This window comes from Carettochelys insculpta, chromosome 7, assembly GCF_033958435.1.
Source record: "Carettochelys insculpta isolate YL-2023 chromosome 7, ASM3395843v1, whole genome shotgun sequence".
NCBI classification, from domain to species: Eukaryota; Metazoa; Chordata; order Testudines; family Carettochelyidae; genus Carettochelys; species Carettochelys insculpta.
The window spans coordinates 16,174,035-16,432,488 of record NC_134143.1 but is presented as its reverse complement, the minus strand read 5'-3'; the positions used below and the strand labels follow the sequence as shown (position 1 = coordinate 16,432,488).

The 258,454-nt window shown below is 44.0% G+C and overlaps 1 protein-coding gene and 1 long non-coding RNA gene across 2 annotated transcripts; one reads left to right on the top strand and one right to left on the bottom strand.

The window, feature by feature from the left end:
* The first annotated feature begins 77,336 nt into the window (after window positions 1-77,336).
* Window positions 77,337-251,887, top strand: ZCCHC24 (zinc finger CCHC-type containing 24). Its single transcript, XM_075000066.1, has 4 exons — window positions 77,337-77,714; window positions 103,950-104,150; window positions 230,415-230,579; window positions 243,992-251,887. Exons 1-4 carry the CDS (start codon window positions 77,475-77,477, stop codon window positions 244,103-244,105), a joined length of 720 nt encoding a protein of 239 aa, XP_074856167.1. The 5' UTR covers window positions 77,337-77,474; the 3' UTR covers window positions 244,106-251,887.
* Window positions 251,082-252,758, bottom strand: LOC142016024 (uncharacterized). Its single transcript, XR_012646272.1, has 2 exons — window positions 252,644-252,758; window positions 251,082-252,214 (listed from the first exon to the last, which is right to left on the bottom strand). It is a non-coding gene; the product is annotated as an uncharacterized LOC142016024 (long non-coding RNA).
* Between the last annotated feature and the right edge of the window lie 5,696 nt (window positions 252,759-258,454).

The window sequence follows — 258,454 nt, the reverse complement described above, 5'->3', positions numbered from 1 at the left end:
TCTCTCTCTCTCCATTAAGACCATGTCTGGTACACTAGTATGTATGGCAGCAAAAGTTTTGTCACTGGAGGAGATGTGAAAAAAATACATCCTTGAGCAATGTAAGTTTTGCTGGTATAAATCCCAGTGTGCACAACACTACATCAGTAGGAGATGCTCTCCAGCCAACCTAACTATTGTAGAAAGCCTCCACTCAGTCCAGTATAATGCACATGAAAGTTCTGTAACTTGCAGTCATCGCTGCGACTTTCCATAAGCTTTGTTTTGTAGCAGCTGTCAAGTATTGTAAGTTAGTAAGAAATTGAGTATAGATACCATGAGTCTGCAAAAAATCCTGGCTGTTCCTTTACAAAAGAAATTGCTTTCTCAAAAGTGAGCTTTCCTTTGTGTGAGTGAGGAAAATGTGAACGTGGATGTGTGTGCAGTGGAATCCATAACCCATTCACCCCTCTGCCCCCACAAGCCACCCTAGCTATCAGCATCACCTTGCTGGCCAGAGATTAGTAGGAGCTGAGCCCTGCAAAAACCCACCCAAGAAAGAGAAAGAGGCCCCATCTAGGGAAGATTAAAGACCTATCTAATGTTAGCTGATGACTCATAGGCATGCAGAGTCCTGGAAAAGTGGTGATGATTCACAGTCATACAGTATCCTGGGGCAGTGGGACAGATCAAGAGCTATGGACTGAAGCACATAAAAAGATGGGTGCAAAGCCATAGGGGAGTTCTTGCCATTGCCACTCTGCAAAAGTTAGTCTCAGCTTGGTGGGGTGGCAGGAGGAGGCCCAGGCCCTAGGTCCCTTCCCCTTGCCCCAGGAGGGATGGTACCAACTGCTCCTCAGCACTAGGCTGACGAGAGCACACTGACAAGAGGGTCCTACGATCAGCTTACCACCCAGGACTCATGAGTGCAGGCAGACACCTTGGCTGCCTTTGCTGTCCCTATGCAACTCTTCACCTGCGTGAGCCTGCCTATGTAAGTGTCTGAGTGCAAGTGGGTATGAGTGTGTGTGGGTATGTGCTTGAACTGTAGTTCCCATTTTTCCTTTAATCCAACAGTGGCATTTAATAAAATGCATATATGAGTGTAACCCTGGGGCGGTCTTTAGTATAAATTAGGGTAACAGCTACAGCTGCTCATTGAGCTGGTTTTATAATGTCGAGAGAGAGCTCTCTGCTGGTGGCATAACACAGCTACACAAGTGCTCTTACAGTAGCAGTACTGTGTTGGTACAGCCTGTAAGTGCACAGATGATCAAAAGAGCTGTCTGTTATCAGCGATCTCTACTCCTTGTAGGTAGTTGTACAGTGTGATGCTGTCACCCCTCATCCTTTAGTTTATCCTTATCTTGGATAAACTAATAAGAATGAGCCAGGGGACTGGACAGTACATACCCAAAGCACTCTGAAGGACTTTAAGAATGAAGTTGTTGAACTGCTTACAAAATATCTGCAATACCTCCTTAACTTCAGCTCCTGTATTGGAGTGTAGGGAATGTGGTTATGTTCATAAATGGTTCATCAGGCTTCCTTCACTCCCAGGAAAACTGTTTGCTATGATAATTTAAAATAGAATTATTAGACACGTAGGTAAAAATGATATGTTAATGGCAAAGCAACACAGCTTCTGCCAAGGAAAATCATGACCCTCCCTTCAGTTCACTAGTATTCTTCAAGTGCCTCAAGAATCTAGTGACTTAAGGTAAACTGGTTGACATTTTTTGAGCTTTATGAAAAACTGGCCATGTAACATTTCGTTTTAAAAGTTGCAATCTGATGAATGTATATAGCTTTTTTTGTGCAGGTTTCATTCGTGTATTTGAAGTTGGAAAATATGAAGGCTAAATCTGGTTTTAATTCTAGATGTGCAAATGAGAACCATTAGTGATATGTTAGGAACTTAATGCCATGGTGATCAAGTCAATGACCCATGAATGGTTTTATTTTCCTGTAAGCCCAAACTGTGGTTGGTCCTACAAAGACATGTGCCCAAGCCACCTGGTGCTGGAATCTATTTTGAATTTGGTACTTTTCAACTCAAGGTGAGAAAAATTGAAACTGAGCACAAAGAATTTCCACCTTGGAAGGGGAAGGGATATTAAAGTGGGTGGTGGAAAATAAACAAATAAAATAAAGACCCCCCACCTCACCTACCACCAAAGGAGTTGTGAACATGGAGAACAATGTAGCTAATCCAAGAGGCCATACTTATGTTTAAATATTCAGTGACACATCTGGATTTAGACATAACCGAATAATAATACTTAGCTCTTATATATTACTTTTCATCCGCTGATCTCAAAGCACTTTAAGAATGGTTACATATTATTACAGTATTTACACTCACACTGAAGCTCATGGTTTATTCTTGTGCATGGCTCACCTGTCCTTGGTTTCCACATATTTCACCATTTTTAAAAGCAACCCATTTCTGAAGGACTGTCAGAGTCTGCAAACTGAAAACAATTAATATAAAAAATGCACATGATCACAGAATTCACTTATTGTTCTTATTGTACTTATTTTGATGCTGTAATAGTTACTCATTATAAAAATGTCTGTGCAGCACAAACTCTGAGCAGATTTTAAGTCTCTTGGGTGTCTAGAAAATAGAGGGTTTATAAAGGAGAGAGATTTATTTTTCCTGTAGTTTGTCATCTGGAAACCTTCCTGCATTCCCTTACCTTACTGACTCTCTAATTTCAAAATCCCTCTGAAAACACAAAACAGAACTATTCTAGTCAGCTCAGAGATCCCAACTCCTCTCCCACGTATTAACTGCAACCTCAATTATGGTGGCTTTCCTCATCCAGTGAGTACTTACTCATGCAACTTGTACCACTGATGTTAGTTCCAGTCTCCAGATTGGGCCCTGTATTATACAACTCCACAAAGCATTCTGAGCCATTTTTTCCAAGGCAAGTGATGTTGCTTATATGTGTTTCACTTTTTCATCAATAAAATTCTAATGGGATTTGAAAGAATGGAAAATTTTCATATTGGCCTTTTGCACTGGAAACAGTTGTTTCTAACTAAGTGCCTCAGTAGAAATCTTTTCTGCATGCGTATAGGCATTCTTTAAAGATGAGTGAAACTGATCACATGGAAATATTTAGAAAGTCAAACACAAAAATAAATAAAGCAGAGAATTCTCCACTTATAATTTCTTTGGTGAAAGCCCCCGTTTAAGTAGCATTTCTGACTAGATGTAGGACTTTCTGCATTCTGGGAGAAATTCAACCTCTCTGCATATTATTGGCAAAACCCACCAAAATGCACCAACTCAGTTTTACAACTGGGACCTCATAATCAAACCATTCAGAGTCAGAGTTTAACTGCGCCCCCATCTATTTCTCCCATTCTCAGCCCTGCCATGTACACTCCTCACTTGTGGTCCACAGGTCAGATCTGTGGGAGGGCTTTGCGCAGAGCAGAGCCTTTGCGAGCTGAAAAGTTTCTTCCGCTGGCCCAAATGAGGAGTAAGGCAGAACAGAAAGGTCGCAAGGTCCAGAGTTGTCTGCGGTGTTATCACTGATGAGTAAGTGAAGTGCAGTACAATGACCTCTCATCCAGTCTATGAACAAGAACTGTAGCCATGGAGGTGCTGCACTGCAATACTGTGCTGTGAGTTGTATTTGGCACCCATTCACTCTTACTGTGGCTAACACGTATTCATGCCATACAACATGAGGCTACTTTGAATGTGCATTCCACATTCCAGTTCCACCCACATCTATGATGAAGTTAAAGACTTCTGGGTGAGCTGGGGTAAGTTTTTATTTTTATACCAGCAAATTTCTCTGGTATTTAAGTGAAAGATGTTTTCTTTTTTCTGTTTGAGAAATAAAAGGAAGGAGGATATGGTTTATGCAAACCACTGGGGACTAATCACTTGGAAGAGTTGCAAGGAGGCAGCAGGGCTCCCACTTCATGGCATTGTGACGAAGTGGCAGCGGTGGTGGTGAGGTAGCGGGATGCTTAAATCCTCCAGTAGGGAGAAGAGTCTTCTCCCCACATGGCTGCTGTTTTCCTGCTGTGGCTACTCCCAGTAGTCACTCTGCCATATTACTGTTCCCTGTTCTCGCTGCCCCCAGTGGTGAGTCTGAAATATGTCATCTTTCCTGGAAGTGCCCCTTGCATTCAGTGTTCTGGAAAATCCTGGGATTTCTGGCATCTCCCACGGCACAACCAAACCCCAATCTTGGCTTAACTAGGGTAAGAGAAAGCTGCATACCAAATTGTGTGATTGTAGCTCTTAAAGTTTAAGGAAAGCTCCTGAACAAACAGCACTAAAATGACAGACACTCTAAAATACACAATATGTGGTTTCTCTGCAATGCGTTCACCATAAGAATACAGTGCTTGCTTATAAAGAACTGAGTGGTAACTTTTGACCACTGGTAGTTATAGCTATTTATTGCTTTCAGAGAGAAAGCAAAGCACGCAGGTTGGCAGGTAGGCTTGTTTGGGGAGATCATAGTGCATGCAAGTAACTGTATGAGAAATGTGGCTCTCCTCTGAAGAAAGGAGATGGCTGAGGAGTCAGGAGCTTAGTCTGGTGTTCTTTAATGGACCACAAGAGGAGGAACACAGGTGTGGCTGTCCTGAAATGTGTGCCCTGAATTGTGACAGGTGCTATGGTAATACAAATACTAATGAGCCTTATTTCATTTATGCTGAATGGTATTACATGCCCCAATGCCAGGTTTTCACAGAAGATAGTACACAATGGAGCGAAGTTAAGGCCAGTGTGAGAACATCTCTTTGGATTTGATCCTCCTTTTCCACAGCAGGAGAGACTGATTTCCAGAACACTCCTCAGTCCTACTGCTCACTTCCCCTCCTTTTTCAGTTTGAGCAGAGCCCAACAAAGCTTAGTCCAATTCCTACATCAGTGCCCAAAAATATAACTGGCTTCCTCTGGACAAGGACTGAATGGCCTCGTCCACATAAGAAAGTTCAATTTAAACTAGTCTTTAAACCAGTTCAACCCCTTGTGAACATTCTTATTGCACCTTACAGAATGGTTTAGCGTAACTCTGTTCCCAACTGGCTGATACTAAAACACTGTATCAATCGTAACCCACCGTAAGAGTCAGGCCCACCTATGGTGGGGGGCAAAGGGGAAACCCAGCACAGTGGACTGGGCAGTGCAGAGAGAGGAATGCTATTGGCCCTGCCCATTTCATCCTTGGCCCCACCCCTTCTGGGGCATGGAGCTGAGGCCCCCTCCCAGCTTGCCACAGGGCCTGTGGCAGCTGCTGGTGCTGCTGGTAAGAATTTCCACACAGAGCTTTGCACTGATATAAAATCATACTAGGTAAACTGGTAGAGTTTCCCTTGTGCAGACAAGTCCTTGTTACCCCCCAGTGTCCAGCTTCAGCTACATTGGTCAGGCAGTAGGAAGGAGCTTCCAGTAGTGCATTCTGCTCAGTCTCTCTTCCAAGCCCAGGCTTGCTTGCCTCGAAATCCATGGCACATTTCCACCGACTTAATTAGAAGTATGATTTGGCAGTCCATGGCGGACAAAGAGAGGGATTCAGTCTCTACAGTTATCCATCACTCTCCTCTCACTAGCACAATATTCAGAAACTGGGGCTGCTGTGGCAGCCTTTGGAATAGTTCTGGACAAGGAAGCCATTGTAGGCTGAGCTCACTAACTGCCCTTTTCATAGGCAGGGAGTGAGGCACTGGGTTAATGCATTTCACTTCTGTGCGTCTCCCTACAGGAATGCTGTGCCTACAGGCTGCCTTACGTAGCTTTGATGTAAAATTGTCCCTCACGGGCTATTTCTGTTGCTACTGTGACTAACTGGGGTTTCCAGCTGGAGAGGTTGCACTACAGCAGGGATCCTCAACAGATGTGCCATGGCACATCTCAGTGTGCCTCAGAGCCTTGAGCCTGCAGTGCTGTCTGCCACTGTGCACATGTGCCCTGCTGCTTGGTGGGAGAAGCACATGGCAGCAGCAGCAGCTCTGGTGAGTCACAGACATTGACTGTGGGTGCCTGGCTCTTGGGGAGAGGGAGGGGACTGGGTTATATATATTGGGTGTGCTATGAAATTATAATGGGTGTTGAAGCATGCCACAAGGTTATACGGCATCCTAGAGCACTGGTCTAGTGGTTAGAATGGAGGGAAAGCCTGGGAGCAAAGACTGCTGGGTAATATCCCAGGCACAGGAGGCAGAGGGGGAGAGTCTAGTTAGAGCAGGGGGCTGGGAGCCAGGACTCTTGGGTTCCAGCCCAGCACCTGGATTCTATCCCAGTGGTGGGGAAGTCTAGTCTAGTCTAGTGGTTAGGGGGCTGGAAGCCAGGGGACTCTTGGGGTCTATTTCGCACCCCCAAGGTTGGTGCCTAGCATAGTGGTTAGAGCTGGGAGTCAGGAGTCCCAAAGTTCAAACGCAGCACCAGGAGGAGAATGAGGTCCACTGGTTAGAGAGCTAGGAGCCAGGACTCTTGACTTCTATCTCCTCTTTCCCCCGACGTCTGGGTCTAGTACAGTGCTCTAACCATTGTGCTGTGGCCCACTGCACTACTTTGATCCTTTTCCTTTTTCTAGTCATCAATACTATAACAACATTTGTGGGAAGGAGCCAAATAAAGTTCTGAGAAGCCCGTTGGAGCTGTGTGGTGAGTTTGAACCAGTCTGTCAACTATTGAAAAGAGATTTTTCTCATTGTGCTACTCATACGGGAAACAGTGGTACTAGATTTCAGAGCAGTAGTCTGGTTAGTCCATTTCAGTAAAAACAACAAGCAATCCAGTGGCACCTTAAGGACTAACACATTTATTAGGGCATATGTTTTCATGAGCTACAACTCACTTCCTCGTTCACTTACAACTCACTTCCTCAGATGCTTCATTTCCCAGAAGCTTATGCCATAATAAATGTCTTCAGTCATCACCGTGCCTCGGGGCTACTTGTTTTTATAGAATTACTAGAGCCTCATGTGGTACAGAATGGGTAAGGACAGATCCAGTGAAGTCCATACGAATCTTGCAGTTGAATTCATAAGGATGTTAGCAATTCCCCTTTTCCTCCAGTGTGAAATCAATAAGTCCTGAGGTCAGAATGTAGTACCAAAACCAAATGAGCTCAGTGGAAAGCAGGTTCAGATTAAGACAAAGGCCAAATTGACTTGTGGCTAGGGCCCTGGGGCCTGGAGTCATTCTGAGGATAATGCAGCTAAGTTTGTTAAAGCTCAAAAAGCAGTATGCTGCCTTCCTGTTGTGTTGTATCTAGTTCTGGGTAGTGAAGCACTGGCTTTTGGCTCCTGCTACACACCTCTGTCAACCCATACTACTCTAGCACCTTCTTATATGGCCCTTAAATTGCTTCATTTAGCAGGCTACCAGGCGAGAAATCCACAGCCCACAGCAAATCCAATGAGCTGTCTGTACATGTTTCCACTCCCCTCCCTGCAGCTTCTCATTCCTCTTCCCTAGCTCTCACATCCATAAACCGCCTGGGAACGATAACTACCTCTCAGTGAGCAGTCTTTGATTTTCTCTTTGTCTGGGAAAAAATCCAAAATACTAAAGAAGAATCCTGCACCTCTAAATTCAGAGAAATTAATGTCACTGTCTGGCATTGCTATCCACCGGGTGATACTCTCTCATGCACGGTACTCAGGTAATGTGTGAGTATTGATGAGGAACACAATAATTTTGTCAGCATTATCAACTAAATCCTGTTCTCCCCACTGCAGTCTTGCCATTGACTTCAGTGGGAGCAGAAGGTGGCCCAAGTGACATTTCTCTCAGTCCATAGCACTCTCCTCCTTCCCCTCCATTTCGTACTTCAGAGCTGGTCTGTTTGGAAAAGAGACAAAGGGCTTGTCTACACTTATCGGTTGGATGCCAGGCATGACATGGGCCTAGCATTGTCCAAGACGGTCCCTCAAATTTCTGTTCTTACTGACCAAAAGCAGCAACAGCCATCTCATTAAGGTGGTCCTGAAGAACTTTTTAATTTATTTATTTTTATATTTTTTGTGTATGTGAGGAACTGTCTAGAAATAAAATCCCTTTATCATCTTAATTATGTCTTGATTGGTTCATTGCTTAATTTAGGGAAGGACAGGAGGTGTAAACATTAAGTTCACTTTCAGGGGAGGTATCAGGGCAAAAAGGTAAAGAACCTCTGATACAGAGTATATTTTATTTCCACCAAAGTAGCTAACTGTTCCCATAACTCAGCTCTGACTCCCTTCAGAGCCCTTGCCACATTCAAAGGAAAACTGTGATATTTTCTATGTGGTTTCCCAAAAGCCTCTTCACCAACTGACTCTACTGCAAGACTCACACGAAGCAAGAAAACCATTGCCTTCCGTGTGGTCACATTGTACTCAGCTAGCTGTGCTAGTACAGTATTAATCTAATGAATCACTTGTACAGCTGTAGCTCAGATGTTGCCATATAACAATGAGTTGCCTGTCTTGAGAATCACATAGTGCTTTAGTACCTAGTTCATGTCTGGGTGAACTCTGGCACAGAACTGCTGCAGAGACCTAAAGGCCAATGAGCCTCAGCAAGCTATCTTAGTTTTAAAATGGGTGAGAGAAAGTGTAGATGAGGGTTTAGATGGTTTAATGCAGCATGGCTCATCTTTATTGAACCAGTTTTAAATACCTGTATATAGTGGGTCTTGAAGCCAATTCAGGAAAAACAAATCAGGATTCCCTAAACCAGGTCTTTACTGACCCACTACATGATTTTAGAGCAAGTTAGAATCAGGCAGAAAGTTTTCCTCACTGAGTTAATGACAGTTTCTCCACTCAATTCTACCTACTCGATAAGGGTCTGATCTTTCATGACAAAGGACAACCACCAAATGACTGGGAGAAAAATATATGGACATATCTAAGGGCTTGTCTACAAAGAAATTATGGTGCATAATTTCTAGTTAAAGTAGTACAAAATCTATACAGGTATGAATGTGCTTAAGTGTAGACATAAACCTTTAAAGTAAAAATAGATAAATTCACCGATTTTACGTGTCCATGGGGCCATACAGTTGTCACTTTATGTACCTATTATACTTCAGTACTTATAAGGCATTTTAAACATGTGCTCCCTTTGCTCTAGTTTGCATGAGCATAAGGATTTGTTAAGAAACTTAGATCCAACATGTGGGGGAGTGTCCAAATCAGGGTTCCCTATAAGCTGAGTGCTTGGGAGGCTGCCCTGGCAAGATTCAGGCACTGTTCAGCTGATTAGGAGAGCACCTACAGCTGGTGCCATGTTGCTACTGGTGCTGCACATCTGCAAATGCAGTGTGAATTGTGATAAAATCAGTGAATTTATCTATTTTTACATTAAAGGTTTATGTCTACACTTCAGCTTTACCAGCATAACTATATTGTTTGGGGGTGTGATTTATATTTTTACCAAAATAATCATACCAGTAAAATGACCAGTGTGGATGTGGTTATACCAGACTAAAGGCGCCTTATACAATACTGATATAACATATTGCCTTTCTCTTATTGGAATAAATAATAAGCTGTTCTGATACAAGCACTTTTGGTGCACTTAACAAAAATTTATTCTGTCCATGGATGGAAAAAAATAGAGGGAGCGCTGGTCCACATTAACAACTGAATCTAATGCAGCCATAATCTAAGATGAGAATTAACACACTAAGTGATAGTCTAGTAACAGCTGTTACCCATATTGTCCAGGCCCTGTTTTAGACATGGTAAGGCACAGCAGAAATAGCTCATGTGTCTCTAGGGCAGGTCACTTGAAATTAGGTTGCATTACAACACTGCTTTGATCAGTCGAGTTAACTCACAAGCCGATGAGCACAATTTCACAACCAGAATAGACCTGGCAGCTGGTTTTGTTTAACCTTTTGATCCTGGCAGGGTTTACACTTTAATATCACATCAGTTCCTAATGGGACTCTAAACCGTGTTTGGACAGGAGTTCATTTTCCTAGGACATAGGCACTGGTTAAGCATTGCAAGCATAGGATGTTGCTGGGGACCTGTATGCTCCAGAAGCTGCATTATATCTTGGAAGATCTTCATGCTAGTAATAGTAAAGCAGATAAACACACTGGGGTCAGTCAGCAGGGGAAGCAGCTTCCATTAGTTTCTGCTCAGATAACAAGAGATTGAATGTGTGTCAGACTGGTGAAGTAGGGAGGCGTGGCGCGAATCCTTCATCCTTTTGCTGTTGGTCTGAGTAGCTACTTCTCAGTAGTGGAGAAGTGATGCAACATATTTTTAAAGGTACAGTTAAGACCAGAAAAGTGACCATAAAAATAGTACTGGACTAGCCAGCTATGTAGACTTACTCCTCAAACCCTATGCCACCAACACTCCCAGCTATCTCTGAGATACAACTGACTTCCTGAGGAAATTATAAAACATGGGAAAACTTCCTGACAATGCCATCCTTGCCACCATGGATGTAGAGGCTTTCCACACTAATATTCCACATGAAGATGGATGACAAGCAATCAGCAATACCATCCCTGACATTACCACAGCTAATCTGTTGTCTGACCTATATAACTTTCTTCTCACCCACAATTATTTCCAATTTGGGGACAACCTATACTTTCAGATTAGTGGCACTGAAATGGGCACCCACATGGCCCCATAATATGTAATATATTTATGGCTGACTTGGAAAAAAGATGCCTCAGCTCTCATCCCCTATTACCTCTCCTTTACATACACTACATGAATGACATATTTATGATTTGGATCCATGGTAAAGAGACTCTAGAAGAATTCCACAGAAACTGTAACAATCTTCATCCCACCATCAGTTTCAGCCTGGACCACTCCACACGAGAGATGCGTTTCCTGGACACTACCGTACAAATCACTGATGGCCTGATCCTACCGGAAACTACTTACTTACATGCTTCTGGCTTCCATCCTGCATACGTCACACGATCCATTGTTCACAGTCAAGCTCTGAGATACAATCGCATCTGCTCTGATCCTGCTGACAGAGACTGAAAACTACAAGATCTCTACCAAACATTCATAAACCCTAAATCGCCCCCGGGAGAAGTAAAAAAAAAAAATAAATTGACAGGGCCAGATGACTACCAGCTACTCCAAGATAGGCCCAAAAAAGCCAATAACAGAACACCACTCATTATTGCCTACAGCCCCCAACTCAAACCACTGCAATGCATCACTAAAGACCTACAACCTATCCTAAATTAAGATGCCATACTTCAGAAGTCCCTAGGTGGCAGGCCTGTTCTTTCCTACAGTCAACCTTCCAACCTTATGAGCATTCTCATTAGCAACCACAGGCTATACCACAATAATACTAATCCTGGAATTTTTCTTTGCAACAAGCCCCATTGCCAACTTTGTCCACATATCTATTCTGGAGATACCATCACTGGACTTAACCACATGAATTAGAGAATCATGGGCACTTTCTCCTGTTCCTCAACTAATGTTATATGTGCCAGCACGTGCCAACAATGCCCACACACTTTGTATATTGGGCAAACTGCAAACACTCGTTGTCAAAGAATGAATGGACATAAAACAGACATGAAAAATCTCCGAATATACAAACCTGCCACACAGCACTTCAGTGGAGTGGGCCATTCTGTTAAAGACCTGAGAGTTTGTGTTCTGGAGAAAAGAGACTTTAACAATCTTTTAAAGAGGGAATGCTCAGAACAAACATTCATATTCAAATTCAACACATTAACAAGTGGTTTGAACAGGGACAGCAATTACCTGACCCATTATAAGAGTCTTTCACATATTTTGATGTTTGACCTAACACTTACTTCTCCACCTCACACCCCCATCTCTCTGCTTTCCTACCTGATTTGCCAACCTCAATAACAATTTTTCTGATTTGTCAACTCTGATAACAATTTTTGGACCTGTGTGCTTTATATATTGAGTCTGTTCTGGTGAGGCTATTGATCGGAAGAAGTAGGTCTGTCCCATGAAAGCTCATCACCTAATAAATTATTTTGTTAGTCTTTAAAGTGCTAGAGGACTGCTTTTTTGTTTTGATAGAATACAGACAAATATGGCTACCTCTGTGTTACTAGTAACACCTACTGAGCAGATTTTCTCCCTGTGTATATTCTGAATCAGACATACTTATTTTCCTGACAAAAAGAAGCTGCTGTACTTTTTAACTGCTGATAAGCACAGCAGACCCCAGGCAGCTGTGGGTGAGGGAGCTGGAGTCCATTGTGGTTATGACGCCACTTGCAGAAATGCTAATGCAGGTCTGATCATGGCAGCTGTGCTCCTGGCAATGTGTGAACTGGGAAGAGCCTAGGCTGACCTTTAAGGACCAGGATAAGGACTGTAAAGATGGCCAAATGAAGAGTCACTATCACTTGTAAACTGAGCCTACTTATTATGGAATGACTAGACACAACAAATATGGTGCCCCACAATGTCATCTTTTTTCAAACAGAATAACTTCAAAACCTTCCTCCTCGGTGGAATTGTGCTGGGTGATCCAGTGACAGCAGTTATCCCCCAAAATGCTGGAAACAGCTGGGGCAGCCAGTAGAACCTCAGCAGTACGAACACCTCAAGAACGGAGGTTGTTCATAATTCTGAAACTTTTGTAGCTCTGGACAAAATGTTGTTCCTGTTCTTTCAAAAGTTAAGAACTGAACATTGACTTAATGCACTTTGCAAGCTGTATTGTGCAGAAGAAAAATGCTGCTTTCTCCCCTTTCTGAAGTTATTATTTAACAGTACAGTATTCAGGGCCATCCCCAGAGGGGTGTGGGATCTGGAACAACCTTCTGGGTCCTATGTCCTTCCCCCACCTCTTCCCACCCTATTGTGCCCCTAACCTTGCTCCTTCCTCCAAAGTCTCAGCCCTTCCTCCCCTGCTCCGCACCTCCCACCCCCATTTTCTCAAACCCCTTCCCTGTGCCCCGAGTGACGTGATCTGGGGTTCCTAACACCAAGAGCAGGGGTCAGAGCATCCCCACACTCACCTCGACAATGGGAAGTGCAGCGACTAGACCCCAACCTGCTCCTCTCCCCCAGCTCCCTGCCATGAGGGGTGGGGGAGTGGCATGGACTTGAGCAGGGATTGGGTTACTCCACTTCCTGCTGGTTTGGTGAAGCAGAGCGACCCACCTCGGACACAGCAGAGCAGAGCAGCCTGGCCCTGAGTTATTCAACTTCCTGCTGCCACAATGAAGCAGAGCAACCTGACTAGAAGATGGTGGAATGGAGCAGGCTGGAGATTGGCTGCTCCGCTTCCCACCACCAATGCCAATGCCAGGTCCCCCACATTAGGTCCCAGCCTGCCCCAAACTGTTCAATGAATGGGACAGCTTTGATAGTACTGTAGGGTTTGTTTGGTCTCTGCAGCCCAAATGGTACAAGTGGTTGACTGGGCAGTTTGTCACTCTGGTGTCCATAGCCCTGAGATTCTGCTGTAGATGGAAAGCCAGTCACGCCGTAACAGGTCTTTGACAGTAGTGGCACAAGTGAGTTCGATGGAAGCTGGAAACCAAGACAATAGCACATGGCATTGTACAAAGTGAGGATTCCATTCAGCTATGGCCTATCATCCTACCTGTCTGAGTTTTAATGGTCGCTTAGCGTCTGTTCTGTAACACTATGTCCTTTTTACCCACCAAGGCTGCAGACTTTAGAAAGACGAAGAAATGGACAGTAGTACACTCTAAAAGGAACTTCCATCGGTCTTGCTCTTGCTCCAAAGCAGTCATTTTCATCCTTTGTTTCTTGTCCGAAAAGTGATTGCTGCTAAATTAAGTAAAAAAGGACAAAGTAGATGAAGCAGCTTCCTGAATCTACTTAATTTAGTATACTCCAGGAAATCTGTGTTCTATTCCCACCACTGCCATGAGACTCCTGTGGGACTCCGGCACATCACTTAATCTGTGACTCAGAGCAGGGGTAATGTTTCCTTTCCTCCAGCTTTCTTTTGCCTTGTCTACTAAGATTATAGAAGCTCTTTAGGACAGCAGCTGTGTCTCTACACTGCAGCTGGAAGCATGCTTCCCAGCTCAAGCTGATAAATGAGAGCATGTTCTTATCATGCTAGCACACTTGCAATAGTGACATAGCTTGTTATAGCCAGTGCAGGGTCCATAGTTAATTCTACTACTGTATGCTAGCTTGAGTGGAGCTAGCAACTTTCCATTTACCTACATTAGGAAGCTGCTTCTAGCTGCAGCATTCAATGAGTCCTCTGTACCCCATGGCATATACAGCATCTGGCATAGTTGGGAACCAGGATTCTATTGTAATATAAATATACTTCATCTTAGGGACCAAAAAAGCCCTCTCTTTAGAGTTACTAAAAATAACTGCATGATGGATATATCTGAAACCCCCTTTTTCTTTAGTTTATTAGTAACCCCCTTTTTACCTAAAATGTGGGAAAAGTCCCCAAAGCAAAACTCTTAAGGCTATGTCTACACTATGAAACAAAGTCAAATTTATCAAATTCAGCTTTGTAACACTGAGTTTTATAGATATCGACATCGAAGTTGAGTTTCTGCACCTTCCCACAAAGTCAACTTAGTGCTTCCCCACTAAATCACCAGAGTTCTACTGTTGCAGCAGTGCATTGTGGGAACCCATCCCACAGGTCTGTCAGTGCCATAACCTTCTGTTTTTTTTGCTGGTGTGTTACGGGAAAAAAATGCTCTGCAAGTGGTTGTGGGTGTGTGATGTCACCTTCCAATATTGCATTGCCTACTTCCCCCGCCGCCTTTGAAAACAAAAGACCGCTTTTCAGAAATTTCTTTCCCTGATGAGAGAAACTAAGTTATCCACTGAATGCGTCCTGAGAGCACCCACTGTCATCTTCCCAGACTACATTGCCCCCATTCCCTTCCCATTGAAAGCAAATAGCTATTTTTCAGATGGAAAGAAGGAAAAGTAGGGAATGCCAGGGGAAAGAAAACCATGACTGGACCTTGTCAACAGGTTGTTCAACTAGTTCTCCCCTGGTGAAAGTACACGAAGCGGTGGAAGAATCTGGGTCCATGTGAATAGGGAAAGACTTAATATTATTAACAGAGAAGGAAAGTAGAGATTCCCAAGGGAAAGAAAGCCAAACAGAGGGTGGGCTTCAGAAGCAGAAGTACCCTTTGCAAATGTGCTCTGGGAGCACCCACTGACTGTGCTATGTCAACTAATTTTCCCCTGGGGAAAGAACACATCAGGGAACTGTCAATCCCACATACTTTGGCATACGTGCTCCAGCTGACTGTACCATGTCAATAGGTATCTCAACTAAGATTTCCCCTGGTGAAAGAACACCTTTCACAGGTGCTGTTTACCACAGGGTAGTGCTGTTTACCATAACAATGGATTAAAGCCAAATCACATGCAGAAATGTAGGGACAGAATCATGACAACAGGCTGCTCAGCTGCTTTTTCCCCAGTAAAAATACAGCAAACAGGCGGCACATCAGAGAACATATTACAATGTTGGTTATGATAACAGTGGATTAAAACCAAACAACATGCAGAAAAGTAGGGAGGGAGTCATGTCAACAGGTACATGAGCTACTTTTCCCAGAGCAAACATACAGCAAATAGGCCACTGCTGAGACTGTGGCTTCCCCAAACTGCATGCTTTGGGAAGCGAAAGTACTGGAGCAGTGTGCCCAGGTGGGAGGGGAGGGGACAGCCCCCAAAGTAGGTGCCAGCCAGGAGCCAGCCCCCCAACTAAGCTGTTGGGGCAGTCACCTGGTTTCTTGTTAGCCACATGCTCCTCCCTCCCCCCGGAGCGTGTTGCCTCACAAGGGCCAGCCATCCCCCGAAAATCTTTGCCGTAGGCAGAACCAGCCCCCTGGAGTTTGGTGATCCCCTGGAAAATGTGAAGCTCAGAAGCATTCACCCTACATAGGGAAGGACATGCTGCTGTGTGGAAGCATGGTCCACACGGCCAGCACGTGGTGTAGTGGGGCAGGGGCTAGCCCACCAGCCACATGATGGCTCAGGGTGAGAGGGAGCTGCCCCATTGAAATGTAAAGCACAGAAAAGAAGTTTTGTGGCCTCTCCTGTGCAGGAAAGAAGCTTTCACCCCATGCAGGACAGGATAATGTCTGATGTGCTACGGTCTGGTCCTGACAACCAAGCAGCCACATGGTGTGGTGGGGCAGGAGCTAGACCTCCAGCTGAACTGAGACCCCGGCTCTCCTGATGGTTCCAGCAATCACCATGCTGATCAGAAAGAAATTAATTCAAAATGCTGGGCTTCCTGATCCCTGCACACCTGGTGATCAGGGGAGGTGAAAGCAGACAGACTGGACACATTCTGAGCATTGTGCAATACCTCTGGAGGCCAATAAAATCAACTGAAAGAAACGCAGCTTCCATAATTCCATAATCCGATCTTTTAAATTCGAATTTGGCATTATGGTTGATGCAAGAATGTTGACCTTAGTGCTCCTTAAATTCAACCTAATGGTATTTGCAGTGAAGACAGTCACACTGTAAAATCAAGCTAAGTGCCTTAAAACTGACTTTCTGCTCTACTGTAGACAAAGCCTGAGAAACCTCAGGTTTAAACTATACAGAATCAATTTATGTGGTATCAGAATAAACAAATTTCTTCAACCAGTAAGCAGTAAGGATTTCTCGTGAGAGGAAGAGACAGCAGCAGTTATCTACAGAACAGGGGCATAGCCGAATCTAAAATAAAGCTGTTCCCCTAATGAACAACTGAGATGGCTAGTATGCAATAAGTTTGTTTATATTATAACAATTACTGAACTGAAGTATCAAAACAAAAAGCAGTCAAGTAGCACTTTAAAGACTAGCAAAATAGTTTATTAGGTGAGCTTTCGTGGGACAGACCCACTTCTTCAGACCATAGCCAGACCAGAACAGACTCAATATTTAAGACACAGAGAACCAAAAACAGTAAGCAAGGAGGACAAAGCAGAAAAAGATAATCAAGGTGAGCAAATCAGAGAGTGGAGGGGTGGGGGGGAAGATCAAGAATTAGATTGAGTCAAGTATGCAGACGAGCCGTGACTCAGAAAGTTCCCATCACGATTTAAACCATGTGTTAATGTGCCGAATTTGAATATAAATGTCAGTTCGTCCACTTCTCTTTCTAAAAAGGAGCGATAATGTCTCTTCAGTAACACACATACCTTGAGGTCATTGACAGAATGCCCCATTCCATTAAAATGTTGACTAACTGGTTTGTGGATCTGGAGTGTTTTGATGTCTGTTTTGTGCCCGTTGACCCTTTGTCTAAGGGAGTTAGAAGTCTGTCAAATATAGAAAGCATCTGGGCATTGTTGGCACATGATGGCATATATGATGTTAGTAGAGGAGCATGAGAAAGTGCCCGTGATTCTGTGAGTAACCTGGTTAGGTCCAGTGATGGTATTTCCAGAGAAGATATGTGGACAAAGCTGGCAGTGGGCTTTGTTGCAGTGAAAGGTTCCAGGATTGGTGATCCTGGGGTATAGGCGGTGGCTGTTAGTAAGGATCCTCATGAGGCTGGGAGGTTGTCTGTAGGAGAGAACAGGCATGTCACCCAGGGCCTTCTGGAGTGTAGCATCCTGATTAAGAATAGGTTGTAGGTCTTTAATAATTCGTTGCAGTGGTCTGAGTTGGGGGCTGTAGGTGATGACCAGTGGTGTTCTGTTCTTGGCTCTTTTGGGCCAATCTTGGAGTAGCTGGTTTCTGGGTATGCGTCTGGCCCTGTCGATTTGTTTTTTTACTTCTCCTGGTGGATAATTCAGGTTTATGAATATTTGGTAAAGTTCTTGTAGTTTTAGGTCTCTGTCAGTTGGATCAGAGCAAATGCGATTGTACCTAAGAGCTTGACTGTGAACAATGGATCTAGTCACGTGTGCAGGATGGAAACTAGAAGGGTGTAGATAAGTATAGCGATCAGTAGGTTTTCGGTACAGTGTGGTACTGATCAGGCCATCCTTGATTAGTACTGTAGTGTTCAGGAAATGTATCTCTTGCATGTTGTAATCGAGGCATAAGTTGATGGTGGGGTGTAGATTGTTAAAGTCTCTGTGGAATTCTTCTAGAGCCTCTGCACCATGGGTCCAAATCATAAAGATGTCATCAATGTATCTTAAGTAGAGGAGTGGTAATAGGGGACGAGAGCTGAGGAATCGTTGTTCCAGGTCAGCCATAAATATATTAGCATATTGTGGGGCCATGCGGGTGCCCATAGCAGTTCCACTAATCTGGAAGTATAAATTGTCCCCAAAACGGAAATGATTGTGTGTGAGAACAAAGTTACAGAGGTCAGACACCAGGCTGGCTGTGGTGGCATCAGGGATGGTGTTCCTGATTGCTTGTAATCTGTCTTTATATGGAATATTAGTGTACAGAGCCTCTACATCCATTGTGACAAGGATGGCGCTATCAGGAACTTTTCCAATGTTTTGTAATTTCCTCAGGAAGTCGGTGGTATCTCGGATATAGCTGGGAGCATTGGTGGCACAGGGTTTGAGGAGGGAGTCCACGTAACTGGATAGTCCGGTGGCAAGGGTGCCAATACCTGAAATGATAGGGCATCCAGGGTTTCCAGGTTTGTGGATTTTGGGAAGTAAATAGAATAATCCAGGCTGCGGCTCAGATGGTGTGTCTGAGTGAATGAGGTCCCGAGTAGCAGCAGGGAGTTCCTTCAGTAGTTGTTGTAATTTCCTTTGGAATTCCAAAGTGGGATCAGCAGAGAGAGGTCTGTAAAATGTGGTGTTGGAGAGTTGTCTAGCTGCCTCCTGTTCATAGTCTGACTTATTCATGATGACAACAGCACCCCCTTTGTCAGCTGGTTTGATTATGATGTCTTGGTTATTTTTGAGACTCTGGACAGCATAGTGTGAACTGAAGTAGGGAGCCCCCTGGTGGTCAGAGGTATTGATTTATTCAAGTGCATAGTCTCCCAATTAAAGGGGAAATTCTGCCCTTTTCTGTGTTCTGCAGATGGCAGCATGGATTTCTCTTGTACATGTACACTTCTGACCCATGCAGTTTCCTCTGACATTAGAGAGTTTGCTACAACAAGCCAGAGCAGAATGTGAACTACTACAAGACAGTCAAATAAGAAGCAATGGGAATTTATACTTACTTAAGGACACATCTATATATACGGTACTGTAGTGGCTCAGTTTAATCAATATAGCTGCTACGCACCTGCTGAATCAGCTTTCCCGTCAGCTAAAAAATAACCCTTTCATTCTGCAAGCTGAAGAAACTGTGTCAGCAGGAGAAGCTCTCCTGCCAACATAGTCTTGTGCACACAAGGCTACCGACAGGGTGGAGGCAGGCATATTCACAGGGGCCTACTGTGAAAGTGGTGGCAAATGGCACCATGGGCCCCTCTGAAGTGCTGTTACGTGCAGCTCTGAGGGATGGGAGGAAGAGCTCAGCGCCATGCTCCAGGTGGCACTGACTGTCTTCAGCCCTGCCCCTTCTGCATGAGGCTCCACCCCTTACAAGAGGTGCAGAGCAGGCCCCTCTCCCCAACACCCTCAGTCTGCACTAGCTGTTGGCCCTGCTGGGTGCATATAAATGCTTATGCTAGAAAAAGCTATGTGACTCATGGGACAGGTTATTTACACCCGAGTGACATAAAGTATGGCCTCAGAAGTATGGTGGAGACACAGTTTTCAGAATTCACTCTCTCTCCTTCCCCATCAGACTCAGCCAATTCTGGAAAGTTACAAATGGCCTTAAAACCAAAAAGTTTTTCAATATTTCAGGCATTAGCGCAGCTCTAAAACCTGCGTAGATATGCTGAGAAGGGCTCTCAGCTCGCCTTCTGAGTAAGAAATCTGCTTATTCTCCTTGCACTGGATATTAGGATTCCTGACGCAGATATAGATTATACCAATGTTGTGTGTCCAGGAGTGGAAATCTGCCTTCCATTCCAAGCTCTTCCACTGGCCTCCTGGACAAATCACTCAACCTGCCTCCACCTGTGTCCCATCTGTGAAACAAGGAGGATGGTACTGACATCTCCTTTGTGTCAAGGGCTTGGAGATCAGCTGTGATAATCCAATGGATAAGAGCTAGCTATTCTATTATCTATATTACTGTCTCTGTGCAATGAAAATAGTTCTCAGAATAATTCCACAAAATCTATGGTCTCCCAGAAGACCTCCTTGGCAGACGCAGAGAGTAGGGTCCCATTCTGGATTAGTATGGATTGGTATGGCAGTGAGGGGGGAGCTTACTTTGCTGCTTCCTGGTCTAGATCTGTATTTATTACAAACAACCACTTGCCGCTTTGCAACCTTTTTCATCTATCAACTTTAATACGTTTCTGATGTTTGCCAAACTTCTAAATAAATAAATGCTCAGAAACATATAATTACACACGCATTTTAGACACTACAGATCTGAACATATGCAAGGGTGACCATTTTTGAAAGCGCAGCTCTAGCAAAAACTGTAACGTAGACACCACCAGAGAACTATTTAAATGTTGCTGTTTAAATAGAGAGCAGCAAGGGGCCTGCTTGCAGTTGAGCATGTATTCCTTGCTTTGTCTTGCTTGGGAAAATTGTCGGCTCCAAAAGCAGGAGCAGAAGTGGATAAGGATCAAGTGCTGAGGGATCAAGTAAAGGAAAAGCTGTATTCCTAGGACATCTTGTCTGAAATGGGATCAAGTTTGTAAGTTCAGCAGTATGTTCAAGATCACAACTGTCAGGAGTTTGGAGAGGAGTGTATGTGTGTATGTGTGTGCTCATCCATGCAGGGGTGGGGTTACCTGGCTATTTGGAAATAAGAAGCAAAAAAACCTCCAGAAAACGCAGTTGGTGAGATTCATTTTCCCGTAGATATCTTTCTGCTTTTTAAAAGCAGGATAGTTCAACACCTGAGCACATGACCCCTCATCCCTGCCAGGATATGACCCAAGGCTGATAACTGTCTTCATCCCTATGCATGGAGCATGCAGGAAAACAACAAAAATATCTAGGTAAAAAGTTAAAGATAAAACATTTGAGTTTAAGGTAAATACCTCAGCTTATTGGGCTGAGGAGTCTGCGGCTTTAGAATTAGTTCATTGCAGATGGCAGTCAGTTGTTTTAGATCTTACCAGTGCAAATTAAATTACTGTTATTTGACAAAGTTAAAGTTGAAGCATGAAGGAGATGCAGAAATGGGATTTATTCATTTTGCATTTTTGCATGGATTTGCCAACAGAGGGAGTCCTTCATCTATCTAGTATAATTCTAGACAAATGATCGTTAATAAAGATTTAAAACACCACTGCATCCCCGCGGTGCCACTACCATTGCAGTGACAGCAAAAACAGTTTGTGAAATAATGTTAGATCCTAGTATTTAATAGCGTAAGAAACCACGGGGTAATATCAGCCAACCAATCACTTCAAGGGGACTTCGGAATGTAAATGATTATTTGTAATTCCAACAATTATATCTAGGGGCACAACTTAAAAACAGCTGAGCGACTAATGACTTTTATACCCATTTTAGAGAATTATGACATATAGCTAAAGGGCTGTTCTCTCTGTTAGTTCAACACATACCCGAGAGTCATTTGGGCTCTTTCCAGTAATGCTACAGTTCAATTAAACACCAAACGGGCTGTTGTGAGTGAAATTTCCTTAGTCAACTTATATGTTTTGACTACATTGTTGAGTTTCAGAGGGACACTTGCTTTCCTAGAGTTCACCCAATTTAGCTCTAGAGCTTCCTTTGGGGCTCACACCATTGCAGGCTTCCTGTTTTGTGCATGACACAATGAGCTTTTTCAAAGACACTTGTACATATGGAATTAGGAATTCGTGCTGGCCCCTGAGATATGTATATGAAAAACACTGGGCCTGATTCACCACTCTGTGATCCTGTGGAGTTACTCAGTGTAAACCAGGAGCCTGGTGAATCAAATGTACTGAGACTAAGAACTGAATCTGAGTTCACTGCTGGAAGGGGCTGCATTCAAACATTAACTATGGCAACTCTGGTCATGCTGACGTTCAGGTTTGAATTAGAAATCTCTGAGTTTGGAGTGTCTGCTTCTGGGGTTTTGGCCTCAATCATTTTATAGGCAAGCAGCCAAACTCTGATCTCAGTTACAGCACACACTGGCATCCCTCAAAGTGGTGATGTAGGAAGCCATATTCAGTCCTAGTGAAAATACAGGCATTTCTATTTAAGTGAAATGAGAAGCAGCTGGGCCTAGTGGGTGGCACTAGACTGTGATTCAGGAGATTTGGGTTCTAGTCCCAAATCCTACCCCTTCCCTGCTATGTGACCTTAGGATAGTTAATTCTTCATCCCATCTATGTCTACTTAGATGGTAAACAATTTGGGGCACAGGCAGCCTCCTACTACAGATATGTACAGTGTCTAGGACATTGGAGCTTTGTTGCCAGTTGTTGCTTTTATGCACAATTCTTATACAAGTAAAAATGTTCCAGTCACTTGCACAATGTCTGAATGTGAAATCTTGAGGTTAAAAAGGTCCCATAAGAAACTTTGGAAACACTTGCTGATTGCCACCTAGTTGAAATGCAAAATCTCAAACACTGGGATTAAAATAAAAGCATATAGAATCACAGAACACTGGAAATGGGAGGAGCCTCGAGAGGTCATGGGGTCCAGGCCCCTGCCCTCATAGCATAAAATCCTGCAACTTTGTACAGTGCCAACTACCCTATTCTTTAGCTAGTTAATTCCTAATAAGAGGTTTCAGAGCTATAGCCCTTTAAATCAGAGAAAAAGATAGGTCAGAATTTGGACCATATTTATAAGGAGGAAAAATGACACTGCTATTTTACCCAACAGGAAAAAAATTGGCATTGTTCTTTTCTCAGTTGAAATGATTCCAAGTGATAACCTATACAGCATTACCGAGAGCCAGATTTTATACAAAGCTATTTTTAAAAAAAAAGAAATAAGCCAATGAGAAAGAAATTACTTATTTTCCTTAGCTCCGTGCCTTCATTTGCTTAGGAAGATCATGTAAGTCAATTTTCTGAAGGTTTGTGGTAATTTAGAGCTTGAACATGCCAATGATTTAACATCAATCTAATTTCTCAGCTGTGTTGTTGTCAACATAGGAATGGCATTTTCCAAGTAATGCACAGATTTCTTCAAAACAGTTTCCTTACTAAGCTATTAATGTGACCTTTTCAGCAAGGTAGGCCACAAGTCTAGAAAGATGAGGCCACATTGTGTGATGTACTACAGGTGGAATCTCTCTAATCCAGAACCCTTGGAACCTGACTGGTGTCAAACCAGAGAATTTGCTGAACCATGGGAGGTTAATATTGTCTAGCACATGACCAACATTTCCACTGTTTACTGGGCTCTCAGAAGGCATTTAGGAGCAAACTACAGATAAATATCAGCATAGAACACTGAAAGCCAGGATTGGTGGCTGTAAACAAACTTTATGGGACCATGGGAAACTTGGTCACACCCATGATAAACATATACGGGGCTAATTAAAATCATGCCAGAGCACAGATGTTGCTGGACGAGAGAGTGCTGGACTAGAGAGGTTCAATCTGTAATAATCAGTGGATCATTAAAGAGGTAAGAAAAATAGCAATGACAAACATATGTTTTATATCTATTCATATCAGAATGCGTTTTTTTGTTTTTCAAGCCAATTGGGTTAGCTGAGAAGTCTGTCAGCAGACGTCTGCAGTAGGTATCAGAAGCCCAGTTTCTCATATATATATAAAAATCAGCCTAGTTGTCACCAAAGTCAGTGGAGCTCGACTGAATTATAGCAGTTTATAAGCTGGACCAGAGACATTTGTTGGGGCAGCAGGGGCTGGAATCACTGTTTGAAGGGCAAATGCTTGGGATCTAGGAAAACCAACTGTGTTGGGAATCAGCCAAGATTTGAAAAAGAACACTGAAAATTCTCCCTCTGTCTCTTTGTACTATAAACAGTGTCTCACACATCCAAAGACACTGTGATGGGCCAATGGGTCACCATGTGGTACCCAAATCAGCTGAGCCAAAACTTCCAGCAAAATAAATGGTAAATGAGTGCACCAGAAAGACAGGGTCACCCTCTATTCCACCAAAAAACAAACAAACAAACAAACAAACAAAAACAAAACCCAGAACTGTTAAGTGAAGCTATAGTCCTGTTGTCAAGGAAAATATGCCTGAAGTACCTTTGAAAGAACACCAGGAGGAGATAAAACCCCCTTCATTTATAGGCAGCTGAAGACCTGGATATTTGGCAAGTGGTGAATACCAGCTACTCAGTAAATTAGGTCAGAGGGTATTCTCTCATAGTGTGGTCTTTACTGCATTATAAACTAGGAGCAAGATCTATTCTGAAAAGGAATGAGAAAGCGCAGGGCACACATTTATGGGTGTTATAGAGCAAGGGAGGGTGATGGGAAGTAAGGCCTTGTTCTGAAATACAGTGTGTGCCAAGCTCCTCATGTGAGACCTTAATTCAAATTAATCAATGGTAAAATAGGAACGCCAGCAATTCTCGCTTGTGTGGGGACTGGACTGGATTTCTAGGTCACCCATGTGAATTGAACTTATCTCCCACACCTCACCAAACTAAACATCTGTGTCAGGCACACACTTAGCTCTGTAACAGAGAGGGAGCCGTGCTAGTCTATATACTATCAAAACAAAAAGCAGTCAAGTAGCACTTTAGTAGCCGAAGTGCTACTTGACTGCTTTTTGTTTTCATCTCAGCTCTGATTGTCTGGAGCTCACTGAACTGATGAATCCTATGTGAAGGTGCAGATTCTATGTGATTCTCAGTGTAGAACTCCTACTCCAGTGTTCTGCCCAACAAAGAGATCAGTGATGAGAGAGAAAGTAATGGATAGTCTATGGCCAGTCCCCAATAGGTATATATCAGAGGGAAAGTTTAGCCATTGCAGCGGAGAAGTTGCAGACCTAAATGCCCTGGGACTTAGCTGCCATCTTACATTAAGTACTGCCATTGCTTGCATGCTACCTGTTCAGGGCAGAGGGCTTCATTCACCCAGGTCAGTGCAGTATTGTATAGTTAACTTTCTGTCCTTGCTCCAGAATAAGGAGATATACTACTAGTGTAATTCTCTCTTGCCTATCAAAGTGCTGTCCAAAGGAGAGAAGTTACAGAAGTCAGAGATGGGGAAACACATTTTAAACCATCCAGTGTTATTCCTTGCCACTGCAAGATTGTTCCCTGGTTATACATTTTCATGGGCTCTTGCCAGTCAAATGATGAGTTCAAGAAGGAATTTCCACCTCTTCCACATTCCATGACCTAATACCAAGTTCACTGTCCATGTAGCTGGATACATAACGTAAATTTTTCCTTTTCTTAATTGCTTCCCATTATTCTTCATTATGCTGCCCTAAACAATGGCCTCTCTCCCTGATGCTAATACCTTCACATATTTGTAGGCTGTTACCCTGAACTCACTGTACTTCAGTTATTGCTTAGTCAAGATGCACATATTTATTTAGCTCTTTTAGGGCATGAACTTGCTGCTAATCTATACGAAACTCCCCCAGTGACTTTAGGAGGAATTGTGCACCCAACAACACCTGAAGTAACAGGCCCTTAATCTTTCCCCAGAAGACAATCCCTCTAGCACTACTCAATTTTGATGCTCTTCTCTGGGAACCCACTAGTTTCTCTTTATTCTTCTGGCAGTCAGGTATCCCAAACCAGGCCTGCCAACAGGTTACTGCCCCAGAGCCTGGCTATTCTAAGCGGCCCGGTGCTCCCAGCCACCACTGTGGTAGTAACAGCAGCTGGAACTGTGGGCCCTTTAGCTTGCTGCTAGAGCACCACATTCCAGAGCCGGGGTGACATGCTCTTTACGGCACTGAGGACTGGCTGGTTGCCCCCAACCCCGCCTCTTCCACCCAAGGCCCTGCCCCTTCCACAAGGGCAGTCTGTTGGCTCCCCTGCCCAAAATAGAATACAGTACGTCAGAGGTTCTCCAGCCAACTGCACCCCTTTCAGGAGTCTCAGTTGTCTTCTGCACCCAAGTTTCACCTCACTAAAACCTACTTGATTACAAAATCAAACATCAAAAGACAAATATGTCACAACACACAATTACTGAAAAATTTTCTGAACTTTCTCTTTTTACCATTAGATCTCAATCAACTGCAATATAAATATTGTATGTATGTTTTAAGTATGCAGTAGATAGGGCCGTATAAAGCAATCATTGTCTAGATGAAACTTTAGTTTGCACTGATTTTACTAGTGTTTTTTATGCAGTCTGATGGATGAGTTGATGTACTTCCTGGCCTAGCCCCAGCGATATGTGGACCCATGACTGAGAACTATTGTAGTATGCCACTTTTGGTCTCACCAGAGTCATGTTAACTCTTTCCTCCATTAGTACAACACCTAAGCTGCGTCTACATGTGCACGCTACTTCGAAGTAGCGGCACCAACTTCAACGTTAGGTGGCGAGACGTCGAAGTCGCTAACCTCATGAGGAGATAGGAATAGCGCCCTACTTCGACGTTGAACGTCGAAGTAGGGAACGTGTAGACGATCCACGTCCCGCAACGTCGAAATTGCTGGGTCCTCCATGGCGGCCATCAGCTGGGGGGTTGAGAGATGCTCTCTCTCCAGCCCCTGCGGGGCTCTATGGTCACCGTGGGCAGCAGCCCTTAGCCCAGGGCTTCTGGCTGCTTCTGCGGCAGCTGGGGATCTATGCTGCAGGCACAGGGTCTGCAACCAGTTGTCAGCTCTGTGTATCTTGTGTTGTTTAGTGCAACTGTGTCTGGGAGGGGCCCTTTAAGGGAGCGGCTTGCTGTTGAGTCCGCCCTGTGACCCTGTCTGCAGCTGTGCCTGGCATCCCTATTTCGATGTGTGCTACTTTGATGTGTAGACGTTCCCTCGCTGCGCCTATTTCGATGTTGGGCTGAGCAACGTCGAAGTTGAACATCGACATTGCTGGCCCTGGAGGACGTGTAGACGTTATTCATCGAAATAGACTATTTCGATGTTGGCTGCACGTGTAGACGTAGCCCTATACATTGTATTGGCCTTTTTCGATATCATAATCCTTGGCAAATTAAAATCTAATCTGCAGTGTGATATCACCCACAGTGTAATTTCAGAGCTTCTCCTTCCCATAGAATACTTGCTTTTTTGATTGCAACTATAATAGCTGGGAAAAACAATTTTCCATATCAAATATCATTTTATTATTCTCTGCTCATACTACTCATTGCAGCCAGTCTCTCATTGCTCAGCCCTTGCAACTTCTTCCAAGCTGAATATGATTTGTAAATTGCTACTATGCTTTTACTCCTTCTTTAGTGCATCAATAATGTTATTTCCATTCTACAGTTGCCAAGTCAGAAGTTTATCTACATTCTGAGGATTTAAAAAAAAAAGTTTACTATGTGTTAGCTCTCACTGTTCCTTGCATGTGAAATCTTATTATTTTAAATCCTGAGCCTAACTGCTCCATTATTTGTATTCTGTTTTGCTTCACAGTGGTTTAAAGCTTATTGTTGGATTTCTACAATTGAGGTAATAGCAGCTTTAACAAAGCAATTACTTACTGTGTCACTTAAGAGTTTCACTTTTAATTAAATGATCAGAAATGGAAAATTAAGCAACTCTGTTTTTCATCTTTTTATTCAGGAAATGTGGGAGAAGATACACTGGCAACAATAGCACAAACCAATCTTTTGATATGCCATTCCAATGGGACTTTGCTTTCTAAGAGCTCAGCAATAAATATTATATTAAAAATGCTAGCATTTGTAAGGCCAAAATCATACATGCAAATCAAGCAAGGCTTCCACCAGTGTTCCTCCAATTTTTTCCATCTATGGGCAGAATAAAGTTTGTTTTATGCACCAAGGTATGTGCAAATGTGCACCACCAGTAGAAATATATGCTGCCCACTGTGGGTGGTTGCAAATGCCCTGCTAATCAGCTGGTAGGCACCTGAATTTCTCCTGGGTAGCCACCCAAGAGCTCAGCTTACAGGGAGCAGTGACTTCCAATGACCTAGCTGAGTCAAAAGTTCATAGTATTTAGGAAGGTACTTCCAAATTGTTTCAAATACAGTTTTATCTTGTGAAATGTGTGTGTGTGTGTGTGTGTGTGTGTGTGCGTGTGTGTGCATGTAGAGGTGGGGAATTAAGCATCAGGGAATGATTGTAAGATGTCTATCGTGGAATAAAGTGAGAGAAAACAACAGCAGGGGGAGGCAATGGTAAGCCCTTTTTTTTGTAATTTTCTTTGTGAAAACTAAGCACCTATTTATAATTCTGAGTATTTCCAAATTTGAGCGAGAAAGTGATGGCAACAGATCATAGGAAAGCCCTAGGGATCTTGAGTGGCCTTTTGAGCACTGGCCCAACACTGCTCCCACTGAAGTCAGAGGACTTATCCCTTAATAATGAGCATTTAAGTTCCCATTCCTGTAAACACTTATGCTCCAGTCAAGAGTAATTTTATCTATATCTGTAGTTCCAGGAGCACGGGAGTTCCTTCAATGAGATTCATAATGCATGGGTTTGCTTTTAGAACTGGGGCTGTGTAGAGTCTATTAGAAAAATCTCAACATTCCTTTCAGAACTGAGTCATGTTAGGGTCTTTCAGTCAGTTATTAGGATATGGTAGATAACAAAAACCCAGAGCAGGGTGGAAACAGGAAGACTCCTGAGTAAGTAACAGAGGGTTCTGAAACCCTATAGCCCACATTTTAAAAGGACTTGAGCTTGAGGAGATGATATGTGGATTTCCATAAGGGTTGTGTTAGATGAGACAAGAGTTATTCTGTTTTCCCCATGGGAGGCACCTAGACAAGTGAGAACGCTGTCTTCTCGACAGCTGGGATAGAGAACCATAGGGAAAGGTGCCAAGAAAAGGGAAGAATTACACAAAGTGCAAAACGTGTAACCATTTTGTTAAGAAAGAACTTAGGTTAGGGAAAGGAAAAATCTATGTGTGCGTCCAATCTCAGGGCACAGAGCAGTTCAGAGATAGAGGAGAGTCAGGCGTTTCAGCAAGGGCCCGTTGTAAGATTTTGAACAGGAAGGGGTCACATTACCAGCCTTGAGAAATGCAGGGTTTTCATTTAGGGCCCCCCGGACAGTAAAACCAAGAGAGACAATCCCCTAGTTCTATTTAAACTATCAAGCTGGATCAAAACTGTAATATGTAAATAGGGAACAACCAGCACATGATTCATACTGTGACTTCCAAACAAGCCTTTCTTGTCAATCCCATCTGCCGGCCCCCTCGCTGTTCTTTTACCCTGTCTCCATCCTGTCTCCTTGTGAAGTAACTTGTGCAGGAGATGGAGTTATTGACTCACTAGGCGAAGTGCCATGAACCCCTATGAGCCAGCATACAAACATAAAGTAATCTGGTGCAGTTTGAACCCTCTCCAGTCGGGCACTCTTGGGACCTGATCAGTGCTGAATGAGAGAATTTGCTGGACCATCGGAGATCAATTTTGTCTAGCATATTACCACCACTTCCACTGCTCACTGGACTCTTAGAAAACATTTAGGGGTAAATTACACCTAAATAACAGCACAGAACACTGAGACCCGGGACTGGTGGCTATATGGGCCATGGGAAACTTGGCCCAACCTATGATAAGTGGTCATCTGGCTAACTAAAATCAGGCTGGATTATGGATGCTGCCAGACGAGAGAGTGCTGGATTAGAGAGGTCCAGCCTGAAGTTGTCTGTTTTTTTTTTAAATAAACATAGGCATAAAAATATCAGATTTCTGAAGCTTGCAAATGAAACTAACACACATTATTGTGGTACTGCTCAGTTTTAACAATATCACTTAGCATTACCCTTCCCCTTTTCTAAAACACAGATGGGTGGGAAAACTCAAAATGCATCACAGACTCACCAGTTCCAGACACTTCTGCAGAGACTAATCTGACTTTAGAAAGACTGGGGTTGGTAGAAATTCCCCCCAGATCAGACTGGCAGAGACCCTGTGTTTTTTTGGCCTTCCTCTGCAGCAGCGGGTGCAAGTTACTTCCCTGTTTAAACTAGAGCAAAGGGTGGAATCTAACTTGATGTCTTTCCACTGTGGTTTGAGAACTTCAGTAACTCAAGCCAGAGGTGAGGGCCTACAAAAGGATGGGATCAGGGATGTTCTTTAGCCTACAGGGGCTAGGAGATCAGATTAGGTGAGAGAGAGAGAGAGAGAGAGAGAGAGAGAGAATGAAAACGACGGCATACAGTGGAATACAGATTTACTGTGTGTTGGCATCTCAACCCAAAGGAGGCTTTGCTATATACTTGTAATCCTGCTGTGTGGTGTCAGGAGCAACAAGGGTTAGATTTAATATCTAGGGGTTCCTATTAGCATTAGGAAACAGACCCAATTTGAACCCCTGACCACGTATCTGAGAAAGCTAATCAAAGTGCCCCCAGAGGCAATACCTCCCCCGCATGAGCACTGAATCCATGGAGGAAACACACCATCAATTTAGGAAAACACCATAACAATGATTAAAAAGCATGTCAACATCCCAGCAGTATCTTAGGCTGTTGTTCTCTGCTGCAGAATATTGCAGCGGGACAGTCCAGTGGACAAATGACCTTTTGATACACCACTCCCCTTTTCCTTCTGCTACACATCGCTCCTGGATCAGTTGTCCTAGGTCAGCTAAGCTTAAGGATCCAAGGGTGTGTTCACATAGGTTATCCTCCTGCCCCTGGCGAGCTAGAGGTCAAGTGATGTCTGAACCTGCTTCTGTGACTACCACCTCTCTGCTCACCACTGCCCTTAGTGGTCATCAGTATTTCCTGCAAGCTGTGAATTTGTTCACCCTCTCAGGACAGATTCAAGTGCTACCCAGCTGTCTAGCAGAGTGACCAAAGATAGGTTTTTTGTTTCTACTGGTGGTGCCCATCCACGCATGCCTTGGTGCTTGTAAAATTTATTCTGCACGTGGATGGAAAACCTCCACACAAGGATGGAGAAGATGAGAGGGAATATTGGTGGCAATGTCATGTTCTGCAATTTCTCCAAGTAGCCTTGTCCTTAGTGATTTCACCTCCTTCAAATTTGCTGCTGCCTCCACATCCTCTGTACTGTTCTCTGTAATGCTGGGCCCACGCCAAGTGTAAGGCTTAGTCCCCTAAACCAGCCTATCTAGGAATCATTAAGAAACAACCTGACCCAGGGAAGCGCGCTCTGTAAACTCATCTTGTCTCTCTCGCCAGCAGATGTTGGTCCAATAAAAGTTATTCCCTTCACTCATCTTCTCTTTCCAATGTACTGGGACCAACATGACTACAAAAGCACCACACTCAAAAAATGCTTTGGCAAAACAGATGTGTCTGCTGTCCAAGTCACTAAAGTAGGGGTACCTATACAAATATTGCCTGGAAGTTAATTCAGACCCCAGACTTATATAATATATGCCATTCTGGTAAAAATGTCTCCCTTCCTCCTAAGAAACAGAAGACAGGAACTTCCTGGAAACAAAACCAAGGTAGTGGTATAATTTTTTGTTCATACAACATTTTCTACCTTATCTGATTGTGCTCCATCATGGTTACATTGTTTCTCCCTTACAGTTTATAAGAGGCAATAGCTAAAACAAACTTATCCTAGGTTTAGGGTTTTTTAAATAAAATATTTCATTATTTTATAACTCCCCTTATGGCTATAAAGTATTAACACAAAGGGTAGGAGGTGAGGTCCCTCTAGATCTTCATTCAGGTATACTAGAGTGATAAGATGGGACATGTGAAATTACACAGATGGAATGGACTTTTGTGAAAGGATGAGTGAGAAAAGACAACCAAATTAAAAGAACTGAAACACCTCCTCCTAGATGGCCCTTTATTTGAGCCTTTATCTGAGCCAGCCCTATAAGCAGGGTTAACATGTAATATGGCAAAAAAATAATTACACGTGCTCTTGTCTAGCAATCCAGACACATTGAATCAAATTCAGAGCTGACTTACAGCTGTTTTCCAAAAGCAGAGGACATTTCTTCTGCTGGACAGGGCAGTTCCTTTCCAGTCCATGATCCTTTGCCTGTTGTGGGAGAGGCTGGTTGAGAGGATATCCTGTGGTGGGCCAGGATGAGGGACAGTTTCAGCACAGCTCGAAGGTGGTGGGGTAATGGGACACACTTGTCTCCCCTGTTCCAGAAGGTAGTTGGCTCCCTTCCTGCTAGCAGACTGCACATGGCATATAACGCCCAGACATCAGAGTAATGCTGGGAAGGAGGGAAATTGAGACAGATGTTCCCTACCAAGCCTGGCTGTGCCACAGTTTGCCATGCAGTGCAAGCATGGACAGCAGGTATCATAGCCAATGTCTTCCCCAGCTGCCTCACCTGACACTGCCCATGTTCCACCAGAGGCTTCAGGCTCTCTCCCCCACAGCCTGCTCTTGTGGTGGCAGAGTCTGGGGTAGCTGGGTTACCATACAAAAAAGAGGACACCCCAACAGAGAGTGTATCTGTATCAGTACCTACCAACTCATGTGGTGTTGATGTACCGTATACGCTACAACACATTCACACATTGTGAGTTGGTAGATGCTGATACAGACACACTGCCTCTCAGGGGTGCCCTCTTTTTTGAAAGGCCAAATATGATAACCCTAGGGGGTAGGCAGGCTGGGGGGTTGTACCACGTTGCCTGTCCTCCCAGCACTTGGACGGCTGGTTTGGCTGGTGAAAACAGCCTTGGGACGAGCATGGCCCACTGGCTCTCTGGAGCTCTGGGACTGCACCATCCAGAAACTGGGGGCCAGTGGCCCCAGTGTGTTAGGGGGAGGGGGTTGGACAGAGGCTAGTGACCACAGTGGGGCAGTGTGGCCTTGGGCAGGGCATATTTGCCTCCCCAAGCTCTGGGGTCATACCTACTGCCCACGAGTTCGAGCATTAAGAGCCGGGATTATATTGGACTTCCTGAGGCTGAGCAAGGTCTGAGCCAGCGCTCAATCTGCCCTTCTACTTGGCTGAATATCAGGACTGATAACTCCTGGTCCACAGCCAGGAATTTTTGGTGTGTTGGGGGGGGACTTTTTTTGTAAATATGGACCACCCTACACACAGTGGGCCCTGCCCTTCTCCCTCCACCCTTGGCTCCAGCTAGCCTGCCCCACTCCCTCTCCAGCTATGGGGAGGCACTCTTCTGTGGCTGCCACTGCCTGTGTGCCCCCTGCCCCGGCAATCCCCAGCCAGGCTGGTCGGGGAGGGGCCGGGGTCGGGGGGGGGGCAGAGCAGGGAAGCAGGGTGGCACATTGGAGTGGTACATTTGCACCCTGCACACCCGCCTGCATACAGGCCTGAACTCTGTGGTAACCTGGCACTAGAAACCTAAGACTCCACAGGGACAGTACAATCTAGGTGGAGTGTCTCTCATTCCATTCACATACTTGGTAGGAGTCCCAGAGGCAGCGCAGTCGTGGCAGAAGAGAAATTCTTGCATGGTATTGGCAGAGAACAGTGCTGTGTGACCCACAAGATGGTGATTCCTCTGACTCTGGCCTATCAGCTTTCCTCAGACACAGAGCAGCTGCGGGCAGCTTCTGGTAGGGATAGGGGGCAGGGAGCCATGAATACAAGGTTACAATAGCACACAAGGGAGAAATAAGCCAATTAATTCACCAGTCCTGCGCTAGGTCACTACGAAATGTAATATACAGCCAAGTGTGGAATGAGGAATGGGATGGGCAGTGCATAGCAGAGACAGGTTGAAAAGTGAGAGTAGGTCATTAATAAACACACTCTGATCTGTCAGCATCTTCCTTTCAGGTGTAAAATGTCACATCCACACCCCTGAACCTCACCGCAGTTGGCTTTGAACCAGAGGTGGGGGAAGTTTCTCTATGTATATGTTAGGTTGACTGATGTTCTGTTAAGAGATGCCTTGATGCTATATAAACATGACCAGCACAATGTTAACAATTACATGCATTTAAAGACCATTTGTCTTTCCATTTGTCCAATAGACTCTGGAAAATGTCCTGTGTTCTTAGATAACATTGACTGTGGAGTTGACACCATGTAGTTGTTCTGTCTCTGAACCTGGGATTGAGGGGGAAAGGGTAGAGAGAGTGGGAATGAAGGCACATGGAAGAAGATAAAGAGTTCAGTTAAGGTTCTTGTGGCTTTTTCAGTGTAGTATTTTTCAGGGAGTCACTGTTTTTTTTTGTGGAAGGCAAGGGGGTAACAGTTAGGGAGCTCTCCTACTATGGCAATTTCCAACCTCTCCCTTTTTATTGTTATAAAAAGGGAATACAGTCTCAAAGGTCTGAAAAGGATTTCAGGGTCATAATAAACAAGAGATTCAACGTGAGCTCCCAGTGCAATGCTGTGGCAAAAAAATAGCAATGATCTTTGGATGTAGAAAGAAGGGAGGAGTAAGTTGGATCCTGCGATGGTTCTTTTACCTCATCTCAGTACTATTTGAGCCTTAGACCACAATACTACATTACACCCTGGTGTTCACATTTTAAAAAGGAAAACTTTTTGGGAAAATCTTCAATCTGGAAACATAGGAGAAGTGCAGAAAAGAGCCACAAAAGTTATTTCAAAGCTGAAGACAATGCCTTATGTGTGATACTCAATTTGTTTTATCAAGGAGTAGATTGGCAGGTGACTTGACCAGTGTTTAAATACCTTCATGAAGAGGAAATGCTGGATGTAAAGAATCCTTAATCAAGTGGAGAAAGGCATAACAGGAACCAATGGATAGACACTGAAGACAGACAAATACAAAATAGAAATAAGGGGGAAATTAACACTGAGGTTGATTAACCACTGGAGCAAGCTGTGGTGAGAAATGGTGGTGTGCCCATCTCTTGATGTCTTCAAATCCAGATTGAATGTCTCTTTGAAAAATACACTAGCAAAACTCAAGTTGGGCTCAACACATTGGGTGAAACTGAATTGTCTGTATTTTGCAAGAGAGCAGATTACATAATGTAAATGTTCTTTCTGGCCTTAACCTGTATGAAGAATTAGAGTATCAGCATAGTGTTCTGGAGTGAAGGTTCTGATTAAAGTTTCTACCACATACTACCCCATGAGGTGTTCAACAGCACCAACTGGTTTGCGATTTGAGACCATCCTAAATAGGGTTTGCTCATGAAAGCTCATGCTCCAAAATATCTGCTAGTCTGGAAGGTGCCACAGGACTTTTTGATGTTCTCAGAGATACAGACTAACCTGGCTACCTCTCTAATAATAAATAGGGTTTGTGATGCTGGCAGACCAGGGGCCTGTACATGCAAAGGCCCCTCGGTAACACTGAATGCATAGCCGAAAACCTGTCTCACCAAAGTACTAGTATGGTTAAGAGCAGTATTGGATTTATATCAATGTGGATAGTATTTAGACTTTATGCAATGCCTATGAGTTGCTGCATTCATTGTTCTCATTCTTAATCTCTGTATTCCAAGCTATAAGGTGAATGTTTCAGTACGGTACAAACTATGTAGTGGAGGAGGGGAGGTGGGGAAAATCACCTACAAATTGCTGGATTCCTACAGAAGGGGTTATCTCCTGCCCATGAAAAAGAACTAGTTATTCTATAATGGCTCATTTGGATTGAAGACTTTGTTGGTTTCTTCCACTAAGGCTCTGAAGAGACTACACAGCCTAGTCCTTATTCTATCATAGTTTGACCACCGGAAAAAGGGAATAAAAATGCCTGTTGAAGGGAAATTATTACCCCTGTGCTTCTTGTGCTCTGAAGGGCTATGATTTTTAAGCATAAGCCAGGGGTCCCTAGCTGTTTACTTTTGCTTAGCCCTAAATGACATAAAGTTTGCTTATTATAAAAGTTTTTTTTTAATCTTTTGTATCCTAGTGCTGTGACTCATTTGTGTGTGTGTGTTACCTGCTTTAGCCTTGTAAATAACTCATTTTCCCTTATAATTTACTACCACACTGGCTACAGACATTGTGTTGGGGTGAAATATGAGATGTGAAATGACCTTGGGTATTTGACGGGTCTTTTTGGACTGGGAATCACCTGAATATTTTGTGATCTTGGGGTCAGAGTGACCATCTATCCCAGAGTTAAGTATGCCTGCATGGTAAGGTAAGTTGGAATAGCCAAGGGGTCTGTCCATGTTAAGCCTGTGTAGAGATTGAGGGGGTTATGCCTGTTACTTGTTTGGTGAAATGTAGGTCTAGAAAATTTGAGATTTGTGCTCTGCTCCTTCACAGTCTACCCTGAGGTTGGTATTCTCATGCAAGAGCCACTTCAGGCAGCATGAGAAGGTTCAGACTTATCCCAAGTGAGGGAGAAGAAATCTAAGTGCCCTGAAAATGGCTCACTCCAAGGATAAAACATGCAAGCAGCTGGTGAACTGAAAGAGGCATCAATCACTCCACGGACTTCATGGGTTAAATCATTCAGGTAACCTTTATTACCCACGACTGAGCCAGTAAGACAAACTGAAACTAGGCTTTTGAACTCCTTAGGGGGAAAAAAATCTCAAATGCATGAGAAGGTAGAACAAACTGCACACAGGCAAACTAAGAAACAGCCACAGGGTTAGACTCAAGGACAGTAGCCCGACCTTGATCTCCATGCCTTCTTTTGTTCGCATGAATGGGTATGGGTGTAGCACTATAAAGAGAGGCCAGAGTATACCTTTGACCCAGATACCTCATCCCCCAATTACTCTGTACTTCAAAGGGTCCAAACCTAATGAGGAATCAAATGTGTGGTAGTGAGGATAGTTTAACCACAATAGGATGAATTTGACCCCTTGTTAAAGAGCAATTTCCCTTCCTTTTCTGGAGTACAAGACTTAATGTTTCTTTCTCTTTTCCTCTTTTTTTAAAAAAATCTTTGCCATATTTTTTTTCTGGTGACCACTTCTGACCTTGAGTCCCTCATCATTCTGCAAAGGTCAAAGACTACTTCCTGTGACCATTACAGGCAAGACAAAGATTGCCCCTGCAGTTCCAAGTCAGTGCCTTTATCCCACAAGCAGCACAATTAAGAGATGGGAAGGAGAACAGAACACATGAAGATCTTTCTGGAGGATATGGGTCTCTCACACTAGTACTCAGAGTAGGAGATTCCCTCAAACACCACTGGGACTCTGAGTGAAAGTTTTCCAAAGCAGTTTATGTAAATGAAAATGCTGTGGACAGTGGCATTTTTACCCCGTCTATTCATCAGGGTAACAAAATATGCAATGATAAGAAAAGAAATAATTGGAGAATTGTTTTTTAAAGCTAATTGGAACATTTTTTTCATGTGAACATACTGCATGAATGAGAGGACTCCATATCCCTAAAATTAAACTGGTTCTTTATAAAACAACTACAGTAGGGTCACAACACTCGCGAGGGTTCCGTGTTCAGAAGCCTTGTGAATGTTGATTTTCACAAATACAGGTGCCCCAGAGACCTGGAGAAGTGGCAGCCCCCAGTGCGCCCCACCTGGAGCCCTGGGGAAGCAGTGGCTGTCAGCGCTGTTCTCTGGATCCCCAGAGAAGCAGCAGCTGCCGTGGCTCTGGCCCTGGAGCCGCAGGGAAGCAGCAGCTGCCAGCACTCCCCCCAAGCCCTGGGGAAGCGGCATTCGTGAATAATTGAATTTGCAAATGTTGCACTCACAAATGTTTGTATTGCAGCTGCACATATACAGACTAACTTCCTGGTCCCTTCCTCCTGCAACTGTATTGTACCCTCAAACTTCCATGCAGGTTGCTATAGTGCTGGCTCTAGAGCGACTGATATTCTCCAGTTATGCACAGAATAAGTGTGGCTCAGACCAAGGCCACCCGGCTTCAGCCTTGAACTGGAGGGGCCATTTGTAGAGGAGGGTTCTAGTTTAACCCTCATCCTCTCTGCTCAGACTGTCCTAAAGGTGGCCAATTTATGTCCAGTGAGCTGATGGTATCTGGAACTATCTGGAACCACCAATAGCTGTTTGCTTACTCTGCTGAGCATTGCTCTCAAATGGCAGTGACTTTTTGTCACTACAGATAAGGACTAGATTTGAAATTGTGACCTACGAGTGAACAGCTTGATGGCCTGAGGTGATTCACTTTAGCTGCTTAACCCAAGGGTATGACTTCACTACAAGGAAAATTGACCTGGCTGCGGTCAATCTTCCAGAGTTTGATTTAGCATGCCTGGTAGGCAAACACTAAATCCAATTTACAGGGTGCCTGCCTCAGTGTTGGTACTCCTGCCCCTCACTAGGAGTAAGGGAAGTTGAAGTGAGAGAAACACTTTGACCTTCCTTAGTGGAGATGGCACAGAAGCCTGAACTAAGGTACAGCAACTCCAGGCTATGTAATGAATGCAGATGGAATTGCACATCTTTATTTGACCTTCCCTGGTAGTGTAGCCCTGCCCCCGTTCTCCAGGCTGCATCCCAGGTGAAGTGTTTTAAATTACAAGCATAATGGGACATCTGCTAATCTCATTCTGCACCAAGAGGACATGGTGGGTTCTGCTGGAAGAATGAAACTCGTATTCCAAGACTTGGTTCTAAAACAGAGCGTTATATCTTGAGAAATAAATACAAGCACATATGTGGGTCAATATGTATGGTGCATATTACATTCATTTCTATCCTTGCCAACACAACTGCTGGGCCTTCTGGTATCATAGTAAGTGGCAAAATATATGACTCTACATAACTGTGTACGCTATGCAATGTATTATCAGTCCAGGCTTGATCCCCATCATGCTGGACATTGTATATAAACATATATCAAAAGTCAACCACTGACTCGAAGATCTTGCAGAAGATGGGAGGAGCCACAGGACAGAAAAAAGGAACAGAAGAACAGTGGCTCAAATGGGCCAAAAATTTAGCTCCTCCTAGCAATCAGGCATTGCCCTGTCTAAGAGGCCATGCTGTATACTAGCAGCTATTCTTCGAGACTATGGCTTTATTCTGTATCTAGAGGCTGACAAACACAAAAACAATTCAGAAGTGCAGTAAGAGCTCAATGGACCATTGTATATTTCTTTGCCAGTATCCATTGTGCTTTATGAGATGATGTGGTACAAGATTTACGGGAGAGCTATAACCAACAAAGCAGCCCTTCTTTATCAGAGCAGGAACATGCTTTTCAATGTTCAATTAAGATATGGCCACAGCTGAAATAGTTTAAATTGCTTATTTTGCTGAGTGCTTGAGATCGAGAGAGAAAGATTGGCAGGCACAGGGCTAAAAGAAAAAATCTCAGAACCTTGAAAGATGTTTGCATAGGCAACAGTGAGCAGAAAGGTGGACCAAATGGAGTTACAATCATTTGTTCTTCTCAAGTGTTTTCCCATCCATGCTCTCAAAGCGCTTTATAAATACTAAGGAATGTAGCTTCCAGATAGTTCATGTGAGGTATGTAGTCAAAGATCCCTTTTTAAAAACAATAAAAGATTGGGAAACTGAGATACAAACAGGTTACATAAATTCCTCAGTTCTGTATTTTAACTGCAATGCTCTCATCTCTTCCAGGGCCTAATCCAAAGCCTACTAAAATTAAACCTATGATCAGCCCTAATCATATTGCAAGACATAAAAATAAAATATTTTGAATTACAGTTGCCTATAGAATTGAGATCTACCATAGATCAAAATTCCATTATGCTAAATACTGTACATGGAACAAGAAACAATTCCCTGTCCCAAATAATTTAAAAGGTTAGGATTTGGGTTTATTTTAATATTATTAAAAAGACCACACAGTTTGCACACAGATTTAATTAAGTCACTTGAGCAATTCATTTATTGTACTTGCTACAGCCTCCATGGTGTGGAAATTTTTATGTCAGTTAAAGAAAGTCCAGCACAATAGTCCATCAGCATAGCTCAATAAGTTGAAACTCATACCTATTTAGTCAATTCAGTGCAATATTGAATCTATGTCAGGCCCATGTGAAGGATCTATATTTTCATGGAAGCAATGTTGTATCAGTGACAATTTATTAGCAATGGGAAAATCTCCATGAATTGTGTGCATCACAAAATTCTTTCGAATATGAGGTTGTTCTCTTTTTTCATTTTCATATTTGGGCTGTGGGTTTGGTCTTAATTGAAATCACCAATTAAAAAAAAATTAATTACCAGTTAGTCAACATTTTAATGGAATGGGGCATTCTGTCAATGACCTAAAGGTATGTGTGTTACTGAAAAGGAATTATTGCACCGTTTTGGAAAGGGAAACAGCCGAGCTGGCTTTTATATTCAAATTCGGCACATTAACACATGGTTTAAATCGTGATGGGAACTTTCTGAGTCACTATAGGGGCTTGTCTGCATACTTGGCTCAATCTAATTCTTGACCTTCCCCTCCACCCCTCCACTCTCTGATTTGCTCACCTTGATTATCTTTTTCTGATTTGTCCTCCTTGCTTACTGTTTTTGGTTCTCTGTGCCTTAAATATTGAGTCTGTTCTGGTCTGGCTATGGTCTGGAGAAGTGGGTCTGTCCCACGAAAGCTCACCTAATAAACTATTTTGCTAGTCTTTAAAGTGCTACTTGACTGCTTTTTGTTTATAGTTAGTGAGGGAAAGCTTCCTAGAAAGAAATAGCATGTTCTTCAGGTAATGGCTTCAAGTCCAGTGTTCAGGAATAACTAAAGATGAAGACTGCCTGTGTCTGGGTTACCTGCAGGGTGGAAAGACACCTTGGGGTCTGGGGGATGTGTTTGAGGGGATGCATTTGGATGTGGAATTTGAGAAGAGCATTGTCCTATTAAAAATTAGGCCCCTACCAAATTTGTAGTCATGAAAAACATATGGAAATCTGATCTGCCCTGTGAAATCTGGTTGGGGTTAGCAAGGACAGGGGTCATCCTCAGCTGGAAGCTCCTACAATGTGCCAGGCTCCAGCTGCTAGTCTGAGCCTGGGCTGGAGAGGGAAAGGATTTCCTTTTTCCCTGCAGGGGCTGCTTCTTGGAGCCAAGTCAGGCCCATTTCCAGGAACCGCCCTCAGCTGCAGGAAGCTTTATGGCTGCTGGCTGGGAGCCCAGCTCTGAACGCAGCACAAAAGTGAAGGTGTCTGTCAGGCCCAAACTGGGCAGAGAGGATTCTGGGAAACCTGGATATATGGTAACTCCATTCCCCCCTTACTCACCTCTATGCTATTGCTGGCAGTGATGCTGGATTTAGAGCTGAGTGCTTAGCCAGCAGCTGCTGCTGCTTTCTGGTTGCCCAGCTCTGGAGGCAGTGCCCCTGCCAGCCACAGTGCAGAAGTAAGGGTGGCAATCCCGTGATGCCCTCTATGATAGTCTTGTGACTCCTCAGCTTCTTTTTTGAGTCAGGACCCTCAGAGTTACAACACTGTGAAATTTCAGGCATAAGCACATGAAGCCATGAAACTGGCCATGTTTAAAATCCCGTGACTGTGAAATGGACCAGAATGATAGAGCCCTGTTGATATTCATACATGATTGAGGAAAGAAGAAATGCATGTCAGATGTAAGGGGCACTGAAGGCCAGAACAGTTACTGAAAAATGCTTGGCTCTTCTCTGTCCTGTGTGGCAGAGCTCCAACTTTGCCTTGGGGTCCCTGCCCTGCAAGGGGATTAGGGGTTGCTTCAGAGGCTCATTGTGACTCTCAGCATAGCCTCTCTCCCTTTTTTGCAGGCAAGGGTCACTGCTTATTGGGCCACCTTCCCCACAAACCAGCCAATGGGTTTGGTGTGAGACTCCTCATTAGAACCAGTTCTCCCCCGCAGGGAGTCTCTGAGGTGGCACGGGGAGGGTTGGGGAGAACCCAGGCCTGCCCTTTGCTCTGGATACCAGCCCAAGGCCCCTAATGGCAGCAGCAACAGGTAGACTTCCTTCCACTACCAGAGGTGCAGCTCTACCCTGGGCTGGTTGACTTCCCAAATGGCCCCTGCCAGCACCTTGCTCCCAGTATCTGAGCACATTTCATCCTCCCAGCTCTCCCCCAATGCAGCACCTTATTCCAGCTCCTCATACAGTGAACTGGCAGAAGGGGAGCCTTTTTTTAACCAGTCTCAACTGGCTCTTCATTGACCCCAGGTGTCCTGACTAGCCTGCCTTAGTTGATTCTGGAAAACCTAATTAACTCCAGGGGTCTTCACTGGCCTGACTGCCCTAATTGACTGTGGCGAGGATTTCCTGCTGGTTTTGGATTACTCAGGGAACAGATAACCATTCATCCAACTGCCATTTGCCAGTAAATTTGCTTTCTATCAGACCACTGCAGCCCACTTGCCTGGCTCTGTCACACTCGCTAATAACATGAAGAAAATCATTGTTGGGGACTCGGATCCTCAAACTTCCCCAAGCAGGCACAGGTCTCCCCTCTGTGGGGAACACTTTGCAGTATTAGGATGTGTGACTTACCCGGAAGGCAGACGAAGGGTAACTGAGACTGGCCTCAGCAGTTGTAATATTTAGCTAGAAAAGGTTGTATATATTCTCTATTTTATATATATTTTTTTCTATTTTTGTAATACAGCCAAACATATGATTCTATTTAAAGGTCAGCTATTCGGATCTCAGTTTGGTTGACCCTTCCAGGAGCCGTAGCTGCTGCTGGCATAGCTCTCTGGGTCATCGAGACACAAAAGCCACCTTAGCACAACAAGGAATTGACCACAGGGTGGCCCATTGTAAATGCAACTGCCAGGCAAAGGCAAAAGAGGAAGACCTCAGACAACGTGGAGATCTACTGAGTTTCAAGGACAACAACTGGGGTACTCCTGAAGTGAGCTAGAAGTTTTGTCCCGAGACATAGTGTAGTGGAGGAGGCTTGCAGATGACCTATGCTCCTCTTAGAGTAAAAGGGGATTAAGTAAGTAAGTCAAGCATGTGGATCTCAGAATTGTTTGTTTCTGGAAGGCACTTTGGAGATAGAAACCGAAGAGTGACTCTGAGGGAATCTGAGCTAAGTATAAGTTAGTACAAATCTGCAAAGACAAAGGACTCTTTGATTGGATAGTCTTCTTAGCGCAAGAAGACAACTGCTTCAAATTACTGCAAGAGGACAACTGGTGTGGGCAACTGTGAGCATGGGGAAAGCCAAAAGCCTGAAAGGTACGAAACATATTTACTGTGGCCCATCCAAAACAGTGCTGATGCACAGTCTTGGGCTGCTGCTACACTTCCATTGTCCTGTCGGTGGGGGCATGGTAATGAGGCAATTCGAAGCAGGCTAACGAGGTGCTGACATGCATATTCAGCATCTCATTAGCATAATGGCGGCCACATGAACAAATGTTGAATTGCAGATTGAGAGTGAAGATGGGGGAAGCTTCAAAATAAGCACCCCAGTTTGACATTCCCCTACTCCCACAGAACTAGAAAGGAGTAAGGGAATGTCGAAGCAGGGCACTTATTTCGAAGCTGCCCCCATCTTCACTGTCAATCTAAAATTCGATATTTCTTCGCGCTGCTGCCATTATGTTAATGAGGCACTGAATATGCATGCCAGCACCTCATTAGCCTGCTTCAAATTGCCTCATTACCTGGCCCCATCTGACAGGACAATGGTACTGTAGCAGCAGCCTTGGTGGAGGGAGAAGGTAGCAGCAGAGGAAAATTTGCATTAGCAAAACCTTTAAATCAGCACTATTCAATCCACAAAATTCCACATGTTCTATGGAACATAACATGCTTAAAAGGAGAACCAAAAAATGAGGAGATTTGTAAAAATGTCTTGCTGACTAATCAGCAACTCATTCCTATGCTGATAGAAAGGAAGTATTAGCCTGTGCCAACAGGTAATCACATGTGGGTTATACTGCACTAGCAAATCTTTTGCAGTGTGTGTTTTAAGGATTTCCAGAAATAGATCCAGCATTTTTAGCTTCTCAGTTTAACTAGAGGTGTTTGTAATCTTCTTGGTATGGAAGATGGATTCCAACCAGATATCTTAAGAGAAACAAGTGTAGCCAGAACTTCAGAGTACACAGCCACCGTATGTACGTGCAGTACTAGTACGAGGCTATTTGTACCAGACACAGTTTGGCTGAAGACTGCCTTATTTTCATATCTGGAAAGTTGGTCCTCTAAGGTTAGAGATGAAATCAATGAGTTTTCCCCAGTGCTACTGTAAACCATTACAGAGCTATATTGAGAACAGGTCAGTGGATAAATATGAAACACTGGTTTAGTGTCTCACCAGTCCCTTAATCTCCACAAACATACATGCTTAAAGATTTTTTCCCCCAAGTGTACACCATTCTTCCTTTTTCTAGTAAAAGCACCGAAGATTCACTGATGAGAAAGGAGAAATTCACTGATGAGAAAGGAGTAATTCATCCTCAGTGGCTGTTCTGAACTTTGGTCCAGCCAGCTGTCTTCCCGTCCCAGTGCTATACACCACATACCTGGTCTGACGGGGGAACCCTTTGACTGCAAGGTCTGTTGCCCAGAGGACCAATCGTCTGCTCCATTATGCTATCAGAGTAACATACCAACCTCACAGAGGAGAGGGAACTGACTCCATTCTACATATACCCACCTCTTAAATCCAAAATCGTGAGATGATCTCCCCTCACACACCTCCACTTTCAGTTAAAAACAGCAGGCATGCCCAGAAGGAAGTGAGAACTGATACATCTTAACAGCTGTCAGAGGCCCGTCCAGTACATCTGTCATTCAGCTCCAGGGAATTATCTGCATGAGGGGGCTATTGTCTAAACAAGGGATACCTTTATCTCCTTGCACACACAACAGTTTTAGACAGCAGAGTGCCTTTCACTCAGCCAAATTCTGTTTGGGGAAGAAACAAAGCCCAGCTGACCAGCGGGTGGAACAGAAGGTGGAAGGCAAGAAGATGTGGGAGATATGAGAACGTCACCCTGGGGGATGCTGAATAAATAAAGCCATTTGCTCAACCCTTTTGAAAGATAACAGTGACAACCACACCTTCCAGAAGGTGAGAAAAAACAGCCCCCTCTGCTCCCTTCTAGGCATCAAACTTGAAAGGAAAAAATACTGTTACATGCTAAAAGCAACACATCAGAGAAGAAATTACAGGTTCAACCTCTCTAATCTGGAACTCTCTTGTCCAGCAACATGATCCGCCATGATTTTAGTTAGCTAGACTCCCACTTATCATAGGTATGGGCAGATTCCCCATGATCCCATAAAGTTCTTTACAGCCATTAGTCCTGATTCTCAGCATTCTCTGATGTTAATTTAGCTGTAGTTTACTCCTAAATATCTTCTAAGAGCCCAGTAAGCAGTGGAAGTGTCAGTAATGTACTAGATAATATTGACCTCCTATGATCCAGCAAATTCTCTTACTCGGCACCAGTCAGGTCCTGAGGGTACCAGACAGGGGAGTTTCAACCTGTAGTGCCCCAGATTCACAATAATTTGCTCTTCTAGGTACCTCCCACCCAGGGTGAAAGTAATTTACAATTTCTTACCGGTACTGTCCTATTGCAATCCAGGACCCTGCCAGCTCTTTCAACAGCTCCCTGCTGGCTTTTGCTGCAGCTCAGCCAGCTCTTGTAGGAGCTGCGCACCAGGACACACCCATTTACTTTCGCCTCTCTTCCCATCCAAACAAGTCAGAAGGCATGAAGTCCAGAGTTGGCCAAACATGTGGATGGAAGCACTCACCAATCACACCAGGGACCTTACTACTCTGGCTCCACAGGGTGGAGGTGGGTAGTGTGGGTTGCTCTATGCTGACAAACCTGGAATAGAGCACTCAGAACCCTTGGGGAATCAGAAACTTCTCTTCACCCTTACTGGGGTCCATAGTAGATTTCTTTTATTGCCAAAGCTTGCAGCACTTCCCCCAACTCATGACTCCCTCCACTGCAGTTCTGGACTTATTCCATTTTCACATGACATCGCTTCTCCTTAGCCAAGGGGGTAATGAGATGGGATACTATGCCTACATCTACCCTGCAGTCCTCTTTCAGAAGCAGAATGCAAATGAGCAAGATTGGAAATGCAAATTAAGCACAGATTTAAATATCTCATGCCTCATTTGCATAGTCTCATATGATCTTGCTTCTGGAAGAGGCATTTCCAGAAGCAAAACCAGCCATGTAGACAGGGTTCCTTCAAAAACAAACCCCATTTACGAAAGAATCTGTCTTCCTATTTTGTTTCCAGAAGAAGGGATCTTTCATTAACGGGGTTTGGTTTCAATGGAACCCCGTCTACACAGCTGTTTGTGCTTCTAGAAAAGCCTCTTCCAGCAGCAAGATCATGAGAGACTACGCAAATGAGTTGCTAGATAGTTAAATCTGTGCTTCATTTGAATTTCCAATCTCGCTTCTTTGCATTCCGTTTCCGAAAGCAGACTGCAGTGTAGAAGTAGCCTCTGGAATGTAGATGATTGCATATTGTGTCATAGTCCTTGGAAGCAAGGTGCCCAATCATGGCTCCACGAAAGCATTCCAACCCAGTGCTCAGGAATGCAGCTATGGTAACACCTCCCTTTGAAGCAAAGAAAACACAGCAACAAAAATGGGTAAATCATTTTCCATCTAAAAGGTGTTTCCCCCGCCATTGAAACAATGGCTCTTGGACAAAACAAGTATCTGTTTCATAAAAAGGGGTGGGGGTTTACTAAAAAAACTCCAACATTTTAGAGGAATTTGAACGAATTACAAAACGTTTTGAAAGAATTTTTTTGATTAAAAAGTCAAATGTATTTTGTGGACATTTTTCATGACAAAAATAACATTTTTCATGGAGAAAATAACCAGTTCTAGTAGTAAGGCCCATCCATCCCAAGCTACCTATTTTACTCATATTTTACTCAGTGGATTCCATAAAAGAATACATGGCACTTTAATGGGATTTAAGTAAAATATATAATTTGAAAAAGTTTGACCACAATCATTAAAGATTTATTCCACTACAACATTCCCAACTAATCCTCCCCCTCTGCCTTGCAGTTAGTGTATAATAAATTACTCCTCTATTATAATGATAGACATTTTACAGGAAACTGACAGAGACCGTAATGAAGGAGAGAGTAGTACAACACTTGGATAAAATTAAGTATTGGGTCAAAGCAGCATGGCTTCTTTGAGAAAAGCGATGCCCCTCAATACTGCTAGCACGTACTGAAAAAAGTAACAGAAGAGCTGACAACAGCAAACCACTGGACATAATTTATCGGGATTTTCAAAAGGCTTTTGAGGAGTTCTCCCATAAAAGATTATTAAGGAAAATAAATAACCAGAGGGTTAGGTGCATAATCCTGTCATGGTTTAAAATCTGATGAAAGCATTAAGCAACCAAGAGGTATAATGAATGTCTGCTCCACAGAGTAAAGAGAAACAAACAGTGGGATAGTTCAGATACTGCATTTATTTAATCTATTTATTAATGATTTAGAAGGGGCAGAACACAGCAGGCTCATGAAATGCAGGGTTCTTAGGGGGAAGGAGGCTTCAGATTAAAGATGAGCAAATTATTCTAATCCTACCAAATAATTTTGCCTATTTCAGTTTGCTGCTAGATATCTAGTCAGAGAAGGATTGCTCAAATTATCTGATGAGTAGTTTCCATAAATGCTTGTCAGTGTGGGAAGTTGTGTGAGAACAGTATGTTGAAGGTACCGGTTATACATAGTTACAGCTCTTTCATTGGCAATGCAAACCATTTGGTGTTTTTTCTAGATACATGAAGGCAGGAGGAGGGGTTCGTGCCAGTGTTGCAGAATATTAACAGAAAGCAAATTTCAATCTTGTTTTTTTCCCTCCAAGGACTCTCAGTAAAAACCTCATTCAAATGGTAATACGTATTCAGCTGATGAAGAGAAAGATACCATGTGACCCAAACTGCCCATCAAAATAGACATATCCTGCTGCACGCTGCAAGATCACGTGCTGAGTCAGAATCTCCATTAGCTATGACTTGCTCAGAGCAGGATACGAAGTACAACAAAGGACCCATTCATTCAGTAAAGATACCGATCATGAATGTAGATTGTGTTTATATAAAGAAGAGCAGATGTGAAAATGAAAGAAACCCAACACTTTAACAACATACTCTAGATCAGGGATGACTGATCGATTGATTCTGTTGTACTTGGAAATGACATTTTGGAACAAACTCCTCTAAGCTTGCAGGACTGGCTTACTGATTCAAATTCAGCCTATATTCAGTGATAAGGCCAAGTCACATTCTGTTGACTAGTGGGTGCACCTTGGAAGATAACCTGTCAGTGCCACATCTCCTCAAAAGCCTCCTAATAAGAGCACCATATTTAACATGGACAAGGACTGGAGAGACATGAAAATTCAGGTGCTTGCCTGTTACTGACCTCTTCAGAACAGAGACAACACCTTCACTGATTATTGCCGTGTATTGTGTGGCCAATAGAGAAAGTCTGATTCTGGAACCATAAATCTGGCATCTCTTCTGACTCTGAACATCACACATTTAAGTCCCTTTTACAAGTAGGAATTGAAACTGGTAATTTTGCTCTGATATAAAATAATAAAATTTAGCAATATACTGTATCACTTTTCATCTGAAGATTTCAAAGTCAGCAGTGTTACCAGAATCCGAGGGGTAGCTGTGTTAGTCTGTATCCGAAAAAAAACAGCGAGAAGTACTGTGGCACTTTGTAGATTAACAAATTATTTGGAGCATAAGCTTTCATGGGCAAAGATCCACTTCGTCAGATGCATGACATGCATGAAATCCTCAGACATGCATCTGAAATCTGAAACGGTAACAATGCTGACTCTGAAATTCTCAGACATGCATTTGAAATCATCAGACATGCATCTGTTTAGGAGAAAGGAATCTGGGAATTTGTGACTGCCAATGAATAAAGGAAATGGAAGGATTCCTGGTGGAGATGGAAACAAATCTCAAATAAAACCAGTTTGTAAACAAAACTCACCTTAGGCAAAGAAATTTTCAAACCTAAATGATATCCCACAAACATAACAATACCTACTTGAAGCCTATTATATGCTTACTGTGATGGGTCAGGACCCATGGGATGTCAACTGAGGTTCTGAGATACCAGTGACTCAGCCTTTAACCCTGTCCTGCTGAGCCAGACACCAAAGCTTCATCCAGAAAAGCTCGCATGCAGGGCCACTCCAAGGTGTAAAACAATACAGACACTCAGGAGCTCAGGGACAGCTTGGCTTAAGAGACTTAATACAGTACCCACATATTCACACACGATCCACTTGGGGTACAAACCCAAAACTACCTGAAGTTCACCTCCTTCCTCAATGTGAAGAAAGGTATGCACAACCTCTCCTCCTCTCCCCTAGTTGGAAATTATATAAACTGGGTTATAGGATAGAAATATGTTTATTAACTATGGAAAGATTAATTTTAAGTGGCCAAAGAGGACGCAAACACAACAAAGCAGATTTCTAAGAAAATAATACAAAGTACACAGTCTAAGCTGGATTCACTAAAGAAACTGGTTACAACCAACAATTTCTCACCCTAGACATTGTTTCTGGTAGAGTCCTTTACAGACCAGAGGTGTCCTTTCTGGCCTACATCCAGCAGTTCTTTCCACACCCTCTCCATTATAGTCCTTTGGTTTCCAAGTGTTTTCAAGTATCCCTTTGGGATGGGGAGACAGGGGTAAGGCAAGATGAAGACCATCATTATTTTCTTTCCCTATCTTATTCAGAAGTTCTATAAGGCAGGAAAACTTTGTTTGATTCTCCTCAACCCCATGTGGAACAGTTCAGCAGTCCAAGATGCAGAATATCAGGTGACCAGCATTATCCATGAGTCAATAGTATTATGGAATGTTTACAAGGCCAAGCCTTTTTCACAGTCATTTGTTCTAGCTTATGGGCCATCAAGCTCCATGTGGGCTTTTCATTGCAATCCCTGAAGTGTCAACATTGGGAGTGAACCAAAGCAGCAAATGCGAAACACAAATACACAGGTATCCTAACTTTACCTACACCAGTGATACATGCATATGAGTGTGATAAGCATAATCAGTAAATCATAAGCTTTCCAAGTCTACCTTACATGAGCCACCTTGCGTAAAGCATATCTCAGTTATGTCATTTATATCACAAACATATGTTTATAAAGCATACTGAATGCCACATCACACCTATGATGCAGAAGAAGGTCCAATAGGGCAGTAACAGTAAAAGTTTTCATTGAAAAAACTGTTCAAAGCTGAAAGCTCATAGTAAATGACTAGCTTATGGTTAGAACACCAATGTCTGGGCGGACACATACACAGCACGAGCATATGCGTATGCCTGACCCAGCAGACAATTTATCCTAAACATCCAGAACCGCTGTGCCAAGATAAGGTTTTCATTACCTTTGTTCACTGATTCTGAAAACACGTCAGCATCAGATGATGTTTTTAATTAAATTATAACAGAATTTTTCATCCCTCCAAATGGCGGGAAACACATTATTGGCATTCACACAAATGGTCCAGATATAAACAGTCTGAATTTTCAAAAACATCCCTCCCCGCACACAACCGACCGGGTGCCACATGGCAGCAAGGGTCTACATTTAAAGTCCCTCTTTTGCAAAGTTGCTATTTCTCTCTCTGAATGCCATTTTTCATGGAAGTCTAAGCAGTGTGAAAAGAAGGGAAGAATTTGTGCTGAGGCCTTTACAGTTCCCCAGTAGTGTCTGTCACTCAAATGCGGCCTGGCTTAATCCCAGCTCTGATAAACAGTGAATACCATTCCTCTGGAGTCCATGAGGAGAGGCAGGGCAAGGGGAAGGGTGAAAGAAAACTATATGGCTATGGTATGTGGTAGGATCTTTAATCAGGCTAAATCAGCTGGGGAAATGGGAGAGAAACCAGCCACAAACTCAATCATCATCATGGATTACACGCGGAATTTTTTTTAAATGAAATGTTTGCATTTGAGACTGCCCTCTAAAGAAGAAAAAAGCCAAAAGGGCAAATACATGTTCAGAAATAGGTTAATCCCCAAGGCTCCTTTATTGAAAATGGTTTGTCCACAGTGCAAAGCAACAGTCATCCACAGAAGGTGTTTCTAGAGCAATGTTTGTTAAACATTTTGAGACCTCAGCACACCAAACAATTAATATTTTTGATGTGGAACACCTTTGAAAATTTTCTTCAACAAATTGTTGTCAGGTCAAAAACAAAAACAAAAAACAAATAGCAATATATACAGCAAAAACAAAATGAAGTAATTTAATCCGGTATCATAGCAATGAAGAAATAACATTGTATCTGGTTTTAATAAGAGAAAATATATACATGTGCTGCACATTGTTGCTAACTGCTACGCCGCTGCGGCACACCTGTGAGTTGTTCATGCAATACCAGTGTTCCATGGAACCACATTTAAGAAACACTGATCCAGAGCACCCATCATCTCAGAGCACTCCTCAGATTATTGCACTGGTTTGAGTGACTGGGAGTAAGAAAACGGAAATGCAAATTTCTGGGTCCAGTTGGGAGCTCTACAGTTGGCCCCTTGAGATTTGGGGCAAGACATTTAGTTGCTCTGAGAATATGCACCTGTACAAATGTTTTCATACTATCTGCCAAAGGCATGTTCTTTGGTTTAATTTATACAAAAGCACTTTATTGATTTTTCTATGGCCTCTTTCTCTTGAGGATTTTGAAAGAAAAAAAGTGTTATTTCCCTTCCCACACATACACAAACTAGAACCTTAATCAGATTCAAATGTAGGCAAACAAGAAACAAATTCTCCTTTCTTTGGCCTCCTTTCTGTGCAGTGCCATTTTCGACCGCATGTCCTGCACCTGGAACTCCCATTGAATGCCAATGTGGAATCAAGTCTAGAATTTGCATTAAACATTCACATGTAGGACAAAGAAATCTGGACAAAAGAATTCAGACCCTACATTGAAGGGAAATATAAAGCTGAATGTACTCCAAGAACACACTGTTCTTTTTTTATGGGAGCACCACTCACCATGCTATGCCATCATTCACCTATTCTCCAGGGACTGGATAAAGTCTGGATGGGTTGCTGAAACCATTTGGAAAATCAAGTCCTGAATAAATAACTGCAACCACAGCATATCTGTGCTGTGATATTATTGCACCAAGGGCTAAATCCTTGTTGTACTGACCTCAGCTTCTAGTAGGACTGGAATTAGACCTTGGAGAACAGAGTTGTGTAATGGGAAATACATACATTTTTAGTTCAAGTGAGTGTCTTTCCTTTAACTTGTACTATATTTCTGAGAAAAAGTAGGTGACTTGTGCAAAGGTTAGCCAAAGTAAGGACATGATGGCAAAATTTTCAGTAATTGATTTTTCAATATGGCATGTTTATGTTCATTTCTCTGAGCTTCATATCCTTTTTGGTGGGGGGAAGGAGTGTTGCAATAAATTATTTAAAAAGCTTCAACTTTCTTTAGAAAACAAACACACACATCCACTTGCCAAAATAAATAGTGTCTATCCTTGCACACCTCACATTTTTGCAAAACCGACAACACTCAGAGCAGCTAAATAACTTGCTTTGGGTTTCAGGGAGCCATTGTGGAGCACACAGCAGAACCCAGAGTTTTTTAACACAATAGGAGCCATAAATTCCTCAGGCTGTTTCTGAACTTATCTGAAGGTAATAAAGACTTTTTGGAAGAAGCACTGGATATTTTAGTGATATTGCTACTTCTCTCTCCACATTGCTGGTTTATCTGGCCCAGATCATCAGTAAATGAAAATCAGAAGCTGAAGGCTGTTTGGTGGCCTCTCTCATTTGACTGGGGGATGACAATCCACTTCCAAGCGAATGAGTACACATTGCCAGTCATGCAACCCTTGCTGCTGGCAGCTGGACACCTCAGTAGAGAAAGAATAAATGGTCATTTATGGACAAACAATTGGGCAGGAGAAGGAGAAGGGCAAGGGACAAAAAACAAACAAAAAACCCATAGTGGGAGAGGCCATATTGTATTTGGTGTCTCCAGGAGGACACAAAGAGATGTGACCATTTTGCTGGACTGTGTTTCCCCTTCTGAGAAGAGAGGCAAGGAGCAGGCAAGGCCTTGGATTTGCCTTCCACAGCCAGTGCAGAAGGGGAAATAAATGAATCAGGTTATTTCCCTATGACAGCATGAAGCAGAGTCACCATGCGGTTCATGTCCTGCTTCTAGGTGAGCACAGCCAGGCACTGCTAACCTGGAATTTATCACCCTCCGCAGATTTGGTGCCGTTGTATTCAAAAGTAAATGAGTCATTTTAAAGGATGACTACAAGCTCCATCTACAATAGTTAGAGGCAGAAGGTGTGGGGGCAGACTTGCTGGCCTCCTGGACAAGGTGGAGGGGGCCTGAGCATACTCCTGGATAAGGTGGGGCTTGGGCAGAGGGGCAGGGCTGGGGCCAGCCAGCTCTCAGTGCTACCCAGAGCATGGCAAGCTGCAGCTGCAACTGCTGCCACCCCCACCAGTCCTCAGACCTGCCCAAGCACATGGCACTGGTCTGGCAGTAATTTAAAGGGTCTGGGGGCTCTGGCTGCAGCAGTAGCAGCAGTGGCCCAGGAGCCCAGGGCCCTTCTGAGTTGGTGGATCCTGAGGTAACTACCTCCTTTGGCCCTCCCTCCCCCAGCTGGTGGGCCTGGGGGCATCCCAGAGGACAACCCATAAAGCAGAGCTTTAGCACTGTATAGGTGCCACCTCTCAAAACTAGCATTATCTGCTCCAGCAACACCCGTGATCTGGCATGAGCACAGATGTCACAGGACCAGAGAGCCTTGGCCCTAAGGATGTTCCAGCCCCCAGTGTCCTGGGGCCAGAGCCATGCCTGCAGCCCGACTGGGGATGAAGCTGACTTCTTTAAAACTGCACCACCAGCATTCCTCATTTGTGTCTCAGAGACTTCTACTTTCAAGTTGCTCAGTTGTATGGCAATTCAAACACATTGTGTATTCTAACAGCCAGCCAAAAGATCTGCACCTGGGTCTTGAAAGATGTGCTGGGCTCTTTACTCCTCCTAAATCACTATCACCATGAGAAATGAATGGCTGTACTGTAGGCTAATTTAGTAATTCCTGTGAAGGCCTACTGTCTTCAGATTATACCCTCAATGACAATAGCATACCCCAGTGTGGCTTTGCACAGAAGAGATCAGTGAACATCATCCTTGCACAATTGTACAATGTACAAGGTCCATCAATTCTGCTGATGAACAAATAAAAACACAGTCTAGCAAGATCTTTCCAAGGTGCATTTGGTCATGTCAAAACAATGTGTAGGCCCCTCTGTCTATAGGAGCCTCTGATTGTTACTGGCAGGATCCTTTGTGCTGAAATCTGCCCTTAGGGACTACAACTCCCATGAGGCTTTGGGAAGAAAATGGAAGGAAAGCAGGGCTTTTTTTCCAGGCTTGGGGGAGAAGATGGTGGTCTCCCTGTTTTGGGGGAATTAAGGCTCCTGTGGTGGGCAAAGTGCAGCCTCTGACTGAACAGACTACTTTAGGGCAGGTGTGGAGATTTCTCCCAGCCAGGAGCTGCTCTGGGGAGCTGCAGAGAAGTAACTGTATTAATCTGTGCCTGTTAAATTGTTGCAGAGGCCAGCTCCAGTGCCAGAGGAGCTGGTCAGCTTGTTGCCTTGCCTGGACTGACACACAGAACCCTCACTGAGCTGTCTGCAATCAAGTGGAACATCTGCAGCATGCCAACACAAGCAAGTATCTGCAACTCTGATAACTGAGGAGTGTACACTATGGGGTGGGATAACTGATGGCACATGTGTATTTCTGTGTGTATTGTTAATTAATTTTATTCAAGTTTGACCTGTAACACTATTTCCTTAAGTTGTTAAGTAAAAGTGTGTGTTAATAGTAATTTGGGCTATTAGATATATACTATTTATACTTGCTGTTTTGGAGTTAAACTCAGATTATAACTGGAATAAGTATTCCTGGAGGTTCCCAAGGCATACAATTAAGTATATGCAGGTGCCAGCCAGGTAGAGGCACTGCCATTTTACATACCTTTAGAAATCAGGAATCAGAGGACAAAAAGACCAAGTCATTAAGAAACCCTTGATTTTATTTTCCTTTTTAAAATAATAATAATTAAAAGAAAGCTACAAGAGCTGGCAATTCAGAGCACCTCAGCAATACTGAACTAGCCTGAATGGAGTATTCACCAAAACTGGAAGATTTCCATCCCTCTCCACTTCCCCACAAACATCAACATTCTCTGTCAGACAAACATGTCTCACTAAAAACAACCATTTTCTGTCAGGAAAATCTTTAAATTGTAACCCCTCCTTCCCCCCTTTTTATCTTTTGAAATTCCTTTAGGAAAAGTGTTCAAGTCCTGTGCTGATATTTGGGAAGGGCTGATCACCAGGGGAATTGGAACCATCCCTTTTGCCCAACAGTCTTTTTCTCTCTCTGTGCGTGTAACGACTTGCTGCATGATAAGGTTCAGCTTTGGTATTTCTGAACGCCCTTTTGCAGAGCCTGGACAAGAGCAGGCCAACGGGCTCCTGCTAGACTATAGTGTGAGAGTGATGTCATTTTGCTAGGCACAAGGCAGGAAGTTCATGGGACCATTTAAAGTCCCATCAAATGAACACAGGAAACACTGAAAATATCATCTTCCCCTCTGTGTTCTGTTATTTGTACATGTTGAAGCTCTCTGATCCGGAACTCTTTCAGCCAGCAACATCTGTAATCCAGAATGATTTTAGTTAGCCCACTTATCATAGTTGTGGTCAAGTTTTCCAATGTCCCATAAAGTTTGTTTACAGCCACCAGTCCTGGCTTTCAGTGTTCTGCGCTGTTATTTAGCTGTAATTTATGCCTAAATGTCTTCTAAGACCCCAGTAAGCAGTGGAATTGTTGGTAATGTCCAAGACAATATTGACCTCCCATGGTCCAGCAAATTCTTTGGTCCGGCACTGGTCAAGTCCCAAGGGTGCTGGATGAGAGAGGTTCAGCCTTTAGCATCGTTGGAAGTTACTTGTGACAAGAACAGGAACAACATTCCAGGATGAAAATGTGATTTGCAGGTTCATTTGGTTTCCCTTAAATAATGTTTCCTGAGCAGTTGGAAATTTTCCAGTAATTGTTACTGTTACTGAAGCTCATGGTTTCCGGGATTTACAAGTGTGAATCCTGGGACAAGCCTGGGCAAGGAGGGGCTGTTGGAAGGTGTCCTGCTACTGGCTGGCCAAAGAGATAGAACAGAATGGGTTAGCGGTGCATGCTGGTCCCTACAGTCCCTCTGCCAAGGGAAATGTGGTGTAACAATGATAATCAATGGAACATAATTATAAAGGCGACAAAACATACAGGAATGACAGAGTAAGTCGTGCTAGTAGGCAAGGGGCACTATATGTAAAAGAAAGAGTCAAATACAACAGAAGTCTTAAATGAAACAAATTATACCATAAAATCTCTGTGGATCAATATGTTATACTTAGAATAATAGCAGCACAGCAATAAGAATATACTACCAACCACCTGACCTGGATCGTGACTGGACTCTGAAATGGTTATGGAGATTAGAGGCTACAAAACAAAAATTTAAGTAGTCGTAACAACAACAGCAATGGAATTCAACTATCCCCACAGTGACTTCATATATGGATCATTCCTATGTGACTAGGTAGATTAATGATTGCTTCTTGGAACAGCTAATCCTGGAACCCACAAGGCAAGAGTCAGTTCTTGATTTAGTCCTAAAGAAAGTGCAGGAGCTGTTCTAAGAAGATAGCTGACCCATTGAGTAACGGTGACCATATTGTAATTAAATTTAACATCGTTGTGGGAAGAAAAAATAGCAAACAAGCCCACTATGTTAGTGTGAACTACACAAAAATTAGGAAGCTAGTTAAATGTAAATTGAAAAGGAAAAGTGACGAGTGAAATCCCTGCAAGCTGCATGGAAACTTTCAAAGATTACCACAACAAAGGGTTAAAGTAAAGGTCTATCCCAAATTAAAAAACAAAACAAAACAAAACCCAAACACCAGTAAGAGGAACAAAAATAAACAACCATGAATAAAAGGCAGTTTGAGCCAAAAAGGCAGTCTTTGAAAAATGGAAGTTAAATCCTATTGAGGAAACTAGTGAGGAACTTAAACTCTGACAAGTCAAGCCATCGTGTAGCACCTTAGATACTTACAAATTTACTAGGGCTGTGTCTACACTACAAAAATAACTTCAAAGTTGCTTACTTTGAAGCACAACTTTGAAGTAAGCAACTTTGAAGTTGAAGTTCCCAGGAATGGAGTAAGGACTTTGAAGTTGGGCTCCCAACTTCAAAGTTAACTATGAAGTGAGGGAAAATGTGTATAGACTCTCTGCTGGCTACTTCAATGTAGCGCTTAACTTCCAAGTTAACTTCCAAGTTAGTTCCTAGTGTAGATGCACCCTAGATCATTAACCACGCATTTTTGTGGTTAAAATTCACTTCAGTTTTAGCCATAAAAGTGCATGACCTAATAAATCTTTTATTGTCTCTAAGGTACTACAGGACAGCTGGTAATTTGTGATGCTACAGACTAACCCAGCTACATCTCTGAGACTATCTGATCAAGTCAAGTATAATTAGGCAGGCCAAAAAAGAATTTGAAGAGCAACCAACAAAAGAACTCAGAAACTAATAGCATTTTAAAATATGTATTTGTCAGAAGAAGCAAGCCTGCCAAATCACCACTAGGGCTATATCTACAAGGCAAGTTGCTTCTGAAATAATTTATGCAGTTTGTGCTAGGCAAACTGCATACATTATTTTGGAATAAGCAGCTATTCTGAAAGTTCTGTTACCCCTTGTAGGAGGAGGGGTACTGGAACTGGAATACCGCGCTCAAAAAGCCGGCACTATTTCAAGCAAGGAGAAAAGCTGTGGTGTTGCTAATTTGGGACACATTTGTATCCCAAAATATCTATCACCATGTAGACATAGGCTGGATCAGGGTTTCCTAAACTTTATATAGTTGGGACCTGTTTTTTCGTCAGTACCTCTTTTCGAGACCGAAAAATATAAACACATATAAAAAAATGAATACTGAATAAATTTTCACTGTTTATTATTTATTCACAATAATAATAGTACCTAGCAATAATTTGTATATTTTCTAAGGACTGGTATTTTTTTTTCCAAGAACCAGTATTGGGCCACGGGCCACACTTTAGGAAATGCTGGGCTAGATGATCAAGCTACTAAAGGAGCACTCAAAGAAGACCAGGCTTTTGCAGACAAACTAAGTTAATTCTTTGCATCAAACTTCATTGCAGAGAATGTGAGGGAGACCCTCAGATTTGTCACCTACAAAAACTGGCTCAGGTGTTAGTATCTGTGTGGAATAGAAGTGTCGAGAGAATGGGTTTGGAACAAACTGAATTAAACAGAAATAAGTCACCAGGCCAGATAATATTCACCCAAGGATTTGCAAGACCTCAAATATGACATAAACTGCCACTCAGGGAATGTCATATAGTGCTTAAATCAGCCTCTGCACCAGATGACTGAAAACTCCAGGGAATATTCTTGCTATTAGACTCTGGTAAGCCTAATTTAAGTACCAAGTAAATTGATTAAAATTATAGTAAAGAATGCAATTAGCAGACATATAAATGAACACACTATATGGAAGTCTATACAGCTTAAAGGGAAATCATGCCTCACTAATCTATTAGATTTCTTTGAGGGAGCCAAGAAACGTGTTGACAAGAGTGATCCAGTGGCTATGATGCACTTGGACTTTAAGAGCCTCTGGTGAGGGACATTGTCAAAGGTTTTTTGAAGCAAAGTAAACAGTCATATGATAAGAGGGAAGGTCTTCTTGTGGATCACTAACTGGTCAAAGAACAGAAAACAATGACTGAAATAAATAGTTAGTTTCAGAAATGGTAAGAAATATATAGGGTTTCCCAAGGATCGGTACTGGGACCTGTGGTGTTCAATATATTCATAAGTGACCCAGAGAAAGGCATAGAAAGTGATGTGGCAAAGTTTGCAGATGATTCTAAATTACTCAAGACAGCTGAGTACAAAACCGACTGCAAAGAGTTACAAAGAGATCTCACAAACCTATGATATGCTATGAAGGAGGTCTGTGAGAGTATGAAGGATGTACAGAACGTTAATAAGGAAGTGTTATTTACCCCTTCACATAACACAAGTGCATGGGGCACACACAGATGGAAGCAATATCCTACCATGCCACCCTTCCTTCTCCATCGCTGCTGGGGGTGGTACTACCTTTCCAGCAGCCTAAATTAGAGGTGCCACCAGCAGCGGTGCAGAAGGAAGGACAACAATACCATCACCTGCCACCCTTTGTTATGTGCTGCTGCTGGTGACAGTGCTGCCTTTCAAGCTTGGTGCCTGGCCATAGGCTGCTGCTCTGTGGCCTCCCAGTTTGGAATTCAGCACTGCCATCAGCAGTGGCTCAGCAGGAAGAGAGTCAATATCATGCTGTGCCACTCTTCCTTTTATGCTGCTACCGGCAACAGCACTGACTTTCCGTTTGCCCAACTTCAAAGGTAGAGCAGCCACCAGCAATGACAGTGAAGGAAAACCGGCAATACCTCACAGTGCTATCATTCCTTTTGCACTGATGCTTGCAGTGGCATTGCCTTCAGTTTGGAAGGCAGTGTTACCACCAGCCATGGTGCAGAAGGAAGTGTTGCAATACCACATCATGCTGCACGTCCTTCTGAACTTCTGTTGGTAGCAGCCGTGACTTCCAAAACTAGCCACAGAGTAGTGGTCACTTGAAGGACATTCAGCTCAGAAGTCAGTGCCACCACAAGAAGTGGGAACAGAGGAAGAGTGACAATACCATACCATGCCACCCTTCCGTCTATGCTGCTTCTAGCAGTGACGATACCATCTGAGGTGAGCACTGAGTGAGCCACTGCTCTGCGGTCACCTAACTCAGAAGCAGCGCCCCCTCCAGCAGCACTGCAGAAGGAGGGGAGGCAATGTCATATCATTCCAACCTGCCTTCTGAGTGGTTGCTAGTGGTGGTCCTGACTCCTGAGCTGGATGACCTGCCAGTGGCCACTGCTCTGCTGACCCCCAGCTCCAAATGCAGTGCCCTGACCAGCACCAGTGCAGAAGGAAGAGTGGCAATACTATGTCACCCTTCCTTCCTTCTGTGCTGCTGCTGGCAGTGGTGCTACCATCCGAATTGGGCACACAGACAGTGGGCGCTGCTCTCCAGCCACCCAGCTTGGAAGGTCTGGAATAATCACATTTTTTTAATATTTCCAAAATCCTCCCTGGAGGAAGAGTTGAGGACCAAAAGAGGTCCTAGCTGGGAAAATCTGTACAGCTAGTGACTCTACCCATGGCCCCTCTACACAAGCCTTGCAACAGCCTTTTGGGTTGGGAGCCTCAATGGAAAAGAGGCTGCACTTGGGGAGTCCACAATGACCCTGAGGTTCGACACAACCAAAAATTTCTGGCAGACTGTTTCCCACAACTTCCACTGAAGTAGATAGGGCCCTACTAAATTCATCATGCACTTGTGACAATTACGTAGGCAGAGAGTTTTTTCCAAATTGGCAATTTCACAGTTTCAGGTGCTTACATCTAAAATGTCATGGTCTTCTAACCATGTGGGTTCTGTGCCTGGGGGAGAGGGTTCCAAACATCACCTCCAATTCTGTGCAACGTTCAGGCCAGAGCTGGAGTAAGTTCCACCCTCATTTCTCCACTGCTTCTCAGGGTGGCTCTGCTCTCCCCATTAACTGTGACTGTGTGAGGGAAGGACAACTCCTGTCCATCCCCAGCCAGGGCAGACCAACAACTCGGTGCCCCATGCTCTTACCAGTGATAGAGCCTCTGTCTTGTTTTCCTTCCCTCGACAGTGGATTGCACCATCAACTGCCTCTGCCCTATTTATAACCTTGAATGACCCTTACCACTTGGCCAGCAGTTTTGACTTCAAGGTTGGCAACAACAACAAACCCTCTCACTAAGTTTAAATCTTCACTTTTAGCCCCGTTGTTGTCAGCCTGTTCCTGGTTCTCAAATTACAACACATTCTCCCACAGCAAAGCCTTCAGGGGCTCTAAGTTTTCCCTCTGACAGAACACACATTGTACTACATTGGTTGTTCCTGGGCCTGGCTCCTCCCATGTCTTGTGGAGGAGATCTAGGATCCTGTGGAGCTGCCTCCCATATAGCAGCTCCGGTGGGGATAAGAGGGGGCATGGGATCAACCAGGTACAGGAATGGAGATGTGAGGCCTTGGCCCTCTGGGTAGTTCACAGAGTTGCTGATTAACAAAATGTACAGTCCCACATCCCCTCAAAAGCAAGGGGCAGCAGCTCACCTCTGGTTTCTGTGAGTGGCTCAGACTTATCATTATCTACCCTCTCCTCCTCAGTGGCGGGAAATGGTATCTGTGTCCTTTTGATGAAGTGGAGGCAGACTATAGCATCTACCACCCACCGGCCAGGCCCCACTGTCAGTGTGCCATTTTGGGCCCCACCCACTGCCTGGGTCCCACGGGGCCAGCTCTGCCAGGATCCTCCAAATATTAGCACAAAGTGTTCAGTAGTCTTAGGCAAAGCTGGCCTCTGCTCTCAGGCCTGGGGCATCTGCTGTTGCAGAAACTCTCCTGAAGACAGGACTCCTGCTGCGAGTTCTTCAGCATCTCCTCAGGTCAGTCTCTTCATCTCTGTTGTCTGTCCCTTTTCAGAGCTGCCTGGCTTTGTGAGGTGGTATGTCAGGGTGAAGGTGCATCCCCCGGGCCAAATGGGGGAAGATGTGGCTCCAGCTCACTCAGCTAAATGAGGCTGTCAGACCATTCCTGGTGTCCAGGAGTCTGGAAATTCACTCCATTCTCAGACGTTTCAGTTTGTTGACCTCCCACGCTAACCACCCATCATCTGAGCTGTGCAAGATCTGCTTTCGCCCACCTGAGACAAAGGGTCTTTGGAAACTGGGTCGTCTATGCCAAGCAAAGCTCCTTGTGTACCACAACATGCTTATTCAAAGGCTACCGACGCAAGAGCTGCCCCCCCCAGCTCCACCCTCTGTAAGTTCGATTTAGCTCCTCTCTACCAGTTGTGCTAAATTGGCTCTGGAAGATCAACTGCAGCGGGGTCGAACATCCCTGTACTGAAGATGTACGCTTGGATGCTTCAGGGAAGTCACCCCGGGCCTTCTTTTGTGGAAACTAAATAGACTGGGCTCCTTTCAATAGCTTACAAGAAGGCGTTTATCTCCAGCCTTCACAACACAGGGCTCTTTGCTTCCCCATCTCCAATTTTTCAACATCTTTTTAAAATGTGGCCGCTACAATGAGCTGCAGCATCCAGTCTCAGTCTGCTGCTCCGATGTCTAATGATGGCTTTAGCCATATTCACCACACCATCACTCTGGGAACTCCTGTGGAGCAGCTTGCCAAACATGACCCATGCGTCCTTCTCAGAGTCACTGCTTGCCTGGGGACAGTTCCACATTCCAGGGGTGTGGCCTGCACGGTTCAGGGCTAGGGCAGGACCTTACATTTGCTTCTGTGAAAACCTGTTTTATTCTTATGGCCCGGTTTCCCAAGGGATTCAGATTGCTTTATCTCACTGCCCTGGCCTCAGTCTTATTTACCACTCTGCTCATAATTGGTAACCTGCACAGATTACCAGCAGTGATATCATACCTTCTTCCAGTTCACTGATAATTATTTAAACAGTAAGTACACAAGAACATCTTTAGACTGCAACTACTAAGTTCCTGCCCTTCTCTGAATCTTTTCCAATTCCACTGTCTGCTCTTTGAGATGGGTCATCCAAAACTGGACAGAGTAGTCTGTGTACAGATGTTTATATAGTGGTATGATGGGATTTTTTTGTTTTATTGTCTATCCCTTTCCTAACAATCCCTAACATCCCAATAGCCTTTGTGATTTCTGCTGCACAAGGAGTAGAAGCGGTCAGAGAATTACCCAGGGTGACTCCAGTGTTGGGAGGTTTTCTTTTGGTCAAGTTTTATTTGAGTCTGAGAGTTTGGATTTATTAAAATGGCTGACATGTGGACTCCATTTTGATTACAAATGGAGGTCTAAGTGCTGGGTCATGCTGACAAGGGGTTTTACCTCAGAGGGAAGAAGGAGGGAAAACCCTAGCCTTTAGGCAGGAAAACCCTGAATCACGTGACTCACTGAAAATTCTATTTAAGGCAGTACCGAACTTACCCCAGAGGGAGGGTGCCTAACTTACCTCAGGAGGGAAGGGTTCAGAGAGTTAGGAGTGCCACAGAGGTGGAGACTGAATTATCTCTGCGGAATTGGTACTTGGGTCACAGAGGTGGGGGTCTAGCCATCCCCTACGGAACTGACGTCCCTCTAGCTTTCCGCTGCATCTTGTCTTCCTAGCCTTGTTATGTTAGCAGCTGCTAGTGAAGATAGGACGAACACTAGGTTGGGAAAGCGACACTTCCTGCTTAAGAAGATATAAGAGACAGGATTTGTAGGCTGTCAAGGCGCCGAGACCTAAAGTTAGTTATACAGATATAGACAGGCTTACCTGCACACAAAATCCATTTATCTCAGGCATACTGCACACATGACAAGGCCGGGAAGATTATGAAGACCAGAAGATCTGAAGAAAGAAGAGATGGGGAGAGCGCTACGTTGATTCCTGTGAGAGACAAGATTGTCATCCGAATAGCGGTTCCATCCGCTGAGTCAAGGAGAAAGCATGCCCGAGGTGTGAATGGACTTGAGGTTGGAAGTTTGTAAATAGTTTGTAAGGAAGTTTTGTCACTGACAACCAGAAGGATTTCTTTAGACTTAATTGTTAGAAATTCAAGTGTTCTGAAGCAGTGTTTCCAATAAAGGATATTTGGTTTATCAATTAAGTACTTCCCCTCCCCTTTCATGATAATAGACGCACGCAGGCTCGAACCTATTTAGTTATTCACTGTTGCCTAATCTGGGATAAGTTCTTAGCAACGGTGCCCCCACTGCTCTGCCCTTCTCGAGTCTGGCCCGAGAACAGGTAATACCAAGATCTCTTTCTGAGGTGGTAACAGCTACTTAGAACACATCATTGTGTTTATATAGCTGGGATTATCTTTTCCAATGAGCATTACTTTGCACTTCTCAGTGTTGAATTTCATCTGCCATGTTGTCGCCCAGCCACCCAGGTTTGTGAGATCCCATTGTACCTCTTCACTGCCACTGAATCGAGTGTTTACTGTAATGCAGCAGCGACTAAAGTTAGAGATGGCAAATGAGCAAGTCCAGCTAACTTAAGCTGCTTAGTGAGGAGTAAAGGGAGCAAAGGGGTTGGTTTTAGTTGCCAGTGTCTCTGCTGGTGTGGGTTTGAGTACTGTTGCCACTCGAGGCCTTTCTTCACAGGCATTGCATATAGATTTGTGTGCAGGAGACAACAGATGTACTTGGATGTTCCCACGGTGAAGTGGCAAAGGGGAACGAGCATCCATAAAGCAGCATTTTTCAAGTTGCAGTGGGGGAGGTCTAGGTTGGTTATTAGGAAAAACTCTTTCACTAGGAGGGTGACAAAGCACTGGAATGTGTTACCTAGAGGGGAGGTAGAATCTCCATCCCTAGAGGTTTTTAAATCATAGCTTGACAAAGTCTTGGCTGGGTGATTTAGTTGATATTGGTCCTGATTTTAGTGGGGGGGTGGGGCTTGGACTCAATGATCTCCTGAGGTCTCTTCCAGCCCTAGAATTCTATGATTCTATGAACTTGTCATCAGCCAGCTCTTTTACAACTCTTGGGTACATCTTTGGACAGCAAGTATTGATTTCAATAAGACCTGGAATGCTAGGATTATTCCAGAAGACTGGAAGAAATCTATTGTTGTGCCAATGTTTAAGAAGGGTAAAGGGTATGACCTGGGTAACTAGAGGCTTGTCATTCTATCAGGCCCAGCAAGAGTATGGAGTGGCCATTAAGGCACACAATTAATGAAGACTTAAAGGAGGAGTATGCAATTGAATTACTATCAATACAGGTTTATGAAAAATAGATCCTGACAGACAATGTTGTTATCTTTTTTGCTGAACTTGCAAGTTTGCTTGATAAAGGAAATAGTGTTGATGTAATACATTTAGACTTCAGCCAGGCCTTTTGAGTAAAAATCTAAATATATAAAAAATTCACCTGGCACACATTCAGCAGCTGGGTCACTGACAAGATGTTTGGATTTCTTCAGATTGTGTGACTGGGGAACGGGGCAGGGCTGTTATTGAATACAGATAAACTCTCAATCAGAAAATGCCCTTAAATCTGGCTCCTATCATTGCGAGGCCCCTGACCTGTCCCACATGCTGAGCTCTGAGCACCAGGACAGGATGTCCACCACCAGTGTGTGTTTCTCCAAGACCACTGAAGCAGTACGTGGCTGCCTGCTGCCCTATAACATGGGCTAACGTGCTGCTGCTCTTTACAGGATGCAGTCGGAACTGCTTAACTGTGTGTCACCGACCTCAGCCTGTAAGCAGCAACTGGAGAGCCTCCTTGAGCTGTAGGAAAGACACTGGGGATTTTTGGAGTCAAGTGTCTGAGTGCAATAGATGCTGTCATCGCAAATTCCCTAGTGGCTGCTCTTGGCAGGACAATGACAATGGACACTCTTGCTCAATTTGCTGCCTTTGGATCTTGCAAGTGCTTCTTCTATCAAAGCTGGGTTCTGAGCACCAGCAGCATTGCTACCCCAAGCCTTCTGCCTGCTCATTTGTCTGCTGCCTGAGGATGCATTAAGGAACTGGTGGTGTTCAAATCATGCCTGTTCCTGATCTCACACATCACGGAATCTCCCGCAGCGCTGCCCTGTAGAGTTTATAGTCTAGGTGTAAATGCAGCTGGGGACTGGGCCTTTTTACCAAGTTTGTCTAGATGTACTGTGCATCTGGCTAGACAGCAAAGAGGTGAAAACCAGAGTGAGGCTGAATTACAGACCACACACTGACTAATACTGCAATCATGCCAGAGGGCCAGGGACGCAGTATGAACAAACAGAACAAAAATTCTATCTGTCCTCAAAGTGTGTGCAAATGTCAGTGGAAGGGCTCCGAACTGTTCCTCTACAAGCCCTGCAACCACCTCTCTTTTGGCAGACTGAAGAGGGCTCTGCCTGGCCAGCACTTGGGTTGGCATCTCCCAGCGTACTCAAAGAAATGGTGTTGATGAGTTGGTGGCATTCCAAGTTGCTCCAATAGGGGGCAACGTGCTGCTGGTGGTGCCCTCCTGTGGATGGGAGGGGATCACTGAACCCCATATTTTGGGTGACCAGATGTCCCACTTTTAAAGGGACAGTCTCTTCCCTTCCATCAGTACTAGTAGGTCCTGCTGCTGGCCGGATACTTACTTGCCAGCTGCCCACCCATGAGCGGTGTGTGAGGGTCCAGTGGCTAACAATGCGAGCGAGTGCATAAGGCTGGTGTTCAGGCAACGCTGCTCCCCCCTGCTGGTCTATCAGTGCAGATCCTGCCGCATGCCCACTCTAGCCCTGCAGCCTCCTCCACAGCCCTGCCCTGTCCCATATCCAGTCTGCACTGGCTGTTTGCTGCGGTGGCCGGGGAGTGTGGGTTACATGTCCCCTCTGCTGCTCACCTATTGGTTCTTTCCATGCTTCCCCTCTCACTGTCCTCTCCCTGCTGTGCCCATTCACCCACCCCTCAGCCCCACTGCTCCTCCATATCCCCCTCAGTGGGGTGTGTCCCGCTCCTGGTGTTGTGCACAGAACCAGCTGGTGGTTGGATCATTCAGCTTGCCAACAGCCTGGCAGGTTCCCTCCTTCCCCCACTGCCCTGCCTCCATGGAACGTGGGGCTTCTCTGTCCCCGAAGCACTCTCCCTGTTGGACCACCTCTCTGGCCAGGCTGGCTGAAGTCTCTGACACCAAGTTCTCTGGACCCTGGAGTTCAATGCATTCTTAGGTCTTAACCCCTTCCTACCCGTACTGTAGCCAGGGGACAGGAGGCAGCTGGGTTATGTCAGTGACCAGCAGCAGCCTGGAGGTGTTAGCTGCCTTTCTGCACTGTACAGGCAGGAAGGAACAACCTGCTTCTAGCCATAGAAGAACAGGGTAGGTGGGAGGGAAGAGAGGACCTCTGGAGAAACATGGACCAAGTCATCCTACCCACATTCCCATTGCAGTGGAAGCAGCTCTCATCCCATCCCTCTTGCACAGTGCCAAAAGGCTGCTGCTTGCCATTTTCTGGTGTGAACTCTGAGAGAAATCAGGGGAGGAGGTCCTGTGAGCCTACGTACCCCACCCCACATGGTGTCGTGGGAAGATGCAAAGCCAGGTACCAGGAGACGTCTCAGGGGCCAGCCGAGCACTGGACAGGACATCTGGGACAGGTCAGCATGTGAGCGAGCTGTAGGGAATGGGTATGCGTCACCTCTCCCCATGCAAGCCTTAAGGATAAGAAGGTAAATAAGGACTCCAGCAATAAAGTATTTCTTTTTAACAGGGGCTCAGTCAATTTAATGTTACTTTGAATGTTCGTACTGCCTAGTTCTGATTAAGTGCCTTTGAATGCACTTCAATACCGAGTAATTTTACCAGGTGTCCCATATTCAGCATAGGGAAATACAGTCACCCGGATGCAAATGTTAGCATCAGTCACATCATTTAGGCAAAACCTTTCACTGATGCAATGCAGTGACAGTATGCTTCCCAGTTTGCAGTATGAGGGTGCCCATTTTGACCGACCATTCCAGAGAATGCAACAAACTCATCCATCCCCCAAGGAGGAGTGCAGCCATGGTCATATTCATCCCCACACCACAAAGCCCTGATCCATGGTTTTGCTCCCCAGAAAAAACAGAGGCCCATAGGGACCAATACCTACAGTCCAGGGAGCCCAAGTTTTAGAATTATACCTCACTCCTGTAGGAGTCCTTGCATCCTCCTTTCCTTGAGCACCTGGACACAACCTAGCCCATATGCACCTGCAAACAGTTTAGAGAGTGTTGAGTCAAATGCATTTCTTTCCAGACAAGGAGTATATCTGACCTACCTTCAGCTCTTGTGGAAAAAGATCTACTCCACCTACATGTCAAGGACACATGCCGCTTGAGTGTCAGGCACTCCAAAAGCCACATGTGAGTTTGTGTTAAGGACTTAGCTTGTTTTGCAGAAATCTTCTGTAATGCCAAGAATTTTACAGCCCCTTCCAATTGCATAATTAAATCATTTCACAACCATGTGAAACCTCTGTGCTTGGAACAGTCCATGCACACTTTGGCTGCAGAGGCGATGGTCAGTTAATAAAGTTATATGTTTTAGATATCTAAGTCCACAAATCAGAGAATTGCTGTGTATCTTGTTTGTGCACTGGCACCATGACATTTGTTTGCATGTTTCATGGGGTTTTATCCCCACCCTGCTTTGTGCTCTGATCTCATCTGGCTCCAGACTAGAAATATAGATTGTGCATGTTACATCTGGATGAGTAGCTCTTGTGAACAGACTATAGGAATACTGAAAATGCTCCCTCTAGAGAAGCAGATTATCTGTCATCTGTCAAAGTACATCCAAGAGGATTAGCCTAACCGATTGCTGGGCTCCTGAAACATTTGTAACTTCACAATTTTGTATAAACAGGCTGCCTAGCATTTAGGGACCAGGATTAGGCTCTGTCACTGACTTGATTTAAGATGTGGGTCATGTCCCTTTAGTGAACGGACCTTCAAGCTCTGCTAGTGGTTTGATTTCAGTGGATCTACTCAGGAGAAGGGAAACATGATTTGTCCCTAGGATACTTCACTATCTCAGTGCAATGAGGTTACATTAATGTTTGTAAAGTACACTGGGAGTTATGTGGATTGCACTAAGTTGTGGGGGAATTGTGTACAGGGCTTGAAGGCACGCCCTTTCCACCAAAGACTGGGAGTTCTTTTCTGTAGGGTCAGAGAAGCCATCACTCCTGTTAATGAAACTTTGTTCTTCCTCCTACTCCCTTTGTGTCAATAGCTTCTTCCCACTTGTGAGCTCATGTGAACTGATTTAAAGCAAGGCACTTTAAATCATCAGGCTGACATGCTTGATTTCATTTATTTTAATCAGCTTTTCCATTTGTATTTCAATTATTTCCTAAGGCATTGAGTGGTACCCCACCTGGGGGCTGTGGACCCCTGGGGGTCCATAAGAGTATTGAAGGGTGGGGTCCACGAAAAAAATAAAATAAATCAAAATAATCATAGAAATATATTTTGAATAAATTGCAAAGTTACAATCAATTATTTTAAATGAAGTGGCTTCCAATAATGTTATTAATGGCTGTCAGAAAATCTATGTTGCGGGTTCCTTTTTTTCATTTAATGAAGTATACATTGTGGCTAGAATTGGCTTTGATGGGGATCCCCACATGGTTTGGGGGGTCTGGGGGTCAACAAATGGTTTGGAGGTGTAACTGGGGGTCCACAGTAGTGAAAAATTTGGGAACCACTGTCCTAAAGAGAGGTGCAGTCTTATTGGCTGAGATAACGGTTAACACATTTTGACTTACTAAATAGACCCTCTACTGCAGATGTGTTGCCGGTTTTGCTAGAGAGGAGGGTATACTATTAACATAAAATCTGTTTTAGCAACCCTACAGCTTAGTATTTTCAGATTCTTATTCACTGTAAATGCTATGGTGCTTATTTACTAAATAATTAACTTTTTCCTCATGACTTGTTTCAAGCTGCATTAGGATGGTAACTGGAACTGAGTTTATAAAGATCAAATCTATGCACTATTTGTGTTTAACCAAAACAACCTTAAAGCTACATTTACACTACAGCGCTCTGTTGACAAAAGTTCCTGTTGGAAGAAATCTTCTGACGAAACTTCTGTTGACAGAGTGCATCCACACATAAAAGCGGATGAAAACAGTGATCCACTGTGTGGACAGAGAGTACCAGACTGCCCAGCTGCTCACTTGACAGAACAGCCAAGCAGAAGCACAGCAGACAGGGCTTCTAGGTCACTAGGCAGCCCTATCTGTTGACAGAGGGACCCCCAGAGCATCTACACAGCTTTTTTTGTCCACTGATTGTCAAGAAAGGCATTCTGCCTCATGGGGGAGGGACAGAAGGCGGTCAACAGAAGTGCCGCACTCTGCTGCTTTACTATCAACAGAATGCATTTTTAATGTAGATGCTCCAAGTTTTGTCTACCAAACTGGCATTTTGTTGAAAAAACTCTCTAGTGTAGATGTAGCTTAAGTGTTTTGGAGACATAAACTTCTGCTATCAAAACACATTGCACATTTGTAATGCGATAATTTAGTAAATGACCAGAGGGATTCACTGTAGTCAATGAATTAAACTGATTTCTAGTAAGAGAAGAAAACCTTTCAAATAAGCCCAAGTGAAAGTGACTGTAGCTTAAGTGCCTACCTGCCTAAGTGTCTTGGAAAGGAGATGGTCTCCTAAGTTTTCTGCATGCTATGGTGTGATCTTGGATGAGTATCGTTTCTCTGTGCCATGAACATCTGCCACCCAAAATACTCCTATTTCCTTGGGAGAGCTTTGTGTGTGTACTTTGCACAGCCATTTGTGTGGCTAAGCTCAAAATTCTGAACATACCAGGAAAAAAGGAAGCCCGAAAGAGACATAAGATGACAACAATTAAATCTCAGAAGAGTAGCCGTGTTAGTCTGCAGCTTCACAGATAACAAGACCTAATAAATTTGTTAGGGCACGTCTTCACTACAGGGAAGATCGACTTTGCTGCAGTCGATCTTCTGGAGTTTGGTTAGCGACATGCTAAATCAGATTTGCAGGGTGTCTACGTCAGCCTCAGTACTCCTGCCCCATGTTAGGAGCAAGGGAAGTCAACAGGAGTGCATGCTCCTGCCAACCTCCCTTCGTGGAGATGGTGTGGAAGCCTGAATTAAGGTATATCAACTCTAGCTGCATAATTAACATAGCTAGAACTGTGTACCTTAATTTGACCTTCTGCTGTAGAGTAGACCTGCCCTGAGTCTCTATGGTGCTGCAGGACTGCTTGTTATCTGTGAAGCATTTAAACCTGTGTGTGTCATGGAGACCACCATGGGGCACCTCTCCTGGCCACTCTGGGGATTAATTCCTTCCTGATCCAGATCCCCAGTGTCTCGGACAGTCTTCTAATGCACTGCCCTAATAGTGCCACTTCCCTAGCAGCCGGCAGGGGCAACCTAACCCTCCCCACCTCAACCACTCCAGACCCTCTATGTGACAACTACCATCAGCTTTCCCTCAGACCCTATTGCTCCTTCCTGAACCTTCTGACTCTTCTGAGTACACCAGCTCAAGCACCCTCCTCTCAGGAAGCATGTGCAAACAACAGACCTCCATAGCCTTCACCACCTCCCTACTCCTAGGAAGGAACTGCAGCCTACTTCCTTTTTCTACTGGAAATTTCCTGTCTCTGTAAATCCAGCCCTGCTCCTCCACATCCTCCTCCTCATCAACCGCTCTGGGCTCAATGCCTGTTGGTGTGTGATGCCTCTCTCACTATTTCCTTCCATCTTTCCCTGTCCAGGGCAGAGTGGCTTAGTTTCTGCAGACTAGCTCCATACCAATCTGCTATGTAATCTACCCATTCTCTGTGGGGTCTGCCTCTCCTATTTGAACAGTCCACTATGCCAAATACCAGGGTCTCGATTTTTCGTTCATCGTTCATTCTGCAGATATGCCCGAATAGCTGTAGCTTCCGTTGTATAACCTTCCACAGTAGGTTCTCCTTCAGCTGTATCTTCCTATATAATTTCTCATTGGTGACCTTTTGCATCCATCCTATTCTCAGGATCTCTCTACAACTCCTCTCGAACGCCAATATCCTTCTCTTTGACTCTTTCATTATCACCCATGTCTCACATCTGTATAACATGCTGCTGAATACACACATCTTCAAGATGCTCAGCTTCATTCCTAAGCTACTTGCTTTGCCTTTCCAGATCTCATCCATCACCTTCAAACTCTCTCTTGCTTTCACTATTCTAGTTGCTATTTCCTTCTTACAGTCTAGATCATATGTTACATTGCTCCCCAGATCCGTGAACTTCTCTAAATTCTCTAGTTCGATCCCATCTACACTGATCTTCCTTCCTATTTCCTGATTTCCAAATACCATTGTTTTCATTTTATTGTTGTTCGTAATCAGTCCGTACCTCTTCCTTTCCTCGTTTTAGCACCTGCACTATTCTTGCTAGCTGCTCTTCATCTTCCTCGATGATAACTATATCATCCATGAACGTCAAGTTGTTAATTCTCATCCCTTCTACTTCTTCCTTGATCTTGTCCATTGCTCTTTCTAGGCGCATGATGAAGATACTCAGCAATATCGGATCTCCTTGTCCCATAACTCTGTTCATTCTAAACCAACTTCCCAACTCTCTGCACTCTCTCACCGCTGCCTCTGCAGTTGTCATTAATATTTTTGCAACTGTATGTCTGCTATCCACTCTGTACGACTCCAACATCGACCAAGTCACTTGCTGATCTATACCATCAAATGCCTTCTGAAAATAGATGAAATAATTGTAGATGTTCTTGTTCTTTCATTGAACTTTTTCCGCTATCAATCTTAGTGCCAATATTTGCTTCATGGTACTTCTATCTTTCCTGAACCCTGCTTGCTCCTCTGCTAGATGTTCTTCTATCTGCGATCTCAGTCACTCTGTCAGTATCATCATCAGCCTTTGCCTAGATGACTCATTAGGGCAATCATTCTGGAATTCTTGCACTCCAACATGCTTCCTTTCTTGTGTATTGTCACTAGGCCTTCCCTTCTTTCCCTACCATATTACATAGCAGGTACTACTATATAGTAGGTGTATTTCCTGAATCATACTTTCTCTGCCATATTTGATCTTCTCTCCCATGATCTTACCATTTCCATTATCCCTTTGACTCTCTTATCTAGGTCCTTCTCTGTGCCCGCATTCCTGATCTTCTGTTTGAGTGCTGCTGTGTACAATTTCCGTATTTCTTCCTCGCCTAGCCGTGCCACATCTCTTCTTTTCTTAAATTCATGAGATGATCTGCAACACGAGATTCCAACAAAAGGACTGGAGGAAGTGGATATGGTGATAGAATGATGGGAAGTCCAAGAACATGATAGATATGATCTTGGTAAGAAGATGGGTAACATCAGTACATCAGTGCTCAACTTTATAAAGAGCTCCTCCCATCATAAGAAAATTAGGTCTTAGCATACCGTAGTTTCCCTCCAGGTAAATCTTATAGATTAATTAACTAATTTAGCCTTTAGGCCTTGTATAGGATTATACCCCACCACACTGTGCTACTCAGTCATGTTTCCACGACAAACAATACCACGTGCTATGAGGGTACAAAATAATCCACAGGGGAACGAGGTCAATCAGTTGTCTCACCCAAAGGAATAGGAACAGAGTTTATCAAAATAAAAGGAAAATCCTGTATATACATTTTATCTCATTCAGAACAATGCAGATTCAATAGTTATCAGAGAATAATGAACAGGGAAAAAAAACCTTACAACATAATGCGATCTGCATTTTCTATTGTTCTGAAAACAGTAGGGAAATGATAGCAAAATTGAGAGCAAAATTATCCCCTCTAACCCCCAGGGATAAAGATCTATTTGTTGGAGTGCACAGGGTCATTGTATACTCTAAATTCAGTATCCAGGACTAGCACTGACATTAGTGGGAGTTCATTGCAGGCAATGAGTGAAGAATGCTCAGAGGGGAAGGGGTCTGGAAATGATGGGAGAAAAGATCCATGAGACGGATATGAAGGGAAGACAGTGATAATGGTTTATATTGCACATGTTGGCAGAATAAGGATGGTGCCACGGGTCAGGGGATTAGCCTGTGATCTCTGAGACTGAGTCAGCTCTGCCACAGTTTTCTTGCTTGACCTTGGGCAAGTCATCTAATCTCTGTGTCCCTCTGTACAGTGAGATAACAGCAGTGTTATGGGGATGTTGTGAGGATAAGTGCATTAAAGATGGTGTGGGGCTCCTACATTACTATAATAGGGGATACTTCACTAAGAGGAAAAATAAGTTTCCAGCTGGTTCATTGCAGAAGTAGAAAAAGTACCCAAAAAGTTACCTGCATAAAGTACAGCTGCTTTGGGGGGGATGTACTTAAGTACAAATCACTGCTCTCCCTCTGGAAAACTACTTAAGTAAAAGTACAGACACACACATCACATCTCTATTGTACTCAAGTATCCAGAAATGAAAGCAGAGACGCTTTTACTCAAGTAACTTTTTGGGTACTTTTCCATCTTTGGTTCATGTATGCCCCAGTGCATAATGTTATTTCATTATTCAGTTTAATAACAAGTCACCGGAGTTAGTGTACTGTTCAGTTTGACGACCAAGTCAGGAGCTGAAGGTTGACCTTGCAACATCAAATCAGGCACACACTCTATATTTTTCATATTCATCACAAGAGCCACGTAGTTTCCATTTTTGTGATAGGCTCTCATTACATTCTGTGGGAGCTCCTGATGCTCAGTGAAAGCTGAATCTGATCCAGCACCAAGACCTAACAGCTTTTATTTATCCAGAAGAACAGGGATAGAAAACACGCCTTGTGTGACATAGCAATTAGCACTCCATTACCCCAAAGACACAGTTTGAACCCCTCATCTGGGCTTCCAAATGCACCTCTCTGCCTGCCTGTTGAGGTGTGAGCTCTCAAGGCGAGCACAGTATGTTGTGTTGCATTCAGCCTTAACAGCACATCTTAACTTCTTATTCCAGAGATAATCATAGAACCGGAAGGGACCTCAAGAGATCATCTGCACTGATGGTAGGACCAAGCACCCTCTAGACCATTCCCAATAGGGTTCTAACCTGCACTTAAAAATCTCCAATGAAGGAGATTCCACAACCTCCCCAGGCAATTTATTACAGTACTTAACCACCCTGACAGTTCGGAAGTTTTTCCTCATGTCTGGCCTAAACCTCTCTTGCTGCAATTTAAGTCCATTACTTCTTGCCCTATCCTCAGAGGTTAAAGAGAAAAACATTTCTTTCTCCTCCTTTTAGAAACAACCTTCTCAGTTTTCTCTTTTTCAGACTAAACAAACCCATTTTTTTCAATCGTGCCACACAGATCATGTTTTCTAGACCTTTAATCATTTTTTGTTGTTGCTCTCTGCACTATCTCCCATTTATCCCTACGGGTCCTGAAATGTAGTATGGAGAACTGAACATGACTATAATTGAGGTGTAATCAGTGCAGAGTAGAGTGGAAGAATTACTTCTCATGTTCTACTGTACAACACACCTGCAAATACATCCCCGAGTGATGGTGCCTTTCTCCCCCCCTCCCCCAGCAGTGTTATGCTGTTGACTCATATTTAGCTTGTGCTCCACTATGACCCTCAGACCCTTTTCCACGGTACTCCTCCCTAGGCAGTCATTTCCCATTTTGTATGTGTGCAGCTGATTGTTCCTTCCCAAGTGGAGCACTTCGCATTTGTCCTTTTTGAAGTTCATCCTATTTACTTCAGCCCATTTCCCCAGTTTGCACAGATAGTTTTGGATTTTAACCCTTGCCTCCAATGCACTTGCAAATCCTCCCAGCTTGGTATCATCCACAAACTTTAGAAGTGTACTCTCTAGGCCATTATCTGAGTCACTGTCAAAGATATTGCATAGAATCCACCCAGAACTGATCCCTGTGGGACCCTATTTGTTCTGCCTTTCCAGCATGATTGTGAACCATTGACAACCACTCCCTTGGAACAGTTTTCCAACTACTTTTGCACCCACCTTACAGTAACTCCATTTGGTTGCATTTCCCTAGATAGGTGGAGCATAAGCCTTCCTTTGTACTGGTACAACTACATTGCTTAGGAGGTGTTACTTGTCACTATTGTTCTTCAGTATGACTTCTTGTGTGATCACAGTTACACTGGTATAAATGTGCCTTATACCAGAAGTGCACAGAGTGGGAGGGGCACAGCACAAGTCCCCTCACAGCCTCTGCTACCTTCCCCACAGCCTCCACCACTCAGAGATCTCGCTGCAACACTTGTGGAGGTCTGCAGCTCCCTTCCAGATGGATTAGAGGGGCCCTGCTAACTGCAGGGACAAAAGGTGGGGCCCGATGCAAAACATTGGCTCACCACTGCTTTATACCAATATAGTTTATTGCTCCTTCTAACACAGGAAAAAGTTAAACCGTATAAACCATTTTACACCAGGACAGTAAAACTGATACAACTTGTCAATATATAAGGCCTTTGACATCTTGGTTCTTTTTCTAATCTCCACCATCCCTCATTCTATGCCTCTGTATTTTACAATCTCCATCTTCAGCAAGCGAGTTTATAAATTCCTGTGCCCAGGTAGCCATGCAGTTAACTGGCTATTCCTATATGCAAAACACATCCCTCTTTTGAGTTGGTAGCTGACAGCTTAATGGTATTTCTCAGCCCTGCATTTCCAAAACATTCGTAGCTTTGGTTTTTTCAGAACAATGTTTTTCTTCCCTGTGAACAGCACACATGGAACTTATTAAGGCCAACTCCTGGGCCAACTCTGAAGGTTCAAAGGGTTGATGCTTTTCAGTTACCCAAGCAAAGAAAAGGGTGAGATTCTTAAAGAACAAAACAGAGCCAAACTGTGCTGGAAAGGTGTGTGTGTTTAGCTTCTCCAAATGCAAGAAACAGATTATAGGGGTTTGCTTACATTTAAAGTCACCTTCACACAGACAATCTAGCTTTTAAAAAGGTCTTGGTTTCAGTGCCTGGGGTTTTGTAATAAAAAATGGGCTGCTCTGTCACAGTCTGCAAGAAGGACGGCTGAAAAGTTATTGGCCCAGTAACAGTATCTACTCGGGCACTTTCCCAAAAGAAGAATAACTCTTCTTCCTTTTTCGGGCTGTTGACTGCTTAAAAGGCTTAGGTCGTTGTCCCTTCATTGTATGCTAACTGCACCAGGGCTCTTCTACAAACCAATGGCAGGCTACTTCGCTGGCTTGCCAAGGGGAAGCGCACCCTACTCTCCTACCTTATTTGGGAAGTCTTAACTCTGCAAAGGCTCGGCTCAGCCTCCAGCAGGGCAACTTTTTGCAGAGCAGGAGGGGTGAGAACTTGAGAGAGGCCGGAGCTCGAATAAGGTGCCCGGCTGCGGATCGGAAATAAAGGGGGGAGAAGGCCATGGGAACGCGCCCCCGGGCCTAGCCGAGCCCTTCTCCAGGGCAGGCACAAAGGACGGGCTCGCAGACGCCCAAGAAAAGTTCGCCCCGCCGAGTAACAAGCCCCCCGCCCGCAGCTCCGGCCCGCGTTCCGCCAGTCGTGGCACGGGGGGCGGAGCCGGGAAGGAGGCCGTGCCGTGCGCGGATTGGCCGGGAGGCTTTTGCATATTCAAATGAGCCAGCCCCTTGAGCTCGCCGGCAGCTCCGCAGGCGCTGCGCCCCGCCCTCCGGGGCTGCCCGGGGGAGTGGGAATAAAGTGAGATAGCGGATCGGGCAGCCCGCGGAGGAGGGGGGGCGGAGGCACGGGAAAGTTTCCTGCTAACTTTTGCAGCCGCTGCCGCTATGCCTGCGCGGTGCGGTGCCTCGGGGCTGGGGGGGCTCGGCTCGCCGTAGGCGGGGGAAGAGACAACTGGGGGGGCCGGCCGGATTCACGCACGCCCCAGGGCCGCTCCCCTCCCCGAAGCGAGCAGGACCCAGCCGAAGCGCCGGGGGCGGCGAGCCCAGCCCGGGGAGAGAGCCCCGGGCAGGCAACAGGGGGAAAGATGAGCTTGTTGTCAGCCATAGACACCAGCGCCGCGTCTGTCTACCAGCCTGCCCAGCTGCTCAACTGGGTCTATCTGTCGTTGCAAGACACCCACCAAGCCAGCGCCTTCGATGCCTTCCGCCCCGAGCCCCCGGCGTCCCAGCACCCCGAGCTGAGCTACACCAAGAGCAGCCCGGAGCTGGGCTCGTCCCTCAACTCCAGCTATCTCAACAGCTTCTTCCAGCTGCAGCGCAACGAGGTAGGTGCCCCCTGCCGCCCGGCGGGGCCGGGTCGGGGGCAGAGCTGCGGCTCCAGGGGCCCAGCGGGGATCGCTCTGCAGCAGCATCGCGGAAAGTTCAGGCTGAAATTTCGTCCCAACCGCCATGATGGGTGGGAAGTTCCTGCCGTTTTCCCGGAGGTTGGACGCTGCTGTGTGCAACGACAGCTGCCTGGCCCCGAGCTGAGCCGGGGCTGGGAAGAGCTGGGGAGCCTTTCAGAGCCCCGCTCTTCCAGCCCCCGGGGGGAAACAGGCAATCAGTGCAGATGGGTTACCCCCGCCGCCCCGATCGGCTCCCCGATGTCGGATCCTGCCCGGCAGCCGTCACTTGCCTTGGGAAGGGGATTTAGCATTATTTTTGCTAGCCGGTGACGTGCAGCTGAAGCCTGTAACTTTCGGGGGTTGCTGATGGTGCCAAGCCTGCGCAAATGAGCCGTGCTCAGCGCTGTGGGCAGACAGGCATGCAACCCAAGTTGCAACAAAGTGTACTTTAGTTTTGGGAGGGGGAGAGTTACCGGTGGCTTTTGTGTATTCTAGTTACACACACACACACGAGCGCCCGCTGGGGACACAACTTCTGTTGACACGCTGGTCAACCATTGCACTGATTTATTTGCTTTGCTATCCTGGAGCTCGAGGAGGTACGGTAGAACAACAGTCTGGGGGAGGGGAAGGAGACGCACAACATATGTATTACTGTATAGTCTTTTCAGTCTGTGACATTACTGACGCTCCAAACATCCCGGGTATTGTTAACATTAGGACTGGAAATAAACGGGGAACACAGGACCCTGGGGTTAGATACAGATCTTGTGTAAATAAATACCATGGAGATGGGAGAACTGAAGCCCAACATTCTAATCAAGGATGATGAGACACTGAAAACCTGGGGATTGTTTACGTTAGAAAGGAAGTGCAGAAGGGATGCGATAAATCTACATCAAATAATCAGCTGTCTACAGCGGAATCTTCCTTGTGCCCTGTCTCAAACCACGGTAAAAAGGGAACAGTCAATAAAATTCAAAACAGATGCAGGAAGTCTGTTGTAGGGTGAAGTATTTAAACTGTGGAACTCACTGACATATGGAATCCTGGAGGCCAAGAATTTAATATTCAAAAGGGTTTGGAAGTTTATATGAGTATAAAGAATATGACAAACATTGCAAAAGAGATCTAAAACCTCCTGTTTCAGGTTTGAAGACCCTCCAATGCAGTATGGTGGTGCTGAGATGATCAAGTTCTGAAGCTTGGTCAAAAGGAGCTCCTGCTTCATAGATTTTTTTTTTTTTTTAATTTTGGCAGAGGAATCTTGGCTAAGGAATCTTCAATTAAAAGCATCAACCAATTCACATATATATCTCTATCTCTATATAGATATATATTGAATGACTAGTTACTGGTGCTGTAACCAAGTGAAAAAAGACCACCTAGGAACAAGTTTTAAAATTCAGACTTCAGTTAATATTGGAATATTTTGCCATTCAATGTAGTCCCTAATGGACAAGTCAGCTGTGCTTCAGAGGAAGTTACTCAGCATTCTACAGCTCCCATGTCCAAGTTCTTATTCAGTGTAATTTCTTTAAAAAGGTAAAAAATGTAGAATTCAAGAGCACCCTGTTCTTTTCAAAAAGTCAGCAGGCAATGGGAGTCAAGCACAGAGTTGCACACCTGCTAGTTCCAAGTTGACAAATATTGTCATTTTGCATTTGAGCGGCACACATTCTGGTTTCGGGACAGCTAAGAATCCAGAGTTTCAGTCTACGTAGCTGTTCTCATAAGAGGGTTGCAAACACAGTGCAGCTCAGCATTTGCGAGTGTGAGAAGCCATTCTGTTCAGTGTGAGGTGTGTTTCCCCCAGTGTAAAAAATAACCAAAAATCATGTGTGGCAGCAGCTAGGGAGGCTGGGAAATTGTGTCCCAGCAGCAGGTCCCTCTTGGTGAAGATGTTTGGTCTTTCTAGGTTTTCCTTTTTCTGTTTCCAATGTAAAATCTGTAACCAGGGCTTCATCCTTCTTTCCATCAAAAACTCCCCATCCCATCCATGCCCTTCCTTAGGGTCTGGGAGACATTTCTGTCCAGTTCTTCCCCTACTGCCAAAACCAGTTGTCACAATCTCTACTTTAAGGCTCAGTCCCTAGTTTTACTAGAACTCATCCACACTGCTGCTTCTGTTGCATGTTTCAAACCACAACATTATCAATTCCTCACCCAGCGCACTCATTGTCAGTTGGGCAGCTACATTTACCTGTTCTACATGTCTTCTAAGGCTTCCACCCTGCTTTACTCGTTCTCTCACTTAAGCTTCCTAAAGCCCTTCTTTCGCAGCTGCAAATCCTGTACAAAGGCAGTAGAGTTCATCCAGGAAACATGGGGCCCTGGTTCCATGAGGATCTTTCATATTTACAGAGGATCAAGCCTGTTTGCAGTTAACATAAGTGCATTCTCCTGCTTCTGGCTGCAGATGAGCAGAACATACAGTTGATCTGAGCCACTTTTTTAGGTTGACATTGTACATGTTGTTCTTGTTAATCAGTAATTTGAACTTTTACAGCCTCTTTCATTTAAGAGTTTCCAAATGATTTAGATATGCTGTAGCTCAAAAATGCTTAAGTTAAAAGACTCCTCCTCTCTGTCCAGAAGTTGGAAGCTTGAACGTTTCTTGGCAGGAGAGACGCAAAGAGGGTTTATTCCAATGTCATATTCTTAAGAATATAAGAATGGCCATACTGGGTCTGACTAAAGGTCTGTCTAACTGACTGTTCTGTCTTCTGACAGTGGCCAGTGCCAGGTGCCCTGAAGGGAATGAACAGAAAAGGCAACTGAGTGATGCATCCTTTCACCCATTCCCAGTCCTGACAAAGAGACGGAAGGGACACCATCCCAGCCTAAGTAATAGCAATTGATGGACCTACCCTCCATGAATTTATCTAGCTCTTTTTTTGAACCCTGTTAAACTCCTGGCCTTCACAACATCCTCTGACAGGGAGTTCCACAGATTGACTGTGTTGTGGGAAGAAATATTTGTTTTAGTTTATTTTAAACCTGCTGCCTATTATTTTCACTTGGGTGACTCCCACTTTGTGTGTTATGGGAAGGGGTAAATAATTATTCCTTCTTTCCTTCCTTCCTTCCTTCCTTTCTCCACAACAGCCATTATTTTATAGACCTCTGTCATATCCCATCCTAGTTGTCTCCTTTCTAAGCTGAAAAGTTCCAGTCTTGTTAATTTCTCCTCATATGGATGCCATTCCATACCTCTAATAATTTTTGTTGCTCTTTTCTGAACTCTTTCCAATCCCTATATATATATATATATATATATATATATATATATATATATATATATATATATATATATATATATAATATATTTGGGATGAGGTGACCACATCTGCACATGGTATTCACGATGTGGGTGTACCATGGACTTATAGAGAGGCAGGCAGTAAGATATTTTCTGTCTTATTCTCTATCCCTTTCTTAATGATTCACAGTATTCTGTGCTTTTTTGACTGCCACTGCAAATTGAATGGTGGATGTCTTCAGAGAACTATCCACAATGATTCCCAAGTTCTCTTTTGTGAGTGGTAACAGCTAATATAGATCCCATCATTTTATAGGGATAATTGGGATTGTGTTTTCCCATATACATTATTTTGCATATATCAACACTGAATTTCATCTGCCATTTTGTTGCCCAGTCACCTAGTTTTGAGAGATGCTTTTGAAGCTCTTCACAGTCTGCTGGGGACTTAACTTCCTTCCACAATTTTGTTTGATTTTTCCACCACACTGTTTACCCCTTTTGCAGATCGTTTATGAATATATTGAATAAGATTGATCTCAGTGCAGACCGCATGGGGACACTGAGTGTTACCTCTCTCCAGTCTGAAAACTGTCCATTTATTTCTGCCCTTTGTTTCCTGTCTTTCAACCAGTTACCAACCCAGGAGAGGATGTTTCCTCTTATCCCACAACAACTTACTCTAAACCCTCGAAATGCGCGATTTTGAGTTGCACTTAACTCGCATTACCGTGAGTCAAGCTCATCACAAAATCCCAGTCCCCCCGGCGCCAGTTCAACACCACCAGCTCCGCATGGCCCCAGTTCAACAACCCCTACCCTGCTCACCACCCACCCACGGCTCTGGCTTACTCCCCACCCCTCCACCCAGCTCTGGCTCTGGGTCACGATCCCTCATGCACGGCTCTGGTTCAACGCCCTGGCCCCAGTTCAAACCTCCCGCTGGCTCACCACTTGCCCCCAGCTGTGGCTCTGGCTCAAGACCCCCGGTCCCAGTTCAAACCCCTCACACACGGTCCCAGTTCAACCCCTGTATGGCCCAGCTCACCACCCCTGCGTGTGGCTCTCGCTTAACCCCCTGCCCCAGTTTAACACCCCCGCCACACACACAGCTCTGGCTCACCTCCCGCCCCCAGGTGCCTCTCTATCAACTCCAGCCCTCCTGGCCATCCTGCTGCCCTAATCCACCCCAGTCTTAACCCCCCCCCCCTCCCTCCCACAGCCCCAGCCCACTGCCAAGCTTAACCTTCCCCACTGTGCCCCCAACCTCAGGACTTACCTTTCAAGAGGAGCCCCAGGTGCTCCTGCTGCTTCCCTGGCTACAGAACGTGCCTTCCAGGACGGGGGGAAGCCTCCCCTGGCTTACGTGAAATTCGGGTTATGCGCAGGTGCCTGGGAACAGAACCCTTGCGTAAATCAAGGCACTGCTGTACCTTATGTAAGAGGCTTTGATGAGGGACCTTGTCAAAGGCTTTCTGGAAGTCTAAGTATTCTATATCCACTGGCTCTCCTTTGTCCACATGCTTATTGAGCCCTCAAAGAATTCTACAAAAATGGTGAGGTATGATTTCTCCTCACAAAAACCATGTTGATTCTTCCCCTCAACAACTTCTGTTCATTTATGTATCTGACAGTTCTGTTCTTTACTATAGTTTCAAGCAGTTTGTCTGATACTGAAGTTAGCTTTACTGGCCTGTAATTACCAGGATCTCCTCTAGAGGCCTTTTTAAAAATTGGTGTCATGTTAGCAATCTTTCAGTCGTTTGGTACAGAAGCTGATTTAAAGGACAGGTTGCAAACCACAGTTAGTAATTCTGCGATTTTATATTTGAGCTCCTTCGCAAGTCTTGGGTGAATTCCATGTGGTCTTGATGGCTTTTGGACTATTTAGTTTATCAATTTGTTGTAAAACCTCCTCTAATGACAACTCAATCTGGGACAGTTCCCCAGATCTGTCACCTAAAAAGAATGACTCAGATGTGGGAATCACTCTCACATCCTCAGCTGTGAAGATTGATGCAAAGAATTTATTTAGTTTCCCTGCAAAGGCCTTATTCTCCTTGAGCGCTCCTAGCACAGTTGTCCAGTAGCCCCACTAGGGCCGTTTCTACATGTCACGCGTTCGGAAAGCGGCATGCCAATGAACAGCCTGGAAAATGCTAATGAGGTGCGGAAGATGGGACTTCCGGAAGGATGATTTCCTTCTGGGAGATCCCTGAGGGCCACACTTCTACAAGGCTATTTTGGAGTCCAGAAGAGCTCCTTCCAGACTCCGAATTGTGTGACAGTGTGCTAATGAGGCTCCGGAAATTTACATCCATGTCTCATTAGCATTATCTGAGCTGTTCATTAGCATGTCACTTTTGGAACAAGTGACGTGTAGAAACGGCCTAGTTGTTTAGCAGGTGTCTTGCTTCTGATGTACTTGATGCTTTTTTACTATTACTTTTTTTGGGGGGGGCCTTCCTCATTATATTTTTACAATTCATTTACCAAAGTTTGTGTTCTATTTTAGTCATTGGGATTTAACCTCCACTTTTTTAAAAGATGCCCTTTTTGCCTCTCATTGCTTCTTTTACTTTGTTTAGCCAGGATGGCCCTTTTTGAGTCCCTTACTGTGCTTTGGTTTGTTTTAAATTTGGGCTGTACATTAAAGCTGAGCCTCTGTTATCATGTCTTTAAAAAGTTTCCATGCAGCTTGCAGGGATTTCACTTTTCTTAATTCTCTTAATTCTTGAAATTCTAATGTCTTTTTTTATCAGCAGTTTCATGCCATTAAGTACATCAGGGCCATCCCCGCCAACTATTTCATGCGGCCTTATGCAGCCAGGTGCTGTGTATGGGCTCTGGCCACCCGACCTCCCTTCCCACCTCAGTGCCAGGACTCTGGCAGCCCCCATCCTCACCCATGGCTAGTTCCTCCACCCCCTGCTGGCTCAATGCCAGGGCTTTGGCAGTGCCCCCCAACCTATCCCCTGGCTGCCATCTCCCCCGCCACCCTGCTGCACCCAGTGGCATGAGTGTGAGCCAGAGGGAAAGCTGCTCAGCCAGCGGCTGGAAAGAAGTCAGCATTTCCTCTTCAAAGCACCACCTTTCCAGCTGGCTGTGTGGTTGCCCTCTGCTCCTGCTGAGTCCTCTGGCCTGCGTCTGCCTTGCTCACCATCAGCGGGGCCTCCTACCTGCTCCCCTGAGGCTGCAGATGAACCTCTCTCTGTGCCCTGCTCCAGGATTGCCAATTCTCCCAGAGTGGATGCCATTTTCAGCAAATGGTGTCTGGTCTGGGGGAGTTCCTGCCATTGCACTCCCCCGCCCACTTCTGTGTGTAGTGGCCATTGGCAGGGGGGTGGAAGGTGGGGAGAGGGTAGGGGAGTGTTGTACCAGCTCTGGGCTGTGCAGAGCACCAGCCCTGATAGGGGTACCCTTGAAGTACATCGTGTTTAAACTGTGTGCAGTTATTTTGGGGAGCAGTGGTTCCACATATTTCTTTTGCATCAAGTGGGGTTGTGAGGTGCCTTTGGAACACAAATAGCTTTCCACAGTAGAACTGTTCAGTATTTTCAGTAGAGTGCTTACTTTGGTTTTCCTCCTAGTTGTCTCGGCTTGGCTTAGCCTCTGGCTCAGCTGTGACAATGATTGACACACAAGTTGTATGCAATATTTGGAAAGTGACCTAATGAGAGGCCAAAATAGCAACATTTTGAGAAATGATAGGATCACAGGGAGTGTAATAAGCATGTGTGCGGCATATTGCCCTGCAGTGGACATTTTTTCGGAGGAGATTGCTGCAGAAAAGGAAGATTTCAGAGGAAAAGTTGCTATTATACAGGACTTGCAAGTCTGCATGGCAGTGACTGTGTATGTGACTTGCATACTGACCAAAGGAACTGGACAGAAAAAAACGCCAGCATCCACAAAGTACTCTTGCATCTAACCAAGATTTTTGTCCTCCCAACTTTTTCCACTACACTGGATGCCTTTTAGATAAACATGATGAATACAGCTGTTTGGTGCATAAAAGCCCATTGTACCAACAAAAAAGCAAAATGATGGTTTAAACAGTAAATTGACAGTGAATGTTTTGTTCCATCTCTGAGACTCATTTTACAGAACAGATCTGTTTTAAATAAAATTTTGCTGGAGCATTTATTGTCCAAGATATGAAATGAAGGCATTTTAGAACATGACAATGAAAATGAACTCAACTCTTGTTACACCCTTGTTCTTCAGAGCCAAGCATTTGAGGGTTGTTTGTGGGGTTGGTTACAAGGGATTTAATGTATTTGAGAGTCAGCCAAGTCAGTGTATTGGGAAGTGTCATAGTTGAGAAACCTAGGAGAGTAGTATGGCAGATTTCTGTATTTTTTCCTTATTCACTTTCAACAGGCTGCCTACCAAGTTGGTACAGGATTTAGCCAATTAGAGAGAGTGCCATCATTAGGTTGGAACTTGGGGTTTACCATAATGTGCCAAACTTGGCTTGTTAAGATCAGTGTTCTGAGACCAGCAGAGGCCAGTGCAGGTTGAATCTCTCTAATCCGGCACCCTTGTGACCTGACCTGTGCTGAACCAGAGAATTTGTGGAACCATGGAAAGTCGACATTGTCTAGCAGCATCACCCGCACTTCCGCTGCTTACTGGACTCTTTAAAGACATTCAGATGTAACTTAGAGCTAAATAACAGCACAGAAGATTGAAAGCCATGACTGGTTGCTGTGAACAGACTTTATGGGACCATGGGTAATTTAGTTAGATGTCTACTTATTATGGGTGTGGCTGACTAAAATCATGCCATACCATGGATGTTGCTGGACCAGAGAGTGCCAGATTAGAGAGGTTCAATCCGTACCTACCCTTAAGAGGAAGCTCCAGATCTTTATGATGCATAGCGATTTGTGCAGTGCTGTGCATGGCGCTGGAGAGAGGGGAATTTCTTCTAGTAACCTCTGCAACAGCCCTGCAGTGTTTGGTGTATTTACTCTTATCTTAGCATGCATAACTGCAACTAGAGGATTATTTGATATTCTGTGACTTTCCAGATCCACTACTTGCAGACATGAAAGAACTAATTGGCTATGCAAAAACATGAGCTACATGAATTCATCATTGTAAGGGCTGAATTCACCAATTTAGAAAGGCAGTTTATTTGGGGAGGAAGCTGGGGAATTAAGAAATCTCATGGATGTACAGGTTGAACCTCTCATGTCTGGTACCCTGACCGGTGCTAAATAAAAGGATTTTCCTAACCACACAAGGTCAATATTGTCCAGCAGCATTATCAATTACCACTGCTTATGGGGCTCTTAGAAGACATTTAGGGGTACATGACAGAAGAATAACAGCACAGAACACTGAGAGCCAGGACTGGTGGCTGGAAACAAACTTTATGAGACCACAGGAAACTTGGCCACACCCATGATGAGTAGTTGTCCAGCTAACTAAAATCATGCCGGATTATGGATATTGCTGAACTCTAGTAGTGCTGTACGAGAGAGGTTCAAACTGTAGTGTGGGAAGCAGTACTAACATTGTAATGGAAGTTTGGTAGGTGCCTGAAGACCACCAGCCCATTCTCACATAATCCAAGAGAGAAGGGTTCATGTGCGTGAAATTTACATGTAAGGTTAAACTGGGAAATGTGAATGCCAGTGAAGACAGAGAGAATACAAAACTACTTGGCTGAATCATAGAACACTAGAACTGGAAAGGATCTCAAGACATCGAGTCCAGTCCTCTGTCCTCATGGCAGGACACAACACTGTCTAGAATTTCTAGGCCATCCTTAATAGGTGTCTATCTGACCTGCCCTTAAATATCTCCAGTGATGGAGATTCCACAACCTCCCTATGCAATTTATTCCAGTGTTTAACCACCTTGACAGTTAGGAAGTTTTTCCTAATGTTCAACCTAAACCTCCCTTGCTGCAGGTTAAGCCCATTGCTTCTTGTCTTATCCTCAGAGGCTGAGGAGAGTAATATTTCTCCCTCCTCCTTGTAACACTCTTTAAGTACCTGAAAACTGCTATTATGCCCCCTCTCATTCTTCTCTTTTCTAAACTAAACAAGCCCAATTCTTTCAATCTTCTCTCATAGCTCATGTTCTCTAGACTTTTAAGCATTCTTGTTGCTTTTCTCTGGACCTTTTCCAATTTCTCCACATCTTTCTTGAGATGTGGTTCCCAGAACTGGACACAATACTCAAAATGAGGCCTAATCAGTGGAGAGTAGAGTGGAAGAATGACTTCTCGTGTCCTGCTTATAACACAAGGTCTCATTTTCTCAGCAGAGATGTTTAAAATTTCTGGGTTTCCCCCTTACCTAAATAGACAAATTTTATTTGCCTCAAATCAACCTGCATGTGCTTAAACAAAAATTCAGTGTCTAAATGTGGCTAACAGTATGAGCAGAACGTAACAAAATGAATGTAACTTTAGTGAAAGCACATGAATACCAGGAAAAGATACTCCCACACACTGATATTAAACAGAAGAAAAAAATATAGACATAATAGGGACAGTAGATCAGATGCAAACTGAAAATATTACATGGCAACAACAGCAACAACAAAAGGCCTTTGTAATTTTGCCTGCATACAGGCAATTTTGCCTCATGGAGTAGGAAATGCTCCTGTATATCTGTAGCTCAGTTTGCATTGTAAAATGTTTGGGGCAGGAACTTTTGATTACCGGTTTGCATGATAGCTAGTACAGTGGGGCTTGGGCCTCTAGGCACTGGTGTAATACAGATCGTAAACTGTAGCTGAAGTGGTGCATTATCCGTAGTAAGGTGGCTTTGAGTCCTTTATTCATTACCACCCAAAGCGGAATGAGCGTAGCTGATCTGAATGACTAATTATGCTTGTAGCGAAACAATGATTAAAAGGCTGGAGGAATATTACTGTGTATTAATGTGTGAAGGATGCAAATAGCAAGCATTGAGAGGAATTGAGAGGTTGACTGGAGAAACTCTCCTTGAATGGGTTGATCTTCCCCATAATGTAGATAAGCCCTAAGAGTCCTAACCTACCTGGTTCCCGTCACTTCCCTTCAAAGGGTAATCCACCAGCTTTTAGGTTTTTCTATGGACGACACTACTCTGCTTTGATTATCCCTTAAGGAAGTAGGATGAAATGAAAAAGGGAAAATCAAAGCAGAATAGCATCATCCGCAGAAAAACTTAAAAGCTGCTGGATTAGCCTTAAAAGGGAAGTGATGGGAACCAGGTCAGTTAGGACTCATAGGGCTTGTCTATATTATGGGGAAGATCGACCCATTCCGGGAGAGTTTCTCCCATCAGCCTCCCTCTTAGTGGATGGCCACATAAGTTGATTGCAGATAAGTTAATTCTAGCTATGCAATTGCTGTAGCTAGAATTGTGTAATCTGCAATCGATTTACCAGCCTCGTATAGACTGAGTGTTAGAATTAGATTGGACTATGCGCTAGTGTAAACAGTGTGAAAAAACTAACTTGTGCTTGCAGGGGAATGGATCAAGTGACCTGTTCTCCACCTCTCATTTTGAGAAATAATGAGATGCTGAATATTCACATTAACACCTCATTAGTCTACTTTGAATTGCCTCATTACCATGCCACCTCTGGATGTGGCATGTGTCGAAGCAGCCTTAGTATCTTCTGAACATAGGAACAGCCATTCATAATACATACAGGTGCAGTGACTTCAGTATCCTGTCACCAACAGCAGATGCCTCAGATCAAGGTACTTGAAACCATTTGGCAGGCAGGTCCAGGATAATTTGCCCTTAGAGCAAATTTCCCCCTGATCTCTAAGGCCGTGTCTACAGTACAGCTATCCTTTGAAAGCAGTTGTTGTGAAAAGATCTCTTCTGAAAAAACTTCTTTCGAAAGAGTGCGTCCACACGCAAAAAAGCGAATCTAAAGATCGAGCCACTCTTTCGACAGAGAACATCCATACAGCCCCCACTTTTTCGAAAGAACAGGCCAGGGATTGAAACATCTGGTGCCATGAGAACTGCTCTTTCAAAAGAAGGGCCCCTGGAGCGTCTACACACCTCTCAGGTCTGGAAGCAAACATTTTGTACTCTTTGGAAGTCAAGATTCTCAGCTTTCCAGTGATATGACAGGGGTTCTTTTTTACCATTGGTGGCTTGTTGAGGTATAACAAAAAAGGAGTTAGGTTCTGCATGTCTTGAGGCAAATCATGAAGTGACCAAATGCTTTCTTCCTGGCCCACAGACATGATGTATCTCTCTGACTCCTGCAGCCTATTGTGAAGACTGCTTCAACCTTATGGGAGTTGCATAATGCTGCTTTAGTCATTGCAGGACCCCCTACATCCGTTACCTTCAAAGGGTGAAAATCTGATGCTCTGACCCATCGGACAGCACAAACTCTCCAGAGGGTAGGGGGGTGGATACGTTTGTAGGGAGAGACTCCATATTTCTTCAGGCTAGACAGCCAGAGCACACGTCCATAGCCCTAATGAGACACCCTTGGTTTGAGACACACAAAGCAGCCAGAGTTACTCTGTGGTTATTGTAAAGGTATTAGTTTTTAAAGTGCTGCATGACTGCTTTTTTATTTTCTTGACTGCATCTTCAGATGTGAAAAGCCAAGCAAGTAAATAAAAGATTAAACAAAAACCAGAACAAGGATAAGACGTAAATGTGCACTTTCAGCCACCCTACCTCCCCCGATTCACTCCCGTTTAATAGGACAGACTCATCCCTCCAACATGTACCACGGAAAATAAGGCTAGATTTAAAAAAAAAAAGTATTTAAAACCACTTGAAAAGGAGACTGCCCCTTTAGTAACTTGTAAATTAACTGTTTTGAGAAAGCTCATGTGGTAAAGGACTAGCTAATTGGACCTATAATCTGAGCAGCAATTAAGAGTTTTAGGCATATATAAAACTGTGCGAAAACTGGAGTTACTAAATTACAACTCCAGCCTACAGCTTTGTAAATAATTGTCCTTAGATTTCTGTTACTATACCATTTATCTTTCCCAAGAACTGATATTAAACGCCAAACATGTTGTGAAGCACTATCTGGCCAGATTATTTATTGGTTTCTACCTCTGACAGTGACCTGAGGTTTGTCTCTTTCTCTCAAACTTTGGTAGCCATTGTACAAGTTGCTGTGCGAAAAAGGCTTTAATAAATCTAAAGGTTATAAACAAAAACTCACAGATTTAGGGGTTAAATAGAACTGTAGCAGAATGTGTAACCATCTGATAACTACACAGGAGGTAAGTGCCTTAAGTATGTCTTAAATAGGCACATATGTATTTTCAGACATTATTTTTCTTGCATTTGGAGGATTAGAACCTTGTTTTTTCAGTGTGGGTCAAACTCAGACAAAATTTCCTGCAGGAAGCTGAAGTGTTAACAGACTAGGACCGGGGGTATTAAAGTACAGGGATCAGAATATGTCCATTCCTGACCCATATCCCTTTTTAACTTCATAGCTTTGAACACCCTCTCTGGACACCCATAAAGTGCTTATGTTTATTTTTAACAGAGTAAGGAGGCACTCTTGAATCCAGCTGTTGGCCAGAGGTGTAATAGGTTATACTCCTTCTCCCCTCTCTCCAAAAGGTCAGGGAGACTAGTGGGGTGTAACTTTGGGAGATTCAGCTGTGCACAGTCCAGAGACAGAAGGAATGAAAGCTCTAGTGAGGATGTGTAGGAGTAATTTGCAGTGTGAATGGTTTCCCTTGTCTCTAACAGAGTGCTCCTGTGTTAAAGTGTCTCTTCAGTATAAGTAGGCGGTTGTTCAGCATTCGGAAGATGAAATGGCTCCCTGCAGAGCTTGGTACAGTAAACCCTTGATTTTTACGGACCCCGATTTAGCGGACATCAGGAACAATGGATGTCCACCAGTTTCTTGTTGTTCTGCTTAACTGGGGCCTATAAATTCCTAAATCCTCCCCCTACCCCCCAAAAAGTACATAGGGTAACTTAACACTGTCATGGCTGGAGGGTCTGTTGCTTCCATCCTGCGGAGCTGCCCCACACTCTTCCCACCAGGAGTGTGATGTATAGGCAGGCAGACAGCACTTGTGTGTGTGCCTCACATTGGCGGGAGGAGTGTGTGGCAGCTCTGGCAGTGGAATTGGCTCCCACAGGCCCCTCAAAGCCTCCAGCTGCGGCAGTGTTTCCTGCTCCAGCAGCTCAGAGTCATAGGCATTTTTTTTTTGGTGGTGGGGGGGGGAATTGGTGGTGGGGGACAGTAAACCCTCAGATTTAACAGACAACCCTCCCCCCCATTAGTCCGCTAAATTGAGGGTTTACTGTACAAGAATTAGAAAATGCCTCCAAGACTACAGGTCTGACCAATGGAAATCTTTGCAGTCCCCTTCCTATCTCTTACTCCGACCCTGAGAGCTTTTCCTGGGCTCACTGTACACTATAATGGTGACTTCACTGTCAGTGCAGGGGGCAGGATCAGTCCTTGAGGTAGCAAGAAGCAGAGGAAGCTACTTGGATTTATGAATCATTCTGAGTATAGCAGAATTTGTTAGAAGAGCCCCATGTAGTTTTGTGGATTAGGCTGTGCATTTCATTTCAGTAGGCAGTCTGGGGCTTTGCCCCATAACCTCCTCAGCTGTTCTGTAGCTGCTGGCATGAGGGACTTGCAGGGAATGAGTGAAGAAATCTCATGTAGCTCTCTGACGATTTGTTTCACAAGAAGCATAGAAGTGACTGGTCTCCGGTAGAATTTTTAGCCAGTTCTCTCCAAACTAAAAATATCACTGCCTCTATTTTACAGATGAGGAAACTGAAGCATAATGGGTTTGGGTGGCTTGCCTAAGTTTGAACAGTGAATTACCAGCAAGCATACCAGGGAGGACTGAATAAAATAAATGCAATTTTAATCACTTAAAAAAAGATTTAAATGAAGTTAACAAAAAAGCTGAGACTGATTGCACATAAAGTGTTCTTAAGTTTAGAGTAAGCCCCACTGGACTCACTGGCACTTCTGTTTTTTGAGGAAACTAGCACAGAATAGGGTTTCCTTGGAAAAGCTGAATTATGCCAAAGTAAAATAGGGCTTATGACATCACCATTATGGTCTGTGGCCATGACACTCCAAAATAAGGGACATGCAGGCATGCGTTATGTAATTTAAAAGTAAAAAGTGACACTTGGTGGCAAGTCTAGATTTTTCTTACTATGGTTTCAGGATTAACTTTTTTTCTAGCAACATACAACATAGCAAACAACGTGGGGATTTACTTGTCAAATCACACTGATACTAAAAGGCACAGAGAGAGTCTTTAAGAATGATGCTTTGCAAAGTGAAGCATTTGAGTTAGTAACCAGTTGATCCACTCAGCCACATCCACATCTTCAGCAACATAATTCTCTCCCATTAAGCAGTTTTCCGTATGATGTTTTATTATTGCAGTTAGGCCCTGCATCTTCTCCTTGCACTACTTACATGGACGCATTCTTCTTCTTTTATCCAGAGAAAAAATTTCTTCAAAATATCCCCAGGTGGGCTCTCTCTCCCTGCAAGAAGCCATGATAGTTATTCTTTGGCAAAAATATGGGAGAATATAGGAATCTCTGTGTGTGCTGAATAATGTCTGCCCTTTTACTTTCCACCCCACTGTACCTTTCTACGTTGCCTGTCTCCTTTCCTATATATTGTTTCTCTGTCTTTAACACAATGACTTAACTAACTCCTCTCCTGTGCTTGGCCCAGGTCCACCAACACATAAGCACAGAACAAAACAATTGAACCCAGCTTGTGTCTTTCTTTGCAAATATTGCTTTTTAGTCTGCTGAGAATCAGAAATTGAAAGCCCAGAACTTTCTAGAAGCAAGAGCTGGTATGTAGGCTGGACAGGCTAGTGCCATTAATTCATTTTAATGAGGCTGTAAGCATAGATGTAGCATGTTTGTGATGAGATTTAGTAGTAAACTGTTGTTTTTAAACGAGAAATTAGTATTTTATTGATTTAAAAAAATCAAATGTGAATAAAATCTATTTTTATTTTAAAAATATATTTTTATCTACCATGAAACAGATTAACTTCCATTCCCATGCTCAGTGCATTAGGCTACAGTACCACATTCGCTCCTGATCTCCATGTCTGAAAGCACCATTCCATTAGAGAATTCCTACAGTTTCTGTCCTCAAGAAAAGCATCTAATCATACAACAGTCTGGAATTCATTTCCCATCAATCTGAGAAGGTAAAGGAAGGAACAGCTACCAGGGTTTGGAGTCAGCCACTAGTCCACCCATTTTGATAAAATAAACACCCACAAGATCCTGAGGGCTTGTCTGTACTCACTGGGAGATTGACCTCTTCAGGGTTGAACTTGAGTTTGATTTCACGCAGCTGGTAGAGACGTGTAAAGTCAAAGTATCTAGAGTCAGCAGTCGACTGAGTGCTGTTGCTAATTCCCGCGGCTATCATGAGGAGTCAGGGAGGTTGACAGGAGAATGTCTCCCGTCGACCTCTCTCAGTGAGGACTGCCTGGTAGTTTGATTTCAGATAAGTTGATTCTAGCTATGCAATTACCTAGCTAGAATTGCATATCTTCAATTGAATTACCTGACTAGTACTGTAAACTCTATCTTATCCGACAGCTCTGGAATCAGGAGGTTGCTGGATAGTCAAATATTCTGGATAGTGGCGAGGTGTATCTGGCAATGCATAACACTAAAGGAAAATACCAAAGGGACAACCATGTTAGTTTGCAACTGCAAAAGGTCCTGTGGAAGCTCAAGCCCCAATAAATCTGTTCGTCTACAAGTCGCCACAGGACTTGTCACTGTTTTTACTAAAGAAAAACAAGATTAGATATTAAGAAACAAACAATAATGTATGCAGAGTACTTTATTTACCAGCAACAGGAGTATTGTGCACTGTAAACACTGTATTTATTTGTATTTGCTTTCACTGTACTCCACTTAAGAAAAACATAACTAAAATGTACTTGTGGTTAAAATGCCGGTTATTTCAGAGTTCTGGATGTTAGGATGTTGGATATGAAAGAATTTACTGTATAGACCAAGCCTGAGTGCAGTCAAGACTTCCTCCTTTTACCCAGGTAAATTCACATCTTTAATTCACTTCTGCATTCCAAAATTCTGGAACAGAAAAATGTTGGGAAATACTATTGTCATGAGAGGTGCAGCCCATGAAAGGGGTCCAGATCCAGAGAGTTGGGGGCTTCTCTGAATCCAGAGCTGCCAGCTTTCTGATAGGCACCTCTTGAGATCTACAGTTTGTATGCAAAAGGGTTTGCTTGAGGCAGGCCTAATACATCATCTAATCATCTACCCAGGCGAAGGTTTGTTCAGGGTTTGGAATTGTTCATTTGAATCCTGCAACTACTGTTCCCCTCCCCAACCTGTCTCTATCATTCATATTGACTAGTTAAACTAAGTATTAGCTCCACATGTTTCAGGGAGAAACAGACGACTAGCAGTTACTTTTTTAAAGGGACACCTGCCCTTTATTTTAATGCCATGTACACATTGATTTTGCATTAGGAGCTTGTTAGGGATTAGGGCATACGTTGTGGATAAAGCAGAAGTCAGGGGGAGACACCAGCACCATGGGTCAGAACCCAAGTTAGGAATCGGGACGAGGGTCAGAATGGGAGTCAAGTGTTAAAAGTCTGAGGTGAGAACTGGAGTCAGAGCCAGGTTACCTGGAGTGAGTGAAAAGAAGAGCCGGGCTGGGAGCAAATAAGCACAGATATGATCAGAGTTGGAGGGGGATGTTTTGAATAGCCAATGCCTGGCTTCTGCAGCCCATCTCAAGAGCAGGTCTGCTAATTCCCACAGCTAGTCAGGCAGTATGGCCAATCCCATGTCTCTTTTGGGTCCCAGCTGCTCCCAGTAGAGAGTCTGGGTATTAACCTGCAGGTAAGCTATGGGCCCTTACTCTTGACAGCACTTGATTTCCATCTCATTCATCCCATTTTCATGCTTACCAAACTGACCAGGAGCGCTATGGGAGCTAAGACACACATCTTAAAAAAAGAAAAGGTGATGTAATTATTTCCATTAAAACCCCTACATTCTGTGGTTTATAGCTCAGCTACAAAATTCATTCTGCACTGAAAATTGGCATCGGAAAATGAAATCATCTCAGCTATTTAGAAAGAGCATGCATGCACGGGCACAGGTTTGAGATACTCTTGCCTGCTTGCCAGCATTTCCAAAAATAGCTCCTTTTGGGGGTAAAAACAAGTTATTTTGGCTGTTAGCTCTTGTGAGGAGGTGTTATGAGAAGAAGGTGGGGACAGTTACAGCTGGTGAATGAGATCATTCCCAAGAGTCTGCTTGCATTCAGAATTCTTCCCATCAACAAGAAAATCCAAGTTAATTTTCTATGACTTCACCATCTTTTGGCATTTCATTGCAATACCTGCTGGTATAACCATTCTAACTTATGTGATATGTCATGCATACCTCCAGATTAGTGGCACTGCTATGAGCACCCGCATGGCCCCACAATATGCTAATATATTTATGGCTGACTTGGAACAGTGATTCCTCAGCTCTTGTCCCCTATTACTCCTCCTTTACTTATGATACACTGATGATATCTTTATCCTTTGGACCATGCTAAAGAGCCTCTAGAAGAATTCCACAGAGACTGTAACAATCTGCACCCCACCGTCAACTCATGCCTTGACTATTCCACACAAGAGATACATTTCCTGGACACTACAGTACAAATCACTGATGGCCAGATCAATACCACTCTCTACCGGAGACCCATGGGCTGCTACACTTACCTACATGCTTCTAGCTTCCATCCTGCACACACAACGCGATCCATCATTTACGGTCAAGCCCTGAGATACAATTGCATCTGCTCTGATCCTACTGACAGAGACCTAAAACTACAAGAGCTCTACCAAACATTCATAAACATGAATTACCCCCCAGGAGAAGTAAAAAATACAAGTACCCAGAACCAACTACTTCAAGATAGGCTGAAAAAGCCAGTAACAGAACACCATTTGTCATTACCTACAGCCCCCAACTCAAACCACAGCAATGCATCACTGGAGGCCTACAACCTATCCTAAATCAGGATGGCACACTCCAGAAGGCCCTAGGTGACAGGCCTGTTCTTTCCTATCGACAACCTCCCAGCCTAATGAGGATTCTCACTAGTAACCGCAGGCTATATCACAATAATACTAATCCTGGAACTTTTCCTTGCCACAAACCCCACTACCAACTTTGTCCACGTATCTATTCTGGAGATACCATCACTGGACCTAACCACATTAATTACAGAATCACGGGCACATTCTCCTGTTCCTCAGCTAACATCATATATGTCGTCATGTGCCAACAATGCCTGCACGCCGTGTATTTAGGACAGACTGCAAACACTGTTAGACAAAGAATGAATGGACATAGAACAGACATCAAAAATCTCCAAATACACAAACCTATCAGCCAGCACTTTAATGGAGTGGGCCATTCTGTTAAAGACCTGAGAGTTTTGTGTTCTGCTGAAAAGGGACTTTAACAACCGTCTACAGAGGGAATGCTCAAAACTAACATTCGTATTCAAATTCAACACATGAATACATGGTTTGAACAGGGACAGCAATTAACCGACCCATTATAAGGACTCTTTTACATACTTTGATGTTTTATCTAACTCTTAATTCCCGCTCACCGTGTCCCTCCGCTCTTCTGATTTGCCAACCTTGATACCAATTTTTCTGATTTGTCAACCATGATAACAATTTTTGGACCTCTGTGCTTTATATATTGAGTCTATTCTGTTAAGGCTGTGATCTGAAGAAGTGTGTCTATCCCATGAAAGCTCATCACCTAATAAATTATTTTGTTAGTCTTTAAAGTGCTATGTGGCTGCTTTTATGTTTTAATGTCATGCATCAGTTTGTGAGTATTTATCTCCAGGTTATTAGACCATGACAAGTGATAAGGAAAACAAGCCTAAATCCCTTTATTCAGGCAGTCACACACATCAAATAATCCCAGTCTTGATTTAAAGTCACTGGGACGACTTGCTGCTTTAAATGAAGCATATGTTCTGGGATTTTGATAAATCAGAACAAGAATAGCACATGGCAACTGTTCTTGGTTGATTGCTTTTCGGATTGAAGTTCAGTTTTGTTTATGGAAGAATAGATGGCACATTGAACTATATTTTGTAGAAAAATTATTTATACCACTTCATTACAACATCTGCAATTAAGTCAAAAGGGCAAAGAGACTCGTGGCAAAAATTCTAAAGCAGGGGGTTCAGTTAGGTGCCACTGAGGTGCATAAATCCATGGTTGTTAATTTTCACCTCTCAGATTTCAAAGTGAAATTACCACTGTGATGATGTCACAGCCACAGGATATTATCTTCCCTGGGTACTTACCGTGGAGTTTTTTTCACTTTAAACCTTTTACAAGGAGGAAGGGAGTGGTACTATGGCATACGATACTGTGCGTGTTGACCCTCGGCAAGAGGTTCTCCCATCCAAGTTCAACTGCTATTATACTAAAGAGAGACAGAAAATGAGAGAGACCCTGGCAACAGGACAAAGATTAGCGATAATAACCTCACTAGCCTTAGATCTATTTGCTGTTTAAACTCATCAGTACTTGAGGGAGACACACTGGTCACAGACTAGTCTCCTGTTTAGTTAATATGATTAAGATGTCCAGATTTGTACTTTTCATGACATCCAAAGTTCTATTTCAAGAACTAATATTGCACAGAACTCAGGATTTGAGACCACAACATTCCTTGGGAACCTTGTACGTGTACTAGGAGTGCTGAGCAATATAATAGGCCTCATAAATCCCGAGAGAATGTTTTCTGAGAGTGTGCCCAATAGCCAGAAGACATTGGAAATCTCAGGCATCAAATGGCCTAAACACTGTGGGCTGGTGTAGGCATCAGAATGTGCTGGCGAGTCTGGACAGTTTAATATTTCATATAATCAAACCCTGGGAATAATTTAAAGATACAGTTACACTTCTGGGAAGTCTGATTAGAGCCTACTGGAATTTTGTTCCCAGGCAAGACACTGGGTATAAATTTCAGCATCCTCAGTGACCACAGAATGGGTTCAATAGAGGTAGCAACAGTGAAAGCTTGTCCTTCTCTGTACCTGTGACTCAACCCTGAACTGAAAGGATATTTTAAGGTTCCTATTTAGTCATTGTCCTTGCCAGGGACAGTAGAGGTCAGTGTGAAAGTTTTATGACATGATCACTTATACAGTAAGAGCTGGCCTAAGATAGCCTAGTCTGACGCTACCACTAAAGACCAGAGAGGCATCGCATAGTAAATCCACACTATTCAAAGTGGCCCAGACTAAAGGGATGAGACGCAAAAAGGTTTCAAATCTTATAACTCAATTCTGAGCTGTTCAATAGTCTTCTTTTTCTGCTGTAGTCTTCCTTTTTGAGCATGGAGTTTCTGTCCAAGGAGAGTCTTTGATACAGACTGACTCGTTTTCAGATTTTTACGATAATTTGTTCAACCTACTCTGTCATTCCTGTGTGATTTATGCCCTGATATTCTTGTATCCCATTGATTGTCATCATTCCAACAAATTTCTGCGATGGCTGTATATCATTTAATACCAGGCACTTAAGTTCAGTCATATTATTTAGGATTCTAGCACTTATAACATGTGTCTGCCTTTATGTTATATATTTTTTTATTTGATTGTCTCTTCAGTTCCCACCTATACTTCTGTTTTCTCCTCTGTACTAGCATATAGAAATTCTCTGTTAATAAAGCCTCCCCTGAGAGATATCTGTATTCAGTGATGTCCCTAGCAGGTGCAGGACCTGGGAGAACCCCACTCCACCTCAGGCCCTACCCCTACTCCATTCTTTTTTGCAAACACCTGCTCCCACCCGACCTCTTCCTGCCCTGTTCTGCTCTTCCTCTCCTGTATTCCACCTATTGACCCAAGCTCTTGCTCCCTTCTCTCTTGAGTGATGCAAGCAGCTGATGAGTTGGAGTGGAACTGGGCCAATAGCACTGCTGCCAGGCCTCGAGTGACCCTGAATCTTAGGCCCCCCAAAGCACAGGGCCTGGGATGACTACCCTGAGCCATCCTGTGGACAGGAAACATGCCATGGACCAAGTGTTCCTCTGCGCTGGTTGGCTTTCCCCCACCCTGCTGTAAAAAGTCTTCTATGGTTTTTTTTTTTTCAAATGTTACATAGCAGCAATCTGGTTTGGTGTCGGTGGAGCCCGTGGTTCCTTTATAGGCTTCCTTTTCTCCCCCCAAAAATCACCACTTCCTAATAAACCTAAATCCCTCCTCCCAACTCCATCATCTCATCCACATATTGGCTACGTCTACACTAGCCCCAAACTTCAAAATGGCCACGCAAATGGCCATTTCGAAGTTTACTAATGAAGCGCTGAAATACATATTCAGCGCTTCATTAGCATGCGAGCAGCCGCGGCACTTCGACATTGATGCAGCTCGCCGCCGCGTGGCTCGTCCAGACGGGGCTCCTTTTCGAAAGGACCCCGCCTACTTCAAAGTCCCCTTATTCCCATCTGCTCATGGGAATAAGGGGACTTTGAAGTAGGCGGGGTCCTTTCGAAAAGGAGCCCCGTCTGGATGAGCCGCACGGCGGCGAGGCACGTCAATTTCGAAGTGCTGCGGCCGCCCGCATGCTAATGAAGCGCTGAATATGCATTTCAGCGCTTCATTAGTAAACTTCGAAATGGCCATTTGCGTGGCCATTTCGAAGTTTGGGGCTAGTGTAGATGTAGCCTTTATGGAGCTTATGTTTTCCTTGTAATGTCTAAATACATTGACTTGAAGCGTTTGAGAGCCTCTGCAATAATTTGCCATCAGGACAATCTGTCCTGAGCTATGATTTCCAGCTCACTAGGCTGTGTGATACATGACTTCATGTTGACCTTTAAGATATCTTTGTAACGCTTATACTGACCACCAACAGAACATTTTCCAGAAATAAGCTGGCTGTAGCAGACCATCTTCGGTACCCATGTATCATCCGTCTTCATAACATGATCAATGCAGCGAAACTGTTTGTTCACAGGCATTGCTTCCATGCCCATGATACCATAGTGTTTAAGGGCCTCTGTGTTTGGAATTTTGTCTCACTAATTCACGTGGACGATCTTCTTGAGGCTGCCCATATAGCAGTTTCAAAATGTGGTGATGATATATGGTCCATGACTCCAAGTCAAACAGCAGGATAGTCAGGACAATGGCCTGCTAAGCTGTTACCTTCATGTGACGTTTAACAACAGGGTCACTCTGTAAGAGTTTGATCAGTCTTTTGAAGGCTACACTGGCTTTAGCTAGTCCAGCAGTTATCTCATCATCAACATTTATACTGGAGAACAGCATGCTTCACAGGTAGCAAAACTTACCAACCACCTAAAGGACAGTATCAGCAGTAGTGATCACTGGAGTTCTGGGCTCTTTCCAAACAGACTGGGACATTGTCTCTGTCTTCTTGATGCTCACACTGAGACCAAAATGATGAGCAGAGGTAGCAAAATGATCAAAAAGCTCCTGTGCATTCTCAGCTGAATGAGCCAACAATTCACAGTGATGAGCAAACAGGAGGCCACGGATAATTAGAGTGAAGACTTTGGTGCCTACATGTACCGCAACCACTAGCCCCTCCTCTGCAGTGCAGATAAGTCTGTTTTCAAGTCTTGGGATATCTGCAATCTCTGCACCTGGTGGGCAATTGACCATGTGATTCTCCAGGTCATCGTAAACCCAACTGACTGTATTACTCATGTTTGAATCCCCCATAGCTATTACCCATCTCTTCCTAATAACAGGGATTCGCTCGCGTGGAGAGGTATCTTCATTGTGGGAGGATACCACAATCTCCTCTGAAAGGAGGGTCTCAACTGTGGGACTCTTTTCCTCCATTCCAGTTGAATGAGGTCCTTCCACAAGACTTTCATCCTCCTGAGCAGCACAGAGGCTGTCAGACTGGGGGTGAGACCACAGTACTGTGTCCCAGAAAGTCTCATCTTTGTGCCTTTCTCTCCCTTAGCTTCTCCAGTCCAGCCACTCTAGTCTCAAGAGTCCGCACCTGGCCTCTGAGGGCCAGGAGCTCTTGGCACTGAATACAAACATGGCACCTGCCATTAGGGTTAGGTTATCCCTCCCACTCTGCTGCTGGACTTCTGCCTGTATGCTTTTCACCCTTTCATGGGGAGAACGTGTTTTGAGGAGGATTTTTTCGGTGGGGGATTTTTATTGGCCAAATATTAGGTATATCTGGTTCTCATACGCCCTTGCCAGACTCCCTTGAAAAGAAAACTCTTCTGTTTGATAGCTTCTCTAGTTACTTAGGAGCTGCCTTTTAAAACCCCTGTTCTCCTTGAATGGCCCTGACACTGGTAAATGGCTCCTAAAAGAATAAGGGACTCAAAGATTTATAAAAAATCCAGCAGCCTTGGCTAGCAGGCTGTGAGAATCAGCACTATCCCGCATGCAGACCATATTATATACTAAACTCAAACACAAAACAAACAAACTCACCTCAAAGCTCATGTAATCATTCCTCCTTCACCCGGAGAATTCTCTCACAACACCCCCTTTCCTCTGCTTACCACTCCTGTTCACTAACTCTTCTGGTTGCTTAGGAGCTGGCTTTTTAAAGTTAAATAGGGTCACTACTTGTCTACCTGGTGGTTTGGGTCCTCAACCCTAGCAGGCCTTGGCAGCGGTAAGCTCTTCTCCCATGAAACCTCCAGTTGTTACTAGCACTGATTCACCTGCAGCACCCATAGGCAACATGTGGGGGTGCACAAGGGGCTACCCCAACTCCCCCAGAAACCCCACACTCACTGTCATTGACCCTTCTCTTCCAGTGAGTGCAGAGGCCTGGCCTATGTGCGAGTTCGTTGATCTGTAAAATGGGGATAATTCTGATACTGTACAAGGTGGTTGCAGAGCTTAATTATTTTATATATGTGAAATACACAGTGCTCAATTGAACCATGCTATTAAAAATATTATATTATTCCATATGCACATCAGTGAAAGTAGCTACACGGGAGAGAAGAGCTTCATGAGTTAACAATATTTTTGCTTTCATGGCATTTCCTTTTACTGATTGGTTGCCAAGATTTTTCTCATTCCTGTGGAATTCCGTAATCCTAGAAAACAAATACTAATGACTGTTGAGGTATCCTTAGTCACTTGATGGCTGAAGCAGTTAGAACCTTGCAATCATTTGTTGTGATAATTAACCCCAAAGACAAAGTGCCCAGTTCTTTGCTCACCACACTTATGCTTGTGCTATTAAACTAACGTAGCTCCTCCTGGGTTACACTGGTGTAAAACAAGGGCAGAATCAAGCCCACCAGGTAAGGAAAGATAACAACCCCCAGATGAGATCAGGCCTCAGTTTACAAACAGGCTGTGCAGACTGGGCTGCCACAAAGAGTTTCCAATGCAATTGGACAAGGCAAAGGATGAGAAGGAAACTGAGGCAGAGAGAGTTGCAGTGACTTTCCCAGGATCAAAGAACAAGTCACTGGTAAAAGCAGAAAGAGAACACATGTCTCCCGACTCCCAAGCCATAGACCTTTCATCTGTTGTGTAATTTCTCCCTTTTCCCTCTGGTGTGGCTAAAGGAGATTGCAAAGCATGACACCGATAGCCTGTTACTTGCACCAGGTTTTATTTGCATATCTAAAGCCACTGTCCTGGGATGCAGTGATGGTTTCAAATTATGCCAAGATTCTTGGTATCTCTTATTTACTCTTTGAGCATCACAGAAGCTGGGCAGAAATCCTGCATGTTTATGGTTCTCAAAGATTAGTGAATTCATTTCTCAAACTCCCTGAATCTCAGCTTCTAGCATCTGTTTATATGAGGGAATCTTTTAATTTTCAATTTGAATCTTTTCCCTGCTTATTGCAAGTTTCTGATTGAGAGCACAGAAATAATAACTCCTCACTATAGTCACAAGATGGATCTGATCTTTGTTGTACATCCTGATGTAAATCAGGAGTAACTCCCCGAGTAAGTGACATTCCCATGACAAATGTCATACCCATGCTTTGGGTGGGAGCAGCTCTCTGTGCTGTGGTCTTGTCTGCACAACACATTGAAACACCCAGAGGAAAAAAGCCACTTTTTATGTTTGAAAGCTCCTCTCAATGAGTTACTGTTTGTTTGTTGCCCAAGGCATTAAAGAGAATGAATATTTGTTTTCACTTAACTCCTGGGGAGGTGGTTATGGGTTTCCTGCAGTTCTGAAGCTTCCAAATGGCAAATTGGGCTGCCTTTAGTTTTGACTTGCAGGTTGAAAAGCATAGAGCTCCCATGAAGGTGAGAGACAAAACTGGGTATTTGCCATTTATCAGGAAATGGTTAAATCACAGCAGTTTTTGTCTTGAAAATACTAGACAGATGTAGATCCAAGCAAATCTTATTGTTTGACTTTAAAACTCAAGACACTATGTTTATTGTCTCGTTACGCAGCTTGCAAATGAGCAATTATATTTTTCTTGGCCTTCTTTTCCTTTCCCTGGTGTCCATATTGTCCTTCCAAATAGCTGTGGACACCAAAAAATGTTGTTTTTGTGGGTCTCTCTTCAGCATTTTGCTTGGAAGCTCTAACCACACCTTGGCTGTGGTAGGGTCTATCACATAAGAAAGCAATCATCACTAAAAGGCCAGGCTGGGATGAGTGAACTGCGGTGAGCTCAGTACTTCCTTGACCAATGGGGAGATCTGATCCATCGTGCTATCTTTAGCCTTACAGTCGAGAAGCCTCTGTATTAATGACCCGTATACTGCTTTTGCAAAGTGTACAGCCCTCTTCTTAATGAAATGACTCTCTCCAAGTTCCTGCTGCTATTTTTGGCCTGCTGCTGCTCAGATCACTCTCACAAGAACCTTTAGGATGATACTATATTTCTTCCTTTCTTTTTTTGCAGGCGCTGAGTAGCAGTCTGTACAAGAGCGCATCTCCCTATGGCTCTCTTAACAACATAGTGGATGGGTTAAGCTCGCTCACTGAGCATTTCTCTGACCTGTCCCTCTCCTCAGAAGCCAGAAAACCCAGCAAGAGGCCACCTCCTAACTACCTATGCCACCTCTGTTTTAACAAAGGACACTACATCAAAGACTGCCCCCAGGTAAGTGATGTGCGATGGTCAGTAAGAACATTTGCCTCACCACTCATCTAGTGAGACAATGTTCTGGACTTGACTCACATTTTTCTTTTCAGAGCAGCTTTGCAGAAGTGTCTTGACAACTTACCAGGCCAGGCCTAAGTTCTATTCATCCCCCAGCTATCATGGGGTCTTCTCCCTGACACACACCCCCTACACACATAGGTATGAGAACTAGGGGCTGTGGGGGATGCCAGCGGTCTGCCCCAGCTTGAAGTGGCTTCGCAATATACACAGTTGCCATTGGTTCAGTGGCTCTCAGCTCCCCACAATGGAAATTGTTCCAGCTCCTCTGCACCTACTTCAGTGCATCCTCCCCATCTCCCAAAAAACACCTCACCCACTTCCCCTTTTAGCTGCTTAGCTCTACATTAAGCACTGTGCCAGGGCTCGGGGCTGATCCCTCTCCCCAAGCCCCAAAGCTGCCATGGCTGAGGGAGAGGGACCCCTCCCCACCAGCCCCAGCATGGAGCTGTTGCAGCCAGGACAGCTCTGCGCTGAGGCTGGTGGAGAGGTGGCCAGCTGCATCCTGGCACCTAGGCATGAGTGGGCAGGGCATAGGATGCACCGCTCCTATCCCGAGCACTAGCTCTGCACTCCTACTGGCCAATGAGAGTAGGCATGGGGTGTGTTTGTGGGCAGGACCAGTGTGTGCAGTGCACTGTGAAGCCTCCTGTTCCCCCCTCCTCACCCTCAAAATGGACTGGACCTGCTGGTCACTTCTGGGGTGCAGCGTGATTCCCCAGGGCAGGCAGGCACCAGGCAACCTGCCTTGGTGCTGCTGCCTAGGAACAACCTGGGTAAAGCCTCCACCTCCACCCCACTTTGGACCCTCCCAACCTGGAGCTCCCTCCCACACCCCAAACACTCCTATCCCTGCCCACACCCCCAGCCCAGAGCCCCCACTTGGAGCTTTCGCCCCAACCCCTCAGCCCCAGCCCATATTGGTGCACATAACAAAAGTCATTCTGCACACAAACATGAAACGCTGCACCTCACTCCAGGCAAGTAAACAGGGTAGATTGTGGCAGTGGTAATGCTTGTTACCATGTAATATTCCATTTAGAAGATTATGCTAAATTCATTTTAAAGCTACTCATTTCTTAGTGATTTGGGTAATATCATTTAATTAAAAAAACATAGCAAGTAATGGAGGTGCCCAGCACTAAACACTGCATGGAAAGAGAACATGCTGCATCAGATGAAAACCTTGAGCCAATGTTGCAGAAACCTAGACTCCAGGAACAGATGCTGCAAAATGTCCTTTGTCTGATATAGAAGGGGTTTGTGCTACATGGCTACAATAGATTGCCTTTTCAATAGCAAAATGCACAACATTATTTCCTTAAGGGATTGGGGGTGCAGTAACATGCACTAAAACCATTTGCCAATGTGCAGTTCTCCTTTGCAGATCCAAATCCCAGTGTGCCAGGTTTTCCCATCTTCTCAGGTTTCAGCTTGACATTGCCAAGGTAGTCTACTTCCTATAAAAGAGAGCGTTCGAACTTTCATCGCTTCAGCAAGCTCTCTACTTAGAGTCCTGAGGCCAAAAAAAAAAAAAAAATGCTGATGATGTTCCAGGAATACAGAAGTGTATGTGAGTGGCATCCTCTTGACCACAGTTTTTACCTCCTGGCTTCTTAACGTGTAACCTTTGTTCTCTCAGTAAAACTGACTACAGTCCATGGCATGTAAGGGCATCAGGAGGCAGATGGAATGTTTGCCAGTTTAGCAAGATCAGCATGAAGTTGAGTGTGAAGTCGGGTGAGCTTTAACGGCGTGTGTTTCTGTTGCAGTTGGTCACACAGGTGTGAACAAAAGACGGGGTTATCTCCATGAAGTTATAGGTGCATATCTCCCACTGATTTTAAGGGAAATTGTGGGACAAAACCACTGCCCCCCACTCCCTGCCAGCTCTCTGCAAATACACTTCAGAATATTGCATGCCGTATTGTCTCAGAATACATGGAGTGGAGCATTTTATTCAGGAATCAGACAAAAATTCAGAAACATGTTTTGATTTCTTAATTAATTAATTCAGTTTAGCATGTACTTGTAAAATACTGTACAGAGATGATCATGTGATAACATACATCATTCAGTACCAGAACAGAAGTAAACTAACTGTAGCTATGTTAAACACACCTGGCAGTGGACTCTAATGCAATGCTATGTGAGATAAGTGTGTCTCTGTGAACGTATCAGAAATGCAACAGGTTCCCTAACAATCTGTACATATCAGGCATTGACGTGCGTAGATTGTCCCCAGGAAATGGATCAGCAGTATCTTCAGTGGAGATTCAGAGTCAGTTATGGAAATTAACTAAAAAAAGAAAATCAGTTAATGCAAATTAAAGCTGTACAACTAAAACCCAGGACCTGCAAACATTGAGGCTCCCAGGGCAAGGTTAACTTCACTGGTTGCATGCCCTACCCATGTTGGCCCAGAATGTCAAAGATATTTAGGCATGTAAGTCCCAGTGAAATACTGTTGAGGATCTGAGCCGTTATGAGTTAAGCAATAATATTTTAAGCTATTGACTGAACCAAAATGGGAAAAGAGAATATTACTGACTGCAGGGATAAGCAACCTTTCCGAGGCAAAGTGCTGAAATTTGACCTTTTGACTTCTACGCGTAGTCCAAGTGCAGGTGATACTTTTTAAAGTCACTAATAGTCCTACTTACAAACACGTTCATTAATACATTAAGATGCAGAGCTTTACAGTTTAGGTGATGGTCAGTAGCATTAGATGGTCTTTTGTTAATCCAGAGGCGACAGGGCTTTGAGCAAGATCGCGGCCACATGGGGGAGGAGGGGCAGGGCTGAGCTCTTGCCTCACGTGCTGATAAAAAACATCTCGCATGATACTCTTGGCAGCTGTGCTAGGGGCTGCTGACCCCTGACCTACAGCAAGTGCTCTGTGACTGCCTAGTATTGTATAAACAACTAGTATATACATGCTGGTGTGTTTGTGAGTATGTGTGTGTCTGGGTATCAGTGCATACTTCTTACCATATTTAGGGGGAGGTGACATGAAATGAGGTCAGTTTTATGTTCATTTTCAAACATACACCCTGATTTGAGTAAAGCTCTTAACTACAAGCTCTTTACTGGAACTCAAGCCTGAAGCTTGAACCTGTGCTTGTGCTTAAGTGTGTCCTTAAGTGCTTTGTAGAGTCAGGGTCTTACTTTCAAATGCATTGAATCTAGAACCCACTCCCGATGGGCCTGTCTAGTACCCCACTGACTGCATTGGACTTTATTGCAAGTTTATGGGTCCAACACTATGGATCAAGTTGCAGGACTGGGGACCATGTTGTAAACGCCCCTCATTTCACTGTTCCATCTAATTTATTTGGGTTTTTAAAATTATTTTGTATTCTGTGTAATAGCTGTAGGGCTTGAGGGCTAATTCTTCCCAGTATCATCTCAAGCAAAAGCTATTTTGAATATGGTACAATGATTAAAATATTAGTCCATATTATTGTAAATTGTGTTTTTAATTCAGACCGGGGAAAATAAAAGAATCGAAACTGGACAATACGCAGAATGGTGAATCACATGGTATTTGTATTCTCCCCTTTTTTAATGTCATTATTTCTGATAAACATATTACTTTATAGGTTTTATTATGGAGTTTCTCCTATAAAATGAAAAAAATAACTTCCAAGACTTTCTATTCGTTCCTTATTTTCCATGTTGCAAACAGGGTAATATAATGTTTGGTTTTTCTCCTGCCATATGAGTCAATGTTATGCCATTCTGACAGGAAAATAAGTACATATTTCAGAGTACACCTGACCCAGTCCAGAAGCATAAATCACAACAGGTAAATTCTGATTTATCCACACCCCAGATGTATGAAGGTTCTTTTCATTTGAAATTCCATCTCAGTGCATTTCTACCAAATTTGAAAGAAGATTTTTAGAGCTCTGATTTTAAAAAAGGTTTTTGGAATCCCCAAAGATGTGTGTAAAATCATGGTTACTGGCACTTTTGGGGTGCAGGTGGAAATAGAGTAATGTCCCTTTAAATAGTTTGTGAGCTATCTAGGGGCACTCAATATGTTCTGTGTTTCAGAAGCTCCCTGAAAGGAGTCAGTAATATGTATTCAGCTCATCATTGCAGGTTTGTGTATATTTCGCAAACACAGTTATTTGGAACCCAGGCTTCACTGTGGTTTCATCATATTGTAATTTGTGCCAAGAGGACAACACTTTCAACTAATCACTTTTTCCCCACATGCTCCTACATTTGCTCTGAACTTATTTTTTGAATGCAAGTAGCCAAGACAGCTAAATTTCCTCTCCAGTCAGGCATGTACTATTCTTTCATATGCAAAACCCAAATGATTTCATCAGCACTTTCAGGCCTAGAATGACTACTAGACCTAGGCCAAAAGCATCACACATCAGTATAATTTGAATGTCTGCAATTATACCTAACAATAAACAAGCAGTCCTCTAGCACCTTAAAGACTAACACATTTATTCATCAACTTTTGTGGGTGCGACCCAGTTCTTCAGATTTGATGCAGATAATAAAAATCCAGGGTTTATACAGCAGGGAGTTGGGGAAGGAAAGAGGAGGAGGAGGAGGAGGAGAAGGAAAAACAAGGGGAGGAGTCAGCTGTCATTAACAGACTCTGCTGAAGCGGGTCTTACCCATGAAAATTCATTAAATAAATAAATTAATAAATAAAATTGTCAGTCTTTAAGGTGCTACAGGGTTGCTTGGTTTTTTTCTCTTAATAGGACCAGTGGAAAATGTAAATTAAGTGGTATGGGTGCCATTCCTGCAAATATCAAGGGTTGGGGGGAATTGCCCCTATTGTGTGTAAGATAATTGAGATCTCTTCTAACCCCAAAGTTAAATGTGTCAAACTTACAAGTGAGAGAAGGTCATGGGAGCTCAATATTGTCCGGCAGCGTAACCAACACTTCCACTGCTTACTGGGCTCTTAGAAGACGTTTAGTGATATATTAGAGTGAAATAACAGCACGGAAGACTGGGAGCCAGGACTGGTGGCTAGAAACAAACTTTACGGGTCTGTGAGAAACTTAATCAGATGTCCACTTATCATGGGTGTGGCCAACTAAAATCATGGTGAACCATGGATGTTGCTGGACCAGAGAGCACTGGACTAGAGCATTTTATATATATATGAAACAAGTATAACATGAGTGACAAGATGGAGAATGTAATATTGTTTATTGGACCAACTTAGTGATAGAAAAAAGCTTTCAAGCTTCACAGAGGTCTTCTTCAGATCTGGAAAAGGTCAAGAAGAGCTCTGTGAAGCTCAGAGTCTCTTCTCTTCCACTATCAGAAGTTGGTCCAATAAAAGATTTTACTTCACCGAGCTGGTTTCTTCCATATCCTGGGACCAATATGGCTCAAACTATGCTGCAAACAACATATGCAGTGAGACGAATAACATATACCTTTAATAATGTGAATTAATTTGTTTTAGTTGTGTATATTATGGACCAGAGTCCCAATTCATGTAAACAAGCGTAGCTTCACTTCACTGAGCTCAACAGAACCAAGCCAGTTAACATCTGCCGAGGACTTGGCCTTTTACCTTTTAACATACGCTGTAATCAGCCATTTACAGAAGCACTTAATTTCCAGATATGTACATCTCTGCAAGCAGAGATTGATTCTCAGTTTGTGACTTACTCGCATGCTTAATTAAATACTGTGTTTGTAGTATCATGTCTTAAGTTTGCCCTTACAACGAACTGAAACAATATGCAGCTTTCAACCTATCTACTGGCTATTTTCATGATTGCATATTAACTCTGTTCCACTTTATATCTCAATCATACTGTTTTTATTTTAGGTGATTTGGATTTGGTTCAAGTTATTTTTTCCATTTTGTATTTGTTTAAATTTCTATGTGAAAAAAAGTAAATCCTTTGTTTGTTTATTTTTTCTCATAGGCTATGTTTAACTTTGCACTGCAGGTTTCTCAGAACAATTATGAGATCTGTACTTGTTTCTTTAGAACTGTTTTCAGATCATTACAAATTTTGTAAAGAAAACCTGCAGAAACCTCACAGAGAGGAGCAGTGCAGTGGTTTGTGATTTTTTTTTTTTTAACATCCATTTAAACCCTGGAAACTTACCTGATTGAGGGTCTGAGATCTCAAAGAACATTCACAGATTTCTGCACTTGGAAATTCTAAATCACTTGTCTGTGTTGTGCCTTCAAACCATTTAGCAGCACCGCATGTAGTTCAGACTTGTGTGTGCAAGCAAAGAAGGGCCTACCGGGGCCACATTTGATAGCACATTTTTCTTTCACAGTAAACTCATAGAGTTCCAGTTTGAAAATTGTATCTGTAGCAAGGTCCTTGAAATTTGGATTAAATGTTTGATACATATGTATGTATTTTGAAATGGACAATGGATCCTAGTACAAGCAGATGAAAAAGAGAAAATAAAGGAAGATCTAATCGCCCCTTTGATTTTCTTATGCCACTTTGGTGGTCTAACGTGCTTTTTGGTTCTGTGTGCCGTGCCCAAGACCAACAGAAAACAAACTACTTTCACTCTGCTATTGCTATTGGTGTGAACTTTGTTTTGGCAAATGGAATGTAAAGAGGCATTACAAACAATTGGTCTAAAAATAGCAAACACACAGCTATCTGAGAATTCTATTTTAAAATTCGATTACATGTTGTTTTAGCTCTTCCCTTGTTGGTTGTGGTGCTCATTGACTGGAGTTTTAGCCGTGCATGTCCGTCTCTTTTTATTATGTTATAGAAGATTAGGGCAAGAGGCTACTTCACATGCTCATTGTCACTGCCCCAGGGCTTCCTGGGGGTTGGTATCATCCTTCATGGAAACCCCCCGTCCCCATTCATTTCAGTAGCAGACTGAATTCCATAACCACTGTTTCAAAGCCTATTGCCCATTGACTGATATTAAGTAGAAGGGATAGAAGTGGGTGTCAGGAAAAGGGTAGTGTTAAACATAGGCACTAATATATGCATTATATTTCAATTGAAGAAGAGTATTGTCATATATGATTAAAATAATTGGTTGCCATAACATGCTGGATTATGTTTAAAATAATCACACACAATAGGCCAGATCCAAATCCTGTGGAAGCTAGTGTGAACTATGGGAAAAGACACAACAGCCAGACCCACATGCAGGAATTTCTGTGTGGGAGTGTGTGTACTTTTTTTGTAAATGTGAACTGCAGGTTTTTTTTTAAAATATAAAGGAGTTCAAAATAGTCATGCTGTGTGTGTGTGTAGTAACAAAGAGGAAGCCATGCTAGTCTATACACTATCAAAACAAAAAGCAGTCAAGTAGCACTTTAAAGACTAGCGAAATGGTTTATTAGGTGAGCTTTCGTGTGTGTGTGTGTGCATAAGAGAGGCTAGTGAAAAATTTGAGTGGAAACTGATTGATAAAATGATTTTGTTATACCAAACTAAAATATTATACAGTAATAAACATATCATAGAAATTACCTGCTGGGATCTTGCTGTAATATCGTAAGTGAAAAACAATATTCCCTCATCTCACTCCCGTTCCTGTCGCTAGTGGCCAAGGGCGTGCTGGGAAGTGTAGTCCCTCCCTCCTCCAGGATCAGCTGTCTAGGCAGAGAGCTGGCCAAGGAACTACAGATGCTAGGGTGCCTTGGGTTCCTCCATCATGCCCTGCTAGATCCCCCTGCACAGATCAGCAGGGAAGAAGGAAGAGAAACTAGACATGGGGCAGCGGGCGCTCACACACTTTGTAACCTTTTGTGTACAGGCACATGGTTTTGTTTGGTAGAACTGAGAAGTGTCTGTTTTCTCACTCTCCCGTAAGGTAGCCTATAGAGAAGTGTCAGGGCAAAACCATGGCCTTTCTAAGTTCCTTATTAAAGTTGATAAGAGAGAGCATTCAATCTAAGTAAAGTGGATTGGCTCATCCTCTGCTGCTGACAAGCCTCTGGCATAGGGCTGAAAAGAAAAGAAGCATGGAGATACACACATCCTCTGCATCTACACAGCCCCCTCCCTTCCAGAAGGGGCCTGGTAATGAGCAAAGGGGAATATTCAAACGAAGCACAGATTTAAATATCTTTTGCCTCATTTGCATATTCTTGTGAGATTTAGCTTCTGGAAGATCCCCTTCCAGAAGCTACAGAGCTGTGTAGACAAGGCCCTTTTGAAAGGAACCCCCCTCCCCTTCTGGAAACCCCCTTATTCCTGAAACATTTGAGGAATGTTTATAGGGCTAATGCTCTAGCCACTGAGCTATCCCCCCACCAAAAAAAAAACTTGAAATCCCCCCACTCCCCTCAGCAAGGATTGAAAGAAACTCCTCCCAGCAGATTGTTGGTTTATGACGTGGAGCAGGGCTGGGGGTTACTGAATTCATTAGCAGGATGAACTAATCTGTTTCAAATTAATCACAGCAACATAAAACAAACACCCTCTGCAACACAGGCAGGATGAAACACAGCACAAAGAGCTGCCAGCACCAGAGAAAGAAAAAATTACACTGGCTTCTCACCGAATAAGCAGAGGTTCTCTCTGTATTTGTGTGGATTGTCTGGTGTATTTGTGATCACTTTCCTATATAAATAATGAAATGATCAAGCCTCAATATTGATAATGTTTCCTTTGTCAGATCCGATATCCACCGGAACCAGGCCCGTAGATTACAGCATGACGATGCCTTTGTATATAATTAGTTACAGTGCAATATGGCAAAAGCATAAACGAGCAGCAAGCCCCAGATGCATTCTAGAAGAAAAACACATCTACAGTAAAAACTGCAAAGCAAGTGGGTTGACATTTTTCAGACAAAAGACTTTTCCACTGGAAATCGTGGTTTTATTGATGACATTTTAAATGTCAATTAAACCACATTTTCCAACAGGAATTTTCCATGGGAACTACACGTTTCATTGGGAAACAAACAAAATATCATTTTGATGCAACAGAATGTTTTGTTTCGAGCTCAAGTGTCTGTCAGCATTTTTATTTTGGATGTTTTGGATTTGAAGCTTCCTGGAATTTTTCATTCTGTGAAATTTATCAGGATTTTGACACTCTTCTGATTTGGAATGGAAATGAATTTCATCATTTCTTGTTGGATGAACATTCCAGTTCTTTCCACAAGTAGAGCCCTGGTGAGACTTGGTTCGGATTAGCCTGGCTGCTTTAAAAGGTGGAGCTTTGTTTTTAGGGGTGCCAGCTTTGTCTTTTCCCCACTTTCCAGACTTGCCACCAGTGTTCCCTGGAGGTTGAACAGTTGGAAGAGTGTTCTGGAGAAATTCGGGTGTTGCCAACTGATGAGCAGAGCTCCCTCAGGGGGAAGCATGTACTTGCAAGGGTAGTGCACATTCAAACATCTTGGTGCATATAACGAAATTTATTCTGCCCATGGATGGAAAAAATTAGAGGGAGCCCTGCTTGCCACCCTTCCCAGCATCTCTCTTCCCCTCTCCTAGTCATTCCCTAAGCTGTGCAGGCCGTTTTCTCATTTTACTAGAAGTAGTGTCTCTCCCCTTCTCCCCAGCTTAGTAGCTCCCATCTGCATGGCCCCTCCTCCTTTCCCTGAGCTACAACACCGGGATTTCAAATCTCTTTGCCTCCTCCGCTGACACCTCCTCTCTTTCCTTATCTTTTCCCCTGCAGGCTGTAGCTGCTGCCAAAGTTGAGGGTTGGGGGTGGAATGGACTGGCGCCGGCTCTCCTTCCTTCCTCCCCCTGTCTTCCTCTGCCCTCGTGCGCAGAGCAGGGAGCTGTGAAATGCGTAAGGAGAGAGCAACGGAGAATCAGCAGAGAGGCACCAACCTCCTCCCTTGTCAGCAGTGGAAGCAGCAGGTTCCAGTGGTCAGAGCTGAGGGCTACGCCCCAAAGCTTTCCATTCCTTTCTGGTTTGCCCAGGGCAGTCAGAGAGATTCCGGGGCCATGGCTGAAACCTGAGCATTCCTTGCTTTACAGCTCCAATCCCATCTCATCCCAGTGAGAGCAGACAGGAAATAAACGAGTCAGCCGCACCCCTCCCTCTGGAGCAACTCAGACATTAAAGATAATTCAGTCAACCACCTACATCCCTCCTGATGTCCAGTCTCTTCAGCTAGCATCTGTAACCCCAGGTAGGCAGACACTCTCCTCCTGACGTTCTGCTCTTCCACCTGCATTGTGCCCTGGGAGCCAGGACAATCGCTCCCTTCTTGCCTGACGCTCCACTGCCCTGGCTGGATTGTGCCATGAGAGGCAAAAGGAACCGCATATGTTTGGATAACCAGCACTTTAACTGCAGCTGTAAAGCCCGCATTAAGGATGGACATTGAGCTCTAGTATATTACATGTGATAGACGGTATGTAAAATATGCCATTAATGAGGTACTCCATGCAGTGCTCTCTGGAGGAGGGGTATTGCCCACACCGTCCACATCTGCTCACGGGCCAGTCAGCCTTTTTGTAGTTACAGAGGGAGGCTTTAGAGCAGGGCTGGCCAATCAATTAGGGACGAAGGGCCATGGATAGATGCAAAGAGCCACATTTTATATATTTATTTTTATCTATCTATCTATTATATAAATATATATTTATTTCATCTATCTAGATACATATTATAGCTAGCTAGCTAGCTAGATAAAAATAAATATATAATGTGTCTCAATGCCCTCCTCTTCCCCCATAGCCAGGCACTCCCAGCTCCCCGCTATAGCCCAATCACCCACCCCTCCCCAGAGCCAGGCACCCCAGTTCCCCTTCCCCCCCCAGTCTAGTCCAATCCTCCTCCCCTTCTGCATAGCCAGGCACCCTCTGGCTCTCCACTATAACCCAATCCTCCTGCTCCAGGGCCAGGCATCCCACTCCCCCTCCTGCTTTACATCAATGGCGGTGACTTACCAGAGTCGCTGCCACCACACACTTCTCTCTAAGTGGTGGGGCATATGTGCAGAGTGGCGGATGGCACTCCCAGCATGCGGCTCTTGGGGGGGAGCCACATTTAATGGCTCAGAGAGCTGGATGCGGCTCGAGAACTGCAGGTTGGCCCCCCCTAATTTAGAAAATTTTGGCTGTAGAACTTCAAGGGCTTGTTTAATGGTCATCGTTTATAATCTTAAAAAAGTCACTGGTCATTAATCCCTGGAACATGTTTGAGTTACCTGCAATTTATGTTTTGTACCTTGAAAATCGCACTTAATGCCTTTAACTGTGTTCCATAGTAAAGAACTCATTGATGGCCCCTTGATACAGCAGCACCACTCAGTGCAGACCTTTGAAAAGGACAGTGTCTGTGTAAACATGCCGAAATATCCATGAAGACCTGTCAGCCTAGCCAAGCTAATCTTCTTGCAATCCGAGTGAACTAATCTCATGAGAGCAGCTCCTGTGCTTGCTCTGACTGATTTTCAACAGAGGCAATTCTTATCGCTCTGATCTTTCTTACTGAATATGTTGAGGGTCTCTTAATATGATTAAAAGCAGAGGTACGTCCTTTGCATCAAATGGCAAGAGTTTGTCACAAATCAGAAACTTTGGAACAGGGCAGGACAAGAACCACTTGATGTTCAAATCAAAAGAAGAAAGTGGGGATGGCTAAGTCACACTCTCCAAAAAAACATCATCCAGTGTCGTCTTGTCAAGCTCTCACATGGAACCTGCAAAGAAAACGCAAAGGAGGAAGATCTCGGACAGCATGGAGAAGGTCTACTGAGAATGTACAACAACTGGGGTACTCCTGGAGTCAGCTAGATGTTTTGTCCTGAGACAGAGTGAAGTGAGGAGACTTATAGATGACCTATGCGCCTCCTGGGCTACGTCTACACATGCAGCCAACATCGAAATAGCTTATTTCGATGTTGCGACATTGAAATAGTCTATTTCGATGAATAACGTCTACACGTCCTCCAGGGCCGGCAACGTCGATGTTCAGCTTCGATGTTGCTCAGCCCAACATCGAAATAGGCGCAGCGAGGGAACGTCTACACGTCAAAGTAGCACACATCGAAATAGGGATGCCAGGCACAGCTGCAGACAGGGTCACAGGGCGGACTCAAAAGCCAGCCGCTCCCTTAAAGGGCCCCTCCCAGACGCAGTTGCACTAAACAACACAAGATACACAGAGCTGACAACTGGTTGCAGACCCTTCGCCTGCAGCATAGATCCCCAGCTGCCACAGAAGCAGGCAGAAGCCCTGGGCTAAGGGCTGCTGCCCACGGTGACCATAGAGCCCCGCAGGGGCTGGAGAGAGAGCATCTCTCAACCCCCCAGCTGATGGCCGCCATGGAGGACCCAGCAATTTCGACGTTGCGGGACGCGGATCGTCTACACGGTCCCTACTTCGACATTGAACGTCGAAGTAGGGCGCTATTCCTATCTCCTCATGAGGTTAGCGACTTCGACGTCTTGCCGCCTAACGTCGAAGTTAACTTCGAAATAGCGCCCGAAGCGTGTAGACACGACGGGCGCTATTTCGAAGTTGGTGCCGCTACTTCGAAGTAGCGTGCACGTGTAGACGCAGCTCTGGAGTACAAGGGTTTAAGTCAAGTAAGTCAAGTCAGTTACACCATATCTTTGCTATATAATAAAGGCAGTGTTTGTGACTCCATAGTGAAGACTGAGTTTTCTATGCAAAACAAGGATTCGTCCTCTTTGTTTTCTATAAACAACACAGTGTATCCTCCATGAACGCTCAGCTTTACTCTTTGAGTACAGAATGAATCCTGTGCAAATTTACAAGGCAAATTTACATTTGAGCTAATTAATTATCTGTCTTCTGTCCAGGAGTCTTGCAAGCATTAATTAATGTAATCTCACCACACTCCCATGAAGCAGTTATGTTGATTAGCCCTATTGTGCAGATAAGTAAGTTGTGGCACAGAAAGGTTTAACAATTTATCTGCTTGCCAAATGAAAGATTTCAGAACAGAATCCTGATGCCCTGATTCCAATCCTGTGCTTTAACAACTGGGCTGTTTCCTGTTTGCATATTTAGTGAATGAAATTTTGGCAATGGCATCAACTCTGTAAGTGTCATTCAAATTCCAGAAAGCAGTGCTTAATACGCTGATAAATATCTTTTCACAATGCCTTAACAGCAAAGCACACGAAGCAAAGCTACTAATCAAGCTTAAATTATAAGCATACGGAGAAGTTTTCTAATCTTTTCATTAGCCTTTGACACTAGGAACTAGAGTCAAAACCGATATATTGTTGATGAAATATTGTAGTCTAAAAATCCATTATTGAGGTACATAGGCCCTTGGGCCTACGTTTTCACCCCAGATCTAGTACTGTATTGCCTTCTACACATCTCCCCTCCACTCCCAAAACAGAAGAAGCTACATTGTTCTTTTGGTAATTAAAGAAAAGAAGAGAACACATTTTATACCAGAAACTAATAAGGGCTAGCTTGCTAGCTAGCACACCAGAAACTTGGAATGGAATATTGATTAAAATGTTAGTGAATTTTAGGATTATTATTGCACATTCTGGGGGTAATTCAGTCTTGATTTATAAATTGATTCTCAAGCTTATGTTCTTGATTTTCTATTGAACTCTTGTGGACTTTTGTGTTTCTAACTCACTTTCTGCGTGTAGGGACATCTGGATAAGAATTTGACAAATTCTTGTTGAGATCCGCATCTCCATTAAATAGACGTCAGTAGGCTATGAACTTTTTTAGCACATTACGAGTTATAAGGAATAGCCATATTTTAACAAGATTTGGACCTTCGCATTTCAGCTGGGTTCAGATCAGAATTTAAACTTTCCCCCGGTTTGGGTGTTTCAGATGCAAAGCATTACTTTCAAGCCCATTGTTAACGTTAATCCGTGTTGCAGGTGTAACTCTCAATAAATTGATGAAACTCTGCAATGTCCCAGCCAGTCAATATTACCTCTTTAGCATATGTATCTACCCAATTATGCAACTGTTCAGATGCTGCGACGTCAGGTAGCAAAGCAGGGGGCCCAAACTTAAGCCAAGAGTCAGTCTTTCATCCATACAAATATTTTTCACATGGGTTTCTAATCATGCTTCAGTACAGGGGGATGGATTACGCGACCTCAAGGTCCTTTCTAGCCCTAAGATTCTATGATCTGCTGCATGTGCTTTGCATGGTATATCGTGGTTGAAATGGTGATATAAAAGTCATTGTCTCCCACTCAATCACCACACAGGTTGGGAATATTAGTGGATGGGCTGATTCTCTCTCCTCACATTGATTGTCAAAATGCAACCGTTTTGATTTGGTCACATTGTACTCTCACTTTGCACTGCTGCAAATGACTACTCAAGGTGCAGGACAATGGAGAGCCAGGCCTCATATTTTTCACTTGGTCCACAGAGCATTCATTAGTATTGCAGTGTGAAGGTTGCGTCATTCCAGCCCAGCGGTGTTTACATGGCCATTGTGAGTGACATAGTCTCTATGTGTGTGCATCTGACATAGCCAGCCATGAGTTTTAAAATGTGTGTTCAGCTTTTTAGAATCTGTGCTGGGAAAGGCTTTGTTGGCCTTTTTATTGATACGCACAGCCTTGAGATGAGGGGCTGTAGTGATTTTCCCAGCTCCCATCGGTACAGCTGCCATGGATGTAGACACAATGGTCCCAAAGATCCTTTGGGAGTGTATGCTTGTGAAATGCATCGATTCCTTGGGACAAAATGCAGTACAGGCTTCCTAGGCCTGATTTACTCACTGAGCTTCTCTCCAGCATCTATAATTTGACCATATCTCTTTGCGAGGGTTTTGGAGTTTAGTTCCTTATTCTAGATCTATTTCATCCTCTAAAATATAGAGTGAACTTTTTGTCCTGGCTTCTTTCTCAGCATGTTCCAGCTTGTAATGCAGTCAGAAGCGCCACCTTGAAATATCTTCCCCACTTGGCCACATAGATAGGTGTCTTTAGAAAATGGCTCTCTCTCAATAAATGGTGCAATCAGAAGGGATGTGCTTGCCTGGGGGAGGGAACAGATGAATGCAGTGTGTCTGGAAGCATCAAAGTGGTTGACAATCAAACAAGATAAGATACAACAAAAGACAAAAGGGATTGCACAGAAGGAGTGTTTGCATAGCATCACATACAGCACTGACACAATGCCCCTGCTTATATTGACCATACTGTTATTCAGTAACTAAGGTTATGGTGATTAGCAATACTGTGACTGTACAGGCCCTACAGCCACTCACACTGCAGCTCATTACCCTTGTAATTACACACATCCACCCTATTAATGAGGCCTGTTTGGTATCATTAACATCGGATTCCTAAGCTGCAAGCTCTAGCCCTAGTTTGCCAATTAGATTGTGATGAATTTGTTCCTTTCACATGGGACGGAATCCATTTCTGTAGGAGACAAGATCCTAGCTACAGACTTGAGAGTTTCTCTGTTAATGTGAAACTCTGGCAGAGACTTTTTTTTTCTTTTTCAGTGGTAGTAAATAACTAATGTAATGCAAGATCTCTGGAGCAATTTGACAGACGGTCTCCAAAACTGGCATAAATGAGAGCAGCTATGGAGGATGAGCAGGAGGGGCTTCACTTTATTTCTGGGCTGAATTTCCCCCATACTGTGTGTGCATATGCTGACAGAATGGGGGTGGGGAGGGGATAAGTCAGTTTCATCAGTGCTAAAAAAGAGTTTTAATTCTCATGTGCTCTGCTCTGAGCTCCCATTCCTCATTCAGCACGCACGGGACTGCTAACAAAATCCAGATGTCAGGCAAAAAACCCAGTAAGCTCTCCCACCCATTTGGTGGCTCAGGTTTCTTGGAGATTGGTGGGGAGCGGGGCAGAGGGGAAGGCGGAGAGTGAGGGAGAGAGGGAATCAGGAGAGATTCCTAGAACAGCTGAAATTTTAGTTTCCAGTATGTAAATAGTTTTCAAGGAGCAGGAGGAGATGGGGGGAGGGGGCTGAGGTAGCACTGACAGCAAATCAAGATTTCCCGTCAAGGTGAGGGATGGGGGTGGCGAGGAAAGAGGGACATTTGCTGTGTAGTTCATGTTAAGAAACTTAATAGGCAGAGTGTGCCTGTTCCTTTTGTTACTCAGTTTCTCTTGGGAAAGGGGAGTTTGGAAGTGTTGTTGGTTGTTAGCTGCAGAGACCCGGAAAATTCTGGAGAACACCACAAATGGCAATTTTGAGTCAGAAATGAAGGAGGAACAAGAAGAAAACTAGACCGACTTTAAAATTGGCAGCTTGACTTTTTGCCTGCTTTGTTGTGCTGATTTGGGGCCTGAATGCATGAACATGCTTTATGTTCTACTATATTTCATTCCTGGAGTGTTTGCCACTTGTCACATCTAAGCACAGCTGTGAGAAAAGTCCAGAAAATGTTGTGCCAAAACTGGGGTAATGAAGAAGTGAGGGGAAAGACAAGAAGAATTTTCTTCCTTTGTTGGGGTGGGGAGGGGGGAAGGGGATAAAAAAAATCCATTTTACCTTAGTCTGATGTGAGGCAGCCACTTAACACAAAGGAAGTGGGAGCAGATCCCTTTTTGGCCACAGCAACTTCCACACATACAATTAGTGAGCAATGAAAATGGAAACCTTTGCTTTCAGCTTTGTGCTGATGTTGGAGTGGACTTCCAAACAGGCTACAATGGAACTTTAAGACACACATCTTCATAGGTATACATGGGGCACATGGGGCCTGCTTATTCATTTCAGAGAAACTCTGCTCCCTGCAGAAACATGCCAAAAGTTACTTTATGATACCTTTGTAATGCTGGTTCTCTGAAGCTAACCAGAGGCTGACTCATATCAGGGCCAATTGAAGAAAGTCTTAAGGCTGCTCAGACTTCATCTTGGCTTCCTATAGCTAGTATTCAGACAGCTGAGAACAGCCAGAGTGCAGCAGACCTCTGACCTACCATGCTTTTTTATGGGTGCTATGTTGGGTGAGAGCAGAAGGGAAGTTGGCACCAACTTGCTGGAGAGCCTTGCACCAAGGCTGGCACCTTCACTGGAGAACCTCTTCTAAAAGGACATTTCCCAGAAAGCTGGGTAAGCCATTGCTGGAGTGGCTTTGCTTCAAGAGGAGAATTGTTGGTACAGCATATTTTTATGTGGTTTTGGGTTTGTTCTTTTTAGTAGGAGAAATGTGCCGATGTTCCTTGATGGCGCACAGTTCATTCCTCAGTCTTGACCAGTCCCGTTTATGCTCTGTCTCCTGTCCTGATGAACTATACCCTGCTGGCAGAAAGTTCGGTGTGTCTGAGGAGCAAAGTTCTTGGCCCCTGTGCTCTCCCATTTAGCTATGTTAGGCACAGGGCCTTGAAGCTAAGGACCAAATCCTTGAACTTGATTCTGTGGGAAGCCAGTGAAAAGAGCAGAAGCCAGGCCTGCTGTGTTCATGGTAGACAGTGTTGTTGAGAAGATGCACAGCAGCATTCTCTACTAGTTGGAGTTTCTGAGGGCTGATGGTTTCCTGCTCTGGTATATTACATTGTGGAAGTCCAGAAGGAACATAACAGTGCATAACCAAAGCCAGGGTTAGGGTGGGACAGTCTCCTAACCACTGGAGAATGTAGAAAGTGTTGCCTGTGAATGTTGCTATATGAGAGCTCAGAATTAAGCAATTGAGAGCAGAAATGGGGGGGTGGGGGTCTGTTTTTGACCAAAGGACGCTGCACTGGGTCTGCAATCTGTTCATAGCACTTTTCTTGGCCCACCTGCATCATCTCTGACTTGCTTGGGTTTACTTTCAGCCAGCTGCTGGCCATCTGAGCTGTTCTCCACCGAACCCTGGGCTCTGTGGAGAAGAGGAGGTAGATTCGTGTCTCATCTGTTTATTGCCAGCTCTTGAGTCTATCTCACCGCACCAGTCTGTCTGGAGGTTGCATGCCAATATTAAATCCTTTGGGAACTCTGCAAGGGATGGGGCTGGTGACAGAAGTGTAATTTCCCATCATTACGTGTTGGATGTACCCCTCTAGGAAGGGTTTGGACCGTTTGCGTGCAGGAGGAAAAGCAGCATTTCATGAGTTCAGCTCTTGCAAGCCCTTTTTGCGGCATCTTCCTTCTACTCCCAAATCTCCTCCCATGTACCTGACTCACACACTTAGCTGTGGTGCAGGTTCCAGAGAAGAAGCTGGTGGAGGGAAGTGTAAGGAGTGAGGGGAGCAGGAGAAGTGAGAGAAAGCAGCTGCTGTCTGAAGGCTCCACACGGGCATTAATCTGGGCGTGCCTGAAGCCAGAAGATGCGGAGAGGGCTGTGTGTAACATTACCTAGTGGTTACCTTGTAAACTCCCCTTTAAATAAGTGGCCAAATGTCACTGATTTCACTGGGAGCTGGATCAGACCCTACCTGAGTTCTGACTACCTCAGGAGCTGCTGTCTGTGTCTGTCACTCAGCAAGAAAACCACCCCGCCCGCCACTTGTGCTGTCAGAATCATTGCAGCGCGTACTGTAACCTCCTCCCTGCCCCCAACACACACCCTCACTGGCTGCGCTGCTGTGCTCTGCACTTCTCCTCGCTCCTGCTTAGGCATCCTCACAGATCTTTTCATCTCCTCTTCCTCCTTCCGCCTATCAGGCTTTTCCACATCCAGCAGATATTTCCCCTTCCAGTTGTTCTTGGTAAAGCCCCAACTCCTGTTCCAACACAGCAAACTTCTGAATTCTGACAGGTTGGTCCCTTCTCCAGCACCCCATTCACTCTGCAGGAACTGAGGTAGATCTGTCTATGGTGCAGTCAGAAGAGTGGCAGTTGTGGATCATATTAAAATGAGAATTGGGGTGGGATGGGGCGGGTAGGAAGCACAGGACTTTGGAAGAACTGGGTCTCAAAGCCTGTGTGGAAGCTGTATGCATTTCCCATAGGCACAAGGCTCTTCCAGTTTTTCCTCCTTGCACTGTGTTTTCTCTCTGAGGGTACATCTACGCCTTTGTTGCTGCTGTGCTTCAGTCACCATGACAGTTTTTATTGGCTGAGGGATCGCATAGACATACAGTCTCATAGAACACCTAGGTGGCATTCAGACGCCTTTGCCCAGTCCCTTCTGTCAGTGCAGCTTTGTTTCAGGCAAGTGATGCTGAGAGGACAGCTTTCTGTGAAGGGGGCACTTGGTGAATTCAGCCCCCTGATGGAATGCTCACAGTTGGATTCGGATCCCCTCAGTTGTGGTGTTATTTGAAGAACTCTTAAGTTTCAGATGGAGGGAGCCCACTTCTCTGCCTAGATTTTGGAGCCTCAGCTGCAATGGCAAAGAACTGCCTATTCAGCTACTTTTGAAATGCTAGTTCGAGTGCACAAACCCAAGTCAGTTGACCAGGGCTGGCAAACTTACTCCCACAGGCTCCAAAATGCTGTGTAGTCATACCCTAACTATACTTCAAAGTAGGAGAAAAACATGACTTACGTTATCAGATGGATGGCAACTCTTTCCCCCGAACCAGGCCATGGAGGTGGCAGAATTCAGCCCTTTATACATCTCGTCGAGGCATTTTAGTGAATCTTAGATCTTTTGGGAGATGCTCCTGACCTGTTGGGTGTAAAGTGAGGAAATATACAACTGAACTTGGGTGAAGGAAGGGAAGTCTGGTCACAACAAATTCCACATTCCCTGTCTCCCATGTGGATTAAATAAATGCCACCGTGACTCTGGTTTAAGTTATAGCAGCGGCACTGGTTTTAACTTTAGCAGCCTCCCTGTCTATTCAGCTCCTGCAAAAAAAAAAAAGTGCTTTTGCTGCAGTTCTCACACTGCATTCACTGCATTTTCAGCTAGTTCTCCATTTTAAATGGAATCACAGGGCTAGGATTTCCAACGTCTGATCCTCCATCACACCTGCCTCACCTCCCTTTGGCCTAGTATGGTGTTACCTCTGAATCTTTTCCACTCTCAGAGAAGGTGAAGGCCCAGAAGCTATCTCTGTTCTGCCTTAATATGTAGATGACAGATCTCACAGGAACTGCGCCACTGGATGATGTATGTGGACACAAACAACAAGCAGCCCTGTGGCACGTAAGAGTCTAACGAACGTATTGGGTCACTGTTTCTCACTCTTTCTTTATAAAGTACCCCTTTTTCAAAATAATTGTAGGTGGCCCCAAACTTCTCTTATGTACCCTAAAGGTACATGTGCCACCGGTTAAGAAATGTGGTCCTATGGTAATCTGAGGTCTTGAAACAAGTGCCAGTCAGCTGTTTCAGATTACTGTACCCTTTTCAGGAGTCAGATTTGTTTTGCATACCACCAAGTTACAGCTCACTTAAAAATTATTTACTTACAGAAACATGCCAAAATATCACAGACTGATGCTGAGAACTTGCTGACTCTCTACCATCTTATTATCAAATAAATGAAGTGGAATGGTCACATTGTACTTACGTTTAAGCATAAGGCATATGAAGCAGTAGAAACAAGTTACTGTCTGAATGAACTTTTAGACTGTACTGACTTTACTAGGGTTTTTATGTAGTCTTTTGTAAAACTGGGTACATATCTACTTGAGTTGATGTACCCCCTGGAAGACCTAGGTGTACCACCAAATGTTGAGAAATACTGTATTGGGTTATGAGCTTTCATGGCTAAAACCCACTTCTTCAGATGAAAAATGGAGAGGAAGAACAGAATATAGGCTTTATATAGTGGGGAAAGGGAGAAAAGGGAAAAAAGGGAGTTACCTGTCACTAGCAGGATGGGTTAATGAAGCAAATTAAGTAGGATATGTCTCATTCCTATGAAGGTCAAAGTTGAGGAAATTCCCTTTGTAATACATAAGATAGTTAAGATCTCTATTCAGGCCAAGGTTAAAGTTAAAGTGGACACACTTTTATTTAAGGCAATGGAGGTGCATCTGTTTATGCCACCTGAGGATCTTGCCCCTCATAGCTATTTGTGTGATAAATATAAAGTGCTAGGTGACGCCTTCACAGCATGGGAGTCTTTAGCCAGCATGTTTTACCTTTACTTTTTTTTTTATTGTAGTTTAGCCATTACCTGGCTTCACCACTGCACCACAGGCTACATCCTAGTTGTGCCATATATGTGTATATAGGTTGTGATGGGCTTTGAGACTGCATGCAAAAAGCAATATATACATTTTTAAATGCAGTGCTTTTTTTCTAGAAAAATAGGTGCCAGAACTCAAGTCTGGTGATTTCTCATAGGGATGAAAGTGTTCAATTTTAATGTCTTGGTCCTGCATTGCTGCACAACTGGCGGGGGCTCCTGTGCCAGCCCCCATTCTGCTTTGGGTCTGGTGGTGGCTCCTGCCCCAGCCCCCCATGTTGCTGCGGGACTGATGGAGACTCCATCCCTGGTCCCTGCACTGCTATGGAACCAGTGGTGAAACTTTTTTTGGTGTTCTAATGGAAAAAAAGCTGCCGTAACTCCATTCTGGTGGATTTTGCCAGAAAAAAGCACTGTATCAATGTGAAGTGTAAACAGTACTTTTGTGTCAGGCTCCTTTCACAGAATTGCACATCTAATGTGTTATCTTATATCAAGTGAAATGGCTACTTCCAATCCATTTTTTTCCTTGGGCAGGCGTAGACCTTACTTTATCTTGTGCATTCTGACACATTGCTACATGAAGCGTAGTCACGGCGACAAAAGTCATGGCTGACACCGGGGATGAAAATGGGGACCTCCATAGCTTAGAAAGCATGAGTTGCTACAGCTGTAACAGAATCACGTTTCCTATCGATGAGCCTTGGAGAAGGATGTAGAACACATCCTGGGTGCATTACAGAAGCAGGGGCAGTGATTGATGCTCTCTCCCTTTCCAGACATTTCCCCACCCATTCTGTTTGTGATTTATATTGCAGGTAAGTGGAGGTGGCAAGCCCAGTGTGCATTAATTGAGAGAGCCTTCTCTAGCCAGTAGTCTGCTTACAGAACTGATTTGTGCCTCATTGTAACTGCTGCTCAGTATCATCTTTCCACGGGAAGCTAATGGTCCAACCAGGGTATCAAATTCAGTGATGAATCCTGATCACATGCCACCAGTGGCACATTGTTGAAATAAAAAAAAAATGTTGCCTCAATACTAAAATGTTCTGAAGAGTGGTAAATTTCTGTTTCAGGATTTGCTAACCACCAAAAAGCTTCTTTAGGGACCAAGAAAAGCACACTGCATCCCATTCTGAGCTGTGTAGCAATAGGGGAATGGTCAATATGTGGTGTTAAACAAATCACAATTGGCAAAGCCTAAAATTGCCTGTTACAGGATCTTTTAAAGATGCAGTACAGGTTGAACCTCTCTCATCCGGTACCCTTGGGACCTGACTGGTGCTGAACAAGAGAATTTGCTGGACCATGAGTGATGAATATTGTCTAGCACTTCCAATACTTATTGGTCTCTTAGAAGACATTTAGAGGTAAGGTACAGCTAAATAACAGCACAGAAAACTGAAAGGCATGACCGGTGGTTGGAGACAAACTTTATGGGACCAGAGGAATCTTAGACACACCCACATGTGGTCATTCAGCTATTAAAATTATGCCGGATTACAGGTTTTTGCATATGATTGAATTCTGGATTAGAGAGGTTCAACCTGTATCTTAAAGTTATGATGAGAAATGTTCAGAGGTGCTCTTACCCCACACACCCCTTTTCAGCAAGTGTGAGTGTTAAATTGTGATTTACAGGAACATCAATAAACTTCTTCACATCCCATTATTTAAAACGCTGCTAACCTGCCGTTGGTGATAAGCCTCACAGTCTGACCTGGAGACCAGTGAAAAAATTCATTTTTAACCAAGAAATATTTTTGAATGAAACAAAACACCTTTTTATTTTGTTCAACATATTTCATGGGTTTTTTTCCAATGTCGATGACACTCATAAAAACTAAAAATTGTATTTCCTCTGGATTTGAATCAGAGCAAACATCTTTTGTTAAAACAGAACAAAAATTGGTTTTGATTCATTCCAGCAAACAATTGAAAGTTTAGAGGCAAACAAACATCACCACAAAAAATGTTCTATTGACTTTAAAGTCAGTGGTGGTTAAACTTTTTGGATGCAAACATTTCAACTGGCTCTAAAGCTCAGCTAATATGGCTTGATTCTTGTGATAGAATGCTCGTAATTTAACACTCCCAAGAAGTGTGCTGGTGAGTTGAGTTTCTCTGAAGTTAGAATTCTCTTTCCTGCCTCTCACCCCTCATTCAAGTCAGTTCTTCAGCATCTAGCTGCTAGCCCAGTCCAGGTGAATAAAGTGATACAATCCGCCAATCTTTTGGGGGCTTATATAGATTTGGGTGTCTTATATTGCTGACGTGGTTAAGCCCCAAATGTCTTCCAGGAATTCCTTCCATAGCCTCCCTTCCAAGAGGAAAGTAGCTCTGGAATTCTGAGTTCTGACTTCAGCAACTGTGTGGGATGCCAGTTCCCTATAGCGTGTCACGGATGATGCAGTCTCTGGGGTGGGAAGAACATATTGGGAATTCCTGCCTGCAGGGAGACTGGTCAGTGGTGGAATGCGCTGTCCCCGCCATCAATCTACTGCCACAAAAGGCAAGTGTCAGCCAATGGGGGAGACATCCCAGAGTAGTCAGCCCCTGCCAAAGCTGTTTTATTCTGCTTGTGTTCAAAATCACACGAGCTCTCTTTAGGAGCTATGTGCACTTGGAACTCTTGGGCAGGGAGGCTTGGTCTTCCAAATCTCTTACGCGGAGATATTTCCTTAGATATTTCCTTACCTGGAGGCCACTCACATGGTTTTCCCCTGCAACAGTTGGTTTGCTAAAGGACAGATGAGAGGAGAATTTGCACTTCCAGGCCATCATCTGGTTCTTGTCCTGCTCACTTTCCAGACAGGCAGAGACAGGCCATGCAGGTTCTTGTATTAGGTGCAGACCTTAGTGAAATGGAGCCACATGGATCAGGAGACTCCCAAGGAGTGGACCTTGTGGTCTGGGAGTACAGGCAGAAGACCATAAATCACCTCAACCTCATCTCAGTGTTCTCATCTGTAGGAGATCGCCATGTGCTGCACCTCTTGTCTATCCTTCTTTCCATGGTTGGCTTGTGTCTGTCCACTCAGAGAGTGAGAGGGGCAAGCTAATATCTAAATAGTTTCCTGAGAAGTGAGCAGCTTGTAACAAGCCATATATTGTCCCGTATGGCTCTTTTTTGTCAGGGTGCTGTGACCATCTCTTCTTGTTGAAGAGGGTGGAATTCTGAGGCCATTTGCTGATGGGCAGCCATGCTGTATCCAGTGAAAGCTTTGTTTCATATCACAAGATAGGCCTCTTTCCCATCTTCGCTTTACAGTCGGATCCTTCTGCATTCAACCACACAGGAGTAGCATTTGCCAGGTGCATTGTACATGCAGTTGTGTATGGTGAATCCTCTTCCGTATGTGGCTTTATGTACTTCCTCCCTCAGAGTGTGGTGTGACGGTCTACCGGAGTTGAGGCTGCTGGGATGGAGCATGACTTAATGTAAATCTGAGTGACTAGTGAGTCTTTCACTTCCTGGAAAGAGAAATCGTAACAGCACTCTGTAAGTAATCAGAAAATGGAGACGAGGAGAAAGAAACAGCAACAAAATTCACCAGTAAGTAACTCACTGTACTTGGAGAAAGCTGCTCCATGTCTCTGTTGAAACAGTGAATATCGTGGGGCTCAACAATTTGCTAACTGGATCCTCAAGAGCTGCTGTAGGCTCCCTGGTTGCTGAACGTTTTGAAAGCTACAGCAGCTCCTTTTTGTTTTGTCAGCTAAATACCTGTGTTAGCCATCTTTATAAAATACGGTCTCTGTCTCTCGCTATCCCTTTCATGCCCCCCGCACCTCCAAATAATCTCTTCTTTAAGATCTGCACCACATCCTAGTTTATTGATGCGCTGTGATTAGTTACTGGAGCCAGAGCACTTCCAGAAGGCTCTGTGCAGGGGTGGGGGGTGTACTGTGCCTCAAACCGATCACTCCATCATTCAGTCATAGGGACTTCAAAACTGTCCTGGGCCCTCAGTGCTCTGTGAAGTGGACCCTAAGTATCTTCCTCTCACTAATCCCCCATAATTTGCAGGTGTTTGCAGCAGCAGAGCAGACTTGGGGATGACAGCAGCTGTGGAGACAGCAGTCTTAGAATAAGGTTAACAGTTTGCACTGCTGAGAACTGTTGAAGTCTTTGGTGCCTTGCGTAGCGAGAACAGTATTTCAGCCTGTTGGGCAAAGCTGCTTCATTAACTTGTGTTTAAACTACACAGCAGTCTTGCGGTCTTACAATAACCAAAAAACAGATGATTTTATTACGATTACCTGCCTTTAATGACATGTTTCTACATTTTGTTGCTCTCTGCCTTCTCAGTTTCTGGTACAGGTTGAGCCTCTCTGATCCAGAACTCTCTCATCCAGCGTCATTCATAATCTGGCATGATTTCAGTTCACTGGATGACCACTTATCATGGATCTGGCTAAGTTTCCCACAGTTCCATAAAGTTTGTTGCCAGCCACCAGTCCTGGTTCTCAGTGTTCTGGGCTGTTATGTAGCTGTAATTTACCCCAATTGTCTTCTAAGAGCCCAGGAAGCAGTGGAGGTGTTGGTAAAGCTGCTAGAAAATATTGATTTCCTGTGGTCCAGCAAATTCTCTCGTCCACCACTGGTCAGGTCTCGAGGGTGCCGGACAAGAGAGGTTCAAACTTTATCTAATATTCCAGAGTTCCTCTTAGTCCTAATGAGATATAATTGTTTCTAGAGCACATATTTTCATAACTCTTCCATGATTGTTGCCTGTTAGGATGAGGCTCAGTCATTGTTAAAGTAAACAAAAACTTTAACAGCCTTCTGACATCAGAATTTCAGCTCCAACCGCACTATCTTACAGCCCAGGCTTGTTTATGTTTCCAGTGACAGGCCCAAGTGGTTAAAATCTAAATTGGGAAAATAGATGACATATAAGAAAAGTGGGGGGTGGGGAGGAAAGGGTAAGGGAGTGGGTGGGGAGAAAGCATATTGACTAAACTTCCTTAAAAAGGAAATCAAATGTTAAGAGTAAGAGAGGGGTTTCCTGCCAGATGTGGTGAGTTACATAAAGGGGATGTAGCCTTCCTTGCAGTTTGCTGATCTAAGAGTCAAAGAACTTCCCTTTGGTCTAGTTTGCCCGCTGAAATTGACCTGCGCACAAATTTCTCCTGTCTTTCCCCCGAAGGTACTTCAGTGTGAAAATGCAGAATCTCAGTGGAAGTAAAATCTGTCTGTAAAATTGTTGCTTTACACTGAAAAAAAGCGATGGGAGTGGCCTGGGTGAAATAAGTTGATGGTCTCAGGCCAGTTCCTAGTGAGCAGGTGTCCACCTCACAGATGCCACTTTTATGACTGGTGCAAACAGGTACCATCATTGGCAGGCTCAGTAGAGAGCCACGCATGGAACTGGGTCACAGAGACCCTTGCAAGGCAACAGGCTAGCATGGGGTTGTCTGCACTATCACAGCCTGTGCTCTACCTGTTACGTGCATACAGAGAGAGCTTTACGTCGTTCCTGTATGTCCCAGTCTCTAATGGGCAGAGTTGCTGGGAATCATGCCACCTTGTTGGAAGATGAAGGACTGATGCAACCATTTTTTTTCTGGGAGGCATATCTGAAACCATTAGAAATGAGATCAGAGCACAATAGCAGCACTACCAGGAAGGGAAACTCCTGAGTCAGTGGTTTCCAACCAGTTCTGGACATGTTATTTTGAAAATTTATTCAAAATATATATTCATTGTTCAAGCCAACCCTAGCCACACTCAGCCAGGCAGAGTGGCTAGCATGTTGGACAGCACAGTCCTGAGTGCCCTGAATATTTTGAGAGTAGCAGTGGATATCCAAGAGAATGGGTAAGTTCAATATTTGACCACCTACTTTCAATTATCAGGACATCACTGGAAGGGAAATCCACTTGGTTGCATGACAAGCCCCTGGCAACTGTCCTCCTGTCAAGACAACTCGGGCTCAACCAGTACATCCCACATACTTGGGGCATCCAGCCATGAGACTTGATGGCAAGAATGAGTCCCAGAACAGCTGAGAGAAGAGAGTTTGTGAAAGCTATGACTGTGTTCCCTTCAGTCTCGCAAAGGCCAATCTTATTTGTTACTGGCTTGTCGAAAATCTGTAGCTGTTTAGCAGGTTCTAATGAAAAATGTGAAGGTAACTATGCCACATTGGTAAACTGAAAGAGATGAAGGATCACACACAATTTGTACTGGTTGAACCTTTCTAATCTGAAACTCTCTCCGCCAAGAACACCCATAATCTACCATAATTTTAGTTAGCTGGACGACCACTTATCATGAGTGTGGCCAAGTTTCCTGCAGTCCCATAAAGTTTGTTTCCAGCCACCAGTCCTGGCTCTCAGTGTTCTGTGCTGTTATTTAGCTGTAATTTACCCCTAAATGTCTTGTAAGAGCCCAGTAAACAGTGAGTGTGTTGGTAATGTGCTAGACAAGTCCCAAGGGTGCTGGATAGAGATGTTCAACCTGTAGAATGTTTCAAGGAAAGTCTTCAATATGTGGACATGCCCCCTGGGAAGACTAGGCTGACGATTTCTTACTTGTAGTACAATAGCACTTAGGCTACGTCTACACTAGCCCCAAACTTCAAAATGGCCACGCAAATGGCCATTTCGAAGTTTACTAATGAAGCGCTGAAATGCATATTCAGCGCTTCATTAGCATGCGGGCGGCCGCGGCACTTCAAAATTGACGCGCCTTGCCGCCGCACGGCTCGTCCTGATGGGCCTCTTTTTCGAAAGGACCCCGCCTACTTTGAAGTCCCCTTATTCCCATCAGCTCATGGAATAAGGAGACTTCGAAGTAGGTGGGGTCCTTTCGAAAAGGAGCCCCGTCAGGACGAGCCGCACGGCGGAGAGGCACGTCAATTTCGAAGTGCCGCGGCCGCCCGCATGCTAATGAAGCACTGAATATGCATTTCAGCGCTTCATTAGTAAACTTCGAAATGGCCATTTGCGTGGCCATTTCGAAGTTTGGGGCTAGTGTAGACACAGCCTTAGAGTCTCAAACCAAACTCTAGATCCATTGTACTGAACACCATCAATATACATAGTGACAATAGTCTTGGAAAGCACAAAAAAGGAAACTAATCAACATGCATGGCACTAATCAACAAAAAAGGAGGATCTCGGACAACATGGAGATCTACTGAGATTGAAAGACAACAACAGGGGTACTCCAGGGGTCAGCTAGTAGTTTTTTTTCTGAGAGTGAAGTGGAGACTTGTAGATGACCTATGTTCCACTCGGCATACAAAGGTTTAAATCAAATAAGTCAATAGTCTTGGCCCCAACGAGCTTATAGTTTAAATAAACTAGACAAATAAGGGAAGGGAGAAGGGGAGGCCCTTATTTTGCAAAGCAAGAACCAAGACACAGAATTTTAACACTCACCCTGGGTTCCATCTGCAACATAACCAAGGAACTGAGCCCAGATCTCAGAAGTTGTAGGGCTTGTTGACACTTTTTTTTTTTGTTTTGGTTTGGTTTGGTTTTTGTTTTTTTCACAAAACCCCCTTTTTTCCAGGAAAAAAAAATCCCAAAGCATTCACACAGACAAACAGGATAATTCAAGATAAGAGGGCTTTCACCTCAAAATAATTACTCCACCTCTGCAAACAACTTTTGCCAACCTGCCTCTCCAAATTCTAAAAGGAGCATGTATGAACAAAGCACAGCTATTATCGGCTCCTGGGAAGGCTTCTTTTGCAATGCTGTGGCTGTGAAGTGTGGCTATAAATGAGAACACTGCATTTCGCAATACTGTGGCTGTGTGAATGCGATTTTCCGACGTTACTTATTTAGACATTAGGAGTTCGAAATAAATACAGGAAACTCATTCATATCTGGCATTCTGTTATCCACAACTCTCAAATAAGCAGTATTTTGCCATAAGAAAACTTTAGTTATGTTTTCCAGAAGTACAGTTTAGTGAAAGTAAGTACAAATAAATACAGCAAATACAGGGTACGTTTACAGTGTACAATACTACTGTTGCTGGTGAGCAAAGTACTCTGCATTTTTAGCTATACCTCTCTATTATCCAGAACAGGGTTTCCCAAACTTTATATAGTTGGGACACAGGTTTTTTCAGTACCTTTTTTGTGGCCCAAAAATATAAACTCATGTTGAAAAAAAGAATGAAAAATGAATAAATTTGCACTGTTTATTTATTCACAATAATAATAGTACACAGCGATAATTTGTATATTTTCTAAGGACTGGTATTTTTTTTCCAAGGACCGGTATTGAGCTGTGGACCACACTTTTGGAGACACTGGTCTAGAATATTTGAATATCTGGCAACCTCCTGGTCCTGGAGCTGCTGGATATGAAAGAGTTTACTGTAACATCAAAAAAACCCTGCAGTGTAGTTGTAGCACTAATCTTAGCTTTAACCACAGATGATCTTTCCCATCAACAGTTCCCTGTCAACAATGCTTTAGCTGGCCTCTTGAATCAAGGTGAAACTTTACACGCTTGGCTGTATTTGGCCTGCACCACTGTTGAAGAGATGTGCAGGCCACAGTATAGAACTTCTTCCAGCTGTGTTTTGCCATGTAGCTACCATGAATTCCACTTGCCCATCAAAGCGTAGGTGGCTGCATTTTACTGCATGGGACAGATATGCTCCTAAGGAAGACAATCCCATTTGCTAGTCAGTGAAGATAAGTCCAGTGGTGTCCCAGTCAGCTGTTGTTTCTTGCAGTGTCATATATTTGCCATAGTAACACAGAGACCATGTGTGTGAGCCTGCCTGATTTAACTGCACTGTGCAGTATGCTAAGGAAGTTCAGTCACAAAGAGCATCCTTTTATTTAACAAGTAGGCTGTAACTTACCCCTAAAATCCAGCCACATCACATGAAACAAAGCAGTGTTTGTTCTGAGTAAGGGACTTTGCATGGGTATCTTTCTAGTGCAGTCAGAAGTATATTCCTTGGCTCTCCGTGTTCTCTCTGAAGTGGTGCCATACCTCGCCTGTTCACCCTAGGGAGTGCATGCTTTTCAAAATGGTAGCTGTGGTAAATACTCCTGCCCAGGGAACCTCGGTCCATGTTGCTGCTGGATGAAAGTCCCAGCTATAAAATGTAGAGTGGAAGTAACATGGGCTTTTTGTGTTTCATTAAGGTAAAGCTTGACTTGGCCTGTTTTTCTGCAGTTCGCTCAAGATGGTCATCTTTGCTGCTTTGAGGACTCTGGGGGAAGAGGAGTTTAATGGGAATCATAGCAGTTCATTATAGCTGTCTCCTAAAGAACATGTGTTTCAGTAACTGACAGTGAAGTTATGGACAAATTCTTGTCCTCAGCCCCTGGAGAACTGAAGAAAGTGATTTGTGTTGCTGAGTTAGCAAGCTGGGTTTTTTTTTCTTTCCCATTTTTTGCAGCTCCACAAGAAATTTTCAGTCTGACACTTTGTAGAACTACAAACCTGGAAGGTAAAAACTGTATTTTTAACTCCTGCAGGTCAGGTGCAATCTTAAGAGCTGAGAGTGGCATTTTTTGGCTTTTCATAAGAACTAAGGTGATGTGTGATCATTTTCTGATGGATTCTGTTTATGATCCCCAGTGATGCACCTTGAGAGCAGCAAGCTCAAACTGTTGAAATGAACAAGGCCGAATGTGACCCCAGAGGTAAGAGGCTTGAGCTGAACTGGCTTCCCTGGAAATTTTGTAAAGATGCTTCCCTGTGTAGTTAAACATCTCAAAGTGCCTAGGTCATCTGTTATGAGGTAAAAGATAGTTCTGGGTTAAGCCACTAGACTGGAACTCAGGCAATGTAGGATCAGATCATATCTCTGCCACAGACTTCCTATGTGATCTTGGGCAAGTCACATCATCTCTTTGTCTCAATTTTCCATCTATAAAATTGGGGGTAATTATAACCTTTTCTCTCATCCCTTGTCCTTTTAGAGTATAAATTCTTTGCAGCAAGGAGTTTTTTTAATGAGTGAATGTGCATCTCCAAGCAAAAGGGGACCCTATCCTTGGATTCTGTGCACTACTCTAATATAAATAATGATAGTTTTGGAACAAAGGAGAGAATAACTGCCTCAGTGACTGATTTTCATGTGTTTGAGGACAACAGAAAGAGAAACATTGCACAGATTTGCAGAAAGCTGGCTGTTTACAGGAGAGATGTTGAACCTGAGGAAAGTTCAGCTAAGGTTCAGAACTTCCACATGGAACCTCTCTCAACCTTTTGGAGTTGCCAAGCAAAGTTGGAAGGCAAACAGGAACAGACACATCCATGAGATTTTCCTACATCTGGTCAGCCCAGAAATTTTACAAGATCAGCTTTTCTCATGGTATTTTGGCACCTCTACTTCTGGTCCCGGCTGAAACCCAGAGGAACAGAGCCATGAGAAACTAAAAATTCACGGAGGAGGCAAATTAGCCACTTTTTTTTTTTAATCTTCAGCTACAGGCAGCAAAGTTCACACTAGTTCTCATATTTTATTTATACCCAGCCCTCATCTGCTGGCTGAAGTTGTGAAATTCATATGCTCCCTTTTAAAATTGGAGTTATGGTACCTCCCTGCAGGTTTGATCCTACCCCAGGGAAATGAGTTGGAGTTTCACCATTAAAATCAAAGAGGGCAGGGATGGGCCTTAGAGGCATAAGGTAAAATGTCAGCCTTGAGAGGTGGTTGCCTTTGGGGGACCTGACCAGTGCTGGCTGTTCCCCTAGCACTAAAGCCCTCCTACTAGTGTAGTTCCAGGGGAAGAACAAGCTGGCAGGAATACTGCTTGAAAGTAGAGTACAACCTGGCTAGTGCGTGTTGCCAGACTACAACATGAGTTTGATGCACCCGTTGCAGTCGGGGGAGTGTTGCCATTGCCTTAAATGAGCAATGGATCAGACTCCAGGTGGACTAGCCAGCTGGGACAGTGCCGTCTGATGGGTTTGTCCAGTACGTAATATAGTGGAGCCCTAGTTGCAATTGAGACACTAGGTACTGCAGCAATACAAACAGTAAACAGTGATTTCTTTGTCCCCTTGGCAATGCAGCGGCTGATCTCCCTGCCTAGTCCTGTCAAATGGTAGGTAAGAATATCGCTCTGTTCGTGGGGGAGAGCTGGGGGGCAATAACAATTCACCTCTTCCAGCTTTATGGGGGATGGGTTCTGGCCCCTGCTTAACAAGGCCAAGAAAAATCATTCAGATCACTGAGGCTAGGTCTGCGAGAGACATTAAAGTCAACTGTCGATGTGTATTTCTAGCTACAGCAATCATGTAGCTAGAATCGATTTACCGGCAATCCGCTTACCGAGCCATCCTCACAAAGGGAGGTCGATGGGAGAAACTCTTGTTGACCTCCCTTTCTCCTCGCAATAATGGGGTTGACTGTCAACCTCAGATAGTTCATCCTTACTAGGCATGCAAAATTGAACCCCAGAAGTTTGACCCTGACTGGGTTGACCTTTTGCATAGTGTAGGTGTACCCCTAGACTGATCTACTTTCTTCAGCCTTTTCTTAAGAGTGCTTCCTATCCCTTTCCCATGAGCATCTTTTGTAACCTGGCCATGATTATCTGTGGTGTTGACCTGAATACAATGCTGTGTGCGCCGAAGTGCCTGCCTCATTTCTCTCTCCTTCTCTATCAGCAAGCACTCCTTCCTGCGCAATAATCTGCTCAAACAAAAGTTGCAGTAGATGGGTTATTAGGGGGAGCTGCTTGTGAGTTGATCCCTTCCTCCATGCACTCAGCCATTCTGTATCTTTCTTTCAGCATGACCCAGATATTTGTCCTCTTCTCGTTAGATTCACCCAGGAATGTATATCTGGACCCACCACATAGACTCTGAGTGTACAGGTGACCAGTCAATTTAACTTCTGTGCTGGGAAAGATAATGAAGCAAATAGTTAAGGAATTTGTTTGCAAACATCAGGAAGAAAATAAGGTGATAGGTAACAGCCAGCATGGATTTGTGAAGATCAAATCATGCTAGATCAATCATAGCTTTCTTGGACAGGATAACAGATCTTGTGGATAAGAGAGAAGCGGTGGATGTGGTATACCTAGACTTTGGTAAGGCATTTGATATGGTCTTGCATGATCTTTTTATCAATAAACTGTGCAAATACAACTTAGATGGGGCTACTATAAGGTGGCTGCATAACTGACTGCATAACCCTTCTCAGAGAGTAGTTAATAGTTCAGCGTCAAACTGGAAGGGCATAACAAGTGGGGTTCCACAGGGGTCAGTTTTGGGACCAGTTTTATTCAATATCTTCATCAACGATTTAGATACTGGCATAGAGAGTGCACATATTAAGTTTGGAGATGATATCAAGGTGGGAGGGTTTGCAACTGCTTTGGAGGATAGGGTCAAAATTCAAAATGCTTTGGACAAACTGGAGAAATGGTCTGATCTAAACAGGATGAAGTTTATTAAGGACAAAGTACTCCACTTTGCAAGGAACAATCAGCGTCATACATACAAAATGGGAAGCCCTATCTAGGAAGGAGTACTGCGGAAAGGAATTTAGGGGTCATAGTGGACCACAAGCCTAAATATGAGTCAACAGTGTGATGCTGTTGCAAAAAAAAGAAAAGAAAAAAAAAAGAAAACATGATTCTGGGATGTAATAACAGGAGTGTGGTGAGCAAATCATGAGAAGTTATTCTTCCGCTCTATTCAGCAATCATGAAGCCTCAATTGGAGAGCTATGTACAGTTTTGGGCACCCCATTTCAAGAAATATGTGGAGAAATTGGAGAGGGTCCAGACAAGAGCAACAAGAATGATTAAAGATCTAGGGAACATGAGCTATGAGAGAAGACTGAAAGAATTGGGCTTGTTTAGTTTAGTAAAGAGAAGACTTAGAGAGTACATGATAGCGGTTTTCAAATAACTAAAAGAGAGCCACAAGGAGGAGGGAGAAAAATTGTTTTCCTTGGCCTCAGAGGATACGACAAGGAGCAATGGGCTTAAACTGCAACAAGGGAGGTTTAGGCTGGACATTAAGAAAAACTTCCTAACTGTCAGGGTGATTAAACGCTGGAATAAATTATCTAGGGAGGTTGTGAAATCTCCGTCACTGGAGATATTTAAGAGCAGGTTAGATAGACACCAGTCAGGGGTGGTCTCTAGACGGTGCTTGGTCCTGCCATGAGGGCAGGAACTGGACTCAATGACCTCTCAAGGTCCCTTCCAGTTGTAGTGTTTTATGATTCTATGAGGGTTAGAGACCAGGCTACTGAAGGTTCATTTGGCCTGTACTTTTCCTTAATTACAGCTGTTTCTCAAACAATAAAAATAGGCTGCTGCTCATGCTGCCTTTGTATCTCTTAATTAAACCAAGATGCAAAATATGGCCCTGTGCTCAGCTGTGATATCCAAAGCTTTTTTTCTAAACTGTAAGGATCAAGTTTGTGTAAGTAAATGTGCTACCAGGTTGGACTGCAGGAAACCAGAAAGCAGTGCAAAATGCTGAAGTTTACACCAGGTTCTGGTTTATTTAATACACTTAAATGAAACAGCAATTTGTTCAGTTCAAGAATTCTGTACCTTACTGGGAAGAAGAACAACACGGTCCTGCTAACACATGCTCGACACCTATTGCACATTTCTGTGTGATTGCCTGTTTCCTAACAGGGAGGTAAAGACTGGAATAAATGGAGATGCCGCCCTAGCTTTGTCTAGCGGTGTTTATACAACATATTCACTGTTCTGGGCTCACAAAAGGAATTGCACTGATTTTTGCTATTCTTTTATGCAATGCAGGCTTACAAGGATCAAATTTGTATTAGTAAATGTTAATTTCAATATACACACGAACCATTAAGAAAAAGAATTCCACTGATAATAATTAAAATGTACAGTTAGGCAAAGTAAGAAAAATGCTTCTTGAGAACTTATTTGGGTTTGACTTCAGTGCATTTATTTTGTATATTTTGACATGTGAGTTTGACAAATGGTGTGTTAAGTCCTATGGAATTTCAGCTTTTTGAATCTCAACATCTACTACCATTAGTTGGTTCAGCAGCGTTCACATTTCCTTTGTAGTGAGCATCCATTACAGTTATTTTGCACTGTAAGAGGGCTTTTTAGAAATCTGTGACCCCAACAGCAGGGGTTAAATTTCTGTTTGAGTCTGGTAAGGGGTGTGTGTCCCACTTCAGCAGAGATTTCTGGTGACTTTCAGACTAGATCTGCATTTTCAGACCAGGTCTGCACCAAGTTATGCAGCTCCAGCTATGTGAATAGCATAGCTGGAGTAATGTAATTTAGTTTGACTTACTGCGGCATTCCCCACTGCAGAGAGTTGATGGAAGAAACTCTCTCATCGACTTGTCTTACTCCTTGTGATCCTGTGCTGTACTGGGGCTGATGGGAGTGTTGTCAGTGGTCGATTTAGTGTGTCCCCACTAGACCTGCTAAATCGACCCCCGGGATAGATAAACCCTCAGACTCACTTGAGGGTGTTTTTGCCCATTCCAATCAACGCTAGTTGGCACAAGAAATTGCCTCACTGCCATAATTGAGGACCATTCCAACAATCGAGGCTTGGGAGAGAGGTTGGAGGCTGGAAGCACTGAGGATTCTCTCATTTTTCCAGATTGGGAAGAGGGTGCAACTTGTGCTGCTTCCTGGCTTCATTAGAAGATGGTTGCAGAAGCATTTCCTGCAGCAAAAGGAGCCACAGGAATGAGGGTAGCCATGAGGAGTTGGGTGTGTCTGAGTCACAGAATCGAGGGATGTTTCTGCAGTATCTTGGTCCAAACCAAATCCCAACTGATCTTTTCCTCAGGTTTGAAAAAGTTGGGCTTTTTCTCCTCATCTGTCATCTTGTACCCCTCTTGCTGTGCCCAGTTCCCTTAGGAACAAGAAGCACACCTGATGAGTACAGAAGAATGACTATGATATAGCCATCCCGCCAAGAAGGTAGGAGGTACTAGACAGCTGAAGACAGTTCCATCATCCAGACATTTCCAGCTTACTCTGGTGGACTAAAGGGATTTGGACAGGGATCCAGACTTGGAGGTGTTAATCCAAACCCAACCTCTGAACCTTTTTTTTGCGATTTTGCCCACCATCAAATGGCATTAGGTAAGAGAAACAGTTCAGCCTGGCCTGAAATAGTGGGTAGCAGTCTCATTGTTAACCCATGCCTGAGCTGGGCCAAAGTCCTTCTGTTGTTGTCCTAGGGATGAGAGCACAGGATGGCTTGGAAGAGGGTTTATATTCAAATGCCAGAACTAGGGTGACCATATCTCCCTGTCCCAAATATGGGACAGGGAGATAAGTGGGGGGCGGGGGGTGGATTCTCCAAGCCTCAGGGAGCCAGGAAATAGGCTGCAGCCACCGGTGTTCCCTGGGATCCCTGGGGAAGCAGTAGCTGCCGGCCCACCCCAGGGAAGCATCAGTCACCAGTACTCCCCAGGAGCCCTGGGGAAGCAGCAGCCGCTGGACCACCCCGGGAGTCCCAGGGAAGGTCAGTGGGGGAAGTGGGGGTAGCAAATATGGGACAATACGTCCCTTTTAAAAAATAAGTCAGGACACCTTTTTGGCATCCCAAATACAGGACTGTCCCACCTAATACAGGTGGGATGGTCACCCTAGTCAGAGCCTCTTAGCAGAGTGCATTGAAAGGAAGGTAAGTGACTGCCTTTGTAGGCAACTAGAACTCCAATCAGGAAGCACTCGCTGTCCCTGGACTCTGGATCAGCACTGATTATGTAACATGGGAAAGAACAGAGTTCTGTGTTTTAAAGCTGATCGTCTGTGTGATGAAACTTAATTGTTCACTCACTTGCATTGTCTTTTGCCCTAAGTCAGGTCTATGCTGTAGACTTAAACAGCTATAAATACATTGCTCAGGCATGCGAAATATCTACCCCCCAAGTGACACAGTTATATTTCCCTAACCCCCGGAGTAGACAGTGCTGTGTCGACAGGGGAACGTCTCCTATTAACATAGCTACACCTCTTGTGGGGGTGGATTAGCTACGCCAATAAGGCAAGATCCAATAAGCTGTGCCACTGCAGCATTTTAATTATAGGCTTGCCCCTTAGTCTGGCACAGTTGTATGTGCAAACAGAGTTGTTAAAACAGCTGTGATGAGTCTTTGTTCACTACTGTGATGTCATGTCACAGGCCACAACAATACCTTCATCATAGGACATGGCCTGTATCTGTCCTAGTGCATCACTAAGATCTTCTCTTGGGTCATCAGTCACATGGAAAAATTCTGCACTGTACACTGGAATGTGTTGTTCCCATGAGTCCACAAACTGCTTTGGCATGTGTATGGTCTTGCAGTTACCAGTGAGTAGATCAAGAACACTAGTTAACGTGTATTTCTAGAAGGCTGTGTTGATGGAGGCAGTGAGGACCCAGACCAGACATGCTCATTACAGCTTTGGAAGCAAGACTTTTTCACTTTACACTTTTCTGATAAATTTCAGTTACCTCTTTTAGCTCAAATTCTTTCTTCGACTTTGTTTTAATGCTTATTTTTGGCTATTTTTAGAAGTTCCAGAAACCATAATTCAAAGTTCTTTGTGGTCCTAACTCTGCTAAGTTCAATGGCTTTACCCTAGCAGTGAATTTTTGGCTCACTTTAGGCTGTTGTCTTTTATTAGTTGAGTTCTGCTGTCTTGTGCTTGGTGATGTATATTGGGGTTCTCAATATTTTTCTTTTTGAGAACCTCCCACCCAAATGCTGAAAAGCCTCCATGCTTCACCTGTGCCACAACCATTTTGTGCACATGAAAGCCAGGCCTGGCAGTAAGGAGTAGGAAACTGGGTAACCACCTGGGGACCCAGGCCACGAGAGGCACTATGAAGCTATGTTGCTCAGGCTTCAGCTGGGACCTATGCTGCTGTCCTGAATGGTGGGGCTTCAGCATTCTTCCCTGGGCCCTAGGAAGTGTAATGACAGACAAGCTTCATGGCTCCCTGAAACCTGCTTTCAGTCCCTTCAAGGGAGCCCTGGACTGCTGGTTGAGAATGACTTATATATATGACCATAATCAACGGCAGTACCTGCCTAAAAGAACTTACCTTGGAAAAGACAAACATAGCAAGACACTCAAGGAGACTGATAACTCTTTTTAACTAATCAAATTGCCTTTCCTGGGGTGTGAATGAGGGTGCAGTCCATTACAGCTCATTTTACAATATCCTCTTGCAAGGTGTAACTATGGCCGTAAACAGCAAGCTATGGAAACAGTTTCTCCAGGGTAAATCAAATACCAGTCAGTGTTGCTTGGCTGTCTCTCATTAGTTTGTCCAAAAACATGCAATTCCCACTGGATAATTACACAGTGGTTCAGAAATGCACCAGTTTGAGGGGATGAGCCACTTTGAAGTGTCCGGGCTATACTTTAAACTAAGCTAGAAAAACAGATTCCTGGGTTTGTCACCATTTCAGTGAATCATAGATTCCTCGAAATTCTAAATGGAGCATATTCATTGGGTCATCTAGTCCACAAAACTGCCAGTAGTCGATTTTTCCGCAAACTACGTTCTTTAAAAATGTTCATTTTAAAATGAATTGTTGACACCGTTTCAAAAATTACATTTTAAATCGGTTCCACAGGCTAATTAATTTCTCTTCCATGCTTTTTGCTTTCTGCTGCTGAAAGAGAACACATTTTGTAAACTAGAGTACTGTACAGTGCAATTGCACCATTCTGGCAGGGAGAGATGGAAAATTTCTTTCATAACCTCTCGCTGGCTGTGGAGGTCTTTGATCCTATAACACTTGCACTCTAATAAAAATAAAAGCAGAGGCCCGTTCAAACCAATTAGGCACTAATGCAAGTCAGTACATCAGATCATGCAAATCAGTGTGACCTTAAAGAGAGAAAAGTGATTATTGGTACCCTCAAACTTTTTTATTAAAAAAAAACGGCAATAGAAAAGTTTCATTAATTTTTGTTTTGGGCGGCATTGTGAACTTGAAACACAAATACCATTGTGTTAGTGCAGAAGAATCTGAAAGTGTAATGGCCTGGAATAGAAGGTGAAACTGACTAGCCCATATTTCACGTCCAGGGCTCCATTTCAGCAGGGTACTTAAGTATACGTCTTGGGCTGCTCATTTGCTTGAAGTTTGGCATTTGCTGACGTTGGACCAAAGCAGAGAGGAAAGGTGAAAAGAAATGGCATAAACCATAACGCTACGGTTACACTAGCGAGTTTTGCTGGCAAAACCCCGTTTTTATCGACAAAACTGGTGAAACGTCCACACACAAAATGCAGTATGTGGACAAAAGCCAATGCTTCCAACAACAACCTTCTGCTTCTCCCATATGAGGAAGAGCGACTTTTGTCAACAGGTTCCATTGACAAAAAAGCTGTGTGGATGCTCTGGGGGGCCTTCTCTCAACAAACAGTGTGTCCTGGACAGTGAGCAGCCCTGTCTGCTGTGCTTCTGGGTGTCTGTTTTGTTGAGAGAGTAGCCGGACAGTCCACCTGCTCTGTCGACAGAGTGGAGTGCTCTTCCAACTGGCTTTTGTGGGAGGCTGCACTCTGCTGACAGAAGTTTTGACGGGAAATCTCTTCCGACAGTGTCTTCTGTCGACAGATCACTGTAGTGTAACCCTAGCCTAAGAGAATAGAAGAAACCCTTTTAAAATCTTTCATAGTTGAATCTTAAAGTGTTGTTAATACCACAGGTAAGAAAAAGTGTATTTCCTCATACAAAGCTTGAATATCCATTATTCTTTACCTTGCTGCTTTCACTAACACCAGTGCCAAGTGAGTTCTTCCCTCTACAATATTGAGTCTTGTGTCTTGGAAGCTGACGCATTATCCCTAGTTTTCTTGTCAGATCCAAAGGATGAGAAATGCTGCCATTTTTGGCAGCTCTTCACCTCTGCTGTCTAGGTGATATGGGGAAGCAAGAGGAAAAGAAGCCATCTACAAAGAATTTCACTTCACTTAGTCCAAGTAGTGGTTTAGCCACAACTCGTCTTCTTCAGCTAATGGTGTGGTGACTATCGGGCCAATATATTAAGGAAGGGTGCGAAGAAGGAAGAGAAGAAAGAGTAATCACAGTCAGAAATGGAAAAGGGCCTTTTAAAGTTATTTTGCCATCTCTTCCACATGTCCGCTCAAGTCCCTTGTCCTGTATAGTTTCAGATAATAATAAGCAATGGTGAATCTACCACTTTTGTTTGGAGATTGTTACCCTGACTAATAGATCTTAGTGTTATGATGAAATTGAGCAAATGGAAATTTAAGTTGGACACCAGTGAAAAGAATCCTGTTACTCACAACTGTAACCCTGGGACTGCATTAAACAACTCATCCCCATTGGAGATTGTATATATACGTATTAAGGCATTGTGCCACCTCCTATGTCCACTTAGTCTTTGTTTAGTTAATCAACCAGAATGAAATTTCTGAAACATCCAAAAGGAGTTAAGTGTCCAATTCCCACTGTTATTCAGTAGGGTCTGAGTGCTTACCTCCTTTAGGCTCTCTTAGAGGCCCAGACATAGTTCTTTTAAGTCTTCCGCCTTGGTCAGTTTTCCAGCTCTTTTGTTTTATCGTGTTGTTCCCTCTAATATGTCGACAAAAGAGTTGCTAACCAACAGACATCTCTTGTAGCAACAAATCTCTTCATAGCCAAATTCCCATTGTTCCAAATACTGCTTACCAACATTCTGTTTGAACCATCTTCTCCAATAGTCACATGGCATTCCACTGTATTGATGATGCTTTGGGACTCCATTGTTTTTATGACTGCAAGCCACAAAGGTCCTATTTCAGTATTTATTTATATCCTTTTTCAGTGATGTCCTTTCCCAGCAAGCTTTGTCTCTCAAATGATTAAATGCTCTTTATAGTGTTTATTAAATCTCTGGCCTGGAATAAGCAGATGTGGTCTGTATTCTAAAAGTTTACAGACAGTTTCAAGATTTCCCCACCTAGTGTGACCAGCTAGCTAGTATGAAACATCAGAACTGTTCTTTTTTTATTTCCAGGAGGGTTGGGGAGGAGAGGAGCTAGAAGAGTTGCGTATGTAAGACGAAGTCCCTAATATTGGCATAGTCCCAATAATATTGAGACAACTGTTCATCCTGTTCTCATCCCAGTAGGAGAATCAGGGTACAGAGGAGACTGGAGAAGGGTGAGAGCAAAGAGGTGGTGGGAGAACTAACTCTTCAGACACAGCTGCATGCACTGGGCTTTGAAATCACCTGTGATGTAGACAATCTTAAAAAAAAAAAACTACAGAAGTTCTTGCTGTGAAACCTCTTATCCCCGTGTGTGTCTAAAAGCACATTCAGCCCTGAGATATTTCTGTGAGGGCCAGTGGTAGTCTGCACAGATCCATGATCCAGTCAGAGTATGCAACTCCACATAAAGATTTTTGGGTTTATTTCAGGGCAGTTTTTGGGTCAGGAAGCTGTGTTTGTTCATGGGACTGCTTCTCAGTAGGGCCCCCTGCCTCTAAAGGCGTATTTTTTTTTTCGGTCAGTCAGCACAAACATTTTTTAACTATTCCTTACAAAACACCAGTGACTTCCTCAAGCCAGATCTTTGTTCCTCTGTACAGTGCTTTGATTGTACAAATGTTCTTGTGTCAGCGCTTTGGCCCACACTGGAATTCATCCCTTCTCTTTTATGGCCTTTCACCATTGTTCTTGTATGGCGTATTTGTCCCTCTACCAGCTTGTCAAAAATCCTTTTCTGTTGCTTGAGAGAACACGGTTCAACTCTCCTGTTGGGCTGACAGGAGAGAACAGGGTTAAGCCTGGCCTTCAAGTTTGCAGACGATCTAATGTGGTCATTAGTTTCCTGCCTCCTTGGTGGAGATAGACAGGAGGGCAGCCTGTTTCTCATTGTGGTTACAGAGCTATAGGGCTCCCAAAGACATGTGGTTCAAAACAATTGCTTGTACATGACTAGCTCTAGATGTACCTTATGAGTGAACCCCTGTCCTCCAGAGCTCTTAGTGGTAATGGCATTGTGAGGTGAGTTGTCCTCAGTGAATTCAGAGTATTGCACAGAGCTGTGTTGCATTATCTGTGCTTCTTTCAGTGTTATTTTTTGTAACACAGTAATCTTGCAGTGTCAGCACGGAACCACAATTATGACATTTAACTCATGACCTCTGATCATAAAGGCTCATTGATCCCTAAGCCCAAACTGCAGTTTGGCCTGTCCCTTGCAGGCTATGCGTCTGAATACAGCGCAATTGCAGGATTATCACCAGCAATTAAGATTATTCAAGACGGATTCTTCTCTAATTTACCCTTCAGCACCTCCATTGTTTGCAGTGGCATTGCAGACAACTAATGACCCTGATCTGGCTCTGCATTAATGTCCATTTTGTTGCTGGCTTACTAGCGGGGATATCATCCATTTACTCTTCCCATAGGGTGTATTGGTTACAAACAGGAGCAAAATAAGTAAAATCCTATTGCTGCCCCTCAGTTAATCAAGCACGCCTCTGAATACACCCATAAGGTGTGATCCAAAGCATGTGGAAAGTCAGCAGACTCCCATTGGCTTTAATGGGCTTTGGATTGCAGATCAGCAAAAAACATGATACTTTTGCAAAGTAAAATCACCTGAACTGTTACATCTGACATCCAGACACTCTCTTCCATGTAAATACAATAATTTAAATGTTATAAATGAATGAATTCTACTAATTAAGCTTAATCTGTAGCATTTTGGCCAACGTACAAGAAAAATCATACATAAATAGTATGACGGTTCAGAGATCAGGACAAATGGCAAGATTAAATCATAGAACATATTGAAACTGAATGGAAAATGACCTTTCTGTCAACATGCGGCATGATCTTTGATTCTTAACAATTTAAGAGACTTCACAGCTGAATGTTCATAAATTACATAACATGAATTTCAACAACAGAGGCCAGATTGGCAGGTGGTCTCAAACCAATGGTGAGTTATGTTGATTTTGTCAAATGCCCAGGCATTAAGAACCTTGAAGTGAGATGGAAATATTTTTCTTCTCTTTGAATGAGGTCACCTTGGCTTCATTTTCACAGCTTCACTAATTTTGACAGCTCTTTTTGGAAGTCACATCAAAGTGGGCAGCTTTAGACACAAATACTGAACAGTAGAAGTAGGACCACTGTTACTAATAGCTGCTGTCAAAGGTGTTTCTTTCAGGTTTTGTGTTGGTGTTTATTTACACCAAAAATTGCTTTGCATTTGTTTCTGATGTGCTGAAAGACCGGCTATTAGCATTTCCCAAAATGCTAATTGAATTTATAGTGAGAAATCTTCTTGCCAATATAATTAAAAACGAGCAGAAATATACTGACTAACTCTTCTGGTATATATTATCTTGAGTGACCTTGAATAAAGAGCCAAGCCAAATGTTTCTGGTTCAGAACAGAATCTGAAATCCGACATTTTGGCATATCTCAGAAGCATAATCAACATGTTATTATGGAGCCCTGGTCCTGGTTAGTGTTTGGAACTGCTAACTGGGAGACTTGAGCTCAGTCCCTGGCATATGGGATGGTTGGAGGGAGCAAATGCCTTATACTGTTTATTGACCATCTGAACCACATATCAATTCACTGAGTGTTATTGGATCCTTGATTCTTAACTGACCTGATCATTACCTTAATCATGACTAGTCACTCCTGAGTGGCTGCCAGCTGAGTGAAATTTTCTCACCACTACATAAGCTCCATGACAACGCCTTTCCTTCACATCTGCTGGACTTCCCTGCTAACAACACAACAACAGCATTGGTGGTTGCAAACCACTGCACTTTGTTTCTGTTTCTCTATCATTTTTTCAAGCTTGGCCTACTGTGATGTCCTAGTCGAGATTTCCACCTCCACGATGGAGGAGAATGGGAGGGATTGGAGCCCTACATTAACCTAAAACAAAGAAAGCTAAGTTTTACAGGAGTCTTTCTCAGAGTGGTGTCCTGGCACCTCTGATTAAGAAATGGAAAGATTTTTCAAATTACAGGTGTGAGTGGAATTTATGATACAGGTTGAAACTCTCTAATCTGGAACTCTTTTGTCCAGCAACATTAGTTAGCCAAATGGCCACTTATCATGGGTGTGGCCAAGTTTCCTGTGGTCCCATAAGTTTGTTTCCAGCCATCAGTCCTGGCTCTCAGTGTTCTGTGCTGTGATTTAGCTGCAGTTTACCCCTAAATGTCTTCTAAGAACCCAGTAAACAATGGAAGTGTTGGTAATGTGCTAGATGCTATTGACCTCCCCATGGTTTGCCAAATTCTCTTCTTTGGCACCAGTCAGCTCCTGAGGGTGCCGGATGAGAGGGGTTCAACCTGTTCTGTAATTTAATGTGATGTGAAAGTAGCCTGGTATAGAAGACTCTGCTCAGATTTCATATTCACATGACTTTCTTTTTAACAGTCTTGTGAGACTGTCTGTAGAATTTTTCAGTCATTTATTGTGAATAATGGAACTTGGGAAAAAGGACAATGCAGACTGATATAGCAAGCAGCATGGTGAAGAATATGACGCAGGATAACTTTGGCAGCTGGACTTCTGTACTGCTGAGCTTGTTTAGAATCCTACTGTATCTTTAATAATTTTATACATTTTTTTTTCTTGCACACTCTTCTGTTAAGTCAAGATTGTTGGAGGTCTGAGGTGCTCTTTGACTTCTAAGTCCTTCCAAAAAATTGTGGGTGTGTTAGCTGGAAAATCACTGCTGTCTGTTAGGGAGTAACTAGAGCTGATTCTTAAATCACCAGCCCAATCACCAATTCTTAAATCACCAGTCACACTGAGTACACTTGCAGGAAACTTCAGGCTCATGATTTGCTTGATGTTTGGGGCTGTGGTAAGGGAGATGTTGCAGATGTGGGTATGTGTACAGACCCGTAGGCCTAAATTTCCAAAAGGGGTCCTTGATTTTGGGTGCTCACACTGAGACACCTGGATCCTGAAGCTCCCAACTGTGTGGCGAGAGGCCAGTACTTTGGTGGCAGCCAAAATGGAACTGACAATATGTTTCAGGTGGGGCTCCCAAAAATAGGGTGATCATCCATCCCGTTTTTCCTGGGACGGGACTTACTTAAGCTGCTGCCTCACAGGCAGACTGACATCTTTGAGAAAATGGGCAAATTGTCCCATATTTTGAGGGGGTCCTGTTCCCTGGCACCTGGTGCCTCAAGGCAGCAGCTCACACTGCCAGGGAGCTCCTCCCCTGCCCCATTCCCCAACACCCCCCAGAGCCAGCCCCCACACCGGTGAGTTCTGCCACGGAGCAGCCTCTTCGTTGCCTGGCAACCCCCTGCTTGGAGGTTGTGGAGCCTCCATCCTCCATTCTCCCTCCTTAGGAATCTGCAGAGCCTCCATTCCTGCTGTCTCACTGTGGGGCAGCTTCCCCCATCGCTGAGGAGCCCTGACATGCAACAACAGCCCCCTCATCCCTGGAGGCTTATGCCCCATATGTGTCATAGGGCGATGTGGTCACTGTACCAAAAAACCACTCACCACTTTTGTAATGTTGGTTTGGCATAAAGCCATTGGCTGACTTGCATTTGTGAGATGCAGTTGAAACATAAAGGGCACCAGCAGCATGTGAGACGAATGATTCATGCAGAGGCCTGCAAACTGAACCTGATGAACTACGCACAGCTCTCGTTCTTTATTGCCTCTGAACTGGCCCATCTCCTCAGCTAAAATTACAGCTTGCCAGTTGAAGTGACTTAGAGAAGAATGGATATTTTCAGGTGTTCAATGCACATGATTAGAAACCTGTTAGCAATCCAATGGATGGCATGGGTATCAGTCAGCATATCTCACCACTGCTTTGAATGGAGCATCAGTTCTTAGAAATGGCTGGTGATTAAATTCCACTCCTGCGTGTGTGTAAAGTTGCTAATTCCCACATGATTCCCTCCAGGCCCACTGTGTCCCTGAGTGTAGGTGTGACTCCAAGAGGGTCGCAGACCTAGGAGCTGCACCTTCTATCCAAATGCGGTGAAGGAGAATTGCTAGTTCTCCCTTTCTCCTTGCCCAAGCCCCATGCAATAATCACGACACATACTTGCTTCTTCTCGAACATGTGACTGAAATGTCCAGAGGTCAGTAAAACTCGCAGCTCAAGCAGAAGTCAGTGCTGTATGGAGGATGGCTCCAACCCTCCAGGGAGATTTCATTTCCCCGAACACAAATCTCTGCCTGGCCGGAGTCCAAAGGTGGGGCCTGGGTCAGGAACATATGCAGGACTCAGGAGGCTAAGCAAGCCTGGAGAAATGGCAGTGTCCTAACAAGCTGTCCTAGTTGTGACCTAGGGGGTACTCCCTAGGAAGATGAATAAGGTGACTTTTAGATCATGGCCTGTCTGCTCTTTTCTCCTCTCTCTCTTTCCGAGCAGAGACTTCCTTTGAATAACATTTCACCTTCCAAAAGAAACAGTCCAAATAGCCAGTCTCCTCAAAATTAATTTCGTTATTAGGTTGTCAGATTCCTGGAAGAACATAGTATGCAAAGGTCTATAACTCCAGAGGAATGAGTTCATGTTAATTGAAGGGATTAATTTGGTGAGGTCAAACATCTGTTAATTAAGGAACATGCTTTGGGAGGTCGGGGCCTAACCTTTATGTACACAGCTAAACTGGGACCTTCAGCTGAGAACTGAAAGCCCTATGTGGGCATAAATGAATGTACCCTCACAGCAGCAATATGAAGCCAGGGAAGTATTGTTGCTGTTTTATGGGTGGGTTAACTAAGGCATAGAGGTAAAGAGTTTTTCCTTAAGTCCTTCGGGACGTGCATTCCAGAGAGGGCATCAGAAACTCGCGCACTCACTCCTGCGCTTTAACAGTGTGCCCATTCTTTCCTACCAAAGGGCTTTCCCCTCATGATAAAGGTTGATGTAAAATAGTAAAAACTTCTGTCCTTTGTAAATAATTGTGCTTGTCTGACTCCAGCCTACTGACAAATTGAATAGAACTGTGAGCCACCCAGGAGAGAGATGAGAACTGCCACAACGACACCATGGAGAAACTGTTCTTCTTAGATGAAGTCAGGAGTCAGCAACCTTTCCAAGGCGGAGTGCCAAAATTTGACCTTTTGCCCTTTATGTATGGTCTGCGTGTGGGTGATACTTTTTAAAGTCACTAATAGTCCTACTGACAACAGCTTCACTAATAAATAATTAAAGATGCAGAGATTTACCATTTAGGTGGTGGTTGGTTGCATGAGCTAGTCTTTTGTTAAATCCACATGCAGCTTGGCTTTGAGCAAGCTCCTGGCTGCCTGGGGGAGAAGGGGTGCAGCTGAGCTCCAGCCTTGTATGCTGGTGAAAATTGGTGTATGTGCCACTTTTGGCACTTGTGCCAGTGGTTGCTGCCCCCTGGAGTAAGAGTTCTGGCTTTAAACTTTTCTTAAATGACCAAGACATTGATAGCAGACCCCAAGCAAGAAAGCAAAATGCTGCAGTACAGTGCAGTATCCAGTCTCTTGTATCATGGGTAGGACTCTCAAATATCTGCTTGGAATCAGCTGCGTGCCAAAGCTAAGAAGGTAAGGGGACAGGCATGCTCCTGGATACCTGCCTTCCAAAAGAAAGGCTAGGGCACGGAGGAAATATATTCAAGTCACAGTGCTAGGCACAGTGATGTGCAAGAGCTTTTGCATTATATTTTGGGCCAATCCCATGGCATTTCTATAAAGGATCCCATGACTCTGGAATTGGCAGGTGGCCTTATAATGGTGCTTAGGGCTTCACAGAGTTAAGCTTACAAAGCACTTCCTTGTCAGTCCTCTGCCCAGTCTGGAACGGGGACAGATTTCTGTTTCTGTTGTGTTCTCAAGCTCAGGAGCCCACCTGCTCTTGCTGCTCACATCCCCTGAAACCGGAGCCCATCCAGCAGCTGTGTAAATTATTACAAACAGACCTGCTCTGGGGTGTCAGGCTTCTGGAAAAGCAAGGGGAAGGTTACACCCTTCTCCTTGTACTTACCCCGTGTTTTCCCCAAAGCAAACAACTGCAGTCTCCGTGACACTGTACAATGCTGGACTGCAGGGCTAAATCTACACCACAGTCTTATTTCGAAATAAACTGTTCCAGATTAGGGCTGCTACACACAAAAATGTATTTCCAAATAGCACTGAGCTATTAAGGAACGTGCTTTGGGGATTCAGAGCCTAAACAGCACTGAGCTATTTCAAAATATGTAGTCTGCACACATAGCACTTATTTCAAAATGAGTGCTGTTAAGACAGGGACTAGTACTTCTTTGGGTTAAAAAAAGCACTATTCCACACCTTAACAGTGCATGTTTTGACATAGGCGCTATTCCTATTGCAATGAGGGTTACCAATTTCGAAATAGTGCACCCACTATTTTAAATTTATTTAGAAATAGCAGTTGCGTAGCATAGACGTCAGCAAAGTTATTTCAAAATAACAGCTGCTATCTCGAAATAACTTGGCCGTAGCTCAGTTGTGCACTGAGAACCTTGGCCCAGGGCTACACTAGGAGGTAGAATCAATTTTAGGTACACAAATCGAGGTATGAGAATTGCGTGGCTGGAGTTGACATATCTAAAATCGATATTTGCCACTGGCCCCACAGCAGGAGGTCAATGGGATAAACTCTCCCATCGACTTCCCTTACTCCTCACAACTGCCAGGAGTTGATGATGGTGCCATGATACTTCAATTTAGCAAGTGCCCATTAGGCACACTAAATTGAACCCCAGAGTACTACCTGACAGTGGCTTGATCTTCCCATAATTGTAGATGTACCCTTGCAAAGGTTTCACACATGGAATTTTCTTCTTTCCCTGCCAAGTCTCCAGCAACAGAATCCTTCACCCATGTCATGTGGCCACACTAGGAAAAAACCATGATGTTAACTAACTGGAGAGGTGGCTAAACTGCATGTGGAAGTGCCTTTAAACCCACGCTAACTAATTTTTAAACATGACTCGCTGCCCTTGTCAACACTGGCACTTACTAGTGTAGTTGAGCTATATTAGTGAACACCACTTAAAACACAGATTGGATTGTTTTCTTATGTTAGTCCAAGCTCTTAACTGTAAACCAAAGGGAATAAGAAGCACCAGTCAGTCAAATGGCAAAGCTGAAATCTGCGGAATAACACTTTGATGCAAACAAAGATTTCTGGGGCTATCTATTTTTTAACAAACATGTTATAGAATTTGATGTATGTTTAGAGAGCTGGCTTGTCCCAGATTGCCAGGGCTCTGTCACACCTGAGGAAACCGTGCCTTTAGTGAAGAAATGATGGTACGTCATAAATGACATTAAAGACTTCTGTTGAACCGACGTGCCACAGATCCATGCTGGATCAGTGCATGACTGTGCAATCCCAGTCACAACTAGAGGAATTCTTCAAATCTCTCCCACACAAGGAATCCTGGGGCAAAGCCAGCAGCAAACAGTGGTCTACAATATTTCTTCCTCCCCTCCCTTTCATTATAATGATTTTCACACCCAAAGAGAGACCAGAACCCAGCTCTCCAACCCCATACCTGGACCATAAACCCCTTCTTTCTCCCAAAGGTGCCCCCCAAACTCTGTGTCATGTGAAATCAGCACTGGTGTTTGATGCCCATTAATATCTAAGTCCATGGCCAGAAATTAGCCTGCCCTGTTGGATATTTAAACTTGGTACAGCCCTGAGCCTCCCCAGAGTGATATGAGTACTGACAGAAACACCAGATCTGGAACTTGTCCCCTACCAAAGTGAATCAAGATCAGCAGTTCTCAAACTTCATTGAACTGTGACCCCACTTCTGCCAACAACATTTCTATATAATCCTGGTGGGTGGCAAGAAGAGGGGTCACACGCATGTTACCAGGTAAAGATGGTTGGAGCCTTGCTGCCCTATATGGGGAAGTGGAGCTCAGGCTTCCACTTGAGCCATCCCAGCATGTCTAATGCAACCCACTTTGGGGTCCCAATCCCCATCTTGTGAACTGCTGATCTAGACCTCCATTTTCCCAGGTCAGCTCTATTATTACAATCGGCTCCAGCAAAACCTTCCAGATCGGGGGGGAAGGGAGAGCTTGGCTCAGAGTTCAGATTTGAAGTTCATCCCTTGAGCTTCTTTCAATCTATCTGTCTAGAGATGAATGCCTCTTCATTCCCAGGCTCTAAACACTCAAACTAATATGTGCGTCAAGCAACCTGGCGGAAGAGCCAAAGAAGTCAAGCTGAGCTTGGAACAGAAAATGTAGCAACAGAGGGAAGAATAACATCCTGTAACAATGCAAGGGTGAGCTCTCAGGAAAGTGAAGCAGTTCTGGTGGAATTTACTAGTGTCTGAAGCACAGACACTCTGTACTGGGAAATCCCACTGTGAATTACAGGGTCTCCAAATTTAGAGCTTCGGTAGGTTAGAAAGTTCAGTAGCTGCAGGACAACAGTGTTCTTTGAGCTCTCTGGAGGAAAATCTCTATTTTTTTTAATGGTAGGTGTCTAGACATTTTCCTTGCAAAGAGGAAAATGGACCCTGATGTAAACTGATTACTGAAGGAGGATTGAGCAAGGCTCCATTTCTGCAGCAGGAGCCAGGGTGTGGGGCGAGGAACCCAAACCTTCTCTCTCTCTCTCTCTCTCTCTCTCTCTCTCACACACACACACTCTCTCTCTCTCTCTCTCTCTCTCTCTCCTGTCAATGTGTGTTTGAGATTCACCCTGGAAGAAATGTCTCCGTAACCCTCCCCCAGATGCTATGCATGTGCGGTTCTCTAGGCCTGCTCCAAAAGGCCAGCTGTTAACGTTGGTTGAATTGTTTATATATGCAGCCTTCACTAAGAGTAGAATTAAGTTATAGTTGCCCCCCAACCACCACCATGTTACTTCTCTATCAAAGTTTGCCTTTCCCCCTTACCAGCTGCTTCAGTAGTGGAAAAGGAGAGGAAAAGCCAGAGTCAAACTGCTGTTTCACTGAGTGGGAGCTCTGCTTTCCCCAATGCATTCCATCTCCACCTCAGAAAACAACCCCACTAAATCCCCCTACAGACAAGAAAGTGTCTGGGAAAACCTCCTTAACTGATAACAGTCAGAGCGTGAGAGATCTTTGTTCCCCTGAATCATGGAACATCAACTTCACTGCCACCCACGGCAGCCCCTTGTCAAGTAAGCCTCACTGACTGCACAGTCATCCATTCTGTCGTTGTGCTGCTGTGACATCTTTGGCTAAAACGCACTACAGAAAGCTGGAGCAGTGTGTTTACTGGCGTGTGTTACCCGTGCATTTTCTTTGACCAAAGCTGTCTCACTGCAGGGCAGTCCTCCCTTTTAATCCAAAAGATCAAGTGTCCACAACAACTATGCGCCTCCAAGGCATGACTTCTAGTGTATCATGCAAGGACTTTGGCTATTTTTGAAGCGTAACCTAGAATAATCAGAGATTATAGCGTACTCTAGCAAGTAGGCGGAAATGATCCTTTCTAACTTTGTTTTCTTCGAGGAATGGTGTTTCCATATAAACATTTCCATGAGTAGGCCCCGTGACATGGGCCTAGGAGAATATATGTTCTGCTAGGACATATCCGCAGCGTCTTAGCTATCTGGAATTTAAATTCTGCAGTCAAACTGAACTTCACCTCCATCGCCTCAGCCTGACTGAGCTGGCAGTTACAATGAAGACCTAGGAAGTGTGTGTGCTGGGGGAGAGGGCAGTTGATACCATCATAATACCTTTGTTGTTTCTGTGGCACCTTACAGACTAACAGAAAAGTTTTGAGCATGAGCTTTCGTGAGCACAGACTCACTTCATCAGATGCATCTGATGAAGTGAGTCTGTGCTCACGAAAGCTCATGCTCAAAACTTTTCTGTTAGTCTGTAAGGTGAAACAGGACCCTTTGTTGCTGTTACAGATCCAGACTAACACGGCTACCCCTCCGATACTTTGTTGTTTCTGGATCTCTTCTCAGCCTGCCCTCAGGGTTAGACTTTTAGATTTGAAAAATGCAGTTTGAATTCCTTCACCGTGGTAAATGTGGCAAGAGATGTCGTAACTCCTTATCCTGCTGTGGCACTGCAATGGGAATCTCATAGTCCTGGCTGAAGAACAGAGAAAGGTTGCACATCTCTCTCACTGCATTTCGAGAAACTAGACATACTTCTGTTCTTAAATGGCTTTTTCTGCAGTGAGTGATGTGTTTCATTGAGGGTTAGGTATCTCTTGCACTCTTGCCGGTGTGTGAAAGAGGTTCTACAGCATACACTGTAGAGCAGAATTTCACAGTCCAGGCTCGAGATTTGCCTATCCCCTAACCTCTTCCACACTTCGGACTGACAACAGTGACCCAAAACAATGGAGCAACATCTAGCGTGCATGCTGGGCTGTGAAGTGATGTAAGTCAACTGAGTGATGCGATGAATATGTACAAAAGGAGCCTTACCACACTTGCTGAGTACTTGAGTCAGATAACTACACCATTGTGTACTATACCACACAATTAGTACTTATGTCAGACAGATGTATTTACTGCCAGGGCAGAGCTTGTACCTTGTCTTTGATTATCCTTATTCTGCGATACAGAGTCATGGAAACCATTTTTCCACATACAGTACTCCTGAACTTGTACTGTCTTTATGCCTTGCTGTGCTGCTGCTATCTGCTGCTGTGTTGCTTAGCTCAGTGGAGGTCTTTCCATTAGAGCTTACCACTATAGGTGACTGTGGCATGCATTGTATTTATTGCCTGGATGTCACAGTGTGGAATCAGCTAAGTTTCCAGGAACTGTGTATGCCAAGACATTTGCTACATTTCAGATGAATATTTGGATTTTCCTCCACCCCGACAACCCCAAAATGAAATAACAAGCAGAACTTACCATTCACCTGGAACTGAAATTAGATTTCAAAGTCAACAGCCAATGGAAGCGAATGGGGCAGATTTCACCTCTCTGGTCTACATTCTGGCAATTGACCTTGCACCATTTTACATTAATTTCCCATTTGACAAATTACCTTTACAGCCATACAGACAGAACTGCTCCTTTTCCTTTTAAATTGTTGTGTGCAAGACACAAGAAGTCACTCTTTTGCTCTACTTTGCGCTAATTAAGTCTCATTTGGAGTATCGTGTTCAGTTTGGGGCACAACATTTCAAGAAAGATGTGGAGAAATTGGAGGAGGTCCAGAGAAAAGCAATAAGAATGATTAAAGATCTAGAGAACATGAGCTATGAGGTAAGACTGAAAAAACTGGGCTTGTTTAGTTTAGAAAAGAGAAGACCTAGAGGGGACATGATAGCAGTTTACAAGTACCTAAAAGAGGGTTGCAAGGAAGACGGAGAAAAATTCTCCTTGACTTCTGAAGATAGAACAAGAAGCAATGGGCTTAAACTGCAGCAAGGCTGGACATTAGGAAAAACTTTCTAAGTGTCAGGGTGGTTAAACACTGGAATAAATTGCCAAGGGAGGTTGTGGAATCTCCATCCCTGGAGATATTTAAGAGCAATTTGGATAAACATATACCAGCGATGGTCTAGATGGTGCTTGGTCCTGCTGTGAGGGCAGGGGACTGGACTGGATGGCCTCTTGAGGTCCCTTCCAATTCTAATGTTCTATGAGTCTATGATTCTATAAATTGAAGCTGAGATTCTGCAGCAGGAGGCAGGTTCCGTGCAACATTCTGCAGCACAGAGAAAATTCAGAGGCCGTGTAAAAATACATTGTTGAATAATACAGGTGATACTCTCCTGGTTATGTAATTCATTTTCATACTTAATTCATACAAACTTTCAATTTTAAATGCATCAGCGCAGCAGCAGAATCTCTAGTCTATGGGTCTATTATACTGCACAATCAAGAGAATTTGCGGGAGAACTTAAGCCAATTATCCCACAGTTTACGCAGAGCTTTTTCCCTATGGTAGGGTTTGATTTTGTATTTCTTACCAAATATGACCTCCTTTGAAGTACATGGGTGGTTCATATGCCAGAGCAAAACACTCATCACACGGGATGAAAGGTGAAATCTAAATGCAAGATGTTGTCAAAAATGTTTGAAGCAAAATCCCTGATTTGAACGTCTCTGAACTTTGGCAATGTGAGGGGCTCAGGGTCAAAGTCCTGACCCATATCTGAATGTCTCAGCAGTCCCTGTCTATCTAGTGGTCTGAATCTAAACCCCAATGGATTTTGGAGCATTCAAAATCTCAGGATTTGAATTCTGTGGCATGGGCCCACTTCTAATTATTTTACCATTATTCATACAATTTGTGTCACTAAATCTGTCAGCTGAGTTTTTTCTCATGTGCACTGGGTCATAATCTCAGCGTGCTATTAAATATTAGCAATGCTTATTAAGCTAACAGGCCAGCTGTACACAGCTCCCATGACGAGTGTGGAGGAAAGCACTGAGCTCCCATTCAGCAACTCCCAACTGCAGTGCCAGGTGAAAACAAGGCAGCTCTGTGATTTAAGGTGTGCTCCTCCAGCAAGCAAGTTGAGAATTCATCTTGCACATAACCATTGATGTTCTTCCCTCAAAACAGAAGAGCAGTTTCTTATGCCCATTGCACAAAAGATAGATACACAGGACAGGAGATAGGGAGAAAATGTGTGTTCACAGTGAGAACCTGAAAATGCTCACAGTCTGGCCAATAAGAGATACAGGGATGACAACAGAGAAGCTGAAGCCCATTCCCACTAGGCTGGGTGTATTAAAGGTTTGCTTTGGAGAGAGTGGCATTTTGAATGTGAAATTGTTGATTGGACAATGGCCTTTTGACAAGCAACTGGGGAAGTTCATTTTAGAGTGGAAGCGCAAGCCCTGGTGCAGCTCAAACAACCTATCTTTTCTTTTCTTTTCTTTCTCTCTCCCCCTCCTATTGGACTCTGCTTTGCTGCTTCCTGGTCACAGGCCTCTCTGAGCAGGAAGCTGCATTGCTAACCATTTAGGGCAAGGTTTCCAAAAGAAAACTCACTAGGACCATGTTAAGGCTTGGTTGTTTTCAAAGGAATGAGAATCAGAAGCTAACCCTGGGCCAAATCCTGAAACTCTTACTCAGCCCATTCCTCCTGCAGGCTGCAGAGGATGCAGGAACTGAGTCCAGGTCTGCACTAGACCTTAAAGTGGATCATAGGTATGCAATTCCAGCTACAGCAATTGTGTAGCTGGAATTGACTTATCTATGATCGACTTATCTGGACGTACTCACTGAGGGAGGTTGACGGGAGAAACTTTCCCATTGACCTCCCTTACTCCTCACGAGAATGAGGAGTACAGGAGTCAACTGTTGACCCCGATAGTTTGATTTCATGCGTCCCCATTAGGTGCATGAAATTGAACCCCAGAAGATTGACCCTGACCAGGTCGATCTCCTAGGTAGCATAGATGTACCCTGAAACTCTCTCAGGACTTGGCCCATAGGCACCAGTGAAAGAATGGCTAAAATCTCCAAAGGGGCTGAGCACCAATAAACCTCAATGAAATCAACTGGAGGTGTGTGTGATCACATTTTCCTATTGCCAGACCATGAGGAAGGACTTTCAGGGTTTGTTCCTCCATCTCATGTGGTTTCTCTGACAGGGACAATGTGTTGGGGAAGCTGTTGGGATGTTACAGGAGCTGACAATCCACTGAGCTGGTTTTTTTCCAAAGGAATCTAAGGAAAGTAGACATTGAAGTCCTGCTGAATTTCCCACATTCTGTTTTCCATTGTGATTTACCTGTGTTGGATGCTGCATAGGGCTCTTCACACTGCAAGCATCCCTTTTCTTGTACTGCATCGAACTCATCCGTAACAGAGCTTTAAATGTGTTGCCTCAGTCGTCACTGATTTTATATCTGGCCCTTTAAGGCAGAAGAATCTGATGAAACTGTTGTGATATAACTCAAGAGGGTGCATGTACTGTTAGTACGGAATTTGGCCTCTTTTGAATCTGGTTTACTATAAGTGGTGTTTTATTCTAGAGAATGATACCTATCTGTAAAGACACACACACCACAGCTATAAACACTGCTTTCAAACCATGGCTACATCCTGCTGTGTAACAGCCCTTTAGATACTGAAGATATTTCCTGTCATATTTCTTCCGCTGCCAAGTGTTGATTGTTGACATAAGTGTCTTGTATATAAATATTGCCTCTGTGTGTGTGTGTGGCGTGCGGGGATGATTCAGCAGTGTCAGAGGGGCATATGGCACCAATCCTAACAGGAAGAGAAGAGTAACTGCTTCATAACAAATAAATCAGTTGCCACATCTAGAGGAACAAGGGAAACTTTTTTCTCACTAGGCTTTTTTTGCCCTGGCTAAGTGAAACTCACAATGACACACTTAGAGGAAACCACTTATCAGGTCAGGCTACAACTCTATACTTCTGGGCATGTTTCTTAAACTCTAGACTGCTGTAAGTGATAGCACAGAGGTGGCCTCCTCCCCAGAGCGGAAGGTTGAGCTCTTTGAGTTCATTTAGTCTCATTTCCCCATTACTCCACATGCCTGCAATCAGTTCTGACAGGAGAGTAAAACCCTTGTGAGTAGCAGGTATCTTTGCCTCCACTGCAGATGTGGGACTTTGAAAAAGCCGCAGTCTTCAGACTCTGCAACCTCTGCACAACATTGGCACAAGATAGCCTAGTCCAGGGGTGGCCAACCAGTTAGGGATGAAGAGCCACAGATAGAGTGCAAAGAGCCATGATCTATCTATCTATCTATCTATCAAAATAAGATAGATAGATGGATACATAGATGTAGTGCCCGAGGTCTCAGTGCCTCTGGGTACTACACATGGCTCAATGTCTTCCTCATCCCCCATAGCCAGGAACCCCTAGCCCCTACTCTAACCCAATCCTCCACCCTCGTCCAGAGCCAGGAATCCCCAGTCCCCCTCTCCCCGCAGCTGTAATTTGATGCCAGTGATTCACTAGAGGTGCCACCACTGCTGTCACTGCCCCAGAACCACTGCGGCCAGCAGGCGCGTCTCCCAACAAGCAGTGGGGCACGTGTGCAGAGCCGCAGACAGAACTCCTGGCAGTGGCACCGAGGAGAAGTTGCATTTAATGGCTCAAAGAGCTGCACGTGGCTTGAGAGCCACATGTTAGCCACTCCTGTCCTAGTCAGAGACCCAGGGCCAATTCCCTGTCCGATACCAGCCTCAAATCATGGATGCTATTGCTACTCACTTGGCTTGCAAAGTTTCACTTTAGCGTCAAGCCCTTGCTTATGGCCCAGCTCTTGGTAGTTGGCACCAAAAGCTACCCAGGTGAAAGGGTATGCTACAGCTCAGGGGTGAGCAAACTTTCTGAGGCAGAATGACGAAATGTGACCTTTTGACCTCTATGTACGGTCGCATGTTGGTGATACTTTCTAAAATCGCTAATAGTCCTATTGGGGGCGGTTAGTAGCATTAGCTAGTTTTTTGTTCGTCCACAGGTGTCATGGCTTTGAGCAACTTCCCAGCTGCATGGAGGAAAAGGGGTGGGGCTGAGCTCCTGCCTTGCGTGCAGATGAAAATCAGCTCGTATGCCATCCTTGGTACACATGCTGGGGGTAGCTGATCCCTGCTACAGCTTGAGGGAGATCACAGGCAGGTGGATATGGCTAGGCATGTGTGAGCACACGGAGAAGGGGAAATCTATCATCTATAGATAAGGAGCTAGAGGACATCACAGACCTTTTAGCTTGCATAGGGAGTCATGAAGCTGTTCTACTCTTCCCTTCCCTACACCCTCCCCAGCCGTGGGAGTCATACGCAAAACCTTCTGGAATTCACAGAGGAGTATGGGCTGGGCATAAAGGCATTGTAATCTCTTTTTTTTCATTCAGTCAACCATAAATACCAAACTTAATAGTGCTATTTCTTCCCTCAGCCACAACCGTAGTTAAAATTTAAAAATCTTCCTTTACGAGAGAAATTGGCCAATTCATGGCCCACAGAGGCTGCTTGGGTTTAAACCTTTCCCTACAGTTTGGGTGACGGAAACCAATTTGACTGAGACCATGACTGAAGCGTACTTGAGGAAACAAGCTGTTTGTGTCTCACAGATTCTCAGGCCTATACCTGTAGGGCACCTGTTGGGTTGGTATTGCTTCATTTCAAATAAAGACAACTAAGAACAGGCTAGCACTGTAAGAAAAAGGGAGGAAGATTATTCATCCTGACAGCTTTGTACCAAAAGGACAAACAAGTGTAAAGATGAGGCTATAGAAATGTATTTCAGGCTTTTGAGTTCTGTCCCTTATTCTGACACCTGACATGGCAGAGGAGTTACTTAATGTCTCTTCCTGTGTTTCCTCAGCTGCAGTACCGGGAAAATAATATTGACCTAACCCACAGGGGTATTATAAGGAATAAATAATTAGTTGTGAGATTCTGGCAATGAGAACAACTGCACAGGTGCCTACGGATATTTATAGGAAGGGCCCGCTTGTGAGGCCGCTATTCACCATAGGTGGCCAACGCTCATACCAATAATCCCTCTAACCTCCTAGGGGTGAATGCTCAATAAGAAGGAATTTAGGTGGAAAGCTCCATATTGTCTTAAAGCCCCTATCCATCATCCAGCATTGCGCCTAGGAGCCACGTACTAAACCCAACAATGGAAATGAGATTAAATATGTGTGCAGTGAGGGTTTATTTCAAACTTGTAAGGTAATTTTGGTACATAATGTGGATTGACTTTCTGCGAAATCCCAGTTGGAAGTGATTGAAGATTTAAACGTATTTGTTAGGCAACTATCTAGATAAATATGTAGCTCAAGTCCGAACTGTTCTCATTACCTTTCCTCTCCCTGGTTCTTTCTTGGCATAGCTGGGCTAGCTTTGCCAGGGTGTTCCATGATTTAAGATGTGTTAGCTACCAGGAGCAAAGTATATTATTCTATTAAGAACTCTAAAAAGCTTCAGTGCATCCATATTTGCTACCTGATGGAATTCTGAAGCCCTGGGGTCTTTCTGGTCCAGTTTATGGTCCCGGAGGCTTAAAACATTCAAATCTGGTTTTTTTCAAACAGCATTCCCACTCACGATAGCAGCGCCAAGTTGGACCTCCAGCATGACTCTGTGCTCTCACTGGAGGCAAATTCTGTTTTCTAAATTGACTTTGATATAAATATTTAGCTTCATGTGTTTGGGTTTGTCTCTTACTCCACCACGTCACAGTGTTTGGCAATTCTTGTCCCTGGGGAAAATCTTCCTACTTAGAGTATTACATCAAGAATGCATTTTTAAGCTGGATTTCCAGTAACTTACCCTGTGGTTCCAGGATATTGACTTAAATAGAAGCATGCATGCAATGCAATGTCCCACTAGTTTAGTTCAAATCTTTCATGCAATTGTTACTCTCCTTCACCATTCTGGCCACATCTCCCTCCTCTTCCCCTCCCCTACTCCCTCCCTGTGATTTGAATTTTTGCAGGCTTCCCCTTCCTTCAAGCATCAAAGTTTACAGTTCCTTCTGCATAGCCCCATCCTTGCCGATACTTCTACTCAGACAGGTTGAATTTCTCTAATCAGGAACTCACTTGTCCTGCAACATCTGTAATCTGACATGAGTTTAGTTAGCTGGACAACCACTTATAATGGGTGTGGCCAAGTTTCCCGTGGTCCCATAAAGTTTGTTTGCAGCCACCAGTCCTGGCTCTCAGTGTTCTATGCTGTTATGTAGCTGTAATTTGCCCCTCAATGGCTATGTCTACACTAGCCAAAAACTTCGAAATGGCCATGCAAATGGCCATTTCAAAGTTTACTAATGAAGCGCATGTTCAGCACCTCATTAGCATGCGGGCGACCATGGCACTTTGAAATTGACGCGGCTTGCTGCCACATGGCTCGTCCAGATGGGGCTCCTTTTCGAAAGGACCCCAGCTACTTCAAAGTCCCCTTATTCCTATGAGCAGATGAGTGACCTCCTGTGGTCTGGCAAATTCTGTCATCCATCCCAAGGGTGCCAGATGAAAGAGGTTCAGCCCATATCTGCTTTTTCCAATCTCACTTCTTATGTTCTTCCAGCTGCTTCCAAAATCACCTTTCTCGAGCTCTCAGTTTTACATCCGCCATGTCAGCCCCTGTGTTTTGGTTATCCTCCTATGTCAGAACTGTCAAGCGTTCTCATTAAGAAAAGCCTTGTTTAATCCCAAAACATGGGAATTGCCAGGCAGGATCAAACCACTTTTTCTGCCTGTGCCTAGTCCCAAATCATTCACAGGAAAATGCAAAAACAACTTAATGGGATAATTCGGATATAGGGTAAGTTTCTTTCCAAATCCCCATCAGTTAGGAGTGATCTTATATCCTGAAGCATTAGAGTGTGCCCCTAAAAAATGGCTTTTATCTTCTCTAGTATCTCACTGTTCTTATAAATCTCAGACCCTGGTTTAAATCCTACTAAGCTGTTGGCTTCTGTGATGTCTTGTAGCAGTGAATTCCACTGGTAAACCAGACACTGGGTAAGAATGTGTTTCCTTTGTCTTTCTCGCCTGCATTTTTCCCACTGCTGTCACAGCCATGAGCACTGCTGTTTAAAGGAAATAGAAGGCCTGAGTCATAGATGACACATTGGGGTGCATATGAGGCCACATGCACCCACCAGCACACCCTGCCCCCATATACTGTCAGTGCTGCATTGTGCTGCTTCTGATGAGTGTGGAGGGGCTCCCTCTGAGTGGCACAGCATAAGAGCAGCACAAGCTTCTTAGGTTGTGCCACATCAGGGGGCGGTGAGCTGCCATGCTTGCACAGGAAGCTGCGGGCGGACGTGGAGCAGAGGAATGTGTGGAGCAGGAGTGGGTGGGGAGGGATACGGGGGAGAGAGGTCTAGGTTGGATATTAGGAAAACTAGTTCACCAGGAGGGTGGTGACGCACTGCAGTAGGTTACCTAGAGAGGCGGTGGAATCGCCATCCCTAGAGGTTTTTAAATCCTGGCTTGACAAAGCCCTGACTGGGGTGATTTAGTTGGGGTTGGTCCTGCTTTGTGCAGGGGGCTGGACTTGATGACCTCCTGAGGTCTCTTCCCACCCTATGATTCTATGAAAAAAAGAGACATTAGAGAGATATTCCTGCTTTGCCCCACTAGCACTGGGTCCCTCCCCTCAGACTTTAGCATAAATGTTCAGGCCCAGTTATAATTCAGACAGCTCCATTCTAAATGGGAGAACATCACAGAGTGTCCCTGCTCTCACTGGCACCTTAGTTCCACAAGCGTGAGAAGAGAAGGGAGGGTCAACAGGGAAACCGACTGGATTGCTACACACATTGCTGATAAAGAGCAGTAGAACTGCATGTGAATTGCTTTTACCGCTACCTGTCAAGGGTTGGGTGACCTATGCTGGACAGAGCCAGAGACAAGTTAAAATGGGATGTTCAGTCATTTTCAAAGCCAAATTGGGAACAAGTCCACTTGCTGTACAGCAAGATGGGCCATCCAGCCCAAAATTTCCCTGATGGTCAAGAATGTCTGCCTCAGGAACGCAACATGGTCCTGTATGGCTCTCTACCCCGCTACCTGTGACACTTCTGTTTTAAATGGCACCCCAAACAAAGTCAGTGGAAAATTCTTTGAGCTCTGACTGTCCAGGCCTGTAAGAAGGAATTTTAGGGGAGTAGGGAGGTGCTATTTTGATAAATGTGGACAGCAATTTTTTTTAAATATAAAGGAGTTCAAAATAGTTGTACAATAAGTGTGCATAAGGGAGGTTAATGAAAATTCTGAGTGGAAACAGTGATTAGTAAAATGTTTTTGTGATAACATACGAACAATGTATACAGTAATAAAGGTATTCTAGAAATTATTTTATGGGATCTTGCTGTACTGTCACAAGTAAAAACAATATTTTCTCATCCCCCTCCCTTTCCTGTTGCTAGCAGCCAAGTGCATGCTGGGAGATGTAGTCCCTGTCCTGCTTCAGGGCCAGCTGTCTAGGCAGGGAGCTGGTCAAGGAACTGCAGCTCTCAGGGTGACTTGGGTTCCTCCATCATGCCCTGCAGCCTGCCCCTGTACAACACAGCAGGGAAGAAGGGAGAGAACCAGATGTATGGGGCACGTTCGCACCCTTTGCACCTCACTCATCTCCCACCCACATCTATGGCCCTCTGTCTAGCCAGTCACATCACAACAGCTCCCATCTCATACCAGCAAACCTTGTCTCATGGTGTTTGTAGCTCAGCTGGAAGCAAGACTTACAAGTTCAGTCCTTGCAGGCCCCCTATCCCAGTGACCCAAACTCAGTACAATGAGGTACATTTCAGGTAGGCAGCATTTCTGTGGCTCATAGCATCAAAATGTTTGCCTATTTAATAGCATCCATTTTGCTTTAGGGATAACCTGACATGAAATATAAAAGCAGGATTATCTGCAGTTAAATTCCTTGCACAGTTTATCTCAGACACATTTATGGACTCGCTGTAGCATTTTATAAACTTGGCAGCTGTGCTGTCTTCTTAAACAGGAGCATAGATGCACATTTGTCTTGGAAGCTCCCTATTCCCCACATGCAGCACAGGAAAGAATGGGACAGGAAATTTCAGGGTTACTGAGTTCTTTGGTTGCAGCTGTCTTCCCTCACCCTGTCCCTCCCACCCGCTTTTGCTTTCACACATAGTTTTATAGCAAGACTAGAGCCATTTTGAGTAATGGAAACAGAACCCCATTCACTTCTGATTCTTTTCTCTCTTGTCTGACCAAAAACAGAGAGAGTATTAGGAAAAGTGACAAGCATGGCCCCTCCGTGCATGAGTGCGCGCGCACACACACACACACACACACACAGAGAAAGAGAAGCGGGAGTAAAGCAGAGCTTAGAGAAGGATGTTTTCCTGTGTGGGAGAAAAAAAAGTTATAGTTAAAATTCCTTAAAATCAAATCTTTTTTTTTCCACAGAACTAAGGCTGTGATCCAGTAAAGCCCATACTTCATTTGGACATCTGTGGGACTTCTCATGTGCTTGAAGTTAAGCATATATTTTTAAGCACTTAGCTGGACTGAGGCCTATTTTAGGATGCTTGAACTAATTACGTTAGACCCATGCACGCAAACGCTAAGCTGTTTTTAAGTTCACATGGCATAAGTTGGGCTACACGTGTGTAACTCATTTTAATGCCCTGGAAGAATCATAGGTACATATAAGACACTAAGCCAATCTCAGTGGTCCTTAAAACAGTCCCAAGGCAGCTTTGCCTGGGCAGTAACAGAATTTGGCTCAAGTATATGCCTGTGGCCAAGTGCTGGATTAACAGAAGGGCAAAAGTGGCAGTAGCCACTGCGCCTCCAGGAGTGAGAGGCTCGAAGGTTCCATAACTTCATTGTGTTTAAACAATTCATTTTAATGGAACAAAAGAAATGTGTCATATCATTCTTTTTTTCAAATTAATTTTAGGTGTAATTCTATTATGTATCATGAGACCCTGTTGAAACAAGAGGTCGACCACCTCATCGCTATAGGACCGGTAGAGAGAGTCCCAGACGAGTTCCAGGGGAAAGGTTTTTATTCCTGGTACTTCCTCATGGAAAAGAAAACAGGTGGCTGGAGACCAATCCTAGACTTACGGGCTCTCAATCAGTACCTCCGCAAGCAACGTTTCAAGATGATCACTATTACTTCTATAACAGCAACAAAGGGTCCTGTGGCACCTTATAGACTAACAGAAAAGTTTTGAGCATGAGCTTTCGTGAGCACAGACTCACTTCATCAGATGCTGGTCATTTCCAAGACCAGCATCTGATGAAGTGAGTCTGTGCTCACGAAAGCTCATGCTCAAAACTTTTCTGTTAGTCTATAAGGTGCCACAGGACCCTTTGTTGCTGTTATAGATCCAGACTAACACGGCTACTCCTCCGATACTTATTACTTCTATAGTTACAGCACTGGACAATGGGGATTGGTTCACAGCCCTTGACTTACAAGATGCGTACTTCCACATAACCATTCACCCTGCACACAGCTGCTTCCTCTGCTTCACTGTGGGTACAGAACATTTCCAGTACAAAGTTCTGCCCTTTGGCCTGTCTTCAGCACCAGGGGTCTTTACAAAGACACTCTCAGCAGTGTCATCTTACCTGCATCATCAAGATGTGTTCATCTTCCCATATCTGGACGACTGCCTCTTAAAAGGCACCTCGCGAGCAGACGTGTTACGCATGATAGACATTACTACAAAGACATTCCACTCACTGGGCCTTGTCATCAACTTCCAAAAATCGACGACAGAACCCACGCAGGACATAGAATTCATAGGAGCACGCCTCGACTCCATCACTGCGAGAGTGTATCTGCCCACTGTACGTTTTCATGCTATCCAGTCTCTGATACAGGTGCTGGTATGCAGCCCCACAGTACAAGTATTAACTTGCCTGCAGCTTTTGGGGCACAGGGCTGCCACCATATCTGTGGTGTAGAATGCCAGACTGCATTTTCGCTGCCTCCAGCACTGGCTGGTGGCTATGTACATGCCAACGATACATGCCACTCACAAAAAGGTATCACCTCCAGCAGAGGTGCAAAAGTCTCTGAAATGGTGTACAGACCCCAAGAATTTGCTGTCAGGGGTCCCCTTTCACCAACCGCAAACCACAGTTTTCCTCATGACAGATGCTTCCCCCCTTTGGCTGAGGGGTGCACATGGGAAACAGGCCAGTGCAAGGGCGATGGTCCCACACAGAGATGGCAATGCTCATAAATATGCTGGAATTGCGGGCAGTGTCCAATGCGTGCAAGCACTTCCTCCAATACCTACGACACAAGGTAGTTGGGGTCAATACTGACAACATTTCTGCAATGTATTATATCAATCGAGAGGACGAGGTCAGATCCCGCGCATTATGTGCAGAGGCCGTCTGCCTGTGGAACTGGTGCATTGCAAATGACATAACCCCGAGAGCCTCAGACTTACTGGGCGCCAGCAATGTAAAGGCAGATCAGCTAAGCAGGCATTTCGCTCTCAACTACGAATGGGAGATCCACTCCAATCTGCTTTGTTGTATATTCAACACATGGGGGTTCCCTCGGATAGACTTGTTTGCAACCTACAACAACAAGAAATGCCCTCACTACTGCTCCAGAGCAGGCATCGGCCTGGGCTTATTAGGGGATGCCTTCGCACTATCATGGAAGGGCCCTTTGCTATACGCATTCCCTCCTACAGTACTTATCCACAAAGTCCTGGAAAAGGCAAGGAGGGACAGGGCATGCTTGATACTCATAGCCCCTGCGTGGGACCGTCAACACTGGTTTCCTCTGCTACAACGCACGTCGTGTTGCTGACCACTCCCCCTCCCGATTGTATCAGACCTCCTCACACGGAACTGGGGAGTCTTGAGGCACCTTCAGCTTCGAGCACTATGCCTCACGGCATGGCTAATCCCTGGCTCAATACCCTAGAGGACGTATGCTCAGAAAGAGTTGAAGAGGTCTTAGAATGCAGCCAATGGGCCTCTGCCCGCAAAACTTACATGTACAAGTGGATACACTTTACTTCCTGGGGCTTATCCAAACAATTGACCCCCCCGGAGGTCCCGGGTCCCACGATTTTGGATTATCTACTGGATCTAAAACAAGGGGGACTCTCCTTACCATCATTAAAGGTCCACCTAGCAGCTATATCGGCCTTCCGCCACACAGTGGAAGGGTCAACTGTCTTTGCCCATCCCATTATGACATGGTTCCTAAAGGGCCTCATGAATTTAACGCCCCCCTTGAAAGCCGATATCTCCTTCGTGGAGTTTAGATCTGGTCTTGGACACACTGTCTAGACCACCCTTCGAACCCCCCATCTCTCTTCACCTTCTTACCCTAAAAACGACTTTTCTTCTTGCTATCACATCTGCTCACAGAGTAAGCGAACTGGCTACGTAAGACCCCTCTGCTAACTCCGCCCAGGGCTCACTCCACCGGAGCAATGGCAGCCTTGACAGCCTTCTTCAGAGGAGTCCCCTTGAAGGACATTTGCAGAGCAGCAACGTGGTCATCCTATGACACGTTCGCTGAGCACTATGTGCTTCATCGGCTACTGGAGGAGGATGCATGCCTACCGACAGCAGTCCTCTCAGGAGCGAGCCATACATAATCCGGTACCCACCTCCATGTTTTTGGGTCACTGCTAGGTAGTCACCTGCTGTGGAGCACCCACGGGGACCACTCAAAGAAGAAAGAGAAGTTACTCATTTGTATAGTAAAGATGGTTCTTCGAGATGTATCCCTGTGGGTGCTCCACTACCCACCCATTCCTCCCCGCTTCGGAGTTGTGCTTTATATTCTTCAGAGGTGTCCGAGGCGGTTTGTTGAGGAACTGGCATGGACCAGATCGCGCACGTGACTGAACGCGTGCGAAGGACCAGTGCACATCTGCACATGCACAATCCGACAAGATACAGCTTGGAAATCTCCGATCTGGGTGCCGGGGCGAGCCCAACACCTACTGTAGAGCACCCACAGGGACACATCTCGAAGAACCATCGTTACTACACAAGTGACTAACTTCTCTTTACATGGGCAGGGAATCACACACACCGCCAGCTAAGAGCACAAATATAGTCTAATGGTGCTCAAAACAGCAGAGCTGAGTATTGAACCAACATCTCCAAAGCCCTAGTTCAGCATCTGTGATGTCAGTTTGCCTGGCTCCTGACCACCCACTAAAATATTTTGTACTTTGCATCCAAAACAGAGTTGGTTAATATGAGAGGTGGCAGATTGTGACACATGCTAAGATGGACATAAGTCATTTGCTTTGGGCTTCATGCTCATGGTAAAAGAAATATGTCATGTTACAGCAACTGTTTGTGTCTTAAATGTGCACTGGGCCATAGGGATAGACCTGGCTGTTAGTCTGGAAAAGACTACAGGTAAGTGTTTACCGTAAGAAAAAACAGAATTCAGTACCAGTGGTGCCATGACAAAACATATACAAAATAACCAAGATTTCCTGAAATGATCAGTGACTCTGGCATCTCTATGAATACACAGTTTTAGATACTTTAAAGGGCCTGGTATTTAGAGGCAGCATGCTCCATATTTTCCAAAAATCAGACTTCACTGAAGCCTCTGCAAGAAGATATACAGAAACTGAGGCACTCAAATCATTAGGCACTTCTGAAAATTTTGGCCATTAGTCAAACTTTTCCAAATATTTTGTTAAGCCACTCAAAATATGTATGACTCGACTGTGGTATTTGTGCAATGTTTCATGAAAGTACTATGATAAGATAGAAAATGCAAAGCATAGCTTTTGTTTATAATATCTCAATCAGTACCCAAACCCACCCTGGGAAGAAAATATAGGGCTGTTCCCCTCAAAATAAACTGTTGGTGAGCTGAAACATTTTGATTTCATTTTCACACTGGTAAGGGTGAGATTTTTCTCCCTATTGAAGCCAACAGCAAAACTCCCATTGACTTTAGTGAAATGAGGATTTTACCCGCAGTTAGATAGTTTAATGATGTCCCCTTTCCTGATTTCTTCCTGCACTTAGTTTGAGTCTCAGATGCATGATCCACATGCATGACAACCTCTTAGCTTATCTAAAATAGATGAGTGCACACTTCTGTAGATGCAGAATCAAGGCCCCAGCTGAAATCAACAGGACTTTTGTACAAGATCAGGCCCTCACTGTGGTTTTGTGTTGTGAAACTTCTACTGCTTGCAGTAAACAATTTATTCACACCACAAAAATCACAAAGTATTTTAACACGTTCAGAATAGATCACAGATTTGTCCATTTCTGCAAACTAATCAGATTGATTAGCATGAAATTAACTCAATTAATATGTTTTCCAGCAGCTTCGCTGGCATTCTAAGCAGTGGCATTTTGACCACCTTGGCCAGTCCAGTGATGCGTGTCATATCATGTAAAAATGTTTAGCACCAAAAGGACAGAAGACTCCTTGGGACCATGGCACTGTTACAGAGCGCACATTGTAGGAATCTGCTGTAAATCCTTCTCTAAATTTATGCTTGCAGGCAAATCCAGTTCACTTCCTGTGATACTGAACATGATGCAGCCCTTTGAGGTCCACCACTAACCATAAATCCCTGAGAGGAAACAGTTCTGAGGCCTAAAGGAAAGACAGCGTTTCATTTTCTGAAGACAGCCCAGAGCAACAAGGGCAAAGAGAGCCTGGAATTGAAACTCTCAGAATGCAGGATATAACTGTGGATGGTTTTTATTTGTTTTGTTACCAGTGAACCAGATGCAACAACCGAAACCATTTTCCTTTTTTTCGTCTCCATCCGTAGCTGTCTCTTTGGAAGTGGATCCTTATGTAAACCAGAGCTGCTGAGCATAACAATACAGTAGACCCTCGCTTTCCACGGACTCAACTTATGCGTTTTCATATTAACGTAACTCAAGGCCAGGGGGACGCTACTTTCTTGTATCCTGCCTCTTCGCTTACCCCCATGCTGTTGGCTGGCTAAGGGGCTCCGTGGGAGGCAGCTCTTGCCTGCGGCTGCCCAGCACCACAACACCGGAGCGGACAAGGGCAGACATGGCCCAGGGCTCCAGCACCTCAGCTGGAGTTGCTGCCGCCCAAGCAACCCCGGGGACAAGCCATGCCACGGCTGCGAGGGTGGCCGGGGTGCCATGGCTGTTCCACATGGCCAGCGGCTGGAGCAGGAGGCACCTGACCCCCACCTATCCACAAGGGCAGCTGGAGCAGAGGCTCCAGCTGCCCACTTCCCCCAGCCAGCAGAATTCTGGGGATCTTCCCCGACCCCCAGTTTATGCAAAATTTGATTTACATGGAGGTTGCAGTTTACTGTATCTCCTACATCACTTGTATTTAAAGGGAGTCCCATGCTTGTGAACAAGCACATTGAGATATCAATTACCTCACACATTACAAGGACTGCTTCCCTTCCTTTGATGCTCATAATTATCTCAGGCAGGACAATTTACATCCCCCTACCTCTTACCCCCCGCCCCATGTATTTGAGTTTTTAGTTTTTATTGAAATTTTTTTTTTGGTCCTCTGTACTTACAAATGTCAGTCTCTATTGGAAATTAGATTGATCTGATGAAGTGAGTCCGTCTCACAAAAGCTCATCACTGAATACATTATCAAAACAAAAAGCAGTCAAGTAGCACTTTAAAGACTAGCAAAATAGTTTATTAGGTGAGCTTTCGTGGGACAGACCCACTTCTTCAGACCATAGCCAGACCAGAACAGACTCAATATTTAAGACACAGAGAACCAAAAACAGTAAGCAAGGAGGACAAAGCAGAAAAAGATAATCAAGGTGAGCAAATCAGAGAGTGGAGGGGTGGGGGGAGGGTCAAGAATTAGATTGAGCCAAGTATGCAGACGAGCCCCTATAGTGACTCAGAAAGTTCCCATCACGATTTAAACCATGTGTTAATGTGCCGAATTTGTTACCACTGAATACATCATTTTGAGAGTCCTTAAAGTGCAACATTTCTGCTGTTTTGTTTTGTTGGAGTACAGAGTAACATGGCTACCTCTCTGTTACTAAGCACATTTCTAGCAGTCTTCAGTCAGACCAGTACTGCAACTGCCATCTTTCTATGCACTCTCACTTAATCAGACCTTTCTATTCAGAAGGAACCCAGTGACCTGTCTTTTGCAGCTGTAGGACTGGATGAGCAATGTTATTCATCAATTGGTTTTAAATATATACATTTAAAGTGTTCAATAAATGCTTTGTTATACATATGTGAGGCTAGGTCTACACTGCCATGGAAAATCAACCCACTCTGCATCTGTCTCCTGGGTTTTGTTTCACACATACGCAAAATGGCACTTTCTGGGATCAAAGTCGACCCCAGAACTCCTTGTGAGCGGCAAGAATTAAGGAATGTTGATGGGAGAAATGCTCCCATAGACCTTCTTCCATGTAAATAGATGTTAAAGTTGACTGTTGATTGGTCAATTTTAGCGACGCAATTGGTGTAGCTGAAATTGTGTATCAGCGGTCAACTGCTGTGTCTATTACAGACATAGTCTAAGCTGTGAACTCTGACAGTTACAGGAAACACTCTTTGCCAAAGGATGAACGGACATAGAGCAGACACCAAAAATCTCCACATACACAAACCTGTCAGCCAGCACTTTAATGGAGTGGGACATTCTGTTAAAGACCTGAGAGTTTGTGTTTTACTGAGAAAAGACTTTAACAACCATCTACAGAGGGAACGTTCAGAACTAACATTCATATTCAAATTCGACACATTAACACGTGGTTTGAACAGGGACATCAATTGCCTGACCCATTACAAGGACTCTTTTACATACTTTGATGTTTGATTTAACACTTACTCTCCCCACCCAGCCCTTGCCCTTCTATCTGATTTGCAAACAATGATAAAAATGTTTCTGATTCGTCAGCCTTGATAAGAATTTTTGGACCTTGGTGCTTATATATTGAGTCTATACTGGTAGGCCTGTAGATCTGAAGAAGTGTGTCTGTGACACGAAAGCTCATCACCTAATAAATTATTTTGTTAGTCTTTAAAGTGCTACATGACTGCTTTTTTGTTTTGATAGAGTACAGACTAACATGGCTATCTGGTACAATTGCAGGAAAGGTGATGTGGGATAAACCGCGAGTTTCACATTAAAAAGATTGGGTCACAAATGTGGCCTTGTAAAATATTGGCTAAAACATACAAGCAGGATTTTGCAAAATAGTTATTTTGGGTGTCTAACCCTTACATGAGAGATTTGTGCTTGTCAGTCCCTGAAAATCAGGCACCTTTAAGGAGTCTCAAGTTGCCCGCCCAAAAACTGGCTAGCCCTGTTTGAAAACTTGGGAGACAATTCTTACCATAATTCTTTTCTAAACAGATCAAGTGTTTTTGTGCCATGTGCATTTTTTAAAACAAAATTAATTCCAGAATCTACTCACAGCCCAACGATAAGAAAGCAGTGTGCACAGGTAATAGAAAAAAAATTTTTTTTTGGTAAGGAATCCTGGCTTGCTTTCAAATCTTCTAAGAGTAAACAGTGAGAAACAACCCTCCAGACACTCTTTTAAGCAGTGAAAAGGAACTGTTCATTGGAAAGAGGATCAGGTCAGCAGCGACTTTTTACAGTAAGGAAAATCTGCTTGGAAAAACCCTACAGCTCAGAATTCAAACCTTGCAGACATGAATACCGGCTTGGCATCTGTTAAAAGTGCAATGGAATTGAAAGGTTTCCATGCTGCTTTTAAGCTTTCCGTGCTGTGTTTTACATGTTTCTTATTAGGCTGTTAGAGGCAAGCAACACCAAGCTTACCATTCATTAGGACCAAAGGGGGATGACCCTTATCCTCGTACCTGGCAGAGGACAGGGCCCATGCAACTTTCCACCATGTATCTGGGATGGTGTGCAGAAAGGCCAGGCAAGACTGCAGTCTCAGAAACTGCTCCCTCCATGCATTTAGGTCCTGCGTCTCTAGCTTACCTTTTACATTTCCTAAGTCAGATCCTTAGCTGAGAATGGGGCCCCAAGTGTTTGTACTCCTTCTGAGCTTCTGACATGCTTATAGGACTTTATATTACATTTCCTTTACCATATTTTCGACATTTTACCCACCTTTCTCCCCATCTGCTTTATTGATTCTCTTACACTTGTACCAAACTCCATTTTCAGTTCCATACCCAGCTAACTTCAGCACTGCCAGAGAAGATGGAAAAGGTTAGGGGGGTTAGTTCAAAAACTCTAATCTGCACTGTGTCCCCTTGGGGCTATAAGTCTCTCCATAATCACGTTTACTGCAATAAACAAAGTTTTTTAAAAAAAAGAAAGAAGAAAGAGTTGCTTAAATGGTTTTGGTGTGTTATTTAAAGCATGAATTACAGTCTCCTTTCCAGAGTATTTTCCTGTATTGTACTTTATGTCAAGGGTCAGTTCCAAGTACTTTCTCTGAATTTTTTTTAAGTGAGGTTAAGTGCTGCAAAGATGTTGGCATGACAGCCCTGGAGAATGAAGTCTTCTGTTTATCCACACAGAAGGTATCACAGGCCTTGTAAGTTTCTCTACCTCTCATCTCTGACCTGAAGAGACCCACAATAGGTGTCTCGGTCTCCATTCCCATTCAGCCATTGGCCCCATGTTAACACCACCAAAAAGGGAGATATTTATGGTAGTGGTTTTTGCCTCGGGAATGCTTGTCCTCTGGGAGTTTAACTGAAACCACAATTCAGCAGTCCATGAAACTAAACAGTATATTTAAACCAAGAAACAACCTGGTTGAAGCTCTGTAGAGAAAACAGACGCCTCTGAAAACAAAGTAGTGCTAACCTCTGATCAAAAATACCCCGATACCACAAAACACACAAGTCTAAGAAGAAAACCTCTTCTGCCCTTGCTCTAAGCAAGATATATTCTGATTCCATCTGTGTCCCACCACATTGAAGGGAGGTGGGGTGCAGGGAAGAGATAATGATTGTCAGTGTTTTGCTAAGTGGTTGGTATTTAGCTACTTCATTAATTCCTAGCATTGGATCAGGAAAGACGTACTGTTTGCTTGTGCCTTTTTTTCATTCTTTTTTTCATACAACTGAACCATGACTAAGTGCTCCCATTTAGTCTGTATATTTTTAACACCACTATTTACTCACTCACTTCTTCATAATTTGTACTCCCCACTACCAGCTCTCTTGGATAATTTGCTCTTGTACAGCATTCTGGAATAGCATTTACATATGTCCAAAATGAAATTGTGGGCCAAATTACTGCTGTGCATCACGCTGGAGTAAAGCATTAGTAACTCTGGTGGAGTAAATAGATCTGCAGCAGAATAACTGAGAACAGAATTTGGCCTATGTTAGATTGTAAAGTGGAAACCATAGGAATGATCTTAAACTTTTTGGAGCAGCATCAGCGTGGACTTACAGCTGACATGCCCCCTTGGGGCCTCGTGGCATACCAACCTCTCTCTTTTTCAATCGCCCCCACCAACATGTACAGGTACCCAGACGTGTACCCAGAAGCCACCTGCTACAAGACAGGCCCAACAAGGAAAACAAGAGAACACCACTGGCCATCACATACAGCCCCCAGCTAAAGCCTCTCCAGCGCATCATCAGTGATCTACAACCCATCCTGGCCAACAGTCCTACATGCTCAGAGACCTTGGGAGGCAGGCCTGTCCTTGCCTACAGACAGCCTGCCAACCTTAAACAAATTCTCACCAGCGACTATAGACCACACCACAGTAACTCTAAACCTGGAACCAATCCCTGAAACAAAGCTCGGTGCCAACTCTGCTCACGTATCTGGACCAGCGTTATCATCACAGGACCTAACCACATCAACCACACAATCAGGGGCTCTGTCATCTGCACATCTACTGATGTAATGTGTGCTATCTTGTGCCGGCAATGCCCCACTGCTATTTACATTGGCCAAACTGGACAGTCTCTATGTAAAAGAATAAATGGACACAAATCAGACATCAGGAATTCTAGCATACAAAAACCTGCAGGGGAACACTCCAGTCTCCCTGGGCACTCAGTAACAGATTTAAAAGAAGTCATCCTGCAACAACAACAACAACAACAGCAAAAAACTAACCACCCTTCATAAACAAAATCCAAAGAGAAACTGCAGAGCTGCAATTCATTTGCAAATCTGACACCTTCAACCAAGGATTGAACAGAGACTGGGAGTGGATGGCTAATTACAAAAGCAGTTTCTCCGCTCTTGATATTCGCACCTCCGCATTAGCTACTGATAATGAGCCACATCCTCCATGACTGAACAGACCTTGTCAACCCTGGCCTTCCCCTTGACTGCGACTCCCTCTTTAAACCCTCCTCTGGCACCCCCCACTCATGCATCTGACGAAGCAGGTCTTTGCCCACAAAAGTTTATGCTCCAAAATATCTGTTAGTCTGTAAGGTGCCCCAGGACTCCTTGTTGTTTTTGAAGATGCAGACTAACTCAGCTACCCCTCTGATACTCCCCATGGACAACTGCTTTCATCCTACAGTGGTCTTCCTCCTCTCTCTGGCCAACTCAGTCCCTCCCACTTCCAGGTGAGCAAAGCATCCAGTAATTGAACTCAGAGCTACAACTCCTCACATCCTGTGCTGGCTCACTGCTCCAGAGACTCTTCATCCCTTCCTCAGCTCTGCAAGTTTGTCCTCCCACTGTCATGTGTGGCAGTACCTCACGGGGCTTTCTCCCCAGAGGCCTGGCTCCAAACTCAGTAGCCTTCAGCCTTATGTGTTTTTGCACCTCCTGGTCCAGTGGGCCAGAGAGGGAGCCAAAGCCCTTCATCTTGTCTTGGTTCCAGTGCAGGGACTCTGTGGCAGACAACCACTGTCAGCTCCCTCGGATTTTTCACTGCTTTTGACTTCCTTCAAGCCCTTTTCCACAGGTCCTGCCAGGCTGACTGTACAACTGCCTCTCTCTAGCCAGGAAAGAGGGACTGCTGCCTCCTTCCCCCGTTCAGACTCACTACCCAGCTCCTCTCCCATCTTCTCCTTCACTTGGGATCTCCTGGTGTAACCAGCTGCACTAATTGTGCTCCATCTCCAGTTTATTCTTTCTTTACGTGTGTGGGGCACATGGTCCCTGCCTGTGATTGGCTGTCTTCTTATAATATATCTGAGCAGCCTCCAGCACAGTGCAAATCTGATCTTTGTTGTGTTGGAGAAGGAGGAGAAGAAGAAGGAGGAGGAGGAGGAGGGGGCTCGTTAGGCACTACTGCACTACAGAAAATAGTAATAACTAGGGACCCAGTTGCAGCTCTGATTGCAAGTGGATGTTGGGCTGGAAGAAGGTTCTAGACAGAAACTTGTAGTACACATCCAAAGCATATGGGCCAGGCCCTGTGCTGGCTGAGGAAGGGGCTGGAGCTGGCAAGGTGGGGGGGGGACTCTGTCGAGGGGTTAAGCCAAGCCTGGTGCTGGCTGGGAGAGGGGCTGGAGCTGGCATGGTACGGGGGGAACATGACAGAAGCTTGCCCAAACAGACAGATGGACAGACAGAGTAAAAATAACATATAAGATAGATTTGCACCACAGCTTTTGTGCAGAGCAGTAAATTACCAGTTTAATTACTAAGTATTGTGTGAGCGCCAGGGAAGTGTCAAATATAAATTACAGAAAACTCCCTACTTTTGCGTATGGCTAAGGGTTGTCATGAACAAACTCTGAAAATATTCAGGGCTAAAGTTGCTTCTCTTTGCCTTTTGAACTCCACTCAGTTGGGCATTGCCATTTGGACATATGGGCTACGTCTACACGTGAAGCCTACATCGAAATAGCTTATTTCGATGTAGCGACATCGAAATAGTCTATTTCGATGAGTAACGTCTACACGTCCTCCAGGGCTGGCAATGTCGATGTTCAACTTTGACGTTGCGCGGCACCACATCGAAATAGGCGCTGCGAGGGAACGTCTACACGCCAAAGTAGCACACATCAAAATAAGGGTGCCAGGCACAGCTGCAGACAGGGTCACAGGGCGGACTCAACAGCAAGCCGCTCCCTTAAAGGGCCCTTCCCAGACACAGTTGCACTAAACAACACAAAATACACAGAGCTGACAACTGGTTGCAGACCCTGTGCCTGCAGCATGGATCCCCAGCTGCCGCAGCAGCAGCCAGAAGCCCTGGGCTAAGGGCTGCTGCCCACGGTGACCATAGAACCCCACAGGGGCTCGAGAGAGAGCGTCTCTCAACCCCTCAGCTGATGGTCGCCGTTGCGGACCCCACTATTTCGAAGTTGCGGGACGCGCAACGACTACACGGTCCCTACTTCGACGTTGAACGTCGAAGTAGGGCGCTATTCCTATCCCCTTATGGAGTTAGCGACTTCGACATCTCGCTGCCTAACGTCGAAGTTAACTTCGAAATAGCGCCTGGCGCGTGTAGCCGTGACGGGCGCTATTTCGAAGTTAGTGCCGCTACTTCGAAGTTGCGTGCACGTGTAGACACGGCTATGATGTGCATTGTAAGAGGATCACGCAAGCTTTTGGAGTAGGGCTAATTATGCAGTTCTGGCTTTATCCCAGAAATTCTTTGGTGAATGCAGTCCTCTGAAGTCCAGTTTTCACATGTGGAAGAAGTAGGTATCCTCCTACAAAACCAAGCACATGCATCTGCAGGCCTTCTGACGGCTTTGTGAGTGCATTTACTGTGTGTAGGTACAAATACCTCTTCGCACAGGAATTTATCTGGCTTGCACCTACAATTATGAGGCTTACATGTGTCAGTGCACATGTATCCAGCTGGGGGTTTTCAAAGGTACAAGTATGCATCCCTTGTTTTTGCTGACATACCCATTTTTCCTCTGGAAATTTCATCTCTTGTATCTTGTACTAGGATGTAATTTTCTCAGTATATCATACTGATTGGCTTCAGTGAGGCCAGGACTTCACCCTTAGCATGCTAGTGTGAATACACAGGTAATAAGGCAGAATAATTCCCTTTTCACTAGAGGAATGCCTGGATGAACTTCTATTGTCTGTTCAGCAGGAGGTCTGACAAGGTGATAAGAATGATTCTTTCTGGCCTTAAAATCTATGGAATCTTTATGATAAACAGATAGAAAATCCTCACAGGTTAATGTGTTTACATTAGCTTCTCTCCCCGTGGAATGTATCTCCTGCAATGAGTCACTCCTATGTATTTTTGTGGGCAAGACTGAATGGCCATGTCTACACTACAGTGATTTCAAAAGATGATCATCCAGCAAATCTCTTCTGGAAGATCTTCTTTTGAAAGAGCATGTCCACACGCAAAAAAACAGGTCAAAAGATCGATCCACTCTTTTGATACCACACAGTCCCTGCTCTTTCGAAAGATGGGCCGGGGATCTAAAACTCCGGCGCTAGGAGGACTGGTCTTTCAAAAGAAGGGCTCATAGAGTGTCTACACACACTTTTTTCTGAATGACTCTTTTGGAAGAAGGCGCTCTTCTTGGTCCAGGAGTGGAACAGGGCCTCTGGAAGAAGTGGAGCATTCTTTCTAAAGGAATTCAAAGGAGCACATTTGGTGTGTGGATACTCTGCGCGTTCTGCTTTTCCAAAAGAACTTGCTAGTGTAGACGTGGCCGATGATAATCCATCTTTAACTGAAAACTATCAGATTCCAATCAGAACAGACCTGGTGTTCATTCTTAAATGCTACATAGTCAGGGACTGTGACACAAAAAGAAAAGCATTTATACTCTTACTGCACTACAGGTCTTGGGCCTTCTTGTTTTTACTACGTGTTGAACCTCTCTCATCCAGAACTCTCTCATCCAGCAAAATCCAAAATCTGGAATGATTTTAGTTATCCAGATGACCACTTATCATGGGCGTGGCCATGTTTCCCATGGTCCCATAAAGTTTGTTTATAGTCACCAGTCCTGGCTCTCAGTGTTTTGTGCTGTTATTTAGCTGTAATTTACTCCTAAATGTCTTCTAAGAGTATCAGAAATGTTGGTAATGTGTGAGACAATGTTGGCCTCCCATAAACTAGCAGATTCTTTTGTTCGGCACTGGTCAGATCCCAAAGGTGCCATACGAGAGAGGTTCAACCTGTAACGTCTGGAGGAACTGAGTGACAGGAGTAGTAGCAGAGAGGTAGCCATGTTAGTCTGTGTTCTAACACAATAAAACAGTAGTCATGTAGCACTTTAAAGACTAACAAAATGATTTATTAGGTGATGAGCTTTCATGAGACAGACCCATTTCTTCAGATCAATAGCTACAGTAGGCCAGAGATATCAGAATAAATTAAAGTCTGCTTTCCCAGACTTCAGATGAAACTGGGAAATGAATGAGTCGTGCTTTTCCACAGGTGATTTTACCCAGATCGGTTAGTCTAGAATCAAGCTACCACATCCTGGTTAAAATACTTTCTCCATTTTGAAGGCTGGTTTTTATTAGAGCTCATTTAATGTTGACTCCTGACAGTGAACACTTGCAGAAAGAGATTTTTCTCCTAAAAGACACAACGCTCCCTCTGTCTCAGTTGAGATCTGGGAAAACTATGATGTCACTGCAGCCATTCTCCAAAGAGGTCCTTCTGTGTAACAAAAGGAAGTTCAAAGCTGGGTATTCCCATTTTGTTCCATATGCTCTGCCTCAGGCCCTAAGTCACATGCATAATGTACAGATTTATACATCCTGAAGAAGACTCAGCTGAAAGAATCAAATCAAGAATTCCCTTTCCTTTTTTGTTGCTCTTTCAGGCCTCATGTCTGCAAACGGTTCCCCGGGAGTAACTGTACTTCCTCATGTGTTTGTTTGTGAGGCATGTGCATTCAGATGTCAAATCTAATGGTTAGTTTCAGTATAGTACAGATGGGAAACAAGGCGGTGTTGCATATCTCTCTCAGTAACCATGTAATGAATTGAAACGGTTAATGACAGAAAATGGAGCTGGTAGGGCTATTTGATATGGAGTACATGCTGCCTTATCTGAACGATATACAAAATATGCTAAGCACGTTTAATAAAGAGGGAATCAGGAAACTGTGCTCACATGTTGCAGGACTTCATGTAAACCTGATGATTTCTCCATGATACTTTGTGCGTTTCTTTTCAGAGCCATTGCAATGCAAGCTGTCAAGGCAGATAAAAAAATGGTACTCATTCTGCATGTCCGTAAGAGGGATTGTTGTCTGTGTGGCTCATTTTAATGTGCATTCAACAGCGTGCACTAGGTTGTTAGGGTGATTGTACTCTGAATATATATTAGCAAGGGCAACAAATTGTTGTGTATTGTGGGGCCACTGTCTGCATTCACAAGCGCCATGGCTTACAGAATGCTGAAGGCACACAGTCGGGATCCAGCAAAGTCACTGCAGAAAGTGGGATGGATGCTTTGGACAGTGCGCTTTATGAAATCAATTTATCTAAGTGTATATAAGTGAGAGTCACTTCCACAATGGAACCAGGACCTAGGAGGTGGGTGTGTGCTTGTAGGAGAAAGGTCACAGCAGAACAAGGTGTCCATAACTGCTTTATAATCAGGAGCCCCCAGCCAGCTAGGGCAACCTGAAGGGTGAGTAGGGCCTGATTCACAGGCTCTCCTGGCAGACTCCAATAAATGGCCTACCAGAGAGCCCTGGCTTCCATTTAAAGTTGTCATGGCCACTGCCCTATGACACAGCAGAGCCCACTTCAGCAGGAAAGGGTGTGTGAAGGTGTAAATTGTACATCAGGTCCAGGGCTCCCTCTAATTTTTTCTGTCCATGGGCAGAATAAATTTTATTAAGCACGTCCAGGTATGTGCAGGTGTGCATCAAATCAAAACACATCCTTCCAGCTGTGGGTGGCTGTGGGTCCTCTGCTAATCAGCTGAGCGCCACCTGAATCTCTCTTGGGCGGCTGCCCAAGCTTACAGGGAACATTAATCAGGTCTATATTGTGGTCTATATTTTCATTTGCAAAAACTGAGCTCTTATTTATCGTCAGGAGATACATTATGGTCTACCAGTCAGTGGAGGGGACTAGGAGACAATGTTCCCTGGTCTGTTGTCTGCTCCACTAATAACTATGGCATGACTCTGAACAAGACACATATCCTAGCCTATCCATTCACCCTTCTGCAATATACATGAAATCACACTCGCCTACCTTCTGGAAGTGTGGTGAGGTTAACTGAACATCTCTAAGGTTCTTCAGGACCCTACCAATGTGTATGGAAGATACTGTGATCTAAAATTAGATTATGAACACTGCAGTTGGACTGTCTCTTCTGTAAAGTGCCTAGCACACTTCTGCATAGAATAAAAATTAAAAAAAAATTATATTACACAGGGAAAAGCATTTGAAATGGGTAAACATTTCTTCCTGGACTCATGTAAGTTTAAAAAAATGTCTAAAATAATAATGTGTAAAATAAGTCTGTCTTCCATGTGAAGAGAGATTTTGTAGGCTATGATTACACTCTTGAGTTTTGCTGACAAAACCCCAGCTTGTCGACAAAACTGGTGGAATACCCACACGCAAAATGCACTTTCTCAACAGTTTGTCGACAAAACCGCACTTTTCGCCAGCAGCGTGCTGCCTGTCAGCCATGAGACATAACGCTCCTGTCGACAAATTCTGTTGACAGAAAAGCTGTGTGGACGCTCTGGGGGGCATTCTCCCAATAGACAGGGCATCCAGAACAATGGGCAGCCCTGTCCGCTGTGCTTCCAGGTGTCTTCTTTGTCCAGCCGGGTGGTCCAGCTGCTCTGTCAACAGAGAGGAGCGCTTTTCTGATTGGCTTTTGTGTGAGGCTGCATTCTGTCAGCAGAAGTTTTGTCGGAAAATCTCTTCCGACAGTGACTTCTGTCAACAGAGTGCTGTAATGTAACCATAGCCATAATGTTTATTGTAAAAATATGCTTTGTGACCTTAAATCCATAACAATAGCATGCTGCTGGCCATCCTTATAAATCCGGAGTGTTTAAGTACGGGTAGTATTGATTGTAGTAGGAATATCCATTATTAATAGCAACGTAACATTCCAGCTTACTGATGGAGATCCATAATTAACATTTGTTTTATGTGTAGGAAAAGTAAAGGACTTACCAGTCCCTTCCTTCCTCAGCTCTCACTCAGATGAAAATTGCCATTGAAGTTAATGAAGTTTAGTTGGACTGTAACTGCTTGTCTACATTCACAAGATGCACTCGTGTAACTAAGTAAGCCAGCTATCCCATAGCACTTGAAAGATTAACAAAATAATGTATTAAGTGATGAGCTTTCCTGGGGCAGACCCACCTCTTCAGATCTGGAGAGCTAAATGTTTAACTAAAGGATGTTAAATGGATGTAGGGAAACTGGTGCAGCTTTGTGTGCAGATATTTTGACACTGATTTAAACCTGGCTTATAGCAATTTAGCTCACACTTTGCAAATTACAGAAGAAAGATGTAAGGCAGATTTTACTCCATTTAAGAATGTCCACCTGTCACACCAGTATAACCAAATCAGTTCCTTAACACTTTTAATTAAACCAGTACCACTTGTGTATAGGGCATGCCTATGATCAGGTGTGGACTAGCTAAAGCAAGGAAAACCAAAGTTACAGTTGATAAACAAGGAAATGTGAAACAAATATTAAAATAAAAATATGTTTGGTTAAAATGAAAACACAAAAATTTTTCCCTTTGGTAGTCCTCTTATCAGAACTGTCAAACATTTTACCAAACAGCAGTTAAGTCTCACCATTTCCAACACCATGAGAAAAGGAAGTATTACTCCTGTCTTACACAAAGGAAACTGAGGCACAGAAATATTAAGGCTATGTCTAGATTACAGCAATTTGTCAGCAGAAGTTTTTGTCGGAAGATATCTTCCAACAAAACTTCTGTCAATAGATCGTGGCCAAATTGACAAGCGGATTGAAAGAGTAATCTGCTCTGTCCACAGAGTGCATCCGGACTGCCTGGCTGCTCTCTCAACAAAACGTCCGACGAGAAGCACAGCAGACAGGGCTGTCCGGTGTCCTGGAAGCCCTGTCTGTTGACAGATGGCCCCCTGGAACATCAGACTGGCTTGCTGTCGACAGAGGCATTATGCCTCATGGGCTGCAGGATGAGACTGTCGGCAAAAGTGCTGTGTTAACAAAAGTGCTGGAGAAATGCCAGTTTTTTCTACAAAACCCTCTAGTGTAGACATAGCCTAAGTGATTAACGCTGGAAGTCAGTGGCAGAGCCAGGAATGTAACACAGGGTTTCTAACTCCCAAAGTCTAGTTGACAAAAAAACTTCTTTTTCTGATTCTTCAGTGTTCTGGGTCTGATGAAATATGCATCTAATTGTTCCTCCTCACCACTTTTTTACTTCTGTGCTTCTTGGCTCTGCCTGGACCAAAGGTGAAAGTGCCTGAAATCATGTATGGGGGTGAAAAAAACAACCCATTGTTCTTACAGGATTTCAATCCAATTCCTCCCTTCCCCAGTTCTAAGATGTTCAGATGTTTGGACAAGTATTGGTAAGTAACTGAACTCTGCCAAACCAAACTCATCCTTCAGAGGCTTTCCCATGATTAAGCATCTAACAGAGATGTGCCTACCTCAGTGTCTGACTGGGACTCTCAGCTCTGAGTGAAGTTACACAGACATCATGTTACAATACATACATGCAGCAGGATGAGCTAGAGAAACTCTGCAAACACTGCATTTCCTTGCCTTCGTTAGCTGCATTCCAACTTTAACGACACAGCTACTTAAGCACAGAGATAGTATATTTCTGTCTGAGCGAGAGGTCTATAAATGAAGGTAGTTGTTTTGAGGCACTGTCTCTTTAAAAATAGAAATTTAAAAAAACCAAACCCTCATTTTTTTTTTTTAAGTCTCTGCGTTCTTTGGCAGAGTGCCAACGATTTCACTGTCGTTGTCTCCAGCATCTGGGAACCATCAGTGTAAACAATAGAGTGCTAGGAACTGGAACCCCTGCCTCAGCTCCCCTGAGATTTCACTCCAGGGAACATGAGAACAGAAACCATTGGACACCATGTGGTCGATTACTTCAAACTAACAAATCTGTGGCCCTTCCTATTTTCTGTTTTGCTTGGCACCGCATGACCCTTTCACAATGGAACCCAGCTGTTGGAAAAGCCAGCCGTTTTCTCTTTTAACCTCTTGCTGGCTCGTTTGTGCTTCCCACTGCAAGCTGAGGACTGGCATGTGCCTGCCCTGGGTGACAGCGTCCCATTTGGTAAACGTTTGGCGGTATTAATCAACAGAAAGCCTGGAAACAATCACACTGGTGCAGGGGTGGGCAATAATTTTCACAGAGGGGCCACTCCATGAGTTTTGGTACCCGTCGTGAGCTGGCTCTGGGCCTCCTGGAAGAGGGTGCGGCCTTGGACAGAAGGGATGGGGCTAGAGAGAGAGACAAAGAGAGTGGGTGTGTGAAAGAAACACTTCTTGTGTGAGAGACGCACTTTCTGAGTGTGTGCTACAGTGACTGTGTGTGTGGGTCACAGACTGGGTATGTGTGACAGTGACAGAGTGTGTGCATGGTGGCTGCTGCTGGGTATGTTTCTGAGAGAAGCCACACTCTGTCTCTTTAAGGGAAATCTGTCCTGCTGCCTGGTCTCCCCTCATCCCCTGCTCTGCACTCCTGAGTGAGTCACTTGCCATCCATGCTTCAGATTGGAGCAGCTCCGCTGTGTGTCTCCCTCTCCCCAATCCCTGCTCTGCAGAGATGGGGTACAGGAGCAGGGGACCACCCTGACTTCAGTACTATCCTCTCCCCTCCGCCCTCTGCCCCCCTGCACAGCTCGCAGGAGAATCCTAGGAGCAGCTCGGATGCAGACAGAACAAAATGGTGGGCGGGGCAGTGGAACACATGCTGCCAGCTGTGAGTATGCATGCTCTGCTAATCAGCTGGCCAGGCTGGAGAGCAATGCTTGAGAGGCTGGATCCAGCCCCTGGAGCTGATTTTACCCAATCCTGCACTAGCACAAGGTCTTCAGTCATGAGGTCTTCCAGCTTGTTTGTCATTGCACATAGATTGAACATTGCATACAGATTAAAACAGATCGTTGAGCAGGCTGGACAGCTTTAGAACCTAACCACTCTATGGAATGATTGGCTAGTGCAGTGCTGCTATCCATTATTTTAATGAATGTGATTTTTGCATAGGTGCCACACTGATGGCATCAAGAGACCAAAATCATCTCAGCAATGATAGGGTCAGTACGAGCTTTCCCTACTCCAGTGGTCTTCAACCAGGGATCTGGAACCTCCTGGGGAGCAGCAAGTAGGTTTGGTGGGGGGCAAGCAGGGCCAGCATTAGATTTGCTCAGACCCAGGGCTGAAGCGTAGTCCCTATCACATGTGACTAAAGCCTGGGTCATTGAGCCCCACTACCCAGGGCTGAAACTGAAGCCTGGCCAACTTGGCTTCACAGGGCCCTCTTTGGGATGGGGTCTGGGCAGTTGTCTTGCTTGCTACCCCCAACAATTGTCCTGGCTTTTATGTGCAGAAAACTATTGTAATGGCACAGGTGGGCCATGGCATTTTTATGGTATGCTGAGAGGCTTCAGAAAGAAAAAGACTGAGAAACCCTGTCCCATGCCTCCTTAAAAGTGAGCTTTGCCCCTCAGGAGAGCCAAATGCTAGGGCTCAGAGGGGAAGTCAGTTTTTTGGCTCAGTCAGACCTCAGCACCTGACCTGTGGGAAACTGATCCATTTTTACTTTGTCAGTGTTCCTGTGCAAAAAGCAAGCATGACTGCATTGCTTAGAAGTGTACTAAACTGTTGTGTTATAGCCTTTAGCCTGATGTTATTCTGACATCCCTTAATTCCCACAAAGGACAGGGAGACCAATGGGAAGTGGTTGATTATTGTGAATTAGAGCTTCTTCCTCTAAATTGCTGGTGACCCTTCATGCCAGCTGAAGATTTAATGGAAATTTTGAAAACAGGAGCATAGTGAACAACTGATTTCTGGTAGAAATGATCATTGGTGGAGTTTTGGGGATTTGTGAACATATTCATTAATAGCTGGCAGTGGAATGAGAGCTTGCAGCTAATATAACACCACAAATTGAAAAGAAATGAGTTTGCTTCTTTAATTTGGAAAGAATCAAAGTGAGTCAATTTTATGCTACTCATCTAGCTCTGAAACCTACTAAATTGGCATTCAGCGCTAGACTAGTTTACCTAGTCACCTTGACAAATTTCATTGTGGCACTTGATGTGTGAATTACATACAGCCCCTAGGGACATCTATTTAATACATTTGTGCAATAAAAATAGGCCCATTGTAGGAATTAAGGTCACAGGCAGGAGCCAGCCATAGAATAAGCAAGTACTGTACAAGTATTAAATAGTCCACAGTTATACAACATGGTTCTCTGTTCTCATCTCATGGCTGGAGCACAAAGGTGCAAGTCTGCTTTAAGTGTAACAGAGTAGGATCTTTTAGCTCAGGCAGTGGAGGCTCATGGTTTTCGAGTCAGCAGCCACAACTTTGATCCCTGCTGCCGCTGGCCTACCCAGGCATGTGGTCTGACACAAGTTTCGTCATACAGCTCTATCAGCTCTGACCAAAGAGTGCCCCCATTGCGACCCTCTTCTGCGAGTCTTCTGAGAAGAGGCTGACAATTGTGCCAGTTTGGGCAGGGCAGCATTTTGGTTTTGGCTGCTGTGAGTAGCACCATTGTCTTCCAGGCATTTGGCCAAGGCAAATCTAGTCATAGTTTTGTGTATTAAACCAAGTTTTAATTAGTTGGTCTATTAATATTCTCAAGTCTTATGTTATATTGGGGCTAACCACAAACTATATATATACTGCCTGAGGTAGGGCCTTAATTTTGTGTGTTTATTTCAGTGTTAGAAAGTGCTAATGACATGGGGTGGGGGGGTCTCAAAAAAAATCACCAAAAATACATTGGGAAATATATGGACCATGCCATAGGTGCAGGAAGACCAGCAAATGGGAGCTCCAAGAAGCAATGTTTGAGTTTGGTTGCTGTTGCGTCACATCCCTGCTCCTGCAAGACTGTGTTCCATCGTTATTGCCACAAAGAGAACCACCTTCCCTCGCTCTTTCCCAAGAAGAGTTTAAACAACTCCTTGCAATAGTGTTCCTCCCCTCAGTTAAAACTCTAGTTTGGGATTTTTAGAAGCATCCAGAACCCTGAGTACCCAGGGAAGAGCTCTTTTCGTGCTGCAGTGAGTCCTGTGATTTGTATAGTTTGTACTAATGCTCCCCTCCTGCCAGTTTTAAGTCAAAAAAACCATTAGTTGAAATTCTGGTGCCGAGAGGGAGGGGAGGGGATCTTCATCTCACAGCCCAAAAATCTATGCTGCAAAGGGGCTTGAGGATTTCTCGCTTGGCGGGAGCTTTGTTTTCTCATAGTGCTATACAGCATCAAACACACTGGGCCAGGTTTGGTGATGATATTAGTCAGCAAAGTTTCATAAACTGTAATGGCATTACATCCGTTGCAGCCAGTGAGGATCTGACCTCTCGTGGCAGCACACAACAAATAGTAAAGATTATCTGTCTCTCTCTCTCTCTCTCTCTCTCTCTCTCTCTCTCTGGTACAAATCTCCAAGTGCCTCTGCAAGGCTCTTGGCCATATGCTAAAAATACAATCCAACTAATACAAAGATGAATGCAGCAATCATGAAATACACACACAAACACACACGCTCACAGTGTGAACCGCAGCTGTTGACCACAGTCACAAAGTATATATGCACAAAAGGCAAGTCCAAGTATAAAGAGACTAAAACAAACCGTTCTCTTGGGGAGTCTGAATGAAATAGGGACAGTTGAAATGTTACCTCTGGTTTTGTGAGAGCTGTGCCACCCAGGATTGTGTTGGACTGAGACATAACACTGATTGTGGTGGTGGCTGCTCTGTGGATGCCACCCCGGGGAGCCATCAACTCTTCGGGGGGCCTAGGAGTGTTAGATGTTGTGGGGACCCCTAGGTTCTGGGGTGGGGATGAAAATAAGAGATTTGAAGCTCAGAAGGGTGCTCTGTGGTGGGGTTGGGTATGAGAGGTTTGGGATGCAGGATGAGGCTCGGGTCAGCTGATTGGTGTGGGGTTGCATAGTGTGGGCAGGAGGTAGGTGTGGAAGAGGGTCAGGGATGTGGTGGGGGTTGGAGTGTGGGGTGTGACCCAGGGGCAGCTTGCTTTGGTAGCACAGGTACTGGAGAGGAGAGGGGGCAGTTGGCTCTGCACACTGCCTTGCACTTGACTGAAGGCACCACAGCCTGTAGCTCCCATTGGCTGCAATTCCCGGCCAATGGGAGCTGCAGGAGAGGAGCCTGCAAGCCTGGGACAGAGCCTCCAAGGTGAGTGGGAGAGGGGCAGGATGCAGAGCTCCCTCCATCACTCCCCCAGCCAGCCAGGGCCAGAACAGAGGGGCTGGAGCCTTGGGCTGCCACTAAGCGGTTCACTCAAAAAGATCTGCACTTTTGGCAGTCCAGAGGTCTTTTAGCTGGATCCTGTGCAGCAGGCCCTAAAGCCCCAGTCTTAATGCAGCCCTGCCTGGGGCTAGCCTGCTAGCTCACCATATTACAGACATGGCCAAACCGCAGCTCCTGAGCCATGTGTAACTTTTGGACATCTAAAGTCTGCCTTCCAGAGTCCTCCAATTTCCCATAGCCATTCTCTGCCTACCTTGACTGGGGAGAGGAAGCTCGGGGCGTCTGCCCTGTGGTAAGGTGGTAAGGTTGGGAGTTCTGCCCCGCAGGGATGGTTGGGGGTCTAGGTGTTCAGTGCTGCAGGAGGTGCCTGCTGAGGCTTGGGCCTTCAGAGCGGTGCTGAAGCTCCTAGCCCCATCATCCTGCCATGGGGATGAAGCCCTGAACCCTGCCTGGCTCTTGAACTTCTGAAGATAATTGTATGCGGCTCAGAGGATCAGTAAGTTTAGTCACACCTGCTATATTATAGAATCTGTTTTCGTGGCTGGATCATGTTCCCCTTCAAAATGAAGTGCAGAGTTGTGTTTACTGACTTCTGTTATAGAATGATAGAATCCCAGGGCTGGTAGGGAGCTCAGGAGGTCATCCCCCTTGCCCAAAGCAGGACCAGCCCTAACTAAATCATCCCAGCCAGGACTTTGTCAAGCTGAGACTTGAAAACCTCTAGGGATGGAGATTCCACCACCTCTTTAGTGCTGAGTACTGGCACCTCAACAGCCCCAGCACTGTTTTTCCTAATATGCAACCTATACCTTCTGCTCCGTAACTTGAGACCACTGCTCCTTGTTCTGCCATCTGTCACTCCCTACAACAGCGTCTCTCCATCCTTTTTGTAGCCCCTGCTTCAGGAAGGTGAAGGCTGCTATCAATGTAATGTGTAACTATGTTCCCTTTTAAAGAGAGAGAGATTTAGTTGGACCATTAAATGAGTTTTGTAGTAGGAACTCTTACTCAAGGAACTAAGTTTTGATCCATTTTGTTCGTATTTAGTAACAATCATTCAACATGCAGCTTGCGTTTAGCAGCAATACTAGGGAAGCTTTCTTCCTTTTTCTGCCAGACGTTGATTCCAAATATCCACAGAAACTGATTAGGATGACACCAAGGCAGGCTAAGACAACACAGTAACTGCTTAAAATGACAAAATGTATGCTTAACCCTTTAATAATTATGGAACGTGTTAAATCTGTTGTATAAATCGGCCCGATCAAGTGTTGACACATGTATACCATGGACTGGATGGACTGAGATCCAGCTGACAGATTTCAAGGGCTCCACAAATATGCATACATGTAAATTGCTCAAGGGAATATTTTACCCATGGCGATGTGCAATTCTCACAAGAGTTAAGGGTCTGCTCATTTAATTGAGGCTAACCTTCTAGACCCTGCACAGTCTGGAATCAGGACAGGACTTAAAACTGAAACAGCCTTAGTGGCACTCATAGACTTCAAGGCCAAAAATTACCTGCTGCACATTGTGGGCCAGAGATTTCAGGACAGAGAATCTACTGTTTACACTAGGTCAGAAGATCTCTATCTGGTGGACAAAGGGAACCACCCTTCCTCATCCTCTTGGACCTCTCTGAAGCATTACATGCTATCTGCCACAAGACACTGCTCTCTGGCCTGACAGAAAAATGGTTTGAGTTCTGCCTGGAGGGAGGCCCACAATGAGTAGTGATTGGAAACTGTGCCTCCAGCTACACTGCTCATGTATACAGCCCCACAAGGATCAATTTTCTCTCCAGTCTTCTTCAACATCTAAATGATGTCAGTAGGTGAACTGGTGAAATGACACCGACTCAAGTGCCAGCAGTAATCAGACAACATGCTGTTCTACATAACCTTCACCCCCAAGCTGGCCCAATGCTTGGATGAGAGCGGCTGCTGGATGAAGAACAGCTGGCTGGAGCTGAGCCTGTGTAAGACAGAAGTGGTGCACATGGGCAGAGGAACATATTTTGAAGAGCTGAAGGTACGACCCCAGAAGTGTTCAGTCTAGTCCATAGTCCAAGGGTGTTCTTGGGGCATACCTACACAACTAGGGCAGTGAGCCCTCAGCCCTGGCGAATAGCTAGAAAGAATGGGACCTGGAGACATAGGTGCTGGAACAAGGGGTGCTAGTACACCCCTTGGCTTTAAGTGGTTTTCCTGGTAAGCGAGGTTTACAGTTTGGTTCAATGGCTCTCAGCCCCCTCCCACCAATACATGAATTGTTCCAGCACCACTGCCAGAGGAGGAGAATAACTCGGAGAGGCTCGGTGAGCATTAAAACACATGCTCCTTGTGGACAACCCACCTATGACGTGTTGTCTGCCTTTGTTGATCAGGGGTGAGTGTTTATGGAGGGAATTTGACCGAGACATGGAGTGCTCACCTCATTACTGCAATATGGGCACTGAGATCAGCCTAAACCAGATAGCACTAGCACCAAGGGACATGTCAGACTTCTGTGTCCCTTTCTGAATGTGTATGTGAACGTTGGTTGTTGGTTTGGTTTTCATTCAACTTCACCTTTGAATGCCCAGAAGCTCTGCAAGCAGTCTCGTGGGTGGTGGCCTGTCGCATGAGAATGCAGTGTATTCCATGGACTAGCCGCGGTTTCTGTAGCCACAGAATTGCCCCAGTGCAGTGGAGCTGCTGCTAGGAGGCAACCAGACCTTGAAGATAAAGGGGTTTTGTGTCTGATACTTTTCCTGAATTAGGAGGAAAAGTAGGGTGTTTGTGCAGCTGCTCCTGCTGTCGCATAGTGCGGAGTCATATCATTTCCAGGCCTTGCCCTAGATGGCAGGCCGTCTGCCTAAAATGAACTTCATGTAATTGCAAAATGAATTGCAGCTCTGGGCCCAAATATTACAAATCTTCACCACCAAGATCCTTGCTCACAAAAGCCAATACACACAGAGGCAGATGCTGAACATCAGTGTCAAGTTGTCTGGAATGGTAATAACTCCCTCTTATCTCACACCTCCCTTCCCCCCACACACACTACTTGCCCAGCTTTCATACTGACACACTCAAGGCAGGGATTTCAAAGGGAAGTAAGTCACTGGGACTTGGGTGCTTAGTTCCAATTGAATATTCCATCCTCAGTCCTCATTATAAGGCTTTGCTGCTTCTGTCACATACGTGAACGTGTCTCTCCTATTTGCATACATTAAAGCTTTCTGAACACCGTCAGAGTTCTGCCACTTCATTCAAATATGTGAAATCCTCCATGCTTCCCAAGAACGGTGTTGTAAAAGAATTGGGAACATTGAATGTCTGTTTTCTAGAGAGAAAATAATCCCTACTGTCCACTATTTATATGCTTTTTTTTGGCAGGGCCCCACCCTTCCCCTTTACCCTCCCCATTCACTGATGCAGAAACTAAAATGACCTGCGTGCAGCTGTTAGAATTACCAAACAGCTCCCAGTGTGACCCACCACAGGGACTGATAGCTACTACCATGCACAGTGCAGGCACTGCGGTCTGAATTCCAGGCCATCTTGATCATTGCTCTTCTTGAGATAGGCTTTGAGCTGTCTTAGAAAGACCTCTGTAATGCTAGTCAGGGGCTGCACATGCACTGTTACATCTGTTTTTCGTACTAACCATGAGATTAGTTAGCCAAACGGATTCCTTGTTGGTTGCTCCTTAATTGTAGCCTGGCTCGTCTTCTGCAAGTCCTGATACAGTAAAACTCTCTTTCTAGTGAAGCAGAATGCAAATCATAAATGGTACCCATGCATTTCTGCAGGCCAATCACAGCTCCAGTTAAAGACCACTTGCAGTCAGAGGAAAGTTGTTCTGTGAGGAGAGAAATAAGTGACTTCAACGTAACAGTTACCTTGAGCATAAGGTCCAGTCTCCTGTTTAACACGATTGTGACTAACATAGTTCGCCACCACCCTCAACGGGATTTCTTTTTCTAGACAGTATTACAGGGTAACCCTATGTGGTAGTCTGCAGTGTGAATCCACTCATAGCATCTGCTGCATCAGTGTGAGAACTGAGTTATACAGGTTGAACCTTTCTAATCCAGAACTCTCTCATCCGGCAACATCCATAACTTGGCATGATTTTAGTTAGCAGACAACCATTTATCGTGGGTGTGGCCAAGTTCCCCGTGGTCCAGTAAAGTTTGTTTATACCCACCAGTCCTGGCGTTCTGTGTTCTCTCCAATTATTTAGCTGTAATTTACGCCTAAAATGTCTTCTAAGAGGCCAGCAAACAGTGGAAGTGTTGGTGCAGAAACTCTTTCATATCTGGCAGTCCTGGGACCAGGAGGTTTCTGGATATTCAAATATTCTGGATAATGGAGAGGTATAGCTAGCAATGCATAACACTAAAGAAAAACAAGATTAGACATTAAGAAATGAACAAAATGTTTGCCAAATACTTTATTTAATAACAACAGTAGCATTGCACATTGTAAACTTGTATTTGTTGTATTTATTTGTCTTTACTTTCACTATACTGTGCTTATGGAAAAAGTAACTAAAATTTACTTACAGTTAAAATGCCAGTTATTTGAGAATTCTAGATGATAGAATACTGGATATGAAAGAGTTTACTATAATGTGGTAAACAATATTGACCTCCTGTGGTCTGGCAAATTCTCTCATTCGGTAGCGGTTGAATCCCAAGAGTGCCGGACGAGAGAGGTTCGACCTATAATGCAATTGCACTCTAACATAGTTAAATTTAGTCTTCCATAGGTAACTGGATTTGATACAAAGTTTAACAGTTGGATTAAACACTGGTCTGTGTTGGGCAAGGAAGCCATGCTAAGATCCTGCTGCATTGAAATACAGTCACAACTAGTGCTGTTATCAGCCTTTCTGTAGACAGCACCATGCAGTGTATGTATTTGCTCTTGGTTTAGCAATGATCTGCCTATTTGCAGGGACCATGAAACAAGGGGTTTTGTTTTAGAACTGGAATTCAAACAAGCACAGAAAGGATTAAGGCAGCTGTTCTCTTTCCTTGGCATTTGCTGCACGTATTTTCTCTTTGTAGAGCATTTTTATTTATTTTGTTGCTGCTTCCAAAATATTTTATTGGCAGAACCTTCCTGCCAAATATCGTTTTGACCCTGCCCTCCACCCCAATGAAGAAGTTTACATTTCTAATACACCTCCCCTAGCACTCTAGTGATATGGAACAACTTACATGTTCAGTTGTTCACACCAATATGTGAAGGGATTGGCTGATCTTGGCTTTGTGAACCTGGGGTGATCAAATATCTTGTTTGGAACAAGACGGTTCTCTGGTGTTGTTACTTGTTACCGTTTTCTGGCATCATGACTAGCTTTTCTCCAGCATGATAAAATCCATCACAGCAGAATGCTTTTGAGTGGCACAGCTCCCAAGGGGGTAAGAGAAACAAACCATTTAAGCGGTCAGCTTGACTTAATGTGGGACTCCCAGAAATTGACTTATTCAAAGGCTGGAAACATTTTTAAGGCATAAGACGGTAAGACTAAGCTATTTCATAATTCTAGTGAAGTGCAAAAGCAACCCCAAGAAAACAAAGAGGGCCACAGCTGGAAAGGCACACAGCAAACTCCAGTTCACACTTGTACCTGGGATTTGGTACACACGTAGTCTTATCATATCATTTAAAAAGGCTGTTTATCCATTGTTTAGTGCCAAGGAAGTGTTTTTAAATGAATCTGCAGCAATGAATGGAAATAGATGTACTGTTTATCAGGGTGAATTCATGCTGTACTCCAGCCTTACCACTCCTCACCATCAGTCTTAGACTACCAGGAAGTCTAGACTAGACGGGTCAGGGTCCATCTGCCAGAGTTTGATTTCACGTGCTTAGTGGAGACATGTGAAATCAAACTATCTGGGGTCGGCAGTCAACCCCTGTACTCCTCATTATCACAAGGAGTAAGGAAGGTTGATGGGAGAAGCTCTCCGTCTGTGTAAGTCAATTGCAGATAAGTCAGTTCTAGCTACACCATTGCCATAGCTAGAACTGCATATCTGCAATTGACTTAACTCCCTAGTGTAGATCAAGCTTTAGAAGTATACAGTAGGGTCTCAACATTGGTGAGGGATCCGTGTTGGGAACCCTTGCGAAAGCTGAATTTAGCGAATATGGAAGCCCCTGGCTGCCAGCACTCCTGCTCAAAGCCCCAGGGGAAGCAGCAGCTGCTGGAACTCCTGCCGGGGGCCCTGGGGAAGCAGTGGCTGATGGCACTCCCTACCTGGGGCCCCGGGAGAAGTGGTGGCTGCCAGCACTCTTGCCTGGGGCCTTGGGAAGCGGCAGCTGCCAGCGCTCTAGTCTGGGGCCCTGGGGAAGCGGTGGCTAGCAGTGCTTCCTGCCTGAAGCCCTACGGAAAACAGCCGCTCCGGCCGCTTGCAAATAATTGAATTTGTGAACCTTAAGTTTGTGAATATTGAAATCCTATTGTATTTGGACTCTGTGCCTCAGAGTTTGAGCATCTGGCTGTCTGTAATGTATTGATCTTCATGATCATTGCTATTGGCTTCATTGAGGGTAAGATTGGGCTCTTACCCCTTTGCTGTTAATACTTTTCCTGCTGTCTAGTTTTCTCTGCCTGTTCTTCTCTGCTTTTCAAAGCACTGTTATTTAATACTATCACCGTTGACTATCCCCTCAGTAGATTCCCTCTGTCCACTTCCTAGTCCCTCCCCATTCCCTTTTTTGTTTCCTTCACAGTTTTCTTAGCTCCACCCACCCCGTGCAGAGGTTAGACCTCTGAAAAGATCATGCGGAGAATGCTGAAATGTCTACAAATGTCTGATTTGAGTTAACTCAGTCATGCATCTTTTTCAGGCAGGTAACAGAATATCAAGCACTGCATGTGGGTCTGCCAGACATGAGACTTCCTAATTTGAAGATTTCCCAGAACTGCTGCACAAAATTTTCCCTTTCCTTAGGAGCAGGCAGGATACTATATGCACTGGTTACCGACTTGTCTTCACCTTAGATGTGACCACTTTTCAATAGGAATGGATGTATTCTGCACAGGGTGTGAAGTGCTTTGGAAGGAAGTGGCTATGTAAGCCTGAAATATTATGTTCTTACCTCACAGTGTTTTATTTGCCAAAACAAAAATCATTCGATCTTTCACTAGAATGCAGCCATCGCTGGAGTGAAGCAGGGCAGCTGGGTAACAGAACACAGCACCACTACACAATCAGTTAGGACAGGGAGTCAAGAGTACTTTACCCAGCTGACCCTGTGAAGGGAATATAGATTGCAACCTCGACTACCCTGTGCATGATCACTGTGTTAGTAATGTTCATTACACCACCCCCACCTCAAGTGACTGGCCGCGGAAGGGTGGTGATTTCAATGGGATGCAATGTTTTATTATACCCACTCGGCACATGTCTCAGTTTTATCATTTTTAATACGTGGCATCTGCTTGTAATATGACAGAATACTGGTACTAAAATATTTCTGTCAGTGGTGAGAGTGATAGCTCCGGGGTTAGAGCACTGGCCTTGTAAGCTCATGGTGGTGAGCTCAATCCTGGAGGAGACCTTTCAAGTTTCTGGGGCAGGTTAGACTTAAAAATAAAAAAATCAGTCAGGGGTGGTGATAGGTCCCGCCATGACGGCAGGGGGCTGGACTCAATGACCTCCTCAGGTCCCTTCCGGCTCTGTGAGATACTTATCTCCACATTTCATCTTGCTAGTCTGGATCAATGTACTGTGATTCACAGGCAGCTCTTGACAAGGAGAGATGCGTGTGAAACAGCTGGTACTTTTTGTTAGAAGGGAAGGTCTGCTGACGTATGGAGGAAAGCTGGGAAGGGGCCTACGTTTCTCTCTCCCTCTCTTACTTTAAGGTTGATGCTTGCATGCAATAGGAGTTCTGCAGTGAAGTCCCTGTTCCACACATGCTTGAAGAAAACTTGGATTTGTCTCGTCAGCAGTTGCCAGTCTCTCTAAAGTGCAGACCTCCCCCTTCAAGTCCTGCTCCCCATCACTGCAGGATGGCCTCGCCCATCTGGGGCACTGGATTAGCAACCTTCCTTGCACTCCTCATTGGGAAGATGCAACATTTGTGTGACTAGGCTAGGGAGGATGGTAAGTCCATTTTGTGTTGCTTTAATTTTGCAGCAAGCTGGTGCCATGGGGTGAAATGCTTCCTGTGCACGTGATTGTCCGAGGCACTCGCCCTGTGAAGAAAGAGACTCGGTTGCTTGTCCTGACTATCCGAAGGAGTTAAACCTCGCTTAGTCTTGCTGAAGATGCGGTCTGAATGCAGCAGCACACTGTCTCCAGTTCAGTCAAGCATCAAGACAAATGGCAGCTCCTTTGGAGTTCGGAGTTTGATAGAAGAACTTTTTTTTTCCCTTTTCCCTTGAAGGGTATTTCCTGAGGCCCTTTCTCTTTCTCCTGGCTAAATGAATCCTCTCGTTGTTCCTATCAGCTTGACAAACACCAGTGTTGCAGAATAACGATGACATTTCTGCTGTGGCAGTAGCTTTGAGAGAGATGATTGTTCTGACCAGAGCTGGCTGGGAGACAGTGCAGAAAGGGAGACTACAGGAGGAGATTATTTGTGCTGTGACAAGGAGGCCCTTGGATGAAGGTTCACACGAGACCTGTGTGTGTGGAGACATTTGCTCCCCGACACCCCTCCCTAACCACCACCACAACCACACACACACACAGGCACTGTCTGTGGCCAAATTTCTCACTTCATGGTGCACCTGTCATTTTGACAGTTTCCCTCTGAGCCCTTTTTTTTTTAATTACATCCCAGCCTATAAAGAGACAGCTGCACTTACGATCAAGGAGCCCCAAATGCTGGCTCAGCTAGAAAGACCGGAAATCTTGGCTGGCTTCTCCTTTTGTTTTGTTTTGGTTTTTTTTTTTTTCAAGTCAAGAGCTAGATTTGAGTCTCTGGTGGATAATGAGCGACTCGCTCAACACACAGGGAACTGCGCATCAGACTGAAACCTGTGGGGCAGCTCAAGCTAAGCCCTCCTCAGACAGAAATGGAAGGAATTGTTTCAAAAAAATGTTAGGGCTAGTGCTGAGCCATCTTTTCAGTGTGGGCACAGAACAAGTTCAGCCCCCCAGGAATGCCACCACGGCATTGTTTTTGAGGGACTACCTATATGAATGGGAGAAAACTTCCCTGTCCCTGAACAAAGAAATGTGGGCTTCACCCTTTAACTGTTCATCCCAGGGCCCCTTCTCAGCACGTTTCCTTCAATATGCAGTGGTTTTGATAATGTGGGGCAGCCTCCTGTCCTGCCACTAGTTGCTAGCTCCGAAAGCAAGCGCGACACCAGAAGCCTAGGGTGGCCAGAGTTGCGCCCTGAAAAACAGCCTTTTCTGGTGTGAGCATAATCGTCAGAAAACAACTGTGTTGCACAGTGCTTAAGCAGTCACAAAGGCACTTTCCTCAGACTGCACCTCCTATGCCAGCAGAGTGGAAGGAGTTTTAATATCTTGGATGTTGGCCTCCAGCGCTGTTGGTGTCACCAGTGACATTGTTGAATGAAGCACCCCAGAGCTGCAGATAGAAGGAAAGGAGGCCATTGATGTGAAAACTATGAGCAAGGGAGGGCGGAGTCCTCTTTGAACAAGGAGAAGTCTCACCCAATACCGAAGATGGTTCTGGGGGAGGAGGTATTCAGCAAAGATTTAAGGTCAAATTCATGGACAATGTAACTCCCTGGAGGTTAGTAGACTTATCCTGGGGTGAATTTGGCCCTTGTTTTGGTTTAGCTATAAAAAGAGGCTGTCTGAGGGAGACAGAGAAGAGAAGAAAAGCAAGGAAAAGCTACAGGAGCTCAGGACTGTGACTCCCTGCTGCCCGTATCTTCACCCCAGCTTCCTAATATTTTGTTTTCCTGTAGCATTGCTCTGGCTAATGTTTCAGATATCTCCAGATGAGTCCTGCTCAATGTCATTTCTGGTATATGTACTGGCCTTAAAACAGCATCTAGTGTAGACAGTTTGCAGTGGCCTGTTCTGTATCTCTCTCAAGAATAAATGGTTTTTACTTCAGAGAAGCCGGACTTGTTCTTGCTTACAAACTTGTTCCCATGCAAGTGCTGAACAACAACAAATGGCCTCGTTATGCCTCCAGACCTCTGCAGTCCTTTACTAGGGTCCTCTGCTTTCAAATGCATGTTATTAAATACATTTATTCATCTTTTCCGTTGCTGAACAATGAAGTGTGCATGTTATCCATTCACTGCTCTCGGGTAACAGCGCTATGGCGCAGTATGTAAATACATCAGAGTGAGGATGGAATCAGATATTCCAAAAAGGCACAAGTGGATGAAGTTTAAAGTATGAAAAGAAAACAGCTGAAAAATGTACAATGGTTGAATATGACAGCTGTCCCTGGAACTTTCTGCAGTACAATCTGTTCTTACCTAGCAAGACCAGTACCAAGGTGAATATCATCATGTTCCTTAATAAAGAGTATATTCTTCCTAGTCTTCATTGCAGATTTACCTCCCTGTTTCGCAGGGTGCAGGATAGATTCATGAATGTTGTGATTGACTTGAATTTCAGAGCATGTGGCACCTCTCACCCACGACTGCTCTTGAGTGCCTGAGATGTCCTCAGAGTGCGGCCTTGGGTCAAGCTCAAAGGGCATGCACGTGGGCGTGCCCCAGGCTGTGGCCTTTCAAAAGTACCAGGGGCTTTGGCTGCCACCACTGTTACTTCAGCAACAGTTGTGGCCAGAACTCTGGGTCTCATTGAAATACCACAACAATGCTGCTTTGACGCACTGCATGGTTCTGACAGGTGACAGGGGCTCAGCACCACAGACCAGGCAGCGGTAAGGGCTGACTGCCCTAGGCTCCAACCCTTCCACCCTTAGTCCTGTCCCTTCCGTGGCATGGAGGTGGGGTCCCCTCCCATCTTTCCCAGGGACCTATGGTGGTTGTTGATCCTACTGAATAGAACTCAAACTTTTTTAACAGGAGATTGAAGAGTAGTCATTAGTGGAGAGAATTGTGTACTCTTTAATGCCTTTTCTGTTCCATCCAGAGTGGTGTTGTGAAAGTCGCCTTTCTTTGCCTGTCATTTTGATCCTTCACTACAAATCATCTTACCATCATCACTTTCCAGCTTCAGCCTCCTGACCCTCATCTTCAAGCCCCCTCATCACTCTGAATGTGACAGCATGTGGAGTCACACTGGGAATTAAACTTTAGCTGTCATTTCAATGAGTCATTTATTGACATTTTAAGAGTTCCTAAAATATTATGGAGATCAACCAATTGTGATGGTCTGAAAGCTGGATTGGTTTGTGCATTTGCCAGTGGACTTTGCTGGCCTAAAGAAACAGCTCCTCAAAAGGATGCAGGCTAGTTTTGTGTCCATGCTGTAGTGAACTATAGTAGAATTTTTAAGCACCAGAACAGGAAGGGATGCGGAAGGAGGGGACTGCAGAGTCTCCCATCACTATACTTGCATACTTAGAGATGGGCAAGTTTTAAAGGCAGATAAGCTTTTCAGACAAGGTTGTCTTCTAACAACTCCTGATGTCGTTTGCTGCAAGCCGTTGCTAAGACAATAAGGATTTCCTTGCTTATGCACTCAGTCAATGAGATAGCGAGAAACCTGCCCTTGTCCAAACGAGCAGATGAGGGAATGAAGAGTGGTGTGTTGTCAAGTCATCTGGCAACCATAAAAAAACAGTTCAGAATGGGCTGCAGGATGTGTGCGCTGCAGTGCCTCTTGCTGCTACTCCAGTAAGGAGCTCGAGCATCTGCACCAGGAGGAAATGTACACTAGAGTCCAGGGCCACCATGCCAGTAAACCAGGCCCATTTGAGTGTTGCCATGCATGCTAGCTATGGCCAGGTGGTAGGACTCATGGAAACTTGAATTAGATTGTAATAATTCCTGGCAGCTCCAAAGGGATTTGAGTTGTAAAGGAAAGGGGCTTCTTGTTCGGTACACTCTTACAAGACAGGGCCAGATTTTTCCAGAAGAAAAATGGTGGACAGTAGGGAAAGCTATGGAAGAAGTACTTGACTTATATCGTTACATGCCATAAACCTTTACTAATCTCAGGACAGCGGCAGCAGCTGAAGTCAAGGTTCATGTACTTGGGGTGTACATACCGCATATTTTTCCAGGTTCCAAAGAATGCTGTAATTTAAAGCAGACTGACTGACTCAACTGGTGTTTTCATGTATCATCTTGCGGGGGGTTGGGAGGAGGGAAGGAGATTACTCATCTGCTCTTTATTTCCTTTCCCTGTTTCTTACTAGTTCAAAGTAAAGGGCTATTCCAGGTGGAAGCAATGATCTTTTGCTTATTTCATCCTCCATAAGGACAAAACTACAGCATGAGTGTGAGTATCGCAGTGTGCAGGGAGCCTCTGTTGAATTTCCTTAAGAAATGGAGACAAGGTGGCAGCTGTGAGTCTTTGTGCTGATTTGAGGTTGGGGGGTAAATTAGAGGAAAGAGACAATACGTGTCTTTAATTTGAAGGCCTGATGAGGAGGAGTCTACCATGTATCTACATGGCCCATCGTCTCAAACAAGAATGCTTGCTGAAATGCTGGCCTGGTGGATTTTGCGTGATAGGCTTTTTGTTTTTTACATGAGGCATCAGTGGAGGTGACCCTGACAGTTTTGAGGAAAATTACAGCTCCAGCTTTCATTAAAGAAATACCTGCCAGAACTTTATGTAACTCGACAGTCTTTTCCATGCTATTCAGAACCAGGGTGTCACCGAGGCTCATCAGTGAATGTATTTTCATCACATGAAATAGAGACATGCTGCTGATACACATTTGACAGAAAAGGAACTAACGCATACAAAAATTAAGTGACTTACCCACAAGCTCATACAGGAAGTCATTGGTCAAGTGAGGACTTAAAACCAGACCGAAAGGGGTGTAGTCCAAAGCCCCAACCATTCCCTTCTAGTTGGATACTTTTCTTGCTAAAACTCTATCCTGTCATATCAGTGCTCAAGTTGCACCAGCTTCCACTTGACTATGTTAATTTACTAACATAAATTCAGACATCGTTAATGTAACCTTTGAATCTGCTCCCGATTGCTAAATCCATGGCTTCACAGGTAAGGAGCAAAGGAAACAGCCCATTTAAAAAGCCTAGGAAGGAAGAAGGCAGAGCTCTTCCCCTGAAATCCAACAGGCCCTTTTCATATTAACTGTTTTTTTAAAAAAACCAATGGGGAGTCCCATGGCACCTAGAAGACTAATCGATTATTTGAGCATAAGCTTTCATGGACAAAAATCCACTTATCAGTTGGGATTTTGCCCACAAAAGCTTATGCAGAAATAAATTGTTTAGTTTTTAAGGTGCCACAGAGTTCCTTACTGTTTTGGAGGACACCGACTAACCCAGCTACCGCTCTGATACAGTGTTTTCCTTTGCTTGCTAAGATTTGTTTTCAAGAGAGGAAAACCTTTAAAAGAGTGTGAAAATATTTCTCAATTGTAAATGGGAAGCAGTCCTTGTTCTCCTAGCAATTCAGATGGATATGATCGGGACAGGAAAAACATAGAGTATCTCAGATCTGAGGATGTGATTTGTAATGCAAAATCTCTGCTTTTGTCACTCCAGAGGAGGCCTGGGCTGAAAAGAAATACAAGTTTATTTAAATTTTAGATAAGTAGATGGTTTCCGATCTTCTAATTGCACATGTAATAAATTCAATACTTAACATAGCAAATCAGTGAATATTGCGCAGTAAATGAGCCACTCCTTCTCAGGAAATGGCCTGAATAATGAGAGACTTCCTGTACATCCTGAAGGCCAACAAACTTGGTGTCAGTTAGACTAACAAGAAGCAAGTTCCAAAGCTAGGGGACCTCCACAAAGAATACTGTGCCTCCTAGGTCCTTATATTCATGTCTGTGGATGGGCAGTGGATCCCAGCTGATCCCAATACATTAGATGGACACATAAGGCACAGGGAAATCTTTGGTTCTAAGCCAAAACACTACAAGGCTCAAATTTACAAATATATTTAATTGCCTAATGATTCACAGAGGTGCCCAATGGGCTTTCCAAAACACTCAAGCAGTTTAGGCCCCTAATTCCCATCATCATCAAGTCAGCTTCTAAAACTTGAAGTCAGTGGGAGTTAGGGACCGAAAATGCTTCAGTGTCTCAGTAACTTCCACTAGGTGCCTAAATACCTCAGTAAGTGCAGTCCCCAGGACTTTGTAAAACAACGGTAGTCTGAGTCACAGTCAAAACCAAATCAGGAACAAGGGCAGCCCATGAAGAACAGTTGGTAGATAGTAACAGAGAGTAAGCCGTGCTAGTCTATACACGATCAAAACAAAAAGCAGTCAAGTAGCACTTTAAAGACTAGCAAAATAGTTTATTAGGTGAGCTTTTGTGGGACAAACCCACTTCTTCAGACCATAGCCAGACCAGAACAGACTCAATATTTAAGGCACAGAGAACGAAAAACAGTAAGCAAGGAGGACAGATCAGAAAACGATAATCAAGGTGAGCAAATCCGAGAGTGGAGGGGTGGGGGGGGGAAGATCAAGAATTAGATTGAGTTAAGTATGCAGACGAGCCCCTATAGTGACTCAGAAAGTTCACACCACGATTTAAACCATGTGTTAATGTGCCGAATTTGAATATAAATGTCAATTCATCCACTTCCCTTTCTACAAAGGAGCGATAATTTCTTTTAAGTAACACACGTACCTTGAGGTCATTGACAGAATGGCCCATTCCATTAAAATGTTGACTAACTGGTGGGTAGATAGATGCTGCAATGAAAAGTGAGCTTCTGTAGTAGCTAGTGCCTCCAAGTGGCTACAACTGGCAATTAGTTTTACATAGGCTGCATTGCAAAACCCTATCTAGAATCACAAGGCATGCATAGTTATGGCATGGTTCACATTACAAAGACATTTCTAGCCAAATGCATAAGCAGAAAGAAGCATTACTTGTTTTGCCAACAGACTCAGCAATCATCCCGTAACATGCAAACCTCACTGACCCTTGCTCTTGGTTAGAAGCTCCACATGTCATCCCTCTGCATTTTCTGGCAAACAGCCAGAAGCGCATCTTTCTTAGCTGTCTTGGATCTTCCTCACTTCATTCTCATCCATAGCCTGGTCGCTGAGCGTAAGAGCTTGATAACGAAAGAAACTGCCCTGGTTGGGTCTAGCAGAGACAACAATGTGTCATCAATGTGCTGTTGGTAAATTTCAACTGAAGTGGTCTTCCCCAGGCAGGTGCTTTACATACATGTTCTCTGGAGCAATGGCAGAGAAGAAATTTTCCCCTTCTTTTTCCTGCGTAGGAGAGTCATGACCTTCACTCATGTCTGACTTCCTTCTCAACTGCATTACCTCCATGAGGGATTCTCAATTGCATTATCTCCATGAGGGATCGGTGACCTGTTATCAGAGGTTTGATTAAGCCTCTATAAGACATCATGTATGGTGAGCTAGCCTCTGGCAAAAGACCCCCCGGACGCCCCCAGTTGCGTTACAAAGATGTCTGCAAGAGAGACCTCAGAGAGGTAGACATCGAGCTGGACAACTGGGAAGAACTAGCAGACGACCGCGGCAGATGGAGGCAGGGGTTACACGAGGGCCTTCAGAAGGGCGAGTTGAAGATCAGACAGCTAGCAGAGGAGAAGTGAGCGCGCAGAAAGCACGATAAGGACTTGCCAGACACCCACTACATCTGCAAGAGATGCAGCAAGGACTGTCACTCTCGTGTGGGTCTTTATAGTCACAATAGACGCTGTAAATGAAGTCTTAAATTGAAACTTTAAAGGGTGCGATCCATAGTCTGTGCAGACTGAAGGATGCCTACTACTACTACTGCTAGCTAAATGAAAAAAAGATAGTCTTCATTAGACCTGCCAAGTGATCATAAGAGCTGCACCATCTTAGCCGTTGGGGATATCTGAAACACAGCTTGAGACCACTGTTCTTCAAGTGTGGACCAATTTAACAGGTCCTACGAGAGCAAAAATGTGAGCCTTGATCTCAGTCTGGAGAAAGTCAAGTCTGACTACAGCAAGGATGTGGTTCTCACCAGCCAGAAGCCATAAAGTCTCAGCATGCGCACCATAGTGTGCACTTTTGAGGAGGGATTGTCACTCTAAGCATTCAAACAATATGAAGAGAGAGAGAGAGAGAAGTGGGGGAAAACCACACATCAGGAAGCTATTAAGAGGAATGCATTCCTAGGTTACTCATAATTAACTCAGTATGGGCTGTTTTGTATCAGAGAGGGGCAAAGGAGGATTTCAACTACTTATTTTTATCTCAAGCTCTTTGGAACAAGATGATTTTGTAACACACAGGGCCCCATTTTAAAAAAAAGTAAGAGCATGCATGGTTTTGTCCAAATGTGTAAATACAGCGTTAGCTGTTGTGTAGGCTAATCCGATACACAACTTCCCATATTCTATATGACACATTAGACCTAAATTATAAGGCAGAATGCCAATTAGTGTCAGCACTGCCCCTTCCTCCCAGCCTCTCCCCCCACCCTCCAGGAAACTTTCTTTGTGAATTAAATATGGAAATAAATAACAGAGGGCAGTATTTATATTTCCTCAGAGCTGTTTTTGCAGGAGGTTGGTTTGCTTCATTGTGTCAGCTAACATTGAGTTCACAGCTTGATGGTTACCTTCACATCCATAGGTTTCAAACCGTCACTTTTTATATTATTATTAAAAATTTAGGTTCTGAATTGGGCTCAGTTATATATATAGATATTTTTTTCAAAAAGTAGGGTAGTTAGGCAGTCATTTCCTGGATATACATAGGATCCTGCTGGTGTGTGTGCTAGACAGAAGACAGTGTTGCATGCAACTGGCTATTTGAAGACATGCACAGCTGATTTGGGTGTTTATTTATAGTAATTGCACATGCAAATTATATGTGATATTGCATACACCCAGATTTATATATCATGTCCTAAATATCAGCACGTAATTCGACCAAAGGGTAGTGGCTTTGCATACAGCATCACTCAGTATTACTCATTCAGTGTTGTGGATGATCTTAGAGGAGAAAATCAACCAGAGATTTTATGCAAATAAGAAGGTTGTAACAATTGCTAGAACAGGACATGACACATGCTATCAGAAGCTTTATTTGATTTTCGGATATTTAAAATGGCAACCAGCATAAATGACTTGTTAGAGCAGGGGTCAGCAACATTTCTGAGGTGGAATGCTAAAATTTGACCTTTTGACCTCTATGTACAGTCCCATTGCCAGTGATACTTTTTAGCATCACTAAGGCTTACGTCTACACGAGCCCCAAACTTTGAAATGGCCACGCAAATGGCCATTTCAAAGTTTACTAATGAAGCACTGAAATGCATATTCAGCGCTTTGTTAGCATGCGGGCGGCCGCGGCACTTTGAAATTGACGCACCTCGCCGCCGCGCGTCTCATCCTGACGGGGCTCCTTTTCGAAAGGACCCCGCCTACTTCGAAGTCCCCTTATTCCCATCAGCTCATGGGAATAAGGGGACTTCGAAGTAGGCAGGGTCCTTTCGAAAAGGAGCCCCGTGGGGACGAGACGCGCGGCGGCGAGACGCATCAATTTCAAAGTGCCGCAGCCACCCGCATGCTAATGAAGTGCTGAATATGCATTTCAGATCTTCATTAGTAAACTTCGAAATGGCCATTTGTGTGGCCATTTCGAAGTTTGGGGCTCGTGTAGACACGGCCTAATAGTCCTACTTACAACAGCTTCATTAATAAATTAATTAAGATGCAGAGCTTTGCTATTTAAGTGATAGTTGGTAACATCAGCTTGTTTTTTGTTGATCCACATGGGGGAGGATGGGCAGGGCTGAGCTGCCGCCTCACCTGCCACTCTTGGCACCAGGGCGGTGGAGTTGCGGACCCCTTTGTTAGAGGAAAATGATACTGAGCCATCAGTTCGTCTCATTTCTATAGTGCCTGCAACGACACTACTACTTCCAGAGATTGTTCTGTAAGGATATATCTTCAGTACCTGGAAGATCAACAGTCATGCTCGATCTTCCAGGGTTCGATTTCACATGCCTTTTGGGCAGACATGTAAAATCAAATTATTGGGGTCACCAGTTGACTCCTGTACTCCTCAATCTTGTGAGGAGTAAGGGAGGTCAACAGGAGAATTTATCTTGTTAACCTCCCTCTGTGAGGATGGTCAGGTAAGTTAATTATAGATAAGTCAATTCCAGCTGCACAATTGCCATAGCTGTAACTGAGTATCTACAACTGACTTTAAGGTCTAGTGTAGACCTGGCCTAAGAGTTCTTGTGGCAAGGGGCTCCTTTGTCACAGAGTGCATGTCACTACATGAAAGAACACCTGCAGATAATCAAAAACAATTCCTTCTGGTGATGTTGGTCCTCGAGTTTATTGTACAATGCAGGTTGTGGTCTGGGAGAAATCCTAGCAGAGAAACTCTTTGGGGAAGGCATTTGCTCTGACTCAGAATAAAAGCCATTGCCTAAAGCATCTCCTGTTCACCTTCTCCCACTTCTGTACAGCTCACCTTCCCATGAGACTTTGGGAGAAATTCTGCAAGGTAACACACAGCCCCCAAAGCTAATGCAGGTCACCACTGTATACTGAATATTGTTTCTCTCAGTGCTGTTGGCACTTTGATGCCAAACACTGTATTTTTGTTCATCGTTCATAATGTGCTTACCTCAGTAACCGAAATTTGTTGCTTTATGTGCACTTAGCCAAGATAATTCATGCCCAGCTTTCCTCAGTATAATTTCCTCAATATATTTCCTTAATAGAAAGGCCTGATTGCAGGAGTAGGGAACAGCAATGTATTAATTCTGAAGGTTTTCAGAGGCACCGGGGGCCTCAGCTGCCTCCGCTTGATGCCTTGAGAAACGTTCTCTATCTCCCATATGAACTTCCAATGAGAATCACCAGCCACCAGTTCCTGAGAATGCAATCGGATCTGGGATAAGAGAAATTCTTTTTTAGGTTAGTTCACATTGTAAGCCTTTGAGGTTGGTTAATTATTGTGACGTTTCATCTGTAAGCCCCATCCAAAGCAACTGCCTTTTCTGCTCTGTGCACAGTGGAGCCAGGATTTCATTTAGTAAGAGAAGGTTTGATTAATAAGTTAGTAGCACTTATTGTGTGTATTCCACTAGCACCTGTGCGACCCACTGAAGTCTGAGGTCTGATTATGATAAGCAAAACTGACTTAGGATTAGACCAGATGGTTTGAATTCAGCAATTGCTGCTCAGAGGTCACATGAAAGGAAGTTTTGGCTTGCAGGGCACATTTCAAAGGGATACAGGTTTATGGCCACTGGAAGGAAAAGGTGATGGCAGAAGGACACAAGACAGAGAACCAAGAACTTAGAACAGGGGCCAGTAACCCTGGCATGGGTGCCAAGAGTGGCACACGAGGTGATTTTCATCAGTACACAAGTGCCACTCCTCCTCTCCCATACAGCCAGGAGCTTGCTCAAAGCCATGCCATCTGTGGATTAACAAAAGACCAGCTAAAGCTAACAACCACCACCTAAACAATAAAGCTCTGCATCTTCATTTATTTATTAATAAAGCTGTAAGTAGGACAATTAGTGACGTTAAAAAGTATCATTCGTGCTCTGACCGTACATAGAGGTCAAAAGGTCAAATTTCGGCACTCTGCCTCGGAAAGGTTGCTGACCCCTTTCTTAGAATGGTGATGTGGTCTCCTGCATGGGTCAAAAGAACTATTCATAAACAGCAATCAAAAGGGGCTATGAAGCTTGTAAACCTCCAGTAATGGAGATAGCCACAGAGGAAGAGACAATCCCTGCCCTGAAACGCTTACAATCCAAGTGATGGACACAAAAAGGCCAGGGAAAGGAAGTATCTCCATCCATAAGTTCACAGATGGGGAACTGAAACACAGAGTGATTATGTGACATGCCCCCAGTCACACAGGAAGTCTGAGCTAAAACAGGGCATTGAACTTAGCCCTCAAAAGTCCAAGATCTTCTCCACAAATGGTCCTTCTTTTGAAATAATTGTCCATTTGTCTTCATTGTGCAGGGCTGCCTTTGTAAAAATACCTCCATCTTTTCTTCATTACAAAGGCAGAGGCCTGTGAAAACACCACATCACTGTAGTGCGGAGAAAATATTTAACCGTTCTTCTAAGGGATTTTATAGTAAATTAGCAAACTACAACCCTCTCTCCCGTCATTCAGGACGTGGTGGGTGGGATTAATGCTGAACAGCAGCAGAAAAAAAAACAGTATCCACACTCCTGATTTGTCATAGCACTTGTGACAGTTGTTAGTGGAGACAGTGGACAGTAAAGGCTACTTGGTGGCCTGGCTGCTGCCATACTTAGCACCAAGCACTGGCTGAGCATAGAAAGTGGCTTGTGTACCTTGCAGCCTGGGATGGCTGTAATGCTCAGCTCAATTAAGCCTTCTGTAACAGGAAGAATATCCATTCCAAAAGCACGACTAGGACTTTGAAAGATCCGCCGCATTGATTTGATTTAAACACTAGAGCATTTGCCAAGCCAGCTTCTTGGATTTCTAGCCTTTGATCAGCTCATCCATCGCCACCAGGCCTTATCGTTTTTATCAGCATCAGAAAACATGTGTGTGCTATTACTGATGAACTCTGTCAACTCTTATCTGTGGTTTAACGTTGTGGAAACCAAATCCAAATTTCAGTTGTGATTACAATAGGCTAGTGATTGATTTTCCAAGCAGTCAGCATCAAGAAGCGACATGCTTACTCCCACATTGGAGTGACATATGGGCTACGTCTACACGTGAAGCCAACATCGAAATAGGCTATTTCGATGAATAACGTCTACACGTCCTCCAGGGCTGGCAACGTCGATGTTCAACTTCGACATTGCGCGGCACCACATTGAAATAGGCGCTGCGAGGGAACGTCTACACGCCAAAGTAGCACACATCGAAATAAGGGTGCCAGGCACAGCTGCAGACAGGGTCACAGGGCGGACTCAACAGCAAGCCGCTCCCTTAAAGGGCCCCTCCCAGACACAGTTGCACTAAACAACACAAGATACATAGAGCCGACAACTGGTTGCAGACCCTGTGCATGCAGCATGGATCCCCAGCTGCCGCAGCAGAAGCCAGAAGCCCTGGGCTAAGGGCTGCTGCCCACGGTGACCATAGAGCCCCGCAGGGGCTGGAGAGAGAGCATCTCTCAACCCCCCAGCTGATGGCCGCCATGGAGGACCCGGCAATTTCGACGTTGCGGGACGCGGATCATCTACACGGTCCCTACTTCGACGTTGAACATCGAAGTAGGGCGTTATTCCGATCCCCTCATGAGGTTAGCGACTTCGACGTCTCGCTGCCTAACGTCGAAGTTAACTTCGAAATAGTGCCCGACGCGTGCAGCCGCGACGGGCGCTATTTCGAAGTTAGTGCCGCTACTTCAAAGTAGCGTGCACGTGTAGACACAGCTATGGTAAAATAAGTCTTCTGCGATTTCAAAACTGCCTGTAAAAGGTTCTTTGACATTGTTTAAGAAATGTCATTTTCAGTTCAATCCCAGAGATTTAAGTGTATTTGGGCCCTTATAGTACATTTGCAAGAGAGCGTGGATAGGAAACTTGTAGAAGGAGAATAAGGGCGTGCAGTTTTGGATTGTGTGATGGCTAATTATCACATCCCTCTCTAAGGCTGTGCTTCTGAAGTACTGCATTCTCTTCTGAGCACTGCGTTATTAGAAAGGCATTGACCAAGTGGAGGGATTCCCCAGAACAATAGACACAAAGAGGCACTGGGAGGAATTGTCATACAAGAAAAGGTTTAAAAGAATTAAATATACGTATGACAGAGCTGAGGGGAGATTTTGTGCAGAATGTGGTAACAGTCTAAACCCTTCAGAAGGGTGCAAGCACAGGAAAGGAATTACCATGTCACATGTAGGTATGAGTACAGGGATGAAATTAAGAAATGATTTACATCAACACTTCCTTACGTATTAGCCTGTGGAAGCATTTCTCAAAGGAAAAAGTAGACTCCTCATTGTACTGAAAAACTAGATGGGACAGCATTCTTGTGAGTGTACTGAAGGCAACAATCTGGCACTGGGAAGGAAATGAGCTAGAAGTATGGCCTCATGGGTGTTTTTTGTCTCTAATGTATATGATTCTGTGCCATTGCCAAGACCTTTAGCAACTCTTTGTCCATTTTCCTACCCCAGCCCCTTGTCATCAGGATGGGAAGAGGTGACCCTGCTACACTGCATATAATATGCACTCAGCTTCCTACTCACCCTCAGGACAGGAAAAGAAAATCCGTGTTTTTTTTGTGGGGCGCTCGCCTTTGCTTCATTATTGAGGCCCCACAAATCAGAAGTTCATTGCTTGCACCAGTAAGATTTTAGAATGGTCGTGGTAACTGGAATGACACAAGGAGAGCAAGAAACGGAGAGCAACCTATCCAAAACTAGCTCCAGGTCAGTGATTGTAACTAACAAAGTCAGTTCTATCCCAAACAATAATGTCAGTGCATCTAATAAGCTAGATCAAGAAGATATGAAACAGGGCTATACGCATGAGTAATTATTGTGATTGTATAAGATCCCCCTCAAATGGGAACACAAATGCACCAATGTTAGTGTTATGGAAGAAGCAAAGACCACCCATATCAAAGCATTGACCATCGGACAGCAACTCCGCTGGACAAGTCACATCCGGATGCCAGACCACCCGCTCCCAAAATGGGTCCTGTTTTCTCAGTTGAAAGGAATGTACAATAATGCAGGAGGAAAGCAGAAGCGTCCTAAGGACTTGCAAAAGGATACCTTAAAGAAGTGCAATACTGACATTGACTCTTGGGAGATACTTGCCCAGGATCACTCAAAAGCGAGAGAAGCCCTACATTATGGTCCCCTGCATTTTGAACTTGCCTGTCAACAAGCTGAGGAGGACACGAAGCACCGTGGGAAGGAGAGACTGGCTTCCAGTCATGGTCAACAGCCTTCTGCTGTGCCTGGAAACATCTGTCTTCTCTGTAATAGAACTTGTGGTCCAAGGATAGGCTACAAGGAGCCACAACTGCCATGGACGATGATCATACTTGGCAATGAGTGGTCACCATTGTAAGATCCCCACAAATTCAGGGATGCCAGGAGCATGCAAATGAACTAGTTATCAGAGAATCATATGGGAAGAGAGCTGCATGGGTATCCTCAATTCTGCCCCCACAAAAAATCTGGGGACTCTTCTGTAACAGTCCTTTTGTTTGTCACCCATGTGTTGCCCATGTTGTGATTCGATGTGTCAGATCATTAGACTGGCAGTATTTGGGGAGCTGCTCCTATATGGGAGAAGGGATAATCGATGTTTGTCAGTCAAATAGCAAAGATTTGTAGCAGTAACACTTTGGTTTCTAGCACCTATTCCTCCTTTCCTGTAGCAGTCCCGTATCACATAGCAGTTCTCATCATGCTACTGCTTACTGGCTAAGATGGAAACTAGGATGCCTCAAATTGGTTTCTGTAGCAAACCCACATGGCTCTTGCATTATAGACACTAGGGGTGTGAAAGTGGGGGACAGGCCTCTGGGGTGCATGAAATTTTATAAGGGGAGTGCCTCACAATTGGCTGCTGGATCTCAGGCTTATCCATTTCATTAAAAATGCTGAAATATGTTACTTTTTAAAGTATGGATATTCACATTTATATTCCAATTAAGAATGTTTTTACATTCTACACACTTATTTTCTTACACGTGCCAAAAGGAGTCATTTTATCTGAACACAATCGAAATTTCCACCAATTTGGATGACATTAGACAGGCTGGGGGTGAGGGCTGCTAATTGCAGGGATGAAGAGTGGGGCATGATGTAAAAAGTTTGGTCACCCATGAAATACTTCATTAAAAAGATGTGGCTGTATAACTGAGGTAAATGCATCACAAGCCGCAATGCCATCCAACACAAACCTTACATAGCCACAGAAAATAGATTACATCAGTGATATTTTTCTTAAAGACACAAACCGTGCATCAGAACATCTGTAACTTAGATTTAAAATACCAAGAGAATCAGCTATTGATGAGGAAAAGCACATGACAAACTCATGGGCTCATCTGCCAGCTTGGCGTTACTCTTGCAAAGTTCTCCCATAGACCTGGGACTACCCCACCCAGCCTCCTCTCAGGGATTCTGTCGTGCGATGACTGCTAATGAATAGCATTAGGATGGAAAGAGCATGTCCCATCTCGAAATATTGTGCAGACAAAAGTCAGTGAGAAGTTAAGTGAAACATCTAAAGTCACACAGGAAACTGGGAACACGACCTCTGGATTCCTGCTTCCTGGTGCTCCAGTTTAATCACAGAACCATCCTTCCTCCATTTCCAATCCAATAGCCTCCCAGTGCTCTAATCCAGGCTAATTACTGAACATGAACAAGGTCGCTCTGTGCTTCCTCTTTTCCAAAAGAGAGAAACAGAGATTGGTGGTGGTTTTACACCCTGCTCCTTCCAGAGATGTTTGTTTTCGAAATTGTAGAGAGCTCAAATTCCAAGATACAGCTCACAAAACTCTACTTCACTTGGGAGTTAGTCAGTGAATCAAGTTAGTGGGTTTTGTTATTACTCTTTTGCCACAAGGAAAGGAACGTGTTTGATGAAGGGTCTCTGCACAGATTCTTAGGAAGCCCTCTGTTTAAGTCACATGTTCAAGACCAATCTGACTGGCTCTTTCGGCATTCTGTACCGGAAGCACATGGCATTGGGGAGAGAAAGGAAGCAGAGAGGGAGGGAGTTTTAATAAACTGCTCCCTTTGCATTTTATTTTTTATATTTATTTTGCACATTGTTCATAACAAATCCAGCCTTAGAGCTGCTCACCAGGGCTGGGCGTTTTGTTCTTTGCTGACTGTGCAAACAGATACTTTGGCAGATTTGTCCAGGGGGAACCAAGAGATCTTTATTACGTCCCTCATTGCCAGCCGACTTGGCAGGTCCTTCTGTGAGAGGAATGATCTGATAGGCCCTCGTAGAGCGCCGCTGGCCAGTTACCAACAGAAAAGATTAACTTAAACACGTTTAAAATCTCATTATGGACAATTTGTGGTTTTGGCTGGAGAAAGAAAAGGGATAAAAAGAACAAAGCGCAGAGGAGTGCTGGGGGGCAGGGAGGGGTCATGCAATATTGATGGCATTTTTGATGCTTATGCTGCACAGAATAAGAGTCTGTGGATACATGCATATGTTGGATAAAGGAAAGACATCCATTGTCTTTTAAAAGCCAACATTTGCACCAGGGAGGTAAGAAAATTCAGAGGGTTTTCAACATTTCTGTACGCGTCCTAGAGCAGTGGAACCCTGGGGGTCCACAAGGGTACTGCAGGGGGTCCATGAAAGACATAAAAGTTAAATAAAAATGAGCACAGAAAATAAGTTTTTAAATAAATTGCAAAGTTTTAATCAATTAAACAACACCAGGGCTCTCACTAGGTAAGGCAAAAGTTTATTATTTGTTGCTATGAAGGCCCAATCATTGTGGTAATTTGTTGTGGTGACATGTGCAATCCAATTGTTGTGATGTCGTAAATGAGTCTTCATTGTTTAAAACATTAATTATTTACGTTTCCTTTTTCATTTAATGAAGTATATGTACAGCGGCTAGAATCGGCTTTGATGGGGGTCCTCAAATGGCTTGGGCGGGGTACGACAATTGGGGGTCCACGCTAATGAAAAGGTTGTGAACCACTGTCCTGGAGAAAACATTGTCACAAGTCGGCTGATGGGAAGTGTCAGGAGCCAACGGGCCAGATTCTTGGGCTGCAGGCGCTACCTGGGAGAAGACCAGATGGGGAGCAGGCAAGATGGTTTTGCTACATCTTTTCAATTCCCTGATCTCAGGGCCAGTTATGGCCCTGCTCAGCCCCGTCAGTAGTGAGAACAGCTTGGCAGCTGCTCTAACTTGTGCCTGTAACCAAAGGAGCCATCTGGCAGGCAGGAATCGCTCCTTCTGCTGAGGCAGTGAGAGTGGTAGTAGTACAGTGCTGTCTTGGCAACTCTGCTAGCAGGGGAATCCTCTGTGCCAGGGGAATTCCCTGGAAGTCCTTAAGCCAGTGCAGCATAAAGGGGCCATAGTCATATGGCACAGTCTAGGGTTCTAGCCAGAATGGTGGCAACACACGGACATCAAGGTGGTTGTTACTTGTTTATCAGAGTTTGTATCCAAATGTCCCTCATGCTCAGAAGCTGTTGAGATGCAGCCTAGGCTGGAGCGCAACATTAAATAATATTTGAAGTTTTAGTATGATGGTGTCTTTAGATACTGCATGGGGAAACAGCCAGATTCCAGGGTAAAGACTTGGAGATTTACTCAGGAGTGTATCTTTTTAGCAAATCAGGCTTAAAGCCTGGGACAAGTTTCCCAGTCACCCACATGGGTGACAGCTGAAAATACTTGAGCCTTGTCAAGGCAATGGCTTGAATTATTTTCAAGCACAGTTGGAGTCTAACAGCTGTAGCATGGCTCAGATTCCAGATATGCCATTTACAGCCAAACACAGAAACCGTGCCACAGATTACCCGGGAGGAGGGGGAGAAGAGGGCATATCTGGCACAGTTAGATGGGATGGGATACAGTGCTAGTTACATGTAGCCAGGTCAAACCAGGAGCTGCATTTTAACAGGAGACTTATCTTTAACAGTAGAGAAAAAGCAGGAAGAGAAGTTAAAGCCTTTGGAATGAACCACAGGATGGCAAAAACAAAGTCCAAGTGGAAGATTGTTATGGTTAATTTCACACTGTTATGTGTCTGGATGCAACGGTTGTTGGTGCTCTGTAAATGCTATGGGATGAGGTGGGGAAAGGATTGCTCCAAACACTGTTCACGCCATTGAGCTACAGAAAACTAAAGTCTGAGAGAAGCAAACTAGAGGTCAGCTATCCAGGGAAATCAAACCCTGCTGTTTAAGCACTGGGAGGGGGCTTTGGGCTAGAACAAGCCAAGAAGGTCCAATGAGGAGAAGCACAGGCATGTGTTTCTTTTTCCTCTTCTTGGCCCTTGGCTAAGGAAAAGCTTTGGGTTCTGCTTCAGGCAAGTCATTTGCATGTTGCCTTTGGACTGTGGCTGAGAGACTTCTCTGGCATGGAGGGATGAGCCCAGAGGCATAAGCCCTGCAGACGTGAGGGAGCATTCAGCTTCTTGGAAGGCTTTTCTTGACTCCAAGGCCCTGCTCCCAGCACAACCTAGGGACAAGAAATGTGAGTACTAACGAGCAAGAGACCCTGAAAGTGATTGTCCCAGGTCCCCTCTCAATAGCGTCCCATCAAGACCATCACATTTGGGTTTGGTCTTCACACAAAAGCTTGTTTGTGAACACTTGCATATTGTTTTGTCAATCTCTTCAGCTTGGCTTGAACCAAACTAGAAGGGGTTGTAATGGAGCCTCTGCTGCTGTCACTACTTCTTGAGGCTATTTATAACTGCAGAAAGCTGGCTTATTTGTTTGTTTGAATATCCAACTTTCCTTCGGTGCAGCATTTAGGAAACCGAAGATACGGGAAGGAAGATAATATCTGTGACAACATCAAACTCTGAACATCCATTAAAAAACAATATCAAAATGCCAGCAGAGAATACTGTAGCTTTGGCAGCAAATTAATTGAAATGACTGACCCAGAGGAGCCGTGATAGCCCAAAGGCTAAAATAAAAATAAAACAAAAGTAGATGTAATCTAGTGATTAAAGCAGGAAATTACCACTGGAGTCAAGGCTTCTGGGGTCATTTCCTGGTTCTGTTTCCAAATTGGGTGACCTTGAATAAGTCACTGAGGCCAAATTTTCAATGCAGGCCCTAAATTGGAGTGTTTTTTTTTTCTTGAGAGACCAGCTATGGACACAAAAGTCATGATTTTCCAAGACACTGAGTATCTGCAGACCCCCACTGATTTTATTTGGAGTTGTGAGTGCTCAGGATTTGAAGAGGGTCTGAAATTGGTGACCTAAAATCCAAACAACCCATCATGAAACACTCCTTTTGACATTAACATTTCTGTAACTTATATTTCCTGATCTATGAAATGGAGACAACACCATGGCTACGTCTACACCAGCACACTATGTCGAAGTAGCCTATTTCGACGTAAGAACATCGAAATAGGCTACTTCAACGCGTATCGTCTACACGTCCTGCAGGGCTGGTGCCATCAATGTTCAATGTCAAAGTAGCGACAGAGAACGTCGAAAGGAGCCGCCCTGGAAGGAAACGCAGAGTGTCCACACACACAAGTGCTCCTTGTCGAAATAAGGGGCCAGCTAAGCTTCAAGACACTCCCTTAAAGGGCCCCTCCCAGACACACTCGACCTGCACAGCACAAGAGCCACAGAGCTGACAACCGGTTGCAGACCCTGTGCAAGCAACATGGACCCCCAGCTGAAGCAGCAGCAGCAGCCAGAACCCCTGGGCTAAGGGCTGCTGCACAGGGTGACCATAGAGCCCCGCAGGGGCTGGACAGAGCGTTTCTCAACCCATCAGCTGATGGCTGCCATGGAGGACCCCGCTATTTCGAAGTAGCGGGACGCGGATTGCCTACACACGCCCTACTTCGACATTGAACGTCGAAGTAAGGCGCTATTCCCATCTTCGGATGGGAATAGCAATTTCGACGTCTCGCCGCCTAATGTCGATTTCAACGTCGAAATAGCACACGACGCGTGTAGATGCTGTGCTGGCTACTTCGACGTAGCCAGCTAGTGTAGACACACCCCAAATGTGTCATAAAGCTTGGTTGATTATTGTTTCTAAAGTGCTCTATTCATTTTAGAGTCAGTTCACCTCATGACCTGCACTTTACTGTCACAGTCACTGCTCCTGAGGAACAACAGTGCAGATGTATATCCAGGTCTAAGTGTAGGATGATTCTTTGGCTAAGTGGAAATGTCTCTGAAATTCAGTGAGAGTTAGCGCTGCCTGACTCCCTTAAACTCCTTTGAAAATCCTAACCCTAAAAACTTGCCCAGGTTAAAAAAATATATAGCACATGATTTGTTATTAAAGTGCATTAAGACAAAAAAATAACTTGGGCTTCTCATGTTCAAGAAAAACGTCCTGGCTGAGTCTACAAAGAAATGATTTATGAAACCTCATGATCAGAAGAAATCTCACAAGGTATCTTGGACCCCCTCCCAAAAGAATTGTACACACAGTACTCCTGACTTCTACCAGGAATTTTGAGTGCAGTGAGCCTGTGGCTTCGCAACAATCTATTGATTCAAACCGCACTACAAAGTCCTCTGGATCCAATCAAATTAAGTGTGCCTAAAAAAGATGTTTCCATAAACAGATCCCCAAAATGGTAGCTTCTTTTGTGTGGTCAGTATCATTTTTCTTCCTCTCATTTAATTCTCAATCTTCTTTCTTGGATCAGAGGAGACCGAGAATCAGAGGATTAAATTTGTGTGCAGGCCAGTACCCATTTACACATGGCTGTTCAATAGTTTCCCTTGCACACAGAGCTTCCCTTTACAATAATGCTTCTAATTTGCAATTCTGGCCTCGTGTCCAGTTTTGTTTTTAATCTTCTGAGTTAGAACACTTAGGCCATGTCTACACTTGCCAAAAACTTCGAAATGGCCATGCAAATGGCCACTTTGAAGTTTAGTAATGAAGCGCTGAAATACATATTCAGCACCTCATTAGCATGCGGACGGCCGCGGCACTTCGAAATTGACGCGGCTCACCGCCACGCGGCTCATCCAGACGGGGCTCCTTTTCGAAAGGACCCCACCAACTTCGAAGTCCCCTTATTCCTATGAGCAGATAGGAATAAGGGGACTTCGAAGTAGCCAGGGTCCTTTTGAAAAGGAGCCCCGTCTGGACGAGCCGCGTGGCGGTGAGCCGCGTCAATTTCGAAGTGCCGCGGCCGTCTGCATGCTAATGAGGTGCTGAATATGTATTTCAGCGCTTCATTAGTAAACTTCAGAATGGCCATTTGCATGGCCATTTAGAAGTTTTTGGCTAGTGTAGACACAGCCTTACAGTTGTCAGTCAGATTTCATGGGAGCCAAGTAAGCTGATTATTTTAGCAGCTTAGCAGTCAGTCAGGTCAGTTCATGCAGGTTACCATTGTTGTCTGATCTCAGACACAAAAAGTGTTGCAACGCTGAAGAACGCAAGAGAGTAAAAAACCATCAAGGTTTTCTCTCTGATAAACTTCTCTTCAGAAACATTACCAGTAGAAAGGGTCAGGCTAGTCATGTGGTCCTTCTGTTTCCCTACTAGGCAGGATGGATTGTGCTGAGTGGACTGCACACACATGCAACTGTTGAAGCAACACAACACTCACAATCTCCATCATCCAGGGAACCTGGAGTCCCAGAGTTCTTGCCACGTTCAGGTTTCCTGCCAAGCTGCCAAGCACCTGCTTTTTCTACATACAGTTACCCATGCAGAGCATCTTGGACCTGAACATTGAGAAACTGTGCAAGCAAAACAACCCCTTTCCCAGAATGGTGGACCCATAAGCTTAATTTGGAAAATGTCTCATGAGAGTAACGAGGTCTATCATAGGAACAAATAACCGTGGGAGCCGGGGGGGGGGTGCTCCCTCAGCAGCCCAGGAAAACCTGAGTGCCACTCCTCCGTCCCTCTGTAGAATGCCCACGGGGGCAGCAAGGGGCCAGAGGTGGGGATGCCACAGCTATAACCCCATTGGTCAGTAGGGGGTAGGGTAGAGAAGGGAACAGGGATCTACTATATATTTCAGAGCATTTGTCTATTTGTGTGTCTGTTTGTCTGTCTGGCCACCAGCTGGGGGGCATGCACCCCTCTCCCAGCTGTGACTGCCGCAGTGGCCATGGACAGACACTGCTCACCTGGTCCCAAACTGCTGTGGTGAGAGAGAGCTGGGGTAGTCTTCTCTCCCTGGCGCAGCCTGCATATTTAACCCTCATCCCCAGCCCCACCTCCAGAACGATTTAAATGTAGAAAACCAGGGCAACATTGGGTAATTCTTCTAGTTACAAATACATATATAAGAACTGGTCCTTCATGTAGGCAGTGGGGTTACTGGTGCCTTAACTTAGTCCACAAAACCCATATAATGCATGACAGTGCGTGGGAAGGAAAGAACCAAGTTTCACTAAGCCCACTTTAAAGTCGGCAGGAGTGGTAGTCAGAAGAAGCCTCTTGTATTTGCAACATGAGTACATTTGCCATCCAAATCATTGAGCCAGAATACATATGCTCTCCCACAAAGCTGGGTTTTGCAAAGTCACTTTTTTGGGGCAGAGCTGCCAGTTAAGCTTTCTGTACGAGCAGAATATTTACTGAGCCTGGACTTGAATATAACTAAAGATTTACTGGCATTGCTACAACACACACTGAAACTTGAGGAAACACCAAAATATCAGATGTCAATGCACAATTGAATACATCTACCAGGACAGTCCAATGCTAGTTTTGACACATGCACCATGCAGACATTCTATTTAAAGATTGGTTTTGTTTGTCTGTTGAGTTTGCAATTTAAGGAACCCCTGTGTTGGAAGAGGCAGATGTAAATATTCCAACAAAATTACTTACAAAATTTCTATCTCTAGTCTTCAGCCTTTTGAATCCAGAAAAATGCTTTTGCTCTCTTTCATGAATTGTTTCTTTAGTTTCTAATTTATTGCTGTCCTGATATTTTCAGAACAGTGACTGTAGGGCATTAAAAACAATACAGTTAAAGACCCCAGACTCATGGCCTTTGATACAGGTTAAACCTTCCTAATCCAGAACTCTCTCGTCTGGCAACATACCTAATCCGGCGTGATTTTTGTTAGCTGGCCGACCATCTATCATGGGTGTGACCAAATTTCCCAGGTTTCCATAAACTTTGTTTACAGGCACCAGTCCTGGGTCTTAGTTTTCTATGCTGTTATTTAGCCCTAATTTACCCCTAAAAATCTTCGGAGAGCTCAGTAAGCAGTGGAAGTATCGGTGATGCTGCTAGACAATATTGACCTCCCGTACTATTTTCAAACCTGGTTACAGTCTAATAATGTTGTTTTAACACAGTTTGTAACTGTGCTTGTTGTGGATTCAAGCCATAGAGAACTGTGTTCTGCACAAGCCAGTGGGGTAATTAATAATAATAATAATAATAATAATAACAATAATAATAAAAAACAAACAAAAACAAGCAGTCCTGTGGCACTTTAGAAACTAACACATTTATTAATTCATGAGCTTTTGTGGGTAAAACCCACTTCAGCAGATGGGTTTGGAGTGGAAATACAGAATCTAGGGTTTATATAGCAGAGAAGGTGGGAGGGGAAGGAAAAAGGAAGTTACCTGTCAAAAGTAGGACCACTTAATGAAGTAAATTAAGTGGGGTCTATCTCATTCCTGTGAATAGCAAAGATGGGGAAACTGCCCTTGCAGGCTACGCCTAACCTAGAAGGAGCTGTCTACAGAAGTTACTGTCAGAAGAGCTGTTCCTCCAAAACTTCTGTCGACAGATCAAGTATACGCATGAAATCGAATCAGTTTTTTGATCTGCTCTGTTGACAAAAGGGGTCCCTGAAGCATGTACACCGCTTTTTTTTCAACAGTTTCTGTCAACAAAACACATTTTACGTGTAGACACTCTGCGAGTTTTGTCTACAAAACCCCAGTTTTGTCTTCAAAATTCTCTAGGTAGACATAGCCACAATGTGTAGGATAGTTAAGATTTCCATTCAGGCCAAAGACAGAAGTGTTAAACTTGTAAATGAGTTCCAATTCAGATGCCTCCCTCTGTAACCTTGTGGTAAAATTCTTTTGTAGAGGAATGGCTGCTTTTAAATCCATTACTGAATGTTCAAGGAGATTAAAGTGTTCCCCTACAGGTTTGTGTGTATTTCAGTTCCTGGTGTCAGATTTATGTCCATTAATCTTTTGGTGCAGAGACTGTCTGTTTTGTCCAATCTACATGTTAGAGGGGCATTGTTGGCAGTTCATGACATATATCATGTTAATGGCTGTACAGATGTACCTGCCCCTGGTGGTATGGTTGAGGTAGTTAGGTTTTGTGATGGTGTCGCTTGTATAGATATGTGGATAGAGCTGGCAATGAGGTTTGTTATAGGGACAGGTTCCTGGGTTAGTGTTCTGGGGGTGTGGTGTGTGGCTAGTGGTGAATGTTTTCTTGAAGTTGTTTGATTAAAGTTGTTTAAAAAATCCCTCTTGGCCCCATTCATAATTGTCGATAGAAACCATACTTGTGGACCACACTGGAGAATTGCTACAGCTAGCATGGAGATGGCTTTATGCTCCTGTATTTATTCTGATGCACTACAGGCTGTGACACATACAACATCAATTGCCAATCGCCCTTGCATCCCCGTTTCTCATCCCCTCAAACTGGGTTGAGCTGAACTTGATGTGGGCAGGTCCAGGATTTGGTAGTTGGTGTGGGTAGGTCCCAGCCATGTTCAGCACCTCCTGGAGGACATCTGGTTACCTTTTGTGAGAATACAGGGTTGCACACACTCCTTTACAACCAATGCAAAGCCTGTCTGAGCAAACCAGCAGGATAAACCAACTTGAAGATGGGAGGGCTCTGCTGCACTTGACACTTAATACCAAACAGGGTGGCTATGGTAGAATAGACACTGCCTCTGATTCTTCCCTAAGATCAGGAGGGTTTGCTGGATATTGCAAGGTTTGAAGCAATAGAATTCTTTTTGGGCTGTGTCTACACTGAGCCCTAGTGCCGACAGTTTGATACAAGTAAGCAGTCTCAAAATGCAAAACAGCAGTGTATTTGCAGCATGGCTAATGTGCATGTTTATGAGGGTAATTTGCATATTCGCAGCATAACTCAAGCAGTGTAGACATGGTTCTTCCAGTCAAAAAACTCCTTTGTCGGCAGCCCCTTTTGCCTGGAAAAAATCAGCCTTGGACACTTGCACTGAGCACGTATCAGAGAGGTAGCCATGTTAGTCTGTATCTTCGAGAACAACAAGAAATGTTGTGGCACCTTATAGACTAAGATATTTTGGAGCATAAGCTTTCGTGGGCAAAGACCCACTTCATCAGATGCATGAGGTGGAGGGGCGGGGGTTTCAGAGGCATATTTAAAGAATGAGGTCCCAGTAAAAGGAAGGGCCAGAGCTGACAAGGTCTATTCAGTCAGGGTGGAAAAGGCCCATCATCTGTAGTATGTATGAAGAGAGGAAAAAAACAGGTCAGATAAGACAGGGGGATATGGCCCATTGTCAGTCTAATGGGGAGTTGTTAACGTCTAGGGCAGAGAAGCTCCTTTTGTCAGGTGTGAGCCACTCCCAGTCTCTGTTTAATCCTTGGTTAATGGAGTCAAATTTGCAAATGAATTGCAGCTCAAGAGATTTCTCCCTCCATTTGATTTTTGAAATGTCTTTGTTTCAGGACTGTCACCCTTAAATCTGCCACTGAGTGTCCAGGGAGATTGAAGTGCTCCGCTACAGGCTTCTGTAATTACCGTTCCTGATGTCTGATTTATGTCCATTTATTCTTTTACGGAGAGAACCTGTATCATTGCACTGAGCACAGCTTCCTTCCCCTGTTCAAACAGTTCTGATGTGAACTGTGGTGCTTCTCAAAATAAAAAAGCCACTGGAACAGACTTGGCCCAGCCACAATGCAGACAAGTGTTTCACTGAGTTCCTCACACACCAGTTCTAATCTTCAGGGTCATCAGCAGTCCTTGTCCTGGCCCTGGCTGTAGCTGCAGTTATGAAATGCACGAGAGCGGGGGAGGCCATTAATAGTTGCGGAGGGAGGAGCAAAATTTCAATATGTGGTCACAGACCACAATTTTCTGTTATGTTAATGGAGGAGGTGTGGTGTCTGGGAGGGAGTTTGGGGGCAGAAGGGAGTTTCAAGCAAGCACTGGGGTACAGAATGGGGCAAGGGGCTTGGTAGGGAGTTTGGATGCAGGAGAGGGGTCTGACCTGGGTCAGGGGAGGGGCCTACATGGTGTGGGAGGGAGTTTAGATGTAGGAGAGGGTTCTGATGTGGGCATGGGGTTGCGGTGTGGATGGGGGTGCTGGGTGCAGACTCTGGCTGGGAGGCACTTATCATAGGTGGCTCCCAGCTGGCAGAGCAGCAGGGAACTCAGGCTGCATGCCACAGTGGCCTCATGATGCTCAAAGCTTCTGGCTAGCTGATCTCTGTGCACTGCCTGCGAGTACTGCCACTGCAGCTCCCCATTGGCCAGTTCTTAGCCAATGAGAGCTGTGACAATGGTGCTGGGGGTGGAGCAGCATGGCTATGGCTGCAACAGGCAAGCAGCCTGTCTGAGCACCCTGCTGGACCACAGGACGTTTTCCTCAAGCCCCAGGCCGGAGTTTCATGGTAGGCCAGCAGAAAATTTTTGGCAGGATGAATCCAGCCTGCAGGCCCTATTTTGCCCACCTTACACAAGATCAGGGGTTCTCAAACTTCAGTGCACGATTTCTACTGAGGAGGCCACAAGCAAACAGATTCTGTACACAGCTGCCGAAGTTTTATTTTTACTGAACCCACATTTTCTTTCCTGGGCAGTATGTTGCCTACAACATTTGAGTTACTCTGTGGCTGTTCGAATCCATCAGAGGGTTTCAAGCAAAGTTAAAAGCTTAGGCAAAAGTCTAAACACCATTATGAGAGGCAATGAGGTAGTTATCAGGCTGCCAGTCCCACAGAGAAACATGATTCATTGTTTCCAGGACTTGGGGTAGGAGAACAAACATCTAAAATGGAAACCATGTGGATCTAAATGCTGTAGATAATGGACATTTCTATCATTGTTTTCTACTCATTGTTCTGAGTCATGAAATGAAGGGAATAATTGTAATTTGTGACCTAACCACATGAACAGTTATCAGAGTGTGACGGTTACCCACATGCTTCATGCAAATTGGCTTGTGAATATGAATATGCACAACTCAAAGATGCTTTAAACAAAATACCTCATGTAACCTATTAATTGTAATGTTACAACCCACTGAATCTGTATATCCTGTGTTTGTAGATATATCATTTTTGTATGTGAAGTTAGAAATACGTCATTTGAGGCTGTTTATAGTTTTAAATGTGCAAACAAGAGCCATTACTGGTGCCCTGGAAGCCTAATGACTTGGTGATCAACCAAACAGCCTATAAACAACCTTGTTTGTCCTGTAAGTCCAGGTGGTGGTTGGTGCTAGAAAGACATGTGACTATACCAACCAGTGTTGAAATCCATTTTGAACCTGGTGTTTTTCCACGGAAGGGGGATGTAAAGTAAAGGATCCCCACCCTGGGGTAATGTCCATATAAGCAATGGGAAACAATCCTCTTTTGTCTTTGGCTGGCCTCGAAAACTGCCTGACACACCTTAAGAGGATACTTGAAGAACTCTGAGGGGCTGGAGACCAAAGTCAGAGTAAAAAACCAACTGTGATTTGAAACTGAGACCTGAATTAAGAACAACTATTTAGGGTAAGAATTTGCATGTAACATGTTTCTGCACAGCAGCCTTATTTTGAAATAAGCTACTCTGGAAGAGCTATTCCAGAATAGCTTATTTCAAAATAAAGCTGCTACACACAACGACCATGTCTGCACTGCCCCTCCCTTTCGAAAATGGCATGCAAATGCAGCCAGTCAAAAATACAAATGAGGTGTGGTTTTGCACATTCAGTGCCTCATTTGCATAATGATGGCCACTTGCCATTCTGGACATGCCATTTTTGAAAGCCAAAACAGCCATGTAGACAGGGTTCCTTTGAAAAGAAGCCCCCCCTTTCAAAAGCACCCTTCTTCCTGAAAAAAATTAGGAAGAAGGGTTCTTTCGAAAGGCGGGGGGGGGGCTTCCTTTTCAAGGAACCCATTTACATGGCTGTTTTGGCTTTTGAAAACAGCACTTCCACAACAGCAAGTGGCTGCCATTATGCAAATGAGGCACTACGTATGCAAATCAAGGCCTACTTTGCATTTTTGATCAGCCTCGTTTTCGTGCCCCTTTCGAAAGGGAGGGTCAGGGTAGAGGTGGCCAACATTCATCTCAAAACAGTGTGTCTACACACAATGGAGCTTATTTTGAAACAGAGCCATTGGATGCACTATGGCTTATTTCAAAATAGGCTCTATTCGCTGTTTACACAGCCCCTATTTCAAAATCACAGTTTTGAAGTAGGTGCTATTCCTCATGGAATGAGGTATATCTATATCAAAATAAACCAACTGCTATTTCAAAATTTGTAGTTGGGTTGTATAGATGCTAGCAAAGTTATTTTGAAATAACTTTGCTGTGTAGACTTACCCTGAGTGAATGAGAACTAGCTATATGTTTTCTGTTCATTTTAGTTTAGTAACTTACTTTGATCTATTTTTACTTGCAACCACTTAAATCCTACTTTTCATACTTCATAATAAAAAAACCAGGGGAAGCAGCCACTGTTCATCTCTCTCTTCCATTGGTAAAGGGAGCTTACCTGATGAGCATTCACTGTGCAAAACTTTTACACAGTGAAAAGCTGGATTTATTTGGGGGTTTGATCCCTTTTGGGGGTTGGTTTGCTAGGTGCTGTGCTCTAGAACTGCATCCTCCCAGAGCTGAAGGTTCAGTGTCTGCATTGTTTGGCAGGGAAACAATAATCCCAAATCTGCCTTGGCTGAGGGAAACCAGAGGATCTGGCCCAGCAGGGCAGGGTGGTTGGGAGACCCAGGCATCAGTAAGACAGGTATCAATGGCATGGTCAGAACACTGGGGAACAATCCTAATCCCTGTCACACAGAGAATCCCTTTCAGCAACTAATTATAGTGACCTGCCATTGAACAAGCCCTAGCCAATTTAGCAGTGTATTGTTTGAACTAAATAATTAACATAAAGGATTTCTTATAGGGGTGATTTAGGAATGAATACAGACTAGCAAACACCATTAAAGCTTTCCTAACTACAGCTAGCAAATAGAGACAGCTGTGGGGAATGGATGCAGGTTCGATTATGGGAAATGGAGCCTACCTCTGCTAGGCCACCTGGACGAATCCCATCCAGCGTTAGTAGCGAGTTTGAATTAGCTGTACCCATGGCTGATCATTTCATAGTTTGTACAAAGTAAACTGCAAATCCCAACCCAGCATCTCTGGGATAAAATATGCATTATGTAATAATTGACACCTTTGTTTGTAGGGTCAGCTGAGAGGCCATGAGTCAACTGGGAGTGGAGGGCTAACGGCCCCTCTGAAGATTGAGGACCATTTAGGGCACCATCCATGAGAGCTTCTGGGTGCTCAGCACTTTTGAAAATATAAGGCAATTTATTTAGGTGCTAAAATTAGGCGCCTAAGGTTAGACACCCATTTTTGAAAGTGGTCTTTATTATCTAGGTACTACTGCGATAGGGACTTTATTCATGCTTAAGATATATTACATACTGTGGGTAGGTAATACTGACTTATAGTAATTAAGAGTAGCAATCTGGGAGTTCAAATTTGTGGCACTCCAGCTTTGCCCTGGCCTCTTTACACGTATTTGGGCAATTCACTTAGCTTTTGTGCCTTAGTTTACCTGTCTATAAAATGGGAGCGATCCCCTCTCTCAATTATTGTTTTGCAAGTGCTCTGGTATTGGTGAATGCAAGGTGCTGAGGATATGTAAACCATTATTGTAATAACATAGAGCAGTGTTCCTTAAACTTTTTGAGACCATGGAACACCAAGCAATAATATTTTTTTGGCAGAACACTTATGAATTTTTTCTTCAAAAACAACAAACAAACAAACAGCAACATGTACAGCAAAAACAAAATGAAGTAATTAATCAGTTATCATAGCAATGAAGAAGTAAAATTGTATCTGGTTTTAGTAATGGAAAATATATACTCAGAATTATTTTTTCCAAACATAGCACACCTGTGAGTTGTTCACAGAACACCAGTGTTCCTTGGAACATAGTTTAAGAAACACTAACGTAGAGGATGTATGGTACAGAACAGTCGTAAGCATGGTTTGGTGTCATGTACAGTAAAAACTCTTTCATATCCATTATTCTATTATCTGGAACACTCAAATAACTGGCATTTGAACCATAAGGAAATTCTAGTTATGGGTTCCATAAGTACAGTACGGTAAAAATAAATGCAAACAAATGCAGCAAATACAGTATGTTTACAGTGTGCAGTACTAATGTTGTTGGTAAATAAAGTACTTTGCAGACATTTTTGTTTGTTTCTTAATATCTAATCTTGTGTTTCTTTAGTGTTATGTGTTGCTAGGTATACCTCTCTATTATCCAGAATATTTGACTATCCAGCAGCCTCCCAGTCCCGGGGCTGCTGGACATGAAAGAGTTTTATTTAAAATAAAACTGTGGAGACAGGATTGGAAAGTTGTCGAGCTGTTGTCATCAGATGCTCTCCTTCTGTAATGAGATAGGCATTGATCTCAAAGCAGCACATGCAGAAGTTGCTGACCATAGAACTCCTTTTAATGTCATTTCAGAGCTCTCTGGTGAGCTCTTCACCTCTATTTAGATCCCTCAGAACTGGCAGAACAGAAGTGTGTTGTTGACTAACCATTTGTGGAGGGAAACCATGTCCAACTGATAGGAACTTCCTGATTAAATGTTGTTCTCTCTCAGGTTGTTCTCTGATCATTTGTACTTATTTCTCCTTTTTGCAATTTAGGCTCGTCCAAAAGGAGAAGGTCTGACCCCATACCAGGGCAAGAAACGCTGCTTTGGTGAATACAAATGCCCCAAGTGCAAGAGAAAATGGATGAGTGGCAACTCCTGGGCGAACATGGGACAAGAATGTATCAAGTGTCACATCAATGTTTATCCTCACAAACAGGTAGGATTGCTGCTGTGCAAGCATGGCCACAGGAGAGACAGGCATGGACTCAAGAGACTTCTGATCTGGCCTTGAAGTTGGGGCGGGCCCAAAACGTAATTTGGGATAACTGTATGGACAAGGCATGTCAGCAGCAGGTTTTCGTTCCTAATGAACACAAAGGAGCACATACAGGTAGCTACAGATTTGCAGTGCAAATATAAGCCGATATTAGCATGGTTTTTAGTGCAAATTATATGCAAATAAGATGCTGTCTCAATGTTTAAAGGCAAAAGGGAGCAGGAGATCTAGGCTGATGTCTTTTGCTGACTGTCTGAACAAGCTTGCCTCTCGTGATCTCAGGTTTTCAAAATTTAGGCACCCTTCCCCTCCTTGGGAAACTGCTCCAGACTGGAAACAGTCTGTCTTTATAGAGCCACCAGTGTGATGGGGTCCCACTCCTGAATGGGACCTTTTACATGCTATGGTAAAACATAAGGTTTAACAACTACAGCAGGACTCTTCATATTAATGATTCTCCTTTCTTTGGCGCCAGCATTATTCCTGTTTAATTTCACCAACATCCGTGAAGTTATTCCCGATGCACGCCATTGTTAAGAAACATGAGATTCTCATATCTGTGCCAGTTCATCTGGACAATATTTTAAGATTGGTGATGGAGAAGAATACAGAGATGAGCCCAACATGTTCCACCCATGTTTCCATTGACTTCAGTAGTGTAGAATCATTCCAATATAACGGCTCTTTGCCTTGCTCTGGATCAGCCAGCGTTGGCCACTATGGGAATATTTATACCCATTACAACACCCGCAGCTGGCCCTGTACCAGCAGACACAAGCTGGTGGGGCACAAGATGCATTGCAATAAAATTGTGGTGCAGACCTTTGGGCTTGGGTTTGAATCTGGGGTCTCAGACCCCCAGAGTGGGAAGGATATGGAAGCCCAGATTCTGGTGCAAGTTCAAATATCTACCCCACAGTTTGATAGCCCTGCAGCCTGAGCCTGAGTCACCTGACATGGGCCAGGCATGCTTGTTTCCTTGCAGTACAGACATACTCAGCAAGGCTTAAGATGCATGAGTATGGGACTGCACAACTTTGGAAATTCTCTTGTGAACTTTAACTGGGTCAATAATGGATTTTCCATTCACTGGCAAGTTCAAAAAAACATTCTGGGTCAAGCCAAAAATGTTATCTAAATTTTCTGCTGAAAAAAGGGCCAAAAATTATTGTTTCAGGTCAAACAAAATACTTTGTTCCTGCCCCCAAAATTAAGTGCTGCATTTTAATTTAAAGCCAAATTACCACCTTTAAATTTAAAAAAATAAAATCAAAAGAAAATTTCAGAATCAGAAGTCGTTTTGAATGATAAAATCAAAAATATTTCTTTTGGAAATTCTCAGAATACAAAGGTCTACCCACTCTGTGCTTCTGCTTGCTTCATAAGATTGGCGGTCTCTTTTTGTCTTCTTCATTGCACACAGTACATCATTTGGGCCTTTCTGCTTGGAACAGCTTAAGTTCCACAGGCTGGCGACCTGCTCTTTGCTCTTTACAAGCCATTGACTTTCCATGCCAGCTGCCCACAGAGAAGGTCTCCATTCAGTCTTGCCCTGTTATTTCATATATCATATTAGATTCAGATCTCTTTGGGGCAGGATAAATCTTCTCACGGTTTGTATATCACTGTCTACAAATAAGACCTGCCAGCTCCACAAAAAATGGATGGAAGAAATTGTTTAGACTGGTTGAACCTCTCTAGTCCAGCACTCTCTGATCCAGCAAAATCCACGGTCCGGCATGATTTTATTTAGCCAGATGTTCACTTATTATGGGTGTGGCCAAGTTTTCTGCAGCCCCAGGAAGTTTGTTTACAGCCTTCAGTCCAGGTTCTCAGTGTTCTGTGCTGTTATGTAGCTCAGATTTCCCCCCAAATGTCTTCTAAGAGCCCAGTCAGGAGTGGAAGTGTTGGTAATGCTGCTAGAAAACACTGACCTCCTGTGGTTCGGCAAATTCTGTAGTTCAGCACCAGTCAGATCCTGATGGTGCTGTACTAGAGAAGTTCAACCTGTAATAGAAGATGTTGCTTATATTTTCCAGATAATAAATTATAATGAATTATCACACAGGTGTCAGTAGGCTCTAGGCAGTGTCAAAGCCTGTCACATGCTGATGTAGCTTCATGTGATGGTTTCTTTTTGCTGATTTTGATTTTCATTCCTGAGTTGTTTCCCTGCCAGTCCTCCTGTGCTGCTGCCATGAAATCCCTTTGGACCGTCCCAGCAGAGCTGGGACATGGGGCAGAATTTGAGACTCATTTGGCCCAGACTTTACCAAAGACAATCAATACACTGTACCTCTCTGACAGAGCCCATCCTGAAACTGCTCTGGAGGATTTCCTGGGTCCACACTTTAACTCTGTCTTTGGGGAAAAAAATATTAAAAGTGCCTTTCCCAAGAAGCCTGTGGGCCTACCTTTTATTCTTGACAGTGCATTGGCTTTTGGTGCCATTTGTGTTGCTTGTCAGTGTGTCCCAGCAGTAGATCCAGTCTCCATAGCCACTCATTTGACATTCTTGGCAGTGTCACAGCCCAGATGCAAGCTCTGAACATTCATTTTCTCCCCTTGCACTCTTCTAGCAGCATCTGTGTCTGTGGTTCCTTTACTGGTTGGCCTCCTCTCCAGCTGTGTCTTTAACCTTCTGGCTTGTACCCTTGCTGTCTGTGATGACAGCTGTTGCATTGGTACAGAATCAGCCAGCTGGGTTACTGAGATGCCTTGCTGGATGCCATTTTCTTCCAGCTGTTAGAAATTTAGTCCCTTGGACCAAAAGTAAATTGATTGAGTAAATAAATTCTCCATGAAATCCAGAATCCAGGCTCTGGCTTGTATGGATCACTGCAAAAAGGTCATTTTGTCAAGGGGGTGAATTTTTTGTTTTGCCCTAATTGCGTGAACTCATGACTAAAATTGCTCATGAGCAAACTGCCTTGATCCTGCTGAACAGACATGTTGGAAGCTTAAAAAAAGTACCATCCAATGGCATTTTGAACCTGAATTACTCTTTCTGACCATAGCAGCATCTTGATTCCAGAGTTTTCAAGAGAAGCAGTGGAATAACATTAAATAGGGATGGCAAGAGACTGCCAGGCCCTGGCAGAAGCTGGCTCTGGACCTCCTGGAAGGGGCGGAGCCTCAGGCAAAAGAGGTGGGGCTGTAGGCTAGCTTCCCTCAGCCAGGCCTTCCACACCACTGGAGCCAGGGGCTCCAGCAGCCATTTAAAGTGCCCCGGGTTCCAGCTGCTGCAGCTGCCAAGGTAGTTGCGGTAGCCAGGAGTTCTGGAGCCTTTTAAATTTCTGGGCCCCACATCCACTCCCCCTTTGCTCCCCTGTTGGCAGCCCTGACCATGAGAGAGCCCAGTGCATGTATGTATCACTCCAAATTAACCGGCTGCATCAGCTCTGCCTCACAGAAAAGGCAGTTCCGTTTTGAACACAGCAGTTAGGCTCCATTTGCTAGGCACCGTACAAGCATACAATAAATAACAATCCCTGCTGCAAACTAACGTAATGGTGCAGCCCAGTGAAAACAAGACTATTATTCCAAAGCTACTGGCACCATTAGAAATGTGTTACCCTAGTGATAGGAGTGCACAGTTAAACACAAAGGAACCTTTTTTCATCTGGTAGTAGAAATGCAGCTCTGTACAAACTTCTCAGCTTCTTAACATTGCTTGCACTTCTGATATGATTAATCAGTCTTACTTTCTCTTGACTTTAGCACAACAATTCATAATTTCATTCTCAGAGCTAAATTTGTTACTGCATGACAAGACGAAAGGAGATGTACTTCCGGGGCCTGTAGCCTGGCACTGCACACAAATTGTGCATATTCTGCATAAGATTCTGAATTACAGTTACAGTCCACATAGGAACTGCTGTCTCTGAACACGCCCATGGTCTGACCGTGTGTAATGCACCTTCAGAGAACAGCGAGAACAAACCTATAGTGAGATAGATGTAAATACTAGTGTCATGGGGGATATTTCCAACCACTTAAAGATTGCAAACCCTTGTAACTGTTATCTTATCTGATGTAATTGTGGAGTCTATTTTTTCATATATGTCTAATCCAATTTATCCCATGGATTAATTACATGCTGTTTGTTCACTTGCATTTGTATTTCATTAAGTTCCCATTCCTATTTGTATTATAAGCCAGGGCCTGACTGGCCTTCTGTCTTTCTGCTGTCATTATTTTATTGCTCTCCTCTGCATATCAGCCTGTTCTTCTATCCAAACGAGGCAATCTTAGGTCTAAAATTACAATTCTTAAGGACAGGGTGGGTCATGCCAGTCCATGGCACAGTGAACATCCATGAGGACTCCCCTTTGGAGACCCCTCAGGCTGCCCCATGGAAGTACTAGTAGTTTATCTTCATAGGGGAATGACCTTGAAGCATGCCTTCACACAGGAAGATCTCTGTGGGTCTCCAGGAGACATTTTGTCTCCACACCAGCTCTGCACCTTAATGCTCCTGTCAAGCCCAGCTCCTTGAGGTACAGCTCCATTGGGAGGAGCTGAATTCTCTCTGCTAAGTACATTTCATTCTTCTAAACCAGGTTTTTCTTTCCCTTGTGTGCAGTTTCCAAGCCTCCCACAAACACAGACCTGGGAGCAGGACCCATAGAGTTGCCTCCACAGGCTATAGGTAGAGGGAGAAAGGAAAACCCTCTCTTTCCACACAGGCAGTGGAAGATCCACAAACAGAGAGTTGTGTAAATCTCAAACAGGATGATTAGGGCCAGAATTTTAACTCCGTATCATACCTTTGATACATAGCACAATAAGCTTAGATCCACCATCATACACATGCCTCTATTACTGTAAATTATTGATTATAGACAGGCAATGATGGGCAGTGTCCTTGAAGTTACTTCCATTGCTTGTGCAAAATCACCTTATTTTCCTAACTGCTCCTCAGGTTTCATTTGTTGGAGGTGTTTTGTTTTGTTAATTATTTGTTTACTGGGGGTGGAATTATAGCCAGAAAATGCTAAAGGTGGGCTAGCAACAGTCTTCAATTAAAACCTGACTATGGATGTTTCTACCCAGATCCTGGTGTGGTTCTGCAAGGACTGTGACTTGCCGTTCCCACTTACTGATACCCAGGCTGAGGGGAATATTCAGTGTGAAAGGTGCCTGCCGGTGGAATCTCTCAGGCGGCAGGTGGGGGAGCTACAGGAGGAGGTGGCCAGGTTGAGGAGTATCCGAGTCCATGAGCAGTTCCTGGATAGTATTCAGGTGGAGACTGCGGAGGTAACTGTCCCAGTGCACAGGACGGCTGATAAACCACTGGAGGAGGTGGACCAGGGTGGACACTGGCAGCTGGTTACTTCTCGCAGCAGGCAGTGTCCCACCCCTGCTCAGAACCCTCTCGCCGTGGTACTGGAAAACCGTTATGCTGTACTCGATACAGGAGACCAAGAATTACCCCGTACAGAAGAGGAGAAGCCTCGTACCCCCAAGGCTGGGAAGTCTATTGCCACCCCTGCAAGAAGGAAACGTAGAGTAGTGGTGGTTGGAGACTCTCTTCTGAGGGGGACGGAGGCGCCCATCTGTCGCCCTGACATTTCCTCTCGGGAGGTGTGCTGCCTGCCGGGGGCCCGTATCCGAGACGTTACACAGGCCTTGTCGAGGATTATCCGGCCCTCTGACTACTATCCCACGCTTCTCATCCATGTGGGCACTAATGATACTGCGAGGTGTGACGCTGAGCAGGTCAAGAGTGACTTCAGGGCTCTAGGGGCACGGGTCAGGGAATTTGGGGCGCAGGTGGTATTCTCTTCAGTCCTGCCTGTCAGAGGTAGGGGCCCAGGCAGAGACAGGTGTATCCTGGAGTTGAATGCTTGGTTGCGTAGATGGTGTTGCCAGGAAGGCTTTGGTTTCTTTGACCACGGGATCCTTTTCTGGGAAGGACTGCTAGGCAGAGATGGCGTTCACCTTTTGAGGAGGGGGAAGACCATATTCAGACACAGGCTGGCTAACCTAGCGAGGAGGGCTTTAAACTAGGTTTATCGGGGGCAGGAGAGCAAAGCCTGCAGGTAAGTGGAGAGTTTGGATACTGGGGAGATGAACTTGAAATGGGAGGGAGTATGGGCTGCACTGGGAGAGTAAAAAGAGGTCCAGGGCAAAACTGGGAGGCAAGACCAAATCAATGTTTGAGATGCCTATATGCAAATGCAAGAAGTATGGGAAATAAACAAGAAGAATTGGAGTTCTAATAAATGAATACAACTATGATATCGTTGGCATCACAGAAACTTGGTGGGATAATACTCATGATTGGAATGTTGGTATTGAAGGGTACAGCCTGCTTAGGAAAGACAGACAGGGAAAGAAGGGAGGAGGTGTTGCCTTGTATATTAAAAATGTACACACTTGGACAGAGGTGGAGATGGACGTAGGAGATGGAAGGGTTGCAAGTCTCTGGGTTAGACTCAGAGGAGTAAAAAACAAGGATGAGGTCCTACTAGGAGTCTACTACAGGCCCCCTAGCCAGGTGGAAGAGGTGGATGAGGCTTTCTTTAAACAGCTAACAAAATCATCCAGGGCCCAGAATTTGGTGGTGATGGGGGACTTCAACTATCCAGGTATATGTTGGGAAACTAATACAGCAGGGGACAGACTGTCCAATAAATTCTTGAATTGCATTGCAGACAACTTTTTATTCCAAAAGGTTGAAAAAGCTACCGGCGGGGAAGCTGTTCTAGATTTAATTTTAACAAATAAGGAGGAAATTATTGAGAATTTGAAAGTGGAAGGATGCTTGGGTGAAAGTGATCATGAAATCATAGAGTTCACAATTCTAAGGAAGGGTAGAAGGGCAAACAGTACAATAGAGATAATGGATTTCAGGAAGGCAGATTTTGGTAAACTCAGACAGCTGGTAGGTAAGGTCCCATGGGAACCTAAACTGAGGGGAAAAACAGCTGAGGAGAGTTGGCAGTTTTTCAAAGGGACATTATTAAGGGCAAAAAAGCAAGCTATCCCGCTGCATAGGAAAGATAGACAAAATGGCAAAAGACTGCCTTGGCTTAACCAGGAGATCTTGCATGATCTCAAACTGAAAAAGGAATCATATAAGAAATGGAAACGAGGACAAATTAAAAAGGACGAATACGGGCAAACAACACGAGCATGCAGGAGCAAGATTAGAAAGGCTAAGGCACGAAATGAGCTCAAACTAGTTACAAGAATAAAGGGAAACAAGAAGGCTTTTTACAAATACATTGGTAACAAGAGGAAGACCAAGGAGAGGGTAGTGACGAGGGAGAAACAGTAACAGGGAATTTGGAAATGGCAGAGATGTTTAATGATTTCTTTGTTTCGGTCTTCACTGAGCAATCTGAAGGAATGCCTGACATAGAGAATGCTAGTGAAAAAGGGGCAGGTTTAGAAGTTGAAATAAGAAAAGAACAAATTAAAATTTACTTAGAAAAATTAGATGTCTGCAAATCACCAGGGCCTGATGAAATGCATCCTAGAATCCTCAAGGAGCTGATAGAAGAGGTATCTGACCCTTTAGAAATCATTTTTGGAAAATCGTGGGAGACGGGAGAGATTCCAGAAGACTGGAAAAGGGCAAATATAGTACCCATTTATAAAAAGGGGAACAAGAATAACCCGGGAAACTACAAGCCAGTCAGCTTAACTTCTGTGCCAGGAAAGATAATGGAGCAGGTAATTAAACAAATCATCTGCGAGCAATTGGAAGGTGGTAAGGTGATAGGGAACAGCCAGCATGGTTTTGTTAAAAACAGATCATGTCAAACCAATCTAATAGCTTTCTTTGATAGAATAACGAGCCTTGTGGATAAGGGAGAAGCGGTAGATGTGGTATACCTAGACTTCAGTAAAGCATTTGACACGGTCTCACATAATATACTTATCAATAAACTACGCAAATACAACTTAGATGGGGCTACTATAAGGTGGGTGAACAACTGGCTGGATAACCGTACCCAGAGAGTAATTATTAATGGTTTTCAATCCTGCTGGAAAAGTATAACTAGTGGGGTTCTGCAGGGGTCTGTTTTAGGACCGGTTCTGTTCAATATCATCGTTAACTATTTAGATATTGACATAGAAAGTACACTTATTAAGTCTGCAGATGATACCAAGCTGGGAGGGGTTGCAACTTCTTTGGAGGATAGGGTCATAATTCAAAAGGATCTGGATAAACTGGAGAAATGGGCTGAGGTAAACAGGATGAAGTTTAATAAGGACAAATGCAAAGTGCTCCACTTAGGAAGGAACAATCAGTGTCACACATACAGAATGGGAAAGGACTGCCTAGGAATGAGTACAGCAGAAAGGGATCTAGGGGTTACAGTGGACCACAAGCTAAATATGAGTCAACAATGTGATGCTGTTGCAAAAAAAGCAAACATGATTCTCGGATGCATTAACAGGTATGTTGTGAACAAGACACAAGACGTCATTCTCCCGCTCTACTCTGCGCTGGTTAGGCCTCAGCTGGCAGAGGGAGGGAACTTGTTCTTCCTTGCCTCTGAGGATAGAACAAGAGGCAATGGACTTAAACTGCAGCAGGGGAGGTTCAGGTTGGACATTAGGAAAAAGTTCCTAACTGTCAGGGTGATCAAACACTGGAACGAATTGCCAAGGGAGGTGGTAGAATCTCCATCACTGAGGATATTTAAGAAGAGGTTAGATAGATGGCTTTCAGGGATGGTCTAGAAAGTGCTTGGTCCTGCCATGAGGGCAGGGGGGCTGGACTCGATGGCCTCTCAAGGTCCTTTCCAGTCCCACTCTTCTATGATTCTGTGATTCTATAAAAGTTAATTGGGCAAGCCAACCTTGCTGTTCAAATATCCAATCATTTCAGCTTTATTCCATACAGAGAACAGCATGTCACTGCAGCCACTGGAGACTTCTCAGTAGAGATGGTCAGAATTTACTCTGTCCCCCACACCACAAAGACAGAAAGAAAAATGTGTGTGAAAAACACGTTATTTTCTGTTAAAAAATCTCACTGAAAAAACAAACCACCACAAACCCAGTGTTTAAAACAGTTTCAGTTTTTCAATAAAAACTTGAAAAAAATTCTGTGACAAATGGAGATATTTTTCCATGACAGCATTAAGAAACTGAAAAGCCATTTTCTGAATGAAAATTCATAACGGTTTTGTTTTGTTTTGTTTTACCAACTCTGCTTCTTGGTTTCTGATTTCTCTGCCACGAGCACTTGTGACCAAAGAAACATAAGTGAGAGGCCCTCACAGGCCTTTAAGAGGTGCAACACAGAACTTGCAGCACAGGGGTAGGAGCTGTGATGTCTTTAAACTACATTTGTGCAGTCCTAATCATGTAATGCTGGAAAAGCTCTTGATATAACTTAGGCTTGGTGCACACCCAAAACCTGAGTCAACCTACCTACATCTCTCGGGGCTTTGAAGAATGTCACACACTAACCCATGCTGGAGATGCACCTAGATTTATGGAAGACTTGTTTCATGGACCTAGATACTGTTCACACCAATGACAGAATAACTCCTTCTACTGCTGTAGCATCTACATTGTTGCAAAATTTGTATTGCAGACATACCGTTAGATCAGCGATGAGTGACCAAGTGCATGGGCTGCATGAGTGACCCTCCTTCATCTCAGCGGGTCGCAAGATTGTCATAACCAAGATGGGCTCCCAGGATAGGGCAGTTTTAGGGCATGCACAGTCAATATTGTGTCCAGTCAGCTTGCACCTCACTTCACGTGCCCTTGCCCTACCTGTGTGTCACTGTAGTAATACCCCTAGGAAAAAGACTACATGGACAGAAACCAGCGGAATCCTGCAACCCTGCACTTGGGCAACGGTCAACAAAATGTCTCGTGGGCCACACGCAGAACCCCAGTGGGTCGTGTGGCCCTCGGGTCGCGGGCTGCCCACCACTGCCTTAGATAGTCCTGTGGGCCTGTCTGTGTGCCAGCTGCTAGCTCGGAGTCTCTGCAGCCTGCCCTCAACACATCCTTCCTCCCATCAACCCCTTGCCCATCCCCACCCCAATGCACCTCCCAGAACCTCAGCTGGCAAGTTTACAGCTGTCCTGCACTGTGCCTGTTCTAGGGGAATTCTGCTCCCACAATACACAGGGCTTTGAGGGTCTCTCTGCACCAAGCTGGGCCTTCTATGTGGTATAAGAAGGCTGGGGTAGGAAGGCTGCTCTCATAACTCTCCACGTTGTTTTCTTGTTATGAAATATTGGTTTTGCCATTGCTAACAATAAACAAAGATAATAGAAATGGAATAGCTTCATTTTTACAACAAATAACTTAGATACACACCAGAGACGAGCCTTTCAGTGCATTTCAATGTTGTCAACACTTTATTTTTTCTTTTCTTTCTTTTTTTTTTTGAAGCAATCTTTCTAAACACAGTATAGTTTCTGGAGACATAGCCCTCTAAACTCATCAGAAATGTAGCCCTCGCAGTGCATTGGGTCTTCCAACTGGCCCCAAGCAACCCAGTTTCCTGTGTTCATAACCCTTCTGTTCCCCGCCTGAATGTCGTAACACACTGGTAACAATAACATTTCTGAAATCTAAGTGGCTCCCAGGCCAAAAAAGCTGAGCTCAGTCATCGCAGGGGGAACACAAACCAGGGAGAGGTATTGTTTTTGACAACAGGCCAAGAAACTTTTGGCACTCTGAGGCAGTCCCAACGTCCTCTGCAGTATTTCCAGGAAAAATGATTCCCGAGGCCTTGTGTTAAAAAAAAAAATTGGCTTATATCAATAAACATGATAACTTATGTATTTTTCTCTTTAATCAGGGCACAGCTAGCATGTAGAATCAACTGGAGCTGTACCGAATGACTGCTCTGTTTTGAGAGTAGGATTTCAGAGCTTTCAGACATTCTCCTCTAGGGGCACAAATTAACTCCCGTAGTGTCTGAACCTCAACTTACACTGTATTGTAGGTGGGGGTCAAACTTCAGAGGACATATATATTATCCTACATATCTCCATGGGTGACACATGAAGAAAATATTGGTGGGGGGTGAAGAGGGGTTAAAACAGGCTATATAAAACCAAGTTTCCAGGATGACTAAGCAATGTAAGGCCTGCTTTTAATTGGGAAAAAACTGTCATCTCCACTTCTTATATTACAAGCCACTACTAGACTGCAGAATTTAGTGGCTTAGTAAAATGAGCCCAGGGCTGGAATCCCAGTTCCAGAGTTCTAATCCCAGATTCTAATGTGCTGTCTCTCAGGAATTGTTTGATCCAAAGCCCACTGTGGGAATCTTTCACAGGCTGAATACAGAGACCACAGTACTTGATCCAGCAAAATAGTAACATTTGCATTTAAGTTTAATCATGTGACTAAATGGAAGTAAAGTAAATGGAACTTTACACCCATTCCCTGTGTCTACATGTACCCCTTCCTTTCAAAAGGGACATGTTAATGAGCGGGTTCGAAAGATGCTAATGAGGCTCTGCAATGAATATGCAGCGCCTCATTATCATAATGGTGGCCGTGGCGATTCGAAAGTGTGGCTTTTCGAATCGCGCACCTCCCATGGAGACGGGCCCTTCTGACAGGACCCCCCCCAGTTTTCTAAAGCCCCTTCTTCTGATCACCAGATAGGAAGAAGGGCTTTCAAAAACTGGGGGGGTCCTTTTGGAAGGTCCCATCTCCACGGGCAGCGCGCGATTCGAAAAGCCACACTTTCGAATTGCCACGGCCGCCATTATGCTAATGAGTCGCTGCATATTGATTACAGCACCTTATTAGCATCTTTTGAACCCACTCATTAACATGCCCCTTTCGAAAGGAAGGGGCCTCTGTAGACCCAGCCATTGAGAATTATCCACAAGTGAACAAAGCATTGGACAATGTACTGTAGAGAAGAGGAAAAGCAGATGCTTGGTAATCACTATAGAATTAATCCATTTACTCAGGACTATCTGTGAAAGGCAATAAGTGAAAATGCTCAACTCAACAGTCAGAAACAAGAATGAACACAGCAAGAAGGTTGAGATAACCTTTTTTGGGCAAAGTACAATATATGGGAGTTTGTTTTCTTTTATTCTTCTTTTAAACAGCAGTGAAATGTATCCCTTCAACTCTGGTTTGTTACTATTTGCACTAAAACTTTCTAATGGACTTTTTGTTTTGATGCTCTGTATTTTAAGAGGGTTGGCCTGGAATGAAGAGCAGACTTTGAAACCCATGATCTCACAGACTTGAAGCCAGAAGAGACCATCATGAGCATCTAGTCAGTTGCTATTAATTTAGAAATCTCCATAATTTAGACCATCAAATGCTCTTAATTTTTTATTGCTTCAGGGAAGATTGGAGTGCAGGCAGGTTGGGACCGGAACAGAGCAGTGAACAGAATTAAATGTCTAGTATGTATTTCTCCACTTCCCTCCCCAAGAACAATATTTTGAGATGGTTAGCAACAAGATACTATTCCTAAAACAGTGGAAAATCTTTGGCTTGTTCTCAAATTTCACTGTCATTCACTATCAAACCCCTGGAATGCTCACTGCCTTCTTTACTACAAGCCACTGAGTGAAACAGTGTGCTTTTTAAATGCCCTCTTAGAAAGCAGAGAAGTTGTACTGTTTTCATGAGTCCACTATAAACTGCACACGTCATTGTTTCATCTTCGTGTCTCCATCACCTTTGTATTATCAACTCTTCCTAACAAGCAGCTTTGCTTTGGTGTACAGCATGGGTGTTTTGTTTTAGAAATAAACCTGAGAGCTCTCTGGTGTCATGGAAATGTAAAGCACAAAATTTCCTTGATCTGAGGAATTTTCACTCCATTTTACCAATTCCCCTATCCCCATATCTTACTCTAGTGTTACTGCAAATATTTAACCATGGTACTAGTTGAACTGTTTTCTCCTCCCATCTGCTGTGTTTGGGAAATTCCAGCTCTCCAAATTTGGAAGTGTATGTCAGGCAAAGCTCCGCCACTGGTTTCATAACCGTGCATTAGCAAAATGGCTTGTTGGTATTAGCATCAAATCCTAATGGTGGTTCCTCTCCCTCCCCACCCCAGCATGCCAAGGCAATGAATGGGGCTGTTTTATAGCATGAGGTTAAGCATCAAATATTTTTAGAACTATAACTAGGATAAGGGTTTATATGACCTGGCGTGAACAGGAAGGACATGCATGTTGTCAAGCCGGTTCCCACCATTGCAGAAGCCAGGTGTTTGGCAACGTGTTTTGGCTTTTCAAGAAAGAAATATGACACCATTAACTGCCCTGGGAGGAAGCCTAAAAAATAACCTGAAAAATTGGGGTTTGTAGGCCTTGTAGAGCTCAATTGTCAGTGACATTTACGAGAGCATATGCTATTCCCTTTCCTCCCTGCAGAGACCCCTGGAAAAGCCAGATGGCCTGGACGTTTCTGATCAGAGCAAGGAGCACCCTCAGCATCTGTGTGAGAAGTGCAAAGTTTTGGGCTACTACTGCCGTCGTGTGCAATAAACCTTCAAGGGTAGCCTCTTCCGTCCCCTTCATCCTGCGAGAGCCTGTGGCAGCACATGGTCAACAGCAAGACAGAAGCCAAGACAAAAAAATTAAAAAAAAACCCCAAACTAAAAATGATTGCCAATTTTGCCTATCTTTAAACTAATAATATGCCTTACCATTAGTAGGATGTAACACTCTTCCTGTTTATATGTGCAAGATATATTTATAGGACTATGGTGTGTTTTATATATCTATCTATATATCTATCAAACAGTGTTACTGACTTTGTTCACAGTGAAACTACTCTTGTGGTTTCTGTTGATTGTTTACACAGTTCCTATATCACGGCCAGGTGAAATGAAGAGAAGTGCTGTTTGTTAGGCAAGGGATAACGTTCACTGGGTAGTAAACATTACAAATGGCTTTTGCAGGAGTTAGATACCAGCAAGGCCCCTAACTGGGAGTACTCACTAACCCCGCGAACATAATTCCTGTTACATGCCAAGACAAAGGAAGATTCAAGAAGCCACAGCATTAAAGAAGGGGAACAATTCTGGTTCCCTTGCTTTGGAAGAGTTGCTAGTTCTGTGCTGCTGCTTTCTTGGACTTCCATTACATAATGTAATTTGGGTAGGGCACAGGTGGACTCGGTGAGGGTGAAACAAAGTGTACAATTGTTTGAGGGAGTGTTTGTGTATGTAAATGGAGAATTACAACTGGACAAATTGTCAGTAAGGATTCCAGCATCTTTTGGGAGAGAATAGTGTTTGCTTTCTTCAGGCTGTGATTGACGGATATTCTTCTCTTGTCATCTAATTTCATTTAAATGGGCCCTTTCGGTGTATTTTCTATTCATTAGGTCACAAGCACACTAAATTTACTGTGAATAATGGGGAAGAAGAATGCTTAAATTTGTCCCCAAGCTCTAATTGAGAGAGTAGCCAGACTTAATATTTATACTACTTTGAAAGCCACTTTCTGGAAATATTTTTATGTCCTGTTTTCTACTGTGCAAATTTGTTATTAATATGAAAGTATATACATATGTAGCCACAGGGGTTAAATGGAGCATGAAGAAGGTAATCGTCCCTCTTCTCTTTCTTTCTAAAACAGCTATATAGGTTAGGGGAAATGTCGTAATTGTATGTGGTTGTCCTATTTCATGTAGAAGGAACTTGGGGCCGGAGGATCCTGTTAGAAAGAAACTGTTATCAGATATTTGAGGAAATCATGAGATGAAAGTACCTTAAGAGAGTATCCTGGTTTTACGTGTATTTTTAAGAGTAGATTTGCAAAAGGACAAAAATCCATAAAACACGTATGTTTCAGAGGACTTCAAAAACCTGACCTTTTCATTTTCATGTAGAGATGGATGTGTGTGTTACTGCTTTGTAGCAGAGATGTTTAAAATTCTAAACACACATAGCAAGTTAAAACTCTTTCCAAGTTAAGTTTGATAGCTCTAATCCAGCGTTATGTCATGCGAAGGGAGGCTGAGCAACTGTGTCACCCATACAAGCTGTGAGACCCTTGGAAAGCAATTTAAAACATGTGGCAAGCATTCCCATGTGAAATGTGCAGCTCTTCCCAAAGCTGATCCCAAGTGAAACTTTTGCCATTTCTGTGCTTGTCTGTGAACTGGCCAAAATGTTGATAGGACACCACACACATCACCCTCTCAGTCTTCACAGATTACAGTGGTCTTTTAATTAAAGTAGTGTACTGGGAGACAGGACACACAGATTTTGTCCTGAGTTCTGCCAGTGGGCTACTGTTTGACATTGGGCAATGCGTCTCTGTGCCTCAGTTTCCCCATCTGCAAAATGGGGATAATAATATTTAACATGCCTACCTCACATGGGCGTTGTGAGGTTGATTTAATGTCTAAAGGTATTTTGACATTTTTGGATGACAACTGCTATTTACAAAGTAATATTAAGTAAGTTAAATATTTTAATACTGATTTTGCTCAGCTAGCAGTACCATAACTTAGAAGAAAAATATGACTGTGATTTAACACTAATCACAGACTTTTAGGTATCATATGGAAATTCATTCTTTGCTAGTAGCTGAAAAATATAGGGACTGATTTTCTAAACAAAGCATGTTAATTGGCCCATGAAATAAGAAAATTTGTGCACACCAGGTTAGAGGTGGTTTTTGAAAACTTGGCCTCAGTGTTGATTTTGATGTATTGTTTGATGTGTGAGTAATGTAAAGGGAAAGATTGCAAGAAGGCCACACCAATACACTGGCTATATTTTTTCCTTTGAGCACTTAATGTTATATTAGCAGCAATTTCTTTGTCACTTAAACTCCAGCACCAGAAAAAAACTAACAGTACCCTGCAAAAGCTAAGAGAAAAGCTGTTTTCTCCATAAAGCTAAGAATGTAGCTACCAGCCTGCCCCTCCATTTCAAATTTCTGGCAACCACTAAAAGGAAATGTTGTTCGTGAATATCAGTGCTGTAAAATATAGATCTATATGTAGCCGTTATCACAGGCTGTAATTAAACAACTGCAGGATCTTAACATAGATCAGTTGAAGGACATTAAACCAAATTGTTGCCTTTTTCACATTAGTACCATTTTAAATGTTATTTGTCCACATTCAGTATTTCATTCTGATGCTTCTAGTTTATAGATTTCTAGGGAGTGCTTTAAACTAAGGTTCCCAAATATTCAGCTAATGTGGCTTTAATGCAATTCTCTTTTGCATAGGTGTAGACTAACTATTTTTACAGCATACTTACTGTGAGGTTAAACACTCCTGTTAAAATAGTATCCTACATGTTAGAAATGTGAACACATTAACTGAAGACATAAATCAACTTCATTTGGGTTTTGGTACAACTCCAGGTGAAGTCAATGGAAAGACTTCCATTGTCTCTCCTTGGCTTTGGAGTATTCTGTCTCCACCCCACCACATTTTAATTAGACTTGAATGTTCTTGAAAGGAAAGACTGAGTATTGCAAGAACCAGGTAAGGACTATACAGACTTCCCTGCACATCTCTGTCAGTGAATCCCTTTCATGACCAATAGCATGCCCTCTCTTAGGCTCAGTCCACACTAGGAAAATTAGTCAATTTCAGATTCGCAATTCTAGCTGTGGCAACTGCATAGCTAAAATTGACTTATCTGAAATCAACTTACCAGTCTGTCCTCACTGAGGAAGGTTGACGGGAGAGTACGAGCAGTAGAGGGGTCAGCTGCTGAGCCCTGATAAGTCCATTTTGTGTGTGCCTACCAGAAGTGAGAAATCAAACCTGGAAGATTGACTCTGAGTGAATCGATCGTCCAGGTAATGTGGATGTGGCCTCAGTGTAGTCTTTCGCCTGTGATGATGAAGCAGTTAACACTTAATCTTGCACAACGTACCCCCAATGAAGTGTAGGAAGAAACCCACCATATCTAGCGTTACTGGTGACCTAGTAGTATGTCTTTAATTAATACTTTGTAAGCACGTTTGAAATAACCAACCGGAGAATGAAACCCTTCTCTCCACTTATCCAGGAAAAGAAGTGCCCAAATGCAAGTAGCCAGGGAACTGACACTGTAGCGAAGCAGGAAGCACCATTCCCTGGCCTGCTCCCCTCTTCAGAGAGTCCACAAAGCACTCTCCATGGTGGGGGTGTAACAGGTATATAAGCCAGGAAGAGGGGGCAGAAAGGGAGGCAGTGCAGTATCATGTGCCCCTCTGAGCCTCACATGAGCAGCCATTTGTTTAGGCAGAATTTATTCTGCCCGTGCTTTCCATCTGCATTAACGAAGCAATGGGGCTGCAATCCACCAGCTGTGGAGTAACAGTGAATAGCATGAAATGCCCAAGAGCCAGAGACAGTCAGCTCACAATGCTTACTGTTCCTACATCCCCAGGGATGAAATCTGGCAGTCCCTCTCGGGGTTTTTTCAATATGCAGACTGTACTCTGTGCGTTGTCAACAACCCCTCATCCCAAAGGATAGATCTGCAGGAAAGTCCACGTGGCTGAACACACAGTTTCAAGTGTACTCCCACCCTCTCCCAGTGTGTTTATCTGTAGGAATGGAATATTGAGCACTTGGCATTTATTGTTCTTGGTAAATACCCTTATTGTGTATGGATTTATAGGTCAGTATTGGGACATATTGCGCTGTTAACTATAGCAGTTCATAGCTGTTAGTCTTCAGTTTTTTTATATAAAAAATAATTTTGACCAATAGAAGATGATTTTTGCTCAGTCTTTTTGGAAAAATTCATCCCATTTTTGACCAGCTATCAGACTGGCTAAATGTGTCCAAAATTGAGAATTTTCATCAAAAGTTCAGATTTTGACCCAGAAAAATATGTGAGAATTTTTCCCTCAAATTATTGTGAGAAATTTCTACACTTTTTTCTTTGATCAGCTCTATTTTTTTAACTCATGAGCTGGTAGTCCCTAAATGGATTTTAGCCATTTAATTGAAAATCAAAAGTCAGTCTTGGGGTATGTCTTATTTTGAAACAATTTATTCAGGAATAGCTATTCCGAAATAGCGTATTTCAAAATAATGCTGCTACACACATAGATCCTATTTCAAAATAGAGCCATTAGACTCACTGGCTACATCAATACTACATTCCCCTTTCAAAAGGAGAATGCAAATGAGGCAAATCGGATATGCAGTTGAAGCACCGAGTTACATATCTCATACTTCATTTGCATATTCACACTTTTGAAAGAGAGTCGTTCAAAAAAAACAGCAGGAAGACGTGTGCTTTCAAAAATGGGGTTTTAAATTTCAAAAGAACCCATTCTACACTGCCATTTTTCTTTCAAATGGCTCTCTTTTGAAAATATGAAGGTGCAAATGAGCATGAAATATGTAAATTGATGCTTCATTTGCATTTCCAATTGGCCTCATTTGCATTCCCCTTTCGAAAGGGGACTGTAGTGTAGACTCAGCCACTATGTCTTATTTCAAAATAGGCTCTATTCCCTGACTTAACAGCACCTTTTTCAAAATAGCTATTTCTAAATAGGCACTAGGGGCTTCATCAATTCTGTTGCTAGAGGCACACATGAAAGCAGGGTTTGACCCTATGATTGGGAAACTGAATTATAAACATTAGATTTTTATCTACCTGTGAACTGAACTGTATACCGCACCTTATTCCTTGTTTCCTCTGGACACTTTTGGCATTCATTTCCCCATGTAAATCATAATGCTTCCTTCTTTCGGTCAATCAGAACCTGCCTGTATGACCAATCTTCTGGCTTACTACCACTCAAAAAAAAATTTTTTTTTATGTGAAATGAATGTGTAGAGCAGGTCCCCGGTTGGTGTTAATGACTATGGCTCCACTGAAGTTGACAGTGCTTCATCAGTTTGTAACAAGTTGAGGCTATCCCCCAACTCCTCCAAATCTTGGCCCCCCCATGTTAAATCTTGGCCCCATGTTACTCAATTTCTATTGCTACTTCCCACAGCATAATATTCCTTTTCATGATACAGGAGCAAAATTCAAGGCCTTGATGTCTCAAAATTGCTTTTTTATTGCAAATAAATACACAAAAGATAAATGTTATTTCTACAGCTAAATGTATTTTAATGTTCCCCATTATATGGGACCTAGTCCGTACACTATCATGTGAAGTTATATATATCTGGGGAAGCCATTTCTAGAAGGATGCTCTAGATGCTACCTTTTGTACACCATGGAATATAGAGTAGAAATTAATTTCAGACTCTTGAAGTTACACCCATTATTCCAAAAATGAATCTACTTCAAACCATAGACAAAAATGAAGGCCATTTGAAACTAAGACCATTAGACTAAATCGATTAATTCTCTATGGCTTGCAGTTACACCATTTGTGTATGGGTATTACATATGCTAAATTCTAGTCAGGGAAGAGCATCCACATACAAGCATTGTTAACACAAAGTGATTCAACATGTGTTTCTCACTTGATTTTTGCCAACATAATTAGAAGTTTGAGGGGATTTAGCCCTTCAGCATGTCATTCTTTAAAACATCACTCCATTCATGATAGGATATCAGTCTTATGAGTTTTACGTCCACAAAAACCACTGCTGTCCATAAATGTTGCTATATCACTTAAGTGCTCCGAAGGCTGATCAAGATTTTAGAGCTCCAGATGATGGTTTGCATTTTTAGGATGAATTTCAAAGGGACAATCGTGTGCAGTTACTAGATATAGTTGATTGATATTAATGTTTACCCCCTGTATGAAGTATTTTACAGTTTTACTTGCAGATGTGTATTTATCTTGAGTTATACTTGACGGAGTTCATTTCAGTTTTTGTTTTAATACTATGTGTGTATTTTGGAAACCTTTTTAGATGTTAAAATATTTGAATGGTTACAAATATTTCTTGTAATACTGAATTATCTTATCTGGAAACTCTTTTCAGTAACTTTTTTGTATATATTTGAGGGCCTTTTAAAAAAGAAAAATAGTATTTTTTTTAAAAAAAGTGTTTTCACAACTTGGAAGCTTTCAAAAGGGCCTTGCTCTCAACTAGAATACTAACCAAGGTAAAAGTTTTCTTAAGTATTTTGCAAAACTAAGGGTATATCCTCAAGAAAATATTTATGGAAGTAATTTACATTTTTGGTTTTTTTACAATGCTTTTGTTTGTATAAAGTATGCAACTGAACTACATTAAGAAGGAAATATTGTCTACATAGAATATTATATGAAAGTTGGTACATAATTCTGACAAAACCCTTGCAATTCTTTAAGCCATATTGTTTTTGTTTTCCTAGGATGAAAATATCAGTATTAAGTAACCAATGTCTTATTCAAGTGCATAGACTTCTTTTGTTGTGCTTATCCTGTTTATTTATATGTGTATTTTGGGGAAATATTGCCTCTTTAGGAAAAAGCTATAACTAGATGTATTCGTAAGGATCAGATCATATTATACTATCACTTTATGACCTAGTGAGTGACACAGTAAATGCTGAAATCACAGTAACGATTCAGCTTTCAGAAATTCTGGAACACAAATATTCAATTTTTGTATTGTTGGGATTTTGTTTCATGATGCAAGGGTGGGTGTGTACGAAGGTCTGGGTGGGGAGGGGCATCATTTGACAAACTCACATTCATGACAGTTTGCAGACAATAAACTGTGAGAGCTGCTATGCAATACAGGCTAAAGCAATATTGTCAATCAAAGGACACAATGGAAAAGGATCAAGGTAAACTGTTGTAGGGATTTGTGTCTATTTTAATTAGAATTCATAGTGTGATAGAATATGCATGTGCACGTATTTGAAGCCTTTTTACACTTTACAATTCATGTAGCTTGATTATGTAATGGATTTTGTTTTTAAACTTAAATGGAAGGTTTGCCTAACCCTGTACTGGACTTTTGTTCCCTTTAAAAGTTTATTTAGCACAGCAATCACTACATTGTATAATAGCGCTAAAACTGTATCTTATGAATTTCTGCAGCTTTAAAAATTAGCTAATTTTCGTTTTTTTTAACCAGCTGTACCCACTGATCTTTCCAGTTTTAGTTGCCAATTTGTATGATTATCTTTCCTTTCATTGTTAATAAACTTGTACAGCTTAAAAACAAAAACCTATGGACGCAGGACTCAGAGGGACCAGTCCTATCTCAGCAACCAAGACAACAACTCAGTTGACCAGTGACTGTGTTGCTGAAAAGACTGTGAAAGCCTCTGTTATGGATTGTCCATAAAATGGCATTCCGACATGTGCCTTATTAGCTGGATAGGAAACAGCTTTCCTCTAGTGTCATAGCAGTTTAATGCTGTATTAAAATAGTGCAACAACGCATTGAAAGAGTTGTGTGCTTTTGTTGAGAGTCGTTCGTTTCTGGGTTTTAACATAACCACTCTTAGTTTCTTGGTAATAATTCACAGACTGGGTGGCATGAGCTTGTGCCAGCAGTCCAGACCTTTGAAAGAGCAGGATCCTGACACCAGTTCAGTTCTTTAGCTGCCTTCTAGTTTGGGCACACTGCAATTTCATGGGTCTTCTCTCTTGATGACAGAGTTATGGCAGCCCATCCAATGCTCCTGTGCTGTATCGCTGGTGTCATTGACCGTAGTGCTTTTCTTAAAAGCCCTCAGACTCATGTTCTTGCCCAATAACCTGCAGGTTCTTTAAAAAAGGAAAAGGGTATGTATGTGGTGAGTTATATGGGCTGGTGGTGTTGGGGCTCCACCAATCTCAGGGTCCTGGAAGCTCAGCTCCACCAATGTTGGGTCAGATCACTGCCTTGGCACCTCCTGCTAACCCCTACATAACCTCCCCTGGGCTGCGTGCCCCTAGAGACATGACGTGCACACTGCCCTTCCTCATACTCACCCTAGAGCCTGCACCCTGACCCTCTGCCCAAGCCCTAAGGCCCTCCTACACCCCAAAGTCCTCATATTCACCCTAGAGCTTGCACCCCAGCCATGAGCCCCTCCCCACACTCCACAGCCTCATCCCCCTAGTAAGTAGCTTTTGGTGAATATAAACCAATTTATTTTGGCCCGGCACATTAACAATTTCATGTATGAGACTCACAATTGACACCCTACCCACCGCCGTTTTACTTGTTGAAAATGAACACAGCTATCCTCCCACCGTCCGATTTTTTGAGGCAAAGATAAACAAATGCTTTCATGCATAGCACAGCCTTGTTAGAAAGGACAGGCCCTAGAAAACATAATTAAAATGAAATTTTCCATCAAAATGTCATAAAATCTAGTTGTTGTTGGGGATGTAATGGGGTTGGGGATGTAATGGGGAAACCTACCCCAACCAGTACTGCTGAGTTGTTCCTTTAATGAGATGAAATGGAAGTTTCAGCAATCAGATTCCTAGCTGTAGGAACCGCCTTGAGTTGCCACTCTAAGGCAAGGCTTTTCTGTAAGAATAAAAAAAAGGATTGGCCATCTTATGTGTTTGAACACAATCCAGTAATGTAACAAACTCAAAGTGGCTGATGAGCTGACCGTAGGAAGAGCCATGATCTTGGCCATTCTCTGTAGACACCCTTTCTGCTGAGAAACAATGCAATCATTGAATCGTAGAACACTAGAACTGGAAGGGCCTGCAAGAGGTCATCGAGTACAGTTCCCTGCTCTCTTTGCAGGACCAAACACAATCTAGATCATCCCCGCTAGGGCCGTGTCTACACGAGCCCCAAACTTCGAAATGGCCACTCAAATGGCCATTCCAAAGTTTACTAATGAAGCGCTGAAATGCATATTCAGCGCTTCATTAGCATGCGGGCAGCCGCGGCACTTCAAAATTGACACGGCTTACAGCCGCGCCTCGTCCCAATGGGGCTCCTTTTCGAAAGGACCCCGCCTACTTCGACGTCATGAGCTGATGGGAATAAGGGGACTTCAAAGTAGGCAGGGTCCTTTTGAAAAGGAGCCCCGTCGGGATGAGACGCGCGGCGGCGAGGCGCATCAATTTTGAAGTGCCGCGGCCGCCCGCATGCTAATGAAGCGCTGAATATGCATTTCAGCGCTTCCTTAGTAAACTTTGAAATGGCCATTTGCATGGCCATTTTGAAGTTTGGGGCTCGTGTAGATGTAGCCTAGGTGTCTATCTAACCTGCTCTTAAATATCACTAACGATGGAGAGTCCACAACCTCCCTTGGTAACTTTTTCCAGTGTTTAACCATCCTGGAAGTTAGGAAGTTTTTCCTAATGTCTAATCTAACCTTCTTTTCTGCAGGTTAAGCCCATTGGTCCTTGCCCTATCCTCAGAGGCCAAGGAGAACAATTTTTCTCCCTCCTTATAACTCTATGGACTTAATATGATGGGGATTGCCTTCAGAGTTTCATCCAGATTTTAACTTCTTAACTTTTTGTGGCTTCTGTAAGAATGGGTGAGCTGAAATTGACTATAAAAAAAAATCCCAGGAATCAAAAAAAACCAGAGACAAGACTTTTTAGAGGTTTTCAAACATTTGGCTTGCACCATGCGCCAACAATTTTTCATTTTACCTCTGTCCTTTCTGCTTCCAGCTGAGATGAAAAACCAAAATGCCAATATATCACACAGAACTGTTCCCTACTGTTATTTCTGGCCTGCCCTAAGGTGGCAAGCATCAGCATCCAATATTAACCATAGTTTTCCAATCCCGGTTTGAAAACTTTACTGGCAAAATCCAGATGTAACATAAGCAAGTGCAACACACGTGACGTCAGAGGAGTTGGACATAGTTTATGCCCTGGCCTAGTGCTGTTGGAAGAGTATGGGAGTACACTTCTGAACTTCGGCATATTAGTTTGAATCAAAACCTTGAAATAAAACAGCTTAGTGGTGTCTGACCACTAGCTGGGCTGGCTTCTTGTAAAGTACAAACAAAATGTGCCTCTGGCAAAGTGTGGAAAATGGCTTATATTTGACCTTCCTATCTGGGGGCAAAGCTTCCAAAGCACCACGCAATTTATGATCACAAAAGCCTTGGATTAGCAGTCAGCACTAGCTACACGGTCTTGCGAGTTTTTTTATCTTCCTTAACATTCTCTATTGCCAGCTTACTGCATCTGACTCTTCTGGCTTTGTCCATGTAGCTTTTCTGGAAATACCATCACTGGACCTAACCAGGTTATTCACAGAATCACGGGCACGTTCTCATGTTCCTCAGCTAATATTATATATGCCATCATGTGCCAACAATGCCCAGATGCTTGTATATTGGACAGACTTCAAACTCCCTTAGACAAAGAGTTAATGGGCACAGAACAGACATAAAAACACTCCAGATCCACAAACCAGTTAGTCAACATTTTAATGGAGTGGGCTATTCTGTTAATGACTTAAGAGGTTGCATGTTACTGAAGAAAAATTTTCACTCCACTCTGGAAAGGGAGACAGCCAAGCTGTCTTTTATATTCAAATTCGGCACATTAACACATGGTTTGAACTGGGATGGGAATTTTCTGAGTCACTATAGGGGCTCATTTGCATACTTGGCTTGATCTAATTCTTGACCTTCTCTCTCCCGCCCCGGGCTTCTACCCCTCTACTCTCTGATTTGCTCACCTTGATCATTTTTTTCTGATTTGTCCTCCTTGCTTTCTGTTTTTGGCTCTCTGTGCCTTAAATATTGAGTCTGTTCTGGTCTGGCTATGGTCTGGAGAAGTGGGTCTGTCCCACAAAAGCTCACCTAATAAACTATTTTGTTAGTCTTTAAGGTGCTACTTGACTGCTTTTTTGTTTTGACTCCTCCAGGTATTGGAAACAATCACCTTCACTAGCATGTCCACAGGAGTGTGTTTAATTTGCCTGTTTGTCCTATGCTGCTTTTATTTAGTGGGCTAGAACTGGGGTCAGCAGCCTTTCCTTGACAACGTGCTGAAATTTCACCTTTTGACCTCTGTGTTCCGTCCCGGTGCCGGTGCTACATTTTAACGTCACTAATAATCCTACTTACAACAGCGTCAAAAATAAATAAATTCAGCTGTAGCTATATTACTGTTCGGGGGTGCTTGGTAGCAGTAGCTGTTTTTCAGTTAATGCACAGGTGGCCTGGTTGAAAGCAAGCTCAAGGCTGAATGGGGGAAGAAGCGTGAGGCTGAGCTCTTGTCTCGCATGCCAATGAAAAAATCGACTCGTGCCACTCTTGGCACCCGTGCCAGAGGTTACTGACCCTCTGGGCTAGCACTTTACTCTGTGAAGTAAAAACAAACGCAACTGATATTTTTCATACTTCTTTTGTACCCCATTTATTCATATGTACAAAACACACAAAAAATAACCCAGCGCCTCAAACCTAACTGCTTAAGGAAAAAGTGGGGTGAGCCGCTGTTGCACTTACAGACTATTATGCAAAAGCTTTCATTTTTGGAAGTAATTATGAGCAACATAAAGCAATCTTGGTCAGCTCTAGAGTTTTCATCACAGGAAATATGAAAATGTAAGAGTTTTTTAAAAGGACATTTTAGTGTAAATACTTTTTAAAATGAACAGAGTCAATCTGCATCGAAACTCCCATGTGCATTTTCTCCCCCATAAATGCAAAATTGCATAGGCAATGTTTTGCACATGTTGTGGGGCTGGGATTACATGCGCTTTGTTTAAGTGCAGCCTTTTTGCACAGATTTAACTACAGCTGTAGTTAACCAACCTAGTTGAGTCTGTGAAACAAATGCAAAGGCAGTAATACCAAAAGAAAAATGTTAGATGCCCCTTACTTTCAAGAGAGCGCCATGCAGACCCCTTTAATTAAGCCATGCTCTTCCTCTACAGATGTAATTAAATCAGTGTAAAAACATGCTTTTACACTTGCAACAGCTTTACAGATGAGGAAACTGAGGAATAGTGTTAGAGGAGTCTCACAGGGGCCATTTACAGGTTGAACTGCTCTAATCCAGCACCCTTGTAACCTGATTGGTGCCAAACAAGGGAATCAATAATAATAATAATCTAGATCAATAATGGCTAGCAGCATTACCAACACTTCCACTACTTACAGAGCTCTTAGAATACATTTAGGGACAGATTACAGCTAAATAACAGCACAAAACATAGAGAGCCAGGACTGGCGGCTGGAAACAAGCTCTATGGAACCACGGGAAACTTGGCCACACCCATGATAAGTGACTGTCTGGCTAATTAAAGTCATACTGGATTATGGCAGTCGCCAGATGAGATTGTGCCAGACTAGAGAAGTTCAACCTGCGCATCCCAATAAAGAAAAACTATACCACCAAGTCTTGGAGGCCAGGTTGGCTGACAGGCTCCCAGAGTTCTGGCTGTGAAATTAAAACCAGTGATGCAGATTTTTGGACACAGGCTGGAGCCTGGGCTCTGAGCCACCCCCACCTTGCCAGATGCTGGAGCCCCATGCCACATATTCACACTATAATTTTCTTCCCCACAGCACAAGTCCATGTCATTGTGGGCCAGTCACAAGTCTTCTATTGCAGCGTAGACATCCTCTCAAGTGCTTGACTCCCATTGATTACAAACTTTTCTGTTAGTCTGTAAGGTGCCACAGGACCCTTCGTTGCTGTTATTGATTACAATGGAAATTAATAGTCACAGAGAGGTAGTTGTGTTAGTCTGTATCTTCACAAAAACAAATAAGCAATCCGGTAGCACTTCAACGACTTAACAAAATCATGTATTAGGTATTGAGCAGGGGTCCCCACGGCTGCTGGCTGGGCTCTATACCCCAGCTGGCTTCCTCCCTGTCTCCGGCAGGAGTCCCCATGGCTATGGAGCTGCTGATGGGGCTTCATGTCATAGCCTGCTGCTGACTCCCTGCGCTGGGGCTCCTGACTGGGGCTGGGCTCCCCGCAATGGGGCTCACCAACCCCAGCTGTGAGCCCAGTGGTGTGGCTCCCTCAGCTGGCTCCCTGCCCTGAGGCTGCCCCAGGGATCCCCAGAACAGGCTGCCAGCAGGGCGCCTAGCCACTACCTGGCCTTTTCTGCACCTTGCACAGCTGGAGCGCTCTGGCCCAGGTACGCTGTGATCCAGCAACGGCCACTGTCCTGCCAGACGAAGGATGTGTCCAGACGAGAGAATTTTAATCGATATTTCTAATTGCTCAGGTTTAACTGCCCTCACCTGTCCCCTTCATTGGCCAGGAGGCACAGTAGTGGCATGGGGGGGGGGGGCGGAAGGAGGGGGCGGCGCAAGTTAACCCTCCTTCCTTGGCTGTACAGCGTGAGGCCATGCCGCCTTACTCTGGACCTGGTTAACGCCAGGTTTTTAGAGGGAGGAAGAGGAGGCGGGGTCTCTCACTCACACACATTTAGTGCTGTTCAATAAAGTTGTGGCCTGAAACTTGACATTCACTCACACTTGCCAGCAACATCCTGATCAACTGCACTTAACCCTGCTATTAAGCTGTAAATGGGCCTTTGATCTGCAGTAACTGTGGTAATGGATTCCGTCTCCCCCCACACCACTGCCTCTTTTGTATAGGCCAAAAAAAAAAAGTACAGTAAGGCTACCTCTACACTTGCATTCTGCTTTCAAAAGAGGCCTGCAAATGAGGGGAAATAAAAATGTAAATAATGTGATTTGCATATTCATGCTTCATTTGCATAATATATTTTTGGAAGAGCTTCTTTCGGGGAAAAAAGCAATGCAGACAGGGCTCTTTCGAAAATAAAGGCTGTTTTCAAATGAACGCTTCTTCCTGAAATAGAATACGAAGATGAGTTCTTTAGCAGATGAGATTTATTTTCGAATGCCCCCCCTCCACCTAGCTACACTGTTTGTTTTTCTTTTGAAAGGCTATTTTCTGAAACTAGAATATGCAAATGAAGTATGTGATATGTAAATCGGTGCCTCATTTGCATTTTTGATTTCCCTCATTTGCATTCCTCTTTTGAAGAAGAGGAATGCAAGTGTAGACATAGCCTGTGTGTAAAAACAG

Coding starts and splice junctions, on each gene's coding strand:
- ZCCHC24 (XM_075000066.1), top strand. CDS start 77,475: ATGAGCTTGTTGTCAGCCATAGACACCAGCGCCGCGTCTGTCTACCAG. Junction 77,715..103,949: donor TCCAGCTGCAGCGCAACGAG/GTAGGTGCCCCC, acceptor CTTTTTTTGCAG/GCGCTGAGTAGCAGTCTGTA. Junction 230,580..243,991: donor ATGTTTATCCTCACAAACAG/GTAGGATTGCTG, acceptor TCCTCCCTGCAG/AGACCCCTGGAAAAGCCAGA.